This window comes from Mustela putorius, unplaced genomic scaffold (assembly GCF_011764305.1).
Source record: "Mustela putorius furo isolate JIRA1106 unplaced genomic scaffold, ASM1176430v1.1 tig00003853_pilon_pilon_pilon, whole genome shotgun sequence".
Classification (NCBI taxonomy): Eukaryota; Metazoa; Chordata; class Mammalia; order Carnivora; family Mustelidae; genus Mustela; species Mustela putorius.
Genome location: NW_025422005.1, coordinates 83,794,376 through 84,082,733, shown reverse-complemented (window position 1 = coordinate 84,082,733; position 288,358 = coordinate 83,794,376). Strand labels below are relative to the sequence as shown.

The 288,358-nt window shown below is 38.6% G+C and overlaps 1 protein-coding gene and 1 non-coding gene across 7 annotated transcripts; both read left to right on the top strand.

Moving 5' to 3' along the window:
• Positions 1-107,486: 107,486 nt before the first annotated feature.
• Positions 107,487-228,099, top strand: PLPPR5 (phospholipid phosphatase related 5). Of its 6 annotated transcripts, none has more exons than XM_045064896.1 (7): positions 107,487-107,818; positions 108,496-108,684; positions 147,832-147,964; positions 151,894-152,144; positions 187,480-187,656; positions 196,160-196,294; positions 225,226-228,099. In XM_045064896.1, exons 2-7 carry the CDS (start codon positions 108,496-108,498, stop codon positions 225,256-225,258), a joined length of 918 nt encoding a protein of 305 aa, XP_044920831.1. In that variant the 5' UTR covers positions 107,487-107,818; the 3' UTR covers positions 225,259-228,099. The 6 variants fall into 6 exon arrangements, with proteins under 6 accessions (XP_044920831.1, XP_004752593.1, XP_044920832.1 ...); XM_045064897.1 differs by lacking the exon at positions 107,487-107,818 and adding an exon at positions 108,265-108,369; XM_004752536.3 differs by lacking the exon at positions 107,487-107,818 and having other exon boundaries at positions 107,997-108,684.
• A 31,351-nt stretch (positions 228,100-259,450) lies between these two features.
• On the top strand, positions 259,451-259,552 carry LOC123387422. Its single transcript, XR_006601876.1, has one exon. It is a non-coding gene; the product is annotated as a U6 spliceosomal RNA (small nuclear RNA).
• Positions 259,553-288,358: the final 28,806 nt, after the last annotated feature.

The window sequence follows — 288,358 nt, the reverse complement described above, 5'->3', positions numbered from 1 at the left end:
CATATAGCATGTAAAAATTACTGAGTATGGTGTCTGACATTGATAGGTGCTTGACAAATATTAATGTCCTTTCTCCATCAAGTTGGATATCAAGGAATGCCAAGTAATGAAAGGAACAGCTGTGTGGGTTTCGCATGAATAGCATTTGGAAGGGGTTAAATTTTGAAGACCTAGAGGACAGATTGACAGGAAGGAATAATAAAAACCGCGTTTTTTTCTGCTTCATTTATTTCTTGCAACCCATGTTTATAGAAGGCATCTTATGGACTGCGCTTATGGTAGGGATTATTTTCAAGAGACTTCCAAAGCAGAGATTTTGGGCTCCTCTGATTTTTTTTTTTTTTAAATCCTAGGAATATATCCACTAAATGCTACAGAAACAAAGATGGTTATTTTTCCCTAAGTGTTTGTTTAAAAGGAAATGGGAGATGAAGTGGGGGTTGTGGAAACAGAACAGAATCTGCTAAAAGGAAAACAACTGAGGAGCAAAACAAGCACAATGGGTGACAAATTAGAAGAGGAGGAAGACACTCCACAATCAAGGACAACAGACAATCGCTGACAATGTTTACATCTCAAGGAAGGAAATGAGTTTATAAACACCTTCTTGTTATGAACGAGAAAAGAGCTGCTACAGAGCAGTGTCAGGATTCACATCGGTGGTCCACACCTGGATGGATGAATCGGCTTACTGAGAAGTGGGGGAAAGATAGGAAGGGGGAGGCTGCATTGTCAGTTACATCTAATCCTGCCTGCTTTCTCTGAGTGGTGTGCATTTGCTCAGACCAAAAAGAGTCTTTTTGTTCAAACGGCTCTTCTCTCACCGGGAGAGCCAGATGGGTGACCCCGATAGAAAGATGAACTAAACCTTTATGTATTAGGTTGTTGTTGAACAAAATAATTACATCTTGGGGTGTGTGGATTTCATATCACCCAGTCTCATGGTGAACACACGATTCACAAGAACGAAAGAAGGGCAGGGAAATAAAAAGCAAAGGAAAAAATAGGAAGAGAACCTCGCACATTTTATTTGGGTCAGTAACAAGCTAAGAGCTCAATGAATTGAAATCCCATGGGAGTGGGAGCCGGACAGGATTTATCCATTTGTGACCCTGACCTATCCCCTCTCACGTGAGGTTTCCCAGCTGCTGGCGAACTCAGTCGCTGCTCTCCAGAGGCAGCAGCTGGGCTCTCCTCGTCGTCCCCTCTACAATTTCCTGCTCAGTCTGGGAGCATTTGATTAAAGAGAAATTGAACAAACCTTAAAGTGTATATACAGGCCAGATACTTTATTTGTTCAAAAGGCACTTTTTTTTTTCCCCCATGCCTGAGAGTTACGCTGTGTCATCGTGCCTTGCAGCCACTTTATATCCTCTCCCTCCTCCTTCATTTCCTGTGTCTCCATGGAAGGAAACATTCCCTCAGAGGTCTGCATCTCTGTGTATCTCTTTAAAATTGGGAATTTAGAGTCTCGGTTGTATGATTTTCTTTGCTGCATATCACACCACAAAGACTCGTTTAATTACACATTTTTGTTCTAGCTAGAGTCTCTGAGGCAATCACTACTCTAGGAAACACAAATAACATCTTAAATGTTTATTTATATGCTACTGACCTGAGTAACTTCATAACTTACCTTCATCAGTTCATTTGGACCATACTCCCCAGAGCTTACCTGAATCCCAGCACTTACCACATTTTCTTTTCTTTTCTTTTTTTTTTTTTTTTGAAAGATTTATTTATTCATTTGAATGAGAGAGAGAGGGAGAGAGAGCACACAAGCAGGCATTGGAGGAGGGGCAGAGGGAGTAAATCCCCAAATAGACTCTCACAGAGCCTGATGCCGGGCCAGATCCCAAGACCCAAGAGATCGGGACATGAGCCAACACCCAGTCAGACACTCAACCAACTGAGCCACCCATGTTCTCCTCACATTGCATTTTAATAGGGAGATGTGATGCTTTAGTAAAAAGTACATGGGCCTTGTTATTAATAGTACCAATTCCAATATTACTTGTTTGACATTTGGCAAGTTACTCTAAGATTCACTCCCTTTACTTATAAAATGGGCATAATAATAAGGCTTCTGTTCCACATTTAGCCATTAGGGGAATGGAGTCAGTGCCAAGTGGAAGCAGATGGCACTAGACCAGTTGCCTTAGGACTTTTCTTCTTTATCTTGATTCAGTTTCCTTCCCATATTAATTTATCAATTTCTAAGCCTTCTTTGGGGACAAACAGGGAATCATAGTCATCCTGTCTCTCAAGACAATGCAGCTTATTCATCTTCTCTCTGAGGCATACCTTCCTTATGTTCTCAAATCAGCTCTGGTTTAAATATTTAAGCCCTAATGTATGGAATTTATAAGAGCAAAAGAGCCAATCTTGTGAACTATGAGGCTTGGATGAGGGACACCTGAGAAGATATTTTGCCTTATTTTCCAGTTTAGGGTCTTTGGTGAATATTAAATGATCTCTGTTGGTAGCTGTGCATATTAGAGATCCAGAAGGAAGAAGCGGAGTTTATGAATTTCCAAATGAGCAGATAAAGAATAAAACTTGCCATGTAAAGAATGTGGTTTCTTCTTAAACAAATTTGAAGGAAAACCAAAAGAAGTAATCACAAATTCAAAAATCCCAAATTCCATACCTATGGAATTTGATCTACCATTTTTTTATAAACATATAGTGTATTTTTAACCCCAGGGGTACAGATCTGTGAATCACCAGGTTTACACACTTCACAGCACTCACCATAGCACATACCCTCCCCAATATCCATAATCCCACCCCCTCTCTCCCAATCCCCCTCCCCCCAGCAACCCTCAGTTTGTTTTGTGAGATTAAGAGTCACTTATGACTTGTCTCCCTCTCAATCCCATCTTGTTTCATTTATTCTTCTCCTACCCCCTTAACCCCCCATGTTGCATCTCCACTTTCTCACATCAGGGAGATCATATGATAGTTGTCTTTCTCCAATTGACTTATTTTGCTAAGCATGATACCCTCTAGTTCCATCCACATCATTGCAAATGGCAAGATTTCATTTCTTTTGATGGATGCATAGTATTCCATTGTGTATATATACCACATCTTCTTTATCCACTCATCTGTTGATGGACATCTAGGTTCTTTCCATAGTTTGGCTATTGTAGACATTGCTGCTATAAACATTCGGGTGCATGTGCCCCTTTGGATCACTACATTTGTATCTTTAGGGTAAATACCCAGTAGTGCAATTGCTGGGTCATAGGGTAGTTCTATTTTCAATATTTTGAGGAACCTCCACACTGTTTTCCAGAGTGGTTACACCAGCTTGCATTCCCACAAACAGTGTAGGCCAGTTCCCCTTTCTCTGCATCCTCACCAGCATCTGTCATTTCCTGACTTGTTCATTTTAGCCATTCTGACTGGTGTGAGGTGATATCTCATTGTGGTTTTGATTTGTATTTCCCTGATGCCGAACGATGTGGAGCACTTTTTCATGTGTCTGTTGGCCATCTGGATGTCTTCTTTGCAGAAATGTCTGTTCATGTCCTATGCCCATTTCTTGATTGGATTATTTGTTCTTTGGGTGTTGAGTTTGCTAAGTTCTTTATAGATTTTGTACACTAGCCCTTTATCTGATATGTCATTTGCAAAAATCTTCTCCCATTCTGTCAATTGTCTTTTGATTTTGTTAACTGTTTCCTTTGCTGTGCAAAAGCTTTTGATCTTGATGAAATCCCAATAGTTCATTTTTGCCCTTGCTTCCCTTGCCTTTGGCAAAGTTCCTAGGAAGACGTTCCTGCGGCTGAGGTCGAAGAGGTTGCTGCCTGTGTTCTCCTCAAGGATTCTGATGGATTCCTTTCTCACACTGAGGTACTTCATCCATTTTGAGTCTATTTTTGTGTGTGGTGTAAGGAAATGGTCCAATTTCATTTTTCTGTATGTGGCTGTCCAATTTTCCCAACACCATTTATTGAAGAGGCTATCTTTTTTCCACTGGACATTCTTTACTGCTTTGTTGAAGATTAGTTGACCATAGAGTTGAGGGTCTATTTCTGGGTTCTCTATCCTGTTCCATTGATCTATGTGTCTGTTTTTGTGCCAGTACCATGCTGTCTTGATGATGACAGCTTTGTAATAGAGCTTGAAGTCAGGATTGTGATGCCACCCACTTTGGCTTTCTTTTTCAATATTCCTTTGGCTATTCGAGGTCTTTTCTGGTTCCATATAAATTTTAGCATTATTTGTTCCATTTCTTTGAAAAAGATGGATGGTACTTGGATAGGAATTGCATTAAATGTGTAGATTGCTTTAGGTAGCATAGACATTTTCACAAGATTTGTTCTTCTAATCCAGGAGCATAGAACATTTTTCCATTTCTTTGTGTCTTCCTCAATTTCTTTCATGAGTACTTTATAGTTTTCTGAGTATAGATTCTGTGCCTCTTTGGTTAGGTTTATTCCTAGGTATCTTATGGTTTTGGGTGCAATTGTAAATGGGATTGACTCCTTAATTTCTCTTTCTTCTGTCTTGTTGTTGGTGTAGGGAAATGCAACTGATTTCTGTGCATTGATTTTATATCCTGACACTTTACTGAATTCTTGTACAAGTTCTAGCAGTTTTGGAGTGGAGTCTTTTGGGTTTTCCACATATAGTATCATATCATCTGCGAAGAGTGATAGTTTGACTTCTTCTTTGCCGATTTGGATGCCTTTAATTTCCTTTTGTTGTCTGATTGCTGAGGCTAGGACCTCTAGTACGATGTTGAATAGCAGTGGTGATAATGGACATCCCTGCCATGTTCCTGACCTTAGCGGAAAAGCTTTCAGTTTTTCTCCATTGAGAATGATATTTGCGGTGGGTTTTTCATAGATGGCCTTGATGATATTGAGGTATGTGCCCTCTATCCCTACACTTTGAAGAGTTTTGATCAGGAAGGGATGCTGTACTTTGTCAAATGCTTTTTCAGCATCTATTGAGAGTATCATATGGTTCTTGTTCTTTCTTTTATTGATGTGTTGTATCACATTGACTGATTTGCGGATGTTGAACCAACCTTGCAGCCCTGGAATAAATCCCACTTGGTCGTGGTGAATAATCCTTTTAATGTACTGTTGAATCCTATTGGCTAGTATTTTGTTGAGAATTTTTGCATCTGTGCTCATCAAGGATATTGGTCTGTAGTTCTCTTTTTTGATGGGATCCTTGTCTGGTTTTGGGATCACGGTGATGATGGCCTCATAAAATGAGTTTGGAAATTTTCCTTCCATTTCTATTTTTTGGAACAGTTTCAGGAGAATAGGAATTAGTTCCTCTTTAAATGTTTGGTAGAATTCCCCCGGGAAGCCGTCTGGCCCTGGGCTTTTGTTTGTTTGGAGATTTTTGATGACTGTTTCAATCTCCTTACTGGTTATGGATCTGTTCAGGCTTTCTATTTATTCCTGGTTCAGTTGTGGTAGTTTATATGTCTCTAAGAATGCATCCATTTCTTCCAGATTGTCAAATTTGTTGGCATAGAGTTGCTCATAGTATATTCTTATAATTGTCTGTATTTCTTTGGTGGTAGTTGTGGTCTTTCCTCTTTCATTCATGATTTCATTTATTTGGGTCCTTCCTCTTTTCTTTTTGATTTAAGTCTGGCCACGGGTTTATCAATCTTATTAATTCTCTGAAAGAACCAGCTCCTAGTTTCTTTGATTTGTTCTATTGTTTTTTGGTTTCTATTTCATTGATTTCTGCTCTGATCTTTATGATTTCTCTTCTCCTGCTGGGTTTAGGGTTTCTTTCTTGTTCTTTCTCCAGCTCCTTTAGGTGTAGGTTTAGGTTGTATACTTGAGACCTCTCTTGTTTCTTAAGAAAGGCTTGTACCGCTATATATTTTCCTCTCAGGACTGCCTTTGTTGTGTCCCACAGATTTTGAATCATTGTGTTTTCATTATCGTTTTTTTCCATGAATTTTTTCAATTCTTCTTTAATTTCCTGGTTGACCCGTTCATTCTTTAGAAGGATGCTGTTTAGTCTCCGTATATTTGGGTTCTTTCCAAATTTCCTCTTGTGATTGAGTTCTAGCTTCAGAGCATTGTGGTCTGAAAATATGCAGGGAATGATCCCAATCTTTTGATACCAGTTGAGACCTGATTTAGGAACCAGGATGTGATCTATTCTGGAGAATGTTCCATGTGCACTAGAGAAGAATGTGTATTCTGTTGCTTTGGGATGAAATGTTCTGAATATATCTGTGATGTCCATGTGGTCCCATGTGTCATTTAAGGCCTTTATTTCCTTGTTGATCTTTTGCTTGCATGATCAGTCCATTTCAGTGAGGGGAGTGTTAAAGTCCCCTACTATTACTGTATTATTGTTGATGTGTTTCTTTGATTTTTTTAATAATTGGTTTATGTAGTTGGCTGCTCCCACATTAGGGGCATGGATATTTAAAATTGTTAGATGTTCTTGTTGGACAGACCCTTTGAGTATGATATAGTGTCCTTCCTCATCTCTTATTATAATCTTTAGCTTAAAATCTATTTGATCTGATATAAGGATTGCGAACCCTGCTTTCTTGTGATGTCCATTAGCATGGTAAATTGTTTTCCACCCCCTCACTTTAAATGTGGAGGTGTCTTCGGGTCTAAAATGAGTTTCTTGTATGCAACATATAGATGGGTTTTGTTTTTTTATCCATTCTGATACACTGTGTCATTTGATTGGGGGCATTTAGCCCATTAACATTCAGGGTAACTATTGAGAGATATGAATTTAGTGCCATTGTATTACCTGTACGGTGACTGTTACTGTATATTTTCTCTGTTCCTTTCTGACCTACTACTTTTAGGCTCTCTCTTTGCTTAGAGGACCCCTTTCAATATTTCCTGTAGAGCTAGTTTGGTGTTTGCAAATTATTTCAGTTTTTGTTTGTCCTGGAAGCTTTTTATCTCTCCTTCTATTTTCAATGATAGCCTAGCTGGATATAGTATTCTTGGCTGCATGTTTTTCTCATTTATTGCTCTGAATATATCATGCCAGTTCTTTCTGGCCTGCCAGGTCTCTGTGGATAAGTCTGCTGCCAATCTAATATTTTTACCATTGTATGTTACAGACTTCTTTTCTCGGGCTGCTTTCAGGATTTTCTCTTTGTCACTAAGACTTGTAAATTGTACTATTAGGTGATGGGGTGTGGACCTATTCTTGTTGATTTTGAGGGGGGTTCTCTGCACCTCCTGGATTTTGATGCTTGTTCCCTTTGCCATATTAGGAAAATTCTCTCCAATAATTCTCTCCAATATACCTTCTGCTCCCCTCTCTTTCTTCTTCTGGAATCCCAATTATTCTAATGTTGTTTCATCTTATGGTGTCACTTATCTCTCAAATTCTCCCCTCGTGGTTCAGTAGCTGTTTGTCCCTCTTCTGCTCAGCTTCTTTATTCTCTGTCATTTGGTCTTCTATATCGCTAATTCTTTCTTCTGCCTCATTTATCCTACCAGTGAGAGCCTCCATTTTTTATTGCACCTTGTTAATAGCTTTTTTTATTTCAACTTGGTTAGATTTTAGTTCTTTTATTTTTCCAGAAAGGGCTTTTATATCTCCTGAGAGGGTTTCTCTAATATCTTCCATGCCTTTTTCAAGCCCAGCTAGAACCCTGAGAATCGTCATTCTGAACTCTAGATCTGACATATTACCAATGTCTATATTGATTAGGTCCCTAGCCTTCGGTGCTGCCTCTTGTTCTTTTTTTTTGTGGTGAATTTTTCCGTCTTGTCATTTTGTCCAGATAAGAGTATATGAAGGAGCAAGTAAAATATTAAAAGGGTGGCAAAGACCCCAGGAAAATACGCTTTAACCAAATCAGAAGAGACCCCAAATCATCAGGGGGAGAAAGGGGATAAAGAGAGGATAAAAAACAAAAAATAAACAATTAAAAAAAGAAAACAAATAAATAAAAATATAAAAGAAATATATATATATTAGATAAACTAGTTAAAAAAGAAAAGGGTAAAAGTTAAAAAAATTTAGCAGCAGAAGAAAAAAATTTGAAAAAAAAATTAAATGAACTGCAAGACTCAAGAGTCATGGGGAGAAAGCCATGAGTTCGGTGCTTTGCTTTCTCCTCTTCTGGAATTCTGCTGCTCTCCTTGGTATTGAACCTGCACTCCTTGGTAGGTGAACTTGGTCCTGGCTGGATTTCTTGTTGATCTTCTGGGGGAAGGAACTGTTGCAGTGATTCTCAAGTGTCTTTGCCCCAGGAAGAATTGCACGGCCCTTACCAGAAGCTGGGCTGAGTAATCTGCTCGGGTTTGCTTTCGGGAGCTTTTGTTCCCTGAATGCTTTCTGTAGAGTTCTGGAGGATAGGAATGAAAATGGCAGCCTCCCAGTCTCCAGCCCAGAGGAGCCGAGAGCTAGGGGCCCCCACTCCTCAGTGTGCCCTCAGAGAATAGCGCCCAATCGCTCCCATCTCCCTGGCCTCTGGCCGTGCTCCGAGCTCACCCAGCCAGCGACCAGTTCAAGGTAACCCCGAGCTGAGAGCTCACTCCTTGGCTCTAGTAGTCTCTGTAGCCGGCTTCCCTGTTCTAATACCTGTAAGCTCTGCGACACTCAGACATCCCTGATCCTTCTGTGACCCTGCCGGACCTGGGACCACACTGACCCCATGTGGGCTTCACCCTGGTTTAGCCTCTGGAGCAATGTCCCTCAGCAGAACAGACTTTTAAAAGTCCTGATTTAGTGCTCTGTTGCTCCGCCACTTTCCGGGAGCTGCCTCCCCCCACCCCCACCCCGCCGCGGTCTATCTTCCTGTGGCTTTGGATTCACTTCTCCGCCATTCCTATCTTTAGGAAAGTGGTTGATTTTCTGTTTCTAGAATTGCTGTTCTTCTCTTCAATCTCCCATTGGATTTGTAGGTGTTTGCAATCTTTAGATAAGCTATCTAGCTGATCTCCTGCTACCTGATGTAGTCTCAGCCTGCTAATTCTCCGCCATCTTGACTCCTCCCCTGATGTACCATTTTAATGAAAAGTCTGCCCCATTTCTAGAGAATCTTGGTCTCTTGAATGCACACTCACTAATTAAATATCTAGCCCTGTTCATACATCAATATGGTCTGCTTTATTTACTGTATATTTAAGTAGCATGTAAAAAGGAAATGATAGATAATAATTAAGAGAGAAAAAGTCCTTAAAGGAACCAAAATCTTAAAACAAACATGAATACACCCTTATGAGTTTCACGAAGGAGAGATAGAGTATTCATGGGGAACAATATTGGCAAAGAAACACTTTAAAACACTCTACTACTGTCTCAAATTTAGGCCCCTAATTCTCATGTAGTTCTAGTTCTTCAAAGGTTAAATTTTTTTCCTATGATAGCATAGAGCCCTGACAAGTCAACGGTCTCCTCTGCCTTCCCCAAGTCTTGCATCTTACCATCCCAACAGCATGGAAAAAGAATTCAAGAACATGCACATCAGAAAGAAAAGACAAAAATGTTGACCTTCATGTCTAGGGAGAGCTGCCTGAGGCTCTACCCAGGATGGCCTTTACCGGGCAGCCACAGCAGCTCCAGAGCCCACCACATCTGACTAGTTGTGACTTCAGAAAAACATCATAGAAGTTGACAAGAAAGGAAGCTTAAAGAGAAAGTAATGGCTGGCTAGACCTTCTTCCAAGAAGTAGTGGCACTGACCAGCTGCTTGGAAAGAACTAGGTCTTAAAAGAGATCTGGTGCCTGGACTTGAATCTATTTCTCCTTTGAAAAAATCTACAGTGATATGTATTGCAGAGTCCCATTTTCTATGCCACGTATCTATTTTATCTCTAATCTTTTTTATTTCTGTGTTCTAGAAGAACATGTCAAATTGTTCTCTCAATCACTGAGTTGACTTTATATAGCTCCAACTTTGCTGTTTATGACCTCAGTTGTGAATTTAAATTGTCCATATTTCATCTTAAGTTTCCTCACATTTTAAATTAGCCTACTTACATGTGCTTAGCTATCATTCATGAAATTTTAAATTATTTCACTGCCCCGGTATTGGATCCTGGCCAGTTCTAATTGGCGGATTACATACTTGTGGTAAGCAATTACTTAAAATTTAGTGATGACAAAACGATGTTACTGTGAAAGTTACAACATCTAATTTTCAATGTCTACATGAACAAAAAGAGGTATAATAACTTATACACCTCCTCGAAGTAATGTGATGTTTTTACAATACAAAGATACTGAATGAGATAGAAGAAAATCTCCAAGAACATAGAGAACAAAATATAAAACATACAAAAGAGAGTGGTGAGACATGGAAAACCAAATAAGGAGGTCAAAAATACATTAAAAAGCATTTTCAGGGAAGAACAAGGGAGACATTAATCAAAGAAATAATATGTATTTACCGGAGATTAGAAAAAACACAAGTCTTAAGGTTAAAACTGTCAAGAAATAGAAGTAAAAAAAGACCCACAGTTAAGGATACAATCCTAATTTTTTTGACATCAGGAATAAAGAGAAGATTCTTAAAATTTACAGAAGGAGAAGAGAATAAAATCAACTACCTACAGAGCAGTAAGAAATGGAATTACACTTGTTTTTGAACACTGAATGATAGAAGACAGTGGGACTTCCTTCATTGAAAAAGTTTTAGAATATTAAGAAAATGAAACATACGTGAGAGTGGGCAATGCCTTACTTAGTTAAGCATCAGCTACAAGGAGATTTTTTTTTTTATATTCAGGAAAAAAATAAAGCAGCTTTTTTTAGTTGATAAAATAGAAATTAGGCTGTATTAGTAACGGCAAATATATAAACGCAGGCTGCCAAGATGACCGTACTCCTTAATATAGCCAGAAGCGCTAAGACTAGTCCAATTTTGACAAAAAGAAAGCTGAAATCATCAGTAACAAACTACACTGTTTTTAATCTTTGCAAAGTGATATAGCCTAAGTTTATCTCACAATTTTTTTTTTTTTATTGAGAAAAAAAGCTGATGTCATTTTTACTATGACAGCTATAAAATGTGCAATGAGGGGCACCTCGCTGGCTCAGTCAGTAGAGAATGTGGCTCTTGATCTCAGTGTTGTGAGTTTGAGCCCCATATTGTGGGTAGGGATTACTTTTAAAAAAAAATATTTTAAAAAGATGTGCAGTGAAATTTTCTGGTTCATTGTAAAGCACCCAATAAACACTACTGGATATCAGCCACACTATTCTGCTTTTTAGTCTGAGCTACTGAATTTTACGCAAAGCCTAAGGACATGGCTTGAGTTTCCAACATGGTTTTTTCTGAATTCCCAGGTTCATAGTTTCTGAATTAACATCCGCAAAGGAAAGATATCCATCTATCATTAGGTGGCAGAGATTAATGGTCCCTCAATTTTGTCCATACATAAATAGAAGATCACTGGGCAATTTTTCCAGCCTCCCAGGCAGAGCCTCCCATGGCCTTTTAATTATGTTCTGGTGATGTAATAGTGATATGCACCATTTCCTCTACTAGTCCTTTCTGCCTTCCTGTTTCCTAGAAAGCAGGCATGATGAAAATGGGTCATTCGGGACTATATGGATGAGGGACATGCCTGGATGGCAGAGCCACATGATAAGAGGAGCCTGGATTGTGCACACCCTGCAGCTGTCTTCTCAGACCCAGTCAGTGTATACCTGGATTATTATAGTTTCTGAAAATTATGTTGAATAATGCACTTCTCTTTTCAAAATTGACAGAATAACAAGGAAATTGCCTTCTCCTGGGATGGCCAGTTTAAATACATATTTAGCACACACTCAAATGCCAATTTCACATTCTACTCCCTCCCCTGCTGGGAAGCTAGAGCAGTCACTCATTATTTTAAAATCTCATAAACCTCATTATTTAAAAATCAAGACTGGAACTTGAAAACGAAGACTTTTTTTTTGCATTCATGTTTTTTTTCTCTAAGAAAATGCAGCTTAATGTAAACTACCAGTTAAGTTGCTAAGGGTTAGTGAAAAGATAATGTACCCAAATATTCCCTGAAATTAAATATAACCCATTATGACAGTACCCTAGGGCCCACAAGGTTATTGTATTATGGAAGAGTTTAATATCTTTTTGTGAAAATTTTCAATAGAAGCTGCAGTCAATAGTCAATGCAGTTATTATCTTATGGAGGGTGAGTTTATATTTATGTACTGCTTGAGGCACAAAGGGACAATAATGTAAATCAATTAATACAGAATAGGGTATTAAAGCAATATATAAATGGTAATAAAATGTAGAATAACATTGCAAGGATCTCTGGTGATAATAAAATACATTGGTACACACAATTATATTAATTTTGCCTTGAAAATATTATATGAATTTTTTCACAGATACTCACATACTTTAAGAATACAATGATAGTACAAAAGTAGTAATAATGTCTAGTTCCCTCTCAGTTTTTGCACTAATGATGAGTAGATGTGGTAAAGTAAAGCAAAATTTCTGATTGTCCTTAAATCATTTCTTTTTTTAAAAATTCTTTTCAATGTAACAGTATTCATTGTTTTTGCACCACACCCAGTGCTCCATGCAATCTGTGCCCTCCCTAGTACCCACCACCTGGTTCCCCCAACCTCCCACCCCCCGCCCCTTCAAAACCCTCAGATTGTTTTTCAGAGTGCATAGTCTGTCATGGTTCACCTCCCCTTCCAATTTCCCTCAACTCCCTTCTCCTCTCCATCTCCCCCTTGTCCTCCATGCTATTTGTTATGCTCCACAAATAAGAGAAACCATATGATAATTGACTCTCTCTGCTTGACTTATTTCACTCAGCATAATCTCTTCCAGTCCCCTCCATGTTGCTACATGGAGTATTCATCCCTTCTGATGGAGGCATAATACTCCATAGTGTATATGGACCACATCTTCCTTATCCATTCGTCTGTTGAAGGGCATCTTGGTTCTTTCCACATTTTGGTGACCGTGGCCATTGCTGCTATAAACATTGGGGTCCAGATGGCCCTTCTTTTCACTACATCTGTATCTTTGGGGTAAATACCCAGTAGTGCAATGGCAGGGTCATAGGGAAGCTCTATTTTTAATTTCTTGAGGAATCGCCACACTGTTCTCCAAAGAGGCTGCACCAACTTGCATTCCCACCAACAGTGGAAGAGGGTTCATTTCTAATGGGATGCATTAGTTGGTTTGAGAGAAAATATAACAGATTTACCTTCCTAATTATGTTTCTGTGAGACTAATATTAACATTAATTAGCATTCCATTTCCATCCACAAGGAAACTCATTCCAGAATTTAAATTTGCCACAGTTAAGCCATATTCAAATAAAAGAGATTTTTCCTGTGTATATTACTTTCCTTGTGGAAAATTTTTAAATTTCCCAAGTGGGGAAAAAAAAACTTTCAAAATAACTTACATATGAATAATTTTTTCAACTTTTCACACTATTTCAGAGCCATATAGAAATTTTTCCAAGGTTATACAATTGGTTATAGTTCTTAAGAACCCCTTCAAAAAAATCCAATAATCTTTTCTCACCACAAAACTGCTACTCAGATATACTAGCCAGTACTAAACCTATATAGCTAAATGATGATTGAATCAGAAATTGCATATGAGATCCCACTCTAAAACCTTGATGGCTATTCATCAAAAGAAATGAAATCTTGCCATTTGCAATGATGTGGATGGAACTAGAGGGTATTATGCTTAGTGAAATAAGTCAATCGGAGAAAGACAACTATCATATGATCTCCCTGATATGAGGAAGTAAAGATGCAACGTGGGGGGTTTGGGGGGCAGGAAAAGAATAAATGAAACAAGATGGGATCAGGAAGGAGACAAACCATAAGAGACTCTTAATCTCACAAAACAAACTGAGGGTTGTTGGGGGGAGGGGGGTCAGGAGAGGGTGATGGAGTTATGGACATTGGGGAGGGTATGTGCTATGGTGAGTGCTGTGAAGCGTGTAAACCTGGCGATTCACAGACCTGTACCCCTGGGGCTAAAAATACATTATATGTTTATTAAAAATTTAAAAAAAATTTAAACAAACAAAAAACGTTGGTGGCTATTATCTGGTGAACTAGCTTGCTAGAGCAGCGTGGCTTAAACAACAGAAGTTTACTTTTCTCACAATTCCAAAGGCTGAAAGTCTGAGATCAAGGTGTTGGTAGGGTTGGTTTTCTTCTAAGGCCTCTCTTCTTAGCTTGATGACCATCTTCTCCCTGTATCTTCACAGGTTCTATTTTCTGTGTGTATCTGTGTCCTAATCTTTTTTAATAAGGACATAAATCATACTGGATTAAGGGCTATCCTAATGACATAAAGTCACATTCTGAGTTATGGGGTTGTAATATTTCAACATATGAATTTTGGGAGACATCACGCAGCTCCTAACACCTAGAAGATATAATCTCTGCTTTTTCTTATCACAAAGATCTCAAACATTGTTTCAGTAGATGGAAGGGTACAACCTATCCATTTGATTGGGAACTGAGGACTAGAGTACCAGGTCCCATATCTACATTTGGACTGAATAACACTTCATAAGGTTCTCTTCATACAATATTTCATTTGATCCTCAAAACAAACTTCAAGGTAGATATTGTTATTACATCCATGAAATAGATGAGAAAATTAAGATCATGAGGGTTCAGTGACTTGTACAAGATTGCACAATGATTGACAAATCCAAAACACAAACAGAATCATTAGGACCATACCACTTGCTTGGAATTAATTCACCAAATTCCTGAAACAAAAGAATCACTTCAAATATGGACATCTCATTTTCTGTTCTATGAATAAGTTAATAATGAGCTGACATTTAAAGTTAAGTACTCCCTTCCCCATTACAGTTAATGTTTCTTTACAAAACAAGACAAGCAAGCAAAAAACAAACAAACGAAAAGCAAAGTAAACCAACCAACCAAACAAAAATCCCTTTCTCATGACTGTTATCTTAATATTCCAATAAGTCTGTTAATGCCTGTAGTACTTATTTTTTACTGTGTAAAAAATTACTCCAAAATTTGGTGGCTTAAGATAACACACATTATCAATTCACAGATCTGGGGGGACCAGAAATCTGGGAGTGGTTTAGCTGGGTGTTTCTGGCTTGAGATGTCTCATTTTGTAGCTGATGGGACTTAGTGGGAGCTACAGTTATATATGAAGGTTGATTGTGGATGGAAGATCCATGTCCAAGATGCCTCACCTACTTGGCTATTGGCAGAAGGCCTCGGTTCTTAATTGACTTTGGCAGGAAGACAAATTCCTTGCTATATGGGCCTCTCCTTATAGCAGGGTAGCCAACTTGCTCCAGACCCAGCATCTAAGAGTAGCAGGAGGTCACAGTGCTTTTTATGACCTACTCTCTTTTTTTTTCTTTTTTAAAGACTTTATTTATTTATTTATTTATTCATTCATCAATCTATATTTATTTATTTATTTATTTATTTCACAAGTAGGCAGAGAGGCAGGCAGAGAGAGAGAGAGAGAGGAGGAGGAGGAAGCAGGCTCCCTGCTGAGCAGAGAGCCTGATATGGGCCTTGATCCCAGGAACCTGGGATCATGACCTGAGCCAAAGGCAGAGGCTTTAACCCACTGAGCCGCCCAGGTGCCCCTGACCTACTCTCTTAAGTCACAGACCATCCCTTCTATTATATTCCACTCAATAGGAGTGAGTTACTAAGTCCAGGGTGGGAAATTAGTCTATACCTCTTGAAAGGAGGAACATCAAAGAATTTGTGTACATGTTTTAAAAATACCACACTATATATGTGTACTGTCAAGAAGCACTCAAATGAAAGGTCTATGGCTCTCTAATAGTCATTGAAGTTCAATTATAGGAATTTTTTTTTTTAGATTTTTTATTTATTTATTTGGCAGACAGAGATCACAAGTAGGCAGAGAGGCAGGCAGAGAGAGAGGGAGAGAAGGAAGCAGGCTCCCTGAGAGCAGAAAGCCCCATGTGGGGCTCGATCCCAGGACCCTGAGATCATGACCTGAGCCGAAGGCAGAGGCTTTAACCCAGTGAACCACCCAGGTGCCCCCAATTATAGGAATTTTTAGGCTTTAACCTTGTACATATATGATGGAATCTATTAAGTAGGTTAAATAAGCATTAAACACTTCTGCAAAATAACTTACAAAATGGAACATACCAGCAGAAAATTACCTTGGCTTATATAAAAGATCAAGACATTTTGGTTCCAACGTGTGTTATTTGTGATACAAGATAAGTCATTCCTTCATGGTTAGCTCACCTGGTAACTATAATATTATAGTTCTATTCGGCTTCTGACTTTATTTAAATCTCAAATAATTGATAACTTCAATAAAATTCAAATAAAATGAGAAGAAATGTATTAGTTTCATGATGAGTATGACAAATTAGCATGTGACATAAATTTGTCAAACGCCCCTCTTTACCTTCATTCCTCTTCTCCAAGGGAGAGCACCAAGAACTGAAGAATAATGTGTTCATTATGAAAGAAAGACTCCGGCAACTTATACCAAGATTGAAAAATGTTTTAAATGATGCTTGCAATATGCCATTGTCATATTAATGATTATTTTCCTTCTAGTTTAATAAAGATCACATTTTCTTTTACATCACTCATTCGCTACACATTTTAAACTTCATTAAGTGTCACCTTATGTTATATTTGGAGAGGGGAAGCAAATGAGCATGGGAATAGCTGCCCCAGGTCACCCCTGCCAGGTGAGTGTGGTGTGGTGGCGAGTAAGGGTTACATGACCCCCATGGAAGCCACAGTCCCAAACTTCAGCGATCTGCTTCTCTCTCTCTTCTTCTCATTCTCTTCTTAAATTTGGAAGATCTCATTTAATTTTTTTTCCACCACATTTTTTTTTATTATTATAAACATATATTTTTATCCCCAGGGGTACAGGTCTGTGAATCACCAGGTTTACACACTTCACAGCACTCACCAAAGCACAAACCCTCCTCAAAGTCCATAATCCCACCCCCTTCTCCCAAACCCCCTCCCCCCAGCAACCCTCAGTTTGTTTTGTGAGATTAAGAGTCACTTATGGTTTGTCTCCCTCCAGATCCCATCTTGTTTCATTTATTCTTCTTCTACCCACTTAAGCCCCCATGTTGCATCACCACTTCCTCATATCAGGGAGATCATATGATAGTTGTCTTTCTCTGCTTGACTTATTTCGCTAAGCATGATACGCTCTAGTTCCATCCATGTTGTCGCAAATGGCAAGATTTCATTTCTTTTGATGGCTGCATAGTATTCCATTGTGTATATATACCACATCTTCTTGATCCATTCATCTGTTGATGGACATCTAGGTTCTTTCCATAGTTTGGCTATTGTGGACATTGCTGCTCTAAACATTTGGGTGCACGTGCCCCTTTGGATCACTACGTTTGTATCTTTAGGGTAAATACCCAATAGTGCAATTGCTGGGTCATAGGGCAGTTCTATTTTCAACATTTGAGGAACCTCCATGCTGTTTTCCAGAGTGGCTGCACCAGCTTGCATTCCCACCAACAGGGTAGGAGGGTTCCCCTTTCTCCGCATCCTCGCCAGCATCTGTCATTTCCTGACTTGTTGATTTTAGCCATTCTGACTGGTGTGAGGTGATATCTCATTGTGGTTTTGATTTGTATTTCCCTGATGCCGAGTGATATGGAGCACTTTTTCATGTGTCTGTTGGCGTCTCATTTAATTTTTTTGTCATTGTCAATTAGGATTTTTCCTTTGTGGCAGAACTAATTCACATTCAGCTTTGATTTTCTCCCAGGGGTCCTTGGCAGGAAGTTTCGAGCCCCCTCCTTCACCCACATGCTTGCAGCCCCACCAGGTTCCTCCCTGCACCCACTTCCGGCTTGGATTCCCTAGCCTGACAAGGTGGCTCTCTCAAGTGTGGTGCTGACAAGAACACCCTAATCCCTGCCACCTTTTCTCCTGTCCCTTGTCCCTTCCTCATCAAATGGTGGGAGAGTAAACTATTTCACTGCTACCCCTGTCCTCAGCCTTACTATTTCTTTACAAGACTTTGAAAACATCAGAATAAAACTAAAAAGCATGTGCACACCCAAAATACTTTGAATATATCATTTTTATCAGATAAAATTGATAAAATTTTAAAATTGATAAAATTGATCTTATAAGAAGATCAATGAGATCATTGCATTTCATGAGTCTCTACCAACTGAACCCATACAATGGAAACCTTTTAAATTAAATGCTCTATGTAAGTACAATTTTTTTAACTGTGAAACAATGTCTTTATTCTTTCTAAGCTTCCCTATATATAATCACCTGCTCTGAGGTTATGAGAATTTTCATATACCTTGTATTTTTTTATTATTTCAACTAAACTGCAACAGACGTATTTAAAGTGGGTACAAGCCAATGGGACATTCAAAAGTGGAGCTGGATGCAGGAAGGATTCTTCATTACGTGTAGAGCTGTCCCATGCACTGCAGAACATGTAATAATATCTTTGGTCCTTGTCCCTAAATGCCTATAAGGGCCCAACTCTTTCTGACAACTCTCTTCTCTTGTATGATTTTCAAGTACATCTTGAAATGAGGCATGGCATTCTCCTGAAAAACATGGAATTCTGGGGAGAGTGGAGGTAGTGGGGCTGGTTTGGGGAGGCAGACCCCAACTGCTTACAACAATTCAACTCAGAATATGGAACATATCAGCTTTTTGGCTTGCTCCTGATAACGCAACCCAGGGGAAAAAAATCACATTTCCCTACCACTGTAGCTTTATCTAAAGAGGAATGTACTAATTTAGATATTTCTTCTGTCTTGGGTGAGTTGTTTATACATATTTATTTTCACATATCATTCTCTGACAGTAATTCCTAACAGTTAATTTTAATTCTATAAGAGCTAGACTCTGTAAATTTCTGCCTTTTTAATTATCTGAGGGAGGTTTAACTCTCTATTATTTTTTTCATAAGAATCACAATCAAAATATATTAATTAATAATTCTCCATAAACATTCCTACTGTGTTGACTCATGTATACCCAATTAGGGAGTTTTCACATTGCAAACATTTTATTTTGTAAATTTTCCAAGCTAGGTGGTGGGGATAATGTGGAATGTTCTTGGAATTTGAATTCCGGCTGCAGATCAGAGTTCAGGACATCTTCCCCCTTCACCATATTCCTAGGGTTAGGACTACCTTGTCAGATTATTGACAGAAGGTCACCTGCACAGGGTTGAGAAGGGACAGGCACAGAGCTGTAGGAAAGGTGTGGCTATGGTGCCCATGAACTTCAAGGCACTATATCTATGGTCCTAATATCTGCCTCTCTGACAGATAGAGTCAGATGTTGCATATCTGATTGTGCCCCCACTAGGATGGGAATGGAAATGTTCCCAAGCCAGAAGTAGCATTTAAAGAAGGATAGATCCTTGTGGATGCCAGGTGCAAAACAAGTAAAAGATATTGATGTTTCTAATATTTTAAACGGTAACTCAGGATGCAAAATGTCAGTTCCCAGTAAAAACAAAGTTAGTTTTATAATGAAAATTTATAGAGTTTCCACAGAGCATATACCATGTACGAACTGATTTCAAAATTATTGTATTATTTCCCCATATCCCAACAGGAAAACATGTTTCCAAATCATCAAAACCAAGAGTTTAGGAGCTACACAATTTTCCCCTGCTTCTTCTTTGTAGAGGTAAGAAAATTCTGGAAATTCACCTTTAGAATATATATTATTTTAAAAATATATATGTCATCTCTTCAAAAATTACTTCATGTATCCTCCTCTATACATTGAAATTAAATGTAGAAATCTGTAATGCCATTGGCTTCTTTTCATCTGAAATGTTTCATGGTCATGGAGATTACGAACATGGGTGCCATATTTGTGTCATACACAAATGCCTTTCTAGATCCAGAGTTAGAGTTTCATTATCTCATCCATGCATCTCCTTTTCTCTGTCCCCATTTTCTAATATCAACCCCACCCCACCACAAACTTTTCCTTATCACAGGATCTCTCAGCCTTGTTCTGGAACTCCATGGTGTTGACTCCACTTGATTGGTTAGTATAGTTTTAATCTGCCCCTAAATTAGCCAGAAAACTCTAAGGTTAATGTCAAGAGTTTCATGATCTTTTCCCTCTTTCTTGGAATCAGAATTGGCCCCTATTTTGGTTCTTTCACCTTCTTTTATCACCTTCCGCCCCGCCATCTACACTGACAAGACTTCTGAGCTCTCACACTCTTTTCTTTCAGACTCATTAAAGCTATGAGGATTATAAAGAAGTTGAGCTGATGGGAAGTCAGGGTACATTGCTAAGATTTCCATGTCACACATCATGTGCTCCCATGAAAGAGATTTGATGGCATCTGAATGAACCATTATTTATATTGGCCATTTTGAATTGTGTATACATAAATAACATGACTTAGTGCATCAACAATGGTAAAGGGATTCCTAGTAGTAACCTGCTTGGCCCGCCCAAATGGCTACTTTATATTTAATTATTTTTATTAAGTGTATATACAATATTAGAAATATCACAATTATATTTCACGGTGACTTTGTCTTTATCTCACATAAAATTTCCATGTTACAATGAATAAAATTAATATGTTAATTAAGCCAGAAATACTAATTTGATAATAGCTTCTTCAATGATGACTTTAACAAGATTATGGCTTAGTGCCTAGACATTGCAATTACTTTCTTGGAGTCAGCCTCCTTTCTTATGACTGAAGTGAAGTCTTTTAGTGTTCTTCTATAAATGGTTCAGTGCAATCAAATGTTGTGGGAGGCAAGGTTATCCAGATATTAGGGGAGGGAGGATAATGGAATAACCCAGCAAATGGGCTATCAGTCTTTCAGATGTTTCAATCATTTAAAAATATGCTTTAGAACTACAGCAGGTTAATCTCCTTTAAGAAACTAGTTTTTGAAAAAAAAAATCCAGTAAAAATACAAGAGTATGCTGAGATGAACTATGTTTAGTATTTATGGCAAAGGACTCTAGCCTAAACAAGAACAATATTTATATAAAGATATTTATATAAAGATAAAGAAGCTACCAAATGTTGAACTAGAGACAATGCTTCCTTTACAGTTGGGTGAGAGATATACAACATGCTATTTCTAGCAATTTCTCTTTCATGATATGGAAAACAAAGATGGCAGTAGGACCAACTGGAAGACTCTGTCAGACTACAAGTAAAACAAGCCGAAGTTCCAACCAAAGTAATGAAATAGGGCTGGTGATGGGAAGTACAGATTGAGTTTTTCACTAAAGTTCTCAAGATTATATAGCACGAGAACACAGGAGCACAGCAGGATAAATGACAGCCTCTGAAGCCAAATCAAGTTGGTCTTCACACTGAAGCAATTCTGCTGTTTGGGGAACAGTGGATGAGCTTTACAAGGATTCCAACAACTGAAAGAACATGCTTTAGGGTGAGTCAGGGACACTTGCTGTGTGTAAACCTGGGGAATAAATCTAGGAAAACAGACAATTAAGCAGAGATAGCAGAGTTGAAGCTGAAAGAGGGAAGGCATGAATAGCAGGTGACTAGATGCTTTCAGTGAACCGTAAATGGTCTTTCGACTGATGTCAGTATATGAACCAAGATTGTTGGTCTCTCAATATACTCAAGGCAATGTTAACTTGTGCTTCAGCAGAGTAAACTAGAGGTTAGAAAAAGATATTTTGCATAGCATCCATTGATCTACTTGAGTTTGCATAGCTATGGAAGAGAAAGCCAAGCATGTGTCTCCTTTTCCCATCATCTCGTCAGCTCTGTTCACCCTCTATTGAATTAGATGGGTCAGAATTGAAAATGATTCTCTGATCTTGGTTCCTTGACCCTTCGATAGCTCAACTCCTGTGCTTTCACAGGCTTGAATGCAGTTTTCGTAGCCCCTGTACTTTGCTTCAGCTCTTTTGATCTCTCAAAGCAGTAAGACAAAACCACCTCGCCCTGCTTGACTATTCCCTTTACTCGCCTATTTTCTTCTTAGACAGCATTTTTACTTTCTCTTTAAAATGGAAAAGATTTTCTTCTTTTTTCTGAGTATAAGTAATAAATGTTCATTACGTTTAAGAAATAGACATTTTTTGCAAAGTTCTGAAAATTTTACTTATTCATTTCTATATAGCAGGCATTGTTTTGGGTTCTGGAAATACAGACGTGATGAAAACAGGTAATATCTTCTTCCTCCTCAGTGTTACATCCTAATAAGCTGGTAACACAACTAAGATAGAAGTGAGCAGAATATTTAAATAATCAATTGTGGATAAGTGCTACAGGTACAATGAAAGTAGAGAATGAAGATGGGGTCCGCTGATAGCAGACAACCTCATAATTTTCCTTATAATGTTGCTTTTCATAGACAATATCAGTTAATACTTTAGCATATTGCTTACCATAAATTTTCTTTCTAATTCATTTCACTTTTAATCTATAAATACAAACACATAATTTAAAAGGTTAAAAAGTTATAACAAAAAATTGCTGTCTACTAGCTGTGCTCCCCTGCCATGAAGTAATTTTTTGTTTCTCCAAATAATATATGTATACTGCTGTGTCTTGATTCATAAATTTTAGATATCATTGATTGACTTCTCCTTAAGGGACTGAAAACTTCAGCTTTTACATTGTCTACTCTTTTCTTTCCCCTTAAATTTTCTTATACTAGATATGTCACAGCTGTTAGCGAAGTCTATTCATAACATTTTCATTATTATTATGGCTATGTAGATTCTATTCAAGTATTATTCAAGTATTATTATTGGTTCATTTCCTTACTTTCACAACTTTTTGCTTTTTTTAGAAGTTAATAATGACTTCATTATCTTATTTATGTAGTTTTATTTAAATCTTGGCACAGAATAGATTAGCTTTATTAAAAAATGTCTTATTCTGAGTAAACACCCAGTAGTAGAATTACTGGATCATATGATAGTTCTATTTTTAATTTTTTGAGGAATCTCCATACTGTTTTCCACAGTTGGCTGTATCAGTTTGCATTCCTGCCAACAGTGCACAAGGATTCCTTTTCTCCACATCCTGACCAACACTGGTTTTTTTCTTGTGTTATTGATTTTAGCAGACAGGGGTAAGGTGATATTTCATTGTGGTTTTGATTTGGATTTTTCTGAAGCAACCCAAATATCTGTTGATAGAAGAATGGATACAGAAGATGTATATACAAAGATTGCACTATTACTCAGTCATAAAAACGAATGATGTCTTGCTACTTGCAACAACATGGATGGATCTCAAGAGTAGAATGCTAAATGAAATAAATCAAAGAAACACAAATACCTTATGATTTCACTGCTATGTGGTATGTAAGAAACAAACCAAATGAGCAAAAGAAAAAAGAGACAAACCAAGAAACAGACACTTAAGTACAGGGAACAAACTGATGGTTACCAGAGAGGAGGCAGGTGGGGGGATGGGTGAAATAGGTGAAGGGTATTAAGAGTACAGTTATCATGATGAGCACTGAGTAATGTATAGAACTGTTGAATCACTATATTGTAAATCAAAAACTAATATAACACTGTATGTTAACTATGCTGGGACTAAAATTTAAAAAAATTTAAAAAGAACACATAACAAATGTCAAAATCAATGAATTTTTTTAAAGACTTATTTATTCATTTTAGAGAGGGAGACAGCACACATGAACAAGTAGAGGGAGAGGGTGAAGGAAAGGATCTTTCAAGCAGACTCCACGCTAAGTCGAGCCCAAAGTGGGGTTTGATCTCACGACCCTGAGACCATGACCCAATCAAAAACCAAGAATCTGACACGTAACAGACTGAGCCACCCAAGTACCTCTAAAATTAATGGCTATTTTGGTACAAGAAGTAAAACTAAAAAGTTCCTTTAAAAAGTCTTACTACAATTTTCTACATGACAAAGGGTATCAGATAATCTATCACTTGCCCCCCCCCAAACCCCAATGTCCTGAGTCTCTCCAGGTGTCTTCCATTCTCTTATTTTAAACTGCTCTATTCACTCTCTGGGCCTGGTCTATAGCAGTTGTCTTGAGGTTTCCTTCACCACAGTCTTGGGTATTATCTTCCCTTCTTCTCTCCTGTGTTGTAGCAATGCCCATTCGCTGTATCCCAGGTCTCCTCTTCTTGGTTTATTCTGTTTTAATGGAAAACATCTTATAATACATTCCCCCAAAGAGTATATGTGCCAATTTTCTATTTCCTCTATACTAAATAACTGTCAATTTCATGGCTGAGAGTAACATAACACTTTTTATCTTGCAGTTATGTAGATTAGAGGTCTGACTGACTCAGATCACATTGGGCTAAAATCAAGGTAGGGTCAGGGCTGCATTCCTTCCTAGGGATCTAAGGGTGAACCTTTATCTGTTCCAGTTTCTAGGGGCTGCCTGCATTTCTAGGCCTGTGGCCCTCTCCATCATCAAAGCTAGAAATGTTGGATTCAGTCTTTCTCCCACTGTATTGCTCTGACCTCCTCTTCTGCCGACCCTTTCCACTTTTAAGGACCATGGTGATTATATTAGACCCATCTGCACAATCTCCCTATGTTAACATTAGCTGATTAGTAAACATATTTCATCCACAAATTTAAGTTCCTTTTGTCAAATAAGGTAACATATTCACAGGTTCCAGGGATTAAGACACGGACACCTTTATGGGATTTATTACCCTGCCTAGCTCAAGATACATGGGAAACACAGCTTAAAGTCTTTGCTGTACATGGACATCTGATTAATAGGTTGGCTAGATGTAGAATTCTAGGTTAAAACGATTCCACTCATAATTTACAAAACATTACTTCATTCTCTTAAAGCTTGCAAATTTCTCTTTAATTCAGATGAGATTCTGAGTTTTTAAAAGCCTTAAGGAAATTATTATTATTGGTATTACAAAATCATACAGTCATATGTCTTAGTGTTATATATTTTATTTACTGTTCTGGGCACTGGGGCAGAGTCCCTTCACTTTAAAGACACATACCCATCAGTCTCCTTTTTTCCTAATTACTTGGGATGATTGTGTTCTTCCTCATCATTTTTCCTATTTTCTTTATCTGGACCTCTTATGATTTGAATGTTGAACTTCCTGCTTATCATACATACATGAGATGGAGGCAACATCATACACACCAGTACATAAAAGGAGAAAAAAGGGATTATGCTTATATTAAAGACTATAAAATTTAAATTAAATGTATTTACTAATATATATCAAGTAAACATCTATTATGTATGTATAATTTCTCTGTTGTCCTTCTGTTCACTCTTTTATTCTTATTTTCTGGAAGAGTCCTTCAATTTTGTCTCCCAACGTTCTCATTGAATTTGTAAAAAAAAAGAAGAAAAAAAGAAAGCTTAAAATTTTTAATTTATAAAAACTAAACTCTCAGGATGCCTGGGTCGCTCAGTGGGTTAAGCTGCTGCCTTCGGCTCAGGTCCTGGTCTCAGAGTCCTGGGAACAGAGTCCCACATCCAGCTCTTTCCTCAGCGGGAAGCCTGCTTCTCTCTCTCCCTCTGCCTGCCACTCTACCTGCTTGTGCTCTCTCTCTCTCTCTGACAAATAAGTAAATAAATAAATAAATAAAATCTTAAAAAAAAAAACACAACTAAACTCTCTTAGTCATACTTTTTTGTCTCTGTTTTTCCGTTTTCTTTTAAAGAATAGTGTATTTGAGGTTTTATTCTTCTTCCTGCATTGCCTCTGCTTTCTCTTAATTCTTTTTATTTCTGAGTGACTTTTTTCTTTCTTTCATGTTTTCCTTTTTTAGTTTTCATCTTTCATATTTTCCTAGGACTTAGTGATATTTGAATATCTACCGCATGTTAAAAAAAGCATAAAAAATTTGGAAATATTACATTTAGTGGTCAGACTTACTGATAATTATGTTAGGGTATACATGAAGAAATAACATTTAGGGATTATTGATTGTAAATGGCCCTGTGGCTGAACTAAATTCATAGTCACAAATACTCACTGGATTCATAACCAATATCTTAAGACTAGAGGTCACATCTCTTCCATTCTATTTCATTACAATACTGTAGAACTTTCTTACATTAATCAGTGTACAGGCACACCCTGGAGATATTGCTAGTTTGGTTCCAGACTACCACAGTAAAACAATGTCACAATAAAACAAGCCAGATGAGTATTTTGGTTTCCTAATGCATAAAATAATAGCATCATGTCTTTAAAAACAATGTACATATCTTAATTAAAAAATATTTTCTTGCTAAAAAATGTTAACCATCATATGAGCTTTCAGTGAATTGTGATCACTTTGCCCGCCATGGGTCTTGCCTCAATGTTGATGGCTGCTGACTGATCAGGTTGGTGACTGCTGAAGGCTGAGGTTGGTTATGGCAATTTCTTAGAATAAGACAACACTGAATTGCTGCATTGATTGACTCCTTCTTTCATGAACAATTTCTCTGTAGTGTGTGATGCTGTTTGAAGCACTTTACCCACAGCAGAACTTCTTTCAAAATTGGAGTCAGTCCTCTCAAATCCTGCTGCTGCTAAGTGTGTGTCATATTCTAAATCTATTCTAAGTCTGTTGTCATTTCAACTGTCTTCACAGCATCTTCACCAGGAGTAGATTCCAGCTCAGGAAACCAATCTCTTTGCTCATTCATAAGAAGTAGCCCCTCAGCCATGAACGTTGGATCAGGAGATCGCAGCCATCCAGTCACATGTTCAGGCTCCCCTGCTGCTTCTAATCCTCTCACTGTTTCCACCACATCTGCTCTTCCTGCCCCCACTGGAGTCCTGAACCCTCCAAGTCATCTATGAGGGCTGGGATCAACTTCTTTCAGACTCTTGTTCATGTTGACATTGTGACCTCTTCCTATGGATCAAGAATGTTTTTAATGGCATATAAAAAACCAGAAGGTTTTCAATGGACTTTGCCCAGGTCCATCAGAGGAATCAGTATCTATGGCAGCTATAGCTTTATGAATTGGTGCTAAATAAGATTTGAAAGGTGAAATTAGATCTTGATCCATGGGCTGCAGAATGCATGTTGCTGTTGTGTTAACAAACATGAAAATAACATAAATCTTATTGTCAATATCCATCAGAGCTCTTGGGTGACCAGGTGCATCATCAAAGAGCAGTAATTCTGAAAGGATTTTTTTCTCAGCAGAAGGTCTCAACTGTGGGCTTAAAATATGGAGTAAACTGTGTTATAAGCAGATGTTTATAACATCTGTCCAGACTTTGTTGTTCCATTTAGAGAACACAGGTGGAGTAGATTTAGCAAAATTCTTAAGGGCCCTAGGATTTTCAGAATGGTAAATGAGCACTGGCTTCAAGTTCAAGTCACCAGCTGCATTAGCCCCTAAGAAGAGAGTCAGCTGTCCTTTGACATTTTGAGCCATGCACTGACTTCTTCCTTTTTAACTGTGAAAGTCCCAGATGGCATCTTCTTCCAATATAAGGCACTGCAAATCTGTTGTTTAGTGTAAGTCACCTTCATGAATTATCCTGGCTAGTTTTCTAGATCACTTGATGAGGCTTCTTTATTAGTACTTGCTGCCTCACCTTGCATCTGGAACCAACCTCTGTTAGCTTCAGACTTTTCTTCTGTAGTTTCCTCAATTCTCTCAGCCTTCCTTAGAAAGAAGAGAGCCAAGGCCTTCATTGGGATTAGGCTTCTGCTTATCCAGGCCACTAAAACTTTCTCCATATCAGCAGTAGGATTATTTTGCTTTCTTATCATTAGTATGATCACTGGATTAACACTTTGAATTTCCTCCAAGAATTTTTCCTTTGCATTCATAACTTGGTGAGCCTCCTGCTTCAAAGACCTTGCTTTCAGGCTATGTTGGCTTTCAACATGCCTTCCTCACTAAACTAAATCATTTCTATCTTTTGATTAAAGTGAGAAAGGTGTGACTCTTCCTCTCTCTTGAACTCTTAGAGTTCATTGCAGGTTTATTAATTGGCCTAATTTCAATATTGTTTTTTCTCCAGGAGTGGAGAGGCCCCAGGAAAGGGTAAGAGACAGGTGAATGGTTTGTCAATGCAGCATTCAGAACACATTTATCTGTTAAGTATGCCATCTTATAGGGACATGGTTCATGGCACCCCAAAGCAATTACAATAGTAACATCAAAGATTGCTGATCACAGATCAGCAAAACAAATGTAATAGTAATAAAAATGTTTGAAATGTTGTGATAATTACCAAAATATAATTCAAAGAGACATGAATAAATATACATAAAGACACAAAGTAAGCAAATGCTGTTGGGAAAATGGTGAAGGTAGACATACTCAATGTTGGGTTGACACAACCTTCAATTAATAAAACAAAACAAAACAAAAACCCTACAGTATTTACAAAGAGCAATAAAGTGCAATACAATAAAATGAGTTATGCCTGTACCTGTTACAGATTTTCTTGAAATAATGTTTTGTGAGGACAGCTCAAGAACTGGCAACGGTATGGATTCCTTACATCTCCCTTCCTTCTGCCTTCACGACTTAGGGATATCTGTTTTGTGGCTTTGCAAAGAGAAATTGTCTAAAGGATAAAAATATCAAGAAGCAGAATGAACTTTTTACCTTCCATTTATAGTATTTACAATAAAATATTATGCATTTTATTTTCCTTATAAAACAGGAAAAATCCTTTTACTGCATCTCAAAACTTACAAAGGTTTTCTTTTTATTGTTTTAAAAAAATTTTTTTTTATTTTTTATAACCATATAATGTATTTTTAGCCCCAGGGGTACAGGTCTGTGAATCGCCCTTTTTATTGTTTTTAAAATAGTTGACCATTTTATTCAAATATTCTTACTCAAGTTTTACTGATTGTGGTCATTAATACTTAAGTAATTATAACTAAGGCTCTGAAAATTATGTATAGTTAACTGTATTTTATTGAGGATGAGCCAGAAAAAGAAATTCCTCCTCTGCTTTCTCTTGGTCTGTTCTCAAGTATTTAACTCAAACCCAACCCAACCTGACACATAAATCTTGAGAAGTCTGACACATACAGAAGTCATTGTCTTTCTTACACTGAGCGTTGTTTAATATGCAAGTTGCTTATATTATTATGCTTTAAATATGATCAATAAATGTGGAAACTAGGTAAGAAAAGATTGTTGTGTAAAAATGGGCTGTGAAGGCTCAATGAAAAGGTTTTCCTTAAAGGTTCATAGCATCCATTTTGGCAAGAGAGGAAGAAAGATTATTCTGGCTTAATAAACCACAGTCTGGGTGGCTTATTAAAAATTCCTGTTGAGAAGTGGATCTTAACATATGATAGGTGATGCAGCTTGAGGTCCTATGCTTCTTCATTTCCAGTCTGAAAGACAACAGGACCATCATAGAATTTTTTTCTTTAATGAAGAAATTTTATGGATAGGTCATTTTTTTTTTTTTATGGGTAAATCATTTTTTAACAAACCGGTGGTAGTATTCTAAATACTACACCATCTGTGTGTGTTTTGCTTTGTTTTTTTGTTTTGTTTTGTTTTGTTTTGTTTTTTGTTTTAAGTAATAGCTTGAGACAGGGTGAATCACACTGGAGGATATTTTTTAATTAGGCTTTTGTGGTGACAAAATTCTGAACTTCTTTTTTAAAGATTTTTATTGATTTATTTGACAGTCAGAGATCACAAGAGAGAGAGAGAACACAAGTAGGCAGAGAGGCAGGCAGAGAGAGAGGGGGAAGCAGGCTCCTTGTTGAGCAGAGAGCCTGATGCAGAGCTCCATCCCAGGACCCTGAGATCATGACCTGAGCCGAAGGCAGAGACTTTAACCCACTAAGCCACCTAGGTGCCCCCAAATTCTGAACTTTTGAGTGGCACTGAGTATGAAGAGGAAATGAAGAATCTAAGAATTTCTAGAAAAAGCACCAATATCCACTCCATGGTTAAATATAGTAAAGAAAGGATGGTGAAGTTAAAGATAATTTTTAATTAATTTATTTTCTTTCTATTTTTCTTTCTTTCTTTCTCTCTCTCTCTCTCTCTCTCTCTCTCTCTCTCTTTGTTTTTGTTTGTTTGTTTTTGGCATTGAGTGGCTTGTATGTTTATTTTGTAAAATGAAAACAACTTTACTCAAGGTTTTTCCTGGTTATAATATATTGGGACCAAAACATTAAAAATCATAAAAGAAGTTCTCAAAATTCCCTCCCTCCCCTGAGATGCCATCACTGTTACCCATATCCTTTAAGACAAATGTCTGAATTTTATTGCTTTTCTTTTTTATTTTATTGTTTTCCTCCAACTAGTTTTCCATTCGCTGACCCTCCATCCTGCTCCTTGGCCATCAATTCCCACTTGCCTATGCTATATGAGATGTAGAACTCAACCTCTCCCCTACTGTAAGACCCCATGACAGTGGTTCCTATGCCTATTGCAATACTCCCCTACCTTAAATAAAGTCCTCCTTGCCCTCTCCAGCAAGTACTGGGACTAATATTTTTTCCCTACCAAGTCTTATGGCCAAATGTCATTAGCCCCCACATAATTAATACTTATGGAATAAATACCTAAATGTCATGGAAAAATGTAGATTAGTGTAGGATCACCCCAACAATCACCCCACAGCAATGATGAACGTGATCAGAACACCCACTAACCCACGCCACGGCAACAGGTTCTAGGGGTACAGGCAGATGTAAGACCTTTCCATGGCAGGTAAAAGATTATAATTTATTGGAAGGAAAACTATATGCCCCCATTGGCAAATGCTGCCTTAGGTCAATAATTCATTTCATGACTTATATTAAATTCCAATCTTTTATTTAAAACCTAACTTCAACTAAAATTGTCTTTCTACATATACCAGCAAAACCGTACATATCTTAATTCTCCGAAATTGTCAGGACAGAGGAATGTGAAGCAAGTGAAATAAATGAGGAAATGGTGCAACATTGCAAACAGACTTCTTTCATGTATTTGAATTTGTCTTATTTTTACACAATTTACCAGGTAATGAGAATGCATACTGCCTCAAAAACCACTATGAAAAGTAGATAATGCTTTTTATTAGAATTTACTAAAAAACAATAGGAGATTTATCTAATTCACATTCCATCTGACACATTTAAACTCAGCTTTAACATTTTGTGTGGATCCTGCTGATTCTTCTCCTCTCCCTCTCAGGTTTGTTTGTTTGTTTGTTTATCTTTTGGGATGCAAGTTTTTTTCAAAAGTTACTTCTAGAGGAACAAAGCAGTGCTGTTGTTGTATACAATACTCTCTCCATTAGAGGATTTCAATTACTTTGGTGACCTGGCAACTTAGATTCACTCCCTTCAGGTAACAGTCAGACTCCACAAAGGCATCTTTTCCAGCAAGCTGAATGCATTTTTGTTCCCATAGAGCCTTGTGCTGAGACTGCCTCAGACCCAGGCCTTCCACCCAATCACAACTCCTGGACTCAGCAATGCCTGCTGTGATTCTCATATGCATTGCAGGACAGCCTGATCATGATCCTTGACATTGCCAACTTTCCACAGGAATAAGAACAGAAATGTTTAGAGGATTTGGCCTTTCAAATTTCCGTAACAAATGTCCAGTGAAAAGCAACTATAGAAAACAGCTTCTGAACAAAAGCTTTTCTTCATACTGATGAAAGGTGCTAACAGTCCACCTTAGGAGAGCTGCTTCACCAAAGAAAGGCAGACAATCTGTCAAGCCTTGTATAAGTAGCTGGTAAGTAGATATTTTCATGAATGCTTGTTTTTCTCACTAGATTCATTTTTTTTAAAAAAAGATTTTATTTATTTATTTGACAGAGAGAGATCACAAGTAGGCAGAGAGGCAGGTGGGGGAAGGAGGCGAAGCAAGCTTCCTGCTGAGCAGAGAGCCCAATGCGGGGCTCAATGCCAGGACCCTAAGATCTTGACCTGAGCCAAAGGCAGAGGCTTAACCCACTGAGCCACCCAGGTGCCCTCACTAGGTTCATTTCTTTTTTAATTTTTAATTTTATTTTATTTAAAAAAAATTTTATTTCTTTTCAGTGTAGCAGAATTCATTGTTTATGTACCACACCCTGTGTTCCATGCAACATGTGCCCTCCATAATACCCACCACCAGGCTTACCCAGCCTCCCACCCCTGGCCTCTTCAAAACCCTCAGATTGTTTTTCAGAGTCCATAGTGTCTCATGGTTCCTCTCCCCTTTCAATTTCCCCCAACTCCCTTCTCCTCTCCATCACCCTGTGTCCTCTGTGTTATTTCTTATGTTCCACAAATAAGTGAGACCATATGATAATTGACTCTCTCTGCTTGACTCTCTCTGCATAATCTCTTCTAGTCCCATCCATGTTGATACAAAAGTTGGGTATTCATCCTTTCTGATGGAGGCATAATACTCCATAGTGTACATGGACCACATCTTCCTTATCCATTCGTCTGTTGAAAGACATCTTGGCTTTTTCCACAGTTGGCGACCGTGACCACTGCTGTTATGAAGGGGTACAGATGGCCCTTCTTTTTACTACATCTGTATCTTTGGGGTAAGTACCCAGTAGTGCAATTGCAGGGTCATAGGAAAGTTCTGTTTTTAATTTTTTAAGGAATCTCCACACTGTTTTCCAAAGGGGCTGTACCAACTTGCATTATATGCCAATAGATTAAGCAACCTAGATGAAATGGATGCATTCCTGGAAAACTACAAACTTCCAAAATTGAACCAGGAAGAAACTGACAACCTGAATAGACTGATATCTAGTAATGAGATTGAAGCAGTGATCAAAAACCCCCCAATAAACAAGAGCCCAGGACCTGACGGATTCCCTGGGGAATTCTACCAAACTTTCAAAGAAGAAATAATACCTATTCTCCTGAAGCTGTTTCAAAAAACTGAAGCAGAAGGAAAACTTCCAGACTCTTTTTATGAAACCAGCATTACCCTGATCCCCAAACCAGGCAAAGACCCCACCAAAAAGGAGGATTTCAGACCAATATCCCTTATGAATATGGATGCTAAGATTCTCAACAAGATCCTAGAAAATAGGATCCAACAGCACATTAAAAACATTATCCACCATGACCAGGTGGGATTCATCCCTGGTTTGCAAGGATGGTTCAACATTTGCAAATGAATCAATGTGATAGAACAAATCAATAAGAGAAGAGAGAAAAACCATATGGTCCTCTCAATTGATGCAGAAAAAGCATTTGACAAAATCCAGTATCGATTCCTGATTAAAATGCTTCAAAGTATAGAGATAGAGGGAATATTCTTCAACTTCATAAAATCTATCTATGAAAGACCCACAGAAAATATCATCCTCAATGGGGAAAAAGCTCAAAGCCTTCCCATTGAGATCAGTAACATGACAAGGATGCCCACTGTCACCACTCTTGTTCAACATAGTATTAGAAGTCCTAGAAACAACAGACAAGAAATAGAAATAAAAGGTATTCAAATTGGCAATGAAGAAGTTAAACTCTTTCTCTTCGCAGATGACATAATACTTTATACGGAAAATCCAAAAGACTCCACCCCCAAACTACTAGAACTCATACAGCAATTCAGTAACGTGGCAGGATAAAATGTCAATGTATGGAAATCAGTTGCTTTCTTATACACTAACAATGAAAATACAGAAGGGGAGATTAGAGAATTGATACCATTTACTATAGCACCAAGAACCATAAGATACCTGGGAATAAACCTAACCAAAGAGGTAAAGGATCTGTACTCGAGGAACTACAGAACACTCATGAAAGAAACTGAAGAAGACACAAAAAGATGGAAGACCATTCCATGCTCTTGGATCGGAAGAATAAACATAGTTAAAATGTCTATACTGCCTCGAACAATCTATACTTTCAATGCCATTCCAATCAAAATTCCACTGGCATTTTTCAAAGAGCTGGAGCAAACAATCCTAAAATTTGAATGGAATCAGAAAAGACCCCGAATTGCTAAGGAAATGTTGAAAACGAAAAACAAAACTGAAGGCATCACGTTGCCTGATTTCAAGCTTTACTACAAAGCTGTGATCACCAAGACAGCATGTCACTGGCATAAAAATAGACACATAGACCAGTGGAACAGAGTAGAGAGCCCAGATATGGACCCTCAACTCTATGGTCAAATAATCTTCGACAAAGCAGGAAGAAATATACAGTGGAAAAAAGACCGTCTCTTCACCAGATTCATTTTTAAGCAGAAAAACAAAGAGTTTACATTGACTGAGTCTACTAAATACTAATACAAATGAACAGATACTGTGGTTGAAAGAAGAGTCACTCAACTGAGATGATCATGATCCCTGAGAAAATTGGGCCACTGGTGCAGAATAAGTTTTGTTTAGTGGATAACCATGGTTTAGAGTCAAATCGCTGGGATCAAGTTTATTTCTTAATAGAAGGGGAAAGCTTAGGAACTTACTTATGTCTCTCTCTGAGACTCAGTTTCCACATCAATACAATGGAAATAATTAGAAATAATAATGGATTTTACATAATCTATGTAGAACAATGTTTAGTACATATTTGGTTCTCAATGGTAGTTGTTAATGTTTTTCATTTATTTAACAAATGTCTATTATGCTGTTTCTACATTCTGATCCTTTTTTGAATTTTTCAGACTGAGCAATTCCTGCATTCAAGGACCAAGCAGCTTAATAAAAGAGATAACCTAATGGTCATGTCATTTAAACCAGCAGGACCCATCCTTGTGAGCCCAAGAAGTTATATTTTTCTCCATAATCTTGCTCTTTTCAACAGGAGATTGTATCCAGAGTTGATATTGATTCAAAGTGAATCAGTCAGTTTATGATGTTGGAGAATTTGGAATTTTGATATTAAGAAAGACAAATTAGTCTCTGAAAATTACCTGAGTGGAGGACAAGCATATCTAGAAATTACAAACATCATGGGTGAAACCTGTTAAGGAAAATGATTTTAATCTGAGAGAGGAAAAGACTGAGAGTACAGCTGCCCAGCTTCCTGGTGCTTTTCCAATTTCTGACCCCATTACTTGTAAAAGCAGGCTGGACTTTCTGCCTATGGATTACATAAAAAAATCTATCTCTTCATTTTTTCTTTTTGTTTAAATTTTACATTTCTGTTACTAATTTGATTTGATATGACGGAGTGAGCTGATATTTAAAGATCTTAAAACATAGTCAGACCTGATGAAAGTTTTGTTGTCAGTCACGGTAACAAAGAGGAGCAAAGGAAACAGAAGGCTGAATACTGAATTACAACTGAATAGCAAAGGTAAAGCGTGCCTAGGGCCCTAACCTACTTGTATTGAACAACAATATAGTTTGGTTAGCAGATACATATCCTTAGTCACTCCTTCAAACATCTGAGCCTGAGATACCTTGAAGAAAGGCATTGTAGGACTTCTAATAAAAGATAATAAACCTAAATGTATAAACTAAAACTAGATTTCTATAAGAAAACAGAAAATCTTAGCAACCTTGGGTTTGGCAGAGATTCTTAAAAGACACGAAAAGCACAAAGTTTCTAAGAAGTAAACTGAAATTCATCACAGTTAAAAATATTTGCTCTTCAAGAGTTGCTATTATGAATATGAAAAGACAAGCCACTGACAAGGAGAATATATTTACAAAGATAGATAAGCATATATATATTGAAGCATTCTCAACTTAATAATGAGAAAGCAACAAAAAACCAACAAAAAACCCAATAACAACAAAAAATAAACAACAAACATAAACAACAAACAAAAAAATAAACAACAACAACAAAAAAACAAAGCCAATTAAAAAAAGAAAAAAAAAAAGATTTGAAGAGACATTTCACCAGAGAATATATATGGATGGCTAAGCATCATTAGATATCAGGGAAATGCAAATTAAAACCACAGTAAGTTCCTATTACTTATCCAATAAAATGGCTGAAGGCTGACCAAATTAAGTGTTGGCAGAGATACGAAACAATGGATAAAACATTCCAGAAAACAAGTAAACCAAATGTCCCTCAACAAGTGAATGATAAACAAATTGTATATCCATACAATGTTAGGGTCATCAGCAATAAAAAGAAATAAATTATTTATAAATGTAACAGAACAGACACATTTCAGCTGTGATAAGTGGACGATATCACAGCAAAAAAAATTCTCTTTCCTATATGAATACGTTTACATATATTTCTAGAGTATGAAAAATAATACATATTAAAAAAAAAGCAGACCAGTTTTTGCTTCAGCATGGGGGGGAGGGGGTGGCAAAGGGAGGAAGTGATTTATAAAGGGCATGAGAAAACTATTGAACTGATGGATTTGTTCATTATCTGATTACAATGATAGTTTCATGGGTATTTTATTGCCCAAACTTATCAAATTGTGTATTTTATTTTTTTAAAGATTGTATTTATTTATTTGACATAGAGAGAGAGAGAGAGAGAGAGATCACAAGTAGGCAGAGAGGCAGGCAGAGAGAGAGGGGGAAGCCGGCTCCCCGCCCAGCAGAGAGTCTGGTGCAGGGCTCAATCCCAGGACCCTGAGATCATGACCTGAGCCAAAGGCAGAAGCTTTAACCCACTGAGCCACCCAGGCGCCCCCAAATTGTGTATTTTAAATATGTGAAGGTTGTTGTATATGTTGTATGTATATGTATATGTATATGTATATGTATATGTATATGCAACAAATTGTGCGTGTGTGGTAAAGTTGTAGTAATCTTACCTAATAAAACTGAAAAATTACTTTAAAAAAACTTCTGAAATATATTTTAATCATTTTACATGTTCAAGTAAAGAAAAACAATCTCATCCAATTTATATTAAAACACCTATAAAAATTTTATGTGTCTTTAGGTGAAATGGAAATAGTAGTTATGTTATTAATTACGTATCAGTATTGTTTCAGGGTAATAATTATCTCTAGCCCTAAATTACCTACAATATTTACTGCTTAAATCTATGGTTTTTTGCTTCTTTATTATTTCTATATAAAATAGCATAGTATCTTTCATTAAAACCAATCAAATACAAATCATCATGGAAAAGCAAGTCAAAAGTCAAATGAGCTATCACCTCACCCCTGTTGGAATAGCTAAAATCAAACACAATTAAAAACAAGCATTGGCAAGGATGTGGAGACAAAGGAACATTCTTGTACTGCTGATGGGAATGCAAACTGGTGTCAGCCACTGTGGAAAACAGTATGGAGTTAAAATATTAAAAATATAATTAATTTATGATCCAATAATTTCACTACTGGGTATTTACTTAAAGAAAATGAAAACTTTAATTCAAAAAGATATAGGCACCCATATGTTTATTGAAGATTATTTACTGTTACCAAATTATGGAAGCAATCCAAGTGTCCATAGATAGATGAATGGAATGTGTGTGTGTGTGTGTGTGTGTGTGTGTGTGTGTGTCTATCTATCTATATGGAATATTACTTAGGCATAAAACAGAATGAAATGCTGCCACTTGCAACAACATGGATGAGCCTAGAGGGTATAGAAAGATGATTGATTTCACTCATGATGAGTGGAATTTAAGAAGCAATACAAACCAACAAAGAAAGAAAGAAAATGACTTTTAAATACAGAGCACACACAGGTGGTTCCAAAAAGAAGGTGGTAGTTGGAGAGGTGAAATAAAGGCGATCAAGAGTACACCTATCTTGAACACTGAGTAATATGGTGTTGAACTATTGTATTGTCCACCTGAAATTAATATAACACAGTATGTTAATTATACTTCAATAAAAATAACTGATCCAAATAACCAACTTATTGGATAAAGGCAAAATATATTTTATTAATATGCCATTTAATGATTATACATTTCCATATTAGATGTTATAGGCAAAAGCTTCTTTTGTCTTTTTCAAACCAAATTAAAACAGTCTATTTAATTTTATGAATATTGATCAATGGAGAAATAAAGCATCTCTTTATCATTTTCCATTTAAAACTTTTCTAAGAAATACACAGTACTCACCTCCATAAAATAAACAGGGCTCTGGACTTGGAGATCATTTTTTTCAGATCTTAATTGAATAACTGTCATGTATCCATACAATAGGATACTGCTCAGCCGTAAGAACTATTGATATATACAATAACAAGGATAATTCTCAAAGGCATTATGCTAAGTGAGGACGCTAGTCTCAACAGATTACATATAGTATGATGCCATTTAGATGGCATTCCTAAAAATGCATAAATATTATTCCATTTATAGGGCATTCTGAAAAAAGATGAACTAGTAGGTCAGAAAACAGATCAGTGTTTACCAGAATTTCGGGAGGGGGGAAGGTCTGACTACAAGGGAAATCTTTGGGGTGTTGGAATTGTTCTACATTTTGTTCATGTTGGCAGAAAGCTTTCTTTTAAAGTTCTTGTATTTTCAATCAATGACTTTGAAAAAATTCTGACAGTTTTATCACTCAATTTATGAATTAAGAGAACCATTTTTCAAGTCAATACACTGCCTCAGAAAACCGTACCTTCATTAACAAAGAACTTGCTTTCATGTTGATAGCACAAACATTTTAGTGATCTATTACAAAAGTCTCCCTTTTGAATTCCACTGCAACTTTTCATAGTGATCACTAAATCTACTGTGTCATTTTATCAACATGTTGCGACTCTGCCTTTTGTGGATAATGCAAATGTTGTGCTCTATCAACCTGTCAATGCATTTGGCTTTTAGAGCTATTACTCAAAGAGATTCATTCCATGTTATCTTGAGGTGCAGTGCTTATAAAAGGTTATCAGTGGGGAAAAAAAAAATTCCCCTAAAGCCTTAACACCTATCTCTTACAATAAAGTAGCTATCAAAAGAGTAGAGTAAAAGAAAGGGTGATAGTTGATAAATAACAAAATGTGAAATGTAGAACTTTTTAAGACTATTAAAACACATACACATAATCTGAGTGGGTATGTATAGTGTATTATCTCTCAATACAGATGAAGATAAATGCAGGACACTGCATAGAACACGGACTTATTCTCTACAGATATTAAGAAATTTAAGACTTCCTGATCTTGTATTTGAGTATGTATTACGATTTTTAATAATTAATAAAATACAATGAAGCATTTCTTAGTGTTAAAGGTAGTGCAACCGCTTTAATAAGGAGAGAAATAAATCTTGTTAAACAAAATTACCTAAAACATATTATATAAATACCCAGTACACTACTGAAAACAGGGATTCTTGGCTGTAGTCATTAGTTGGGGTCACTCCAATATATATATCTATGACATCAAACCCACTTTCCTGGAGAAAGATAGACATTTTATCAAACAGGTACTTTCACATGAAAAAGAAAATAAATTTCAGCCAACTTGCTATTAGTCTACTGGCTGTCTGGAGCATTGTGGTGACAAGAAATCTAAAGTCAAGTTTGGGTTTAATATGAAAGAGCAAGATTTTTTAGATAAGGTTTATTTATTTATTCTGGAGAGAGAGAGAGCACACGCACAGGCTTGCAAACAGGGAGAGAGGCAGAGGGAGAGGGATGAAAAGAATCCTCAAGCAGACTCCCTGCTGAGTGTGGAGCCCCATGTGGGGCTCTATCTCACTACTCTGAGGTCATAACCTGAGCCAAAATCAAGAGCTGGATGCTTAACCCACCGAGCCAACCAGACACCCCAAGCAAGACTTTTTAAAAGTTTTTATTTTAATTCCAGTTAGTTAACGTACAATGTTACATTAGTTTCAGGTATACAACAGAGTGATTCAACATTTCCATACATCAGCCAGTACTCATCACAACAAGAGGCCTCCTCAATCCCCCATCACCTATTTCACCCCCCCCCATCTCCCCTCTGGTAACCATGTTTGTTCTCTATAGGTAAGAACCTGTTTCTTGGTTTATCTCCTTCTCTCTCTGTTTAATTCCCTTTGCCCATTTGTTTTGTTTCTTAAATTCCACATATGAGTGAAATCATGGGGTATTTGTCTTTCTCTGACTGACTTGTTCCACTTAGCATGACACTCGAAAGAGCAAGATTCTTGATTAGCAATGTCTGCACGTCCTCAGCAGGTGAAGTGAAGGTTCATAGACTGTGTATTTGCCAGTCCTGGACTAACTTTTAAATGATAAAGAGATTCAGATACAATTTTCTAATTCTTCCTCTTGGGAACTGATGAAAATCCTCAAGGGAATTATCTTCAGTTTAAGTTTCTTTTCTTTTAGGTTCTCTTTATCTTTCTTTTTAAAAAGGTATTTTAACTCCTGTCATAATTTCCCTATGTAGGTTTGTGCTGGAATAAAATGTTCTTGCAAAAAATACCTTAGTACTTCTCGCAGACAATTTTTGGTCTTAGGCTCCATATTTGCTTTTTCATACAATAAATTGTTTTTCCTCATATTTTTGTTTTCCTGGTATCTGATCTCCTTTCCTATGTTCTGTGAATTCTCTGTGCTGCATGTGCCAGTCTTGGTCTTGGTGGTGGTAGGCAGAGCTTGCTTCCCATTTTAGAAGGCTAGTGGCTAGACGCTCATTATCCCAGATTCTTGTAGCATGGGCATGCATAACTGACTTAGTTCAACTAATCAAACTGTAGGCATTTAAACGGGACTCAGAGTGACCAGTAGAGGCAGAGAGCAAGGGGTTTGTGACAGTGAAAAGATGAGAAGCACCCATCCATTTCCAAGAGCTGCTATGACAGTAGTTGCAGTGACAGTGTCCAGTGTCTGGCACTGGGCTTTGGGGCAGTGGCGTCTGTGGTCCATGCTCCAGCATCCGGTACCCAGCGGGGATGGCATGGTGCTCTGTGATACAGTTCTGGCAGGAGTTCTTGCTTGCTACTGCCTAGCTTTCTTCGCTTCTGCACATTTTGCAAGCCTATATCCCCAATCTTACCAGAAATTCTGCAGAAAATCCAATATACTTTAATGTGTACTTTTTCCTCCTTAGATGAGAATTGGCTTCTCATGTTTACAGCTAAGATCACTTTATAACAGATTTGTGAAAAGAACTGGTGATAAAACTGGGTGAGTTTTGCCTCTTTTCACTTGGCTTTGTAGATGCTTTGTTACTTGGTGAACCTCAGGGAGTGTTTTTTTGTCTCTCTGTTGAAATTTACTCCTCTCTGTAACCTCTCTGTATGTATCATATACTTGGTTTCTGCCATCCTGAAGCAATAGGACTGATAAATTTTGGACCTGTTGGCAAGAAGGGTTACTACTTTAAAAGTTTGAGCTTAAAGAAGAAAATTGATCTTTGGAAATATGGATACCATAACCTTTTTGGCATAGTTTCTAATGATGACAGCAATATATTCCAAATTCAACCAATTCTCACATCTCCACTCTGACATTATCACCATCATTTCTCCAAGTGTGACTCAATAGCCATATAACTGGTCCACCATTCCTCTCCTGCCCATCTTACCCAACTCCCACATACACAGGCTATCTTCCAAGCAACTCTTCAGCATAATTTAGGGAAAAAATCCCTTACCCAACTCCCACATACACAGGCTATCTTCCAAGCAACTCTTCAGCATAATTTAGGGAAAAAATCCAGAATCTTCGCATGGTTTACAAAGCTCTACATTATTTTGCTCATAGCTACCTCTCTGACTTCATTCCTTACTACTTCCCATCATGCCACCTGGCCCTTTTTGCCTGTCCTTTCCCAAGCCAACAATGCTCTGTCTCAGGGTATTTGCATTTGCTATTCTTTCTGACTTGAGGATTCCTTTCTTAGATACACACATAACTCATCCACTCATTTAATTTAGATTTCTATTCCAACACCATTGCCACAGAAAGGACTTTTCTCAACAACCTTTCTGAATGACTACACTTATCATTCCTTTATCCCTATCCTACTCTAGTTGCTCCTCACAATCTTTATTACAGTCTGATAATATAAAATTTTACTGATTTATTGATTTATTTAACTTCCCTCCTGGGAATGTGAACTTCATGAGGGAGGCAGAAACTTTAATATATATAATATATATATTCAAGTCTTAGATAACCAGTGCCTGGCCAAGTGCCTGACATATATTGTATTTAATGAAGGAATAAACCACAACAGTTCAGAGTTGGATGTCAAGTGAGTAACAAAAAGTGTTGTGTAGACTTTCAGCCTTTCTTTCCTACTGTTGCGATAAGTTGTTTTACTGGAGCCGGACTCAAACATAATTTTTTTTTTTAAAGATTTTATTTATTTGTCAGAGAAAGAGAGAGAGAGAGAGCACAGGCAGACAGAATGACAGGCAGAGGCAGAGGGAGAAGCAGGCTCCCTGCTGAGCAAGGAGCCCGACGTAGAACTCGATCCCAGGATGCTGGGATCATGACCTGAGCCGAAGGCAGCTACTTAACCAACTGAGCCACCCAGGCGTCCCTCAAACATAGAATCTTGAGGAGAAACATAAGCCAACACATGAAAAACTCTAAAAGTTTTGTGCATTAGTGAATGAGTAGCTACATAATTAGTGACAAAAATACTTGTTAAAATGGGATCGGGACGGAGACCAACCGTAAGAGGCTCTTAATCTCACAAAATAAACTGAGAGTTGCCGGTGGGGGGGGGGGGAGTATAGAGAGGGGGTATGGAGAGGGTGGTGGGGTTATGGACATTGGAGAGGGTATGTGCTGTGATGAGTGCTGTAAATATGTAAGCCTGATGATTTGCAGACCTGTACCCCTGGGGCAAATAATACATTATATGTTCATAATTTTTTTTATTTTAAAAAATGACCAAATGATTAAATAGCTGAGCGATCAGCTATTAATTGGGCAATAAACTTTGAAACCTCACAAACATAAAGAAATGTCTTTGGTGGTCTCATTCTTAAATTCTAGTTTTTTCCAGAATTTTATGTTTTATATTTGTACTGCTGGCTTGATAAATTTTCTTGAGCTTTGAGTTAAATCAGAACAGCATGCACATTTTAAATTATCTTTAAAGCTATAGTTATTGTTTGGCTGGTATGGATGGCTTTTACAGAAATTCAGCTAAGCAATTCATTTGTCATCATATATCATGAGTGTTATTTATTTACTCCATTCCAAGAATGTGGCATTATCTAGTGCTTGGTTCATGTCAGTTAAATTCAGAGCACAGTGCTAGGAAATGTGGAGATTCTCCAAAGAAAATGACATATTTCCTGCTTTCAAAGAGTCTGTCAGTTCTAACATTAGTACAAATTGGGTCTCTTTCTGGGTATGACACTTGGTCCGTTTCCAGCTGAGTCAATCTTCCTCTTAGTTTCCCTCGCTGAAAAATAAAGCTAATAATATCACTGATGGAAAAAAAAATTGTGGAGAATATTGAGGTGATATTTGGAGTTTGAACTTGTTAGTAAGGTACAAGTTAGGTCAGTCCATTCTAGAATGTTTTGGTTGGTGAAGCAACAAATTAACAAAACAGAGTTTCTCCTACTGTCTATTAGAGTTGGAATCCCAACAATCCCAACAAAAACAACTAACCTAGTATTTTCAAACTTTAAAAAAATTGGAATCGTGTTTAAATGAAGTCTTAAGCCGAGGCATAAGCAAATAAAGTTGTTAAAAGTGGAACTATATACCTACCCATACACGGCTTAATTAGAACTTGACATCACTGAGACCCAGCTCCTAGGACTTTGTCACATGGATACGACAGAGTCTGACAGTTTTATGGTCACAGGCACTAATTCAGATGCAGTTTCCCCTTTGGCATCATTAGAGAGAGATTACCCATTTCCGGAACAGCAATATAAGTAGTCCCAGTACAGAAAGAGAAGAGCAGGATATTAACCGCTTTGGATATAAGAGCTTTAATCTTCATCTTGGCAATCTTCTCTAGATATTTTGAACTATAACCAGCCCTCCTTAACTCATGGTATCTCATCCTTGTATTTGTGATGTCTCTTGAAAAATTAGGAACCCGTCATACTTAAGACTTTCCTCAGGGATGATTAACTGTCAACCAGATGTGCTTGCACATGTGAGCACATGCACACACAAACACACAAACACACACACATACAATCTAATCCCATTCAAGTTGTTCGTCACAATCCAAAATGGACTTGCTCGTATCTTTCTACCAAGAGAGTGTGGACAGAGACCCTGTAGATCTCATTCACCATCATCTCCTAAACATCTATCACAGTCTGCATTCATCCACGCATGCGTGTGTTTGTTTATTCGTCGTTCATCTAAGTACATTCATACTTTCTCTGTATCTGACACTCTCCTTACACAGAGAACACAGGTTCCTGCCTTCATGTATCTTACAGTCCTACTTAGAGTTGGTGCTCTATAAATATTTGTTCAATTAATGAAAACAGCTTTTTTGCTATCAAATAAAGAAGCAGTCACGACTAGGTTTTTTAAAAAAATATAAACTTTATTTTTTTAAGATTTATTTATTTATTTTGAGAGAGAGAGAGAGAGAGAGAAAATGTAGAATATGGGGAGGGGCAGAGGGAAAAAAAAAAATCTCAAGCAGACTCCCTGTTGAGCACGGAGCCTGATAAGTGGCTCAGTCCCAAGACCATAAGATCATGTCCTGAATTATGACCAAAATCAGGAGTCACATGCTTCACCAACTGAGACACAAGGCAGGGGGAAAAATAACCTTTACTTTTGGAACAGATGTAGGTTCACAGCAAAACTGAGCAGAAAGCACAGAAAGTTCCAATGTACTTCCCGCTCTACCACCCCCACAGCTTCCCCCACTATGAACATCTGTGTATTACATTTGTTATAATTGATGAATATACAGTGACACATAATTGCCACCCCAAGTCCACAACTTACATTAGGGTTCACTCTAGCTGCTGTATATTCTATGCCTTTAGACAAATGTATAATCTCATGTATCTGCCATTTTAGTGTCATGTAGAATAGTTTTGCTGCTTGCAAAATCTGGCTAGACTTTTAAAACTTAATCTCAAAATTTTCTCCGCATCCTCGCCAACATCCGTCATTTCCTGACTTGTTAATTTCAGCGATTCTGACTGGTGTGAGGTGATATCTCATTGTGGTTTTGATTTGTATTTCCCTGATGTGAGGGTTGCTGGGGGTGGGGGGGTAGGGAGAGGTGGTTGGATTATGGACATTAGGGAGGGTACGTATGCTGGTGAGTGCTGTGAAATGTGTAAGCCTATGATCCACAGACCTGTACCCATGGGACAACTAATACATTGTATGTTAATAGAAATAATTAAAAAAAACTTTTACCTCAAAAGTTACAGAAATTAGATTGAGTAGTATCTGCTTTCAGATTTTCTGGACTAAAGTCCTGGTTTGGATGACATTTGGTTTTTCTGATCACAAACATGTAAAAAATATGCCTTCTCATCCTCTCATAGCAAATTGCTGGAGAAGTCTTAAGAAATGAAGTAGTACATGGGATGAAAAAAAAAATCTCTGTCTTTATCATTACTAGGCATGAGCACCACTATGATAGTCTTTAACATTTTTTTCTTCTGGAAAAGAGCCTCAGTTGGCTGATTTTGTTTCCAGAACCCACAAAATCTAGAGGGGCTTCTTTGTAAATTAGAAATTATATCTAGAAGCACCTGGGTGGCTCAGTGGGTTAAGCCTCTGCCTCCAGCTCAGGTCATGGTCTTAGGGTCCTCAAATGGAGCCCTGCATCATGCTCCCTGCTCAGGGAGCCTGCTTCCCCTTCTCTCTCTGCCTGTCTCTCCGCCTACTTGTGATCTCTTTCTGTCAAATAAATCAAATCTTAAAAAAGAAAAAAGAAAAGAAATTATGTCTAGCATGAACACAGTCACAACAGTCATTAGGCCAAACAGACTTGCTTTCTGTACTTGACCCTCACAAGAGGGCTCTAGACTCAGAGCATAGCATCTCAGACCTCAGAAAGCAAGATCAATTGAGCACATTACCCCCTGACTGAGTGATTCCTGGACCACCAACACAATTTGAAAGCCATATTTCCAACACCTTCGTTTTATAAAAAATATTTTATTTATTTATTTGTCAGAGAGAGAGAGAGAGAGAGAGAAAGCACAAGCAGGCAGAGGCAGAAAGGGAAGTAGCCTCCCTGTTGAGCAAGGAGCCCGATGTGGGACTGGATCCCAGGATCCTGGGATCATGGCCTGAGCCGGAAGCAGAGGCTTAACCCACTGAGCCACCCAGGCATCCCACAACCTCCTCATTTTTAAAGAAGCAAAAAGAGATCTACAGAGGCGAAGTTACCTACCTGCTTTAGGTCAGTTAGCTGCGTAGAGGCAAATATTATGCTAGAACAGCAGGATCTGGAAACATATGTTCCAAAATTATTTCCGATGCTGTGTACTAGTGATGTAATTTTGAAGAACTTTCATCAGTCAAAAACAACTAATCAGAAACCAAGATTTAATCAGTTTTCTATAGAGATAACATTCCTGATTCAGTAAAGTATTTTATAGCAAGATTAATCAAAATTTCCCATTGAGAAAATGGTTCTCTGAAAGCAGAAACACAATGCTTGTGAACCTGGAAATATTTTCTTGTCCTAAAAATTTTCGACACATCCATTGGTGACTCTGTCCCTTCCTTTCTGAATTCCATGTGTGGGGCGTGAGGAGACATTTGCAGGGCTATGGATTTCTTCAAACTCTACCATTTTGTTTAGTGTGAGTGGTGTGCATGTGAGAAACGTGATTCAATTCCATATACATATATGTAAATATACACACATATGGGAATCTGAGTCCATCATTTGAGCTTAAGTATAAATATGACCAACACAACTCTGCAACTGCTATAATCAAAAGGGAAGAATGTCTTAAGCAGCTGAAATCCCCAGGAACCTGAGGTAAGCCAAATAAAATTATCCTCTTGGAAGTTGGCCCTGGCATGAGAATGGCCTCCATCACCCCGGAGAGAATTGCACGACACTTTCATTAAGAGGATGTAGTAAAACCTTAGTTTCTCCTTCAGAAAATTATCACATTTAAATCCTTTGAGAATAGTGCAAGAGTTTGCCACTACTTGCCTATGAATATAGAATTCCAGAATTTTTCTTTTGAAATAGACAGAAGCTGACAAATGCACTGAGCCAAGGGCTACAGCATCCCTCAGGGTTTCACTGGAACACTCATAACAGATGGATGTCTAGACTGTTTTTGAACACCCCAGGGACAAATTCCACAGTTTTAATTATGAAAACCATTTATATAATGCATTAATGTGCCTGTACATGATTTTCCTACTTTATATAGCAATATGAGGATAAAATGAGATAACACATGCAAACGTTGAACACAGAGTCTGAAACATTACAGAATTTAATACATTTTTGCTTTCGCTTCTTTTTCTGCCACCAAAAGTAAACAAAGATAAATAAATTCCAGAGATCGTGAGTTAATTGCATGTGCACTTTTCCCCTAATAGATTAGAAGCCCTTAGAGCAAACATTATCCTATTTCTTCCTGCACTTTCTGTGTCTAGCTCAATGCACTGCTCAATAGTAAGAAAGAGTGTGAGGTGAATAGAGAAAGGAGGGGGGATAGAAAGGAAAGGAAAGAGGGAGAGAGGGAGGCAGGAAGGAAGAGAACAAAAGAGGGTACGGAAGAGCAATATATAAGCTTATATTTCTTCCATTTCTCCAATAATTTCCTGACACTTTCAGGATAGACAGACAACAAACTCCACAGCTTGGTTTCCAAGACAGCTCTTGCTTGCCCTGGGAACCTCTGTAACCTCGATAAACATACCTCATGTTTAGCTTCAGCCACACCCGATTAGCATTTCCTCAAATACACTGGACAGTCCCAGCCCTGAGCCTTCATGTACATTACACTTCTAAATGGAATATGTGCCCCCTTTTTTTCTGTCTCCTCATGAGCCTCGCAAGCTTCCCCTCATCCATTAAACCTCAGCTAAGGGATTTCATATAATCACAGCAAGTAATTCTTTCAATTCTTTCCCCTTCTGTTTCAATAACATGCTTTGTCTTTTTTTTTTTTTTCATGTGTTCTTGCATGATAGCATGTTGGCTTTCCCTGAATGTACTCCAAATATTTTTTTGTTTCCGATCCTATCCAATTCACTTATACTAAATCCACATATAAACATTTTAACTATAATATGTGCGACCTTCTTCCTCCTAAATGTTTCTGGTTCCCTTCTGATTATACCTGCTCTGCGTTTAGGAACCAATCTTGCACCCTTCCTCCCTTAAGAAGATAATATCCCTTTGACTTTGAATTCCAGAATACCCTCTAGGAGAATTTTTTTTTTTTCCAACTCCAGTACTACTTCAAAAATTATACTTTGTAGGGCACCTGGGTGGCTCAGTTGGTTTAGTGACTGCCTCTGGCTCAGGTCATGATCCCAGAGTACCAGGTTTGAGTCCCTCATTGGGCTCCCAGCTCCACAAAGTCTGCTTCTCTCTCTGACCTTCTTCCCTCTCATGCTCTCTCTCTCTTAAATAAACAAATAAAATCTTAAAAAAAAATTAAACTTGGTATTTTACCCAATTGTTGTTAGATATGCAACTGTAAGACACAGTATGAGGAGATACCCAATACCCTTTACCTAGTTTTCTCCAAAAGTAACATCTTTCAAGACTCTAGTACAACATAACAACCAGGATTTTAATATTGATATAGAGAAGGTACAGAACAGTTCCATCACCACAAGGATTCTTTGCGTCGACTTTTATGTTACAACCACTTACAGGTTCCCAACCCTATCCCTGACAGGTGGCAATTACCAATCTGTTCTCCATTTCTTAATTTTGTCATTTCAAGAATGTCATATAAATGAGATCGTATAGTATATGACTTACCAGGATGGGCTTTTTCACTCAGCATAATTCCTTGGGGATTCATCTAGGCTGTTACATATATCAATAATTCATTCCTTTATATTGCTGTCTACTCTTCCTTGATATGGACATACTGTGGTTTGTTTAACCAGTCACCCATTGGAGGACATCTAGGTTGTTTCCAGTTTGGGGCTATAACAAATAAAGCTTCACATTCACATATAGGTTTTTATTCTATATATGTTTTCATTTTTCTGGAAAAGATGCTCAGGAGTACAAAAACTGGGCCATATGGTTCTCCATGCTTAGTTTTATAATAAACTACCTGTTCCATTTATAGTCACAATGTTACTATCAGCAACCTTTATATTCCCTCCAGCAACAGCATGAGAAATCCAATTTTTCCTGATCTTCACCAGCATTTGGTGTTTTCCTTTAGCCACTTTAATATGTTCATAGTGATATCTCTTTTTGGGTTTAATTCACATTTTCCTAATGCCCATGATGTTAAATATCTTTCCATATGCGTTTGCCATTTCTTCATTTTGCCACGTGTATATCCTCTTTGGTAAACTGTCTCTTTATGCCTTTTGCCTATTTTCTGTTTGGATTTATTTTTTTACTGTTGAGTTTTATGAGTTCATTACTATATTATTGTTCATCGAAATTAATTTGTAATGGTACTAATATTTTGTTGGTTATGTGGTATGGAAACATTTTCTTCCAGTCTGTATTAACATTTTTATCCTCTTAATGTCTTTGGCAGAGCTAAGCTGTTTAATTTTGATGAGGTTTAACTTATCAGATTTTTTTCTTCTATGGGTTATGCTTTTTAAATTATTATTTGAGAGAGAGAGAACACAAAGAGGAAGGAGGGGCAGAGAGAGAGGGAGAAGCAGACCTCCTGCTGAGAAAGGAGCCTATGGGAAGCTGCAGAGCTTGATCCCAGGATCCTGGGATCATGACCTGAACTGAAGGCAGACACTTAACTGACTGAGCCACCCAGGTGCAGTTGGGTTATACTTTTGGTATAAAGTCTAAGAACTTTCTGTCCCACCCTAGATGTATTTCCTCTTATTTTTTCAGAAAAGCTTTATAGTTTTATGTTTCATGTAAATTCATGATCCATTTTGAGTTAATTTTTGTAAAAAGTGTGAAGGGTAGGCCAAGGTCTTTTTTTTTTTTCTTTTGGCCTATGGATGTCCATTAGCTGCAGTATCATTTGTTAAAGAGGCTACCTTTCTTTCACTGAATTATGTTTGAATCTTTGTCAAAAATCAGTTGAGCATATTGTGTGGGTCTGTTTCTGGGTTGTCTGTTGCATTCTATTGATCTATGCGTTTATCCCTTCACCAGCACCATACTTGATTACTACAACTATGAGGCAAACTTTAGTATCAGAGAGAGAAACTGCCTCGACTTTATTGTCCTTTTTCAAGATTGTTTTAGCCATTCTAAGACCTGTTCTTTTTTATATAAATTTTAAAATATATTTCTCTGTGTCTACAAAAAGCCTTGCCGGGATTTTAACAGAAACAGCAATAAAACTAAAGGTCAATTTGGAGATAATTGACATCTTTACTATGTTGAATATCCCAATCTATGACCATGATATGTCTAGTTTTCTCTAATTTCTTTTACCAGCATTTTGGAATCTTTAGTGTATAGTTCCTATACATGTTTGGCTACATTCATACTTAAATATCTCATTTTCTTTGAAGATACTATAAGTGGTATGGTGCTTTTAATTTCAGTTATCACATATTCACTGTTAGTATATAGTAAAGCAATTGATTTGTTTTTCTTACTATATAATTCACATATTATAAAACTCATCATTTTAGAGTGGCATACGTTTCTTTAGGTTTATCTTATTTGGGATGTACTCAGTTTCTTGAATCTGTATTTCTATTTCTTTTGTAAAATTGGAATAATTATTAATCTATTTTTTCTTTGGGTACTTTTCCAGTTCCATTCTCTCTTCCCTCCTTCTAGAATTCGGATGATATAAATATTAGTTCTTTTGTTACTGTGGCATAGGTCTTTAAGACTGTTCATTCTAACTTCATTTTATTTTCTCTCTGTTGTCTGGATTGGATAAATGCTATTAATCTGGCTTCAAGTTTACTGAAACTTCTTTCTCACCTCCATTGTACTATTAAGCCCATCCAACACTTAAAAATTTGATTTTTGCATTTTGTATTCCTACATTTTCATCTGGCTCTAGTTTATGACTTCTATTTCACTTTTGAGATTTGTAATCACTGATTTCAAGCAAAGTAAATAACTAACAAAAATAAGAGAAAGCCATATGCAAAATTTAAAATTTTAAAATCACCCAAAATCCCATCTTAAGGAGTTAGTTGATAAAACCAAATGAATGTTTTTGGCTCCAGTATCATTTTCATATTTGTATTGCCAGAGCTCCCTATGCCTGCTATGGTGATCCATTAAACGATGGAAGATAATGTCCAAAATTTGCTCCCTAAATTTCTCTTTCTGCATTGTACTTTCCATTCATTCATTTATTTATTCATTCATTCATTTGATCTATATTTGTTGACTGCCTGATATGTAATCCTCAAAACTGGGGACACAAAGTCCAAGATATGTGGTTTTTTTTAAAAGATTTTATTTATCCATTTGACAGACAGAGATCACAAGTAGGCAGAGAGGTGGGGGGGGGCGGGGGGGGTAGGGAAGCAGGCTCCCTGCTAAGCAGACAGCCTGACGCGGGGCTCCATCCCAGGACTCTGGGATCATGACCCGAGCCAAAGGCAGAGGCTTTAACCACAGAGCCACCCAGGCGCCCCCTAAGATATGTTTTTATCCCAATTTTCTGACATGGTTTAAGGGATGCAAATTTATGCAAAAACCCTAGGCAAAATTTTGGATATCATCTTTGACTTCTCCCTCTTGATTAACCCCACTTCCATCCAATCCATTAACAAATTCAAAATTTTCCCTCCAAAATAGATCTTTAATTCATCTAATACTCTCCATATTTACTGCCAGTCGAGTCCAAGCCGCCATCATCTTTCTTCCAGGCTATCGACCCACTCTTCAAACTGATCTCTCAGCTTCCTCGCTTACTCAGCAGCCAGCTGATCCTTTAACATGTAAATAGGATTACGCCAGTGTCTTCTTCCAAATCCTCTGATGGCTTCTTATATATGAAAAAAGAAAATGCAAATTCTTCACCAAGGGTTTACCTACTTTTCCACTCCATTTTGTGCCACTCTACTTTCTTTCTAATATCTATACTTCTCTCACTTGCTCAAACCCCCAACCTCCTTTCTACCCTGAGTTCTCTGTTCACATAGTTTTCTCAGGCTGAACAACATTAATTTCATCAGCCGTCTCCAGCAAATTCCCATTCAATGTTTTTCAGCTCTTCTAGAATACCCGAATATCAATAACTATTATTCAATTTCTTCATAAGCCCTCCCTTTACTCCCAGTCTAAATGTGGGACTCCCAGTTATTCCCTCTTCGTACACTGTGTTATTTTTCTCAGAATTCTTACCTAAATTTGGAGTTACGAATTTGGTTTATGTTGGTTTAATATCTATTTCTTCTGCAAGGACATATGGACCATGAGGGCAGGAGTTATTACTCCATTATTTGTAACTATACAATTAAAAATATCATAACGCTTGGCACACAGTAAGTGTTTAGTACATATTTTTGAATAAGCAGGGAGCACAATCTTGTCTTCAACTTATGATCCAGCTAAAGAGAGATATATACACAAAAACTTGGGTATTCCTCCTTTCTGCCGCATAGGTTTCCTCCTTTCTGCCACATTGATGTTTATCTTGCAAATATATGGAGGAAGGGAAGGTAACAATTGAATAATGCAGTTCCCCCATTCCTTGTGCCTGGTGAGTCCTGTTGCCCAATGTCTCCTTTCAGTCTCTCTGCTCTCACTGCTGCCAACAACCTATCACAGCCCACTCCTCTAGCCTTATTTCCCTGAAATCCCTCAAGATCTTCAACAGTTTATTTATTGGGCATCTTTATTCAACAGTTATTTATCAAGAACCTCCTCTATGCCAGGCACCATGTTTGGAGCTGGGGGTCAAGCAATAGATAAGATGAGACAGAGTCTTAGTTTTTATGGACTCCATAATCTATCAATGAAGACAGACAATAGACATGAAAAAAATTAGTAAGATTTCATAGTGATAAGTACTGTGAAAAATATAATACAAAGTTACGTGGTAGAAATGTGCTGGTGATACGGGTAAGGTGGGGCTGCTTTTGATTAATATCAATTTGATATATAATCAATTTGATATATATCAATTTGATATATTTGGTATATAATCAATTTGATTAATATTAAGATCAGATATGATCTTTCCAAGGAGACAAGATTTGAACTGAGGTATGAATACTATGAAGGGACCAACCCATATGAACATCCAGAAAGGAAGGGCATTCTGGGCAGAGCAAACAACTATTATAAAGATAGGAGAAAAGTAAGTATGTTTGGGGAGCCAAGGGAAGGCCATTCTGAGCTGTGATGATTAACAGTCAAGTTGAGGAGGCAGGCAGAAACCAGATCATGCAGGACTATTCAGTCCATAATGGGCATTCAGAATTTATTCTGAGTATGAAGTGAAGTCACAGTAGGGGTTTAAAATTAGAGTGAAACAATTAGATTTTTATTTAAAAAGGTTACTCTGGCTTTGATGTGGATACAAGTTTATAGGCAGGCAAGAACAGAAAGAAGCCGGTTAAAATGTTACCTTTCATAGTCTACACAAAAGGTGGTGACACCTTGGTGGGGAGGAGAGAAGAGGTTTATTACAGTTTGGAGGTCATGCCAGCACTCCTGAGTTCCCCTCATTCCTCCACCAGTCATCACCCTCTGCCCCATAAGGACATTACTATGCTGATTTTTAACAGCACTGACAGGTGTTAGCTTTGTTTTACAATCTATGTAATTGAAATCATGTAGCATGTACTCTTACATCTTTCACTCACATTTTTCCACATTGTTGCATGCAGTTGTAGTTTAATCATATTATTGTTTATTTTTCTGCTATGTGATTCTATCAAAATTAATTTATTCGTTTTCCTGCTTATGACATGTGGGTGATTTCCCACATGTGGGGCTGTTATTAATAGTGCTACTATGAACACCCTAGTGCATGACATTTGGTGACTTACTAGGTTATAAGATATACATTTCTAGGTTATAAGATATACATATGTTTGGCTTTAAAAGATAGTACCAGTTCTCCAAAGCAATTGCACAGATTTACACTCCCACTAGCACTTAATGGCAATTCCAGCTACTTGGTATTTTTTGCGTTTTTTTTTAGCCATTCTGGCAGATGTAAGAGGTATCAATTTTTATTTTCTTTGAAATATTTGTTCTGCATGTTTACTTTTTAAATCTTTTTAGGACTTTGGCTTTTACTCTATTTCTTTCATGTTTGGATAGTATCTTCCAAATTTGAATACACTTCTTTTCATTGATAGGCTTGTCAGCCTCTGTTAGTCTATATTGCCAGATGGAAGACACCACTTGCTTTCAGTTTTTGCCTTCATATGCCTACTTATCACTGAAATACACAAATATTTTTAATTTTTAATAATGCCACATTGTCATGGAGTGACCATGGACTCTTATCATTATTCTATGAATTCCGTGAGGTGAGTTTCATCAATAGGTGGTTTCAAAGTCTCTTACATCTTCACTATTATTTTATTTTAATAATTTTCATCCTTCATTTTTTCTTTTTTTTTTTTTTTTTTTTTTTTTTTTTTTTTTTTTTTTTTTTTGAGATCCCATCTTCTCTTTGGACCAATCTGTGCTTATTTCTGCCTCCATGGTGTTTGTCCCCTCTCCCTCCACCCACTTTTACCTAGTCTAAGATCCCAAAGCAGCTCTTAGGGTTTATTCTACTTTCATATGCAGTTATAGTTTATACATGAATTTAATTTCCCAGAAATTTTAGAAGAGTTATTTCACTGGGAGAAAAGTGTCATGGAATGACAACCACTTTTAAATGCTTTGAAATAAAGAGGTTTTCCATAACCAAAGAAATTCAAGATTATTTTCACAAATATGGTAGAGTCGTGACAGACTTGATCCTAAAGTAACTTAAGAGTTGAACAAGTCCGTAGGCACAGTAGCCAATCAAAGTGGTTAATGTTTCTGGAACTTTGCTAATTGTGGCACCATGTCAAAGGTTAATTAGTTCAACTGAGAGTTATGGTCACAGTAATTTAGGACTGTATCTGCAACTGTGCTTGTGGAAATAGCCTTTGACTATTGGAAATAAGGATCCCCTAGTAGTTCAATTGAATTTCCTCATACATGTGTCTCTAACATGTTTTGTGTGATATTGACAGAAGATATCTGAGGTGCTATCCCCTGAGTCCCTGTTTCTGTATGATTCTATGCTCTACTTCAATCTGATAATAAACTTCATAGTGGAATCTCAAATTAGGCTATTAAGTTTTTACTGTCCTCTCCTGGGGTTTAGGCATGGCCAGGTAAATCATACACTAGATCAGCTGAAGTTTCTCAGTGACTGAGAAGCTTTCTGGAAAAGAACATAAACTATATCCATTGCTGAACTTCAAGCATATCTGATCATGCCTGATGAATTGGTGAGTTGGCTCCAAAGAAGTCAAATTATGAGCAGATTAAGAATTGTATAGAAAAGAGTTCATTCCAAAGGTAGAAGAAACCAGGCCAATGGCTTAGGTCCAATAACAAAGGCTTTAGTCATCAGAGGAGGAAGAAGAACTCAGTTTAATATCACAGTCAATACATGATTTCATCCCGGACTCAACCTCAAGAACCTATAAATTAAAACAGAAAGTCTTCTTTTCCTAAATACCAATACCTTGTGGCCTAGACAACACTAATTTTCACCACTGTGACAAATATTTCTTTAAAAATACTCAGAGGGAAATAGGACTACTCCCAAACCCCTCCACAGACCACACACAGTTTTGTTGTGGCTGAGGGCTCAGAGTAGATTCTCACAGGACTGGGGCACCCAGGAAAGCTACAGGAAAGACTTTCACAACCATTGTACCTTGGGGGGGGGGGTGTCAGCCACCTCAGCATCCACAAGAGTGGCAAAGGCTAGTAGTAGGGAACCTGCTGTGTTGGTGGAGAATCATATAGTGTCTATGGAACAGTATGGCTGCTTTATGTTGAATCTTCTTCCTGACAATTTGTGAGCTACTTTCAGGGGTAAGGAATCTCAGACTTATTTGTGGCCAGGTGTGTGAAGTTGGGAATAGAAAAGGAGGTAGAAAGAATTTTGCAAGAGTTGGATTTTCTTATACTTGGCAGGTCAATGCCAGAGGCAGAATAATTTGTTATAAGATAAAAAATTTGAAATCTTTTCTAATTTGAGACTTTTCTCTTCATAAGACCAACCATCCGTCTATATAACCCTGCATTTATGCATTTTATCCATATTCGTTGACTATCTTTATTTTTTTTTCCCCTGTGAAGCCAGAAACATAAAAAAAATTTTTTTCTTTTGTCAGTGTGGTTTGGCTTGTTACAAAATTCCTGTCATTTTTTGGTTCTTTGTCTCTTGTTAATAAATTTAACTTTTAATTTTTTCTTAGGTTCCTCACTCTCTTTGTTTGAATTTTGAAAATTGTTCTTTGAAAACTGAATTAGCTATGTGAGAAATGTATGAACAGAAACGGACACATTTGTTTAATAAATTGTTAGTTACAAATGCTCACCATCTTTCCCTCCTGGTTGTAGTTAATGGAAAAATAAAATCAAGGGGTTTAATGAGGAACAAAATTATGTACTAACTTTGTTACTGGTAGAGCTGGATTGAGAACCCAGCCTGGATTGGAGGCCAGAATGGCACTTCCTATGACCCCTCCTGAACTGACATTCCAGATTCCTGGGGAAGTATTCACTCATACACAGGCAGAGATGCTGGATTAGAGAGAGCAGAGGACAAAGGGACCCACCAATGCACTTTTTGGTTTAGTGACCAAAAGTGTGGTGGGAGTGCAAGGTGGTCAAGCAGTCAGGGTTTGAGGACACATGGATGATTAGAATTGGTGTGTGTTGGGGGGGATTACTTAACAATGCAAAATTTCAACACAGTGAGCCTGCCTCTCAGTAAATGTGGCCAACAGATGGTAAGCTCTTTTGGAGCTCACCAATCAGATATTTTACCCCTGCTTCTATGTGTGGAGTATGTACAGACTGTCCTTTCTCCAAGGAAAAAGGGAGAAAGATGTCAAGTAATGAGCTTTCTTCCCCCAAACTCCTAAGCTTTGTGCTCACTTAATTGCTTGTGTTTAACAGCCAAGGCTGTGGTCCCCAAAGGTTGTGGCTTCTTTTCTGAAGGAGAGCTAGCAGAGTATCAGAGACATCCCACTCCCCATCACTGCGCCTCTGAGCCTCTTTCTGGGTCAGTAGCTAATAGTTCAGTTTTTGTACCAGAAAGTTCTGACAAGCTCGGAAATAACCATTAATTGCTGCAACTCACAGGATACAATGTACTCATGGCCCCAAACTCAATGCCCATTCAATTTGCAACCTCAAACTATGCCAGCTTCATTGTCACATATTTCTTATTAGGAACTACACAAAAAAAATCCATAGAAAAGCAAAAGTACCTCCAATAATGCAGTATAACTCTATAGTATATCACACACTTGGACGACATGAAATTCCTCCTATTATTATTACAGTCTCATTAAGAAATTAAAGACTGAAAGAAAAACCTGATTCAAGTTAATTGAACTTCCAGGAAATCAAAAGTCCAAAATCTTGCCCATTCAATATATTTCTCTTTTTATTTTCATCAAGAAGGATCTCAGGCACATGCAGTCTGGTTTCTTTCAGGAGCGGATTGTCCTTTTTCTATGGGTATAGGTGTAGTCCCTTTGGCATCTTCAAAATTTAATTACTGCAATTTCAAGTCACATTCATGTGTGACATGTTATCAGACAAAGAATCCAGAGAGTCTATAGGACATGTAAAATGATCTCAGCTGCAGCCCTCACTCATGCAATTTAGAAGAGACAAGATAATTTCAATCCTCCCACGACAGTCATCCCCATACATAATATAATGTCACAGTACAATTGCTAGCATTGAACCACAGCAGAAAAAAATAGAGTAGATTTGACTTTAGTCTTGCCAGAATGCCCGGGAGTCTAGGCCGGTTTATTTTGATTCCTCAAACCATCAGCTTAAATTCAGTTATGAGAATGCTTCCATTAAGAGGTTAATTGTCACATTGTTCCTCACATTTGATATATTTCTGCATTTTGCAAAAATTGTAAATTTTTTGTGATGGCCGCTCCAGCCTCCAGGCCTTATTTGAAGCTCTCTTCTTCCCCTTTATGTACATTTCACCTCTTTTCATTTCTAAATTTCCCCTGAGCTGTACAGTTCTGGCATGATTCTGGCATCTGGATGCTGAGGAGTGAACATGCTGCCTGGGGATACAATCTCCACTTCCTCTTGAGACCTGGGTGACCTACATTTAAAACAAACAAACAAACAAACAAACAAACGCTCCAGAGTTCATTGAACTGCCTTTTCCACAATGTCAATCTTCCTCTCTTTTTTCTGGATTTCTTCAACTTTAGAAATATCTAGAGGCATGTTTAGCCATGTGCCATTTGTTGCTGCTGCCTTTTCTGGAATTCCTTGAGCCTAGGAACCCTATGTATTAAAAGGATCTTTCCTTGGTCTTCACATGGGCCTCAGCTCAAGATTTCCCTTCAATATATTCCTGAGCTGAAGTTGCTATTGATTTTTCCAATGCTTGTGCCCTTAGTGAATTAAGAAAGTATAAACATATCCTTTCCATGTGACTTATCCAGTTCTGTATTCCCAGGGTTTTGGGGTTGTTAGCACTTGAATCTCTTATGTTTCCTTCCACAGCATTCCGAACACTCTTCCATGACATCTCTGTCGTGCCATTTTCCATTTGCCTCCAGTACTTTACTCTCATCGTTTCCCTACCCTTTCAGCCAGTCCTGGCTGAGCTTTTAAATTTCTACTCACCTCCTAAACTATTCTCTTTCTTTCTCTAAAGCAACAACCACAATATTAACTATAACAACCAGCATTTATTGAATATTTATTAGGTGCCAGATCCTGTGCCAAGATATTTAAAGAGAGAAAGGAGGAGGAAAACGATGAATTATCCACTGTCAACATTTCAACAGAACATCTCTATGTCTAATAATTGTGCCCCAAGTTCCTCACCTTACTAGTCCATCAATTACTCCTTTTTCAATAGAGAAAAACAAATGAGGGGGTAGAGATTGTCAGGAAATATTTATTCTGGTGCTGGAGAAAGGTAGTGTTTCTTTGCAGTCAAGGGCAGCCCAGGCACCCTAAGTGTATTTCTTCAATTCTCAATCTTGATCCCTTGTGTTTCTAACTTCAACATCTGTATTTCATTTTTTATCCATCCATTCATTCAGTCAGTCAGTCAATAAATACTTATTGAGCATTTATTATAGCTCAAGTTATATTATAGGTTCTAGAGATACAGCAATAATAGAAAGAAATTTCTGTCCTCACAACTAATCGATGAAGATTTTGTGATTTGGTAACCTGCCTCAGATATGCTGCAGATTTAATATATCATTCAGATTTTTCCAATTTTCTAACATAGTAGGGTTTCCTGACCCCCTCCAGAGTTGATAGTTCTTTTTTGACTCCTGACTGTCCTAACATGGACAAACCCTCCATGGCCATTGGTATCAAAGACATGACTACTTTAATAGTGCACTCAATCAGTGTAGATATTTGCAAATGAGTCCTAATTTACATCCACAGAAAATATGGTTTACTTCCAACAACTGATGATATCCTTCTTTGAAACCATCTTCCTGCTTGCTCTCACCAATAGCGGAAAGCAAAGAAAATATAATTTGGTTTAATCTGGTAATTTATATTAATCCAATAATTAAAACTTTTTCTATAAGTGAGAGTCTATTTTTTTAAAAAGATTTTATTTATTTATTTGACAGATAGAGACCACAAGTAGGCGGAGAGGTAGCCAGAGAGAGAGGGGGAAGCAGGCTCCCTGCTGAGCAGAGAGCCCAATGTGGGGCTCCATCCCAGGATGCTGAGATCATGACCTGAGCCGAAGGCAGTGGCTTAACCCACTGAGCTACCCAGGCACCAAGCACCCCTTAAGTGAGAGTCTTATTCAAGTAAATTCTCCATCATTCAGATTTCCTGTCTTTGTCCCAGATATATCCAAGATGGTCTGAAGTTGCAAGATAGGGAGGATTACATAATTAACAGTGATTGACAGGAGGGGACAGCTCTACATACAGATCCTCATAGCTGCTGTCACAATAGCTAACATTTGTGGTTGTGTAATTTCTTGCATTCTCTTTGTTTTGGTCAGGACTAGAGATTCTCCTCTCCTGACTCAACTTACCTTTACTTCCTGGTGCTAAGAGGTCTTGGGCATGGCTGCCAGCTACTGTAGTTGGCTAAACTGGCCACAGTACACTCAATCCCAGCCAGATCTCTGTGGAATTTCTGACAGGTACCACAGCTGGATTCCCTCCCAACTACTATACATCTCCACATCAGCTCCACTGTGAGGGCATGGGGTATCTTCCAGATCCTTTCCATGGCACATAGGAGTTAAGAGTGCCTTAGGAATTCTGTCTAAGGCTCTCATTCTGCCTAAAGACTGACAGGAGGGTAGGAGGGCACCCAGCAACTATGTCCTCTTCAGGGTAGACTTGTTCAGACACTCTTGACCCAGGACATAGGTGCCAGCTGATACATTTCTCCATCTTACTATAATGTTTCCTGTGTGCTTTAGCAGACACGTGTATGTGTGTCAGGTATGGTACAAACACTATATTTCCAGTTCGTGACAAAAGTGTCTGATTTTCCCTGGGACTTTTCCATTTAAAAATTGACCTAGCTTAGTCAGGTACATAGGATAGATGATCTTAAGTCACAGTCTATGAAGCAGAACTACCACCAATAAGTGGCTATAAAAACATTTGGCTGAAACTGATGGGAGCTTGATACAAAAAAGTGTAATGGAGAGATATCCTTTGGCAGGTGAAAAGGTATCTGGTTCAGCATTACAATATAAACGTTGCCAGTACTCTTTATTTTCTCAAGTCAATTGCAATTTTAGAGATGCCCAGTTTGCACTAAAGCATAATGAAGCCCATGAGATTTTAACATTGTCGGCCCAGTTTTAAAATGTGGTTAACTGACTTGTTAATGTAGTGTGAGTTCTGAGGGCTGCATTAGGTCAATCAGTCTAATTAGGTTGCAAGCCCACTGGGCATGGATTGTGAGGGCTTTACCAAGTTTTTCTTTAAGGCTTGTGCATTTTTTATCTCAATAAATTTCTTCAGCCTAAATTTCCAAAAGCAGTATGCAAACCACCCCTTAACTATTATAAAAATAAAAACATGATTTCTGGAACTAATACTTGACTCAATTTGAAAACGGGTCTCTAATGTTATGAAAGTGTGTTGGGACCACTGCATAATTTTTTTCAAAACAGTGAAGAGTGAAATCTAGTGACACATATATACATTATATAGATGTCAGGCTACTGGATCCCTATAGGATTCTATAACTCTATGTGTATACAGAAAATTTAAAAAAATTATTTTTTATTATTTCCATCTAAAGTTTGGTAGAATGATTTATTAGTTGTTCAGTTGTTTAATCAGTAGCTCAGGGTACTTTTAGGAGTTTCTACTCCTTGAATAGACTGAACTAATACAACACAGGTCTATGTAAACTTAACTTTTGTGCTTCGTTGATAGTTAACTTTTAAAACTTTATCAGAATGGACGCTTTTTTACTGTCTACAGCTATTTCTATTATATATATACTCAGAGCTAGAATATTTTTCAAGAGAAACTTTCTAACTATATGTCCATATTGTGGTATTGAGACTAGAAGATTCATGAGGACCCATCCAGGTCTTTTCCCTCTTTGTTTTACAACACAGTCTGGCACATGGCAAGGATACAACCAAATATGAATACATAAATACCTGATTGAAATCCTCTACAATAAGGAACACCCAATCATTTGTTCATGAGCTATCACCTGGGGAAAGAGAAAGAACAGTGATGCTAGGAGACTCTGACCGTGAAGATTCAAGGGACTCCTAAGAACTTCAGTAAGGAAAAAAAACTTATTCAAGATGGAAAGATCTACATAGCCAAATATTTCCCTGAAAATAATATGCCTGTATTTTGCTTTAGTCATTGCAACTTTAACTCTCTTGAGAATACCCTGTAGGTTTCACAGAGTGTCTAAGACCATAGGAAGAGCACAAGTGAGGAAATAAATTCAACATCTTATGAATATTTTAGAATATCAAAAAATCCTAGAGTTGAGAAGAATTTTTGAGGTCATCAGGCTAAGTTTCTACCAAAATTTAGGGACTCCTTCCTAGCCATAGAAATCATCCAACCTGAACACTTTCACTAATATAGAAATTAAGCATTTTGTAATTATATACTTACATGTTTGTAATCCAGACTAGACAGATCCAGGTCTTAGAGAAATGAGTGAGCCTGAAGAAAAGAACTATACATGTGGAACAGAATAAATGGTTCCATATAGAACAGAAGAAAATTTACCTAATTAGGAATTAGACGTATACCTGGATCAAAGGGAAACATGTTCTGATAACCAAAATTAATTAAAAAGACCAAAGCTATACATAGGTTGGGGAAATTGTAATTTCAAAGATAAAGTATCTTTTAGACTATACCAGAGACTGCTAATTGACACCCTCAACTCATTATTATTTCTCACCCTTATCTGTACCAAGAGTACTTTACCAATAAATATAATAATTTTAAAAGTAAAATAAACCATTCCCTTTTCCAGCCTCTCTTGAATCACAATGTGGCCATGTACCAAGTTCTGGCCCAAAGGACATGAATAGAATTTACATCTATAACTTGCAAGTCATATCCTTAGGGGGAAGAGGCATATCCTCTTTGCTCTCCTTCCCCTTCCATCTGGCTGAGAGGTGAATGTGGTGATGAGCCACCTTCCACGTGGATGAGAACAACCTCCCAGAAATGGCAGACCGGCGAGATGGAAAGACCTCCATATAGTCCTGGAATGATTATGTTTAGACTATAACAAAAGAGAGAAAGAAACTTTCCACTTATTTTAGTTTCTTTTATGTTAGGGTCTTACTTAATACACTGCTCTCCAGAGTGACCAATTGCAAAGTATCAGTATCCATTAATATCGATATAAATTGGTTTACGTGATATATAAGAAATTTAAGTATCCTACAGCAGATACAATACTTTCTCTTCAAAGCTGATGAAATATTTTCAAATATTATATTGTCACAGAAAACTCTAAGCTTAACAAAAAGCAAAGTTTGTACAGATAGATTTCTGTGATCAAGAAACAGTAACAACAAAAAAAAGGAAAAAGATAATCAAAAACAAAACAAACCATTTGAATACTCAGAAAATTTATAAATATACCTGTTAGGTCAAAGAAGAAATTGAAGTTGTAATTATAGACTATTTAGAAAATAATGACAAGAAGTTTCTTTTAAAAGTCATGGGAGTGCCTGGGTGGCTCAGTAGGTTAAGCCTCTGCCTTCAGCTCAGGTCATGATCTCAGGGTCCTGGGATGGAGCCTAACATTGGGCTCTCTGCTCAACGGGGAGCCTGCTTCCCCCGCTTTCTCTCTGCCTGCTCCTCTGCCTACTTGTAATCTCTGTCAAATAAATAAATAAAATCTTAAAAAAAATTATGAACTATGATCCTAGCACTGTGATTATGGTTTCTAGATGTCACTTTTTACTGAAAGGAACCTGGACTCATGGAAGAAAGCTTATTTTAAGCCTGGGTCAGGAAATGAACAATATGAGTGTAGAATATCTGTCATAACAGAAAGTAAGAAAACTCTCAAAATATACTGGATTCATGTCATAATGAATAAAAAAAATTAGATTTCCACTGGACAAAAATGAACATTTTTGAGCAATAATAAGAATTTTAAAAAATCAAGTATGTTTAAATCCATGAGTTCATAAGGATAAATGCTTTCCTCACTACCCCATGCCAAGTGAAAAAAAAAAAATCTTGGAGACCTATGAAGGTACTAGGGAACCCACTTAATATTTTTAAAAATGTAAAAAAAGAAAATAATCAATCATTCTACCCTTCCCATAGGAACTATGCCTCAGAAGGACAAAATAATTGATGAATGGAAGTTAGCCTTTATGGAAACTTTGCAGCTACTAATGAAGAAGAAATGAAAAATTTGCAAACCACCATTTTGCAACCCCTAACATAAACCTAACATGAACAATCTAGGTGATGATCAAGAACAAGTGCTAATATGACAAAGAGACAATAGATAATATGTGTCCCTTGATGGAAATACATAACTCTACCTTTGATTGAGATGAAACCTGCTCTGAGAAGGACTGATTTATGGGGAAAATTGGAGACAGAGAACACATGGTAAATGATACCTCACAAAATCTAGACTTCAGAAATTATAGAATAATAGACTTAAAAAGTCAGGTTTCTTCAATAAAAGGAGAGAGAGTCTGTACTTACAAGACATATCAAGTTACATATGAATACCTACATTTTAGCAGTTCTTATGAATGAAATTATATGATGTCTAAGATTTACTTCAAAACTTCAGGAAGTGAAAGATCTTCTTGGAAGTGGAATATCTTCCAAAATAGTGGAAGATCTTGCTGGAAACCTATAAATGAAAGAAGACCGGCCATCTCTAATACAGTGCAGTTGGGTAATAAGCATACATGGGACTTAATTACACTGTTCTACTCCTACATATACTTAAATAGTCCTACAATTAAAAAGTTAAAAAATTATGGAACAGGAACAAAGTATTTCTCAGAGAAAACATCTTAGTCATGGATATATTCATTATTAAACAAAGCATAAACGAATCATTCAGCTTAAGAGCTTCAGAAAGAATAACAAAGCAAACTCAAAGAATATAAGGCAAATTAAAAAATTAAAGCAGATGTTAAGAATTTCAAAAGTATAATGACTCCTAGGTCAAAAATATTCTTCAGTACTATTAAATCTTCATTTCCTTTCTAACTGTGTGAGGGCAATTAAATCAAGCTGTCTTAAAATCTAGCTTAATAAAAAAGTCTAATGGAATTCAATCACAACAGCTTCTCCTCTCTCCATCTACACCCCTCATTCCTAAGAATATGTGCACTTCTTGGGAGACCTGGTGTCACAGAATCAATAGAAGTGATGATTATGGCTTCTTGTAAGTCCACATTAGAATCCCAGAGTTTCTGGGACCTCGTAGCTATAATCCTAGAACAGTTGCCTCTCCCCTGACTGGAATTCTTCCCAGTCATCCAAGTGATAACCCACTGTAAGGTCTCAAATCACCAAATTCTTTAAGGATTTCTAAACACGCTATATATAGATAACTATTGCCTTCCTTCCCACAGACTGCTTTCCCCCACTAACCCTACCCCTACCCTGCACCAACCTCCTTCCCTTGTGTCTCCATTTGCTACTCCGATAGAGTGTGCAAACATCTGAAAACAAGCTTTTCATTTGATAACATTCTTCTACTCAGTTACGATCGATTCCCAAATCAAAATAATCATACAAACATCAGTGGGTGATAGGCTTTTCCATTTATAAAGGACTCAAGTTCAGGTAGCTAAGTGGCCAATGCTGCAAGTCACTTTATAGCATACTCTATAAGTAAAGAACAGGTATATAGTCACTTTTATGACAAATTTTTTCAGTATGTGGAATCATTTATTTTTCTTTAAAATTTTCTCCCTAAATTTTGGATTGGCTATAGCTCATGTCAGCATTATTTTTTGTATCTATGTATCTAATTATTTGCTCAAGAATCTATGCAATATTGAAAAATACTTTTTTCTCTGAGCCTGAATTTTTCCATTGATGACACTGAGATAGCAACACCTCATATTAGTGTTCTGTGAAGTACATAAGACAACAATTTAAATGTTCAACATAATGCCTGATCCATTATATACATACTATATATCTTATATTTCTCTTAACACATCAAAAAATATAACATTTAAATACTAAACATATAGTCCTTGTGAGTTGTTTATTACTATGACATTACAGTGCCAATACTAAGACATTCGGGCAATAATTCTTTAGTCATGCCATTCTTGTTCTGCTTTAATCAGAATGTTCATTCATTCTGAAACTCATTGTTTAGAAGAAAATTTTAGAGAAAATTATTTCTAAAAAGATACAGTTAAAATTTTTTTTCTCACAACTTTGTGACAAAGGAATTATGCACTGCTCCCAATAGAAAAAAAAGTCAAACAACAGAAATCAAAATGAAGCTGTTAATGGTGGCTTATTCATGGGTTATTGATTATGTTCCTTTAATTAACAAAGGTATAAGATTTTAGAACAAAGAAAGATTGAAAGGACATCAAGTGCAATTCAGGGCATCTGATGAGATGAGATGATGAGAGGATGCTCTGTAGTTGGGAGTGGTATCCATTTTTAAGGGAAATATACATTCCAACAAAAAAAAATCATAAATGTATTTGTCCTTTGTTGAGTCATTTAGGAATAGAAATTTGACTAAGTTCCCGCCTTCTTTATTCCTTTAATTTCTTTAATGGGATAGGTTGAGGGTGGAGTGGTGGGATAGGAAGAGATGAGTAAGAATATAGTTTTAGGGGGTGCCTGGGTGGCTCAGTGGGTTAAGCCTCTGCCTTCAGCTCAGGTCATGATGGTCTCAGGGTCCTGGGATCGAGCCCCGCGTCGGGCTCTCTGCTCGGCAGGGAACCTGCTTCCCCCCTTCTCTTTGCCTGCTGCTCTGTCTACTTGTGATCTCTCTCTCTCTTTCTTTGCCAAATAAATAAATAAAATATTTTTTTTTAAAAAGAATATAGTTTCAGGTTCCTGTAAGGTGTAAGCCAGTAGTATTTCTGTCCTCCACAGTATCAAATAGAGAAAGTACAAAAAACACTTATTTAAAAAAAAAGAAAGAAAGAAAGAAAGAAAAAAGAAGGGGAAGGAAAATAAACCTGCTAGAATGCATCATTGGTCATGTAGTTGCCTAATTAATATCATTTTCTACTGATTTATTTTACTTCCTTCCAGGAACTCCCAAAATTACAATCTTGCCCAAACTGAAAAATATTTTTTTCAATCTTAATTTAGTTCTTAAATTTAGTGCAAGTTTTTCAAACCCAGAAAAATGTTTGACTAATATGTACATAAGGGGTGCACCCAATAGGATTTTCTGTCAGAACAACAGTTTACAATTTTTTCATGTGTTACACAAGCCAACAGTTAAATGTCACCAAAATTCATTCCTTCTCAATCAGTACACCTTTTTCTCCCCTCCCTCCTCTGATTACCACCCATCTCAATACACTCTATTAAAACATTTCCTTATGGTCAATTAGATCCCTCTATTCGACAATCTGTGATTCTTTATCTCCTTAAGATGTGTTGTTCATAATTTCCTTCCATTTGGAGAGATGGTTCAAACATTCTGGTTACTCAAGTTCTATACAAACTCAGTATCCTTGTCAAATCCACCTCCTGCCAAGAAATCAGCTCTGAATTCTCCATTTGGAATTAATATCTCTTCATCGTAATTATTTGTGAAAATCCCAGCCCTGGTTAAACTCCATTTTCTGATTTGTCCTCTCCTGCCCCCAAGCAGCTGAACCTGGAAGAAGAAAGCAGACAGCCATGCTGATCAGTGTAATTTTAAACTGTCCTCAACACTTGCTTCAAGTCAAAACCAGTTCCACCACATTTCCGAGGTTAATCACTCTCTTAGACAAAGATTTTACATTCTCTTTTCTCTCATAAAACTCCAACAACCACTTTCCTTCTCTCATTTAATTTCCTTGATTCTTAAGTCATTGAAAAAATATGACCGACAAGAAGAAAATTTCTACATGCTCTTACTACTGAATTTACCAATGTACTCGAATCTGTACTCATAAACAATCTTCCTGCCTCTGGCAATGGTGAACTAATGGTACCTCTATCTGTGAATAAGCCCTTCCTTTGTGCACGGAATTCCATTCTTCTAACTTACTCTAGGCTATTACTCTTGCAACTGGTCCTCTCTCTCAGGCATTTGTCATTTTTCCTCTTTTATTGGAGAATTTTTATCAGCATAAACAGCTACAATCTCTCTCATATCAAGAAAGAGCCATTATTTACCACACATCCCCTTCTAGTTATTACCAGAGTTTTCTGTCCCTCTTTATAGCAAAATCACTTAGGTAAGTTTGTACTTCCTCCCACCCTCCATTTGTCCTTGTAGTCAAGTCCTCTCTTGAAGTCAAAAGTATCATCAGATGGGCACCTGGGTGACTCAGTTGTTAAGCGTCTGCCTTTGGCTTTAGTCATGATCCCAGGGTTTGGGGCTCTAGCCCCTCATCACATCAGGCTCCCTGCTCAGTAGGAAGCCTGCTTCTCCCTCTCTGATTCTCTCTGATTATGTTCCCTTTCCCACTGACTCCCTTTGTCAAATAAATAAATAAATAAATTTTTAAAAGTTATCAGTATTTGGGGGCAAATACTCAGTAGTGCAATTGTAGTGTCATAGGATAGCTCTATTTTTAATTTTTTAAGGAATCTCCACACTGTTTTCCAAAGTGGCTGCACCAACTTGCATTCCTACCAACAGTGGAAGAGGATTCCCCTTCCTCCACATTCTCTCCAACACTTGTTGTTTTTTGTCTTATTAATTTTGGCCATTCTATCTGGTGTAAGGTGTTATCTCAGTGTGGTTTTGATTTGAATCTCCCTGATAGCTAACGATGGCTAACATTTTTTCATGTGTCTGTTAGCCATTTGTATGTCTTCTTTGGAGAAGTGTCTGTTCAAGTCTTCAATCCATTTTTTTACGTGATTATATATTTTTTGAGTGTTGAGTTTGAGGAGCTCTTTATAAATCCTGGATATCAGCCCTTGGTCTGTACTGTCATTTGCAAATATCTTCTCCCATTCTGTGGGTTGCTTCTTTGTTTTGTTGGCTGTTTGCTTTGTTGTGCAGAAGTTTTTGATCTTAATGAAGTCCCAAAAATTCATTTTCGCTTTTCTTTCCTTTGCCTTTGGAGACATGTCCTGAAAGAACTTGCTGTAGCCGATGTCGAAGAGGTTACTGCCTGTATTCTCCTCTAGGATTTTGATAGATTCCTGCCTCATGTTGAGGTCTTTTATCCATTTCCAGTTTATCTTTGTGTATGGTGTAAGAGAATGGTCAAGTTTCATTCTTCTATACATAGCTGTCTAAAAATGTACTGAAAAGAAGGGCCGTATGTACCCCAATGTTCATAGCAGCAATGGCCACAATCGCCAAACTGTGGAAAGAGCCAAGATGTCCTTCAACAGACGAATGAATAAGGAAGATATGGTCCATATATACAATGGAATATTATGCCTCCATCAGATAGGACGGATACCCAACTTTTGTAATAATGTGATGGGACTGGAGGAAATTATGCTAGGTGAAATAGTCAAGCAGAGAAAGTCAATTATCATATGGTTTCATTTACCTGTGGAACATAAGGAATAACATGGAGGACATTAGGAGAAGGAAAGGAAAATTTAATTGGAGGAAATTGGAGGGGGAGAGGAACCATGAGAGACTCTGAACTCTAAGAAACAAACTGAGGGTTTTGGAAGGGAGGGGTGAGCCTGGTGGTGGGTATTAAGGAGGGCATGTATTGCATGGAACACTGGATGTGGTGCATAAACAATGAATCTTAGAACACTGAAAAAATAAAATTAAATTTTTAAACAAAGTCATTAGAAAACTTGTTGGCTTTCCTTTCAAAAGATATCCAAATTTCAACATCTTTCCACTGCCTTCACCCTTTTTGAAAGAACCATCATTGCTTGCCTGAACTAGTAGTGATTCTCCCTCCCCGCTATCTTCCTACTTCCTTCTTTGCCCAACCCCCGGCATCCAAGGGATAAATTTAAAACATAGGTTATTTAGATCATGGCACTCTTCTGCCTCAACCCACCAGGGGTTTTGCATTTAGCTTAGAATAAAGTCCAAATCTGCAACATGGTCTGAAAATCTCCCATGGTCTGGCTCTCCACCAAATCCCTGATGTCATCTCCTACACATTTCTCATTCTAACCTCATCTCCTCCCAATCATTCTGCTCCAGCCACGTTGCCCTGCTTGGAAATTCTTGAACACATGGAGCATTCTCCTGCTTCAGAACTTGGCACTTGCTCTTCCCTTGTCTGAGAAGGTTTACCCCCACGTATTTTCCTCTCATTTCCTTTAGTGTCTTTTCAAATACCATTCTTAGCCAGAGAGGGCTTAGCTAACCACTCTAGGTTTCCTCTCTATCCTTCTTTTTGCTTTATTCTTATTTCACTGCTCAAATATTGCAAAGGTATCTGTTTGTCCTTAGTTTTCCCCTACTAGAATATAATCCATGACATTTTTTTGTTCACTTCTCTATTTTCAACATCCAGAACTATAGCTTTCATGTAATTGTGCTTAATAAATATTTTTGGCTAAATAATAATAGCACATGCTTGATCTTCCATTATATAACTTATTATAACTTGTTTGTGCTAGTATATAATACACATATATCCTTTTATTTCCATATATGTAATATATTTTCAGAGTAACCAATGATGCCTAATACTGCATTTGCATTGTTTTTAAAGATTTATTTATTTACTTGAGACAGAGAGGGCCTGCATGAGGGTGTGCATGGCAGGAGGGGCAAAGGGAGAAAATCTTCGAACAGACTCCCAACTTAGTGTGGAGCCCATCTCCAGGACTCCTCTATTCCAGGTCCCATGAGATCATGACCTGAGTTAAAAATAAGCGTCTGAGGCTCAACCAGGTGAACCACCCAGGTGGCCCAACCACACTTGCATTTTATGTACATTATGTGTTTAGTTCTTATGACAACTCTTAAATGAGGATTACATTATGCTTATTTTATAGATATGAAAAAAATTCCAGAGATGAAAACTGCTGAACATGGTTACCATTCACAAACCCCATCCCCAGTTCTCCAAACTGAAGGCTTTTCCTATTACTTTACATTTGGATTTGCCTTTGCAACATTTAGTCCAAATTGTGCTGTTTCCTGAAATTTTAATTCAATTAAGTAATAGGTCGATTAAATGTAAGTATCACTTATATACCTTTGAAAACTGAATCTACAGAAGGACGGTTGAATTAACTATTTGACAAGAACGATTTTTCCATTTGCCTTTATTTTCTTCATTCATTAGTGAAGAAACATTAAAGTTCCATGAAATAATGGAATTGCTTAAACCATTGGACATGAAAGGTTGGAAAAACGTGCTATTTCAGCTCAGTAGGACATTGATATTTCTATTTTTAGAAATATTTTTGGAGAGAATAAGGCTTGATGAAGTATATGAGAACTGGAACCTAAATGCTTTATTCATCAATATAAATTTTTAAAAATAAACCAACCTTTAACATTTTTTTTCTTATTTATTTTTATGCTACTAATTTTCTATTACTTTCAACTCATATTCCCATATCCCCTTCCTTAGGTCTTTGTATTTCTAATTCTTTTTTTTTTTTAAAGATTTTATTTATTTATTTGACAAAGAAAGAGATCACAAGTAGGTAGAGAGGCAGGCAGAGAGAGAGGGGAAGCAGGCTCCCCACTGAGCAGAGAGCCCAATGCGGGGCTCGATCCCAGGACCCTGAGATCATGACCTGAGTCAAAGGCAGAGGCTTAACCCACTGAGCCACCCAGGCACCCCTATATTTCTAATTCTTATAGATATAGTATAGGATGGAATGAATGGAGGGGGAAAAAATAAACATCTGCCTCACTATAATTTTCTAGGTGTGTTTCCCAGCTCCTAAATTAGATACAGTTCAGGACGGGATGCTGCTTAAGCTCCAACATGAATGAATGAAGATGCAGACATTTGAAAGAAGCTGGGCTCTACATAGAGTATCTTTTCTACGCTGCTATGACTCTCTCTGTCTTGTTCATCTCTGCACATGGTTATGCTACCCACCCAGGGGCATGATGTCTATTTTTACAATGCCAGGAAATCACCTTGGCTGTCTCTTTTCCCTTCCTAGTTTTCTATCTTCCAGATCAAATCCATCACTAAATCCTCTTGACTTTACTAATGTATGAATTTTCTGATGTATGAATTCTATTCCTATTTATTGTCATAATCTTGGTCCAAGCCTCTGGCTTATGGTAACAGCTTTCAAACATGTCTTCCAGCTTTCAAACTCTTTAAATAAACAGCCAGTGTAATCTGTTTTAAACAAAATCAACTCCTATCTATGTCAATGTCTTCCCCTTGCATTTAGAAAAAAAAATCAGCTCCTTCCCATAAACTACAATGTTCTTTGTGATTCTGCCTAGCTAACGCCACTGTTCCTCTTATATCCACCAACTTGCATATGGAGCTCCATGGGAACTTTACAGATAGTGTTCCCTCTGCCTAGAATGTTCTTTCCCAGACTCTTCATGGCTGGCTTTCTCTCACTTCCAGAACTCAGTTTAAATGACTCTTCCTCAGTCAGGCTTTCCCTGACTACCCAAAGTAAAGTAATTGTTCTATTGCATTATCTGTCAAAAAATCATATTCATTTTCTTTTTTACTTTTTGCATTCACAATAATGCATTTACTTGCTGATCACATGTCAGTCTCATTAAATTTGTAAGTTTCATGGGGACAAAGATAAAGTCTATATTGCTCTCCAGTGTACACCCAGGGCCTTGCATGGTGACCAGCATGTTGTAGTTTCTCAATAAATAGTCATTAAATGAATGAATGAATGAATGAATGAGTGCTCTACTACTACTTGAATTTTTTGGTAAACTTAGCTAACCAACATTATTTGGTTCAGATTATTTTTCAAGATGTTTAAGCCAAAGAAGTTTAAATAGATAAAATAAATACATATAGTCATATTTTTATAATAGTGCTTTATATTTTTGTGGTACATGAATAAATTCATCAACAAAGCATTTGTCATCAGACAGACTAAAAACGTTGAACTCCTTAATTAAAAGTGAAGGCTTATCTGACTCAGCATTGTGAGAGCCTTCTCACAATGTCCCTCACGAAAGCATTTCCTTCAGTGTATGCCTCTTGTCCCTCTTCATAGGACTAGGATTTATTTACATTGTAGTACAGTTCTAGGGTAAAGGACACCACATTCCCTACCCCCATTGCCCTCAAACTCTGCCTCATTCCAATCATTTCATGCAAATAGTTGTCTGAGAGCAGTCATGCCTATCTATCAAAACAGCGGATATATGTGTATCTTTGTTCAGGGTCAACCAGATTCCATACAATGTATAAATCTAGATGACACAAAAAAAATTTTTTTAATTTTTAATTTAGTTTTAGTTTTAATTTTTTAAAAGATTTTATTTTTTTATGAGTGAAAGAGCACATGCAGAGCAGGGAGAGGCAGAGGAGAAGGGGGAAGCAGACTCTTCACTGAACAGGGAGGCTGACAGGGGATTTGATCCAAGGACACCAAGATCATGACCTGAGCTGAAGACAGACACTTAACCAACTGAGCCACTCAGGCATGCCTATTTTTTTTTAAGGGAAATTATTATTATCTTTAAAAGATTTTATTTATTTCTTTGACAGAGAGAGACAGCGAGAGAGGGAACTCAAGCAGGGGGAGTGGGAGAGGGAGAAGCAGGTCTCCCACCAAACAGGGAGCCCCATGCAGGGCTTGATCCCAAGACGCTGGGATTACCACTCTGGCCGAAGGCAGATGCTTAATGACTGAGCCACCGAGGAGCCCCTGAAGGGAAATTCTTAAAACTTAAGTTTAAAGCATAGGATACAAAATATTGTAGAAAAGAAATTATAGGAAACTTGACTATAGACATGTAAGGTTATATAATAATCTAAGAAAATATATTACAGCAGAAATAAGATAACATTTAGGCTTACCATCTATTCACTTTCCCTAAAACACTGCTGAATTCTAGGAAGAACATATAGAAAATATTAAGTAAACATTCTTTGAACTCCTTGCTAATGCCAGTTTTCCAGGTATATTATATACAGTAAATCACTTACACATCACACACACACACAAAATTCATTGAGGTGGGTAGTATTATTCACCCTATTTTACAGATGAGTAAACATGACACAGAGGCATTTTAGTAACTTGTACAAAGTCACACAGCTACTAAGTGGCATGAATAAGATTTGAATCTAAAAACCACATTCTTAAATATTATGCAATACTGTCCCTGTTAAATTATATTTCAATCCATTCTTTTAAAATATACATATATATATATATATATATGTATATATTTTTGACAGAGAAACACAGAGAGAGGTAGCACAAGCAGGGAGAGTGGGAGAGGGAGAAGCAGGCTGCCTGCTGAGCAGGGAGCCCAATGCAGAGCTTGATCCCAGTACTCTGGGATCATGAGCTGAGCCGAAGGCAGACTCCCAATGACTGAGTCACCCAGGCGCCCCATCTTTCAATCCATTCTTAAAGAACTTACATATTAGTAAAACGAGAAGAAGTATGCAGAAACAAATTAGTAATCCTTTTATACAATTAATATTTATAATTTCTAAAGTAATTTCAATATATTATTATATTGGTTCATATAGGTAAAAAATTAGCATAATACTTGGCATATTGTATACATTCAAAATGTGTTCTTCTTCACAGGATCTTAACCTCAGCTCCGTGAGATAGGGAAATACAGGTGTCAGGATGAGAGAAGCTATTCATGATTACAGATTAACTTTAAAATTCCAGTGACATGGGGCGCCTGGGTGGCTCAGTGGATTAAAGCCTCCACCTTCGTCTCAGGTCATCTCAGGGTCCTGGGATCAAGCCCTGCATTGGGCTCTCTGCTCAGCAGGGAGCTGTTTCCTCCTCTCTCTCTGCCTGCTTCTCTGCCTACTTGTGATCTCTGTCTGTCAAATAAATAAATAAAATCTTTAAAATAAAATAAACTTCCAGTGACATATTCAAAGTTTATTTTTCATTCATGAAAAGTGCCATGTGGGTCAGCAAAGTCTCTTTCTCAAGCATAAATCAGAGAGATTGAAATTTTTGATCATGGTTATCAGTTATAAACTTCAGTCTTAGCTCCTTCATCCCAACACATGGCTACTGAGGAAGGGATGGGGTTCAGCCAAAGAAAAAGGCACAGCAGCTAATAACTCCCTCCCTCTAATTCAACACAAGTCTTCACATTTACTTGCCCAGAACCAGTCATGTAACTTGAATGCAACTCCAAGAGAAAGTGGGAAATATTGTTTTCCTGTGGACCCATAAGAAGAAAATAATATAATAAATATTGCTATAAGTGCTAATATTCCTCTTTATCAGATCAGTATAATGAGGTACATAAAGGTATAGTGACCATGGGGGCACCTGCTTGGCTCAGTCATTTGAATATCGGGCTTTTGGGTTTGACTCAGGTCATGATCTTGGGGTCCTGGGATGGAACACTACCACCAGCTCTGGACTCAGCCTGGACTCTGCTTGAGGCTTCCCTCTGCCCCTCCACTTCTGCCCTTTCCTCATGCTGAAAGCATAAGCCCTGTGCACCCCAAGGGCACTTGTGCTCTTTCGTGGTGCTTGCTCTCTCTCAAATGAATAAATAAATCTTTTAAACAAAAAAAGGTACAGTGACCTGCTCTTGCCCACATAGTCAGAAAATGTTGAGCTAGAGCTTTCAACAGGCTTTACACATTTTAAATTAGTAGTCATTATGTCAACTGTCATAACCAAATAGCTAAAATTTGCGGAAAAAAATAATTCTTTCAGGAGAGATTCATGGAAAGCCTCCATGGAAGAGATGTCATTGAAATTATTAGTAAAGGATAGCTAGAATTTATGTCTGGAAAAATGGGGTAAGAGTATCCTAGGCAAAGCCACATGAGCAGAGTAGTAAAAGTATATAGAGGAAATAGGAATTAATTCGATTTGACCGAGTCAGGATTATTATATTAATGTGCATAAGATTATACTAAGTAAGAGATTTCACCTTGGTGTGACTGATACAAAAATTTAATTGCTCAGTTGATAGGCGCATTAAGACAACTTTCAATCTCATGGTTTGATCACTTCTCCTACCTTTGTTTTTAACCTAGACATAGCCTTGTGTTCTGAAATGTAGCTATGATAACTGAAAACTCATAATTTATTTAAAGTTTGCTAGTGGTAAAATACTTCAAAATATTTCCCCGATTTCAAGTACAGTCATCAATGATTAAATATTGGTATATATCTGAAAAAAAACAATCTGAAAGATCATATGTAGAAATATTAAATTCAAACAAACTAATTCACATTTATTCACTAACTCATTTGACATTCACTTTTCAAGGAGTTGTGATGTTCCAGACAAAATACTAGATGCAGGTGAGACATAATTGAGATAGGGTCACTCACTTTTTTTTTTTCCAGAGCATTCAGCATAGAATTAGAAAGAACAAGATTGGCAATAATAAAGACATTTTCCCCCCTTTTAAAATAATTCAAATGTTAAACTAGTAATAAATCTAAACTGGTTATAATTATGCTGACATACAAAAGAACAGACTTTTATTTAATCATACCTGGAAGGATTTAAAGTAAGTAGAACAGAGGTTCATCTTTTTCTCTCTTTCTGTGTATACTACCCTGAATGAACTTGTGGCAATGAACTTGGCAATGAGCAATGTGGCAATGAACTTGGAAAAGAAGCCTACACCATCTCCCCAGGCACAGTCTTCAACGGACTGAAACCTTGTGTTTGAATGACCCATCCTATGTGATATTACTAGAATAAAGTAGCCAAGAGCATAGAAAACAATAAAAGGAATCCAGCTTTCTATTTGTGTGCATCTTGAAAATTAGGCAAAGAGGGATCACTCATGGGCAGATTAGCTGCATAAAACATGGCATGTGTACCCAGTTAGAGAGTACTTTAATGTTCATATTCTTTGGTCTCTGTGGTTACAAGAAGTTAGATTACATGAAGATTGGCTTGCTTTCATCTTTCTCACAAAGTAAAGAGAGGTAGGCAGATATTTGCCCACAGTTTTACCACATGGGGTGTCAGGAACGAGTAGACTGAGTATCAAGGATGACAAAATACCACCACAAGTTTAAAAGTTTTCAAAAAAAACAAAATTTATTTTAGGATCTTTGGCATTGGAAGATGGAGGTTTGGGTATGACTTATACAATGTGTTATAATTTAAAACTATCTATGAATTCTAGAAGGCACTGCAGGATTAAAGGAAGGTCCAACCATGCGTAAAGGAAAATAATCTAAATAATGTAAATATTGCCTGGGGTTACATTTTTGTAATTTCATTATTTAGCAGAATCTTCTGACGTAGGAAACCAAATTATTCACTGGAGATAGATGGTGATGTACGGAATCTGTAAGAAGTAGAACATGTCAAGTGAGGTTTCAAGGTTTAATCAGAACAAGGAGGTCAGCAATCTATAAACCCAAGTCTCCAGGTTTTCTGCTTTAAAAACATAAACAAACAAAAAATGTATTCATAGTCAATAAAGGGCTTTTATGTAGCCCTTTTATGAATCCTTCACTAATTCAATGAGGGATATTTAAAAGAGCATGAGAAAAACTTTATGCCTGTTCTCAGGGGACAAAGATCCCATGTGGGGAGCACTGTTGTTTGTCAGTGCCCAACTGGGGTCCTAAGAAGCAGAAGCAGGACTGGAGACGGACACACAATTAAAAAGTAATGTAAGTTGAGGGGTGCCTGGGTGGCTCAGTGGGTTAAAGCCTCTGCCTTGGGCTCAGGTCATGATCCAAGGGTCCTGGGATTGAGCTCTGCATCGGGCTCTCTGCTCAGTGGGGAGCCTGCTTCCTCCTCTCTCTCTCTGCCTGCCTCTCTGCCTACTTGTGATCTCTGTCTGTCAAATAAATAAATTTTTAAAAAAATCTTTTTAAAAAAAGTGATGTAATTTGAGCTAGAATAAAAAACTAAACTTTTGGTTTTCAATCCTCATATTATAGAATTTTGGAGAAAAAGACTCCCACCAAATACAAGGTTACACAGGAAAACTTGAGGAGTGCAGTATGGCTTGAGTTGAAGTTGAAGGGAAGGGAGGAGAAGGAAAGATACTGAACAGATGAAGGCAGAGAATTCCAGGACAGGGGATCAGCATAAACACAGACACGGGAGGAAAACACCCGAACTTGGGAGTCAGCGGCAGGGAGGAGTGGGAAGTTGTTGAGGCAACTTAGGGAGGATCAGACAATCAGATAAAACGTTAGAATGGATATGTTTGGCATAGAATCCATTGGAAGTCATTTTATCAAAAGTGTGATGTGATAATTACGCCCAGTGTCTTCTGACGAGTAGTCTGGAAGGATTAAAAAAAGGCATAGGAGAGGATGAGAGAGGAAGTCAGGGAGACCACCGATTGCACTAATTCGAGCATAAGGTGATAAGGTGCCAGGAATACTCGACATTATATGAAGGGCAAGGAGTTTCTTCTTTGACTGCTAAAATTAACCCACCTACCAATATCTTCCCTAATTCTCTTCCTGCATTTCTTTTTTCATAGCTTTCCTAACCACTTTATTTTTATTTATTGGCTCTCCCTCATCCCTAAAATAGGTAAGATTTTTGTTGTTGTTGTTTTGGTTTTCATTCTTGTATTTCCACAGCCTAGAACAGTGTTTGACACATGATAGGCATTCAATAATTTTTTTTCTCATTAATTAATGAATAAGTATTATAAAAATGCTAAAGAAATTAATATTTAAGAACAGATTGAATATAAAGAATTAAAAAAAGAAAAAACTGAAATAATAATTCCAGATAATACTGCCTAAAATGTATATATTTTTTTAAAACACAGGAATAATCAGAGTTTTTATCCAAGGGGGAAATTTAGAGTTGATTTTTGATTGAAACCTAAATAATATTAGGAAAGTATTACTTGATTAGCACTATCTTTTCCATACCTAGCTCAATGCCTCCAAGGTTGGTTTTCCATGAATAGGTTTTGAACTAGTACATGTGTTCTGTTTGGAATTAGAAAGGTAGGGCTGAAGAACAGGAAAATAGAGGAAAGGCAGATTTGAGAAATTCTGAGCTGGAAGCTAGATCATCTGGTATGGCTGAGTTTCCAGAAACTGGAAATGCATAAATAGTTTAACATGTTTATGTTATGTGGTATAAGAATGGGTATTCTCAATTGACTGAAAACATGTCTTAGCAAATTGAGAAATTAATTTGAGAAATTTGCAACCTGGAGGCAGAGCATACAAACGTTAAACTTCTGAATTAGTTTTATGCATACATGTCTTCTATTCATTACATAAATTTCTGAAAAGTTATGTGCAGATCAAATAAGGACAAATCTAATTACATTGACTTGCAGGAGAAGAGCTATTTTATCTGCATTTCTGATTGATTTGTAATTGGCTATCCTTCATTGCACCGTCACCATTTCTCTGCCCTTCAAGATTCTCTGTGAGTTGGTTGATGGACTGTCAGCACTTACATTCACTAGGGGCTTACTATTTAAAGGGCATTTATAATAAATATTGTAGTTATATAAGAAAAGCGTATTTGGGTACATTGAGTTTTATAAAGAGCAAAGGTATATGTATCATAGAATCTTAGAAGAGATTTAGTATAAGAATAAATAAAGCATAGAATATGAGATAGTTGATGTGACTTAGTTTGTTAAAGTGTAATAGCAAGGTATATAATTTATGTTTTCATGGTTTTAAACATGAGTCTGTCAGACCTTAGGCACAAACTCTTTTCAGATATAATCCTCTTCCAAAGCATACATGCACATTTCTCATGTTTTCCTTCACCCTCTCTGTTATTCCTTTTTTTTTCTCAACAAAATTCATGATTTTGATGCTGATGGTCTAAATTTCCTTCGCTAGACTTTCCTGCTAAAGATATAGACAGACCCAGCATGATTATCCCACCACATTACTGTTCACCCCTTTGATCTTCCCAAGGATTAAATGATAACTAGAGATGAGCATAAATTATGCAGGGGAAATACCATCATTTAACTCTCACAAAAGAATAGATCCTGATTACTAGTCAAGATAGACTTGAATGGGTTGCAGTAACAAAAATCCTTAAAAATATCAGTGGCTTTCAGCAACAGAAGGTTTGGATTTGGCTTGTTTTCTTGTTTTGTCTTCCTTGCTCCTGGAACATCTCCATCCCAGGTCAATAGTGAGCTCTGTCCTTTGTTGTCTCTGCTTAGGGGTACAAAGTGACATTGTTTCATGGCGGAGGGGAATCAGCACTAGCTCCTAAAAACTTCCACTTGAAGGTGGCATGCTCAGTCTCCCTTCCTGCTGCGCTGGCCAAATCATGTCACGTGACTTTGCCCGGCTTCAAGGGGCTAGGAGTGCAGGCCCATCAGGTACCCGAAAGGGAGAAAATCCCAAGTGATCTTCTAACTCCTTCTCCCTGAAATAAATACAAGTTATGTGTATACAACTTATTTTTAAGTATACATGTTCAGTTTAAATTCATTCAAATGCATTTTAGAAAACATAAAATGCAACAGAAATATAGGTGTTATAATTAACACCTATTTAGGTAATATCATCATTAGAATGGAGAATTTGGTAATTATAATAAATAGCTAGTTTTGAGGTGTCCCTTGATTTTTTTCCCTTTGCATTCATAAAGAATTTATTGAGTACTTCCTATTTCCCTGATCCTAGGTACACAGAGACAAACTAGACACACAAGGAAATTATAATCCTATAGAAAAGAGTCACTGGTAAATCAGAGTTTTTGATATATTACATTAAATGTGATAGCAGAAACACATACAGGATGCAAAGAGCATACTAAGGGAGAAACTTCACAAAATGAGGTCAGAATGACTTTGTGTACCCACCGAGATTGCAGAGTGGTGACTCTGAGTTAAGTTTTAACTCCTGAATGGAAATTTTTATGAATAAGAATGGTCCGGACAAAGGAATTACCATCTCCCAAAGCACAGGACCATGAGAGTTGGTACGACGGTGAGAAATTGCAAGGAGTTCTAAGTGGCTGGAGAGTACATTTATGGAGGCAAGGGGTCCACGCAACAAGATGTAAGGTGAGAGAGGGAAGCAGACATGTGTGTGCCATGCTAAACATAAAAACATCAACTTTATCTAAGAGATAATGGTGAAACACAGGAGTTTTTCTGCTTGAGAAGGAACATTCTGTGGGAAAGTGAAGAATGAATCTTCACTGCGTAGTATAATACCTGGTACGCAACTGGCACTCAGGAAAAAAGTGTTGAGTGTTGAGTGGAGAGTGAGTAACTGGTGGCATGCATGGTCAAGTGAGATCATCTCACTATGATACATTAAACAATTTCTCTAAAACTTGGAAATATCATGCATTCAAACTATTGGTAATGTGTATAGCCAGTGTTTCTAAACGAAGTAGTGATTCAGAAATGCAACTATTCATTCATTTATACATCCACTGGATTTTTTCTTTGATCCATTTATGTAACAGATAGATCTTCTATGCAAGGCGCTATATTAAGTGACATGAGAAGCAAAGATACCTAATATATAGATTTTTTTTCCTGTACACCCCTGGAATCCAACAAAAGAACTAAGACTCACACTCAAATAATTACTGCAAGGTTGTCTCTGGAAACAGGAAGAAAAGAAAAACAGACTGATGCTTATTTGCGGTTGGAGGTTGTAAATGGTTTCTGGAATTGGTATTATTTCGGCTGGCTTCTTGACACGTAGATTTAGTTTAGACTTTCAGAGACAGTCAAAGTAGAAGTAAAGAAGGTAGGCAGTACACCTATTTCAAACAATTTGTTCAATTTTGTTTTTATTGTTATTGGTTAATCTGTCAAAATTAGGAGGCATTTTTAACTAAGCAGCTGATTCAAGTAAAAGTCAATCAGATAACCCTGGATTTATTTTGCATACAAATGAGCTCTCCATGCATCTGCTATTCATACTGAGTTACCTCTTCTGACTTGTGGAACAAATATTGACAGGCTGTTTTCTAATCACCAGAATTTCCAGAGAATTAAGATTTAGCCACATTCCAGTTTTCAAATGTTACCCTTTAGAAAAGAAGGAGTAACACAGTGATTAAGTGCATGTACATATTTTGCAGAAAATGTTACACTTTATAACCCAGAAGTTGATAAAATGCCTTCATTTTATCATCATTTCATTAATTTACTAACCACATGAGTATTTATTATGTTCCAGAATGTGTGCCATATGATTAATAATCATATTAGATTCATTAAGCCATCTGATTTGCCAGGCAGCAAACTGTTTTCTTTGCACACCTTATCTTATTTAATCCTCAAATTGACAATATGAGATAAGTATTATTATCCCCATTTCACAAATGAGAAAATTTAAATGTAGAGAACCTAGGTAACCTGCCCCATGTTATATAAAAAAATAACATTACGCTAAGTGAAATAAATTAGATTGGACAGAAAAAGTTAAAGGCTATAAGATCCCATGTATATATGGAATCTAAAAAACAAAACAAATCAGAAACAGACTCATAAACACAGAGACCACACAGGTTCAGAGGGGATAGGTTTGTGGGGATGTGTGAAATAGGTAAAGATGATTGAGAGGTACAAACTTCCAGTTTTAAAATAAATAGGACACGGGGATTAAAAGTACACCATAGAGAATGCGGCCAATAATAATGTAATAACTTTGCATGGTGACAGAGGGGAACTACACTTCCTGTGGGGAGCTCTGAGTAATGTATAGAGCTGTGAATCAGTATGTTGTACACTTGAAACTAATGTAACATTGTATATCAACTGCACTTTAGTTTTCAAAAAGTGGAAGTACAAAATTCAACCTCAGATCTGTCTTTTCCGAAACCAGTGTTGTTAATTACCATACCTGCTAAACAGAATACAGTTAAGAAAAAAATCTGATTCGGGGCGCCTGGGTGGCTCAGTGGGTTAAGCCGCTGCCTTCGGCTCGGGTCATGATCTCAGGGTCCTGGGATCAAGCCTCACATCCGGGATCTCTGCTCAGCAGGGAGCCTGCTTCCCCCTCTTTCTCTGCCTGCCTCTCTGCCTACTTGTGATCTTTCTCTCTGGCAAACAAATAAATTAAATAAATAAATAAATAAATAAATAAATAAAATAAAACCTTAAAAAAAAAAATCTGATTCAACCTTAATGCCAACCCAGGATAACCAAGATACAACAGAAACAGCAATCGTGGGATACAAGTGTGGAAATTGGGACTGGGAGTTCTGAGAGGCAAAAGCTGTCTTTTCCTTCTTGAAATCCCAATGCCACACCTCATTTGTTGGTGTATGGTAATTGCTTGGAGACATTTGTCGCATGAACAAATAAATGGATGACTATAAAGAGATACAAGGAGAAATTGGAGCAAGAGGAGACATTTTGGTATAAGAAGAGATTGAGAGGTTAAATGTCCACCCCAAGGTCAAACACCTATCTACTCAAAATATCTGGACTTCAACCCACCATTCAGTTCTAACTCTGTTCTTTTCCATAGTATCACAGATGCCTATCTTTGGTCCTGTTTTAGGAAGACGGCACATAGACACAGTGACAATACCTATAATTTACCAAAATGAACTCCTTGAACTCAGGTTTTGCCCTGTTGCTCCTCTGAAGCCTTATTGCGCTACTGTTCGCACTGGGAGCCAGCATGTCGTGGTTGAGACTGCATTCTTGATCAGGCAGAGTGGGTTCAAATTTAGGTTCTGGCCTTTATTACTTACTGTGTGTTGCCCGGCAAGTTAAACTTCACTAAACCTCAATATTATCATTTTTATAATGAACATAATAGTACCGAATCCACAGAACTGTGAGGATGGAATGTGGAAACCCATGAAAAGTGCTTAGCACAACATCTAATGCATTAATCATGTAGCCTGAAAGAACTGGCTACTATTTTGTATCACCAGGGTATTCGTTTCCTAGAGCTGCTATCACAAAGCACACACACACACAAAAACAAAACAAAACACAAAAAACGAAACAAAATGAAACCTGTGTTGCTTTAAACTATTGAAATTTATTCTTCCGTAGCTTTGGAGGCTACAAGTCACCTATAAGGGTGTCAGCAAGGTCATGCTCTGTCTGATAGTTCTAGGGGAGGATCCTCCCTGGCCTTTCTTAGCTTCTGGGGTTTATTGGCTATTTTTGGCATTCTTTGGCTTGTAGTTTTATCACTCTAGTCACATGACCATCTTCTCCCTGTGTGTCTCCACACCATCTCCCCTCTGTCCATGTCTGTTTCTGCCAAATTTTTCCCCTTTTTATAAGGGTACCTGTTGTACTAAACCAGAGCCCACTGCCTTGACTTTATCTTAAGTAGCTTACCTCTGAACACACCCTATTTCTACATAAGGTTACATTCTGGAGTCTTGGAGGTTAGGTCTTCACAACTTTTTGAAGAGGACATAATTCTAACTATCTATAAGAACTGAAAGGAGCCACGTGAGTTGAAATCCCCTGACCCAGAAGAGCATGAAAAAGCACTTCTCTGAGAACTGTCCCGTGTGCGTCCTACTTTTCCTCGCCCAGCTTCTCAGCCACCTCCTGACAGCCTCAATTGAGAGTTGCCTCTTGGGTCTGGTTTAACTTTCACTCCTGGTCTAATTAGGGGAGCCACTTGCTGACCTGAAGCTTCCATCCCCAGTAGGCCCCGAGTTCTGCTTTTCCTGCATCAGTACCTGTCTCTGGTGATGGGATGGCCTCCCCTGGAGGCTGACCTTGTCCTCCTTTTACCATCAGTAATCCTCTATTGACATAGACGATAGAGGTAACAGTTTCTTGAAAGCTCTTAGGTGCCAGAGGTGATGCCAAACACTTCATAGGCGTTGCATTATTTAATCCCCACATCAGCCCAATAGGGTGTAGGTTGGCCAGTGTGCAGATGAGGGAACTGAGGTTCAGAGAGGTTAAAGTGCATGAAATAAATGAGAAACCATGAGGCTTGGACTAAGTTGGTGGTTGAGGGAACAGAAGAGAGAGAGGCTTTCAGAGAGAGCAGGTATAATCCATTGGACACGACATAATGTGCATATGAAAGAGGGTAAACAATGAAACAACTTCTGGTGTTTGGATGGATGCAAAGTGATACTTTTCACTGGCATGGCAGGAGGAGAAGGAAAACCAGGTGTGGGAAAGATGGGAGGTGATTGTGACTTTCATTGCATATGTGTTGTGTGTGACATAGAAGATCATATAGGTAAAGATGAGGCAGTTAGATTTGAGCCCAAGGTCATGTAGAGAGAATCCCTACAGTCTCTTCCAAACAGGTTTCTCTCCTTCTGCCTCTGCTCTCCCTCATCCTTCCCCAATCTATTTGCTACATAGTTACCTTAAATCACTTCTTCCTTTCCTAACAATGGCTTCCCCTCTCACGAGAGGCAAAACCCAAGGCTTGACAATGACCTACAAAGCGACATAATCTGGTGCCCTGTGGACCTCTCTCTCCCTCTTGCCCTCCTCTTCAGCCAGACCACCCCCTTTGCTTTTTTTCAAGCCAGGCAAGTTCTACATCAGGGTCTTTACACTTCCTATTTCTCCTACCTGCAATGTTCCTTCCCCCAGATGTATGTATGGCTGGTGCCCTCACATCCTACAGATCTTCACTCAAAAGTCTCAGTGGAGCTCTCCTTGACCACTGCATCAACTCACACATACTAACATTTCAAATTCTCTTTCCCAGGCTTTCCCCCCCTCGTTTATACATAGCACTGTTTAACCTACACTAAAGTTTATTTATGTACCTTGTTTGTCTTTTCAAATGCAAACTCCATAGGGGCAAGGGATCTGGCTGCTTTGTTCTATGTTCTATCCCCAGTGTCTAGATGATCACTGGCACACAGTAGGCTGGCAATAAATGTTTGTAAATAAATGATTGTATGGGAAAATCTGATCAAAATACAGATTTCAGGAGTGTCTGGGTGACTGTTAAGTGTCTGCCTTCGGCTCAGGTCATGCTCTCAGGGTCCTGAGACAGAACCCCATATTGAGTTCCCTGTCCAGCAAAGAGCCTGCTTCTTCCTCTCCTCCTTGCTTCTGCTCTCTTGCTATCTCTATCTCTCTATCTCCAATAAATAAATAAAATCTTTAAATAGATAGATTGATTGATTGGTTGATTTTCTTGATTCACTCAGAAATTATTTCTTGAATATCTGTATTATGTGCCAAACATTGTTCTAGGTTCTGAAAAATAACAAAGTAGATCATATGTCTACCATCATGAAGCTTACTTCCTAATTAGAAAGAGCAAAAATAAACAGTTACAGTTAATTAAATATACTAGATGCCAGATGGTGACAAGCTCTATCGGGAAAAATAAAATGAGCTAAGGATGGTGGATTTGGGAATCATGAACATAAGATGTTGGATCATACATAGTTTGTGATATGAGGAAACATAAACATTAAAGGGATAAGTAAAAGAAGAAGGGAAGACCATGAAGAAATCTAAGAGGGAAATGACAGAGAAATAGAAGGAAAGTCAGGACAGTGTGGTATTTGGAAAGTCAAGGAAGCAGAGAATTTCAAGGAGGAAGAAATAATCAATTATGTCAAACATCAAATTTGCAGAGGTCAAGTACTATAAGGACAAAATATATTTGTTAGAATTTGGTATTTAGGTGAATTTATAAAGATTAGTTTCAGTGGAGCAATGAAATAAGTAGTCAGATTATCATGAATTTAAAAGAGAAAAGGATATGAGACTATCAATAGAAGTTGATATGACCCACTCATTTCAAGACACTGCTTTAAATTTAAAAAGGAAAAAAGAGAAAAAAGAATTAAGTTTGCTAGAGAAACCCATGAAAACTGCAATATAACTATTTTAGATACAATCAAGAACTCGAAGACAGCTCACTTTCTCTGCCTCTCTGTCTCTCTCTCTTGTCTCTTTCACTCACACAGTCTTCACATATATACCCCCCAATATTCCGATTCATTAATAATCTTAATTTTCAAAGAAAATAAAGTTCCCAGAAACTTGCATATTTATGAAGGTTTGGTCCAGGATTGGTGCTTAGCAAACTTCAATTTGGGTTTTTACCCATAGATTTAATGGAAACATAGGTCAATTACAATAAGACCAATAGCAGCTAAGATGGGTTAATTACCTACCTGGGGTCAAATATTATGACAAGGGTTTCATATTTATTTGTCCTCACTTTTGAGATGTGGAAATGAGGCTCAGAGATGTTAAGTAATTGCTCAAGGTTATGGAGCTTATAAAAGCAGAGCTGAGATTCAAACACAATCTAACTTTCAACTTTATGATTCCACTACACCAGGCCACCTAAGCTACACAGTGTCTTATGCTAGTCCAACTTGTAGATAACTTACAGGTGGCCAGAGGCCTAAATGTAAAATATACGAAGCCATATTAGTACTAGAATGAATCCATGAGTAAGTTCTTCTATAGCCTGGTAGTAAAAAGCTTCCCTGTTATCCAAATCATAACTTAATTTCAAACTGGGAAAGTACTTAAGTTATAGACAAAGAGAGAGTAACTCTAAAACAGAACATTCTTCTAAAATAGAAAGAAAACTGGGCTAGACATCAACACAAGAACTGCGGTGTATTAGTAATCTTTTGCCAAGTAACAAAGTGCCCCCAAATTTAGCAGCCTAAAATAATGGACATCTAATATCTCTCAGTTTCTGTAGGTCAGGGACTCAGACAGATTAGCTGGGCTCTCCACTCCGGTTCTCACACAAGGTTCATCAAGGTATCAGCTGGGGCTGTTGTCACCTCAAGGTGGGATTGAAAAAGGAGTCTCTTACAGTTTATTTCACAGTTTCTATAATATAAACCAAACCAGAAAGGAAAAAGCAACCTCTAAAACTTCAAAATGAAATGAAAGAACCTAACTAGGTATCAAGGTAGTGGTATAATCATATGGTGAGGAACTATTTTAAATGATTTTTTTTTAAGATTTTATCTATTTGAGAGAGAAAGAGAAAGGAGAGAGCACAAGCTGGGGGATGGGCAGAGAGAGAAGGAGGAGCAGACGCCCCACTGAGCAGGGAGCCCAATGTGGGACTCAATCCTAGGACCCTGGGATCATGACCTGAGCTGAAGGCAGGCGCTTAACCGACTGAGCCACCCAGGCGCCCCTAAAATGACTTCAAAACATAGGAATTTTTCTACTGTTGGTGGGAAATGCCCTAAAAATAAACAAATACACACAAAAAAACCTGCCCCTACCCTGAAGAAACAAAACAAAACAGAAACGTAACTGTTTTCAGGACTTGTCTTGTTATTGGTCGTGTTGAAAAGTTTGTCCAGTTATGTAGGTGTGCTCGTGAAACAGGATGTTCGGTACTGAAGAGATAGCATACAGATGAAAGACCAAAGAGTTTAAATTTAAACACTGTATTCCTGACCCAGAATTGGGATCTCAGTATGAATTTAGGGTGTTATTTTCTCTAAAAGAAAAAAAAAATTAACTTTATCTATTGAAAAAGCATATAAACAATGACCATCTGGTGGCAATGAAGAAAGCTTCATTGATCTGATTTTGGTCTCTAAATATCATTTCCACCTAAAAGGAACCAAAGTACCTTAGGAAAATAGCTGCTTCTAGGTCTGGGGCAAAACATGTATGAAATGATCCTGGAACAATTTCTCATACCAGAAGTGAGGAAATGAACCATGATAAATAGAGTTACATCAAAAGGATCTGTGAAACTAATGTGAAGACAATCCTGCTGGCCAAACATAAGGTAACTGGAGTGTAAATCAGGATAACAACCTAATGGATTACAGCATCAAGTACCTTTAAATCCCTAAGTTTATAATTATATAATTATCTCATATAATATCTATTATATTATTACTGCATTATGTGTAATTGTAATATAATAATATATTATAGTACATGTATAATCTTAACATGTTGTTCTAATATATTAAAATAGTATTGTAGGGGCACCTGAGTGGTTCAGTTCGTTAAGTGTCTGACTCTTGATTTTGGCTCGGGTCATGATCTCAGGGCCACGTTGGACTCTGCTCTGAACTTGGATTCCGCTTAAGATTCTCTTTTTCGTTCCTCTGCCTGTCCTCTCCACTCCTACTCACAGTCTTTCCCTCTCTAGAACAAAAACAATAAATAAAATAGTATTTATTAATAATATAGCCAATATATATTAATATTATGTAGGCAATATATATATAAATTAAACTCTCATTTTTCACCTTTGGAATATGTTAAGAGACCAATTCATGTTTTTAAACTGGTAAATAAGGGGAACTAATCAAAAATTTATCCTGCTTTTCCCACACAAATTGTACTATTGAATAATCAAGTAGTTGATTAGGTGATGCATCTCTTTATAGAAGTATTAGAGCTAATGACTAAAGATGAAATGATAAAATTAATATTTTTCAATCTCTCAAAGAATTAAAACAAATCTAGGTAATAATCATCAATGGTTAGTAATAGCACTAACAGAGAAAAACAAAACAAGGCAGATGTCATGTACTTCCTAATGGAAGTACACACTAAAACCTATCAAATATTCTTGTCAGAAAAACCCAAAACTAGATCTACCTTCTACACAAAAATATAGGGTATAAGAACATATTAATTGACCCTACAGAGATGTCATTATCAAAATCTAGACTATAGGGACCCTGCAGCGTTAAATGACTGATTTTTAAAATAAATTCAAGAGAAAAAAAACTAATGGAAAGGAAACTTACAAATTAATATAGAAATAAGAGACATAACAACCAATTGCAAACTTTAAATCTTATTTGCATTTTTATTTGAATAAACTATAAAAATAACGACAGGGTAAATCTGAATACTGAATGGACAGATATTGGATGATATTAAGCAGTTATTAAGTGTGATTATTCTAATTTTGGTTTGTTTTTTTTAAAAGCACACCATTATATGGAGACATATACTGAATTATGTATGGGTAAAATGACATGTTGGGAATTTGCTTCCACATAAACTAGAGGAATAGAGAATTAGAGTAAAAATAAAACAAGATCATGGAGATAATTATTGAATGTGAGCAATAAGGACAGAGGTTTTATTATACTGTTCTCTTTAATGGTATATACTTGTAAAAGTTTCCATAAAAATTCTTTAACCTGAGTGGTAGTGGGCCCACAGATTTTTTTAGAATATCAATTTTGTGCTTTTCTGCATGTTTGAAATGATTCATAATGTAGAAAAAACAGAAAATTTGGGCCCTCACAATACCCTGAAAGTAGCTAGCACCACTCTAGGACACATTTTATTTATGGTATTATGTTAAGAAGTTTATTTTCAAATGATACTAACTTGTTGATTCAAGGGAAATCATTGAATTATCTTATTTATTCCTTTTGGTTCCCCCACTTTCCTATGTTTTCAATGGGAACAAATGAAAATTGTTGATTAATAAACTTTATTTTTCTGTGTTTCAATTTCCTTGAATAAAAAAATCATTATTAAAATGGAATAGTTTTATACATGACTAATCCTGACATCTACTACATTGCTTTGGTCTTTTGTTTTTAACACAAAATTCTTTTACTGTACATTTTGAAATGTTTTCATCTTTCTCACACAAAAAAGAGGGTAGTATAACATATTACTGATTTTCACTGACAGGTGCTAGACCATGTGAAAAACCTTGTGGGATTAATTTTCTGTTTTTCATTTTTTCCCATGCTATGCTGATTAGACGTGTCCCATGACTTAGCTCAGCCCCAAAACATGGCACCAGATCAATCAGTGGGTTTGGCACAACTTTAGTTACTCTGGTATAGGAGTCATTAAAAAGGAGTCATATTCATAAGATAGTTTAACTGCTAAAAGAGAAAAACTGAAAGTGTTTTGTGTCCTTGATGTTTTTTTCTTCCCGAAGGGAAAGGGAAGAAGGGGTGTTGGGGGGAATAGAAAGCATCTAGGGAGTGGAAGCCATGTTTCCTGGAACCTTAAGGTCTGCCTCTCAACTCCAAGATTAAGCTTTGTTCTCACAGGATTTTGGCTTTCCAAATTGGGATGCCAAGGTCCTTCACACACATATATATATCCTTCAAAATCCCTACTTTTCAATTGTGTTCTTATGTTCTATTTTAGAAAACTTCTCACTTACTCAATAATCCAAAAGGGAGACTTTGATACCAGAGCTGAACTGAAGAGGAAATGGGGCTTGTTTTCAGATAAAGTGAGAGTTACTTTACGAGCCTTCTTGAGAACATTGTATTGTGACTGCTCTACTTTCTCACTAGCTCTTTTTGCTCAGCTTCCTCTTGATAGGGTCTCATCAGGACCTGACCAGGTCCTCACGCCTGTGTTTTAGTGGTTGCTGTAGCTACCCTCACCCTCCCATCTCAGTGAAGGAAGATGTCTCCACAAAGGTTGACTCTATTGTCCACCTTGCCTTCTCGCTCCCTGTCTCTTTCAAAATCTACCCCCATGAGTAGGTTCTCCCTGCTCTGGCCTCTTCGTTCATTCATTCCTGTGCAGGTTCTTACTCATCAAGTGTACGCACTGATCTTCCCTTGACGTGAAAGTGAAAGAGAACAAAATAGTCTTTACCTTGCGACCTCCTCCAGCTGCTATTCTATTAACATTCATAGTACCGATTTTCAAGCTACTACCACAAATAATCCCACCTGCTGCCTCTGTTTCCCTGCTGCCTTCCCAAATTTGGCTTCGTCTTTGACCGTTCGGTGGAGAACAAACTTGTACAGGTGACCAGGTACCTGATCACCCCATGCAGTGGCTCAGACATTGCCCGATTTCCCTTTGTCTGCTTGGCAGAGTTAACCTGTGCTCATCTTGCATATCCTTTGTGAACATTCCCTCCTTGGTCTCCTTGACACTGGGAGATCCTTGATATCTTCATTTTCAATGATGACTTCTCTTGTTTGACTGGTTGCTCTATTATCCTTCCCCTTTCTACTTTCTTTCTAAGCATTTCTTGAATATTAGGGCTCTTGAGGGCTAGTATATAACATCACTTGATCCTACTGCATAATATTGAACCAGTTGGTTCAATAAAAACTGGACTAGGAGATCTGCAAATGGATATTAACTACTTCTATAGATCCATGGCCAGAAAAGGATGCTAATATTCTCTGCCTCTTCACTTATACCAAACTCAGAGATTGAAAGAACCTATTTAAGGAGACAAATTAGACACAAAGAGCCGACTTACCCAGAACTGCTGTTTCCCAAAAAAAGAGAGAGCTGAGCCTCCAGATCTTTTAGCCTTTAAATAGATAAGATTTACCCAATGGAAAAACGTGAACCAGTGAATGTCGCTGTCAGTCGAAGTCAGATAAATCACTGCTCTCGCTTGGGGAGAAATGAGTAAGCTACATCACGAGTGTTACTCTAAGCACAGGGAGCTATATATACATAAACAGTGTGGGATATTCTTCATTCTTAATCATCATCTTTATGCAGATAGTTCCCAAATCTGTGTCTCTGAGTCTGATGTATTTCTAACCTTTATAATGTTAACTCTATCTGCTCCCCTCCACCTCCTGTGTCCTTCTGTTACAGTCAATGGCACTACCATTCCCAGTCATCCAAACAAAATGACTAACCTTTTGATTGGCATCACCTTTGAGTTATCACTCACCTTCGTTCCTAGGGGGTTCTTCTGTTAAAATGCCTATCCTACTCATCCTTTCTCTTCAATTTGTACCTCTACCACTCTATTCTACTCTGTATTTATCATGTGAGCCTTCAACTGTTACTTATTAAGTGCATACCAGGAGCCATAAAAGAGAGAGATATAAAAGAGAGATGAAACATGGATCCAGCCCTCGTGTTGAGAAGAGTGGACAAAGGGCGATCAAATTATAATTTAAGCAAATGTATAACCTCAACACTGCAGACAGTTGCAATATCTGAGGGAAACTTGGTGCTGGTGAGCCTGTGACAGGAGGATATGGGAGATGAGGAACATCATCTCTGGGAGATGACACTCATATTGAAATATGAAGTATAAGCAGGAGTTAGTTAGGCAAAGAAGGCAGAGAGGAACATTCCAGGCAGCATTCTGTATGTGCAAATGCCTTATGATTGGAGGTAGCAGGGTGAGTAGAGGTCGCATGGAATAGTGTGCAGATTTAGGGGTCATGTGGTACAGACTAGGGGAGTTGGAAAGGTAGTTAAGGGGTTGTGCCATGTTTGGTCTTATACCTCATGTTAAGTAGTATTTGTCTTGAGATCAAAGAAAGTCATCAAAGTGTTCAAACAACAGGGATTAGGGATGCTTAGGTAGCTCAGTCAGTTATGTGTCTGCCTTCAGCTCAGGTCATGATCTCAAGGTCCTCATCGGGCTTCTACCTCAGCAGAAAGCCTGTTTCTCCCTCTGCTGCTGCTCCCCCTGCTTGTGCTCTCTCTCTCTCTCTCTCTGACAAATAAAATCTTAAACAAAAAATAAATAAACAACGGGGATTAGCATTGGATTTTTAAAAGACCACTCTTGCATTTTGGATCATTACCTTTACTTCTTAATTGATCATTTGTGTGTCTCCCATTCTTCTACCTTGTGAATTATACAAACCAATGTCCAAATAGTTCTCACTATGTGCTATTTGAACCTTACCTGCTTCCCAATCAAATGGTGTAGATGATGCCCCATTATTTTTAAGACAAAGCTCGGACGATTAGATCTGTTTGTTTGCTAGAGCTTGCTACCATCTGGGATCAGTTTCCCTGTCCAAAATAATTTCCCACTTCTCCCCCAATACTGACCCTCTCTTCTAGCTGAGCCAATCTTCCAAACCACACCAGCCTCATTCCTGCCCTCCATTTCTTTGTGAAAGGAATTTTCTTAGAGACTTTGAAACTCCTGCCAAAATTTTTCCTCTTACTAAAATACAAACATATTCAAGATACCAGTAAAATTCCACCTCCTCTGTAAAATGATTGCTAACTACTCTGGACCACAGTGTGAGTTCATTCGTGCTAAACCTGACAGTATTTGTTAGTATTTCCTTTGTGGGACACGATTCCTTTTTCATGTTAGGCATCATCATCTTGGCTTGATGTGTCAATCTAGACATTGATTATAGCCTTTCCAATGATTTTTTGTTGTTGTTGTTTCATTTTTCCATTATAAAGTGATTTTTTTTTCTAGAGAAAGATTTAGAGTCAGAGAAAAAGTGGGGCATAATAAAAGAATCTGAATCTAATTCTAACAAAATATTTCCAATGTTCTTAAAAGTTATTTGGTAATGGGGTGCCTGGGTGGCTCAGTGGGTTAAAGCCTCTGCCTTCGGCTCAGGTCATGATCTCAGGGTCCTGGCATCAAGCCCTGCATCTGGCTCTCTGCTCAGCAGGGAGCCTGCTTCCTCCTCTCTCTCTCTCTCTGCCTGCCTCTCTGCCTACTTGTGATCTCTGTCTGTCAAATAAATAAATAAAATCTTTTTTAAAAAATTGGTAATATTTTTTTGTTCCATGATACACTTACTATGGACTTCCTATTTCTTAATTTACTCAAAAGTGCCCTGTTGCTGGACATTAAAATAGTTCCATTTCATCATGCTTTAAATAATGTGGTTAAACAATTATTTCTTTTCTTATGTGCCACTTATTTTCCTAGGATAGATCTTAAAATATGTAATTACTGGGTCAAGGAGCCATTTTTTTTACACAGAAGCTAAAAAGCTTCCAATGAGCTGTATTATAAGTACTGTATGAGAATGTTCACAACACATTCTTACTAGAATGGGTTTTTATCACTGCCTATATCATTTGTAATTCAATGTTTCAAAAAAACAAAACCAAAACAAAATAAACAACAACAACAACAAAACCCAATATGGTGGTGTTTTGATTCGAATAGCTGTCACTAGTGAAATTTACCATTTGCCTCTTTGTTACCTGAGGGAGTACCGGGGAAATGACTGCAAAAAGGGTGCAACTGAACCCCAATAGCTGGAAGCCTTTTTAAAAAGATTTTATTCATTTATTTGACACAGAGAGAGAGAGAGAGAGAGCATGCAAGGTGCACAAGCAGGGGGAGCAACAGACAGAGGGATAGGGAGAAGCAGGCTCCCTGCTGCACAGAGAGCCCCACTCAGGGCTCAAACCCAGGACCCTGGAGTCAGGGCTGGAGCTGAAGGCAGACGCTTAACCAACTGAGCTACCCAGGTGACCCTGGAAGCCTTTTTGATCTGAGGCTAGATTCTTTCATTTATTCTACAAATACGCATAGAGTGCTTGCCAGTAACAAGCACTAACCTTATGTCAGATCGGCCATGAAGGAGTGGTTCCCAAATATTGCTCTTCATTGGAATTACCTAAGGATTATTTAAAAAAATAACTACTGCTTTGCTCCCATCTCCAGACTTTCTGATTTAATCAGTATGAGACGTGACCTGGGCAGTGAGAGTTGTAAAAGCCTTCTAGGGATTCCACTGTGTGGCAAAGTTTGGGAACTATGTCAGAGTGAAGAAGGATGGAGTCACAGAATACAATACAGTCAGGGATGCAAGTGCTCTGCAGTGTATAAAAAAGACACACACACACACACACACACACACACACACCCTGGTGTTTTGAGTCTGGCAGACTTCTTCTGCACTAGGCGACCTCAGACAGTGGTTTTGAACAGTCCTGCTTGAATGACCTCAAAGGGTAAGATTAAACATTGGGCAGAACAACGCACCGATAATAAAACAAACAGCTATTTACTATCTCAGTCTGAGTTTTAGTTTTCATGAGAGAAACCTGGGAGCCACAGATGAATCAAACGTGACATCCTCACTATCACTGGTGAATCAGTTGGGTCGAAAGGAGCTCTGCCCAGGAAAGTCGCTGTTAAAACAGAGTTCAAGGGGTGCCTGGGTGGCTCAGTGGGTAAAGCTTCTGTCATTGGCTCAGGTCATGATCCCAGGGTCCTGGGATTGAGCCCTCCATCAGGCTCTCTGCCAAGCAGAGAGCCTGCTTCCTCCTCTCTCTCTGCCTGCCTCTCTGCCTACTGTGATTTCTGTCTATCAAATAAATAAATAAAATCTTAAACAAAAAACAAAAAAAAACAACAAAAAACAGAGTTCAAACCTGCACCCAGTATGCTTAGAAAAGACATTAGTGTGCTGTTGTAAATACATTTAATATTTTGATATATATGAATTATGTCATTTAAAAATAGCGTATACTTCCTCATTTCCTCTCTGAATTGCTCATTAGAGAATATCTGTCTCCTGGAAAATATATGTAAAGTGTGTGCCATGGTTTTTATCCATCTCGTTTTGATTTACTTATCAGAACATACAACATCTGCTAAAGATGAAACCCATAGTCTTAGAAATTCTTCTTTCCTTGTGGTTTCAGTCTGCACATCATTAGTACAATTCAGATGGAAATTCCTAGAGATGCAATATTGCTAACAGATTGTACTTCCCAGGAAAATATGACCCCCCAAATTTGATTTATTTAGCATATTTGCATTTTAATGGATTTTTCTGAAAAGGTAATCTCATCAGGATGGGCTGCTGTAGTTTTACCGAGTAATTCACAATTTTCAGCTCATTTCTATGTGTTTATTAATGTGCCGTATGAATCTTTTCACAATGTGCAAGCACATATGGATTATGTCTACCTGAAATGCATGTTTAAAAATTTGGAAGACTGAGCATTTGGTATTTTGGTTACCTTACAGATTAATCCTCGAGTTTAATATATTCCACTGAATGATTCTCCCAGCCTCAAGGTTAATAATAACTAGAGCTTCTGTGGTACCCTATAATTTATAGTACTCTTTTCACATACATTAACTCATTTAATAACATGCCCGAAACCTTGGGAAAGCACGGTAACCTTTTGAAGCTACAGAAGAACTGCTTAAAGGGCCAGTTCCCCGCTCCGCAGCCTCCCTAACCTTCAGGCATGCACATTCCTAAGCCAATCCTGACCAAGATGTTAGTTTTTGGTATAGCAAGCAGGTGTGGTCAGTGGATATGTCCTGAGGATGACCTGCTACCTGATGTGACCACATTAAATTCTGGCACTCTCTCCTTCCACGAGCCCCAGCCTCCTCCCAGATTCCATTTTCTAGGCTTAATTGGCACAGCTGTGTTTTTTCCAATATCTCTTTCAGCGTTCTCTAGATCTCCACAGGAATCAGTATGCTTTCCTCTCATCACTGGGACAGGGTGCCTATTTCTGCCACCAGCTATTGCTGGAAGGGGTTGTCCATATCATGGGCTGCCTGGGTGACTCAGTAGGTTAAGCATCTGCCTTTGGCTCAGGTCATGATCCTGCGTTTCCAGGATCTAGCCCCACATCAGGGTCCCTGCTCAGCTGGGACTCTGCTGCTCCCTCTCCTCCCTGCTCATGCTCTCTCTCACTATCTCTGTCTCCCTCTTTCTCTCTCTCACTATCTCTGTCTCCCTCTTTCTCTCAAATAAGTAAAACCTTAAAAGAATAAAAATAAATAAATAGTAAAAATTGTTCATATGCTACAATAGTAATTTCTTGGGAACCAAGCAGATGTAGAGTCAAACATCAGTTCTGCTACTTATTAATCGTGGGCAAGTGAGAAAGTCTCTCTGAGATTCAGATCTGGCAAAGTGGGGGAGGGGTGAATGATACTTATTTCATAAGGTTTGACAGGTAATTAAATAAGACTAAATTAAGTAAGATGAAAGCACGAAAAGTGTTTAGCACTTAATAAATACTCAATCATGTCTGTTTTTCCCCCCACCTTCCACCCAGTAAGGTAACACAGTATATATTTTTAGAAACTTCTATTCTTCTGATTTTCAGGTATGGAAACTTGTAATATTGACTTTCATACAATCTATTTTGTAAGTGTATGGGAGACAATCCATTGTACTATGACTGAGTCAGATTTTTGTAGAATGTAAATTCTTCATATGTTTCTAAATAAGTAACAGAACACTAGTTTGCACGTTTTTCTAGAATAAGGTTATTTTATGGGGTGAGTGTCTAGAGGCCAGGAATTTGGGAAACTTGTTTTGAGCAACACTAGCAGAACTGGGGGGGTCCATGTAATCTGATGATGGTATGTGATACATGCAGATTTTCTCTGGTCCTCATCATGTAGTCATAGTCAGCTGGAAAGGAGGCAATCCTTAAGCACAAAGAATGCTTAGGAGATTCAGACAGCCCTGGTAAGTCTTCTGATGAAAATGATTCCTAAGCATTCTTATCTCACTTGATACTGGACTCCATTACTTGTCAGTAATTGATTTGTTGCAATTCCTGGAGCGTAGCATTGGGCTTCCTTATCTGTATGAGCAAGAAGAACCAATTAAATTTCTGACCCAAAGATAAAAAATATGTGTGAGCTTAGCCCAAACTCCCCATATTTTATTCATTTAAAACTTCTGGCTGCACTGAAGAAGATTGTCCTTCAGTTTTAGTACAGTTGTACTGGCCAAGTAAATCGTTAAAGTTATGTGCCATTGATTCCATTTTAACTCATGTTTTCTGACTTTTATAATGAGGTAATAAAAATACACTTGGTCTCTAACTTAAGAGAGTTCAACTGGAAATGTGTAAGATTGGCAGGCAAAGATATCATTGAAAAATGAGTAAATATAACTTATTATTTCCTCATGTTATAATTTATGGGATAATCATCTGGATAGTTCAGCAATCAAGTATATTTGTATTTACCTTGTGTAAGCTAATCCAGTTGAAGTTGCCAATAATCCAACCATTTTGCATCTGTAAAATGGCAAGTTCATATGGTTCATCCCAATAAAACATTCTAATATATTGAATTGGGACAGCAACAGGATACTGTTCTGGACTGAATTATGTCCCCCCCAAATTTATTATGTTGAAACTCTACCTTTGGATGTGACTATATTTGGACCTTAAGGGAAGGACATTAAAGGAAGAACTAAGGTTAAATGAGCTCATAAGGGTGAGGCCCAAATCTAATAGGATTGTTATTCTCCTAAGGAGATGACCAGACTGACCAGAGTTCTCTCTCACCATGCAAATACAGAGGAAAGGCAATGTAAGACCACAGTGAGAAAGCAGTCTACAAACCAGAAAGGGAGGTCTCACCAAAAACCAACTCTGATGGCACATTGATTTCAGACTTTTAGGCTCCAGAACTGCAAAAATACAAACTTCTATTGCTTAAGCCATCCAGTCTATGGTATTTTGCTATGGCAGCCCAAGCAGACCAGTGTAGGTACCAATCCCCAATCTCCGCTGAATCTTCCATTCCTGGGTCAGTAGCTGAACTGGATTATCAAATGTTAAAGGAAAGTATGGGCATATATTCCTCAAGCCTATGTTCTCATTTCCAGGTCCACTAGACGCCAAAACTGGGTGTCACTCCAGAGCGGCGTCTACTTTATACTGCTATAGAATTACAAATAGGTATCTTGAGGAACAAAACCCCAGTTTATTCAAATTGGACTCCATACACACGGAAAGCCTCAATTAATTGGAATAGTTTTGGTGGTAGTACCCACACACGACTTTTTGGAAGATTGGCAAGCTAAGATTGATGTTGTCATACTCTCATTAGCAAACTGAGGGTAGTTGTGACGATCAAAGGTATGTGAGTAAAACACCTCCCGTTGTTTCTAGCAATAGAGAAGTCACTTAGTAAACAGTTGTGCTGTTTCAATGAAAACAGAAACATGTTTCAAAAAAAACCAGTACAGGGCATGGAGTGTGTCCAAGCAGGCACGGGATTAATTCATAGCCAAGGCTGAGGATAGCTTCCTGAGCTTCCCAACCAGACAGCCTGTTGGGGGAATTGAGACCAGATGGGAGTGGCTCCTCCCTCTCCCAGGCAAGGGAAAGACAACAGAACTCCACTTGTGGAGACACTGTGGGGAGTGTCTTTTGTCCCTGCCTGACCAGTAGGGCTGGAGACAACTACTGGCAGCTGTGTGGCCCAGTGGTGCTCAAGCCAAGAGCCGGGCAGGCAGAGTTGAGAATCTACAAAGCAAAGCCAGTAGTCTGTTCAGTCAGGGAAGATGGGGTGCCAGTCAGCATGAGTTAAGACAACAAAGAGGTTTACTGGCTTTAGAGCTGCCTCTCTTGCTACACCTGGGCAGGAAATTTAATTTGTAGCCCTGCTCATTGCTGAATACAGCAGTCAGTCCATCCGACCAGAGACCCTAACCTAGAGCACACAGGAAGCTATAGGCTTATATACGGCGCCACTTGAACAGAGAGCGCAACCCCTGGCATCCCGCTTACACAGAGTGAAACCTCATCTCAACCATGTAATTAAATTGTGAACAATCAAAGAAAGGTATATATACTATAAAGGTAGAGTCATCAAAACAGTATGGTACTGGCATAAAAACAGACAAATAGACCAATGAAGAAAAGACAGCATCTTCAACAAACGGTACTGGGAAATTAAATATTCACATATAAAACAATGAAACTGAAGCCATATCTTACCCATCACAAAAATGAACTCAAAATGGATTAAAGATTTAAATATAAGGCATGAAACTCCTAGAAGAAAACACAGGGATAAACCTCCTTCATATGCACCTCAGTGATGATTTTTTGAACATGATAATTTAAGCATAAACAAGAAAATAAAAAATAAACAAAAAAGCTCTGCACAGCAAAAGAAACCATCAACAAAGTGAAAAGACAACCAGTGGAATGGGAAAAATATTTATAAACCGTATATCTGATAAGGGGTTAATTTTGAAATAATATAAAGAATTCATACAACTCAATAGCAAAATCCCAAACAACCCAATTAAAAATGGGCAAAGGACCTAAATGGACATTTCTCCAAAGAAGATATACAAAAAGCCAAAGGTGTAAGAAAAAATCTTTGACATCACAAGCCATTAGGGAAATGTAGATTAAAATCACAATGAGATATCATCTCAGGTGTATTAGAATGGCCACCATCAAAAAGACAAAAAACAACAGAGGCAACAGAGGCATGGATATAGAGAAAAGGGAATCCTTGTGCACTATCGGTGGGATTATAAATTGGTGGAGTCACTGTGGAAAATGGTAAGGGGGATCTTCAAAAATTTAAAACTAGAACCACCATATGATCCAGCAATTCCACTTCTGAGAATATATTCAAAGAAAATATATCCAAAGGTATCTGCTCCCCCATGTTCATAGCAGCATTATTCACAATAGCCAAGACATGGAAACAAATGTCCATTGATGAATGAATGGATAATATTTTATGGTAATATATACAGATACAACAGAATATTAATCCAGACATTTAAAAAAAAAAGGAATCCTACTATTTGCAACAACATGGCTGGATCTTGAAGACATTATACTAAACAAAGGAAAGCACAGAAAGACAAATACTGCATGACCTCACTTACATGTGGAATCTAAAAGCAAGCAAACAAACAAAGACAACAACAAAAAAATCAATTCACAGAGGAAGAGACCAGACTTAGGGTTACTAGGGGTGGACGGTGTGAGGAGGAAGAATTGGAAGAAGGTGGTCAAAAGGCACAAACTCCCAGGTAGAAGATAAATAATTCCTGGGGATGTAATGTACAGCTGCTAACACTGTTGGGTAAGAGAGTAAATCCTAAGAGTTCTCACCACAAGGAGAAGTTTTTTTCTTTGTTTTCTTTTTATTATATGTGAGGAGACAGATGTTAGCTCAATCTATTGTGGTGTCATTTCACAATACATGTAAATCAAACCATAATGCTGTATGCCTTAAACTAATACAGTGATGTACCTCAATTACTTCTCAATAAAACTGGGGAAAAACAAGAGTTCTTCCAAAAAGCGTGAAGGCTTTCTATTAATAAAAGCAGTGGTTCCCCAAGATACCCTATTTTATGAGACTTTTATCAAGTTAATTAAGATTTTTACTATTCATGTTCCTCTATTTTTATTAGCGATCCATATGAACCAGAAGAGTATTTAAGCAAGTCATCAGTGAGTGGAAAACAAACTAAAATATCTTATTCTTACCCATTACATTAAATTGAAGACATCATCAGATTTGAAGCATTGTTTTTATAATAATAAAATTGATGTTAACAAACTGTGATTAATCAACACCTGATTTAATACCAAAAAGGGATAATCAGAAGAGTTAACAAGCATAGTGATATGTTTCTCTTCCAAAAACTTGCCCCCAACTTTCTCTCTGTTACAACATAGAAATACTTGCATTTTAGAGGTGACACTTTCTGCTACTTACTATCTTTCAGTGCAGTAATTGAGACTTTATTTTCTTTCCTTGACCAAAAATTATTTTCCTTGCTTATTGTTATAAACCCATAGGGTGAAAAAAGTCCAGTAATTTTATAATCCATTCAAGTATGATGAAATCTACAGCAGAAATTCATTAAGCCAGAAGCCTTTGTGCCCTCACTAAAATAGCATTCTAAAATTATCCAATTCTAAACTAATAGTTGATTACGGTGCATATAGGAACATAAGGAACCATTTTGAGTGTCTAGTTTTGCTATGTCTTTGTTTCAATCATTATCCAGCACGCTGAAGGACAACCAAACAAATGCTAATTACCATTCACAATCTGTATCATTGACAAAGGACCTGCAGCTGTCATCGGCAGAGTTTGCCCCACATTTTCCAAAACACCTCTAAAGAAGCTCCGTTTCTCATTGTTAGCAGGATTTGTGATTTGTTTAGGACAGTCCTCATTTATCATAGCACGAGTAATGACTTTCAGGTGTCTTCAAGTAACATGAAGTTACATAGACAATTCAGCAAGATTTTATGCAGGCACCTTTCCAAATGGATCAATGAAAGTTTTGCTGATCCAGCAGTAGCAGGATTAATTATACCAGAAGAGTTATAATAACTGTGATGATCATTTATTGTCATGAATGGCCTAGGCTCTGTGTTGCATGTTGAGGACATAGGCAGCCTCATCCTCATTTTGGGGTACTATAGACACTAAGAAATTAAAATGACTTCGCCATGTTCCCATAATTATGAATCTACAGTACAAAAATATCTGTTGAGTCCTCATCCTTGGGCTTAAGCACCACTTCACTGACACAATCCTATGTCCTCATCTTTAACGTTTTAAGATATTCTCAGGGAACTTGAATATTTTGAAACTCCCCCCCCACCATGTAATGGATCCACTGACTTACATTTTACCAAGCTTTGTGTTTTTTTTTTTTTTAATGATTCAAACATATAGTAAATAATCTAATATTCACAGAAGTGGAAACAGACCAGACAGCAAATAATCTGAGTTTTTTGAGTTGGAACTCAATGCTGAGAAGAAAATTTAGCACTCACTTAGACTAGGTATTTTCTCCTCCTAATTATGATATATTTCCTAGTGCAGAGTTGCCCAATGCTTTGATATTTCCAAAGCATTTTATAGATATAAACCTTTCAATGTCTTTGTAAAGATTCACTAATCCAATTTTACAGATGAGCAAACTGAGATTTAAAGAGGCTGATTGCCATGGCCACACAGTATGATCAGCATGTTTCAATTAACATTAACTATTAATTGCTAACTATAATTTAAAATTTTTATTTTAATACAGGAATGTTAAATTGATAGTGTATTAAATTTTTCTAATCTTTTCCAGCCTTAATGTCTTATAAATTTTAACTCTTTTTACTTGGTCTGTCAACTTCATGCCTACATCTTCAGTGAAATATAACTAGATTTAGGATGTGCTCCAATAAAATGTGTGCTTGGTTTGTGATAACTGTTTTAAAGTTATTATTATTGTAAAGCTTTAAAAAAAATACTGGAAATGTAGATGAATACCATCAGCTGTAATGCAGTCACAGAGTAAGGCATTTTAATGATATCTCAGAGGTTCTAACTGAAGATAGATACTACTTGTCCAGATCAGAAGTTTCTAGCCTCTGAGATAAACATCCCATTACAGCTGGAATCTCAAAGACAGACATACACATTACTACTGGCTGTTTTTCCTCCTGGTTTTTTGAGAATAAAGCTACATCATATATCAAGTACTGAAGATCTTTATGTGAAGACCCTGGGCACTATTATGTCCATAATAAGAGGTCAAGGTGTAATCCCAAATGTTCCTAGCTCTCGTTAGTTTGCCTTTGAGGATAAACACACCTATATGAACACATTTAAGCACATTTCTCATGTTAACCAGTCTTACAACTTATTCCTTAAGTATCCAGAATGTTCTCCACATCAAATTGTTTGGGAGTCAGTAAACTAGTGTACTTGCTCCTTCTCACAATCCAGTTCAACAAAGACCCGTCAAGATATTGCCTTTTGTAGTTCAATAATTATTAGAATGAAGTACCAGATGCCTTTACTTATTCTGAAAGCAACTACCTGGCCTATTAAAAAAAATCTCTTTCCAAATCTATTCCCACTAGATCGTACACCAATCTATATGTTAATATTTAAAGTTCCTCATTAGTACAAAGTCATCTAACTTTTCACATTCATGAATCTCCTCAAAGATCTGCAGCTCAAGTTTAACATTATGAGCATTTTTGTTGCCTTTGTCATCGATTTTGTCATTGCTGTTGTCAAAAGGGGGCCTCTATTCTTTTGGACACATTTCCCTAGTTTGTCTTATGTAAAGCCTTCTGAATCCTTGATACCTCACCATCTCAGCTATGCATTGCAAGTAATATTATTTTTCTGGTTTTGCACCATAGAAAGAGAAATAGAAAAGAAAAATGCCCTGCTTTACCTCTGAGTTATTTGAAACACATGGAAACCCAACACTTAACATTCCATTTCTTCATTATTCCTTAGAAATTCTCACCCATCTTTGCCAAAACCATTCAGCCTATAAACTAATGAGGGCCAAATCCTTGGACGTTAGTGGAAAAATCTCAGTCTCTCTCTCGCTAGTCATAGATTTATTGTACAGGACCCAATTGGTAGTAATGTTGAGGAGCTAAGTACATCTCCAGTTCCCTTCCAGTAAGCACCTTTTATTTTCAAAGTTAAAGAAGGACACATTAATTTACCTAGTTATCCACGGTCAATGCTTGGCTTCCCAGATACTATTCATTCAATTGGTCTTTGCACTCCTATCAGCATAAAGATCCACCCCAAATCTTCAGACATTTGTTTTCTATTTGTGGGTGAAAAAGTTATAAACCATATAGAAAAGGACATCTTCTTATGCTGGTCAAGCACTTTACTAGTTCTTATCAGAACATTAGTATTGAAGTGGAAGATGAGAGATGTTGGAATGGATGAATGACTCCCCCAAGATTTGTCTCAGTATTTATCATGGTTCATGTTTTATGGGTGTAGAAGCAGACTGAGATCAGAGTGGTTGTTAAGACATGTGCAAATAAATATGACATGAATTACTGGAAGTTGGAAAATAGAAGTTACAAAGGCCAAATTTTTTGACCTAGATTATCTACCTTGGTTGGAGCTGAGATGGGGAGAATTTGCAGGACAGGACAATGTTTTCAGAAAGATTGACTGCTATAATATATCTGAAAGCACAATGAGGTGCCCAAGAGTTAAATTAAATTAAGAATTTAGGCAAGGATTCCAAAAGATTAAATATGAGCAGTGCTGTTGTTAATCTAGAAACAATGGAAAGGAAAGTTAAAAATTGAGGTAGGACTCCCAAGGGTTCTTTGAAGTTGAAAAGATACATTTCGGCCAAGAATTAGCTTAAATTATTTATTTATTTATTTGACAGAGATCACAAGTAGGCAAAGAGGCAGGCAGAGAGAGAGAGGAGGAAGCAGGCTCCCCTCTGAGCAGAAAGCTTGATATAGGGCCTGGATCCCAGGACCCTGAGATCATGACCTGAGCCGAAGGCAGAGGCTTTAACCCACTGAGCCACCCAGGTGTCCCTAAGTAATTTACAAGAAAATATAGAGAAAATAACATACTAAACAAGTACCTTCTTTGGGCTAGGTACTTTACATGGTCTCATTTAATTGTCAAAATAAACCCAGAGGTAAGAAAAATTAGTTCATTTTGTCCTCAGAAAAGCTCAGACTCAGGAAAGTAAAGTAACCAGCCTAAGGGCACATAGCTCATGCTCTTTCATCCATTTCACATCATTTCTATGAATAACCAATCTGCTTAAATATTCATGGAAGTTGAACTTAATGTTGGTATCTTTATAATGTGAGTTAAGATTCAGTATTAACTTTGAATTTCAGCATTGGATCATTAATCAACCATGAATCAGTCAACAATGCTATTTGACTGTTTATGTCTAATGTGGACAAATGATGGAGATGTTGAGGAAAATAATATCTTATTTCTGAGATAGATAGTATCTGAAAGAGAAGACAGAACTTGTAGGAAAACTTGTAGGAAAATGTATAAGCCTACAGAACTTTGGATACACCCAGAATCATTTTGTAGGTCAAAAATTAGAAGGACATGAAGGAGTTAAGTTAAGGTAGTCTAGATTTATTTCTGTCTACAAGTCAAATTTTATAAAATTTAAACATGATATAGGTGTTCACTATGTGCCAAACATAACTGAGCATCATTAACCCATCAACCTTGTAAAGTAAATACTAATATTATCCTGCTTTTACTGGCAATGAAATTGAAGCAGAAAAAAGTCAAGCATCTTGGCTTGGTTTCCAGAGCTGGTAAGTAGCAGAGCTGGGTTCTGGTAAGTAGCAGAGCTGGGATTTGAACCCAAGTAGTACAAGAGTTGCTGCTCTTACATTAACCTTATGCCTTCAATGTCACTAGGCAATATTTGTTTACCTTAGGACGAAAAGATTATGATTTCCTATCCTTTGACATACATCTTATATGTGAACATACTTCACCATGATTCTTGGAGGAATAGATTCGTTAGTTTATTCATTGATATTTATTAAATACCTACAATGTGGCATACACTGCTCATGCTGGGGACAGAAAACTGTGAACAGGACAGTCAAGGACCCTGCTTTGTCACACCCATAGTATTACATGTTAATAATGCAGTACATGTATCTTAATTTCAAAAGTAATATATGTTTTCATTGGCTTGGATCAATTACCTACATCACTCTCCTTAATCCAAAGTTACCCTTAAAATCTACCCTTAAAAATTAAGATCATTTTTCCAAAAATCGTATTAAGTAGAAAGGTTTGGGAGATTCCTATGTACAACCAGAGGAGCAGTTTATACTCTCTTACGGTCTTAAAATGATTCTCTGAATGGGGCATTAAATCATGGACCTTTGTAATAGTTACATTTTCATAATATGGCAAGCCACTCTAGTCCATTAAGGAACCCGTTTCTTCCCACTGCCCCAAATTGCTTATTCTACATATTGTTCAGTGTCTTTTATCTAGTAAGTAGTTATTAAATGATGTTTAATAACACGTGGTGGATAAGGTATCCCTCATTAAAGGCAATTTACACTGCCATTACTTTCCCAAAATACCAGTCAGTTGCCAAATTTAAACGACCTTATTAGCCTACCAATGTTGCTTTTTCCTGATGCTAAGGCCCCACCTCTAAAAATCAAGTACATCCTATTAAAATGAATGAATATTCTAGAAACCTGCTAAAGCAATCTACATTTTAATGAGACAGGAAGTGTTCTAGGAATATTTTCATCCCCTTGTCTCTAACATATGCTTCCTTACCTGCTCTCTAGAGTGGAGGGTGTGAGCAGTGTCAGGCTCTCCTAAGGTCCTCCCCCACCCCACCTCCAAGTTTCCTGCCCAAGCTTGCACACATGGCATCACGAAATGGGTTCTTTACATATAGGCAGCTACTTACAGAGCTATGCACACGCGTGTATGTCCATGTATGGTTGTGCTTCGTACGCATGTGGTATGTGCCCACGCTGGTTTCCCTCTCCTTTCACCTGACCTGGGGGAATCCCGGCAATTCCCCAGAACTCGGGGAATAGCGAGAGGAGGCAAACAGCCCTTTTCCCTTCCCTGGTGGCAGGCAACGCTGGGTCCCAGGAATCTGCAGTGCTTCCTCTCACAAGCAGCTAATAAAGGGAGACTGACTGAAGCTGAGCAAGCGGAGAATACAGGACAGAGGAAGGGGCCGTTGTACAAAAGATGATGCTTCTGGAGCTACTGAACTATGGTTGTGTTTCTACATACAAAGCCCTAGGAAGCTAGCGGGGAGGCAAGAGAAACTCTGAATCTGAAATGCTCTGAGATGATTTTTCTAACAGTGCCTAGAAACCACCGCTTGGCGCGGGTCCTGCGCGGGGTTAAGGAATCCAAGGGAGCGCCGGCTGAAACTCGCAGCGCGGCATCCCGCACTTTGAGCTTCGGTGGGGTTTGCGCTCCGAAGACGCGTCCACGCACCATTTTCCCAGGCGTTGTGCGGGTTTCTTAAACAGCCCAGCTGCTGCCTCAAAAAGGAGTTTCTAGAAGCTCCTTCTCTGCTGCTTCCCCTCCCCCCACCTCCCCGCCTTTTCTCGGTTTTTACCCCCGCGAGGAGCTTCTCCAGCTCCACTGCGTCTGCCCTCCGAGGGGCACAGGTGCCGCGGTCCCGGCTACTGCCGCCCGGTCCGCCGACGCTGCCTCCTTCGGGCGGGCCCCAGGGGCTTCACCAGGCGCTGGTGCAACGCGAACGGTCTCCCGCTGGGTGCTGCGGCCGCTGCCGGTCCCCCGGGACTCCCCGCCCTCCCGCGCGACCCCGCGCCCGGCGCTTGCGGCGGGCGGGGGGCGGGGAGGGGAGCGGGGGCTCGTCTGGGGGTAGCCGCCTCCTCTGCAGCCTGCTGGCGCCTCGAAACCCGGACCTGCCTCCGCCTCTTCCTCCAGCGACTCCATCCCTCCTCCCGCGCCTCGTCGTCCCGCCGCCCCCGCCGACGCGCCCCCGGTGGCTGCCTCGGCGGACCCGGGAGGGGGCCCGCCGCGTCCGCCGCCCGCTCGGCTCGGCCCGGCCCGGGAGGCGTGCATGCCCCTGCTGCCCGCCGCGCTCACCAGCAGCATGCTCTATTTCCAGATGGTGATCATGGCAGGGACGGTGATGCTGGCGTACTACTTCGAGTACACCGACACGTTCACCGTGAACGTGCAGGGCTTCTTCTGCCACGACAGCGCCTACCGCAAGCCCTACCCGGGCCCGGAGGACAGCAGCGCCGTGCCCCCCGTGCTCCTCTACTCGCTGGCAGCCGGGGTCCCCGTGCTCGTGGTAAGTCCGGGGTGCCCGCCCTCGCGTCGGACTCGCTCCGGTCGGCCCTCACCTTCAGGGTGGAGGCCCCGCGGAGGGTCGGGCGCGGCAGCTTTGCCTTCTAAGTTCCTCCAAGTTGTGGGCAGCCCCTTCCCCAGAGGACATTCTTCTAGGGCGCGTCAGGGGTGGATGCGAAGGAAGCCCGCATCTCTCCCCACACGCCACCCCCGCACCCCCTGCGGTGCCTGCGGCGTTAGGGCGACGGGGAGGAGGATGGGAGGGATGCGGGCTGTGGGAGGTGACGGGCGGGGGTCGGGGCCGCGGAGGGGGTGAGCCCTCGGATGAATTTTTACTTCATCCGCTCGGTGGCCTGGCACCGCTGGCCGCCGGCTCTCGGATTGCGCCTGGAAGCTGAGCAGCCGCGGGCCGGCGAGGAGGAGAGGGCAGCAGTCGCTGGGGTGTGGAAGTCTGGGCGCGTACGCCCGTTTTACCACCGCTGGCCCTTTCGGATGAAAGTGCCAGTGGGACTAAGCTGACCAGGGAACACATATCTGAAAAAGAATTTTGAAAACTGCTAAAGGAAGAGGCTGCAACAGCAGTGCTTGCTGAAAAGCAGGGGCTTGCCCAAATGATTCATTTAAAGGCTGCTCCACTCTCTGGGCAGCTTAAGTCCTTCCCTCTGATAGCTTCGCTTAGAATGCCTTGTGGGTTTATGGACTGTGTGTGTGTGTGTGTGTGTACAGACACACGCACACATGTACATACGGATATACATATGTAATTATTATGATAGCAATCATGTAATAATTGACATGTGTGAATTCGGTGCAAAGTTACTGGTAGGAAAATTGGTGGTGTTTCTTCAGAAAACATTATGATTCTTCTGTTATTGCCATAGTATTGGAGAAGTGGTAAGGCTTCTCTCTCTTTCAACACTCAACAGATAACAAATAGGAAATTGGGAAATGAAGAGGAAAGGGAAAAGGAAGTTTTATTTTAGTGGTTGAATGTGTAAATTTTAACAAACGAATGTTGAGAATACCAGTGGTATCTGCTGGATTTGGATATTCATGTTTACTTTGATTTTAGGGGAAGTGATTTCATATTTTTCCAAATAATGAGGAGTTCCTAACACACGTAATGGAATTCCAACAAGGAACTTCTGATAACTTCAAAGTAACTTTGTTGATCACAGGTACCATGACAGTTGACTTTGAATTCAGCTCCAGTACACTGGTTTGAAAAGTGTTAGAACTTGCACTAGAAAATGTTTTGTTTTGTTTTGTTTTTAATATTGCAGGTTAAAAAATACCTAAAAAATATAACCTTCAAAAATTCACCTTTGTGTTTGTGTTTTCTCTCTCCCATTTGAAAAGCTGAAAGAGGAAAGAAAATTTAGTCATTTTAGGGAATGCTTTTCCCTTTCTGCAGGTGTTGGGTTTTCCGGCACATGTTTTCTGGGAGACTGAATAGCTGGGGGATTTTTTTTTCTTTTTTTTTAAAGAAAAAGGCCTGTCACTTTCAGATCACTGGTTTGGTTACACCCATAACCAATAATGTCTATAACCTGTCCCTTGGTAATTACCATTCTGTGTCTTATTTAAATGAGGTAGCACCCGTTAGATCCTAACCATCCATAGGTGGTGGCAGGTACCAGTTAGAGATGAGAATATATTGGCCCTAATATTGACTATTATTGATTATTATAGTTGATTATTTCCCACTTAGGAGAAAGCTAGGAGGAGAAAGGGAAACAGTCGTTATTGAGTGCCTACTGTGTGCTGGGCACACGAGCCATAACTGCATTTATTCTCCAGAGCATTCCCCTCCAGATAACATTTAAGGACAGTGAGGATCAGATAATAAAATGGAAACACCTGAAAATAAAAATGGTGGGTGTGGTGTTTGTATGCCCATGGGACTGATGCCACATGCGGTGCTACTTCTACTACTAACGAAGAACGTGCTTTGAGAGAGGATGAGGGCATCTAGAATAAAAACTGAGGGGTTTTTAAGGGGTGGATCTGACTTGCTTTCCATGTTTTGACTTTCAGTTCTTTAGTTGCAAGAAAAGAATTGGGGTGGGGAGTCCATCTGAAGAGAAGGAAGTGTTGGATTTTAGAGGCTCACTGTGTTGCTCACTTGTCCTTGTTTCTCCTTCTGTTTTTACAATGGGAGAGACTGGGAACAGTAATGGTAGCCCTGCCTTTCCATTCCTCTCAAGAACACTGGCTCAGCACAGCCACTTTGCATGAAAATGATATTATTAGTAATAATAACACTAGTAATGCCCATCATTTGTTGAGTTCTATACCTTACACTCATCTAACATTTGCATTATCTATGAAGGCAGTTGTTATTACTGTCACCTAATATTTGCAAAAACTGAGGTTTACAAAAATAAAGTAACTTGCCCAAGGTCTAGGGCTAAAAATGTTATACTCAGGATTTTAACCCTACTTTGTCAAATTCCCAGGCTAGAGCCTTTTCTATTATAATGTACAAATGCAGTTCACTGATAAGTCATTCTTCTAAATAAATGCCTCAGTCTCTTCCCCCCATCTCTTACATTTCTTGGACTGTAGTGATAAAGGTTCTTCATGTGGTATATTTTTTAACCTTCAAAGTCATTTTTAAGTCTTTAGATTAATCTGAAAACTAGCTCTCTGCACTATCACAAGCTGTGGTTTTGTTTCATACTTGCTAAATTCATTTATCTAAAAATCAAAAGCAATCTATCTTTTCAGTGTTATCACTTTTATGTAGTGTTGATTTGGATCCCAGGTCTGGAATCTAACAAATTTGGATTCAGATCCAAAGTACATCCTGCTGCTATGTTAACAGTTGGGAACTCTACTTGCTGTGTAACCTTGAACAACTTATTTAAGCTTGTTAAGCCTCAATTTCCCAAGTCACAGGATTTTGACTATTCAATTAGATATAATACATAAATGTCATCCTTGGCCCGTAGTGGATACTCCATAAGAGATAAGAGAGCAGTAAATCATTAGCATTACTAATGAAATGATAATTCAGTAAATGTTTATTGAATTCCTGTTTTGCAAGCATGACATCAGAGTATATAAAGGAAAAAATATTAAGGAAAAAATGTAAAGTTATAAAGGAAACGTCAGGAATAAACCAAATTCCTGAGGCATTACAGCCTAATTTGGAAAATGAAGTAAATATGCCAAGGTCATAATAGAAGTGTGTGTACCGACAGACACAGACACACACATACACACACACACACACATACACACACACATGCCACAAAGACCTCTGGTGGTTCAGAAGGGGACAAGCTCATTTTTATTTGGGAGAGGTAAAGAAAGGCTTCATGAAGAAAACGGTGCCATTTGAAAAATGTGACTTGAAGAAGAGGCTGGAATGGAGTTTGAATCAGGACATAATAGAAGCAGCTACATGGACAGCCACTTGGTAGCAGAAAATGCAGGCTGTATTCTTGAAACAGCAAGTGGTTTGTCTTGTTTCTAAGAGTGGAGTGTGGGGACCAAAGAGGGTATCCTGCTGAAGAGGAAGACGTGGGTCTCACTGATGAATCCTGGAATGCCAGGCTGAAAGTTTTTCTCAGTTTGTTGGGAACTGACTAGGGACATTGTCTGGTGGGTGGTGTTTGAGGACATTTTGGGGACAGTAGCATAGGGCTCTTCTATTATTAAAATACCTATATAAGAATTTTAAACTCTTTATCCTCAAGTCTATTTTGTAGTGGGAAATTGTCTGTTTCCCGCTATTTCAAGTTTATTTTGTACTTTAATTGTGTTTTCAGAAAATGACCGTAACTTGGGCTCATTTATAAAGACAATATTATTTGTTGTCTTGAAAAACGTGCTGGTCGGTGGGATCTGTGTAACATTTGCCAAAGACCACATACATAATTTATAGGTATACATTTAATTAGTGATCTTTGATTTTTCACTGATTAAAAGAACTGGTGATGACAATGTTTCCTACGCCCCAAATTTGGATACAGTGGCCATGAGTAGTTATTGTTCATTAGATCATTAAGCAATACAGGTGATTTGAAGGAGACCAGACCTAGAACATTCATCTTCATAGAGCCAGAACCAAGGCAGAGAAAAAAACAGCAGTGAGCCAGGCAGATTTGAATGTTAGGGAACATGTCTGATTCTTTATGTCTGTCTCCTCCAGAAACTCCCTCTGGACTCTGAGACTCAGGGATGCAAGTGCTACTGCTGCTGTCCCAAAGGGGTGGGGTCACTAAATGTGGCAGAGGTAGATGATGACAGAAAGTCATCTCCTGTCTAGAGCTCCATCTTGTTAGATCAATGTGCCTGAATCTTCCCCATAGACCTCTTCTTCTGTGAACTCATCTTTAGCGCTCACTTCTGTTTCTACTCCTGGGACACGTACCTGTGGCATGGTGAGAAGCACAGACATAGGTGTCAGACCAGCCCGGATGCTTGTCCGCATTTCTCTCACTCATTCTACGTGGGACCTTGGGCAACATTTTCTTATTCCTAAACTGGAGATAAAAATGCCTACCTCTTAACCTCTAGGTTAAGACTTAACCTCTAGTTTAAGACTCTGGAGTCAGACTGCTTGGGTTTGAAAGCCTAGATCTGCCACTTCCCCACTGTGGGAACCTGAGCCAGTCTTTCAATGCTTTAGTTTCTTCCACTGTAATAGGGAGATAATAGGAGTGTTGGTCTCACAGGATTATTATGAGTAGGAGATGGGTTCCCATATGTGTCAGAGGAGTGCCCAGCTAAATAGGTGTTAGCCATTCTTAGTCCTCCCCAGGTTGGGATGATTAATCAAGTTAATCTCTTTAGGCACCTAGCAAAGTGCATTTGTCAGTGACTTCCAGGGCTGATAAAATATTGGAGGTGGACAGAGACCACCTAGGTCAATCCATGCAACCACAAAAATTGGGTACTCTGAATGGCAAGAAGAGCGAAAATCGGAACTCTGTTATTGGCATCACATCAATGATTCTTAACCTCTGATGATGCCTCTTATTTTTTCAAGGAGACTGACACTAGCTAGTATTTCCTATGCAGCAAACACTGTGTTAGATATATTTAGAGCATTACTTCATTGAATACGCACTATGGTGTTTCTTTCTTTAAGCGTACGTGCTATCATTAAATGCACTTATAGATGAGAAATATGATATTTAGTGAGGCTGCGTGTCAGAGTTGTATTAAATTATTTAAATCCATTAATTAACTTTTACCTTCAGCTTCTGAAGGAAATTTGGATGTGAAGAGGTTGAGGTGCCAAGCAGGAGTCCCACATCGACGGTGCTAGAATCATCAAAGCCTGTGCCTCTAGTTCTCTATACCTTGATCCTAACCTGTTCAGGGGATCTTTAGAGATTTTTTCGGTCATAGCTATTCAGTACCAGAGGAGCCCAAAGTTTCTCAAATCTTTTATCCTCCAGTTCAGTTTTTCTGGTTTTTATCAGAAGCTTCGTGCTCCAGTGTAGATAATGGTTTCAATGTGTGGTGTAGAGACTGTTTTGTTTCCTGTTAAGCTTGAAATGTGGTGGAGAGGTGGGTGGCAGCAGAAGGGATTCAGAGATATTTCTGTTATTCTGATGGGAAGTCATGGTTCTTATCTCTGTAGCATACACTGACACAGCACTGCCGGGAGCTGCATCAGTGTGGACCCACCCTCTGGTTCTAGACCTGCACACTACAGTGAGGGGCCTCTTTTTCTAAGGCATGTTCCTTAAAATGGGACCTAGCACTAAATTTGGGGTGTGTATTGATACTATATATATGTATACATACATATGCACACACACACATACTTACGCACACACATGCACACGTTTTTCTAGTAAGAGCTTCCATAGCTTTATTGGGTTGTCACAGATATCCAAGATTCTCTAAAAGTTAGAACCACACTCTGCACTCTGTCCTTATGTCTCTTAAGACCTTGCTTCACTTAGTCTCATTCATATCCACTCATTCATATTTTCCCTCCCTCCCTGCATTTCTTTTTGTCTGTCTTTTTCCAAAGATCCCCTCTACTTTGCATACTGGTAAGGAGATGCTGATGCTGAGGGGAAAGCAGGGGCTGGTCTGAAAACCAGCTAGTGTTCCTCTGCTTCTCCTTCTCTCTCTTCCCTTCTTCCTCTGCCTGTCGTCCTCCCCATCCCTTTCTCTTTTTATCTTTCTGTCTTCTTTGTCCCCTCCAACCCCCATCACTGGGTTATCCCTACGGCTTTTCTGAGCCAGTTACCTTATCTGAAAAAATGTGGACGGACTTCTTCTACTTTTCAGAGTTGTTGTGATAATCAAATAGGTAGAATATGCTTTGGAGACAATATGAAGAAAAATAATGCAAGCAGATTATGTGGGTTATATATCCAACTGGTCATTGGAGATGGTTATGACCGCTCATGGCGTGACTACATCCCACTCATTTGTATAGTTTGAAACAAAGTTATGTTTCCAAGGAGCAATTATACCATGTTACTTATGCATTGCATCATATTAATTTAATTTTAAAATTTGCATTGTCCCAAAGAGACATTATTTGTATAAGTTTTAAATGATGATAATGCATCTACTATGTACTAGGTACAGTGCTATTGCTTGAATTTGTCTAATGAGTAAGGCGTATTCACCGCCCTTCAAGAGTACAGACATTATGCATGAAGTTATAGCTGCAGACCTTCGTTTTCTTGTATGTAAGTTTGAGGTAATGATACTTAATATGATACCTTATAAGAATTAATATTAGCATGCATCAAGAATTCGATAACTGATAGCCGCTCTTTTGGCATAAATGCCAATAATATTTATTGATAGTGCACAGCAAAATGACACCAGGTGTATGTAGTTAGTTCTGTGGAATGAATGAGACAAACCATTAACTTTTCACTCTAACCCTTTTATATAGTATATGCAGTAACTCATCTAGGGAGCTTTTGCAGTTCGCTCAAGCTGGTAAGTGACACATCTAGGATCTGAATCTATTACTTCAAGTCCAGTGTTCTGTTGGCTGCATGCAGATTCCCACTAATTCAATTCCCAACATAAATGGTGACATTCTTAGAAGACAGAAGTGACTTAAAGCATATTGATTACGTATCAATGTGATGTTTACAGTACCCACATATTTGTTAATGTGTAGGTTCAGTTACACCAGACATAACAAGGGGATGTTCAAAGACAAAACTTCATTGGCTTTTAAGAACCAGTGGAATGTGCAATAGAACAGCTCAACATTCCCATTCATCAAGTTGAGAGGCAAGTTCTGTTCTCAGAGAACTTCATGGATAATTAGGAGGATCCTCTTAACAGACTTTGGAAAATCATAAAAATATCATTTAGATGGAAGATATTTTAAAATATGTGAAATGGAGTTCTATATTCAGTACTATTTAAACTATTTCTGAGAATGCCAGTTTTCACTCAGCAGACTGGTTATTTTTTTAGTCATATTATGACAGATGTAGTTTGAAAATCACTGTCAGTAAAACCACCATTTTGTTGTTGTTGTTGTAAAAAACAGAATATGAAAGATTTTTTTCCAGACTATGTGCATTGAGAACCATAAAGGTAGTCTTTTGGTGGGCATTTCTCAGTGAGTGAAAGTTTGAGTGGATGTGTGCATGTGTGTGTGTGTGTGTGTGTGTGTGCAGTGTACATACATGTATGTATATATATATGGTCTGGAGTAAACTTGGAATTTCTTATACGAATTAATTTTTATCTCCCTTGCTTCTAACCTCTATAATGCGCCCCATCAATCTCTCCCTCCCCAAAACACCCCAACTTTCTAGAACATTCTGCCATATTTGTTTAGATTTAGCACCAATTCCTCTGAAGAAATCTCTTGGACTCCCACATTCTCCTCTATGACTCTTTAGCCTCTTTGACAAATTGTGGTATTGTTTTAATACCACAATATTGTGCTTTATGTTGTATTTATTTTTATTCCTCTTTCCATCACTAGACTTGAGCATCTCAAAGTCAGGGTGATGTAATCTGACTAAAGCTGATTTCATCATACCCAACTCTTCAGTTATTTTAGGTAGATAAGTTATCTAGGCACCAACTAAGTTTGTGATGACAAGATTATAATGACCAAATTCTGATAAGCATGCAGTTACTTAATAACCATTTATTAAAACAGGTTAAAAAAAAAAGGCCATATGCCCTGTTCTATAAGCTTAGTGAACTGGCAGCTCTTTATCCTTTGAAGTGTTTTAAGTTTATGAAAGGTTCATCACAGACAAGGTGGGATTCTGTACCTTTGCACTATGTTCCTTACAGAACTCCTTCTAAACCAATGTCTGGACCTGAGATCCTTTGAGAATAAGCCATTGGGGTATAGGTTACAGACCTCACTGGAGTCTTAACGGTTTGTTTATTCATTCAAGGATGGAAAGTATCTCCAAACTACTTTTTAATTAATTCACATAGATTGAAAATATTTAATTTCACAGATAAAGATTCTATTTTTAGCATTCATCATGCTAATTAAGTCATTACTTTCATCAATAATTATTTTTATATCCATAATGCTAATTAAGTCAGTTATTAATTAACATACAGGTAGCAAAAAGACTTGTAGCACCCTCTTTGGATCAGGCTTTTCCTGATAAAATGCTAGTGACTTCCCAGGACTTTCTGCCTCCCTGCCTTCCTCGTTCCTTTTCCCAAACAAATAAATATGCAGTGAGCACCTCCCATGTGTAGCATACCTTGAAAATAAGGCCCAAAGGGCTTACTTGACTTGCTGCAAATTCCAAAACTAGGATTAAACTCATCTTTCCCTTCTTCAAAACTTTCAGAGCAGCATCATGAAACAAAAGACTTATGAAATCATAGGTCAGCTAAATACAAATGTAGTCCTGTCATATCTAGGTACTACCAAAATAACTTATGGCACTTCCTGTCTAAGGGAAACAGTATCTGTGTTGATAGAACCAGAACCTCTATTCTGAGTAAATTGTGTATTGTGTTTCTTGTGTGATGATCCCCTTTTTTTTAGAGTGCTTTCAATAGCTCCAGCAAAGACTGTACTTTTCTATCAAGATTTTTTATTGAGATTTCAGATTTAGCTTTTTCTCACACTGGGGTGCACAGAAGCACTTTTCACACTGAGAAGCATCTTATATTTCCGGAGATCTCATCAAAGCAGAATGCCAAGTTTTCACAGACACCAAAATTGAGCAGTCTTGGATAGATATAGTGCACCTGGAGCCTCATCTTGTAGTTCAAAATGAATCCTTGAAATTTCCAGTTAAAAAACAAAATAATATCATTGGCTTGGTGACAGTGACCTCTTCCTTCACATGTGCCTTTGAAGTGTTGGGTTCGCTCAGTTACTAAACCGAATGAAGAGACTTAGTCAAAACTATGTGACAACACTTTTGGTCTTTCACAGAGAGATCTTTGTTTCCTCTTCCCTCTAGTTCCTAATCACATGATTATTTGGGGTCCCCTTTTTATTTCTCCTGGGGCTAAGTCTAGAATACAGATATAGCAATCCAGTAGACACTTTCTCCAAGCCACACTATCAGGCCTTTGCTGCCATCCAATTTTTGGAAAAGATTTGTGAATCCAGTGTCAAGAAGATGCTTCTTTGTAGCTGGGATTTGTTGGTCATGAAAGCAGCCTTAAAAATCATTTAGTTTCATTTCTTGATTTTCAAATGAATGGCCAGAGAGATTAAGTAACTTGGCCAAGGCCAGGCAACTAATGAGGAATGACACAAACAGCTGTCGTATGTGGGCACTGAGTACATATCAGGCATTGCAGTACGTATTTTCACATATTAATCAACCGAATCCTCCCAACAACTGTTCTCTCAATTTACAGATGAGGACACTGAGGCACAAAAGGATGAAACAAGTAACCGATAACCCCACAGCAAGAAAGTTGACATACCTTGGCAGAATGGCAGATACGTGCTTTTAACACAGGGATGGTGTTTGTTCCCATCTCTTGCTGGGGCTAAGGCCATCTGTAAGGAACTGTTCCACATAGCAGTATTAGTTGGGAGAGAGAGGCAAAGAGTATATGATTATTATGGTAGCTTTTTCACTGTTGACCAAAAGATTTCACTGAATATTGTATTTACAATGGGCACTGTCCGTGATAGTGAAGAGGTAGTGGCAAATAAGGAAAAAGAACATTTAATTCTCAGTTTGGTTCTAGATGTCTTTTATGCTTATAATGTCAAATCTTTCTTTTCAGAAAGAAAGTAAAACTACATTTGAAACTTGCCACAAGTAGAGGTAACTAAAACCTACCCATTTTTGAGGCACAGATTCCAAATTCTTATAGCAGGATATTAACATAACACATTATAATATAATTGAAACACTATATATAATTAACATTAGCATATATACTGCACCCACAGCAGAGTCATTATGTTAAGTGTGGCAACTAGTTAGAGGCATGGAAGAAGAAATACTCAGTGATGTATGTGTGCATGTGTCAAGGAAAAGCATAGACATTTATATATTTGTATATTTTGAAGTCTTTATTTTTTAAGGTTTTATTTATTTATTTGACAGACAGAGATCACAAGTAGTCAGAGAGGCAGGCAGAGAGAGACGGAGAAGCAGGCTCCCCCAGAGAGCAGAGAGCCCGATGCGGGGCTTGATCCCAGGACCCTGAGATCATGACCTGAGCTAAAGGCAGAGTCTTAACCCATTGAGCTACCCAGGTGCCCCTGAAGTCTTTTTTTTTTTTTTTTTTGAAGGGACTTAGGAATACTCTTAAGATGATTGTAGAAATTTTTGGTCCAATCCTATAGCGCCATTTTCTGCAAAAGAGCAGTGACTTGAGAAATCAGTTCTCTGCTATGCTGTGCTTTATATTATTTTCCCGACTCCTCATTTCCATCTGTTTAAATACTTTCCAGCCTTTACTTGGGGCAACTGCAATCCCACCTCTTTTGTAACTCCTCCTCTGATGCTTACAGTCAATGGTGGTCTACCTTGCCTTTAAAAATCCTTTTTGAATAATAGTCTGTCCTCTTATATACTTTCTATAAAATCGGAGTTGCTGGTGTGGGATGGGGAGCTGGAGAGACAGCGAAACCAAATAAAAGGAACGGTCGCAATCATGTATTACTGTATGGAAACAGCGAGTGTTATTTATAGGATTGGTAATAAATTTTGAATATACAGGTTTTAAGAAGATCTGAAATTAAGAGGAGAGAGAGGTTGGAGAGGAAGGAAGGGAGAAAGGAAGCAGGGAGGGAGGGAAGGGGGCGAGCGAAGGGAATGGAAGGGAGATGGAAAGAAAGGAAAGACAGGGTGACTTACTGGCCTGACAGGCAGTGAGCTTTCCTTATTACTCTGCTGCTTACGGCCTTGGAGACCTTGAGAAAATCCAGTAGCTTTCAGGCCTCTGTGTCATTCGAGATCTGGTTTGGAAGGGTTTGAACTCCACCGAGGATAGAAACTGACTAACTCATGGCTCCTCAAAGAGCCTTTTCTGTGTCTGTGAAACAAGTGTCACTATCAGGACGCTTTACCTTGCAATGAAATAAAATCTCTCTCTCTGATTTGTCTGCTTCCGGGCCTCTCACCATTTGAAACCAGATAGAGCACCCTAGATGATTTACCGATACACGAGGTTAATTGAGTTCTTTGACTCTTCTTCTTTTTATATTTTTTTAAATTTTTATTTTAATTTATTTTTTTGAGACTTAGAGTTTTCAGGCTCACAGGGCATGAATTTGGGTCCCTTTTGTCATTCTGGCTCTCACGTCTGACCTCACTTGGGATGTGCTGTTTTTAAGGCATGGCACAGACCCTGAATGATGTCTTGCCAGTGTACTTTCACACCTAGCAAAAACGTCAGAAGTTCTGCACACTGTTTTTTTTAATGCATTAGCCTTGGGGGTCACCAGAAATTCTTCTTGTGGTTGATTATCTCCTCTGTAAAGGGAGGGGGTTCAACTTTTCTTTGACCCCAACCCGCTGCATGATCATGTACGCTGTCTCCCTCCCATGACCACAGTAGAGATCACAGAGAGGCTGTGGCATTTTCTTTCGGGTTGAAACTGATGTGGGTTTTCAGTCCTTGAGGCAGAACTCCGGGCAGCATCTTCTAATTGGATTTTCTGTCTTGCAATCAGATGGTTGTTAAAATGCTTCCACTGTATGTCACATATGCAGTGTAGTATACTACGTATTTATGTATTATGGTTAATTACATTATGAGTATTTTGGCCATCAAAAGATTATACATTCAGCAAATTTGTCTGGTATATCTTTGCCTCTTGCTCAACACATAATGGCTAATTCAGTGCCTCCAATGGTAGAGGTACGTAATCATTAATGTATTTTAAGAGAATACAATTGGAGAAGCAGGAAATAAAATTATTTGGGGGAACCATTCCTAGATACTTATGTTATAATGTCCAAAGTATTTTTCCAAATCTCAATTCTTAATGCTACTACTCATCCCTGATTTCAGATATTTTCCCCATGTACATTCATTTTTTAATTTAATCAAAGTTGTCTAAAATATAGTTCAAAATATTTACTTCAAATGGAGACTATTTCAAACACCTATCATTTTGTTTTAAAGATCTTAAACATCATCATATTTTTCAGTGTCAATGAAGAGTTAAAATATACTAATTTCTGTAACCACTATTTCCCCCATGCCTTTAATTGTCCATAGCACAAAATTTTAAAACTTTAAATTGTCACTCAGTAAGCACTTCTGTAGCATATGCTCTTTCTTCATCAGGTGTAGCATATTCTGTATTTCAATACTTCCCCCCCTATTTTTTTAGAATGAATTGGTGGATTTAAAGAGCACATCTTCCATTCTGTCTTGTAAATCAAATAGCCAGTACATTCTACATCAGAAGTTTGTCTGTTTAGTAAGTTAGAAAACTTTTTTTTGATCTTCTGATGTAGGATTCAACTAGCTGACAGTTTCTTTTCTCTTCTCCCCACCCCCCACCAAAGATTTTATTTATTTATTTATTTATTTGAGAGAGAGAGCGCGCGCATTAGCAGGAAGAGGGGCAGAGGGAGAGAGACAAGAGGGACAAGAGGGACTCTGACCTGAACACAGAACCCAACATGGAGCTCTATGCAGGGACTCGATATTACGACCCTGAGATCATGACCTGAGCCGAAATCAAGTGTTGGACCCCCAACCCGCTGAGCCACCCAGGCACCTTGCTAGCAGAGTTTCTAAATGAAGTAAGTCATGACTTTATAGTCACTCAGATCTCTGAATCATACTCTGTACATTTTCATTAGTAATCCTAAATTAAGAGTTGAAACATTTGACTCGGTACATAGAACTATTTTCCAGAAGAGTTTGTTTCCATAGAGAGTGATAAAAATTAGTGGTACTTTAGAAAATGACATTAATGAGTAGAGGAAGATTTAATGCTGCTTGGGCAGGCAAATCACTTACAACTTCAATTAACTTCGGAAGGAACCAGGAAAACGAAATTAGGGTTTTATTGTTTATGGATTGCTTTTCCTTGAAATTCAGAATTTCCAAGTTAGAGCAAAAAATCAGCCCAGTGCAAATTAGCTCCTCACCTTATCCAATGGGAGCAAATGAAATAATCTGCTAGCAATCACTTTGAAGTACAATGATGTGGTATTCAGTAATTCATTCCTTCATTTATCCATTACAAAACAGTTACTGAATTCTCCCTGGACAAAGCTTTGTATATGTAATAAATATTCAAAGATGGAAGAAAGGATCCCTGTCCTTAGGGAAGTCAAAGTTCAGTGTCAATGAAGAGTTAAAATGTACTAATCCTGAAAACCAGCCTGGGGAAGGAAGGTAGAAGGAATGATGAGAGAGATTTCTGAAAGGAGGGGACCTTACCCAGTCAGAGCAGTGAGGGAAAGGCAAGAGCATACATATAGAGTCATTTAGGCTGGAGAAGCCTTCCCAGGTTGAAGGAACTTTAAGAATGTCTATCATAGGAAGGTGTGTAGCACAGAAGTAATTAGCTTCAGAACATAAGGATGCAAAGTAGAAAATACATTATGGGGTGGCTCAGGTGTTTAAGTGTCTGGCTTCAGCTTAGGTCAGGATCAAGCCCCATTTCAGGCTGTCTGTTCAACTGGAAACCTGCCACTATCTCTTCCTCTGCCTGCTCCTCTGCCTGCTTGTGTGCATTCCCCCTCTGTCAAATAAATAAATAAACTCTTTAAAAAGAAAATACATTATAATAATATGCGAGGATTCCCTTACTAGCATGAAGAGGTAAACCTCTGATATGCTTTCTAATCTCTTAGCCTCACTATCTCTGTCTGCAAAATCAGACATCTAAATCTCCTTGTCTTATAAGTAATTCTGTTCCTGTGACTGATTTTAATTTAGTAAACTAAAAGGAAAACACTAGAATATTGTTTTAGACTTTTAAAGAATCTAGGGAAATTGTCATCATATCAGCCTTGGCTGCCAAGTATGTTCCAGAGTGCTTACATTTTCCTACTTTAAAATAAAAATACTACTATGAAATATACTTTTAATTAGATAGTTATTAAGAAGATAACCCTCTGAAACACTCTGACACACAAATTACATGATTTTCAACCATTATTTGCAACATGGACAATGCTAAAATATCAATTATTAATAAATATGGAAGCTTATGTTGATATATACAATTAAAATTTAAATTGGCAAGATATTTTTGTTACTGTTGCTGTTTTGCATTTTCTAATTACATAACAGGTGTGCTCACCTGTGTAGTAAATATCTTTAATCTCATTTTAAATTGGAAGGTAAAGTGAAATATATACATCTATATGTTGCTCTAGAAATTTGAGGGCATGATATCCCAGTTCTCTTAGAAAGCACGGACTGAAATATATGTGAAACCCAACAGTATTGTTCTTGGTACATGAAATTCATATTTTCCTATTTATGGTATTAAGGATTAAATGTTCTTGGTTTTTTTGCAAGATGCTCTATCCTTCTAAATTTAGTCGTCTAATTAAGATTTCCATTCATGGGAAGTGACTTTAAAGAGCACATAAGACAGGCTTTTATACAAACACGCTTTGATTGGATTAATTGGATTTGCATAAATTTTATGGTGTGACTATGCTAGTGTCTTGGCTTGGTTCACTTACAAGGGAGAACTTAAAGGAATTGGAAAGAGAAAACACATGAAAGCCTGCAAAGGAGGCATGTAAAAGCAGTCAGGTTAAGAACAAACCATAAAGCGCTGAAGCAGTCCAAGCTTTAGCAGTATATAAACTGGTCAAGCCTGGAAAAGCTGAGCATCGGAAAAAAGATATGGGAGATTCAGGCATACCACAAGATTAGAGTGATTTTTCCCCCCAGAAAATGAGGAGCCTTTGCACCTGACATGGGTCTAATTACAGGTACTCGGGGGCTGGTGGTACATTTAGGACCAAGAAGGCCAAGGCGAGGAGGGCAGCTTGGACAGGCAGGCAGGCTTCTGGGAAGTAGCTCTCATAGAGAGTCACTTGGTCACCAGAGGAGCGTGCTGCCCCAGGGACCGAAGAGATGGTGGCCTGGAGCTGGGACAGGGAAGTAGGGCAGAAGAGGGCCATATTTAGGAAGCAAAGATGTGATGTGGTATCACGAAGGTGCACTCAAGTAAGGCAGGGTGAGCTAGTGAGAACAGGCAAGACCCAGGAGGAAGCAGGGGCTGAGGGACACAACAGGGTGGTGAGATGAGGCCCCAAGGCCCACGATCCTGGGAGTCAGCAGCACGCATTAGGATCCGCAGCAGCCAAGACCAGGAACCCTTCCCAGCAGACAGCCATCAGAGCTCAGAAATAGATTCTGAGCGGAGTCTAAACAGATAAGGGGCAATGGAATTAAGAAAGCATTGGTACAGAACCAAACTTTGGACCTTGCAGCTACTAATGCAGAAGTGACCTGCAGAGCATTCATTCTGATACTCACGCATTCATTAATAATAATGTGACATTGGTAATAACAACATGACTCCTTACATTTGTGTAAAGCTCTGTTGTTCACAGAATGACTCCCAATAATCATGCAACATGGATATTATAATCACATTGAGATGATAAAACCTAGGCTCAAGGAAAATTAGATCTGCTCGCAGTCTTGCAGCCAAAACAGGGGCAGAGCTTAGGTTAGAACATGTCCCTGGTATTTCGAACCGTCGTTTGTAAACTACTTTGCAGTGAATGAAGACAAGGGCAACCGGTGTGAAAATAATAAACACACTCCTGACCTCAGTGGGTTTACAGTTTAGTTAAGGATCAAGGCTCAGGCAGAAATAACCTTCACATTTCAAAAACTTGTCCAAGGACTAGGAGAGTGCCTGAGATTTAGGAGGCTCTCAGTTCCTGTCTGATGTATTAATGAATATCTACTGAAATGCCGTAGGAGCCTAGCAAAGAGAATAAATCAGTTTGGGGTGCCTGCGTGGCTCATTTGGCTAAGTGTCTGCCTTTGGCTTAGGTCATGATCTCAGGGTTCTGGGATCAAGTCTGATGTGGGGCTCCCTGCTCAGTAGAGATCCTGCTTCTCCCTCTCCCTCCGCCTTCTGCTCCCGTTGCTTATGCTCAAATAAATAAATAAAAGTAAAAAAAAATTCAGTTTGGACTCAGGCTATAGAGAAGGCTTCTCTGGGAACATGGCATTTTAGCTACTCAATGATAGGATGCTTCCACGAGGGACGGGTGTGTTTGGGTTTGGTTGGAAGGGAAAGAGAGATAACAGATTTAGCATCAGGCTTTACTTGGGTTTGGATCATGGATCTGCTATGGACTTGGGAAGTAGGGGGCCAGTCGCTTGACCTCGTGGATTCTCAGCTCTCTTGTGGTAGTTGCTTGTTGTATAGAAGTCCGTGCTTTTGCACATGTTAATGTTGGGAGAAGCTAATTTAATTCTCACAGATGTTCTTTCATTTTGTATTATCATCATCCTTTTGCAAAAGAAAAAACTGAGGCTCAAAAAACTCAAAGGTAATTTGCACAAAGTTAAGTAATTTGAAACCAGAAGGGTCTTCTTGGTTCTAAAACCCATTTTTTTTTTCTATCACCCTCCAGTGACATGTAAGTGATGTATTGAGGAGATCCAGGAGGAGTTTTTCTTCTATTTAGTCCTTTTGATTGCATAAGGAGTTTGTATGAGGACAGAGTTAGGCACAAGTGAAGAGAGCAATAATTTATGTGTAATTGGAACAAGTCTGAATGCGACAATGAACCATCACTGTTGGAGCAAAGGAACTTAGGGGATGAGATAAAAATCCCATAAGAACATCAAATAGCCGAGAATCCAATTGAAAATGTAGCATTATAAAGTAAGATGAGGTAGTTCTAAAAATATAAACATATTCAGCCAGTGAATCAAGATAATATTGGGTTGAAATAAACAACCGGAAAAATCTATGCCTTATGAGTATTTTGAATTAGACAAAAACAGCTAGACCAGTAAGGTCATTGAATAAGGTGGAGGTTAAAAAAAATATTGGGTGTTGTAATATTACCTGGGGTCTATTTGTATTTAACTATCTTTTCATATCTGCTTTGTTCAATTCTGCTTTTCCCAAATTATTCTTAATTGATGTGGGATCCCAGATAAACAGAAATGATAAAAATGTAAATGAGAGGGCTGTGGATTCTCATAGTACCATAAAAAAGGATGCTGTCCTGCGACTAGATATGGGATATGAATCAAGATTTTTTAATATATTAAAGTATTAGAGAAGTCATAAATTCTGAGCCATCCTGATTGTCTGTATATGAATATGTGGAGGGACAGGGATGCACTGACACCAAGGCATGCCATGGTGTCAGGTACACAAGTGTCCAGGTCATATCCTACATTTGTCACAGCTAACCTAAGACTGTTCATTCAGATGGCAGCTGTGTTCTTTGTCAATCAACCCAGCCATGCCTCTCTTCCTTTCTCCTACTCTTTCTCCTTTCCTCCCTTCCTTCTTCTCTTTTTTCAGCAAACTTTCATGGACGTTCTTCTCTATGCCAAGAAAGTAGGCAAATTCTGGTGATTTAAAAATGAATAAAATAGTAAGGAATTCATAGTTGAGACGTGGCCATCGTCGACCTTAGAGGAATTTAAACTCATTTCTGCTTTTCTCCTTTTGTTCTTGATAAACAAAAGTTTGGGGCCGTCAAAGGATCTTACGATTTTTGTTTTAAGTTATATTCATGACCTAGTTTGTAGCCTGTAACGCCAGAGGTAGTTTTGACCGAGTTCTGCATGGGCATTTTGAAAGAACATTCCTGCCCTTCCACCATGTCCTCATCATCTGCTATCTTTGGTTACCGGTTGACAGGACTGATTGACAGATGCTTTCCAAAAGCCCCACCCACTACAGTTTATGTTTCTACTATATATGATGTGAATGTTCTATAAGCACCTTCTCTACATAAGGGGACACTTCCCTGCCAGAGGATAAGCCGCCCCTCCTTAGCAAATTACTTGCGAGCATTAGCCACTTGCAGGGAAACTAACCTGATTAAAAATATATCAGGAAGAAGGTATGCTTAAATAACGTCAAGATGAGTAACTAGATAAAGGAAGGGATTGGCTCACTTAGAAGAGTTTATAGAACTTGCTGCATTTAAATAGCTGGCTCTGTAAAAAGGTTACTGAAGAATCCTAGTTGATCAGCAGAAAATCATGGCCAAGCAAAACCACGTGAGAAACTGTACCTGTATTAGTATGTGTCCATAGAAACCATAGTAACATTGCTCTCAGAAAGGAAGGTAGCAAAAAAACCAATCAAGGTACAAATTTTGTGAGTTGATGCCTCTGATCTGTTTGCTTTAATCAGAATTTGTAGGAATAATGGGTAGGGAACGGGTTGTTGCAGTTAGACTTCAGATGGGATTGACATGTCAGAACTCTAATCCAGGAGCATGACAGATGATAGGACAGTTGATCCAAAAACCCATGCAACACATTGGAGTTTCACGTATACTTATTTAATCCATCCACAAATGAATGCTTTGTTGTTTAGTGGAGTCCCTGCCGTAGACCATTTTAACTTTCAAAGATTAAGACACTATAATAAAGAAACAGGATGGAAGTTTTCTAAAAGCTCTGCTCGTGTTTGATTTTATATTTTTACCCTAGAACACCCTTGGGGAAGTGTTGTGGTGATCGCTGTGTATTGTGTAAGGCTGATGAATCGCAGAACTGTACCCCTGAAACAAATAATACATTATATGTTAATGATGAAAAAATAAGAAGATCAGTCAGTTATGCATACTAAGTAAATACTTAAAAATCTGTATCAATGATACCTCTAGAGCTCTTCCCTCTGCTCTGGTTCCTTTGAAAACCCAGCACCTATGGAGCTATCTGCAATAATGATAGGCCAGGGGATGTAAAAATGGAATTTAGCCCCATAAGATCCACTAGAAATATAATGCAAACCATATTTCAAGTTTTATAGTAGCCACAATTTTTAATAGTAAAAAATTAAACTCAAGTGAAACTAGACCGCCTGGGTGGCTCAGTTGGTTAAGCATCTGCCTTCAGCTCAGATCATGATCACAGGGCCTTAGGACTGAGCCCCGCATAAGGTTCCCTGCTTAGTGGGGAGCCTGCTTCTCCCTCTCCCTCTGCTTATGTGCTTTCTGGCTCTGTCGCAAATAAATAAATAAATTCTTATTAAAATTAAAAAATAAAAGTGAAACTAATTTTAATAATATACATTATTTAACTCTGTATATCCTAAAGAGTATTTCAGCAAGCCATCAACATAAAAATTTACCAGTAAATTATGTCGTATGGCCTTTTGTGCAAAGTCTTTGAAATGCAGTGCCTTTTTTACACTTACGGGCGCATCCCAATCTGTACCGGCCAGCTTCTGAGTGATTGACAGCCAAGCACCCGAGGCTCGTGGCAACTGTACTCGCAGGGCAGATCTAGACGTTTATTTTCCCCTGTTACTTTAAAGAAATTTTGTCATTTCCTAGTCTGCTGTTTCTCTAATTGTGGGGAATACTGTCGAGGTGATATGCACCATTTTGATCCGTACTTCAGAAGACACACCTGAATAGATTTTTAAAGATGTTTCCTCAAATTAACAAACACTTGGTTTACTGTAACTGTATCATATATGATTTTTAAAACCCCTTTTTAAATAAAATACTCTTTTTCATCAAGGTTAGGAAAGAGAGGGGGATAGGAAAATATTGGAGCAGTTTTGAAACTTAAACTTGGATCGGGGCATTCTACAGATTTCCCTTCCATGCTGTCTTGCTGTGGGAAAGAAAGGTTCATGATTGTGTGGGGATTCTCCCCTTTTGCTAGTTCTCCATATATGTTAGTGACGTTGTGGAGAAGGGTTAATCTTGGCACCATTTAGCCAATTCTCCATATATGTTAGTGACGTTGTGGAGAAGGGTTAATCATGGCACCATTTAGGCATTCTTGCTGTTGCTTTTCTTCAATAATTGAATTATGTCTGATCTCCAGCACACATGGTGGCAGCAAGTACCCTAAAGGCTGCAGTTCAAGCACAGTCATACCTACCTACATTTCCCCTCCCTCCCTCCCTCCCTTCCTTCCTTTTGTTCATTCATTCATTCACACAATTTTTAGTGAATATCTGCTACTTGCTAGGCAACTTGCTAGACATGGAAGTTAAACAATAGAAGAGATCCTGCAATGCCGTGGGAGAATTGTATAAGAAAGCGACAAACATTATGATGTCCATTACCATCCTCCAGAAAACATTTTATTCTTTGTTGGTGTCTTGGAAATGGGGAAGCATTCCTCTCTTGCTTCATTTTATGAAAGGTTCTGATAATGTTACTGTTCCTGGGTTCCAGCCAATCCTTTCCTAAGCAAATACCCCTATTAAGAGAAGCTTCTGTCGGGGCACCTGGGTGACTCAGTTTGTCAAGTATCCACCTTGGGCTCAGATCATGATCTTGGAGTCCTGAGACTGAGCCCCGTGTTGGGCTCCCTGTTTAGCAGGGGGTCTGCTTCTCTCTCTCTCTCTTCTCCCTCTCCCTCCCCACTGCTCATGCTCACTTTCTCTCTCTCTCCAATAAATAAACAAAATCTTGAAAAAAATAGAGAAAGAGAAAGCTTCTGTCTGCATTTGTGTTCAGTTCCTAGAGGCATCAGATCTGTTTTAGATAGACATCCGGAGAACTTAACACTTTATTGTTTGACATTATGCATGGGCTATTTTTGTACTTTTATTTCAAGTATTGTCACCAAAATATCATCATTGACAACTTTATTCATACTGAAAATATTGGCAACAAATACTCTGCTGCAACCTTCGGGGTATCTGTGTCCCATGGATCAGTGCTTCTCTCAGCTTCCTACATATCTCCAAGTCCATGAATTACAGCCATGATTTTTGTTAATGGATGAGGATAGTGCAGAATCTTTTTTCTTCTTGTTCCAGTTTACAAGTGCTCCCCTTGCCTGGATGCCTTTTGCAAAGGTGAGATTGGATACTGGAACGTATTACTATGTAACAGGTCAGGCAGAGACCCACTCTGTAACCCAATGGAATGGGTTAAGCCAGGAAGAGCTAGGGGGTGGAAACAATTGAGGAATGGACCCAGAAGGGTAGACTCCCCTAAAGGTGCTCTGGGCATCTGGTCCTGCAGCAGAACATGGGCTGTGAAAGGAAAAGTTACAGAAGACATGGATTCTGGGAAAGTGTGTCAGGGAGACCAGTGGGGAGTAACCACATGTTCTGGCATTGGACATGACATAGCTCCTGGGAATCTGGGAGCTGGTGGGTGTGAGGAAAATCTGTTGCCAAGTAAGAGAATAGGGCATTCGCCGCTGTCTAGAGTTAAGCAGAAGAACTCAAGTACCCGGAAGACAGATGGGAACAGATAGTCTCCTTCGGGGGACTGGGGTGCTGACTGGGTGACCAGAGCAGAGCCTCAGGAACTGAGATGAGCTAGCAGAGCTCAGGCACAAAGTTGAAATTGCATATCAGGAGCAATTCATAATTCTCATTATCAAATATGGGCCAGAATGTTCAACTTGAATTAGCACAGAGACTTGACCTTGAATCACAGTCTTTGAGCTGTAGCTGTGTAAACCTCTCTCGCTTAAGGTCAGAGTTTTCAAAGATCAGGTAGGCTCGAGCTGAAGGTTTAGGGACCAAAGGGATAGTGTATTTCAGTGACTCTGGATTTGTGAAGGGGGTCATGACTGAGCTGAAATTGAAGTAGGATGACACATCTGTAATCCATGTCAGAGCCCCACCTTCTACTCACCAAATAAATTTATTTCATTATTTCAGTTGAACTCAGGTCTTTGAAGGTTAGATGGTTTGGGGATTCAAACTGCACTGATTCAACTGACAAGGTTTTCTGAAAGGCAAAGGAAATGTGAAAAATTTTTGTTTTGTCACTGTCAGCCCCTTTCTTGGAGGTCACTGACAACAACCTTCTCACTTGGACGTTCACTTCCTCTACTTCTTTAGGACACTGAAGCACAGATCAAAGACCGCCTCCCCACCCCCCTAGAAATTCTCTCCTCTCCGGGATTCCTTGATGTGATCATTTTCTTTAGACTCCGGACACTCCTGCTTTGTGTCCTTTGTTTACTTCTCTTTTTATTTCCCACTCCCCAGTTGTAGGCAATCTCAAAATTTATTCTTTTTTTTCTTTTTAAGATTTTATTTATTTATTTGACAGAGATCACAAGTAGGCACAGAGGCAGGCGGAGCAGCGGGGAGCAGGGGAAGCAGGCTCTCTGCTCAGCCGATGTGGGGCTCGATTGGGATCATGACCTGAGCCAGAGGCAGAGGCTTTAACCCACTGAGCCACCCAGGTGCCCTCAAAATGTATTCTTAAGCCTTTCTTTCCTTCTGCTCTCCTGTCCTCATTCTTGGCATGTGCCCCTTCGCTTTCCCAGTGCTGTAAGCCTGCCTCATTACCTGGAAGGATGACCACAGTAGCGACTTACAGGACTTTTACCTCTCTTGCTAGTCTCCTCTGCTTCTAGATTGATTTTTCCAAAGCATAGGTCTGATCACAACACTCCCCTGCCCCGAAATTTCATAGCCTCCCACTGTGAACAAAATGAAGTACCAACTTTTTGCATGAATCTCCAGGCATTTACATCACCGTCCTAAGGTAATCTCCTATCAGCCCTCATATCCAGTCTGCATTCCAACCAGACTGGGCCACTTACCGTCTCTCAAGGACATCCTGTAATTTCCCTCCTCCAAGGCTTTATTTAACTTCTCCTTTGCTCTGTAGTTGTGGCAACCATGTGTGCTGGTTTGCCTGGGTCAGTCCCGGTTTATTCCTGTTGTCTTGATAGCAATATTACTAAGCTTTCATTTCACACTCCGAAGTGTAATAGTTTGGGTGATAAATTATGTTGTCACCCTACCTGTAAAGCTCTTTTTCCTGTTCCTTCTTTCAGTCTTATTCCCCAGTCTGTAGTCTATATAACTTTGCTTGTGGTAAACATAGCTCTAGCCTTTTAAGCCATGTGCCATATAAAAAAACATCATCGCTCATGAGATTTTCTTTCTACTCTCTACCTTACCATCACCAAGTTCAGGGCCATATTTTTGTATCAATTAGATTGCTTCCATATGTACATAAGAGAGAACTCCAACTTAACCATTTAAACAATAAGGAAAATTTATTATGCCTTGTAACAGGGAGTGCCATTGGGTTGGCTCAAAATGACTAATTCAGTATCTGAATGACAGATCAAAGATCCATGTTTCTCTTCTCTTGGAACTCTGACATAATATGTGTCTGCTCTGCTCTTGGCTGGCTTCTCTCATGGTGGACCATGACCACCCTTCTTCTGGTATCACATGCGAAGTTGATGTCTAGCAGAAGAATACTTCTTCTTTGAGTTTCTTTTGAAAAGCAAGAACCTCTCTTTGGAAGCACCATCCCTAGCAAAGGTCTCCTCATCCTCCTTGGGTGCAACTCTGTCTCATGGCCAGGCCTAAATTAGTCACAGATGGAGCCATCAGGACTTGGTAAATCATTCATCCTTTGAGGCTAAGGATGACCATGACTCCCTGAAGACTGTGACCATAGTAGGGAAGGTTGATAACGGAACAAAATCAAGGCTCTGTGAGGAAGATGGCTAGTTAATATTGATTAAACAGACAACAGTGTCTGCTACATGTAAGTTTGGGTTCAAACAATATTTAGTAAATAGAGGTTCAGTTTTCTTTCAGATATGAAGAATTTTAATTCACTTGAATATTCTAATACTGTCATGAATTATAAATACTGATATTAAATAAACATTTAAAGTGATCAGCACTGCACATAACAGGTTCATTTCAATACTATTTTGCTTGCGTTCATATGGAGAGATTATAATTAAGATTTTGAAAGAAAACTTGATTGAGATTTTAATAGCCATCTAAAACTGCCGGCCAGCACACTGTGCTCAGAATTGCTCATTAAGTACGATTGTTTGCCGTTTCTTTTTGAGGGTATGTTTTTCCAAGTATTTGAGTCCTATATTCATTGGACTCCAATCTATATTCATTGAGTCGTTTATTCATAGAACTCAAATATTCACAGGATTTCAGTTACCTGTTACAAGTTTACCTTTTGGTACTGAATTGCAAAATTCTCAAAATGTCTGCCAACTGTGAAATGTGATAAACAGTAGGTCAGTATGATTTTGAAACGTGCTACAGTACCCAGGGGGGCTTGGAAAGAAAGACTGTGAACCGAGGATCCTCTTCTCTCATGCCTGTGACAGGGCTCTCATTCTTCCCACGCAGGGTTTATTCAGGCCCAATACCTCCTAAGATCTCTGTGGGAAAGTGTGAGTCGGAAGCTAGAGCATCTGGAGGGTGCTACGTGTACTTTGCGTGGTGGTTAGTAGTGTACTGTGCAGGTGGGGGTTTGCTCCACCGTTCAAGTGTTGTCACCAGTCTACAACACATATGGTCCCGATGGCGGGACCACGGGGCGGGGGGAGGGGGGCCCGTGGGTCCACATGAGAAGGAACAAACACTATTAACATGAAGCTATTCCATGCAATGAAAGAATCAGAAAGACTCATTTTGATTCTGAATGAAACAGAACAGACCAGAAATACTGTTTCTGAGCCCTTCTCTGGATATCGCTGCTCAGAGTTAGGGACCTCGGTGCCAGAGAGCATGGAGTTGGCTTTTATATGTTTTCAGCAACTCTTGTTAACTGCTGAGAGGTGATGACTCTAAATATTTTGACAGCCCACAATAGGACTCCATAGAGAAGCAGAATCTAAGATTACGCATGGTTTGGACATTTGAACAAGTGTTCTGAAGGATGAAGGGACTAGGTAAGATTGAACTCCTTCCAAGTGTCAAAGTCAAGGAGTCGTCTTACCTGAGGGCAGTTGTTTACCTGCATGTTCAAATACCTGTGAAAGCTAATCTGAATCTTGCAAGGAGTGGTGATGAGAAGACTGCATAGAAACTACGTTATATACAATGAATATTTTATCATTATGTTTTTGAGAAATAACATAAATCTTTAACTTTTCTTCAAAATTTTATCTTGCCTAAAATGAAGTTCCTGTTAATATTATCTGAATGTCCCACCAAACTATTCCATCACAGGCTTTCCAAATAACATTTTGAGGTAACAGGCTGCTTCCAAAAATAAGTTGCAGCAGGTTGGGGACACATTTAGAAAATTAATATTCCCAGCCCGCCTGCACTCTGCCAACCCATATAAACTCTATCTACTTCTCTTTGTTTGAATAAATGTTACTGTTTGTTGGAATGTCTTATCTATAAGCTTTATTTATCTAGCTGTTTTGTTTTGTTTTGTTTTGTCCTGTTTTTAAAGAACAGATTCCCATATTGATGCTTATGGAGAAAAGCTTGTTGGGGGAAATTATATTCCTTTATGTAGAAAAGCTTGTTGGGGGAAATTGTATTCCTAAGTACGGAAGTTCAGATAGAAAGGCTTTAACTGCCTGACTTTTCTTCCTAAAATAAAGCAAACTAATAAAATATTAAAATGCCAAGGTTGACATCGGGTGATAAAGTGAGTTAATATGTGTTTCATAAAGCATTTTGACTCCATTCCTGAACAAATCTTTGATGATGAGTATAATATTCAAGTTGGAGTCACATGGCCTAGGTTTGAATCTCAGGTCTGCCATTTACAAGTTGTGGGAACTTGGGGAAATTACTCAACTTCTTTGTGCCTCAGTTTCCTTATCTGTAAGAAGGAATAGTAATATCTCCCTCATAGAGCATACACAACAATATTTGTAAAGCATTTAGAACCGAACCACGTACGGTTCTAAATGCTTTAAAATATTGTTGTGTATGCTCTATGAGCATACACAAAAAAAGTCATTTCTCAAAATGACTTTTAAAAATGACAACAAAGGGAAAACGTTTATGAATTTATATAATACATTATGTATCATAAGCTGAAATTAAAGGTGTTTAAGTTCATAAGTAATCAGTTTTGTAAAAGATACTTCCTGTTATATATTGGATACCTTAAATTGGCTTGCTTAATAAATTCAGCTGAACCAGAGCTATTAGGGTTTCACATTCAAATTATAATTATACCTTTTCCTAATACACCAGAAGCAGTAAGCTGGAAAGTTGCACTCATACCAAAAACAAATGAGACCAGACTGCAAAGCGAGTTTATGTTCCAAGATTCATCTCATTCATTTATTTTTGGGTCTCAATCATGCTTTTCTTTGTGCGTTCTCATCAAACATTTTTAATGGTTTAGTAAAGTATAAGGATTTCCTATGTAATCAACATTTACTCTTTCTGTGAAAGTGTTTTAAAAATAAAGTCCTTCAAATGTCTAGTCATTTTTTTTCCCCAGTAAAAATGAATGGCCTTAAAAGACATTTGTTCTGTCAGTCTGTTTAAAGATGAGATAAATGAAAGCCAAGAAAACCGGAAGAAGATGGCCTCCAGGGATAGATCTGTATGATGAATTGGAAATTGCAGGGAACACTATTTCTGCTTTCCCAGGCGGAGCTGTCACCTGAAAAGCCTATTTCCATGAAAAGGAGTGTTACCCGGCCTATCACAGTGTGGTCTGTCGAGTGCACATTCCCTTAATGCAGTGAGGCCCTTGACGGTGACCACTAATAATTCAGTCCTGTTGTACAACGGAGACTTACACTTTGATACAGAAGGAATCTCAACTATACAGCGGTCTAGATTTTCTGAACTCGCAAAAAAAATAAACATTAAAAAAAAGATAGGGAGAAGAAAAGAAACAGAATTACTCTCTGCTACGAGGCAGTTACGAAGATCCACTACACAGGCTCAGGTCCTTTGATAATTCTCCCCAGACTCAACAGCCAGCAGACACCCCAAGGAGGTCCAGTGAGGGAAAGTATGACTCTTCTGCACTGTAGAAAAGAAATGTGATTCTCAGATCCGAAAGGTCAGGTAAATCCACCATCGTTCCCTGGCCATTTTCTGCTGCACAAACAACATCTCAAAAGTGCTGCTTAAGTGCCTTTTTATTTCCCACCCGTGTCACAGTTTAGAATAATACCTTTCTCTCTCATTGTGTGAATTAATACTTGTTCTCTTTTGTTTGAAGTACTGCTTTCTCCTCTTCCTAATAATCGGGGAAGTGGTGAATGTGTTTGTCATCACTTTATAAAGTTAGCCTTTTTCACCTTCCCTTTTTTCCCTGAAGAGCCCAAATTCTTTTATTCAGTTATTTTAAATAACTATACTAAAGAATCCTTCCTAAATGTAAATTCCTTTCTTCTAAATAGGAAGACTTGCTTTGATTGACTTTCCCTAGTGTTTCTGGAATATCGGCTTTACCAAATATTTAGGGTTGTCCCTAGAACATAGGTTTCTAAAATCAAACAAGTTTGGGAAACTGTGGGCAGTAAAGTTAACAGTTTTCTTTAACAGACTGTGTGCTTTTGGCCATATAAGAAAGCTAATTGGGAGGAAATTACCATCTTAAATGCAGAAGTTCAAACCAGAAAGCTTTGATTGCCAGATGTTTCTGAAAATAAACCAAAATTTAAAAACACAGTATAATGTCAAGTTGAACTCCAGAACTGGATGGCATGGAGTTGAATCCAGACTGTAGGACTTAGTAGCTAAATGACCTTAAGTAAGTCATAATAATCTTTCTGTGCCTACTGTTCTCATCTATAAAATGAAGACAGTGAAGTAATGCCATCAAGGGGCAGCTAGGAAACAGGAGTTTTAACATGCTAATATGCACTCTACATCTCTGGGAAGATTACAGTTTGTAGCTTTTAGCTGATTTTTTTTTTTTTTTCTTTTTTGACCAGGAACATCTCCCTTCCCCCAAACCCACTTAGCATCCTGCTGAACATAGTTTTGGAAGTAATGACTTAGGGACATTTAAATATTGCCTGTACTTCAAAGACTTGTGTCTAAAAACCTCATTATCTCAAATTTCCAAAGAATTTTTCAAGTTTTATCATGCTTTTTAAAATTGTTGATAAAAAACAAGGGGGATTAATTTCAACATGTATTTTAGAAGGGCAGAAAGCAAGACAAAAAACCGTGTACCAGTTTTTGTTTCTTTTTTTTGTTTTTTGTTTTTTGTTTTTTTTAAATTAGGAATTAGTTCTTTTGAGGAATGACAGGTACATTATAATGGTACTGCCCTATGGTAGATTAGTGAACATGAAGAATTTGACCTTATGTCTTATGTATTAAATTTTTTCTTGAAACTACAAGCATGCAAAATGACTGAATTATAGTGCTCTCATAATTCATTTTTCTTATAGCTTATGTTCACTACATTTTTGTGAATGGTTGGGCAAATATAAAGATCATGTAAAATTTCATTAACTGGGAAAGTTTTAATGGTTTTCACAAACTTCTCATCATTAAAAAAAAAAAAAAGAATGTGCATAGTATAAATCTGTGCCTTGTTGTCAGGCATTCCATGCTTGCTTTTTCTCTATGATCATGCTACTTGCCACCCTCCACTTACCCCTAGCCACACACACACAGGCACACACTCATGCACTGTGAGATTAGTGTCAGGACTTTCACATGATCCCAACATAGCAAACTGCTCTATTATCTTATTCCAACTATCCCAGATTTCCTTACCATGAGCACTAACCCATCACAGATCTGAGTTGGACAGAACCTTCAAGCTCTTCTAATCATAGCTAAAATTTGCACAGTGCTTACCCTGTGCTAACTCTTACTCTAAGAATTTTGTAACAGTTAACTCATTTAAGTCTTACAACAGCCTATGGTGGCATTATTTCGATTATCCTCATTTTAATAGATGCAGACACTGAAGCAAAAGTTCATACTATACTACTTCACAGAGACACGTATGCCTTTTTGGTGCTTAGAGTAAAAACGTTCCAGGTAGTACTTCTCCATGCTGGGCTGCAGCCAAATCCTCAGGCTCTGGAGTGTTTAAATACTGACCACACTGCTTAGATGGGGTTGAAGAAGACTGGATCCCTTTCTGTAAGAATGTTCCAGAGAGGAACACCACGTTGGGTCATTTGCGTGTTTAGTCCTCAGGGAGCACGTACTCCTCATCTCGTCTCTTCTTTATTCATTCACTAGTAGAGCTAGTGCATGTGTTCGTGTTGGCAGCTATGTTGTAAGTTTCTTGGACGCCTCTGGCATTTCAGCCAGAGTGAGAAGTGTGGTAGACTCCAAGCCAGAGGATGAACATGTGTGGGGTGCTGAGCAGTGAGTGGCTTGTCAGGATGCTCCGTCTCTCCAAGTCTCACTTAAAACATGTGAAAAGCGAAAGCTTCGGGTTTCTTTTTATTTTAAGTTTCATTGAACCTTGCCTTGTAGAATCCCACCTAGAATCCCATTCTAGGCACTACAGTGACTAGAATAGCTCTTTGCACAGTACAAATACGTAATCATTATTTGTTCAAATAAATATCTAGAAATTCCTTTAAAGATATCTCTGAAAATTTTAAAACATATGGCAATCAGGACTTTTAGATCCCTCAGAAGATCCTACAGGGAGCTTGGGCGGGCTTATTAAAACACAGGCAGCTGGATCTCCCAGCTAGAGCTTCCGAGACAGTAGGTCTGTGGCGAGGCTTGCCAGTTTGTACTTCCGTCAAGTTCCCAGGTGCTGCTGCTGCTGCTGGGACCACATCTGAAAACCACTGTCCGGAGAGCACTCTGAAAATTGACCTCTAACTGTCTTCTACTGGCTCCACAATTAAAAAATGATTTCATGAGCTTGTCCCGCCCATCGGTGGGGATAACATGTTCCCATGTTTCTTGTGTCCTGCTATATGCGTGAGCAAGTCTCCTAAAGACTGTGGACCTTCACACAAAGGACCAAATCCAGTCCCTGACCTCATTTCCTCCTGTGTAAGCTGCCTTTGGACCCACTGCTTCACCAAAACTATCCTACGCCCTAGGATATGGGGGCTTTCTAGGTGCCACCCACCCACAGTCCTAACCACTGCTACTGCCATGTGCAGATTAAGGGCACGGGTTCAGAGAATGAACTGCCTTGGGTTCAGATGCTGCCTCTTCACTCCTCACCCAGCCCCAGGAAGCTCACTTCATCTGTGCCTTATTTTCTTCATCTGGAGCTGGTTTTTAATAACAATATGGCTGAGTATTTGCAAAGCACTTAAACCAATCCCTAATACCTAGTAAATGCCATGTAAGTTGGTTTTCTTGTCAGTCTTTTTCTCTCCAGCTTCGCAGAGATATAATGACATATGCACAAGTTTAAGGTGCACAATGTGTGGATTTGATAGATTTATGTATTTCAAAATGGATTAACACCATAACACTAGCTAGCACCTCTGTCCTCTCACATGAGTGAGAACATTTAAGATCTACTCTTGTAGCAACATTTAAGTATTCAGCACAGTATTATTAGCTGTGATCGCCATGCTGTACATTAGATCCTCAGAACTTGTTAATCTTACAACTGGAAGTTTGTGGCCTTGGACCAGTATGTATGTATGTATGTATGTTTGTTTGTTTGTTTCTTTCTTTCTTTTTTAAGATTTTATCTATCTATTTGAGAAAGCACAGGAGCCGGGTGTGGACAGAATGTAGGAGCAGAAGGAGAGGGATAAGCATACTCCCCACTGAGCAGGAATCCTGACTCAGGGCTCCATCCTGGGACCCTTGAGATAATGACCGAGCTGAAATCAAGAGTCATATGCTTAACCAACTGAGCCACCCAGGCGTCCTGACCAATATCTTCCTATTTCCCTCTAACCTCCAACCTGGTAACCACCATTCTGCTCTGTTTCTATGCATTCAGCTTTTCCTTTTCTTTTTCTTTTTCTTTTTTTTTTTTTTTTAGATTCCACATATAAGTGATACCATGCAATATATGTTTTTCTTGGTCTGATATATTTATTTAGCAAAATGCTTTAAGGTTCATCCAGGTTGTAGCAAATAGCAGGATTTTCTGCTTTCTCATGACTGAATGGTATTCCATTGTATATACCATTTTATGGTATATACCACATATGGTATATATCACTTCTTTAGGCATTTATCCATTGACAGACACTTACGTGGTTTCCACTTCATAGCCATTGTGACTAATGCTGCAATGAACATTGGAGTGCAGTTATCTCTTTGAGATCCTAATTTCTGTTCCTTTGGATATATACCCAGAAGCAGGATTGCTGGCTCACAAGGTAGTTTTAGTTTTAATTTTTTGAGGAATCTCCATACAGTTTTCCATAGTGGCTGCACCAGTTTGCATTCCCACCAACAGTGCTCAAGGGTTCCCTTTTCTCCACATCTTCACCAACACATATTATCTCTTGTCTTTTTTTTTTTAAAGATTTTATTTATTTATTTGACAGACAGAGATCACAAGTAGGCAGAGAGGCAGGCAGAGAGAGAGGAAGGGAAGCAGGCCCCCTGCTGAGCAGAGAGACCGATGTGGGACTCGATCCCGGGACCCTGAGATCATGACCTGAGCCGAAGGCAGCGGCTTAACCCACTGAGCCACCCAGGCACCCTATCTCTTGTCTTTTTGATCACAGCCATTTTGACAAGGGTAAAGGTGATATCTCATTGTGGTTTTGATTTGCATTGCCCTCATAATGAGTGATGGTGGGCACCATTTCATGTGACTGTTGGCCATTTGTATGTCTTCTTTAGAAAACTGTCCAGTTGTTTCTTTTGTCCATTTTCAATATTTTTGTTTTGTTTATTGTTGAGTTATATGAGTTCTTTATATATTTTGGATACTAAACCCTTATCAGACATATGATTTGCATAGATTTTCTCCCATTTGATAGGTTGCCTTTTCATTTTGTGAGCATACTGGGTTTTTTGCTGTGTAGAAGCTTTAAGTTAGTTGGTTATATGTTAAATATTTCCCAAATTTGCCTCTTAGAGTATCAGCTTCATGATTTCTCTCATAGCCACATACCACCTCAACTATCACTTATTTTTTTCTTTAAATCAATCCACTTAACCAACAAATTGTAAAAGAAAACATATCATTACCATAAATGAAATACCAATATCAACTGATATCAATTGGCAAAGAGAAGCTAACCATAAAATGAATGTACTGAAAACCAGTGGTTTTGAATTCCAACCAAATATTCTCTGCTGAAAATGGAGTGTGAGACTCATTCCCTCTTTAGTCAAAAAAAAAAAAAAAAAAAAAAAGAACGGGCGCCTGGGTGGCTCAGTGGGTTAAGCCGCTGCCTTCAGCTCAGGTCATGATCTCAGGGTCCTGGGATCGAGTTCCGCATCGGGCTCTCTGCTCAACAGGGAGCCTGCTTCCTTCTCTCTCTCTGCCTGCCTCTCTGCCTACTTGTGATCTCTCTCTGTCAAATAAATAAATAAAATCTTTAAAAAAAAAAAAAGCAGGAGATTAGCAAGTTCTCATCGCTGTGAATGAATAAACACCCACATCTCACTGGCTTCACATGTTAGAGTTTATCTTCCACTCACATGACAGTCTAGTGCAGCACTACTGACTGGAGAACTTTGACTCCTTCTGTCTTACGGCACCAACAACTCCTGGGCCTGGAGAGTTCCCTGCTTCTGGGCAGCAGGTGGGAAGAAAACATGGAGAATGTACACACGACTTTCCTCCTGGTCTGAAACTGACACACATCATTGATCCTGACGTTCCTTTGGTGTAAGTCACCGCCTAGCGCCAGGCATGCAGGGAATGCTGGTCTGGACTAGGAAGCCACTTCCCAAGGCAACTTTATAATATGAAAGTGAGGACACAAGTTTTTGTGGTCAAATTAGGAAATATATATACTTAGAGCAAAACATAACCATAGTTTCTTACCTGCTGGGAGGAAATCTGGACCACTAAATCTATTACTATTTATCACTAACTATATTACTTCTTCCGTCATTCTCCTGAATTCATTAAATTCTCTCTCCAACCTCAATTCCACTTAGCAACTATGTTTTAAGAAGTTAGTAACACCAGTTACTAACCAGAAGTTAGTAATTCCAGCAAAAGTGCTGGAATACATATAGACACTGAAGAAACCTTAATTTCTCATATCATGACACAAAGTTAATGAGACAGTACCCAGTGTAGCTTTTCACTTCTTGGTACAGCTAAGAATTTTCTTTGGCTAGCTTAAAGTTTGTGGAGGGAAATGAGTTCCTTCTTTATCTGTGCCTAAATAACCAAGAATGGACAGTGTGTTTGATAGAAACCTAAATATAAACCCAATGCCTTCCTGCACTTTAAAATTTTAAGTCTCTCTCATGACTATACCTTTATGGATAAAGTTGCTTTTCAGATTTATTTCACATATATCTGAAGTGTATGAGACATGCCAACTACCATCACACTGATGGTGTGACCTCTACTGCTGCCGTTACATCTTTACATCTGCACTGGTTTTCTTGTACCAATTTCAAAACAATTATGCATGGATATCTTTGAATCATCAAAAGTGGAAAGAGAGAGCAATTTCTAATCAGGTTTTCATAAATGAAAACATAAAGTTATTTGGAGTTTGTCATTTGATGAAAGTCTACAGTGATTTCATCTTCCTGAGAAAACTTATTTCAGTATTTTGTCATTAAGGAGCATACATACTAGAGGGCCAGCCTCTGGGAACTGAGGCATGAGAACAATGTTATGTGCTTATAACAAACATTTGAGCATTTATATTTGGGGATTAATGATTTGTTCCCGCATGTTTGTAGGTTGCTATTCATTGAAAAGATGGAGCTTTTTACTCACTGCCAAGCAGGGTAATGGATCAGCTATAGGACCACTACCAGTTCTATCCTCAAAGATGGGATAGAGATGGGATAGGTTGTTTAGAAAGGGTGTGTGTGTAGGTCCCACTTCATAAGCAAGGTAGGGCTCAAGAGACTTCATAATGTCAACACTGAGTTCAATAAAGCATAATGGAGTTACTCCATCAGAGGATGGAGTATAACAGGAAACATGGTACTCCAGCTGTGGAATGTAAGGCTTCCATTTACCTGGCGGGTTGAGGCTCAGAAACACATCTCTTGCCTCCAACCACATAGACTGTCAGGTTGCAGTTAGGAGAGGACTATGACTCAAGGAATAGCATGGTTGCTCAGACACAACTCTGACTGGGTAGGTAAAATGGTGAGCCATTGAGTACCATCTTTGGTACCGGCTCCTGAGCATTTCACGGGCATCGTCACATTCCATATCAGATTTACATGGACCATGAATAAGACACCACCAACCTTGCACAGGGACTACTTAAGGGCTTCCTATAGAACTGAGGATCAGACAAAGGCTTTCTGCTTTACAGGTTTGGAGAGGGCTCGGCCAGAGAAGGCTGTGAAAGCCCTCAGACTATGATGACCTCTGTGAAAGAGAAGGGGAACGTCGGGGAACAAGGTCGCCAGCCCCTCAGAACACAGCACAGTTTCAAGAAAGAGTTGGCCAGGCTGATTGACAGTTTTCAAATCAAAATTGCCAGTCAGAGGTATCCCACATCTCAGGGCAACAGGCTTTCCTGAGTGCCCCCATCATACTTAGTCATTTACTAGAAGGAGCCTACAGGAAGTGTGGTCCCAGTGGAATAGCAGCTGGGTGCGTGAACTGGAAAGCCTCCCTGCAGCAGGCCAATCTGAGTGGTCCGTCCCACTGTGGCCACAGATGCTTCCAGTGACTCAGCAACATTTCTTCCTAAATGTGCTACTGGTAGTCATTGTCCAAACCAACTAAAACTTAGACTCATACTATTATTCATTATTTTAATTGTGTCCACCCAACTGGGTTGTAAAGCTTTCTTTAAACAGCCATGCCTAACATGGAGTACTTAACTCAGAAGGTATCTGAGTATACATCGTAATAAAAATTGCTTTTGTTTTGTTAGATGAACCTGCTGATAGTAGTAAACAATGGGAGTTTGGACTTAGGAAGTCGGGACAGGTAGAGAGGTTAAGAGAGAGTACGATTTGGCTAAGGAATTTCACAGCTATCACAGTGGGGGAGGCAGAAGTGGAGCATGTGAAGTAGGTGCAGCTACGAGAGGAGAGCAGACACTGGGATCGAGGGCACTACATTTGATGAGATGAAGTCCCAGGAGGCACATAGAATGCAGTACCCAGAGAACATGGTGGAAAGGGCTAGTCTAGAGAAAGAATTAGCATGGGAGTGGGGAGGTCCAGCAAGATGGGATGGATAAGAGTTGAGGTAGACATCAGTGCAACTCCCTTTTGCTGAGAAATAGGCTTTCTGCCCAGAGAGGCAGTTTCCGTGCACCATGACACACTTTCTTAACTTGGGTGAATTGGACCAGAAGAGAACCTGTTCCCAGTGGAACCCCCTAGGGATTTGGAGTTGGGACACATTAAATCTAATTGGGTATTTACCCTAAAGATACAAACGTAGTGATCCAAAGGGGCACGTGTACCCGAATGTTTAGAGCAGCAATGTCCACAATAGCCAAACTATGGAAAGAACCTAGATGTCCATCAACAGATGAATGGATCAAGAAGATGTGGTATATATACACAATGGAATACTATGCAGCCATCAAAAGAAATGAAATCTTGCCATTTGCGACAACATGGATGGAACTAGAGCGTATCATGCTTAGCGAAATAAGTCAAGCAGAGAAAGACAACTATCATATGATCTCCCTGATATGAGGAAGTGGTGATACAACATGGGGGCTTAAGTGGGTACGAGAAGAATAAATGAAAGAAAATGGGATTGGGAGGGAGACAAACCATAAGTGACTCTTAATCTCACAAAACAAACTGAGGGTTGCTGGGGGGAGGGGGTTTGGGAGAAGGGGGTGGGATTATGGACATTGGGGAGGGTATGTGCTTTGGTGAGTGCTGTGAAGTGTGTAAACCTGGTGATTCACAGACCTGTACGCCTGGGGATAAAAATATATGTTTATAAAAAATAAAAAATTATATATATATTCAAAAAAAAAAATCTAATTGGTTGAACTTTCCCTGAACTGAGCTGATAGGTTCTAAACAGGGCTCTTGACAACTGTTGGGCAATCGAACCAGCAGCAGAACTGGTTTGCAGAAAGACAAGAATGAGTCAGGCATTCAGAGAAGAGCTGAGAGGCAGTGTGACTCCAGAGACAGGGAGTGAGATGGAGAGAGAGTAGTTGCCTAGATTCCTGAGGAATTTTCATTCCTGGATCTGATCCTGAGTCCCATACCCCGAGTTCTGAGATAACCCTCCAAACCCTAGAATAAATTCCCAATTTTACTTAACCCAGTTTGAGAGAGTTTCTTTTAGTAGCAGCCAAACAGTATTGATGGAGATGGTGTTTTGGCAGATAGGCTGAAGACAAAAATAGGGAATTCAGAAATGTGCAATGTGCTGACATGCACCCAGGCAAGGGGTTAGCATTAGGAAAACCAAGAAGCAGAGCCCTAGGAAGAGGGACCCAGACAAGGCCTGGGTAAGACAAGGTGTTAGCCTGGTAGGAACCTGGTAACCAAATGCGTTATCACGTCAGCGACAAGCATCCAGGATCTGGTTATAGGAAGGGATTAAGGTGTAAGGTAGAGCCTTCATCACAGAAACACGGCAGGAGTTGGTTATTAGGAGTCAGGCAAAAGGTCCGAGGCTTCGGATCTAATGAGGATGGAATTCACATATGCATTTAATAAGAATTATTGGGTATCTGTTACATTCGGAGGAGTTTTGTGTATCATAGAATACCAGACCGAGTTGAGGGGGTCAGTGTACTCGGGGGTAGAGCCAGGAGGAGGTGGAGACCCCCTAGTACCTGCTCTGGCAAGGGAGAGAAGGCTTAAGGGGGCGGAATCAGGCTGGGAGCCAAGACGCTCCTGATGTGGAGTAGGTGGTAGACTCTTAGAATTTGGAACACTGTAGGGCAACACAGACCTGGAAGCAGTTGAAACTGAAAATGCAGGAAGTAATTTCTTTCAAAGAGCAGCAGCAGAATGATTCAGAAAGGAAGATGAGAAGATGTGAGGCACACAGCTTGTCTGTTTGTCAGCTTCTCCTAGGGCCCTGCCGGCCGCTGACGAACCTGTGGAAAATACGTCCTGCGCCTCTTAAGGCCAGATTAACTGTTTCATCACACACCTCTTTTACTTTACCAGAGTTAAAAATTTCAGGAGGATTTGGGAGGCTATGAACTCTAGCTTTTCTTAATTCAGCCCAGTCTTACCACCAGATAGGCAAGATTGGACTCCTTTAACGGAATTCAGCTCCACATGTACTGATACAACCTTGAACCCTGACCTCCCTGCAAGAAGAGATATAGTAAGAAAAGAGGAAAAGTTAGAAAGAATAAAAATTGGGGCACCTGGGTGGCTCCATTGGTTAAGTGACTGCCTTTGGCTCAGGTCATGATCCCAGAGTCCTGGGATTGAGTCCTGCATTGGGCTCCCAGCTCCACGGGGAGTCTGCTTCTCCCTCTGACCTTCTCCCCTTTCATGCTCTCTCACTCTCTCAAACAAATAAATAAAATGTTTTTTTAAAAAGAATAAAAATTAAGAAATGCCCTATAATCTGTTACTTATATTAGAGTAGAACTAGGTCAGATGTTTTATCTCTTATGAAATCCTTCTGTATCTCCCACTTACAATTTTGAATATCCTATAATTACAAGTATTACCTTTCATCAAGACCCCAAAAGCATTTTTCCAGGCCATTTCAGGGACTCTCTGTTTAGGATGTTACTTCACCTAGACAAGATGTACTGAGAACTAGCCTTAATAATGACAAATTAGGCAACATACCATTTGCTCCATTTCTTTTCTCTTAATCTTATTTCTAGTGTTGTTGATCATTATATTAAATAAAGTCCAAAGATCTGAGGCCAAGTCAGCAATTTCTGCTTGCCTTCTGACTGGCTTGATGAGGAACAAATTATCTAACCTCCCTAATCCTTCCTTTCCTCATTCATGGAATGGAATATTAACACATTCTCTAGTACCTAATACCTTGCTGGGTGATTTTAAAAGCCACATATGAAAACCACTGCAAATGGTATTTAACACAAAGGGAAGATAGGCAGGTCCTTTAGTAAATTAGCATAGTAGAGCAAAGAATCTGTATCCGGATTTTTATTTTTCTCCTTACTGGCTCTGTGGCTTTGGGCAATTCGTTTGAGTTTCAAGTCTTGGTTTTTTTAGTTATAAAAGAAGTATGACAATATTTTTTCTTTCCTTTTTTTATGAAGATGAAAATGACATATATGTACTAAAATATAAAGAATATATTAATGTCTATAATTTTTAATACTGTCTCAATAGAATAATAAGATTTTGGCAAAGGATGACCTCAAGGCCAAGCACATGTTTGAATTGATTTTGTTTCTTGTTATAAAAGTATTAATGTAATTTGACTTTAGAGTGTCTTTATCTGATCCTTTCAAGAATGTTTTCATAGAAAATTGTTCCGATTTCTGTGGCAGTGTCAAATTTAAGAAAGACGTAATCACTTAAAGAAAAAACATGAAATTCAGTTACATACCAAAAATAAATAAGTGCGTCCTTAAGCAAAGATCCTTTGTAAATTTTTTTTAATGAAGTCTTCCAGAAAACAAAAATGATATGGTGCATTTGTATTCATAATTTATCAGTTTAATACTTCCTTGAGTTGAGAGAAACATGGGTTGTATGCATAGGGATAAGGTTCTAAAAAAGGGCTTAGTTAAGCAAATATGATTCGGTTTTATATTGAGATCATTACCACTCAAAGGAGTTACTTTCTTGCATTTTTAAAAAATAAAATTATTCTATATTTATACTGCTTAAATTCTAATGTTCTTTAACCTTTTATTTCCTTGCAAGATAATAGTGGGAGAAACTGCAGTGTTTTGCCTACAACTGGCCACACGGGATTTTGAAAACCAGGAGAAAACTATTTTAACTGGAGATTGTTGCTATATAAACCCACTGGTGCGGCGAACTGTACGATTTCTGGGTATGTGTTCACTAAATTATTTTTATTGTTGTGGAAACCATGTTTATGTATAAGCTAACCCTTAAAATGATCAGCATTTTAAGACTGTACAAATATTGGATTATATTTTATTTGAAAGGTCTCAGTTTGGTTTTAAAAATAACATTGCGTACTATTTTTTCTCATATGGCTCCAGCTCACATGTCATTTCCATATTATTTTAAAGAAAAAAAAAAAAGAACACCACACTTGGATGTTTAATATTTTTTAAGAAACTAAAAATTATATAATTAAAATAAATGATTTACTGTGTTCATGAAATTTCAGAAACAGTGGGGAGAAATGATAATCTAGTTAGATTGGTGAACATCATGAAAGACAAGAAAAATAGATTGCCCGAGAAAAGATTATGTTGTGTTTGTTAATTATCAGATGTAGCTCTCCATGTGCTGCCTCTAGGGGTTTTTTTAATGTGAACAAAAACAAATTAGTGATTTTATTAGAGGGAAAGACTTACTATCACTATATGAAACTACTATAACATTGTATGTTAACTATACTGGAATTAAATTAATTTTTTTTCAATTTTAGAAAAGAATTTACTGATACTTTAACCTTCAGTCTGAAATTCTAGCACTAATACATATAAACATTGATGAATTATTACAAATCATTTCAAGTCAGTAGAAACTTGGCCAAGACAAATTTTTTAACTGACACAATAAAGTTGAATATAAATGATCATTTCCTGTATTTATCAGATAAAAAAAAGTATGTCTGTATATGCTAAATAAAATTTAAAATAAATTTTTATCTGTATTTAGATTGAGATTAAGGTCCAGTACCTTTCAATATATTTCTCATAGCAGTGGGATTAAGTTGAAGACCTTGGAGATATCATGCATAGATCAGCTAATCTCTATATAAACCCACTTAAAGACTAATCAAATGTCATCTTGCCTTTGAGTCTCTCTAAAGACAAAATCTCTCCATATCTAAGACTGTTTTTTAAATTGCCATCAAGTTATACATCTCTAAGCCCTTATTTATACTGTTGAAGTGATGACAACTCTTATATGAAACTTTAAAAAGCTATTTTTTACATGCATCAATACTTTGTTCTTGACTCATTGATCTTTGCATGAGTCATTTAATAACAAAATAAGCAATAATATACTCAAAACTAAAAATGATGAAATTGACACTTTCCAAAATACTGTTCAAGCAAATTTTATTACACCTACTTAAGTGGATGTATTTTGCATTTGCACACATATTTCTAAAGAATATATGGCACAAAGTAAAGCATGTTTTAAATCTCTTTGTGTTTCTTATTATATGATTTTATAAAATATTTAGGAATTCTTGATTTGTTTCTTCTCTCTTGTTCATTATGATTTGGATATTTCAACTTTGTTAAAATGGGAAGTTTATAAGCAAAACATTACTACATAATAGGGCATCATTCTTTGTAGGGATTTTATGCTGGCGGTCAGCACCGTGGATACACTCATGGGATCTCATTTTAATAAGTATCTTTGTAGCTACAATATTGGCCTTGGGCCTGATGCACTGAATATTTTAATTCAAAAGCACATTTGGGAACTTAACAAACATCAGGAGACATTTCCATATCTTTATCAAATACTTCTCTCTATTTTACACAGCAAAACTTATTACAGCAGATAAAGAGAATGGTTTCGTTAAATAGAATGAGTTACATCTTAGCCTAGATTTCAAGAGAGTAGAGATGAAGACTTGCCATTTAGGTTCTTGTGCTGGGCCATGATGTTTGGAAGGAGAGGTTACCTGCATGAACATTTTCTTAAGCTCCTCCATTCTCTTTCATTTCTCTGCCTCTCCTAAGTTTCTGCTTTTTTTTTTTTTTTTTTTTAATTTTTTATTTTTATAAACATATATTTTTATCCCCAGGGGTACAGGTCTGTGAATCACCAGGTTTACACACTTCACAGCACTCACCAAATCACATACCCTCCCCAATGTCCATAATCCCACCCCCTTCTCCCAAACCCCCTCCCCCCGGCAACCCTCAGTTTGTTTTGTGAGATTAAGAGTCACTTATGGTTTGTCTCCCTCCCAATCCCATCTTGTTTCATTTATTCTTCTACCCACTTAAGCCTCCATGTTGCATCACCACTTCCTCATATCAGGGAGATCATATGATAGTTGTCTTTCTCTGCTTGACTTATTTCGCTAAGCATGATACGCTCTAGTTCCATCCATGTTGTTGCAACAGCAGTTTCTGCTTTTGATAACATTTACTTGTATGACTCATGAAATTCTGGGAAGACATAAAGAAAAGAGCTTTTTATTATTTCCTTTTAACATTTTTAGATAAAGAATGAACTAAGGTCTTTGTTTCATTGCCATTGTATGCACACAGAGTTTTGCTATGTGCGGGTTTGTGTGCCTCAGCCTTTTATAATCTTATATAATATTTCAAAAATTAAAAGGATAGCCATGTTCCTGATGCTGGAAAATTACTTGATCCTGCACAACTTCCCCGGTGACTTTCCTATATAACAGCCGACAATTATGTATAAAGGTTTAGCAAACAAACAATCTAGAAATTCATGACTAAGAAATGAAGTGTCTGGTTATTATAATAGCACTATATGACTTTTTAACAAACGAATTGTTTGGGATGTATTCTCCTGGCACAATGTAAAAATACCTAGTGGAATTTTATTTCCCAAAATTAAGAAGAATAGATTTCTTCACATTGGTACCACATTCTCAAAGTTTGTATCTGTCAGTTTAATTGAAAACGGTGATAAGGAATTTATTTTGCCCATTCTACCTAAGAAAAATAAATTTTGGCTTTAATGACCAAAAGCATCAAATTTAGAAATATATATGTGCATATATATACACACATATATATATTTTTTAAAGATTTTATTTATTTATTTGACAGACAGAGATATCACAAGTAGGCAGAGAGGCAGGCAGAGAGAGAAAGGGGGAAGCAGGCTCCCTGCTGAGCAGAGAGCCCGATGTGGGGCTGATCCCAGGACTCTCGGATTATGAACTGAGCCGATGGCAGAGGCTTAACCCACTGAGCAACCCAGGCGCCCCAAGAAATATATATATATTTTTAATTTGAGTAGACTGTCACATTCCTCACAAAAAAGGACAAAAAAAAAATTTGTGTATACTTAATTTTATAAGTATAGAATTCTGGTAATGAAAGCAAACAAATTTTAAGGCTGTGGAGATAATTGAAAAATCATCATTTTGATTGCATTATTTTTTACAAAATTGCCCCAAATTTGATAAATTGAAGTCCAGTCATAAAATATAAAGTGGAACTAAGTTACTAGCTGTTAGTGTGACTTTTTAAAATGTATTCATGAAAGCAGCACAGAAATCAATTTGAACCATTCTGCTTTACTTAAGATTTTCCACGATATTTAAATGAAAACTAATGGCATTGGGTTTTACTGCTAATTGGCACCTCCAGCAGAGTTAATATCAGTCTGAATGGGTTTAAGAGGCATAATCAAAGGGAGACAACTGCTTTACTTTATGTTTGTAAGATGCAAAATATTTTCAAAATAGGGAAAAAAATCAAGATTGCTCACATTGGTAGAAGGTGAGACTGAGTCCTCTCCAGAGAACAGGTCTCCTTTTTAAAAATCGCATTACCCAAACACAGTCTTAGAATATATCTTCCTCTTTTTTCTGATGTCTTATAAACCCACGTTGCGTAAAACTGTAGCCAGTGGTAGACGACTCGATGTGTTAAATAATTTAACACTCCCACCTCTCCAGAAAGCGAAGAATCAGAAGTGAAATGGGGGGAAACCATATGTATGTATGTATGACTTATTTCATAGTTTCTAAAATATTTCCATGTTGGCTTATGGTCAACCGAAATACAAACAAAACCAAACAGAGTTACGGTGGTGGTTTGCTTTCGTCCTCAGGTATTTATGCGTTTGGGCTCTTTGCTACCGATATTTTTGTAAACGCTGGGCAGGTGGTCACAGGGAATCTGGCTCCACATTTTCTTGCCCTGTGTAAGCCCAACTATACGGCGCTTGGATGTCAGCAGTATACACAGTTCATCAGTGGGGAAGAGGCCTGCACGGGCAACCCAGATCTCATCATGAGAGCCAGGAAGACGTTCCCATCCAAAGAAGCGGCTCTCAGCGTCTATGCAGCCATGTATCTGACAGTAAGTAAGGATTATTGACCAGTCTTCGTCTCTCTGTTCATTCTCCCAGTGTAGACATTCTTTTTCTCTGCCATGATGGAAGTCGCATTAACCGCTTTCTGTAGGCCATTTAATTTATTTTTAATAATGGCTGTTTGGACTGTGGATAAAATTAAGTCAGTTGACTCTCATGAGATTATGTGTGGGTAGTTGGTTGTATTAAAAAATAAAGCCATTAGCATTTCTATTTGAGAATATGTTTGTCTTTATGTTAAATTAAATAGGGCTTACTGGGAACAAATTTGTCCAGTAGCAGTCCCCCTAATCTTGTAATAGCCCTATTAAGAAAGCTATCCAGGCCTCTTAGCTGCCTACTCAAGCTCTGATATTCTCTGGTGGACGTCAGGAAAGGGGCACCGTTTTTTTTTTTTTAGAATTTTTGTTTGTTTGGTTGGTTATTGGTAACTATGTCATCATAATATTTCAGCTACTGTTTCAGTATTTTCGCATAGAGCTAGGCAAAATGTCCTATTAAATTATGTAGGGTTTTTTTTTCCCCTTTATTCTTGAGTCTTTGCCCTCATTTTGGTGGTGAGAGCCAGGCCTCCCGCGGCTGTCCAGGACCTCTAGGTGGAAGTAAATGGTCATGGTTGAGCACATTACTGATTCACAGGAGTAGAGAGAAGGGCAGCCTTAACAGGCAGCTCTTGGCCCCAGCATTCCTGCTATCAAAGCCCTTCCCTCGCTTACCAGGGTCTGCCTTGTAGCTATGGAGCTGGACTCCCAAAGTGTGCTCTTTAGGCTTTCTAATGGTTACAGTAAAAAGTTCAAAGATTTTAAATGTCTTTTGGGGTTCTCCTTCCCAGTGGTGCCAATAGCTCCTTTCTTCTGATTTTAACTCATTGACAAGAGATCTCAGGACCTATTTGAAACCAAATCAGTTCATTGCCAATGACTTAAAAAAAACCCTCAGAATTATTTTTACTCTCAAGGAGCTATTTGATTATGGAAATATTTCTGGTATTCTCAATGCAGTCCTGTCTGCTTATCTCTAAAAGCAGAGAGAATACACAGTAATACCCTATGACACTTCTACCTGAGATTGGAAACAAAATTACTAAATAAGCGACAATTTAGGAGGGAAAATACAGCACTGTACTTACTGCTCATGATGGCAGAATAATTTTTGGAGGCTGTAAGTACATGCATTTTAACATTTCTAAAGTTTTCAAGCCGAGCTAATTCTAACCCTCACAGCCTGGACTTTTAAAAATCCCATCAAAAAAAAGTATTTTAGAGTCAAAGATCAAACCCCATCTTACCCATTTTCTCTTCCACTGTCTTCTGGCTTCTGTACGGTTTGTCAGTTACAACTCCCTTCTTTCCCTTTCAGTGTGCTCCTGACTCCACTCCTCCAGTTTCCCCGGATTTCTTTATCCCTTCAGCTTTGCCTTCTGCTTCCCATTCAAAGGCACTGCAGACTTGCTATAAAATCTGTTTATCCATGCATATTCTTTCCTTTTCCTTGAATTGCTTGACTGCATGTCCCACCTCTCTTAGAATATGAAGCACTCAACCTTAAAATGAATGTTTAAAACTTAAGTGAATCAGAAGTGAAAAATACTTCTCCTTCATTGTCATCACATCTAAATCTGACGTTGTTATTTGTATCCGAGTATGAATTGCAAATATCTGCATATACGTACATGATCAAGCCAATGACTTGAGACGAATTCCAGAATACTCTCTGAACCCAAATCCTGTTACATGATTATTTTAGCCCTAATAGGTGATTGGTTTTGCTGTATAACCAGGGTTTGCCAATGGTGGTGAATGTGCTAGTATTATAAATACTTGATCTTTTTGTTGTGCCAAAATCGTGTTTTCAAAGGCACTGCTTTGGGAGAAGGTAGTATGCTTTTAAGTCCTGGAGGAATCTTAATATCTTGTCTTGCCTGTGGTCAGCTGGCCAAGTGTTTTAGCAACCTCTTATAAGTATAATTATAGAATAATTGTAATTACTATGGCAAACATTCATTGAGCATTTACTATGTGTCAAGCACCAAGAGCCTCACTTTTACAAATTATTTATTACTAATTCTTATTGATGTATTAAAATTTATTCCTTTTTGATTGTTATTACTATTTATGTAGTAATTGGTCATTTGTACTAATTCACTGAATCCTCACAAAAAATCCTTAAAGTATGTAGTAGTATTATGCCCATTTTACAGATGAGGACGCTCAGAAAGTGAAGTAACCGGTCCAGATCCATAGAACCACCCACTTTCCTGGCTCCAATAAATCCAAATATTCCAGAGAAGGCATAATAAATCATATTAGTTCTCATGTGTGCATGGCCAGCTAAATTTCCTCCTGCTGCCCCCTAATCTCAGCATCCGTAAAGGTTACGGCAGAGGATTCGGATGGTAGATATGTTTAGAGATAAAACATTTAATAACACTCCAGCACTCGGAAATCGTCTATCATTACACAGTGGTTCAGACTAAAAGTCAGGATTCCTGCTTGTAATTACATGGCCGGGTACCTCTGTCTTTTCAACAATAGATTCTGTTCTGTGCTAACTGCTTTTCTGTCTTCCCTGCCCCCCCTTTAGCACTGTGTGAGAGTGGGTGGCTGCTATGGTAACCCTGAATATAGCTCCTGCTGCAAATGTAGGCATTACAGGCAGGTTTTGCTGTTATATTTGAACCCATAGACATATATATTTCTTCCCAGCTTCATCTTGGGAAAACTTTATAATAGAAATGTTGGGGTGTTTCCAACTAATACAGTCCCGTGAAATGCTTGTCAGAATTTTGATGAGTAAGCAAATAAGAAAATAGCCATTTATTTAGTATTTTCTGTGGAAACAGTCTTATCGCTGTATTTAGGTAGAGATACATTTGTTTACTGTTGTGTCATGTAAATATTTACATATGCAAATACATAAATAAAAATAAATAGGCTGCACTATGAAGTATATGAATAAGAACTGAGGTATAGTTTTCTGATGTTTCCCTTTGTGGATTAGTCCCCCAAATTAAGGAACTTGAAATCTCCCTTAGCACTTGACTATAATTAAGGCTTTGGGGATAATTTGATAACAGAGTTGTTCTCTTTTGCTTTACTGAGAACCTTCAGGGGGGAAAAAAAAAATCCCTACGCCTGTTTTTGCAAATATTGTTGATTTCCCAGGGAAAAATTCCGAAGATTATTTAACCCTCAACCATTAAATTTATAATTCGGTGTTAAGTCACATTAGAATAATATTTAAATTTAGCTTTGTGTTATTTGTTTCATATAAAACGAGCAGTTTTTCTAATTAAAGTCAAATAAACTTCAAAGTTGAGAATGAGAAATAATGTTTCGTGACTTTCCAGTTAACCTCATAAGTCAGGGAAACAGACATAAAATGATCTCTTTAGGTTACTTCCCATACTGGCCTTAGATGATTTTTCTGAAAATCTTTAGACACACAAAGAAAGAGGGTCAGCTATGCTTGCTGGCCTTTTTTCATGATCTTTTGCTGTAAACAATGCACCCTAAATGTCAAAACAAGACTTTGCTACCCTCAGAATTCTGTGGGGTGATCAGTGGTTTTTACCTGTAGTCAAACTTTGCTTCTCTTGTGGGTCGTTTTTCACCCTGGCGTAGACAGGCCTGGAACAGGTCGATAGCTGGGCCTCGCTCATTCTCTAGAGATTTCCCCTGAGAGCAGCCTTCCAAGAGAGCAAAGGCTCGAGCTAGAGGGCCTCTTGGAGCGTAGGCTCCAAAACTCATTCACCGTCCCCATCTCTGTGCTCTCTAGGTCCAGTCCAAGCAAATCCCCAAGGCCAGCCCTGATCGAGGGGGGCAGAGGCCCAGACTCCACCTATAAATGGGAGGCCCAGTACAATCAGATTGTGAAGAAGTGAAAACACCAGGCAAGAAGGGATTTGTGGATATTAAAGGGTTCACTGCAGTCTTTTCCCAGAATATTAGCGGAAGGCTCTGCTGTATCATTCCCTGTCTTGCTGGTGTCCAATCTTTGGCATTATCCTGCTCTTGTTTCCCACCCAGCCGTCTTTTATAATCACCTTAGAGGTGCCGTGTGCTCATGAGCTGCAAGACAAGGGTTAAATAAACACAACCCATTGATATCTGTCTGCCCTTCCTTTAGTGACATTTTACCTCATCTCTGTAGGGGCACGTACAGGTCTTCATTCTGGACTACAGGAATTTGGGGGATGCATGGCAGTTCGGCCGCAGCATGTGATGTCATGTGGCTGGTCAGGGATTGTGTTTGGTGGAGAAATGTCGGCGTGGGTAAGAAGAAAAGCTCTTGGCTACCTTCATGGATTTGTCTGGAGTGACTGATAAAATCTGGCTGCCATCAGAAAGCCATGCCTCTAAATCTTCCCTGCCCAGAAGTAATTTAATGCTGAAACATGTAAGATTCCGGTGCTCTAGGTTTCAAATGAGCAAATTTGTGTCTACTAGATAATCTATCAAACAGTATTTATTGAGCTCCCACTTATAATGTGACTGCTGTCCTATTTCTCTGACTACTGCTTCCATCACAACTATTATTAGTTGATTGACATTGGTCCTGTCAGCCTTCAACTAAGTGTCACAGGGGGCGGGGAGATTGCTAAAGACATCTGCAAAGTACCCCTGAATTCCAGTGTTTTCATTACCATGGACCCCTTTTATAACTTACCGTCTTCTTGTCCCATACTCTTCCATGAACTTCACATTTCTAAATCTTCTATCTAATAGATAATGATTTTCCACCCCAGCTTAGACCCAGATATTGAACACTGACCCATAACAATAAAAATACCATAACACTGTTTTTGAAATGATATACATACAGTTACTAAATTTGCCCACATATAGCTATTAAAGAATAAGCAGCAAATGAGTCCAGACATATGTATGCTCTGCATCTTTACCTTAGTTTTCCCTGGATTCTGTTAAGTGACACTTCTAACTGGGTATTCTGGGATCGATCCGTGGCTTTATAATGGTGCTGATTCTCTAAGCACATCCCAGAAATCACTGTGTCTTCCACAGTGTATTAGAACCACTCAGCAGTGTGAGATCACCAGTGTGGCCAAATGACTTCATAGAGTTCCGGCCAAAAGTAAAGAATAATGACATTTTAGTTAGGGCATGTGGGCTTTTGCAGGTCAATATACTGTTCTATTAAGCTCTTTGAAATACTAAAAGAGATGTCCCAGAATTCGTGAATATGTCTGGAGTTTCTTAGGTGTTAGCGGACTCCAGGTTGGGGACTCCTGGCAGTGCTCACACATTAGAAAAACAGGACTTACTCTTTTTTTTTTTTTTTTAAGATTTTATTTATTTATTTGACAGAGATCACAAGTAGGCAGAGAGGCAGGCAGAGAGAGAGAGAGGGAGGAGGAAGCAGGCTCCCTGCTGAGCAGAGAGCCTGATGCAGGGCTTGATCCCAAGACCCTGAGATCATGACCTGAGCCGAAGGCAGCGGCTTAACCCACTGAGCCACCCAGGCGCCCAACAGGACTTACTCTTATAGGACAATATAAGGTATAATAAAAGCAAATTTATAAATACCATATATTAAGCATGTTCTTCAACCTAAATCTTCATCTTTCCTTCTGATTTTAAAAGAAATGATGACAGTTTTATTGGCCCCTAGAAGTATCATGGGCCCTCAGTACCATGCCTACTGGATAAGTTTGCCCTGAAAATAGGGCATCATTAAGTTCTCGATGGAATGTGATTGTTAGTCTATTTGGTAATGATAGTGAGGGCCACTCAGTGTCCAGGAGGGAAAGATCACTGTTGCCAAGCACCATGGGAGAGTGCTTCAGAAGTAAGTGGTACTTGGACTGGGTTTTGAAGATAAACATGATTTGAATAAGTAAAGAAGAGGCATTCCAGGTAAGGGGACAGTGAGAGCAGAGACAACAAAAAAGGAAAGAAACTCAAAGTAAAGGGGATATTTTAAGGAGATTGTTAAAGAATCTCAGACATGAAGTAAGGGTTCGGATTTAGCCATTCCCCTTAAGATTGGGAGCCCTAGTGTTGATGAGACCAGAGTCAGATGAAGTGAAATGAACTGAAATTCCTAGGTTCTGAGAAATGGAATGAACTTGGACTCTATGAGCTGCCAAGAGCCTGAGCCGTGGCAGGGAGAGTACAGATTTGAGCAGCTGGGAATCCCTAAACATTCTATTGGAGCACAAGAAAGTCTGGCCCAGACCCAGAGCCAGTGCTCCGTTGTGCACTCTGGGGTTCACACACCATCACCACTTCCTTTGATGCAATGGCCAAACTGAGCCACATCCCTGGACGGCCTGCTCCTGTATTGCACCCCTTGGTCCCCCAGCTTTCATGTATTCAAAAGTAACAATCTGGCCACAAAAAGGCCTAAGTCTTCACAGGGGGCTGGAAGGAATGTATGGCTTTCTTCACTTTACAGGTAACAAAACTGAAGATACAAGAGGCTAATTAACTTTCCCAAGGTTGTATCACTGGTATTTATTAGAAGTGGAAATGTGACGCAGGCCAGTGTCACTCAGTCTCGTATGTTGCACTACTTCCTGGCTTGCCCTCCAGCGGAAAGCAGGCCCTCGAAGGCCAAGCAATCAGAGTTCAGGCCCTCACACGCAGTAGTGAAGAAAACTAGTCAATGGATTTTAATTGCACATTGCAAGATATAAATTAAGAAGGTTATTAAAAAAGTGTGCACTCCATAAATTCCGGTCTCATATCTTATTTTCCAGGCAGCCAAGTAGCTCAAACACTAATAGTAATATAGATAGTCACGATGATTGAATTTTATTGTACTTTTTTTAAGTGTATGAGTATTTTATTCTTATGACACTTAATTTTTAATCTTATGTTCTGCACATTATTTGAGATGTTAATGAACTTTAATTGCTTTTAAAATGACAATTTCTAAGTCACCTGTTACTCCTTTCCCATGTACAGTAATTAGATGCCTAATAGCCTAAGTGGTATTGGCAGAGCTGACTGCTCGTGAGACCTCCATGGGACGCACTAGCACTTTGACCAGGTCCAAAAGAACCCAGATCACAGTGGGCAGCTCTAAATGTGTGGCCATTTGATATCCCAGAAGCAAACATTCCTTTTCTTCCATGTCCAGTTGATGAAGTTTTAGAATATAGGTGAAGTTCAGTAGAGTGGAGTCCGGAACTGATAACCACTAAAGAATTCGTGAGGCATCTTTGATGCAAAATCATGGTTTATTAAAGCACAGGGACACAAACCGTGGGCAGAAAGAGCTGCTGCACCGGGGTATGAGGGGTGGCTGTCTGTGTACTATGGTCTTGGGGGAGGTAAGGAAAAAGGGAGGTTTCAAAAGAACTTTCATATGCTAAAGAGGACCTACAAGATACCAGAGGCCTTGAGGCCTTGCCATTGCCAAGGTTTTTCCCTCTAGCAAGGTATTAACATCAAGATATTTGGGAGTTTCCTAAAGAATGTCACATATATCCCACCCAGGAGTGGAGGTGGGGGAAGGTTGCAGGATGTCAGTCTTTTGCTTTGTGCTCAGCCAGCCCTCTGTTCCCTCATCACAATAACATGCTCAAGTCCATTTTCCCAAAAGATGCATCAAGTTCTGCTACTAGGTCATAGACTTGCTTTTGAATACCAGGAGCCGACATTGATTGTCCCACGAGGGCTGGCCGTGAGCTCCAGACTGTACATTTTCCACCACTGACATCTCAAGCAACACAGTGCCTGGTGCTCCTGTGGCCCAAGTAGCAGGGCTGTTTGCCTGTACTTGCTGTCAGGGGCTTTTCTGCTCCAGGACCCACTTAAAGCTGGCAGCCTTTCATGTCCCCTGATCTATAGGCCAGAGCAGTATCCATAGGTGTGTCCCCAAGAACACAAAATGATCTAAAGGTGCTGTGTTTCTTTCTTTGTGGTAGGGGTACAAGATGCAATCATTTGTCTTTTTCTTTAAGGTAATGTGTAGTATGTCCCTGTGATGCGGGAGAGCTAGGTTCTTGTCTCATGGAGTCCAAGAATGAATCTGGCGGATAATGGAGAATGAGTAGAGCGACAGAAGTTGATAAAGTGAAAATATAGAAAAAGCTCTCAAGAGCGAGAAAGGTCCCCAAAGGGTTACCAGCCAGGGCCTTTAGGGTTTGTCTTTTATAGAAAGCTAATGGGGGAACTTAAATTCTTTTAACATCTCTATTGATAACCATTGAGAAAGAACTGGTGATAACACCTCCAGTATTTGCTTCCTTTTTAGGGTCTGGTTATTCTTTGTTGATCACAGGTGATCATCATAAAAAGACACCCCTGCGTCCCCCGCCCCTCCGCCCCCAGCCCCGCCCCAGGCCTGCAGCAGTTTGTTCCCTTATCTCTGGTTTTCCCACACCTACACATTTTGGGGATTTTTGTGAGCCTGATCACCCCTACCTCTCTCTTCCTATCGAGCCCCACCTATCCCTTACTCACCTGGTCAATGGATCCTTAAAAACTTGATGTCCCAAGCCCTTGAATCTTATGGGGTTTATCTCCCAAGATCTGCAATGCCTGTGTCTTACCAAGGCCTCCAGTGTGCTGACCATCTCTTACTTACCTGCTTCATCAGCATGATGTCTTTGACGCAAAGAATCAATATGAGGGCAAAGTGCATGAGGGTTAATATAGCACTGACGTAAACTATGATGTAAAATTTGCCTATTCCATGTGAATGTGAACTTTTCTCATCTTCTTTCCTGAACAAAATAGAAAAGAATGCATTTGACAAATCAGTGGTCACTACTACTTGATTCAAGATTTGGTAGTCTGTAGTCATTCTCCAGGATCTGTCCCTACTGGTGAATTAAATGGAGATAAGATAAGAGCCACCAGCCTTTTTGAGATCCTAAGTGGTAGACAAATCTTCACCATCCCCACTCCCTTAATGTGATATTGTTTTTGATTTACTATCTTGGCAGGAGTGGGAGGGTATAGTTTCATAAGCTTCCTTTTGAATTCCCTCAGTACTCCACCTGCCAAGGGGTAAATGACCACTGGATGTGTTCCCAGATCTAGTAGACTTCAGCCCATATTCACAACGTAGTCGCCATGTACCCTATACCCTACTCTAGCAGAGGTCATGATGATGCTTTCAGGTCTCTAGGTACGAATGTCCTGTTAGACTCTGTGTCCAATAGTCCTTAAAATATCTGGATATTCTTTTCCCTCTGGGGACCAGCTGCATCTTGAGTTAGTGGGTTTCATTTTGGTTTGGCAACTACACAAAGGATTAAAATGTTTTATTGGGGTACCCACTTGCAACTCTGTATTCCTGTCATCTTGTGGTTATAGTTACAGTATTCTGCCTGGCTCCTCATCTATTTGCCTCTAGGAAACTCTGTGTTTTATAAATCCATTCCAAAACTTTCTGCTGGTCTCATCACCTTGGCTGTCACTCAGGTCTTCTGCATTGTTATGATAATACACACACACACACACACACACACACACACACCTGTTTCTGATGGTTAAGCACTGGCGAATGGCTTCTGTTTCTTCAGGCTCCCCATGATCTGCATGGATATAAAGGCCCCAGCTGTGGAGTAACCTACCCTACCATCAATAATGGCCTGCAGAGGAGAGGCATCCCTTAGCTCATATGCCCTGCCAGTGCCCCTCTCACTAGCACATTCCTCTGTCTCCATGAACAGTACATGCCTGAGGTCTCCGGTGCTACATCAACTTCTGTGGGTCCTGAAGTCCATATTATATGTCCATTCCAGCAATGCCACTTCTCTGAGCCTTTTAATTCCTTCCTCCCCCATCTGCCAAAGCAGTTCAGTCAAGTCAGCCTCATTGAGAGAAAGTGATCACTTTTCTCCAGGCTCTGAGGAGCCTGCCCAGCAGGGAGTTTTTACTGTTCCCTGGGGGCCTTGCAAGAGTATTAAATCCCACATCCCCAGGGAGAGTGTCTTCATGTCAACAAACACTTCTTTGTCCTGTTTACATTTCAGCCTTCTTGACAACGCACCCTCAAAATCCAGTCCCACAGGTCTCCCCAGGCTCCAGCTGCCATGGGTCGGCTAATTCTTACAGCAGTTTTGGGGCAGAATCTCTGTCCTCCCTTCTCGGGTTCATCGGGTTCATCGTTGGCCAGCAGCCAGAAGAAGATGTCGAGTCAGACCTTGAGAGGGCCTCTGATGCCCTGGGGGAAAGAGTCTTCTCACTGCTTGGCTGGAAGGGTATGGGCAGGGCTGGGAGGAGAGCTAACCCTGAAGAGGTAGGGGTGGGCTCTGTCTGAAGGCTGCGAGGGTTTAGAGGAGTCTAATGAACCATAATCTTCATGTACATCCACTCAGATGTCCCTTTCCCTTGTGTCAAGATCTTATATTTTTCTAACCAGGGTCCTGTCCTTGGCATAATAGACATAACTTACCTGAGCATTCAGTCATCTTTAAAAGATCCCTGGGCTCTTAGCTAGTAAGTTGTAAGTCTGCCTTTCAGCTTTTTTTTTACTCTGACATTGCAGAAACAAGGGCTTTTCTATGAGTTCCCAAAGAGGCACTTTGGCCATCACACTCGATTTTCATTTGTTTGATAATTGTCCTCAGTTTTTCATTTTCCTTCTAGAGGGCACCAACACAGCATAATAAGAGCCAATCAATTGCATTATCCCTCTTGGCATTGTTTCCATGGACTTAACTTCCCATGTCCCTGGCCTGGTTAGGGTATTCCTCTGACTAGGCTGACTAAAACCATCAGACTTCAGACTTCAGATTTCCAATGCTAAAAATCAAGAAAGTCTAGTGTAAACCAGGTTAGGTTGGTTACCCTATCCCCACCAGAACATTCTCCAAGTCACTACTGGTGGGTTTTAGCAATTGGGTTGCTATCTGGTGGACTATATGTGCCTCCTTTCCAGCAAGAACATGTCCCCAGACTCCATCTCGCCACCTCTTTCCTTAAATTATCCCAATTCTTTTTGGATGCTCTAAGAAGCGGAAGCTGAGATAGAATGAGGTGGAGGAGTAGAAATAAAATTGGGAAGCTAAGATTTATTGGAGGGCTGGAGGAGTATAATACTTAGGAAAGAAGGTAGAAGCAAGATTGGACAGGTAGAGTCTCAGACTGCAGTATAGATCCAACAGTGTCTCTGCTGATCTTGACCAGAGTTCACCCATTGGAAGAGCCCCACACTGCATAAATAGCCAAGCCCTAGTACCCCTGCTGTGCTCAATCACTGGTTGGGGGCTGAACAGTGGATTGTGGCCTCTGCTCAAACACTAAACCCTACAGGTGGACACTGACTTCATTGCTCTCCCTACAGAATGGCTGACTCTTTCCCGAAGGGACATGACAACAACTTGACCTTGGTAGCCTGCCAGGCTGCTTTCATCTAGTTCTCGCTCAGAGAGATCTAGTAAGCTAACGCCCAGCAAGGGGTTAACACGGTGATGGTGATGTATTACCTTCTGTGGTAACTCCCTGTGTCAAATATACTTGCACTTGGAGTGCCTTCACATATACGAAAAAATCATGGCACTGTAATTTCAGTCATCAGACCCCTCCTAAATTGGGGATATAGTTTAAATCAAGGCGATTTCTTGGCACCTTTCCCACTTTATTACAAAAGAGGTTACCTTCTCCTATGAACACAGTCTGCTTTGAGCCATTTGTTTGTTTATGCCATTTAAAGAAAATCTTGGAACAGGAACAAAAGATTTCAAATAACAGGAAGAAATCCTTCCATAATAATACAGAAATTTAGAGTATAAAAATAATAACTGTTATTACTGAGCACTTACGGTGCCAAGCACTTTACATATGGTATATTTGTTGCTTTCTTTCCTTTGTCAAACATATTAATCAGGCATCTTTCTATATATAAGGATTTGTGCTATTGGTTTTTGTATGATGTAGAGAAATATGATTTCTTTAGATTTGCTAAAATTTCCACTCAAAGAACAAAACCAACAAGCACACAAAAGCCTTCCATTAATTTGAACTACCATTCCATCTCTGAAAGAAGCTTCTAAGAAAGATTAGTTTATATTTCTTTACCTTATAAACCAGTTACAATGTGGGTTTTGTTCCCCCTCCACCTCGGATCCCAACCACACACACTCTATCAATACTGTTCCTCAGAACTCATCTGCAGTGATCTGATCAAAAGCCTCTTCAGATCCTTGTCTTGCCAGCTGCCTCAACAACACTGAGACTCTTGCTCACCGCCCCCCCCCCACGTTTCTCTTTTTAAGAGTTTGAGAACATTGAGTCCAAATGTGCTTCTTTCCTCACTAGGTACTTAATTGCAATGTCAGAAAACTATCTACCAGTGTTTACTAAGTTTCTGTTCTTGATCTTTTCTTCCCTCTATTATCCCTCCCAAGGGTGACCTCATTCATGAACACCTCCATGTCTTCACATGAACTCCAAACTCTTTCACCAGCCTTACCCTCTCTTCTGAACTCGACTGTTCTTAACTTGAACATATCTAATGTGGTGTTCCATCAGCTCTTTGAATTCCACACTTCAAAAATCAAAAGATGATCTTGCCATTGCTCTAAAGGAGCTCCTACTTCTGTCTCTTCTGATGTGATTATTGGCATTCCTATCCTCCCAGTTCCCCAAGCCTGAAATCTCTGAGTCACCCTCAACCCCTCCCACTTCTACACCCCCACATCCAGATGTCTGATTAATTCTGTGGGTTCTACATTTGAAAGATCTCTCAAATCCAGACTCTTTTCCACCCTGTCCCCCATTCTTCTACTGTGAGAATTTGGCTTCTTTGTATCACTTGCCTTGACTACTGTAGGAGCCTCCCAAATAGGCTTCCTGAGAAAATCCTTCCTTCATCCCGTCAGCTCTACACTCTGCCACTGGAGTTAACACTCCTAAAGCATGAGTGTGAAGCAAGTCTCTCTTTGCACAAAAGTTTTCCATAGTTTGCCCTCATCAATCCTTCAAGGATCACACCCCTACATGTAGCATATGATGCCCTCTTGGTCCTGGCTAAAACTTGTCTTTTCTTAATGCTGTGGACTGAATTGTGTCCAATTCCTTTCCCTCCCCCTTCAAACCACCACCACCAACTTCATATGTTGAAGCCCTAACCTCCAATTGATGGTATTTGGGGATGAGGTCTTTGGAAAGTAATTAGGTATCAGTGAGGTATGAGGCTGGTGTCCTTTTGATAGGATTAACGTCCTTAAAAGAAAAGACAGCAGAGAGCACGATCAATCTCTCTCTCTCTATCTCTCTATCTCTCTCTCTATCTCTATTTCATCTCTCTCAATCTCTCTCTCTCGGCCCTATAAAGACACAGCAAGAAGGCAGCCATCTGCAAACCAGGAAGAAGGCTCTCACCAGAACCTGACCATGTTGGCTCCTGAGCTCAGACTTCTGAACTCCAGAACTGTGAGAAAATAAATGCCTGTTGTTTACACCCCCTAGTCTGGGTATTAGCTGGAGCTCAGACACCTCTCTTCTTTTGTAATGCCCTCTTTCATGAGTTCAGTTCTCAGTTCATGGGAACTCTGTTCACAGTGGACCATTACCAACCACAAATCATGTATTTTCTTCTATTTCAATACTTTTAATTTTTCTATTCTCTCCATCTGCAGTATCTCTGGTACCTGTAGGTACTAGCCTGGTCCAAATTCTGCTCCCCTTTTATGGATTTGTCAAAGTTCTCTACTATAAATAATAGAAAGTGAGTCTGAGTCTGGACAAAATGAAGTGAAAGGACAGGCTTAGAGCCCAGTTTCAGGGAAAGAGCAGTAGCTGCTGAAGCCCGAGCAGCCACAACTGCCATCGGAATCAGCCTACCAGAGGCTGTGGTGAGGACGCACCGCACCGACTGCAGGATCTTGAATGCTGGGGCTGCTGTGGCTCTACATGCTTCAGCAGCATGGCTGCCCCTGGGGCTGCCAGGAGAATAGATTTTTCACTTGATCTACTTTGCATGATTTGCAGAGACATCCAGTTGACTGTGGATCATGTTCTAACAGCAGCTTCTTGCCAGGGCTTTGGGGAAGGAGATACCTACCTTTGTGTGGTTTTGGCACTGGGATGGAGTATATGCTTCTCATGTGGGAGGCACACCGTGGAGTGTTTCCCAGTTACAATAAGGGATTCAGATACTCTGTAGTAGGAAAAAAAATGTTCTTTACCTTTGTGACCCAGATCAAGGTTGATCTTTCTGAAGTTTTGTGCCATCTTTTTTAATGGAAGTTTATTTACCTAGTATATTTGACACCAAAGCAAATAATTTCTTGTATCTTTTCCTCTATTCGGAAAAAGTATTTTCAATGATAGTTGTGTGATAACAAGTTATAATCATTATTTTATGGATTCATTTTTCAGTTTTAAAAGAAATAATAGATTTTAATTTTAAAGACAAATACTTAGAACAATATTTCACATATTTCTAAAGTTTGCACTTAGCAACAAAAATACTAATACATTTATATTATTTCATTAGTTCATGGAATATTTCATTGTTTCATTGTATTATTTCCTTAAGAGTAACATTATATTATTTCCTTAAGAGTAACACGAAAACTCGAAGTAGTCACACAGATTGGCAGAATTGAAATAACTCAAGTTCTCTTTCTTCATCTTTATAATTACAATCCTATTGTGGCTTTTTCCCTCTTAAGTCTGTTTAAATATAGCATCAAAGGAGTTGGAGGTACTCTGGGGCCAAAGCATGCTTGACTGGCTCCCAACCTTCTTCACAAATTTACTCTCTTAACAAATATATATACCTGAGTCCACATGCCAGAAGTCAGCTATATAGCTGGAGTTCTTCAAATTAACTTCCTTGCACAATAAAATAATACTTATTAGAGATTATGTAATACAATGTGCTGATTTGAAGTTTATATATATGTTATTAGCTCTCAACAGTAACTACAGCAATTATTTCAACTTAGACCAATGTTCCACTTACTGTTGTTCCGTAACAAATCACTTCAAACGTGGTAACATTAAACGATTTACTATGCTCACAGATGGCAGGTCAGATATTTGAAAAAGACACAGCATGGCTGTCTTGTCTCTGCTCCATGATGTTGTGGCCACAGTTGGGAAGACTCAAAGGCTGACTCAAAGTGTGTCTTGATATCTGAGGCACGGCGTCATCTGGAAGATTGCTCATGCACATGTCCGCATCTGGGCTGGGACTTGAAGACAAGGGCTGCCCACCCATGGCCTTTCCATGTGTCTTGGCTTCCTCCCAGCATGGCAGCCCCAGGTGGTCTGGTTCCTTACAAAACTCGAAGCACAAGTATTCCAGAGAACGAGGCAGAAGTTCATGGGCTTATATGAGTTCTAGTGTCACATCTGCTACCTTTTATTGGTAACAAGCAAGTCACAAGTCTGCCCAGAATCAAAGGGAGAAGTTGACTTCAACTCTTCATGGGGATGTGGCAAGGAAGCCAGGTTGAGAGACTGGTGTAGCCAACTTTGAAGGATACTATTAGCTACACCAAAAAAAGATTCTGAGGGGTAGAACCATGTTACCACTAACACTGTTCAGGATTGCCTGGCAGAGAGACCTTCGATAGGCCTTATGATTGCCTCCTTTTATTGCCTGCTCCTGGGGCCCACTGCTGCCACCATCTCACCCACAGTGAGCCACTGCTCCTCCCCTAGTGAGCTGCTGCACCTGTTGTAATCTGGAAAGGCCTTAGTAATGTTGCATTTAAAATAGGTGAAGATCAGCCTCATTGTTTTATTATTTAAGTATTTCTGCCTCAGTGTAGAGTCTACATTCATTGAGGTTAGAGACCATTTCTTTACAGTACCACAGTGCCAGCAATAGCATGAATATAATACAGACTTAGAAATGTGGGTTGATTGATTCAAGCAACTACAACCATATCATAAATGCTCATTATTTGTAACTGGAGATTTAAATAGATTCCTTGCCCTTGTCCCCTAGTAAATCTATAATCTCAGAGTATAGTGATGCAGAAAATGATACTCAGACTGAGAGGCTGTGCCTACTCAAAGCACTGGATCGATTCCTCTGATAAATGGGGCTAATTCCTTAAATAACTTAAGCTTCTGCATTTTCTATGGCAATTTTATTAGAGCCAAGAAAGAAATGAGGACACTGCTTGGCATTTATATAAGGCCCATGGGCCATCCCACTGAGGCTCTTTGCCACTCTGTCCTCAGCTGGGCAAACCTTTAATCACAACTGATCAAAGGTTTTAGTCATATAACCTTTATATGTGGTTGTATATAAAGTCTCGTAACTGCAGATGATGCCTGGATGAGATCCATTCTCAGGGTGGACAGGTCCTGCTGCATACCGATAACTGATCCCAGTTCCCGGTAGCCATCGTTGGACATGGAGACAGCTGAACTGGATTCATAGAGATCTGGCTGGTGAGGTCCCTGTCCCTAGCTGCATCCATGGCTGTTCCTGGCCGTATTCTCACCACCCTGCAGAGCTCTCCTTTGGACCCTCCAGCAGACAATTCTAGAATATGCCTTATTCACTCTAAATAGCCCTAAAATCAAAGACCCTTTTGACTTTGATTTTCCCTAAAAAAGGGAACCTGTATTTGTATGAACTGCTGAATAATAAGTAACATCTTTTTACTATGTGTGCCAGTACTGTGCTAAGTACTTTATTTAATCTTGCTCAGTCCTCATGCTTGTACACCATATGTACTATGATAGTTCATAAATTAAAGATGAGAAAACTGGGGCTCAGAGAAATTTAATAACTTGCTCAGAGTCACACAGTATACGCTAGAGCCAGGATCTGAATCCAGAATGCCTCTTGAGTGTGCTTTGAACTACTGCCTTCCACAGTCTCCCCAGTCACTGAAATATACCCCCAGGAGCTCACAGTGCAGAATTTGAGGTCTCTTAACCTTGGGTCTGCGCGGCTAACATCTCTAGTTTCCCAGGGGTACAGTTTTGACTCACATCATGGTCCCTTGCCGCTCACATGGCAGTGGGGTAAGCTGTGTTCCAGAGCTATTGGCTTCTTGGAGTGAGCCAGAAATCTCAGTGCATTCATCAGATAAGAAACACTATAGGAAGCCACTACACATAAATCAGGCATATTTCTTGTATTTAAGTGCCTTATACATTCATTGCTATTACGTTTAACTTACAGTGCTGCCCACTAATTCATCTGGGCCATTTTTTTAACAGAGAATCATAGGGCCTTTTAACTCACTCTGCAATTGATTTTTCTTATTCCATAAAATGTTCTTATTGGGTACTTTTATTTCTTGGAGCTCTGTGGTGTTGATTATAACTGGAGTCATTTATGAATATAAATAACATAGAGGAAATTAAATAGCAACATTAGACAGTCCTAGGAGGTATTACTTTAGCCTGATCACTTTACTCCCACTTCTGTGAACTTGGTTCAGACTCTCATCATCATCACTTGCTTGGATTATCAATAAAATTTTCCTAATAGCTGTCTTTTTGCCCATTGTAATTCAAGTAACTTTATTTTTTTAATTAATTAATTTATTTATTTTTAATTTCTTTTCAGCATAACAGTATTCATTGTTTTTTGCACCACACCCAGTGCTCCATGCAATCTGTGCCCTCTCTAATACCCACCACCTGGTACCCCCAGCCTCCCACCACCCCCCCTCCGCCCCTTCAGAACCCTCAGATTGTTTTTCAGAGTCCATAGTCTCTCATGATTCACCTCCCCTTCCAATTTACCCCAACTCCCTTCTCCTCTCTAACTCCCCTTGTCTTCCATGATATTTGTTATGCTCCACAAATAAGTGAAACCATATGATAATTGACTCTGTCTGCTTGACTTATTTCACTCAGCATAATCTCTTCCAGTCCCATCCATGTTGCTACAAAAGTTAGGTATTCATCCTTTCCGATGGAGGCATAGTACTCCATAACTTTCTAAACTGGGAATCATAACACACAGAGCCAGTTTCATGAGTGTATAATCTGTGTTTTCACACAGGCCCCATGCTCAGGCGGGTCCCACACTTGATTTAATGCTCAGCTGTCACCATCTCGACATGCTTAATGATTTCCCAACAAGGGGCTTCACATTTGCATTTTACATGGGACTCTGAAAATTAGATAATCAGCCCTGGTAACATCTACTCATGTAATCCACCCTTCTTCCCCACCTCTGTCCTCATAAATGCTCTAGAAACTCCTCTGTGAATTTCCTAAGAATTCATGAAATACAGTTTCGAGGCATCTGTATTTTCTATAAACTTCCTTCTTTTGTAATTCTATAATTGTACGACCTTAAAGTACTTTACAAATATAATTATTAAGGGATGTCAGAGATCTGATATTTACACAAACACCTCAAAATTTGACCCAATGCTAATAAAAATAAGATGGCCTTAAGTGTTTTTTTTTTTTTTTTTTTTTTTTTTAATTTGGTTCAGTCTGTCTACTTTGTTATTTTATCAGACACCTCACAACATTGACTTGTATTGACCTCGTGGTCACACAATTCTCAGGACTTTTTTTTTTTTTTTTTTTAAAGCAGTGACCTTTTATCTTTTCCTTTAAATTCACAGACCTGGATTGAGTGTTTCAGTAATTGTCAATGTCATCAATTATCTTAATGTCTGATAAGAAATGTCCAAAAGGGCTCAGAATAAAAGAACCTTGATTTACTCCATTTTTATCTCAATTTACAATGTGTGTACCACATTTCAAAGAAAAATTTAGATTAAAAACATCAAACTATTAAAAATTGGTTTAATTCCAAAATACTGAAAATAGCCATTCATTCAATTATGTATCTGTCCACTTGGGCACCTCTGGTGTTTTGAAGATTCAGAGACAATGACGCTCAACCCCTGATCTTGGGCCACATGCTAAACTCTTGGATGGGGCTGGAAGGTGAGGGGTTATATTAATCTTCTAGGGCTGCCATAACAAAATACCATAGACTGGATGGCTTAAACGGCAAAAACTTATTTTCTCTGAATTCTAGACACCAAAAGTGCAAGATCAAGGTGCCATCAGGGTTGGGGGCTGGTAAGGCCTCTCTGTGTGGTTTGCAGACAACTACCTCCTTCCTGTGTCCTCATATAGTCTTTTCTCTGTGCTGTGTGAAGGGAGAACTCTCTGGTTCTCTTTCTCTTCTTATAAGGACACCAATCCTGTCAGCTAGGGCCCCATCTTTAAACCTCATTAAATCTTAGTTATCTCCCTAAAGGCCCTATTTCTAAACATCATCCCATTGGAGGTTAGGGCTTTAACATAAAAATTTTGAGGGGACACAGTTCAGTTCATAACCAACAGAGTACCCCATACTACCAATAAAATGTGTACTAAGTGCTTTCATAGAAATGGACCTAGGGTAGTCGGGTGGCCAGAAGGTTTCCAGGTAACAGAAGTGATTTCTCAGGGAAAGAGAGCCAGGCAAGGACAGTAGGTGGTTGAGGAGTATATTAGTTTCCTATGACTGCCATACTAAATCTCCACAAACTTGGGGGGTTTAAAACAGCAGAAATCCATTCTCTCACAGTTCTGGCAGCCAGAAGTCTGAAACAAGGTGGTCAGCAGGACCGTGCTCTCTTTGGAGTCTCCGGGGGAGGGTCCTTCCTTACATCTTTTAGCTTCTGACTCTAGGCTTTTCTTGGCTTGTGACCGCTTACTTCCATCTCTACATCCATGACCACGCGGCCTTTTCCTGTGTTTATCCCTTTCTCATCTACCTGTGTCCGCTCTCCTTATGAAGACGCTGGTCTATCTCAAGACTCCTGACTTACTAACATCTACAAACACCCTCTTTTTTCCAAATAAGGTACCATTCCCAGGTTTCAGGGATGAGGACTTGGACGTATCTTTGTAGGGGTCACGATTCAACCTACTGCAAGGACTCAGAGAGATGGAGTGGCAGAGCGTATGGTGAGGATTACAAGTGGTTTGTCATGGCGAAAGCACAGCCTCTGGGAAGGGAGGGAGAAGTTGAGGCTGGAGAAACGAGAAAAGGTCATGTTGGAGAGGCCCTTCCGCATCAGTAAAAGTTGGAGCTTTATTCTGAGTGCAATGGAGTTAACGACTCGTCTCCACTCTGAGCTTAACTCCCTCTCGCTTGCCCATGTAGGGATATGAACTAGGGGCATGTGACTAGTCCAACTAGCAGATGGATCTGTATCTGTGTAGTGTATTTTTAAAAATGTAATTATTTCCCCCAACTTTTTAGTTGTAGAATTTCCTATCAGAGCAATATATCTACTTATTTTTGAAGCACTAGTGCTGTGGTAGCCCTGGACTTATATTCACCAATAACAATGACTAGTTGGCACCGAGCGTGGCTCCCCACTCTAGAAGACAGGTGTTCTCTTCTGTTGGCCTCGGTCCCTTTGCTTCATTTTCTTCTTAACATACAGCTGAGCCCATTCACCTCAATCTCCCTTGCTGTTGGCTTTTTCTTTACTCATTCATCTTGGCTCATTCATATTACTGAACTTGCTCTTTGGGTAAAGGAACTTGGAACCTTCTCTTTGCAGGATGTATCCTCTCTCTTTCCCTGCCTTAAATTCTCTTCCTCCCCCCTTTCTTCTTCTATCTTTCAGTATTACAAAAAAGCCCCCACAGGAACCTGCCTGGCTCTTCCCCCAGATCTGGGTTGTTGGTTCAGTTTTCCTCGAGGCAAGCAAAAGGTCTTACGTGTCATTTCATAGTCAGGGCATAGTAAACACGTGATCAATTCAACTTCTATTTTCTGTTCATTCTTTCTGTGATTTATGCCCCTGTATCCATATCTCAATTATTCTTACAATTGACTTGTCTTATAAGGATCTTTTCACACGTCTCTCTTTTTTCTTGGACTAAGAGTTCCTGAAGAACAACAAGGAAAGCCTTCCCCATCTCTATAGCACTAGCCCAAGCACATTGTCAATGATGCAGTAAAGGCACAATAAATGTTAATTGAAAATGAGTAAGGGAAGGGGCTTCTGGGTGGTTCAATCCGTGGATCATCTGACTCGGTTTTAGTTCAGGTTGTGATCTCAGGGTTGTGGGATCAAGCCCCAGGTCCAGCTCTGTGCTCACCCAGGAGTCTGCTCGTCTCTCCCCTTCTGCTCCTCCCCTCGTCTTCTCTCTCTCTCTCTAAAATAAATAAATACAATCTTTAAAAAAGAAAATGAATAAGGGAATAAATGAATGAATTCCATCCACATCTCTTTCCTTCTCTTGAGCCTGACATTATTTTTGAACTTTTACTTAACTTTTTCTGGCATATAGTGTGTTTTTAATAGTATTCTAGGAAATCTTTTCTTGCCTACCCAGGAACATACAACCCGTCTTCCCTTCACTGCCATATTTTTGCCGTGGGGGATAACATGTTTGCCAGGCACCAGCTCCCGTCCATCCATAAGCACACTCCTGCCTACCTGCCCACTCCTTCCTCTGCCCCTCAGCCATGTCCCGTTGCCACATAAGTTCCAAGCCCCAGCAAACCAAAAGAGTTTAGGAAACATGCCTGTGAAATAATCTCCTGTCTCTCATGCTGCCATTGAGGTTTATCTCCTGAGTATGGTCAGATTTCCATGTCTCCGGTTTCCAGATTTCATGCCCCTTATTCTGATGAAGTAGCGAGAGCCAAGCATCCCTGCCATCCATCTTCCTTCTTCCCCTGTAGCCTCTGCTGTCCCACCAGCCAAGCATATCTTCCTCTAGGGCCTTAAGCCCCTATGGTACCGATCTTCTCTCCTCAGGTTCAGTAACACATTCCTTCACATAGCTTTCAAGGCCAGACTAGATTTCTCCTCATCATTCTTGAACTTAGTCCAGTTACATCTAATCACTCTTCTGAGAGCAAGCCTTACTCTGTACTCCTTGGTGCCTTTGCTCTCTTCACTGCATGCCTCAAGATGTGTGTTTTTTGGGTGGCTGTGATTTTTTGATTTATATAGCATGTATATATTTGGTCTTCATGCACAGTTCTAGCCCACAGCTCTGAAAACCCTTGGAATTTCTTGTGAGGAAAGTGAGAAACATGTCTTTGTTATGTTAATAAGATGACCTTTGGAAAGCTCCAGGTAACCCAAGGACAAGGGCTGGTTGCCAAGGGAGCAAACCCCATGATCAAAGGATTGAAACTTTCAGTCCCACCCCTGACTTCAGTCTAGTCATTACCCCGGGGGCGATGATTTAATCATCCATGCCTCTGTAAAGAAACCTACATTAAAGATCCATCAAGAGCTCCGTGGGCTTCTGGGTTGATGAACGAGTGGAGATTGGGGGAGAGAGGTGCACCTGGAGAGGGAATGGAAGTTCCATGCCTTTTCCCATGCTTTGCCCTGTGCAACTGTTCCATCTGGCTGCTATATCCTTTTATAATAAATCAGTGATCTAGCAAGTGAAATGTTTGTCAGTTCTGGGAGCCACTCTAGCAAATGGATCAAACCCAAGAAGGGGGGTGGGGTCATCGGAACCTCCACCCTGCAGCCAGTAGGTCAGAAGCACAGGTTGTAAACGAGGCTGTAATTTGTGTCCCGAAGTGGTGGGGAGAAGCAGTCTTGAGCCCTTAACCTGTGGAATCTGGTGCTATCTTCGGGTAGGTAGTGTCAGAATTGAATTGAGTTCTAGGACACTCGGTGTCTGGGGAATTCTTATGGCTGGTGTGGGAGAATCTCCCTGCTCGCTCCCCGTTACTCCTTCATTGGAATTGGTGATCAGACTTGAACCTTTTTAATGGCAAACCTGATCTTCTGTGAATTAATTCGGTGAATTAATGTGAAGCTAACTTATAGGCTTATTTATTCTCCTTGTGTAAGTATCCATATATTTAAATGTAGGAATGTGAGTTTGTTTCATTGTGGTGTGTGGCATTTGAACCGATTGAGGGTGTCCTGTAATGAGGAGTACATGCATCACTTTAACTTTCCAAAATCTGAAAATATTGTGAATTCTGGAATACTTCACAACAATAAAGGATTGCATCACTACTTTTTACATTTGACCAATGATGAAACTAAGGCTCAGAGGGGATATGTCACTCACCAATGTCAGATCTACAGTCTACTGGACAGTCTTCTAGGACTAGAAGTCAGATGCTCTGAGTCCACCCACGGCATGACCCCCTCACTATGGCCACCAAATGCAGATGCTTCCTGCAAGGTGAAGATAGGAAAGAAAGTAGATTCTTTTACAAGAGCCATTAATTTTTCAGAAAACCAATAGTATTCTGAGAAAGAGCTTCTTAGACATTATTTCTGAAATATAAAAACTACTACATACTTCAAAAAATAGCTAAAATACATACGAGGTATAAAAGACACAGAGTTAAATTATTTATGGAATCATATTTGTGGAATTTGTATATTTTTTTCTAGTTAGATGTTATCAGTGTAATATAGACACAAATCTAGGTTCAAAAGAAGTATGTTCATTCATTCATTCAGTGCTTCCTATATTCCCAAGTCATCTTGTGTACCCAGCCGCTGTGCTGATGTGCACGTTAGCAGCTGTGTCACACATGGAGTTTCAGTACCTATGTCAGCCTTCAGAAGTCTGTTTAACTCATTAATGTACTTAGCATATAGTGCTAATAGTCCTGTAGGACTGCCATGGAGCCCACTTTTCATGACAAAACAGGTAAAGTATTTTGATTCTTGGTGTATATGTGAACATCATTGCCCCTCCAGGTGGGTAGCTAGATTTCCTCACTGGAAACTTTTCTGCCAGCTGTTGAGTCTTGGGATCAGTTATACTCTGTTCCTTACTCACCTTACTTTCCACCACAACCAGTTTCTGCTCAGTTCAGACTCATCCATTCAAATGCATGTGCATGTGCACACACATACACACATCTTATTAACTAATGAGTCTTACCAAATCAACTTCCTAATTATTTATCTAATCTGTTCATAACTGCAGTTCAGGACATGACCACCCAACACCTGGAACCACTTCAGCCAAAGGGACACTTTAAAACTCAAATCTGCTCCTGTCGTTTCTGTTCCTGTCCCCGTAAGGGCTCTCCATTTTCCTTTTCCTAAAAATCCAAACTCCCTCACTTGACCCACAGATCCTTTGGTAACCTGGCTCCTGTTAACCTCTTTATCTTAATTTTCTGCTGCTCCCCTCTCGGCAGTCCCTCCCAGGACTCCCCCACACCCCCAGCCACACAGCCTTCTGTCTGACACTTGGAGTTATTTTCAGTTCCTCCCGTGTCTCCTTTGTACACGCCCTCACCTCTGTTCAAAGAACTCCTCAAGCCCCAGCTGCCCCCCACAGACTGAGGCAGAGACCTCTCTATTCATACAGTCTGTGGCAGTCAGAGCACGGACTTCATAGGCTGCTTGAGTTCAGAACCCTGCTTCATTACTAGTAGCCCTAAGTCCATGGACAAGTTACTTAACCTTCTATGTCTTTCTTACCTGTCCTGTTAAGTTCCCATGCCATAGGATTATTTAGGTTACATAATTACACATACAGCACTTGGCGTAGTCTTGGATGCACGGAAAGCACTCAGTTAATTTTAACTTGTATTTTGATTAAGTAGCCATTGAGAGTGAATCATGCCAGCCACTGAGGTGACAAAGAAGAAAAGGCATTTCTATCTTTCATAAACTAGCAAAAGAGAAAAATATACATTGTTTCAAAACAAAAATGAAGTCATTTCCCAATACTTATTATGAGACCAAATGCTGAGTAGCAAAACGAACAAGAGATCATTCTCCCAACAACTGCGGTGGAGGTTGAGAATGTGATTTGAGATACAGGGCAGGCACCTGGGAGAGAGGATCTTTTGACATCTGGCAACTTGTTTGCCCCAAACCTAGAATGTCTTGGAATGAAGAGTAGAAGCTTGAGGGTGTGAGAGAAAAGTGGCCAAACACCAGGGCTCATGCTTTCCACTTTCCTTCTGCAACTTGAGGGGTAGTGAGGTGAAAGCTGAAAATCAGGTTAAAGTACAATGGGGGGGGGGGTGAATCTAGGCAGTTTTTTTAGTTAAATGAAAATTGAGGGAGTGGGGGAGGGAAATCTCCAACCCTGAAACAGGGGAGAGGAGGGACCTCCTGAGACCCCCAGATGACCAACTAGGAAGTCTCCCCACCCCTGTGATTTAGCCCCAGATGAGCATTAGGAATGAAGTCAGTGATATCCTATGAGCATGCTGTTCAATACCTCAAAATGTCAAGCTGTGGTTAATATTTCTGGTATTTATGATGTTTACTGAAATTAGTGTAAAATTGATAAAGTACTTTGCTGCCAGTTGCAAACCTATATGTATGTGGAGATCTAGAAAATTAAGGCCATCCCACCTCAAGTTTAGCTGATGTGGGAAACAGAGGGAGAAGAAAATCATTAAAATTCCTCACCTATTGACAAGCCCTTGAAACAGACAGAGTGGGTCTCCCCTGGGGACTTAACTGCCCTCACCTTGAGATTTTGCTAAGGACAATCCTAGCCTGACCGACCCCCTGACAAGTCCGACCAGAATCCTGTAAGTCTACTTTAACAATTCCTTTAGGAAAGTTTATCTCTAAACCTCCAAGATAGTGTCGAGAATCATTCCCAAGTATATGACCCACTGATAAACATCTAAAGGGTCTCACAAGAAGACTTTTATTATTGGTAATGAATAACTTTTTCCTCAGACAACAGCTAACCCCTCAAGATCCTGGAAACCTTGCTTCCAAAATTCCTTAGAGACTTACATCATCCATAACCCCCTTTGTTCTCACCCACCTCCGAGTCCACCCCTACTCTGCCTTTAAAAACTCTGACTGTAATCTGGCTTGGGGTCCAAGTCCCTACTCTGCTGTGTCAGGTATACTTGGGCCCAAGCTTAAGCTTGTCAAATAAACCCTCGTGTGATTGCATCGGTGCTTGGCTCCTTGGTGGTCTCTCGGATGCGAAAACTCGGGCATAACAATGTATATATATATTCTCAGTTCACTTATGGCCACAGTGACTACTACGAGACTCTGTGTGTGTTATGTGTGTTTGCCCTGGGGCACACGTTTCTCTTCCTCATTGTGATAGGACATTGATCGTTTTAAGCTATGAGTTCTTCCTGTTATTGAATAATTTAAGGTGATATCTCAAGATGTGAACCCAGTTCTTAATATTTAAAATCTTTCTGATTCTATATGTTATATGGAGATGTATAGTGCATATCTTACAGAGATCATGTCTGTGATTAATTACATGCTCATTAATTATAGTTTCTTCCCTGAACTGAGGTAAGTCTGAGAGAAAATATGAACCCCCCTTATCCACAAATTCAAACAGTATTGAGGATTTTAGGCAGAGATAGTTGAGATGTGCTTTTGCCATTTTACCACTGATTTCTTGTCCCTGACATTTAACTTGGGTATTTTAATAGCTTTGCGTGTTGTATTTTCTTCGTTTGCTTTTAAGTTAAACTAAAACTGATTCCTAACTTCATCTAGCAGTCAAATGCACATTTGTGTAGTATTTAAAGATCTCCAGATCCATCTTTTACATATTAATTTTAGTTCTTACTTGTTAATCAGCAAACATTAAATCTTAGATATGACAGAGTTCTTAAAATCATAGGAATCAAGTATCTTTTGCTTGCATGTAACTCTTCAACCAGCGCATAGTTTTTCTTTTCCTTGTATCACAATCAGAAAAAAAGATAACCGCTTATCTTTTTTTTTTTTTATGACAGCCTGTCTTTATCTAAGTATTATTTTACTTTTTATCTGGTATATGGAAAACAAATGTTAAATGGTGACTGTGTGTGGTTCTTGATTTTAGACCGAGAAAATGTCAAGTCAAAGTGTTTTGATTTTGCTAGCTGAAAGATGAAGGGCCACGCATACAATACATTTCTGGGGATGTAGGGGGAGGGTCACACTGGAGAGAAATGGGCTCCATGTTCAATCAGCCACGGCTGCACTTCAGGGATAAGGTAAATGTGTCAGTGATGAAGGAGCTGTTATTTACAACCAAACCATCAATTGGCCATTGTGCTGAGGGCAGCTGAGTCACTGAGCATATTCAGATCTTAACTGCATGTACCAGCTGGTCCTGAACACTGAGGGTGTTGTTACTCACATCACATTTGTGACTCCCTACTGTTGCCCATTCAAGGACATCAACTACATGATAAATTCTGTGTTCATGATTATGTAATCTTTTGTTAGGGATCCACTAAGTATATTGTAAGGAAATGGATAACTTCCCTTCATTTTTTAGCTACAGTATGCTTAAGGACCTTTATCCCCATACCCACATGCTAGGCAACTGATTGTATTGGTTCTCCCAGAAAATATATAGTTTTAATCTAAATAATCTCTTTTTAATCCCTTAAATGGATTCAAGTAACAAAATAAACAAAAATCTTCCTGGTGCCAAAATTTGCATTCCTTGTGTAATTTCTTGAGCCAAATCCCACAAACTATTACTGCCATTTTAATTTTTTAAATGTTATAAAAATAAGACGCAGATAAGTTATTTGGCTAAAGTCACAGAACTAATGAAAGCTGGGTTGACATTTTAACCCAAAATATTAAACTCTTATTTTGAGCTTTTCCTCTTGGTTTACAGTAACTACGTGCGGAATCTCCTGAGCACCTAATGACTGTCAGTAAAATACAAAAAAAATGTTTAACTTTGATGAAGTCAAATGTTGAAAAGTAGATGTTATGATCAATAGAACCTGAAAAAAGTAGACTGACTCTGAAAATTCAAAATAAGTCCAAAATATCACTTTATCACATTATGTGTTATTTAAACTGTAATGTGAATAGATGTAAAAGATAAATATAGATATAAAGATATAGATAACTGTTGTCTGATAAAGCCCAGGTACCCCAAAAATGCTTTTAGGTTCAATACCCAACTCCAACCAATATAATAATTAAATTAAGAAATAGCAATAAATGGTGAAATGCCTGCAATTTTTTTTCCCGATTAAGTGATATATTTTTCATTCCCTTTCTATCATGATGCTCTTATTTAGGTCAGCATTACCAAAGAGATTATTTAGATTATCCAATAGAAACATAAAATGAGCCACATATATGATTTTTAATTTTTCAGTAGTCACATTAAAGAAGCTTAAAAAATGGTGAGATTAATTTTAAAATCTATTTCATATGACTGAACATATCTAGAATATTACCAATTCAACATGTATCAACATAAAATTATTAATTTTGCATTCCTTTCTTGGCAAAGTTTTTGAAATCCAGTGTGTTTATTTGACACTTGCATTACATCTCAGATGGAAACTAAATTTTCATCTGAAATACTTTATCTGTATTTAGGCTTCATAGAATTCACAGTGTAAAAACTAGACACACATACCTAATTTGTTCCAAACATATTTAAAATGTTTCTAATAATCAAGTCAAACACTAGTTTCGAAATTTGAATTAACTAAAGTTAAATAAAATTAAAAAATTGAATCCCTTGTTTCCACTAACTACATTTCAAATGGTCACTTGCTGTACTAGCTAGTGGCTACCATTGGACAACATAGCTCTAGGATTTCTCATCTGTTATTCATTTGCCTTAGAGAAGGGTGGTCCATAAAAGAAGGGCTGTCATCTCCCCATCTCCCTTTTCCCCAGTTCCTGGCAACTATCACTCTCTATTCTCTGCTTCTATGATTTTGACTATTTTAGATTCTACATAGAGAGATCATGCAGTATTTTCTTTCTGTGCCTGGCTATTTCACTTACCATAATGTCCTTCAGGTTCATCCATGTTGTCAAAAATAGTAGTATTTCCTATTTTTTTTTTAAGGCAGAATAGTGTTCCATTGTATATGTAGTATATTTACCTCGCAGAGATTTAACGTTCCGCAATGTGACTATAGTTAACAATACTGTATTGCATACTTAAAATTTGTTAAGAGAGCAGGTGTGTCCTAAATGGTCTCACACACATACACACAAAATGATAACTCTGTGAAGAAATGGATATATTAATTAGTTTGATTGTGGTGATTACTTAACAATATGTATACATAACAAAATTATTATTTGCAAATTATACCTCAGTCAAGGGTGGGTAGGAAAGCGATGAGCCAGTATCTGTCCAAAAAGAAGACACTATTTAGTTTTAATAATCAAATCTCTTTTTGTCAAAAGAGAATGGGAATTTCTAAACCCCAAAACTACCTTTACGTACCAAAAGCAAAAGTTAAAGATTTGACTATCATGAGCCAGTATTACAGAGAACACAAGATCTAATGTAAGAGGTGGAACCGTCAACCTAAGGGAGGAGAAGGTGCATTTCTGGGCCTAGGGAGTGGGAAGATTGGAGGAGAGCAAAGACCAGAATGGCAGATGTGATCATCTGACTGAGCACCCGAGTGAGGATCTCTGAGAAGGAAATCAGTCACCAGATAATAGAAACTGCATAGAATTTGAAAAGAAAGTAGAAGATAAGTGGCCTTTACGTCATTTCCATCTTGCAATTGGAAGAATTCAACCTCAGGGCACCCCAAGAGCAGGTAGGGCAGGCAGCAGAGATGAGTGTAATGGGAACCAGGGGACCCTACAGCAGAGCTGGAGAGAACAGGCAGCGCACCTGGGGCTGGCAGGAAGATGTGCGGGAGATTCAGAGGAATTTTACAGCATGTGAGCCTCGATGGAACAAGTCAGCATTGGGTTCACAAGGACATTCAACAGTGATTGTCAGCAGAGCACCCAGGGGAGACCACGTGGGAGAAGCACAGGGCTGTGGAAGCCAGCAAAAATGAAGAGGCCACACTGTAAGACAGACCTGTGGCTGCTCTGAGGTTGCCTCTCCACTTGGGCAGACCGCCAACTGGACTCCAGTGCCATTTTGCCAGAAGGGGAAGAGTGAGAAATTGAGAAAAGAACCGATGGTTTATTAAACATTCCTCCCTCCCCTATTCTGTTCCTGTTCAGTCTTGGATGGATGCTCATGATGGAGTTTAGATCAGTTATGGAAAATAAAGTAGCTGCGTGCTTTATACAATCTAGATTGCAGTATATAAAAATTATGACTTCAATATACTACTGTTTATTGCACTCCCCTCTCATAGCCCTGAAAGGTCTGAATTATGTGAACACAAATCTGTCTGGTACAAAGTCTATGGTCTTTCCTCTGTTGTATTACCTCCCATCACCATTCTGTGACACACCTTATCAGACACCTTTACATTGCTATTTGACAACTCTATGAGTGTAAATAAGTATGGATACAACAGTAAGACATTCAGGACACTGTGCAGCTGGCTTAATAAATGAACCTAAAAGATAGTGCTCAGTGTGTCCATACCAACTTGCAAATAAATCTCTACTAGAGTGCCATGAAGTTCTATCTTTGATGCTGTGTAGAGTTAACAAGAAGCTCAGAGAAAGAACAAAGATAATAGATGTCATCATAAAAGTTCAAAATGGCATTGGCAGGGTGAAATATTAATTTGAAAATAATTAAGAAGTTTGACTTTTTGAGTAATCCTGGGAGTCCAAAGTAGGGGAACTTGCTAGGGCATCACTCCATGAGAGGAAGTCACAAACACTCTGACCAGTACTGCTATGTAGTTATTGAAAAACAAAAACCAAAAAACCTATTCCTTTTTTAGGCTGTATTAATCAAAATAGTCAAAACCTGGAAATCAGCTTAAAGATGATCCATTCCTAACCAAATTATAATATACAGATCCATGAGTAAGACCATAAGGTGCAATCCAGAAAAGTAAGTTATACCCTCACCTGGTCAGGAGATATGCACCCCTGACCATATCTCTGTTTTGGACTCTACATTTTGGGAGGAGGACTACAGTACGTCAAAAGCACCGGAATGTCGTGTTGCTGAGGAATCTGGCCACTGAGTTATTTCCATACTGATGGGTGGAATTGAGGTCATTTTGTCTGTAGGAAAGAAGAGCCAAAGCATAAGAGTAGAGGGCAACAAACAGACTGCAAATAAACAATTAGTGGCTGTCTTTAGACAGAGAACTTAGAAGAAAGAAAACAAAAGCTACAAAATGGCATAAGGAAAAGGTGAAAGGAGCCTAGAAACAAGCGAAGGAACCAAGTTCTCCGCATGCTCGGCCATGACGCCACCACGTACCTAATAATCCCCACTCACCAGGCGCCCTCTTCATGATCATGCAGCGCTGTAGGTCCCGGACTTCCGTGTTCTTCGGCCTGGCGCCGACTTAACCCTTGCAGTTACCAGGCACTTACTGTGAGCCAAGCTCTGTACTGAGAACTTCCCCTATCTTGTGTCTTTAGTCCTTCCAGTACTGTGCAATGATGCTTTGGTGATCATTTACATTTTATACAGAAGGAGACCGAGGCTTAAATATTGGATAACTTGTCTACGTGAGCGGCAGAGCTAAGAACTAAACCGGATCTTACTGATTGCAAAGTGGATGCGCTAATCACTAGGCCACAGTTACCTCCTCCATTGGACCAGTTTTACAAATCCCAGAATGTTTCTTTATTCACACGCTGAGCCCATATTGATTGAAGGTAGTGGTTTTCTTTTAACACCATGACAGATTACCACACACCTGGTGGCTTAAAATTTACGATCTTGCAGTTCTGCTGTTCTGAAATCCAGCATGGGTCTCACTAGGATAAAATCAAGGGTCAGCCCAGTTACCTCTCTTCTGGAGGCTCTAGGGGAGAATTCATTCTTGGATTTTCACAGCTTCTAGAGTCTGTGTGAATTCTTTGGCTTGGGGCACTCTTCTTCTGTTTCATAGGATTGGCGCATGGACATCGTTAGGGAGCTGTGTTCTTCCCATCATAGGTGCCTGCCCTGTACCAGGTATTGCTCCAGGCACTGTGAGATAGACACGGAGGAGAAAGACAATAGCAGGTAAACAAATACATATGCCAGACAATTTGTGTGGCAAAAGCTTAAAGCAGTATAATCATCTCAGTAGCCGCAGGAAAAGCATTTGACAGAATTCAGTAGTCATTCCCCCACCACTTCCCTTTGCTGGGAACTCTCAGACTCCTTCTCCTGGATCTCACTTTAGATGTCTCCTCTTAGAGAAACAGTTTCAGGTGTATAGTCAGTGCTTAACAAACACAAATGTTTGTTTTTATTTTTATTTACTTATATAATTAGTATTTTAAAATCATACGGTGCTTTCTCAACTTAGACAGCAGATGGATGTTTATTATCACAGGTGAATCAATTCACGCTTCTGAAGAACATGGGCATGGTGATTACACTTTAGTAAAAGCAAACAAATAAGCAAAACCCCTTTAGGTGTATGTTAGTTGCTGTATATATTTGTATAAACAAGGAGAAAAGTGTAAAAGAACATATACCAGACAGTTAGTGGACAGCGGCCGATCAGCTTTGGTTTCTGCATCTTTGTGCTGATAAATGCTCACGGAATGGGTGGACGGGGACCGCTAACAAAGGTTAAATAATGAGAGGGTTCTGGAAGGTAGTGAGCATCCACTGACCCTTGAGGACTGAGTGGATATGATCTTGCTCAAAACATACACTCTTCTGTTTGTTTTATTTTAGCTACATTTTGACATCTGGTTAACCTAGATGGTTTCATAAGTGAATTAAAAACCAAGAGAGCATAAATAATCAATTTCTGTACTGTACCCAACTTGCTTAATAGATTCTTACGCTGTAATTTCCTCTCCTGCAAATTAGGAATAATAGACTTTCTGTAAGAATAACACAATTAGACTGGTTAAAAGGCACTTATATTCATAAAGTACCCAAGAGTTGTCGAGTATAAGTGAAAACTCTCTAATTTTTCTTTTGTGACATCCATGCAACTGATTATGCTCTAGAAAAATATATTACAAAACATGCTATGATCCACCTTAAAATTGAATGTATTTGAACAAATGTCACTCTTTTTACATAACCCTTAAAATTCAATCATCTTCCTTTCTGGGTCTGGACATTAAGTGGGGATCTGGTGAAGGAAGAGCCAAATCCCAGTCTATTCCTCATACGGAAGCTTCTTCATGAGTCTGCACTGTAGCCAGACTACATCTTTGGAGTCCTTATAACCAATGTTTGGGTCATTAGTGCAACTGGAGCAAACATTCAAAAGAAACCTCAGAGTCATCACCCAAGCTTATAGATTACTCTAAGTCTACACAACTGGGACAAGTATCTGAGATGCCCTTTGAGGATGAGGGGGGAATGCTTTCCAAAACCAGATAGATTCTGTGAGAGATTGTCCACACAGAGAGAGACCATACTTCCGTTACTTCTTATTCCTCCCTAATAGCAGAGAATTAATGTGGCTTCACCCTATGATATTACGGCAGCCTTGTTCCTCCTCTGATTTCCACTCTCTTGTATTCGCTGATATGCAGCTTATGTCCATGGGCTGTTTCCTCCATGCAAGAAATCAGTGAAGACAGAGAGAGAGATTAAGAGGTGCTTTACTTCTCATTTACATCTTTCCATTTTCAACAGTACCACTCCCAACAGCCAAATTGTGTTTCTTCATAATGAGCTTTACCTTGATTCAGTTTTTTTCATCTACAAAATGAAGGTAATGATGAGATCTGACTTATATGGCTATTTGGAGACTTTAATAAGGTAATTAACATAAGATACTTAGAATATTGCCTTGAACAGCGATCACTCACTAAATCATAGCTGTAATGAATATTAGTAATATTAATACTCTTCAATTATCATCCCACATTTATTTTCTCTTAATAAGGACAGGGTATGTTTAGAGTTCTGACAGATGTGAAGAAATGCAAAAGCCAGAATTAATCAACGTTATAGCTGTGTTAAAGAAAACCTCACAAGCAGCCCCAATTTCACTTCCTATTCATAGGCACTAGTCAGATAAGGGATTACTCCATTACATGCATCCGTGGCAACCTGAAATGGTGTGATATCCCTGCCTTGTTATTCGTGTGGGCAGAGCTCTTTAACACCTTCTCTCAGAATGGCAGAAACAGCATTTTCTCTCTCTCATCTCTTCTTGTTTCACCCTTATGTCTACTTATCCTTCGTCACTGAAATTATTCAGCTCTGCCACACCCAGACTTAGAGTACCCAGCCCCAGCTCCGAAGGTCACAGGCCAAAGGTGAAACAATTCAGCTCCCCCCACCCCGCCCCCGCCCCGCCGCCCTAGATTTTTGGGACATGAGAGAGATGGCAAAGGGCTAGAACTTGGATAGATAGAAGCTTTGTATCACATGGGCTGTTTAAATATTCATGCATCCTCTTCTGGCAGCTAACAGGACTGCAAACTTGGCCCAGGAGGAAAAAAGGTGTGTGTGTGGCTGAGGGGAGTGGGGGGGTGGGGGGGTGGAGATAATCACTAAATTTCATAGTATTCTGAAATGGCTGCTGTGAAGGAAAAACTTGAGCGGTGATTTTTGGTTTAATCTCTCAGGCAATTTTTTTTTTTTTTTAATTCAACACAGTGCAATAGGCAAGTGATTAAATGCATTTTTAAGTATTTTTTTCAAAGCGTGTCATCAACGTTAGATACCCACTGACATTAATACCATAAAAACGTATTGGACTGTCAAAGCCACCTCCTTTATAATTACTTTACTAATGACTTGATATATTAACTGACACATTCCCCTTGCAGTCAACAGCTTTGCTTATGTTGTAACATAAGTTTAAATTATCAACAACTGAGCAGTAGAATAAATCAGAGTGGAAGAAAGACCAAATTATTTTTGAGCGTGGTGGCTCCCAGTGTGGGGACATTTCATTTAGGCAGTCAGTTGGCACTATATCCTCTTCATTAGCATATGTGAAGACACCAAAAATGTAGGTATCTGTTCATTGTTTGTTTTAAGAAGACATTTTCCCTGATTGTTAAGTTTTTTTGTTGTCCTAATTCTGGCTGATAAAATTTAATTAAAACAAAGTAATTTCACAATTTCTGAAACAACATAAAAGCAAACCTTGTCACTGCACTCAACCTCAAATTCTTTCTTCAAAGCACTGTCTGTTCAGTGAAAATCAACTTTATTTTATTTTTTACAGCTATCGTCACAAGTTCTGACTTATCAATTCTCCATCCTCCCAATATGGCATACAAAAATACAAGCATTCCAAATGTGCCTTCATTGGTTTGCCCCTTCTAACAGTAGTGATCTAAGATGTCAATTCAGATAAAGCAATAGGTACATTAATAGTTAAATATTAATATTTCAGTAGGTACATTAAAAGTTAAAAATCAGTTGGAATGTCAGTGCTCAGTGTTTCTAGATGATTCATATTAATAAGAATTGGCCATCAGAAAATATCAGGTATGTAAAATTAAATAATCACCTTTTTAAAATTCTACTTCTAAGAAAGTTCCTTCAAAATATTCTTAACTACAGTTAATTATTTGAACCCTGTAGGCATAGATATGTCTATAAATATATGTGTGTACAATATACAAGTATATCAGATATATATTAAGAAAGTACCTTCATGAAAAGTTGTATTTTTCATTTAATGTTTCAGATGTACATTACCAACACAATCAAAGCTAAAGGAACAAGACTTGCTAAGCCCGTTTTATGTTTGGGCTTAATGTGTTTGGCCTTTCTTACTGGACTCAACAGAGTAGCAGAATATCGAAATCATTGGTCGGATGTGATAGCAGGCTTTCTGGTTGGAATATCTATAGCAGTATTTCTGGTAAGTACAAATTTATCTGGATTTTGCTGCATTTTTAATTAACTTCTATAATCACCGATGAGAATACAAGTGTGAATTGCCAGGTTTCCCTAAATGTAGTGTGTCAAATGATACTATGTACATTTTAAGTCATTCATTTCTTTCACCTTCTTCATTTATTCTGCCTAAAGTCAAATTTGGGGGTGAAAAATATGTAAATTCTACACATAAAGGTGAACAGAATATTTTCATATTAAATGGAAATGGGCAAAAACACTCAGTTTTCCTTGGATGGTTTTTAAGACTGGGTTAGTTGGATATTTTAAAAATTTCCTGGGGTCACTTTTCATCCCAGAGTATCTAGAGCATCCCAGATTATCCCAGTGCCTCAGCGTAATACCCTCCATGAACCGCCATGTCACTGTGCTTTGAGAGATGAACTCGTTCCCTTCAGTAACTAAGACTTCATGGGTGGTTTCCAAGACAATACCACCTCAAGTCAGATTTTGCTAGGAGATGAAGAGCATTCGTAGTGATTTCTAATGAAGTGAGCATGCTATCTCTATCCCTTTTATAAAATATCCTTGGATTATTACTACAGGTTTTGGTTGTTGGAAAATATATTTTAGCCTGGCTTTAGAAATAATCAATCCATTATAAGTATGAGTACATAACATTTAACCCAGATGGAAAATGTGTAAACCATACATCAAAACACATTTTTGCTTTGACACATTATAATAGGAAAAAACACTTTATTTCCATTTTGATTACATTTAAATTGCTTCTCATGCTCAACTTCCCTTCTTCGGCTCCTTTCCCTAGTTCCTAACCAGTAAGCAAAAACTTGCATGGACCTGTCCAGCGAACCATTTGTGTGCCGGGCATTTTAAACAGGCCCTGTTTTGTAGGACCTCTTGTGGTAGGGTGCTGACCGACTATGACCTCATCCCTGCCCCAGGCTCTGTGCTGCTTTTCTTCCTGATGTCACTCCCTCTGGTTTGCTAGATGCCTGGGAGACTTAGGCTCACCCCCACCTCTCTCCCACAGATATCTTATGGCCCCGGGAAAACTGGGGCTCAGACTCGAGCCAGAGCCTCTTCCTTTCTTTCACTCACTGCAGATGAAGCGGATCGAAACATTTAAAACAAAACAAGACAAGACAAGACAAAACAAGACAAACACCTTACCCTAAGAGAAGAACTCCCAAAAGTTAAAATTTCAAAGCACTAAAAATAAATAAATAAATAAATTTCAAAGCACTAGTGTCAGATGTAACTCGGTTTCAGCTGCATGGGTCCAAAACCTCTTCACTGGCATCTGCCTCATCAGTCTTCCTACTCATCTTCCTGTGGCTGTGGCCGACTTGTCTTCACTTCCCCTGAACATCATGACCCCCTGCAAGCCCAAATCTAGCAGGCTAGTTTCCTCCCAGTCACTTCCTCATCTGAGAACCAGGTGGTGAAGGAGCGAGACCCTGGGTTCCCCTTGGGCTGGAGCCCCTCTGATTGCATATATTCAGAACACTCCACAGTGGCCCCTCAGACATTCTCATCCACCTGGAAAATGACCTTATGAAAGGTCCCATGAAGATAATGCCTTAAATGTAATAACTCAACAAACATCCGTGCACTCATGCATGACCACTTCTGAGTGTGAGTGCCTGCAGGTTCCGGCACTGTGCCAAGGACTGGGGCTGTGAGGAGGCTCAGATAAACATGATCTGTCTCCTGTGGGAGTTACAGTCCGGTTCAGGGGTCAGACAATAAGAGGTTATTCCCTCCATGAGTCCATTCCTCTCTTCTTTCGTAACAGAAACATTTACTGAGCCCCTGTTAGAATCCAGGCACGGTGCTTGGTGCTGGGGATTAAATCACATGAAAAAGACACACAGTCCATCTACTTAAATAGGTCACAAGATAGAAAGAGTTTTATAGAAGGTTAAATGTAATGATATCAGTTCATAGACTCAGGAGATCCCGTTGGGATTAGGGACAGTCAGAAAGGAGATACGTAAACTTGAAAGGTTTGTAAAGCAGGAAGGTCGAAGGTGGGGGCATAAGGAATGAGGGGCAAAGAGCACAGTGTGCAGAAGCAATATAGAATGCTTCATTAAATTGGCGTTTATGGAGCCTTAGTGTATTGTAGGCTTGGGCACAGCATGTTCACGTGGGGGAGTGGCATTGTGGAACGGCACGAGTCATCCAGCGTGAGTGACAAGAGTGGGAAGTAGAACACAGGGGTAATTATCCTGAATGGCCTTGTAGCTTACAATGATCTGAGCTTTTTTCTTTGCAATGCCGGGGATTTGAGAGCCCTTGTCAGAGTTCGAGTGAGTTAAAACTGGTTGAATCTCAGCTTCTTTATTTACTCCGTGCATGGCATTATGCAGTTTACCTCATTTGGGCCGTTACCAATGTACCTTCCTGAGCCTCAGATTCTTCCTCATTAAATGAGGCTAATAACAGCCTCCTTTAAAGCTTCTAAGGACTTAAAAGTTTAAATGAAATGGTGTATGTTCAACAAATGGACACGTGGAGGACTGAAAGTTTGATTCCTTTCAGCCCCTTTTCCTCTATGATACAATCTGTTTTGAAAACAGGTTTGCTGGAATGTGAAACTCCAGGTGAGGGTAGAGGGGGCAAGTTGTGCAGAACCAGGGAAATAAGATGTCCCGAATCAGGCCTCCATGGGCAGAAACAGAGGGAGGATATCCGGGAGGTTTGTGGAGATGGAAGGTTTGGAGTTTGTATGGCACACTGGGGATGACAGGCGAAGGAGAGGGAGCAATCCATGATGGTTCCCGGGCTTCTCATTTGGGTGAGGAGGACATTTATTCTGAGCAGCAACTCCGGCTCTGGCTGGCAATATCCTGGGGTGTCTCCAATTATCTTGCACCATGTGCAGAACTCTGAAATGGTTCCAGAATAGAATGAGCACTAACTGACTCCAAGACTCCATGTCTTGGTTGAAGGCATCCACATCCCCCAGTCACCCAGACCCAATGTCTAGAATCTGCCTTTGACTCATTCTTCTTGCTCATCTCCCACACCGGGCGATTCATCTGGTCCCAGTTTATTTCCACTACAAAATGTCTCCTCTACGTTTCATTTCTTGGCCATTCTGACCAACATGTGTACTGTTGGGACTGTACTCAATTTTCGAGATCAGTGCTTTTTCTCTTTCTTCTATCTCTCGGTTCCTAACTGCCTTCTTTCTCACTTCCTCCAAACACCTCCCATTCTGCCTCTCTCTTCTTTGGAACATAATCCGCTGCTAATAACAAGACAAAACAAAACGAAGTTCATTCCTGCTGCGTTAAGCCCAAATACATCCACTGGGCTTCTGGGATCGTCAGTAATCTGGCTGCACCTTCCCATCCAAGTGTATTTTCTCTCCTTGCAGAGGAATCCTATACTGCACATCAACCCAATTTCCTTTCCCTCACAGACAGGTTCTGTCCGGACTTCATGCTTGCCCCAGCAGAATGCCCAATCCTCTGTATATTTTTTAGAGCAAAACAGGGGTCTGGGAGCCACATGAACCTAGGTTTGAATCCTGCTTTTACCACATGCTGTGTAGATGACCTTGAAGAGGTCACTTGTCTTCTCATTTTTTCTAACCTAGGGAGGCCTCCCTTACCTGTATGTAATATGCGCCCCCCCCCCCGCCAAGGAATCCCTTCCTCATTCCCTATTCACTTTTCTCCATAGAATGTTTCAACTTTTAATATACCACACATTATATTTATTTATTTATTTATTTATTTATTTATTTATTTATTTATTTTTTGCTGTCAAACCCACCAGAATATAAGCTGTGCATGGAGAAGGCATTTATATGTTTTCTTCATGGAATATTCCCAGTACAAAGTACTGGGTCTGGTAGATAGGTGATTCTCGAGAAATACTTGATGGATGGATGAATGAATGAATGAATGAATGAGTGGGGAACTGTTTTACTACTTCCCAGAGCTCTTTCCAGTTTTAAGTGAAGTCCCATAGGTCGTAAATACAGTTGAGTGTGTGGTGCAGAGAAGGTGCTGGATATCGTGGTCCTCACCTTTGACGACTATTCAGATCCTTTTTGCACCTGAGATTTTTCTCAGACAAGTCCCAACTTGCCCAAGAAGTGTCCCTGATTACCTGGTTCTCCCATTTTTCCCGAATTTCCACTGCCCTCAAAGTTTGGCCTGTTATTTTCTAATGAGGAATTAAATCCTATCCTCTTTATCACACTCATCCCATGTACATTTTCTTTAAAGTCAGAGAACAGAATCCCCATGCTTAAGAAAATACAAACCAAATACTAGTTGAATGATAGTTGTAGATTGGTTAATATTATTCAACAAATATATGCTTAACAAATATATGCTTCAAAGTGTTTCCAAAAAAGATGCCCAGGGTCTAGTCGAGTAGTTCAAGGTTACTGAGCCGTAGCAAGAATTGGTCATGTTATCATATTACATATGAATAATAACAGTAAGAGTAAGAGTTAATAACAGTAAGAGTTATTGGGGTAGTCTTTACTACGTTAACTCAGTCCTCACAACAGCATGATGAGTTGTAGTTATTATTGTTCTCATTCTGCAGGTAAAAGAAGCAGGTCTAGTTATACTGACTTGCTTGCTCAAGCTCCTGGTGAATAAATCAGGGAGCCTGGCATTAAGGCTCAGCCCTGTTTGACCCCCAGAGCCTATGCACTTAACCCCAAACAATACACATGTTTTGCTTGCTACAAGTGAAGAGAGAAAATGACCACAAATAGATTAGATTAATTTATCATCACCACTGGCAAAAGAGCACAAAAATTATACATGTAATGGTGACTTATTAGTGTCATTTTTGTGGGACAGGGTAGAATTATGCACATGAAAGTCATTCATGTAAAAATAGAATGTTTCAGAGGCATGTCACTTTAAATTATATAGGAACATCAGAAAATTTGAGAATACTTGGCCTGGACACATGCTCATTCATTAGTCTATCCATTCACTGTGGCACTGGGAATATAATGGTGAGCAAAAAAAAAAAAAAAAGAGAGAGAGAGAGAGAAAGAAAGAGAGAGACAGCATCTCTGCTTTCATAGCGCTTAAAAGGAAGCTCTTTAAGGAAGAGATTCATATCAACCAAAGTATTATGCTAACAGATGTGTAATTTCATTAGAAATAGATGTTTTGGTGAATAGCATCGGGGATTGATGTGATCAAAAAAAAACAGCCTGGGGTCAGAGAAAGCCAGTGAAGAAGTGATACTGAGATGAGATATCACGGGTGAGGAGGATATATATGGTGTACAAAGAGAGTGGAGTTCACTATTCCAAACAAAAGGCAGAAAAAGGAAAGCACAGAGAAGGAAGGCTGCAAAGGTGGGCAGGGTTTATACTATTAGAGAAAAGGGGAGCCCAGCCACAGTCGTTTGAGGAAGGGTGACATGATCCAATTTGCATTCTTTTTTTTTTTTTAAGATTTTATTTATTTATCTGACAGAGAGAAATCACAAGTAGATGGAGAGGCAGGCAGAGAGAAAGAGAGAGGGAAGCAGGCTCCCCGCTGAGCAGAGAGCCCGATGCAGGAATCGATCCCAGGACCCTGAGATCACGACCTGAGCCGAAGGCAGCGGCTTAACCCACTGAGCCACCCAGGCGCCCCCCAATTTGCATTCTGGAAAGATCATTCTTTCGTCACTATAGAATGGATTGGAGGGAGACTTTAGAGAATGCAGACAAATGGTGGTGATTGCTTAGTCTTTGGAGTTGGTACTAGACATAGAAGAAAGCAGATATGAGAAATCAAAATTTTTAGGAAGAAAAATAGAGCAAATTGAGTGACTGATTGTGTATAGGAAGTATAAAGAATAAATCCAAGTTTTCAGCCTTATGCAATTAGGGGGAGGATATGTGGGAGCTGTTTTCTTGAAAGGATCCAGAAAAAAAAAAACAAAAAACAAAAAAAAAACAAGGTTTTTAGCGGGATCAGAAGATAGGCAGATCTGGGGTTTCACTTGAAACATTTGTTAAATTTTTCCTACCTTTGACAACCAAAAGAGTGGCCTAACTTGGTAAAATATTGCAACCTCTTCCCTTAAATATTGAGAAAACTCAGACCTGGAGGACAGTCCAAGAACATACAAGGCTGGGGATCAAAAACCAAGCCTTTTGCTTTTCTATGAACATTTTTCTTTTTTAAAGTTTTATTTATTTATCTGAGAGAAAGAGCGATTGAGGGAGAGAGAGAGCCAGGAGAGAGACAAGCAAACTGCATGCTAAGCATGGAGCCCAAAGCAGGGCTTGATCCCATGACCCTGAGATCATGACCTGAGCTGAACTCAGGAGTCAGACACTTAACTGGCTGAGCCAGCCAGGCACACCCCCTGCCCCCTGCCATGAGCATTTTTCTAATAGGAAATCAGTTCCATACTTAAGAATGTTAGCAGGCAAGGCTTGTTTAATATTTGAATATTGTTCTAAGGAAGATTTGGCAATTTCCTCCCTGGTAATTTAAATAATAACAGTAATGAAGAATAATCATTATGCTAATAGATACTATTTAATGAATATCTACTATCTGTTAGGTGTTTAAATAGTTTGCCTATGAATTCTCAACTGCTTCAGTGGTGTTGTCCTAACCCTCAATTAAGGCAAAGAGATAACTGATACAGTCTTTCAGAATCCCATATTAACTCTAGATGAACTCTTTTTCATCTCATGACTTCCATATGTCTATGTACATACATAGGTATTTCATTTCAACAAATTTTACTTCATGAGAATTTGTCATAATTTTTTCATCTGCCTAAACTTTCCTTAATTTATAGTATTAGTGAAAAGGGAAATATGTGTGTATACTTCATGAAGTGATCATGGAAACTGTTTACTTGTTATGTTGTTATTGGCTAAAATTCTTGATTATATCCTTTGTACTCTAGGCAGTGGTCAGTTGGCAAACTATAGCCCTTAGGTGAAATTTGGCTTGCTATCTATTTTTTTTTTTAATTTGCATTGGAACACTGACATGCCCGTTCATTTACAAATTGTCTGTGGCTATTTTCACACCAAAATACCAGAATTGAACAGCTGCTGCAAAGATTGTATGCCAGCAAAACCAAAAATATGTACTATCTGCCTCTTATGGCCAAAATTTACTGACCCTTTCTATAGGACAATCACTGTTAGTCTTATATAGGGTCATCATTTGATGCTAGGTTTATCAAGTACCCATCTCTAAGCCTGTACCATCCCTTACTTTAAAGCTTTTGATGGCAATGATAAAGTTGATGGGTCAAATTATCAGGCTTTGATCTGTGCTTCTGATCTGTAATTACTCATGGAAATGGAAAGATAATAAGTATTCCACGACTAGGGCAATGTTTTCTCTAAGATAAAGTCTCATAGTATGTGTTATTATTTTGCAGATGTATAAATTTTATTTAAAAACTGGAGAATAACCAAGATCTAATTGGCCTTTGAAAATATTCAGTAATGAGCCTTACTAAAGAAAAGGCTTTCCAATGGAGCATTTGTGAAAATCTACAATGTAAATGTGTAATTATATATTAAGCATTTATTCTTTTAAAAAAATGAATGTTAGGTTATAACTGCAAGTAAGTTCTTTATTTTGGCTTGATAATAGACTGTAAATCCAGAAAAAGAAGGCTTAGGAATATCTTCTCCACTGCTTAATATAAGCAAATAATAGCAAGTAATTTTCCTGTGTTGTTTAATTCACTATTTCTTAAAGTAATTATTCACCTGCTTCAGAAGCTTCTGGAATGTATTTCAAAAAAATGTCAGCTTGTAGGCCCCATCCTTCATCCACAAAATCAAAATCGTTAGGGGAGAGCTTAGGAACACGCACTTTCAACAGTGCTGGGCCTTTATTTTTCTGTAACCTGCAGTAGAGAACCTCTGGTTTAGCTCAAATGCTGTCACCTGTGGGATATAATCAATTGAAACAAGGGTCAGTTTCCTTTTGTAAAAGGTCTTCTATTTCGCTGGTAGCCCCAGTAAGCTATTGTTGAAATGCCAAGTATACATGGGATACAATAATAAACAACAAACTAGGTTAATTAAAGGGATGCTACTAAATTGGAAAGTGCCAATTGTAGAGGGTTTATTATGAATGTAATGATCTTGAAGCAATGGGAAATAATTAGCATTTAAATTAAGTTGTAGGTTCGCCACATTAGAGAAATGTTAGCTTGCTACGAATTGTTATAAAGCTATGATGTTACTTAAGGATTGGTTTGAGCATTGACTACAATCTAATTTAATGAAAATTTTGGAATAATGAAATTGTCATTATTAACTGAGCTACACATTATTTGATACACTTTCTCTGACACATTTGTACCAGAATAACTATTAAAATTTATGTAAGATAAAACTGGATGTCAAGTTACATATGTAATACTTAAGTAATTTGAATACTTTATTTCTGTGATTAGATTTATTAAGCTACTTAAAAGGGTCATAGTCACAGGGAGTGTGGCTTTGCTTCAACTGCATTTTTCTCCTGAAATTTTAGGTTGTGTGTGTGGTAAATAATTTCAAAGGAAGACAACCAGAAAATGAACATATACACATGGATAATCTGGCACAGATGCCAATGATCAGCATTCCTCGAGTAGAAAGTCCCTTGGAAAAGGTAACATCTGTACAGGTGATTCATAATTTAAATTCTCAACTGTGATTGTTATCTAGAGCAAATGAATAATCATTCCTCAGAGTTCGTGCACAGTCATGTTTGATTTACTGAAACAAATTTAGAATCTAATGTGGTATTTAGCAAGAATTTAGTCACTAAAGACATCATCTTAGAAAAATGCATATCACATTGAAAATAATTCTTTGAATACCTCATGCTAAAAGCTGAGTATCTATATATGGAATATGTTCTGCACTTTGCCATAACTTTAAGATAAGGAACATAGTGTAATCATGGTCTCACACATGGGTGAAATCATAAGGTAGTCTTATTTGAGAATACATGCATTTTTTTCATATATATTCCACTTTTCCCATCCTCTATTTATGTGAGAAACTGTTTAGAATAATGCCTAGTACATAATAGGGCTCAATAAATTTTGTTGAATCTCATTATATAAAAATCTGGCAGCATGCTCTCCTAATATAAAGATCATGGCAATCGTGCTCTCCTAATCAGGGAGGTCCTGAGGATCAGGTTGGGCAGAATGGAGCCAGACCAGGTAGCACTCTGAATGGCAGGTCAAGGCTTCATTGGGCATGACAATGAGCACACAAGCCAGGTATTTAACAAAAACTTTTCCTGAGATTTTTTTCTCAAACTTATCTTGTGAACTAGAGAGGGTAATGTTTCTTAAATGATGATGCAACAATGCCCATTTGTAATTAGTTCAGTGATTGCTCAGAGGGTTATTAAAGGCTTCTCATCAGGCCTGTCCATACCCACATTTTAATCAATACATTAGATGAAGAGATCAATTACATGCTTATCAGGAGCTTAGATGATGTGAATTAGTGGGGGATAATTAATACATTGGTTGAAAGAACAAAAGTTCTTGAGAGATTAGATACAATTAACAACTAGAAATAAAGCAAATGTTCTGGGTTTGGATTTTAAAAGAAGTTCAGGGAAGAGAGAGTACATTTAGGGTAACTACACAAATGAAAATGGATCAGAGGGTAGAACAGGTTACCATCTGGCATGTGTCAACAGCCTGTTACAACTGCCAAGAGTTATATGATCTTAAGTTCCACTTAGGGAGAATAATATCCTGAATGAGGAGATTGATGGTTTCCTCTGCTCACACTACCTTGGAACACCGTATTCTGCCCTTGGTGACATGGTTTTGAGGTGGGCATCGGTAAAATAGTCAGTACTCAAATATTTGTTAAACGTACAAATGCATGTGCCCAGGACAGGGAGTGGACTGAAAGTCAATAGATTATGAAAAACTGTTGAAGGAATAAAAAATGATTAGAGAGAAAGAAAACTCATGGAAGAAGCAATAACGTTCCATACGTATCTGAAGGACTGTTTATGGCAGAGCGATGCGATGTGTTCTAACAGCACCTCGGAGGTTACAATTAGGATGAAAGAAAAGAAGGTGTAAGAGGACAAGTAATGTCTAGAAAGAAGGAAAAACTTTCTCAAAATGAGATGCCTTCCTTAGAAACAATGAAATTTCCGTTTTTTTTTTTTAAATCCTTTTATAATAAGGATTCAAGAATAAACTATCACTTAACCATGATACTGTGGAGGGAATTCAAGATTATAGTGAGGATAGAGGTACTAAATCTTCATCATAATAATAACAATATTAATAACTGCCTTTTAATGTTCATTCAATATATGTCGAGTGCGATCCAGATTGCTCACATAAATTCCACAAATACACTTCTGTGCTCTGAAAGTGTAACTTTATTCCTTACACCAGTTTTTAAAGCTGGGTGTCATTATAGTGGCAAATGCTGCTCGTAGTCCCCCCATATCCCTTCTCCCCTTCTTCCTTTTAGTAACTGAATCCCCAGTCCAATTTTAGCTACATCCGCCACTGCCCAGCCATAGTCTGTATCTCCCCGTGACCACTGCAGGTAGGCGTGACCATGCAGCGAAGTTTAGACCAATGGGATATAAGCAGAAGTGGTCAGTACAGCCTCTGGTTCATCCCTTGTCTCTCTGTCCGTCCTCACCCTTCTCATCAAGTGGAAAAGGTTTGACTGAAAGCAATCTTTAACTTTTTAAGATGACGGATCCACTTTGACAGCCTTAGTTCCTAGATGAGCTCAGGGAGCAGTCCACAGACATGCTCTCCATGGTTCTGAAAAAGAAAGAAACTTCTTTCCTCTCTGAACCATTGGATTGTTTTCATCTCCTTTCCACAGTGGCTTCGCTGGTGCCGGATTACACGAAGGGTCTCCATCGTACAGTTAAGAAAACTAAACTCCCAAGTATTTAAGCGATTTGCGGAAGTCCTCATCATCGATAAGCGTCAAAGTTATGCAATGTGGTATTTCCAGTTACATGTATTTTGTTTAAAACTGAATAATATGTACAAAATTAGATCTTTTTAAACTCAAGAAATAATAGAAAGCAACAGAATTTAGGAAGAGGTATTAGGCATATTTTGAAGACAGTGGTCAGGGTAGTAATTAGTCTTCATTTTATACACCTCTGAGGTTAACTCAAACAATAATCACTGTCTTCTCTTTCTTGACATGTTTATTTGTATAAGCATTCTTTAGTAGCCTCCTAGCATTGCCAAATATCCTGATATACCATTATATCCTTTTATATATAAAGTGATCCTTTTATATATAAAGTGATAAAGTGATTATAAATCCCTGTTGTTGAATTTAGGCAAATTTATTCTTATTTACAATGAGTTTTAAAATATGAAAACAAAAATATTCTATTAGAAGCTCTAGAATATTTCAGTACAACAATTAATTTCATTCATTGTCTTGTTCATGGCAAAATCATGCGCTGTTTTTACTTTGGTAGTTAAGAAGTAAAATCTGATTTGGTTCTCCCCTTTGCCCATCGAAGGGTGTTGGCACACACCTTACTGAGTTCCGACTTGGCTCCCTGCTCTTCTCATCCTGTTTTCAGGCAGAACGCTGTCTGCATGGTGCAGGGTGTGCTCCTGCGTCACCCAGACCACACGAAGATCATGAATCGAGCTACTGGGGACGTATCTCAGGCTTCCCTGTGGAGCTCTGTTGCTGAGACGACATGTACTTGTGCTCATCAGCCGGAAAGGGAGGAAGGCCACCACTTACAGGAAGCCCACAGTGGCTTTCACTTTCTTTTGTAATGTGGCGTATTTGGAGTAAATACATTGCTTTTCATCAGAGTTCACAATGGGAAACAAGTGAATGCAAAGTTCTTCCCAGTATTTGATCTTAGTAATTGATCATCGGAGAGTGGTGTGAGGTTCTTGAAACTGGCCCTCAGAGGAGGAAACGGGAGTCCAGTATAAAAGTCTGGTGTGCAGACCTGGATGGCAGTTTGAGCACCGTGATGTATCATGCCAAGCTATCATTTCCTGCTTGCCAGTTTTGTATGGAGAAGGCAGAGGGTTTCTTTTAGAAGTTACATTCTTACATAACCTCCTGTGTTCAAAGTACATGTTTCATAAACTGTAAGCTACAGAGTAAATTACAGCATGCCAGCGTTCTTTATTTTTATGCCAGCAATTTATCCCTTAATTATAGGGAGTTTGTCATATAGTTAATTACCATAGTTTATGAGGAAAAGTCATGATTTTTCTGAAAGCTAAGTAAATCTGAACATTCATTACATTTGGTGTTATGAAAAGAATTAATCATCTATGGAAACTGGCCCATCATATCTCATAGTCCACTAAATATTTAAGTTGCCAGTAACTTCATTACAGCTGTTTGTAATATCAAATCATAAAAGTCTAACTGTGTATCAGTAGGGAATGATTAAATAAGTCAATGTTCCATTCCCGTAATGGAAGCCAATAATGCGGTGTGTCAGGCCACAGGTTCTGGAGGTAGATTGGCTGAGAATTTGGGACAATTTTGACCTTGTGCAGCTTATTCAAATACTCTGTGAGTTTTCTCAGTCATAGAATGGGCGTTGTGAGAGTTCAATAAGCTGACAGTAAAGCACTCAGAACAGGGTCCGGAACCTATAAAGCCCTTAAGCGTTGCCAGTCATTATTACCATCAAACCGTTGAAATGGATAGGGTAAATCAAGACATGGAAAGTCTTCTAACACATATTGTAAAGGTTTTTTGTTTGTTTGTCTTAATTTTATTTATTTATTTGGGATCTAGAGAGAGCTCACCCATGTGCCCATGAACCAGGGGGTGGGGTAGCAGAGGGGGAAGGAGAGGGACAAGTCACAAGCTGACTCTGCACCTGCTGAGCCCTTGAGCTCTTGGATCAAGTCTCGGGGCTGGATCCCAGGACCCTGAGATCCTGACCAGAGCCAAAACCAAGAGTCAGGCACTTAACTGCCTGAGCCACCCGGGTGCCCCACAAAGTTGTTGTTGTTTTTGTTTTTGTTTTTGTTTTTTTAAGTTGATATATATAACGTGTGTGTATGAGGAAGCCAGTTATGCAAATTACCATACAAGATAATTTCTTTCTAGTAAGATAGAAAAGAGCATGTAGATGAGAGAGAAATAGATACCAGTTGAAAGCAACGTTTAAACTTAAGAAAACAACTGAGATAATAGACCAGATTCCTTTTCTTTCTTTCCCTTTCTTTGTTCCTTTGTTCTTTTGTTCTTTCCTCTCTTCCTTCTTTTCTTTTTTTCTTCTTTTTAAGATTTTATTTTATTTATTTGACAGACAGAGATCACAAGTAGGCAGAGAGGCAGGCAGAGAGAGAGAAGGAAGCAGGCTCCCTGCTGAGCAGAGAGCCCGATGCGGGGCATAGATCCCAGGACCCTGAGATCATGACCTGAGCCGAAGGCAGAGGCTTTAACCCACTGAGCCACCCAGGCGCCCCCTTTCTTCCTTTCTTTTGGCCTTTCTCCCTTCCTTCCTTTCCTCCTTTTTTTTTTTTCCTTTCTTTTTCTTTCTATAATGAGTAATTCCTGAATAACTGTGTAATTACAATTATGCTCTTAGGAGGTTCTAGTTATGCTTCCTCGTATTGGCTACCGGTATGTTTGGATTTACTAAAGTCCCTTGGGAAGATTCCCTCAGAGTAATGTAAATCCCTGTGCTCCCTCCTTATGAATCACAAGGATTTAAAAGGATCCTTTTAAGCCTGTTTGGTCTATTTTCGGCTGCTGAGCTGAGCATGGGAACCTTTGCTGTGGCTCCCATGCCTTCATGCCCTCACGCCCAGGGTCCAGCTTCCCTGGACCTTCCCTGGCACACCTGCAGCCATCCCCATTCTGGGCCCCATCTGTCCTAAGAACCTGCACACAAGCCTTATGCAGGTGCCTCTTACTTATAGGATCCACAAAGGCCCCAGGGAACCAGCTTTCTTCATAGATTATACCACTTCCTTTCAGACTCATCCTTTTCTGGCTCCTGCCTTCAAGGACCCATGTATCCCAGACAAAATCTTTAGTGCCACTGGCTTCGGGATGGCTCCAAATACACAAAGATACTATTTACTACTCTTGGGAGTCCAAGAAACAAAAGTCTGACTCTCCTCCTGGGACGTGGAGATGGAGACATTTTCATATTCATTATCTTCAGTTCCTTATATTAGCAAGAGTAAAGTAAGAATTAATATCTTCATGGCTGTGTCATAAAGAGTAAAAACTAGATAGAGTAAAATTTTAGTCATTTCTACTAAATATCATACAAATTGATCCTGTTTGAAAGATGTCACCAAAGGACAATTAAAATGTTTCTTTGCCAATAAAGAAGTTCAAGGTTGCAGAATTGGCTAAAATTCTATAGAATCCCATTATAAACCAAAATTTCAAAGAGTAAAAATAGAGTCCTATGAATTTTGTGGGAGATGTTACTATTGTTCCCAAATATTAACCACCTCCTTCCTGCTCCAGTTATTTTGGATTTGGTCAATAACATATGAATGAACCTGATTTATGCCCCATCAATCAGAAACTTGTAGAGACATCAAGAGTTTTTGCCAGCTTTATTGCTCCTGAGCCATTTTCCAGGAAAAGTCCATGTTCCAAATAGGGGCTGTTCCCTTAGCCTATACCCCAGAATGAGAATACACAGGAAGTGGAAGAGCACTCAGCTAGCAACCTGGAGCAGATCTATAGAACCTGACCACCAACATGTGGTGTGAGGGAAGAATACTTATTTGTTGTGGGAAGCCACTATGCTTTTGAGGTTATAATATGGTATATCTAGTGAAAACTAACACATACACCAAGGCAGAAAGATTGACAGCATACTGGCTTCAGACGTCTCTCTCCATAATAGTAGATGCCAGAATAGAAAGGAATAATGCCTTCAGAGTTTTCAAAGAAAAAGTTTGTTACATAAGAATTTTATTCCCACTGAAAAGGTCATTTATGTATTAAGATAACCATAAAATATCGGGTATCCAAGAATTTAGGAATCATGTTACTCATGAAATATTATCAGAAGATGCTTACCAGCTAACTGAGCAACATACCATTATCCAGAGCTTTCAAAAGTTTTATTTCTTTGTAAGAGAGAGGCAGCCAGAAGGAGAATCAGGCTCCTCAAGAGCAAGGAGCCCAGTGTGGGACTCAATCCCAGGGCCCTGTGATCATGACCTGAGCCGAAGGCAGACACTTAACCAACGGAATCATCCAAGTACCCCGGTCTGTAGCTTCCAAATTGCCAAAGTCATGATATGAATGAATTAGCAGAAAGAATGGAAACCACTTACATGAGAATTAATTAGAATTGGCTATGGTAAATATAGTAAGAAAAACAGAAATTATGCAATTTATTTAAAGAGAAGATATATAAGAAAAAAAAATAATGTAACAATGACAAAATGAGACAGACATCTAAGATAATACCAACAAAAGTAAAATTATGATAATTTTCAGATTTTATAAAGGAGGGACTTAATGTCACTGCTTTGTTCTTGACATTGCTAACTAGAAAAATATACATTGAAGCATTTTTTTAAAAATGCTTTTTTTTAAAGCATTTTTAAAGTAATTAAAAACAACATATAAAAGTCCAATAACAAAATATAAAATATCAGCAACATGTGTCAAAAGTTTGATATAGGAAACACCCTAATTGAAATATGGGCAAAGCTCATAAATATGCAGATTATTAGAGATCAAATGCAAATGGGAATAAATATATGGAAAGTATTCCCTGTCACCTTTTTTCCCTTTTTTGTTTGTTTTTCCTTTCATTTATGGAGCTAAAATTGATATATATCATTATAGTACATTCAGGTGTAAACACAATGATTCGATAATTGTGTATATCCCAAAATGATCACCACAATGCGTTAACACCTGCCACCGTGTAGTTACAATTTTTTTCTTATGATGAACACATTATTTATAGTCATCATACTATATTTTATGTCCTCATGACTTATTTTATAACTAGAAGTTTGTACCTTTTAACTCCCTTCACCCATTTTGCCCAACCACCACCCCTTGCCTCTGGCACTTACTGATCTGTTCTCTGTGTATATGAGTTTTGTTTTGGTTTTTCAGATCCCACATATAAATGAGATCATATGGTATTTGTTTTTCCTTGTATAACTTATGCTAGTTAACATAGTGCCCTCAAGGTCCATCCATACTGTTGCGAATGGCAAGATTTCTTTCTTATTGATGGTTAAACAATAGTTTGTTGTATATATATTTACCACATCTTCTTTATCCATTCATCTGTCAATGGACACTTCGATTGTTTCCATATCTTTATAAATAATGCAGCAGTGACCATGGGAGTGCATATATCTTTTTGAGTTACACTATTTTAATTTCTTTCAGGTAAATACCTGGAAGGGAAAATGCTGAATCATATGGTAGTTCAATTTTTAAGTTTCTGAGGAACATTCCTACTGTTTTCCGCAGTGGCTGCACCAATTTACATTCCCACCAACGGTGCACAACTCTTCTCTTTTCTCCACATTTTTGTCAACACTTATTATTTCTTGTCTTTTGATAATAGCCATTCTAACAGGTGTGAAGTAATAGTTCAATGTGGTTTTGATTAGAATTTCCCAGATACTTAGTGATGGTGAGCATCTTTTCATGTACTGTTGGCCATCTGTACGTCTTCTTTGAAGAAATAAAATTCAGATTTTCTGCCAATTCTTTCCATCAGATTGTTATTTTTAGTGTTGAGTTGTATGATTTCTTTACAAATTTTGGATATTAACCTCTTATCTGATATATGATTTGCAAATATTTTTTCCTATTCAATAGGTTGCCTTTTTGTTTTGTTGACGGTTTCTTTTGCAGTGCATAACATTTTTAGTTTAATGTCATTCTAGTGATTTATTTTTGCTTTTGTTGGTTTTGCTCTTAGAGTCAGATCCAAAAAATCATCACCAAGATTTGTGTCAAGGAGCTTACTGCCTATATTTTCTTCTAGAAGTTTTATGGTTTCGGGTCTTGCGTTCAACTCTTACATCCATTTTGAGTTAATTTTTGTGTATGGTGTAAGATACTGATCCAGTTTCATTCTTTTACTTTTACGTGTGGCTGCCCTGTTTTTACAACACTATTTCCTGAAGAGACTGTCTTTTCCTTATTGCATGTTCTTGCCTCCTTTATCATATAAATGAATTGATCATATGTTCATCAGTTTCTTTTTGGGCTCTCCATACTGTTCTATTGATATATGTATCCATTTCTGTGCTAACACCATACTATTTTGATTACTATAGTTCTGTTTTTTGTTTTTTGGGTGCTTTTATTTTATTTATTTATTTATTTGTCAGAGAGGAAGAGAGAGAGAGGCAGGCAGAGAGGCAGGCAGAGAGGCAGGCAGAGGCAGAGAGAGAAGCAGGCTCCCTGCTCAGCAAGGAGCCCGTTGCAGGACTCGATCCCAGGACCCTAGGATCATGACCTGAGCCAAAGGCAGCTTAACCCACTGAGCCACCCAGGCGTCCCAATAGTTTTTTTTAATATAGTTTAAAACCAGAGAGTGTGATACCTCTAGCTTTGTTCTTTCTCAAGATTGCTTTGGCTATTCAGAATCTTGTGTTTCCATACAAATTTTGGGATTGTTTGTTCTGTTTCTGTGAAAAATGCCATTGGAATTTTGAGAAGGGGATGCCTGAGCGGTTCAGTCAGTTAAGCAGCTGCCTTATGCGCAGATCATGATCTCAGGGTCTGGGAATTGAGCCTTGTGTCAGGCTCCCTGCTCAGCAGGGAGTCTACCTCTCCCTCTCTTGCTGCCCCCCTCTCTCTCTACTCGTGCTTTCTCTCTCTCTCAAATAAATATTTTTTTAAATGGAATTTTGATAAGGACTGCACTAAATCTGGAAATTGTTTTGGGTAGTATGGGTATTTTAACAGTATTGATCTTCTAATCCATGAACATGGAATATCCTTTCATTTATTTCTGTTTCTTCAGTTTCTTTCATCAGCATCTTGCAGTTTTCAGTGTACAGTTCTTTCCCTCCTTGATCAATTTTAATCCCAAGTATTGTATTCTTTTTGATACAATTGTAAGTGTGATTGTTTCTTAATTTTTTTCTAATAGTTTGTTATTAGTATATAGAAATGCAATGGATTTTTGTATATCGATTTTGTATCTTACAATCTTACTGAATTTGTTTATTAGTCCTAAGAGCTTTTTGGTGGATTCTTTGGGTTTTTCTATGTATGACATTATGTCATCTGCAAATAGTGAAAGTTTTACTTCTTCTTTTTCAATTTGGATGCCTTTTGGTTTCTTTTCTTTTCTTTTTTTTTTTTTTTTAATTTTCTTCTTCTTGTTCTTTTTTTTTTTCCTCCCTAATTGCCCTAGCTAAGACTTCCAATACTATGTTGAATGAAAATGGTCACAGTGGCATCCTTATCTTGTTCCTGATCTTAGAGGAAAAGCTTTTAGCTTTTCTCCATTGAGTATCATGTTAGCTATGGGCTTGTCATATATGGCCTTTATTATATTGAGATGGGTTCACTCTGTACCCACTTTGTTGAGAATTTTTATCATAAATTAATGTTTTATTTTGCCAAATGCTTTTTACATATCTATTGAGATTATGATATGATTTTTATCTTTCATTTTGTTAATGTGGTATATTACACTGACTTGTGGATATCGAACAATCCTTGCATCCCTGAAATAAAGCCAACTTGATTGTGCTGAATTATCCTTGTAATGTGTTAAAATTGGTTTGCTAAGATTGTGTTGAGGATTTCTGCATCTGCATCCATGTTCATCATCACTAATTTTCTTTGCCTTTGGTATCCTTTTTGGTTTTGGTATCAGAATGTAATGCTGGCCTTGCAAAGTATGTTTGGAAGTGTTCTTCCCTCTTCTTTTTTTTTTTTTTTTTTTTGAGTTTGAGAAGAATTGGTATTCTTTTTAAAGTGTTGCTAGAATTCACCTGTGAAGCATTCTGGCCCTAAACTTTTTTGTAGGGGAGGTAAAAAGATTACTAATTTAACCTCCTTACTAGTAAGATTTTCTGTTTCTTCTTCATTCAGTCTTGGAAGGTTGTATGCTTCTAGGAGTTTATCCATTTATTTTAGGTTATTCAACTTATTGGTGTTCAATTGTTCATAGGAGTCCCTTATGATCCATTGTATTTTTGTGGTATCAGTTAAAACATCTCTTTCACTTCTGATTTTATTTATTTGAAACCTCTCCTTTTTTTTCTTGGCAAGTCTAGCTAAAGGTTTGTCAATATTGTTTATCTTTTCAAAGTGTCTGTCGCTTTTGATGAAAATTCATGAAGAGTCTTTTATGGGATGCTTACAAAGTTGGTTCTTACCCTGTAAGCAGTGGGGAGCCATTAAGTAGTTAAAGAAAGTGGCATGTTTAGAATAAAGAATGAATTAAAGGAGAATAGCAATGGAGCAAAACAGAAGCCAATCTGCAAGGTTATTGTAAAAATCCAGATAAGTGATAAAGATGGCATAGACTAGATCTCAACAGAGGCATGTCATGTCATTTTGACTGGCCAGGGATCCTTTAGCGAGGTCTGATTCAGTCAGATGCTGATTCTGATTAAAGGAGTTGCCTTAGTCTGTTCAGGCTGCTATAACAAAGTGCCATAGACTGAGGGGCTAATCAACAATAGAAATTTATTTCTCAAAGATCTAGCATCTGGGAAGTTCAAGATCAAGATGTCAGCAAACTTAGTGCTTGGCGAGGACCCGTTTCCAGTGTTCTCACATGGCAGAAAGAGTGAGGGAGCTCTCCCAGGTCTTTTTTATGAGGCACTAGTCCCATTCATGAGGGCCCCACCCCACCCCCAAAGACCTCACTTCCAAACACCATCACACTGCGGATTAGTTTTCAACATTAAACATTCAGTCTATGGCAGGGGTTATCTAACTATCCCAATGATTCACAGTAGAAGAGGGATAACTGCTAGCCAGGCTGTCACTAAGAAGACTGTCCCCCTTCCCCCACCCCCAGAAACATGCTGACCTTTCATCTGTGTCATTTCCCTGTTATCTCCTCAGAGATTTCTTTAGTCTATAACTAATGAATAAGGAGTACACTGACATTCCTTCCAGGGATCCTCCTGAGTCAAGTTGCATTCATCACAGCAGCAAAGCGCTGAGCACTTTGCCCCTTTTCCTCTCCCTTTCCCCTCTGCTTATTCTGACTCTAAGGAAAACACTAGCATTCACATTTGCATAGGTAAACATATGCAAATAATCTGTGTGCATATGCATTATTGATTGTAACTGATGCTATACAGAAAATCTAAGGAAAACTTTAGCAAAAGAACAAAAAAATTCTTAAATGAATACAAAGATAGATGGGATATGATAGAAAAAGTTGTATTTCTGATCTAAGAATTCATATCTACATAGTTTTATTAAGGCAGTTAAGTCATTATAATCACTTACAGCTAATTTGGGATCATTTTGAGAGTTAACTTAGTGAATATAAGCAGGTATAAAAGATGCTTCTTGAGAAAATAATTTTGTTTCTGTCTAAATCTAGGCATTATTTTTTCTTAGGTTAACATCTAATCAAGTGAATCAAAGGGAATTCCCTTCTGCCAACAAGACAAAAGGGAAGATAATGGTAGGGATAATTTACAAGATTACAATTTTGTATTTTAGGTAAGGGACTTTTCACCAACCTGTACTAACCAAGAAGCTGATAGTGTAAAAGCACACCCTGATTAACAGAAGTATCACATAAATGAACGTGGTAAGCAGTGATGACAAGTTCCAAAAATCTAGAGATGTCATAATGAATGTGTATTATTACAGATGGAAATTACCTTGTTTAATTCCCATGGCTACTGCAAAGGAAAATAATAGGCATAGGAAAATTCTAAGGGAATTCACAATGACCCAGAGAAATGTATGCATTGACCTTTACATTTACTGTTTTGCTGATTATGAAATCACAAAGATCAAGAAGAAGCCCGAGCTGAAATGAAGGCAGAGTTGGGGTGGGGACGATTGGAGAGCCAGGTTTTTGCAGCTGGAAATCCTGAGTTTGAAGCCTATTTTGACAACATTATAGCTAGGTGGGATTAAACAAATTACTCCTCCTTACCTGAAAAACTGGTACAATAATGATTCCTTTGTTGGGTAACTGTTGGGATTAACAGATCACAAATAAACTTCTTGGCACATTGTAGGTGGTTAACACAAGTTAGTTCCCTCCTGCAACAATAGGATTCCCTTAACAGGATTTTCATCTTATCTCAGACTAGGAAACTCCAATAGATATATTTCATGGACATAAAAGTTTATACAGATTGTCGATGTCAAACATAGCACATGTGGCAGAAAATATTATAGTATAAAACATTGCATACATTAGTGTCATAGCAATAATGAAACAATCCAGTGGTTTCTTGCCAAGACAAATATGATTATACATTACTGTGCTCCCTGTGATAAATTCCTTTGAGGTTTCAGAATGCTGTACATGAATAACTATGGCAATCTATTTAAGATTTAGTTGCTTTTCTATAATGCAAATCTTTGTTTTACAGAACTGCTGAACTGTAATATAAATGTTATATAGGATCTTGTCAAAACAACTTTATTAGTGACCAGATATTGGAATAGTTAGTGAAACTAAATATATTCATATTTTAGGCATTTTTTCCCTCAATCTAAGCTTTGAGCACTTATAAAAAATATTTGAAGTAAATGAGTGTTTACATGCTGTACTCTGTTCTCATTTGCTTAATTTAATTTTGCTTAAAAAAAGTCAATTGAGAATGGAAGCTTAAGAACTCCAACAGGCATCAACATTTTAGGTTAGAAAAACTAGCGAATTCTGTTATTACTTTGCCGTATGTCATTTTTCCTATTTATGCTCCCATATATTTAGTGTTTATTTTTCCACACTATTTATAAATCATAATATACTACACAAAGAATAAAAGCCAGATTTTTTCTTCAATTATCTAAATGACCTTTTATAAAGGCACCTTTTATATTCAAAAGTAAGTTACTTTTGAATATAAACATGCTTCCTCATCTCATTTGTGTGAATAAATATAGGGTTGATGACTGCATCTTTAAATTATGTGATTCCTGCAGTCGTCAGTTAAGAAGAGAATAAAACAATGGTGGATTGAATAATCATTCCTGTTGCACACACAATTAGTTCTACACGGGAAACTGTTCTCACCCATTCATTCCCCTCTTGTCTCAGATTTGTTCCCGAGTGGTGGGCTGTCCTAGAGATACTTATGGAGGCCTTCAAAATCAATCAGGAGCACCATGACACTATAAACATTTTTTGTAGAGAAAATGCAAAATTTTATTTTACTAAAACCAGGAAAATAAACAATGAACTCATTCACAGTCTTATGAAACACCCATGATTTTTCATTGTTTCTATTAAAGGAGTAATTTGTGTATATTGTTTAAAATGTGAAAGTCTGGCAAGCAGAACAGAAGTATATAGAAAGTATCCATGTCTCACCACAGTAATCACTGGATGCTTTTTCTTTTTCTTCTTTTTTAAAAAAGTCTTGTTTATTTATTTGAGAGAGAGAGGGTACATGCATGAGCAGAGGCAGTGGGGTGGGGGTAGAATCTCCAGCAGACTCTTTGCTGAGCACAGACCTGCCCACCTGCCCCATTCTCCATCTCAGGAGAGATCATGACCTGAAATCAAGAGTTGGACACACAACTGAATGAGCCACCCAGGTGCCCCTGGAAACAAACTAACTAATTTTCTTTCTTTCTTTCTTTCTCTCTTTCTTTCTCTCCTTTTTAGGATTTTATTTATTTATTTGACAAAGAGAGACCACAAGTAGGCAGAGAGGCAGGCAGAGAGAGAAGAAAGCAGGCTCTCTGCTGAGCAGAGAGCCCGATGTGGGACTCGATCCCAGGACCCTGAGATCATAACCTGAGCCACACAGGCACCACGGAAACACTTTCTTAAGTAGCTTTGAGGACCCCATTAGTGTATGTGTGGATTTATATATAGTACAGGATCTTCCTGGATGTTCTCTTCTGTAGCTTTGAGCAATATAATATGTGCTCGAGCAACAGATTATCAAAGATATGGTTATAGACCAATAAATATAATATGCCTATCAAGCATAAGAGGAAAAGTTAATCTTTAGGAGAGCTTAATATGTGCCTGCAAAGAACTTCACACATAAAATATCATTTTATTTATGTATTTTTTTAAAAGATTTTATTGATTCTTTTTTAGATAGAGAGCAAGAGATAGTAAGAGCCAGGAGGAGGGGAAGAGGGAGAGAGAGAAGCAAACTCCCTGCGGAGCAGGGAGCTTGATTCCAGTTTAGATCTGAGGACCCTGATATCCTGACCTGAGCCAGAGACAGACACTGAACTGGCTGAGCCATCCAGGGACCATCATTTTATTTTTTTACAGAAACCATTTGAGTATATCTTACTATTTCTCTTTTACAGAGAAAAAGACATAGAAAGGTTAAGTAACTTGCCCAAGGTCACACACCTGGTCTGTGTTCTGAAGCAAGAATACAGAATTGTCTTTTTCATTTTCCATTTCCATTTCCAAATGTTTCGTATTTATCACTTCAGAGCTAAAACTCAAAATCATTAGGCTATAAGATATTACATAATTACATTGAAAAAATTCTAATTCATATAAATTAGCCATTACCTTTTCAAGGTATAGAGGATTCTTTCCACGTCCAATTTCCCATAATTATAAACAATACAAATGTAAACATCTCTAAAGCAGGTATCTTTTCAAGTTTCATTATAATTAATTAAGATGTATTCATAAAGTGGAAATGCTGAAAAAAGAGTGAGTGCTCTTCAGGCTGTTGGTGTGTTTCTTATCTTTATGTCCTCTCCAACAATGGAGGATATTATTTTTAATAATCTTCATCAATTTTATATGTTAAAAATAAATGTAGTACTCCATTTAATTCATATATCTTAAATATCCTCCTATACATTTATATTTTTCCTTTGAAACAATGAAATATCGAAGCAATAATTCAATAATTGACAAACCAAATTCAAGTTCATATTGTAGCTAATGGTCTCAATATTTGGGGGGGTTATTAAAGATATTCTTTACATCCTATAAAATTCTCTTTTTTTTAACATCTAGTTTTACGAGTTTTGTCAAGTACATGTCATCATACAATCATCACCATAATCAAGTTATAGAACATTTCCATCACCCTAAAATGTTCCTTCCTTTTCCTTGGTGGTCGAACCATTCCTTGAACCCCAAACCCCTACAAACACTAATCTGTTTTCTGTTCCTATGGTTTTGCTTTTCCCAGAGTGTTGTATAAATGGACTCCCACAGTATGTAGCCTTTAGGGTCTGACTTCTTCCACTTGGTGTAATGCATTTGAGATTCATTCATATTATAACCTACATCAGTGGGTTTTTTTTCCCCCTTTCTGTTGCTGAGTAGCATTCTGTCATATATGTACCACCATTTTTTAATCTATTCACCAGTTGAAGGACATTTGAGGTTTTCACAATTATGATTAAAGCTTATATAAAAATTTAGGTAAAGGCTTTTGTGTACATAATATTTTCCTAAATCTTGGATAAATACCTAGGAATAAGGACAGTGGTTTTATGACAAAGGTACGCTGAGCAGAGAGCCCGATATGGGGCTCCATCCCAGGACCTGGGAATCATGACCTGAGACGAAGGCAGCCGCTTAACGACTGAGCGACCCAGGCACCCTGGGATGGGTAGCATTTTTTAAAAAGAATTTATTTTATATACCTCACAGTGTTTACATTGCTAACCAATTACTCTACTACACTTTCAGGCTGTGGTTCTAAGAGTGGTGTAAAATGGAATCCTTCACTTACAGCATTTGCACAAAGAGCACAATTCTGGGATACATGCCCAGAGATTCCAATCCAGTAAACTTAAGCAAGCTCGGGCCTGGGAATCTGTAGTGTATCAGCCACCTCAGGTGATGTGGATCCAGAGCCAGCAGTTGGCCTGGACCCAGCTGGGCCTGCAGACCTTCTGAAACAGTAGTTTTCAATATTGACTACACATTAGAATCATCTGGAGAGCCTTTAAAACTACCATTGACCAGGCCATGCCTCAGACCAATTAAATCCAAGTCTCTGGTGTTGTGTCAGTATTTTTTTAAAGCCCCCAGGTGACTCGCGCATGCAGCCAAAATAGAGAACTTGTGCTCCTCAACATTCATTGTGAAGAGCCTTATATCTTTGGCTCCTCGGGGCTCGGAAATACTTCATAAGATCTATAGCTAATGCTCCCATAAAAGCATGGTCTGCCTCTAGTTTAATTAGCTTATCAGTGAAAGCCACCTAGAGAGTTCTCCTTTGTCTGGAGACCAACTATTCTCTCAGAATGTAGCTTTTAGCCCCTGTCTCCAGAGAGTACAAAAAAGAAATTCCTGAATAGAAACAAAACTGAGCGAATGTAAAACTCTGAACTGATCAGAGAACCACGGTAAAGGAAGAAATGGTTCAAAACAATCTTCTTTCCCAAGAGAACTTTGGTTTTACCACAGATCAGCTTTTATGACTTCATCTCCCCAACTTCTTAAAACATGAAATTGTTGAACATGAATTGTTCAATCTGTTTCACAGCCTAAATTTGAAGTTCTCTAGACTTTCTTCTCAGGCGGACCTAACATTGTTTCTCTTTCACTGAAAACACCAGCTTCACAATCTACCAGGAGGAAAACCGAATGTGACAACATAGTCCTAGAGCACACACTCCAAGCATGACTCTTTTTATTCCTCCTCTCTCTTGAGCACTTTGTCTTCCTCAAAGGACACAGTGAACAAAGGAAGCAACTAGCAATAGAGGGCCAATATTTAGGAGTATGGCCTTCATCTAGCCTCCCTTGATAAAATGTAGGCTGCATCTCTACAGCACCAGAATCGTTGGTTACAATAGGACCCTGATTCCTTATCCCACACCTCGATGCTAGGTTTCTTCAGGCTTCAAAATATTTTATATTTTGGGGGGAAAATACTGCGTATTCTGTTACACAAGCAGGGTCTTGGGCAGCACTTTGTAATCAAAGATGAATGTTTCTCCGGACGACATAGTGTAAATTACCTCACAGCAATTCAGGGTTGGTTTCTCCACCGAATGAGTTTGCACCAATCTTACAAGAAACATTCGGTTTTAAAGTCTGTGCAGATGTTAGAATTGTAGACAATAGCATTGTGAAATTCCAACCAGTTACAAGATACATATATTGCTTTCTTTCTCTTTGTACTTTTTCCTTCTCTTTTTTCTTTTATTTTTTATCTTGTCGACCTACCTTTCGAGACAATTAGAGATGTTTGACTAGAGACAAGGACCTCGGTGCATATAATCTCACTTAATCTCAACAGGAATCCATTCTAATAGATAGTATTATTTCCATTTCACTGATGAGAAAGCTGGGTCTCTGAAAGTTTAAATTGCTTGTGAACATTTCGATCGTTATGGAGCCCACCTTTCCACACTGGACATTCATACTACTTGGCAGCAAGTCCACTGTACCACACGGCTTCCTCACCAATAGAGCCCAAGACAGAAATCATTGAACTAAAGGCATTGTATGCACAGATCTCCTTTTATGTTTAGCATTAAAACCTAAGCCCGGTGCTGGCAACCGCCTATTAAAACACAAAAGCTGTTTATAGTCATCTTGAAAGAAAGAAACTGGAGCAGTATTTAACCTCAGCATTTGGTCTAATAATGTAACAACATAGAACTTGAAATAAACTAGTACTTTGTCCAAGTCAATAAGTCCGTGTTCAATAAGCATTTAAAATAACGAATAAAACACATTTTGTAGGTGTCCCAAATTCAACTTATTGAGAATGGTCAAGAAGAAAATTCACAGGGAAGGTCCTTTAAAGACTGTCTGGCAAGGCTCTTCAGCTGGATACTGGGACTAAGCCGCTGTGAACATCTTCAATTAAGGCAATAAACGTATGTGCGCTAGAGCGCACTGGTATTGGAGTTGGGCTGCAAAGCCAAGGCAAATACAGAAAATGTCCTTCTGTGCAGGTTTCTATCCCATCCAAAACTCTACCTACCTGACTATTGTTGTTATTGTCATTATTTTACCTTTCAAATTTTTTTAAATTGATTTTTCACTTAATGGGAATTTGGCATTGCCCAACCACATAGCCCATAATAATAATGGCTTTTTGTTTTTCTAGCTGAAGTGCTCTTTGTGCATTTCCCCCATATTTTTTTTTAAAAGGGACCTGGTGAGTGTCATGGCTAGTCAGGTGACAAGTCACCGCCGCCTTGTTGTAAGTTGATGATAGTTTTGTTTTAAATAACATTTTAAAAAATAACAATCTAACTTCTAGAGAGGGAAGGGTAGAATAAATAATAAAATAGAGACTTTCATGGAGAACTTGAAGCTTCAAAAATTGACATATAGACTTAGAATTTACCAAATTGAAGAATCCAAAACTACTTTTCAGAAACAAATGCTTATTTTTCCATGGGACCTCTGCACTCAAGGACTGGATTTGGTATTTTGCACACCGATTTGCTGTGGACTTGAATGGACACTTTCTAATGGATGCAACACATTTTCATTTTCAACTCTTTGGACTCGAGCTCTGCCATCTCTACGCTCAACCTCTGTGTGTGTAGTTGCAAAAAGCAGTAATAGCACTGATCAGTTATCTGACCACTTTCTTTGTGTGACTCTAAGTTCGACTTTCATGCATGAGTTTTTAGTTTGCCTGCTACATGTTTGCAGTATTATCTACTAAGAGGATTTAGTATTGGCAGATTAAGAATTCATCCAGGTTAAAAGGAGAAACCTCTGTTACCTGGTTTGCTTCACAAGAAGTCCATTTCTCAAGACAGGTGACCAGAAAATAATAAATGCATTTCTAGCTTTTTATAAATTCAGATTGGAAGTGAGTACTACCATAACTTTCTATGTAGGAATTATGCCATTTCAAATTATGCATTTACATGCATTGCTAATGTAATTTTTATAACATAGAATCAAAGTGTCTTAGGGATGGTAAGGACCTTAAATAATTACCCTGGTTCTTTCTCTAGATTCCTTCAGGGAAAATCACTCCTAGGCTAGAAGAGAATTAATCTCAGTTTTTAAATCTTCCTGAGATAAGTAATCCATCTCCCTCATTCTGTGGTGTGGATGTCCCTCATTTGCTCTTAGACAGTAAAATGAATGAATAGATGCCCCCATGCTTTCTGTATACTCTTTTCATGTACTTAAAACCTATTACTAAATTTCCCCTTAACATTCTCTTCCCTTTGTACAGTCATTTTAATGTTTTATTTTCATCTGTTCTCTCTCTCTGCTAATGCCAACCTTAAGTGAGAAGCCCCAAATAGCCTCTCTCTCATTTCAGTCAAATAGGAAAAAAAAAAAAATCATCTCAGAAGTTAAAATTTAAGTGTGATGCAAAACTAAAAGGGTGCTAATTGGAAAAAAGTGGGAGACTTGGGATCTAAAAATGGAGTCAGTCTGGAAACTGTAGTTTAACTTGGGAATGACTTCACGTGATAAAAGGGTAATATTGTTTGGACTCAATGGGTAATGAAAGGGAAATCTAGAGGCCATTGAAACATGACTTTCCATGCCCATACTGGCCCCAGTATTTCCTAGTTCTCCATAACACAATTAGAGTTTTACACCCGAAGCTTTATTTCCAAAGTGTCCTTACGCCCTTATTCAGGACAGTCCCAATATCAGTCTGTTGTCCCCTGTGTATTATTAGCAACCCCCTTTCCCGGGTTGAGATGCTAACTTACAGGTTGTCCTCCAGTCACTATACCTTCTTGGTCACTCTCCTTAGCTTGCCCTTGTCTCTTGGTTTTCCTCTGCTTCTGTCCTGCTTTACATCGATTATTAGTCATTTGTTTCTGATACTTTCCCTGTTCTATCAAGGTCTTTTAGTATTTCAGTTCTACCTTCCAAGGTGGTGGTTGTCTCCTGCACTTAGGCTCATCTTCAGCAACTTGAATGAGCCATGCGGACACTTGTTTATCTAGGTCAAGGGGACACTGACACTTAGGCCAGTGGCCTTCAGAACACCATCCATTTTCTCTCTTTTGTTTCCATTCCTGTAGGTCCGTTATCACTTTTTCACTCCTTCCCTACCCACCACTGCCACTGTCTGATTAATCTTCAATTTCTGTCTTAACATCTTTCCAGAAATCATTATGTGCTAGGTCCTGTCCAGAGGTTTGTACTGAGACACTGTGTGTCAGATTGTTTTTCCTCAGTCAAGGTGTCAAGTCCCCATGGGGCCCCTGGAAGTAAAACTGTGTTGTACTGTTTCAGCAGTTCTGATGGTTTTTATTCCATCAAAGTGCATTATAAAACATTGACAATCTTTCTTTTCCTAAAATCATGCTTGTGCTTTTGTAAGAGAAAATCAAGAAAACACAGAGATGAGTTGCCAAGTTCCCCAACATTTTCATGAGGCTTTTTTTTTTTTTAAGATTTATTTGTTTATTTGCACAGACAGGGATCACAAGTAGGCAGAGAGGCAGGCAGAGAGAGGGGAAGGAAAGCAGGCTCCCCACTGAGCAGAGAGCCCGTTCATCAGGCATTTTTAAAGTGAGAAATTACAGTTTCTAGGGTGTTCTTGGTAGTTAGCAGAAAATGTTAGCAGCATGTTCTGCTCACCAGTGATTCCTTCTGATACTGTTTTTCTCTAGGTTTAAGTGGGTCAGTCCTGGAAAATAATGCCAATAAGCATTAGTCAATGGCATTCTCCTACTTCTGGTTTGATATGCCTAAATTCATTGAAAATGAGTTTTAATTTCTTCACACACATTTTTAAAGTGTTTTAACTAGTTAAGACACTTTAACTTGAAATGACCCACATACACATGGAAGAAATCTCATGGTATGCATTCATTACATGAAATTCTATTTATGATGTCTTTGACTTATGAAGAGTCAATACAGAAACTACTATGAAAAGCACTTGGAGCAGGTAATATAGTGGTAAAACCCTTTTGCTGCTGTTATTGGTTAGGGCTGTCAAGTATGTTACATCTTGACATAACCCTATATGTAGCATGATTGATTATGTCTTACCAATTTTCCACTGCAGTATTTCAGCAGCCATGGTTTGGCCTGCTGCACTACTAGATCCATTTAAATATTGGCCCTTCCAGAGGGTCATTTTGTACATAACTCTGTTGCTTTAAAGGAGGTGGAGGAGGAGGAGGAGAAATCCCTATAAGGATTTCTTTGTTCGTCAGATTCCTTATACAACCTACAGAAATTGCAGTCTGTAGTCTAGATTCCTGAATTCAAAACAGACATGTTTGGAGTGATGTCACCACGATGAGAACACAGGTTGTTCCTGACTTTGCTCCCCACCACAAGAACAACTAAGACCTGTTTAAGACACCACTGAAAGAATCACAGAACACTGGGGTGGAGCTGGAGCATACCACCCCACCCACTCCCGCCCCCACCCCCGTGTCCTGGAGATGGAGACAGAATGCATTACAAGAGAAGCCCAGCACCACCGGGAGAGGTCCCCTGAACCTTCGGTTCCTCTAGTGAACCAAGAGAACCCAAAAGAAACACCCAGCTACCCCCACCCCCAGCATTGTGGGTTGTTTGTAGGAGTCCCTGTTCTGATCTCACACCATAGAAATTGCAGGGAAGTCTGCAGACTCAACCCCTGGGAAGCAGGGAGGGGCTTGCAGCAACCAGCACATGGATCTCGGCAGACCAGATTCATACCTGCAGTGCCCAAGTAGTCATCCCAACCAGCAGATTTACAAATCTACAGGACCAAACTGAGGGTGCCCTCTGACTCCAGAACTTGGCAGGGTTTGGATCGGCCTAATTCAGATCCTCAAATGAGTTTTGCCTGGAGCCTGGTTTCCCCAGTCTCCCCTTGGTTCCAAAGGGCTGGCGACGACTCCTGGAAGCAGTGTGGCCCAGCAGTGCTTGAGAGGTAGGCAGACCGACCAGATAGAAAGCCAGTACTGGGCATGGTGCGCTCCTGCACTCTGTACAGGCAGAGGGATTGATTTATAGGTAAGACTGAGGGTAGCCCTGTGCCTCCCAAGTGGAGAACATGTTTGGGAAATTGAGAGTAGCCTTCAGGGCCCCTTCCCCTCCTGCCCAGGCAGAGAAAGAGAGATATAACCTCCCCTGCTGTGGAGAGTGCCATTTGGCGCTCCAAAGAGTGTCCTTTGGTACAACAGAAGGACTAGAGACATCTGGAAGCTCTGCAGCTCAGTAGTGTCAGAGACAAGAGGCAGGCGGGCAGAGCTGGAAGTCTGCAGAACAAAGCCATTGGTCTGTTAGGTCAGGGAACTTGGGGTCCAGGTAAGCTGAAGTTAAGACAACAAATAGAGCTTTACCAACTTTAGAGCTCCTTCTGCTGTGTCCAGGCAGGAAACCTAATTCATACCCCACTCATCACTGAATACAGCCTTCAGCCTGTCCAGCCGGGAGTGACAGCAGGCTCCACCTGCCCAAAGACTCTAAGACGGGATACCACCAGAAACCCAAACTGAGGTGACTGGTGAAGAACTGTCTCTGCCAGAGTAAACCTGTGGAGTCTGGAAGAGGAGCCAATTATTCAGATGCATGGACCGATGTAAGAATCAAGGATCACAAAAAATTGGGTAAATATGGCACCACCAAAGGAAACAAAGTTCCAATAAGTATCTCCAAAGAAATAGAGATCTAGGAGCTGTCAATTCAGAATAGCCCTTCTAAGGATGCTTAGTGGATTACACATTACAATTAAATATAGTCATAGTTAGATTCTGCAATGTGGTAATAGTGGCATATAATTCACTTAAACCTCTAGTTTAAACGTTTTTTTTTAAAAGGACATGATAAAAATAACCATAACTACAATAATCTGCTATTATGCAACATAAAACATATAACTTGTAATAGTGGTAACCTAAAATGTGAAGGAGAGGAAAAAGTAAAAATGTAAAGCTTATCAATTCTATTCAAGTTAAGTTGTTATCAGTTTAAAATAAGTTATAAGTGTAAGCTGTTTTATGTGTCTCAAGGTAACCACAAGGGAAAATTGTGTAGAAATTACATAAAGGAACACAAAAAAGAAGTGAAAGCATACTGGTACCAAAAAATATCAAAACACAAAAATGACAGCAAGAAAAAAACAAGGGGCAAGAGATCTATTTTAAAAAAAACAACAACACCAAAATGGCAACAGTAAGTTTTTGCATATCAATAAATTACTTTAAAAATAAATGGATTAAGTTGTACAATTATAAGACATAAAATGACTGAGTAGATTTAAAAAAAAAAAAATAGATCCAAATAGATGCTGCCTGTAAGACATTCACTTTAGCCTTAAAGACACTGGTAGACTGAGAATGAAGGAATGGAAAAGGACATTTCAAGCAAATGGTAATTTAGAAAGAGTATAGGTAGCTCTACTTATAGCAGACAAAATAGACTTTAAGCTAAAAATGGTAAAAAAGAGACAAAAAAGGTCATTATATAATGATAAAGAGCCCAACACAGCAATAAGATCTGATGATTATATGTATTTATACATCCAAAATTGGAGCACCTAAATACGTAAAGCAAAAACTAAAAGTAAAAATGAACAGCAATACAATAATAGTTGGGGACTTTATTTTTTTTTTTTAAGATTTTATTTATTTGTTAGAGAGAGAGAGAGAGCACAAGCAGGGGGAGCTGCAGGCAGAGGGAGAAGCAGACTCCCTGCTAAGCAGGGAGCCCAATGTGGGACTTGACCCCAGGACCCTGGAATAACTACTCACTGAGCCACCCAGGTGCCCCTAATTGGGGAATTCAATATTCCACTCTCAACAATGGCTAGGTCTTCCAGATGAGAATCATTCAAAAAACGGCAGATTGTAATAAAAGAGACCAAATGGACCTAACAGATACATGCAGAACATTTTATCTGACAACAGCAGAATATACATTCTTGTGAAATACACATGGCATTTTCTAGGACTGACTGTATGTTTGGCCACAAAACAAGTCTTAGCAAATTCAATAAGACTGAAATCATACCACGTATCTTCTCTGACCACAGTGGCATGTAACCAGAAATTTATAACAAGAATAAAATTGGATGAACACATGGAAATTAAACAACACACTTCCCCGAACAACAAATGGATCAAAGAAATTAAAGAAATAAAAAAAGTTTCTTGAGATAAAAGAAAATGGAAATGCAACATACCAGAACTTGTGGGATACAGTAAAAGCATTTCTAAGAGGGAAGTTCACAGCAATAAATGCCTACATAAAGAGACAAGAAAAATCCCAAATAAGCAACATAACTCTCACTTTAAAGAACGAGAAAAAGAAGAATGAACTGAGCCCAAAGTTACAGAAGATTGGAAATAATAAATATTACTGCTGAAATAAATGAAATAAAGAAGAGAAAAAGAATAGAAAATATTACCAAATTAAGAGTTGGTTCTTTGAAAAACAAACAAACAAACAAACAAAATTGACAGCACTTAGCTAAACTAAGAGAGGAAAAAACAGAAAAGAACCAAATCAACAAAATTACAAATGAACAAGAAGATATTACAATGGCTACTACAGAAACTGAAAGAATCATAAGAGCCACTGTGACTAACTATATGCCAACTTACTAAGACTGAATCAGGGAGAAATAGAAAATCTGAACATACCAATTATTAGTAAAGAGATTGAATCAATAATCAAAAATCCCCAAATGGTGAAAAACCCAGGACCAGATGGTTTCACTGGTAAATTTTACCAAATATGTAAAGAATTAACACGAATCCTCAAATTCTTCTAGAACATTGAAGAGAAAGGAAACATTCTCAAATTCATTTCATAAGGTGAACATTATCCTGATACTAATCAAAAAAAGATTTTCTAGAAAAGAAAACCAAAGGCCAATATCCCTGATGTCTAAACATGCTAAAATTCTCAATAAAACACAGGATTACCTCATTTTATTGTGATTCTCTTTTTGTAGTTCTCTTTTTGTAGTTAGTCATGGTTACGACTCACTGAAAGCTCAGATGATGGCTAGCATATTTTAGCAATAATGTATTTCTTAATTAAGGTATGTACATTGTTTTTTGTAGACATAATGTTATTACATACTTAACCGTGTACAGTATAGTATAAATATAACTTTTATATGAACTGGGAAACCAAAAACATCATTTGACTTGCTTTATTGAGATATTTGTTTTGTTGTGTTGACTGGAACCAAACCTTCAATATCTCCAAGATAACGGTTATGCCAGCAAGCCGAATTCAACAGTGTATTAAAAGGATCATTCACCATGAACAAGTGGAATGCAAGGATGGCTCAACCTATGTAAATCCATCAGTATGATACATCACATTAATAGAATGAGAGAAAAGAATCATAGGATCATTTTAATAGACAGAAAAACATTTGATAAAATTCAACATCCATTCATAATAAAACTCAACATATTAGGCATAGAAGGAACATATCTCAACATAATAAAGACCATATATGTCAAGCCCACAGCTAACATCATACTCAATAGTGAAAGGTTGAACACTTTTTTCCTAAGATCAGGAGCAAGACAAGGATGCCTGCTCTCACCACTCCCATTCAACTAGTCCTGTGGAAGTCCCAGCTAGAGCAATTAGGCAAGAAAAAGAAATAAAAGATATCACAATTAGAAAAGAAGTAGTAAAATTAACTCTATTTGCAGATGACATGATTTCATATAGAGAAAACCCTGAAGACACAACCAAAAATTGTTATTAGATCTAAACAATGAGTTTAGTAATGCAGAATTTAGTAATGCAGAACACAAAATTAACATACAAAAATCAGCAGCATTTCTACACACTAACAATGAATTTTCTAAATAAATAAATAAATCCTACTTACAATAGCATCAAAAACAATAAAATACTTAGGAATCAATTTAACTAAAGAGGTGAAAGATCTCTACTCTGAAAACCATGAGACCTTGAAGAAAAAAAATCAAAGAAGACACAAATAAATGGGAAAGTATGCCATGTTCATAGATTGGAAGAATTAACATTATTAAAATGTGAATATTACCTACCAAAAGCCATCCATAGATTCAATGCAACCCCTATCAAGATTCCAAAGGTATTTTTTACAGAGCTAAAAAAAATAAATAAATAAAAACACTCCTAGGGGCACCTGGGTGGCTGAGTCGGTTGAGTGGCTGCCTTCGGCTCAGGTCTTGATCCCAGGGTCCTGGGATGGAGCCCTACATCGGGCTCCCTGCTCAGCAGAGAGCCTGCTTCTCCCTCTCCTTCTGCCTGCCACTCTGCATACTTGTCCTCTCTGCCTGTCAAATAAATAAATAAAATCTTAAAAAAAAAAACCAAACTCCTAAAGTTTACACAGATCCACAAAGACCCTGAATAACCAAAGAAATCTTGAGAAAGAAGAAAACATGAAGCATCACACTTCCTGATGCTGTACTATAAAACAATAGTTATCAAAAACTAAACAAGTAGTTATCAAAAGCAAATTTTTATCAGTAGTTATCAAAATAGTTATCAAAATTCTTATGAAATAGTTATCAAATAGTTATTTATAGTGCTGGCATAAAAACAAATAGACCAAAAGAACAGAATCAAGAGCTGAGAAATAAACCCATGCACATACAGTCAGCTAATACTTGACAAAGGAGCCAGGAATACTCAATGGAGAAAAGATAGTTTTTTAAATAAATGATGATGTTATAATTGGGTATTTGCATGTAAAAGAATGAAACTGGACCTATACTTAACCAATATAAACATTAACTCAAAATGGGTTAAATACTTAAATACCTGAAGCCATGAAAATCTTAGAAGAAAACATAGGAATAAAGTTCCTTGAGGGGTTTTGGTAATGATTTTTTTAAATATGACACCTAAAGAATAAGCAGAAAAAATCAAAAGTAAGTGGGACTACATCAAACTAAAAAGTTTTTGCACAGCAAAAGAAACCATCAACAAAGTGAAAAGGACAGCCTATGGAATTGGGAAAAATATTTTCAAACCATATATCTGTTAAGAGGTTGATATCCAGTATATATACATACTACTTAATACAAAACACAAATAACCTAATTTAAAAATGGGCAAAGGACATGAATAGACACTTCTCCAAAAAAGATAAACGGAAGGCCAACAGGTATATGAAAAGATGCTTAACCTCACTAGTCATTCGGAGATGCAAATTAAAACAACAATGAGATAGCGCCTCGTGCCTTTTGAAACCGCCATCATCAAAAAGACAAGACATAACAGATGCTGGCATGCATGTGGAGAAGCGAGATCCCTTGCACACCATTGGTAGGATTGTAAATTGTTGCAGCCTTTATGGAAAACAGTATGGAGAATCCTCAAAAAATTAAAAATAAAACTATCACATGATCCACCAATTCACTTTTAAGAATATATCCAAAGGAAACAAAAACACTAACTCAAAAAGTTATCTGTACCTCATGTTGATAGCAGCATTATTTACAATAGGCAAAACATGGAAACAACCTAAGTGTCCATTGATGGATGGATGGATGTATAAAGAAGCTATGGGGTGTGTGTGTGTGTGTGTGTGTGTGTATAATGGAATATTATTCAGCCACAAAAATGAAGAAATCCTACCATTTGTGACAACATGGATAGACCTTGAAGGCATTGTGTTAAATAATTCAGATATGGAAAGACAAATACCATATGATCTCACTTACATGTAGATTCTAAAAAAATAATTAAAAACCTTAAACTCACAGACAGGAAAAAAAAAAAAAAAAAAAAAAAGCTCAGACTTGGATTGTCCCAGGTGAAGAGTGTGGGGAGTGGGGATTGGAGGAAGGTGGTAAAGAGATTCAAATTTCCGCTGTAGAGTAACTAAATACCAGGACTGTAATGGACAACATGATGACAATAGCTAACGCTGCTGTATGACATACAGGAAAGTTCTTGAGACAGTAAACCCAAAGAGTTCTCCGCACAAGGGAATTTTTTTCCCATTTTCTCCTTCTTTTAGTTGTATCTCCACAAGTGGATAGATGTCAACTAAACCTATTGTAGTCATCATCTCACAACATGTAAATCAAACCATCACGTTGTAAGCCTCAAAGTTATACAGTGATATATGTCTGTTATTTCTCAATAAAGCTGGAAATAAGTGAAGTGTTTAAGGAGATCTTTGTTAACCAGCAAATGACTTTCAGTCTGAGCATTACACCAACTGGTTGTATGCCATCTATCTTACAGGGAGCAATTAATCTGAACCTTCAACAGTCAACATTAAAATTCCATTAACAGTGAGCAGAATATTAACATGCGTGGGATTGCCATTTTCATCTCTCCAAATTTCAGTGTTAATTGTGACTATTACACCTTAATCTACTTGGTGAATTAAAAATATTGCATAAAGTATATAATTAGCCATTCGGTGTATATAATAATACATAGAACTTAAATGCATGTTTCGGCACCTTAAACATAGATGGGCTACAGATTGCTCCTAAGCTAACAATCCTTTATAAAAGCACTAAATACCTTCCAAAGCCAATTTCCCCAGGACTCTGATGTTGTAATTCCGTTCTCTTTTTCAGAACCATATCACCGCCTTTGCAGAAGTCACATGATAGTGAAGCAGATGGTTTGTCACTGCATTGGACATCGTCCCTGTTCACTGTCCACTCATAACACCCAAAGTTTGTTTGATTACAACAGAAGTTTATGAAGTTGTCTAATAATTTTTATATTTTAAAATCAGTGTCAACTCATCTGTTTCCCCCACTAGACTGTGAGCTCCTCAAGGGCAGGACTGTGTCTTTCTTCTCTGTATCCCCAGCACCTACAACAAAGCCTCGCACAAAGTAGGTGTTAAATAAAATGTGATGACCCAATGAAAAGATTAATTCTTAAATAAAATACTCATATTAGTCTCTCGCAGAATCACCGATAACTATGTGAAAAGAAATTTACACAAGTCATCTTGTATAAGAAATCCCTCCATTTGGAGCTAGTTAAGTTTTTTAGTTGTTCGTAGATCTATTCAGCAGTATACTACATTTCATTTGAAGTGGACTTTGAAAGTCATGGGGGTTTTATGTTATTATTCAGCATGACATTATTTCCATTCTAACAGATTTCAGTGTGTGAAATTACTTTACTTTTAGAAGGTATGTTCTATACTAAAATAATGTTTGCACATAATATTATGCTATATTTCACTTAAATTACCATTCATACTATACATTCTAAGACTGGTGCTTCTGCTTTTGAAGGGGAAAATGCCAATTTTTACTGTAATAAGTAATGTATCATAATTAAAAATTATTTATTTGGACTTTTGTTCCTGACAATTGTGGTTTAATTGTTGACTTGTGGATTTGAATGCAGACAGGGCTTAGGGTATTATAAGTGACAAAATCTAGCAGTGGTCCCTATGTATTGAGCAATTTTCCACTGATAAAAGTGTCTCCAGAGGAGGTAAAGGCTCCATTCTTGGGCTTTTTACTACTCAAGATTCCTCATAATTTAAACAGGAAAGAACCACACTCTGACTCATAAGTTAAAATCTATAAATGTCAGAAATGTGGTTAATGCATTTTACTTTGTAAAGTACTTTGGTTTTTTTTGTATAGTACTTTATAGTTTATAAGGTACATTTTCATTTATAATTTTACTTAATCCTTACAGTAACCTTGTGTAATCATTGAAAATGGCTTTAGCTTCTAAATGAGAAAAATAAAGCCAAGGCAAGGTAAATAATGAGCCCAGTGTCATACAACTAACTAGTAGGAGGCAGTTAAAATTTAAATTCAGGTTTTCTGAATTTAAATTTCTGAACTAGTTATTTTCTAATACACCACAGCTATTGTATCATTTTGGACACATTGAAATCTTCCAGAGGTCAGTAGAGTCCTGGACAACTACTTATGATGTTAAAAAAATGAAGAAATACCAAAATAGAGTTATAAGAGCTATGTTGTATTTGAAATATTTGTGGTTTAAGAATGAACACTTCTCAAATATGCAACTATATGGTAACCTATTTTTAATTTTCTTTAAAAATAATGTCAAGAGTCTAGATGTGAGGTCTTTTGTAAAGTTGAAAACTAAATCAGGTATCTCTCCTGCACTCCTCACCCCAGTGCTCAGGAGAGGCCCCAAAGGACGTACCTCACACTGAGCATGTGAAATTAAGGATGAAACCATGTCAATATAAGGAAGATGGACCTGGGTGTGATTACACCATTAAATGTACTCTTCTACTGTAACTCCACAATTTTTAAAGACACCCTGAGTAGCTTTGTCTAATATGAGCAGTAGTTAGTTGACAGAAATGAATCTTCTCCACCTTGATAGTAATAAAAAATAAACTTCAAATTTTCTCTATAATTTCAACAGAAATCTGCAAATAAATACAACCAAAGACTTGTCCAGTATTCCCCAAATAGATATTACTTGCTCTTTTCCATCACTATGGGAGTTAAAACACTTTTTGTAGGGCCAAAAGCAGAAAATCCAAATTTCTACCAAATTCAGACTTCTACAGCAATTCAACACTGTTGGAAATGTAAAACACAAAGGAGGTTCTAATGCCTTGATCCTCTTTAATGACCTTTTTAGGCAATAACAGTAATAGGAATGGAAGTGAAAAGGATGATTATAATGTCTTCGGACGCAGGATTACCAGTAAGACTTCTGGAGTTAAATCACTTTTATAGGTTCTAGAATCAGTTTTCCAAGGAGCCAGTTTGGAATGTTTTTCTTGTTGGACGCCTTAGCTATACATTCATGTGTAAATGTTGTGTCTTTGCACCTTCTTTAACCAGGTTCAAATGCAGGAGTTACAGACATTCCTCAGAAACCCAGATTTTATCCAGGATCGGCATCCGGTCATCTCTAACGAGAAATGTCATGGGCCCAAGATTATGCACTAAATAATCCTGCCATGACAGAAATTCAGAAAAAATAAAAAGATACACATGCGTAAGGCAAAAAGCCAGCAAAGAACCCTGAACCGTGATGCTCTAACTGCGAATAATGAAAAACACATTTAAGAAAATATGAACCTGTAAATATGTACATATATAGGTCTAGTAAAAGCAGGCAAACACCTACTTTTCTGATAAACACATCTTTTTATTCTACTTCCTTGGGGCCCAGGTCAGTATAAATTGGTCAGCCTGAAAATTTTAGTTGTCTCTGTTTGCATGGCAGAAATTCTGCACATGTTTTATCTGACTCCTAAGATTATTTAAAAGGCTCTTTTATGTTAAAAGAGAGGTGAACCTTCTTTGACAGACTTTTTCTTTTCCACTTCTAACTGGGCCTCTCTTTTCTCAGGATCTATCCTAGCCAAATATCACAGTTACATTTACCATACAGTTTCCTTTGTGAAAGAGCAGTAGGGGAGGACATAATTCTCTGCTGTGTATTGTATTTTTCAAATAAAATTTTTAAAATGTAAAAAATTAAGTTTGATTTTTTTTTTTCCTGTAAATCCTTTCTTGGGGTAGACAAAGAACACTTGGTGATGCAAGTCAAATTGTCAGAATGACTGGAGAATGTTTGCAGAAGGAGCACAGTGGTTGACATTAGACCAGTTCTCTGGGCAGCTATATCCCCCAGGCCGGCCTGGGATCTTAGCAACCTCCTTATTTGCAAATCAGAAGCCTCTGAAACTATCTGGGACGCCAAGCAAGTGTATGATCTACTACATGATCTGCCTCCTCTGGTCCAGCAAGGTGCTAAAGAATGGATGTAAATGATCTCGTTCTTGCCACTAGGGCACCATTTAATAAATTTTGATTGCATGTTTATTTAGTTTTTTAAAGATTTTATTTACTTGACAGAGAGAGACCCAGCGAGAAATGGAACACAAGCTGGGGGAAAGGGAATGGGAGAAGCAGGCTTCCCGTGGAACAGGGAGCCTGGTGTGGGGCTCGATCCCAGGACCCCAGGATCAGGACCTGAGCCAAAGGCAGACACTTAAGCCACCCATGCACCCCGATTGCATGCCTTAGAAACACAAATCTTTTTACTATTTGCCAGACATGGGCTTTGAAATAAAGTTTGCAACTTTGGATTCTTTTTAAAATTTCAATTAAGGGCATTTCTTCCAGATTGTTAAGTGAATGAATTCCTTATACAAAGAAAAAAATAAGAGTTTTTATATTCTGCTTCACTATCCACTTTACTTTAGATTATAGCTGGTTCTTAGGCTGGTAAACCTTGGGACACGGTCTAGGTTTAATGAGAAAAATATGTCACCCCCTCCCCCCACCAAGTTTGTGAGCCATGGATATGCTACAGGATCTAAATTCTAAACTCAGACTGATATTTTCAAATCTGTGACCTTGCTCACAAGGACCTTCAGATAAGAAAACACACAGGAGTGGAAATAGAGCCTCCTTTAGCATTCAGCTAAAAACTCGAAGTCCACGTCTCAAAGGTGGCGTCCTTAACAAGGGTGATCTTAACAAACACCATCCTGGGTCCTTGTTTATCTTCATATTATTTCATGTATAAATGTGGGTCCATTTTTCACTTTGCATGGAAACATTATCACTGGTACAAAAGAGGAAATTTTTGTTTTTCTTTCCGGGGGGAAAAAGGTATATTTTTAAATCAATATTAGAAAAAGAAAGAAAAATCTTTCTAAACTTGTGAGATATACTGAGTATTAAGCAGTCTTCTCTGGAGTTATTGTTCTTCCTCAAGAAAACCCTTCAGCCTTCTTTCTTTCAGCAAATATTTACTGACTGGTTCTGCATACCAGATACTTCACAATGTGCCAACTTAACAGTGCTTAGAAAGACAATCAGTCTCTGTCCTTTCAGATTGGACAGCTCAGCAGCCCCAACACTGATGGTACCCCAAGAGTTCTGTTTAAAGTTAGGGTGGGAGACTTGGCTTGGGGTTAGCCAGCTACATACTCTTCAGACTAAGCAAAGCACACATCGATTACAGCAACAGTTAAGGTGAACCAAAAACATTGCCTCCATAAACAACATAATATAATTTGGCTATTGCTGAATTTAAAAAAGCCCCAAAGTGCTATAATAATCCTCACCAATCTGAGGGTCAGTGGAGCCCTTTTTCTAGTCTCAGCTGGGCTCTTTCAAGCTCTTGTAATCAGGCTGGTAGCTCTGCTGACCTTGGTTAGACATTCTCACATATATGGGGGTCATCTGGGTGTAGGCTGATCTAAGGTGGCTTCATTTGGGACAACTGAAATTCATATTCAACTTCCCTCTGCTAGCCGAGGTCCTTCCTATGGGGGCCCAAGACAGAGCAGAAGCAGCCAGGCACTGGCACATTATCACTTCCATCTTGTTTAATTGGCAAAGGCCAAGGCTCAAGGCCAGCGCAGATACAAGGATTGTAGGAGTAGCTGGAAATTTGCATGGCAAAGATGTGGACACAGAGAAGGGTGAAGAATAAGGGCCATTTTGCATTCAATGTATCATGAACTTTTAGTGAACCTAAATCTTAAAAACATTTTCCTCAACTTACTGAGAACAGATTTTTTTCTGATCAACACAGGATACATACAGATAACAACAAAAAACAAGCTCGTTGTATTTGCAAAAATGGCCACCCCACCAATCATCAGCCACACCCTAAAAATGTCTTTTAATTAATTAATTAATTGGACAGAGATCACAAGCAGGCAGAGAGGCAGGCAGAGAGAGAAGAAGCAACAGACTCCCTGCCGAGCAGAGAGCCCAATGTTGGACTCGATCCCAGGACCCTGGGACCAGGACCTGAGCCAAAGGCAGAGGCTTTAACCCACTGAGCCACCCAGGCACCCCCAAATGTCTTTGTGATAACTGGCTAGAAAACTGCCCATCTAGCTCTTAACTGAAAGCAGTGAGGAGCTTGCGGAAGCTTTTCTAGGTTTTCCCAGAAAACCTTCCTAGGTCTTCCCCTATAGTAATAAAGGAAGTCGTGTTAATTCTATAAGAAAATGAAGAATTTTCTTCAATGTTAATGAAAATGACAGAGAATGAGAAAGGCATCTAAGCAGAAAGAATAGGATGAAATTTGAAGCAAAAGAATAAAACCAGGAAAAAAAATAACTGAAATAGAAAACCAGGTTGTCATGCATTGATTGTGTGTGTGTGTGTGTGTTGTGTATGTGTCTACTTTGCGAACTTTTTATTTTCACAAATTTCAGTTACCATGGTGCTAGGGAATGAATACTGATGTCCCCCCAAATTCCTATGTTGAAGCTTAATCCCCAATGTGATGGTATTTTGAGAGGGGGGAATTTGGATCTGGGGGTTATAGGTCATGAGGGTGGGTCCTCTTGATATCTGTGCCCTTATAAGAAAAGACATGGAAAGACCGGCTTCCTCTCTCTCTGCCCTCTGCCATGTGATATATGAGAAGACAGCCACCTGCACACCAGAAAGATGGCTTTCCTCAATCACCAGACCTCCAGCACCTTGATCTTGGCCTTCACAGCTTCTAGAACAATAAATTGTTGTTTAAGCCACCCAATCTATGGTCTTCTGTTACAGCAGCTCAAACCGACTAAGACATGGTGCTCCCCCAACCACAGGGTTCACATTTGAGTTACCACAAGTTATCGCATTAAGTACAAACATTGCCATGAATTCATCAGTTCTCAAGTCACTATGTAAATAATGCGGGTTATGATCAGTGACCTCTTACATCACAGCGTGTCAGTGGACACCACATTTGTTATTCAGTTCTCAGTTCATGCACACACAGCAAAGCAGGCAATTGTGTTAACTCTGTGTCTCCCTGTGATCATTCCAAGTGACAATTTTTTAAACACATGATGAAAAGAGAGAACTAGCCAATGAAAATGGAAGTACAGCAAAAAAGAAAAGGTGATAATGCTGAAAATGAAATTCCAATCAAACATACATGTGTTTGTAGAAGACTTAGCTGACCATGAGAACACCAACACCTCCACCATCAGCAGAGACCATGTCATACCATTTCAGAAGCCTCGACATTTAATCTGAATACGTGGTTTTGATCCCCAAATGCTAAAGACACCCAGACATACTTTGTATATATACAAAACCGCTAATATATATAATATATTATATATTATATATATAAATATATTATAAATATATATTATATTATATATTATATATAAATATATTATAAATATATATATTATAAATATTATATATTTCTTTTTTTTTTGAGATTTTATATATCTATCTGACAGAGACCACAGCAGGCAAAGAGGCAGGCAGAGAGAAAGGGGGAAGCAGGCTCCCCACTTAGCAGAGAGCCTGACACGGGGCTTGATCCCAGGACCCCGAGATCACAACCCTAGCCGAAGGCAGAGGCTCTAACCCACTGAGCCACCCAGGTGCCCCTAAAAGCTTTCTTTTTAAAGGAAATCTTCCATATTTTATGTTAATGCACAACATAATTATGTGTGCATTTATATTATATCCATAATATATATTATAGATATTATAGATCTCTTTTTATTGCAATTATTTGGTCACATATTTTCTATGGCCCAATTAAGAAATATTGGTCTTATAAATGGATAGAAATGTCTTTGTATTAGAGGGCCATCTCAGCTATGCAAAGTATTCATTAGAAGGAGTAGAAGGGACATCAGGAAAAGCAATTTTTTTCCTAAATAACACAAGATTAATACTGTAGGTGATCTTTCCAAATTATCTTGCACATATTCTGCCTTAGTACATAAATATGCGTAATTTAACCTATTCTACCTTTTGACCTTGAATCATTTTTTGGTGCTCTAATAAATGAAAGCTCTCGGAAGTTACAATGAGTTATGAAGTTATATAGGGGGTTTGTTTCCTTGATCCAAGGGTTATTTATTTGATTTTTTTTTCCCTGCTTACCTTCTTAGAGCTTTTTCTGCCCTCTGCTGTTAATTCTCATTATTTCTTGCCTTGAAATCTCCCTTAGCAACCTTCTGACCTGCTTCCAGTATGTTACTGTATTAGTCAGCCCAGGCCGCCACAACACAGTGCCACAGGCTGCATGGCTTCAACCACATTTATTTTCCCACAGTTCCGAGGCCTGAGAGCCCAAGATCAAGGGGGCGTTTGATGAGGATTCTCTCCTCAGGTTGGAGACGACTGCCTTCTCTCTGTGTCCTCACACGGCCTTTCCTTTGTGTTCCTGCAGGCTCCTGCAGGTTCCTCTTGTCAAAAAGACACTAGTTCTCTCAGAATAGGGCCCCCTCTTATGACCTTTTTAACCTTGGTTACCTCCCAAAAGGCTCTGTCACAAAATACAGTCACACAGAGGGTCAAGGCTTCAACATATGAATCTGGAGGGGGATGCAACTATATACTCATTGCCGGAACAGCTATATACTCATTGCCTTAAAATGTCATCTTCTGTAGTGGCAATGTCCTGCCAAGCAACTGAAGGACTCCAGGGGAACACAGGAAACAAGGGTGTTACTATATGTAAAACTCAGTCAGTTAGGATAAGGGGGGCTCTCTCATGAAATAAAATGGATGGGCTTTGTGATAGGTGTTTTCACTGCCTCTACACTGACCTATTCTCTGTGCTACTGATTTCAGATGGCCAGAGTTCAAATTACAGCCATCTGATCCTCAAAGGTGGGGCCATGGTTATCTTTGTTGTGGGTAAATACAGCCAAGGTGGGGTATTTCTTTCCTGCTACTGAAAATAAGAAAGTGTAACATGAGATTTCAGGTGTTATCTTGAGACATGATCTGCAAGAACTCAAATAGATGTCAAATAATTATGTTTGCTCTCTTAGAAAATGCCTTTAGCCTATGGTGCAATATTAATACAGTTTTATTATAAATGAAGTTTAAACTTTTGAGGTCCTAAATTGCAATGATTGAATGTAAAACTTCAGTAGTATGAAAATTTCAGCTCTTTTAGATATATTGTTTTCATTGTGATTTGGTGCTTTGTGTTAAGGAAGATAAACTTGTGTATTAGACTAGATAAGCCAAATAATATAGACCTGGTATTTTTGAAGTGAGAAATTCGTAAGACATACGGTGATAGCATCTGGGATCATATCCATACCACTTTAGAAGCTTTTATATTTATTCTGAATACTTGGTCTTAATCTCAAAATCCTAAAGACATATGGACATACCAGCTGGGCCACCATCAATTGAGACTCTAACATTGTTCACTTTAACAATATATATTTTAAAAAGAGAGCATCGCTATTTTTCAACTCCATATTCCCCTCCATTATTGCTGCCTCTTTCTAATACAACAGATTTCCAGGAACACTATAAGGATAGCAGAAGCAATAGTGAACTAAATTCTCTTCTATCCAGGTTAATCTAGATGTAGTTACAGAAATGTTATACACTGTTTATACCCTGATACATAAATGGGTGATGGCTATTAAGGAGGACACTTGTGATGAGCGCTGGGTGTTGCATGTAAGTGATGAGTTGCTAAATTCTGCACCTAAAACTAATATTACACTGTATATGAACTGACTGAAATTTAAATAAAAATTTGGAGAAAGATAAAAAATAATGAAATGTAGGCATTCTTAAATAAATAAATAAACTTATGGTTTATTTATATGACATATATTATATATTACATATTATATTACATATAGTTTATATACATATAAATTATAGCATACATAAAATATTAAGTTTAATAATATTAAATATTATATATCATATATTATAGCTCTATATAACATAAATTATATAATTATATATAATTATATAAATATATAAAGCATGTAAGTTTATTATATATTATATATAAATAAATTATATAAATATATAAAGCATCAATAATATTAAATATTATAATAAATACTGATGTTTACGTGTAAATACATAAAATATTATATATACATATATATATATAAAATTTCGTTTTGGGTAATAGACCAAGCAAGTACCTCTATCCCTACTGTTGTTGATTGAATTGTGTCCGTCTAAACTTATTATGATGAAGTCCTAACCCCAAGTATCTCAGAAGGTATTCTTATTTGGAAATAGAGTAGTTGCAGATACAAATAATGAAGACAAGGTCATCCTGGCATAGAATGCGCCTCTAATCCGACATGATGGGTGTCCTGTGAGAAAGGGGAAATTTGGACACAAATGCACACAAGGAGAATACCATGTGAAGATGAAGACAGAAACTGGGTGGTGCTTCTCTATGCCAGGGAACTCCAAAGTTGCCACCAAGCTGGCAGAGGCTGGCCAGGAGGCATGAAACAGGCTCTCCCTCACCGCTTTTAGAAAGAATCAAGTCTGTTGACATCTTGATTCAGATTTCTAGCTGCTGGAATTGTGAGATAATAAATCTCTCTGAATTATACCCCCCAGTTTGTAGCATACAGCCCTAACAAGCTCATGTAACTATTAACAGCTCAGGGTGCTCTGCAATATTGCGCAAGACCAAGAAAGAAAGACTTGAATTTTTGGTTTTCCATTGCCATTCTGTAATTTAGACCATGTTATTTAAACATACTAATCTCTATATCTTCAGGTTACACTTTATTTTACTATAGAAACAGTCAAGTCCCAAATCACATCACAAAGTAATTATTGTTTCTTTCTGCTTCACGCATGCCCATGATGGGTCACTTGGAGGCTCTGATCTATTTAATAACACCCTAAAATGAGACCCAGGCTGGTAGAGGAGATGCTATTTGGAACATAGGCATTAACTGTGGCCGAGGGGAAAAAGACCAATGGTAAGTGTGTCTGGCTTTTAAATAGTTTACCCCCAAAAAGATGCACATCACTTCCACTCACTTTTCATTGACCAAAGCAAATCGACCATTGCTTGAATGCAAGAAAGTGCAGAAGTACTTAGAAAAGAGAAACATCATCAAAAATCTGTAAATAGTCCCAATTGCCATCTGTCAGCATTGATATGATCATAAATTGAGGTTAACCAGTTAAATCCTTCATATTTTCATTCAACAATATTTATCCAGGCCTACTGTGTGTTAGCTACTATCCCAGAGAGCATAAGACAAAATCCCCACCCTCAACAAGTTTTCCTTTTTACTGGAGGAGTTTATAGTGAAAATAAAGAAGAATGTAAATGTGTAATACAATTTCAGATACGTATAAGTGTTATGAAGAAAAGTGAAACAGGTCAAGGTTCCTGAGAGACACTGGAGTGGGAAGCTGAGCTAGATATTTTTTTTAATTGTATTTTTTCAGTGTTCCAAGATTCATTATTTATGCACCACACTCAGTGCTCCATGCCTTCCTTAATACCCACCACAGGCTCTCCCAACCCCCGACCACCCTCCCCTCCAAAAAAGGTAGATATTTTAGCAATGAGTACAAATTCCCTAGCATGGTCCTTAGTGAGTGTAGGCACCCAAGAAATGCTTTTATTTTCCTCTCCCTCAACACCCTACATCATTGGCATCAACCACAGAAGACTCAAAGTAAATTTTGTGACTATTAAATTATAAAACACAGTAAAAAGATTAAAATGCCCAATTCTGGCAAGGATGTAATGTAACTGAGACAAGCATATATTTCTGCTGGCAGTGTAAATCCCTTTGGAAAGCAATTTGGCAATACATTTCATGATCCACTAAAATGCTCATAACCCTGACTCAGTAATTTCATTCCTATGAATCTGTCTCCAAAAGTAATATAATTTAATAATCACAAAGATGATTATTTCAGTGTTATTTGTGATATCAAAAACAACATGAATATGCAGCAATAAGGAAATGGTTAAATTGATTATGGCTTACTAACTATATAGAATATTATGTAGTAATTAAAATGATAATTACGTACATTATGTAGCAATGGGAAAAATGTTTATGATATAATTTTAATTTTAAAAGATGCAAATTATACCCTATAATTATATGATGTAAAAATCATATATGTAAATGCATGAAATTAAAAGAGAACATGGAAAAGTGAAATCTAGAATGTACAAATTTGTAGTAATTAAAATACATTTTATTCAGTTTGTTACCTTTATCAAATGTTTAACAAGTACTCCCATACTATTGTTTATATAATGGATTCAAAATTATAGTTAAAAGAGCCATGGAGAACAATGATTCCTTACTCAATGGGTTTGATCTTGACCAAAATCTTACTATCTATGTGCTCTAATCCGCTCCAAACTTATCCTATCTTAAACTTATAATCCTCAAATTATAACTTTTGTGATTTCTATGTTAAATTGATATTATAAATAATGTACTATATCTTAAACAAATAAATCCTGAAATTTATTAAATGATGCAATCAGCCAGAATTTATTTCTGAGACATTGCAATAGAATGTGGATTTTAAATTTCAAGACATTTGATATCTTCATTGCAGGAATTGGGGGAGGTCAGTATCTATACCTTCATTGCTGGAAAGCAGATTATGGACTAAGTCCAGTAGTTCTCTAACAGGGCTCAATTTTGTCCCTCAGGGGACATTTAACAGTAATAGAAACCTTGTCACAATCTGGGGGAAGGAACTGTGCTGTGACAACGGGTGGGTAGAGGCCAAAGGATGTGGCTAAACATCTTACAACATACAAGACAGCTACAGGACAGCTCCCACAATGAAGAAGGATCTGGCCCAAAATGCTATTAGTACCTAGCTTGAGAAATCCTAGAATAGGCAGTAGGAAGAATACAAGCTTGACAATAAAGAAAACCAACTTTTAATTTTATTTTCACTACTAAAATTTTGACCTTGAGCTAGCCACTACATTCTATCCCTCAATTTATTTATTAGCAAAATGAAGGTAAATAATATTTATCCTACCTCAGGGGATGGTTCTGAGAGTAAAATGGAGAAAATGCAATAGTGCTTTAAGAAGTTAAAGTGCACATATAAATACTACCATTATCACTATATCTATTTCAAAAATCTCTTTAATTACCAAAAAAAAAAAAAAAAAAGAAAAGAAAAGAAAGAAAGAAAAAAAAAGAGAAAACAGAGAACCAGAGAAATAGCTGATTATAGGATTGGGACAGGAAATATGCAAGATGGGCCTGGGGTGTCATGTAGTCCCAAAAAGAAAGGAAGAGATAAAACACACACAAACACACACACACTCGATGATGAGGTATGTTGAAGGAACATAGGGGCCAACTAAAAGAGCTCCCAATGGCCAAATCCAGAGCAATTCAAGTAATAAAATGAATGAAGTCATATTGGATTATAATCCAAAGTATAAAATGAATATGCCAATGGTCCCGTATTGATAAAAATACTGAAGAAATAAATTGGGGAGAATAGGCAATTCTGTGCAGCATAAGTGTAAATAATTTAGGAAAGTACTTCACATCAGGGAAATAGAGCATGACTCCCCACTCCTTAAGTGAAGACTGAGTTGGGTGACTTTTATCCAAATAGAACAGTATGGAAAGAGAGGAAAAAGAGTGACTTTCCACTGAAGAAAATCGACAAATACTACCTCAGCCAGATGATCAAAATTAACATCCATAGCCACAAATTATGATTATGGTATATACCTTTGATTTGTTATGATGAAAATGTGACTTTAGTTCTGTGGGCTTCCCAAAACCCATTAAGCCAGTCTAACCACAAGAACAATGTCAACAGATCTCCACTGAGGGACATTCTACAAAATACCGTATCAGTACTCCTCAAAGCTGTCAAGATCATCAAAACAAAGTAAGTCTGGAAAATAGTCATAGCCCAGAGGGGTCTGGGGAGGCATGACAGTTCAATGCAATATGGTGTTCTGGAAGAGAACGAGGATGTTGGGTAAGATCTAAGAAAATCAGAATCAAGTATGGACCTTTGTTAACAATGCATTACTATTAGTTCATTAACTGCCAAAATGTCCCCCACTAATGAAAGATGTTAATAATAGGGGAAATCGGGTGTGGGGCGTATGGGTAAATGGGAATAGGTCTTGTACCGTCTTCACAGCTCTTCTGTAAGCCTAAATAGTCTGAGATACAGTTTAAGCTTAAAAATAATGTTTTATTTAAACTGCTCTCTGAGGTTCGTCGGTGTAATCTTCTTCTTTGCTGAACCACCTACCCAAAAGTTACAGACAGAAGATGAAGTCCATATTCGTTACTATTTCGACTTTGACTTCATCTATTGCCTCTTACTAGTTATTCATGATATAATTAATGTTGACTTGCAGCCTCTCTGTGTATCATAGTCTACATATCAATAAAGAGCTAGAGATATTTGATTTTTTTTTAAAAGAGGAATATTGAAGGGAAATAAGCCCCGTGCTTCTTTTAAGGAACAAAACTCATTGGGTGGGCTGTGATGGGGTGGATCTGACTGCGGTAGGGAGGCTGGGAGAGCAGGCAAGATGGCGGCTGCTTGTCTAAGATAGAAGGCCATTCTGGTAGGCAATAAAACAATCAACTCCCCCAAAGTGGGGAAATAGAAAACAATAAGTAATCTAATATGTTGGGCTGTCTCAGAAGAGCCCAATGTGGAGCAACATGGTTTGAAGGGGCACAGAATAGGATCCGAGAGGAGTTGCTATTGCAGACACCAACCAGCAGTTGCCATCGCAGGATTCAGAGCAATGGTTCAGAAACCACGGAACAAGGGGGCGGGTATTGGAGCTGTGCCTCTGACATCCTTCTCCTTCCCCCTGCTGTGCCTCCAAAGAAAAACGTAAGGCAAACCTTAGTCCTGAAATGTGTTTAGTAGGCTTGTTATCACAACAGACATGATAACATGAATATCAAGATAAGACTTTATTGCCAGTAGAAATACAAGATTAGGATCAGACACTGGGAATGAATGAATGAATGAATGAATGAAGCAGAAACCCAGGTTTATTTAACAAACACTTCTAGAAGACTTACCTGTCAGACTATTCCAAGGCACTTTGAAAGTATCAGCTCATTATATCTTCATAGGAGAAGATAACTTTTCATTACCACTCTATTCTCAAAGCCTATGACAGAGCATGCTTCATAATAGGCCCTCATTAAATGCTTTACATAAAGACGAAAAGACAGAGAGAGGGAAAGGAGCAATAGGAAGGGAGGAGGGGGGAGAAAAGGGGGCAAGAGTGGGAAGAGGGAGAAGAAAGAGGGATAGGCGGGAAGGGGTGGGGGGGAGAGAAGGGAAAGAGAGAGGGAGGAAGGAAGAGATTAGTACCCCTAAAAGTCTGGATTAAATACACTGAAATGTCTGTTTGTCCAGATCAGGATTGGTTCTAGGGAATGAAATGGAGCAGAGAATGGAGCTGGTGGGGGAGTTAAGAAGGTTACGGCATCGGGCGCCTGGGTGGCTCAGTGGGTTAAGCCGCTGCCTTCAGCTCAGGTCATGATCCCAGGGTCCTGGGATCGAGTCCCACATCCGGCTCTCTGCTCAGCGGGGGGCCTGCTTCCTTCCCTCTCTCTCTGTGATCTCTTCCCTTCCTCTCTCCTACTGTGATCTCTCTCTGTCAAATAAATAAATAAAATCTAAAAAAAAAAAAAAGGTTACGGCATCTTTGAGGAGGCACGGAGAAGACAAAATGGCCAACACTTATTGACCACTCACTTTGTGCCAACATTATGCGTGTATGGTCCCTTCAAATCACTTTAATTATTAATATTCTTATCGCCCATTTTACGTATAAGGAAAGGAACAGATATTTAATCACTTTCTCTAGGTAACGCAGATACGAATGTACAACAATGAAACCCAAACCCTAGTTAGATTCTCTGCTCTCAGCTACTGTGTAAATCCAGGCTAGGATCAGGCAGATCCTCACAGAGTAGACCAAAAAGTGGGCCTGGTTTTGAAACAATGTGGTTCCTGTTTTAAGCGATCAAGTAGCCATCTATTCTGGGCTAGGAATCACCACTAGAGGAGCAGGAATCTCTAAGTGGGATTTACTCTGACCACATTACATCTGCTATGGGAGGGAAAAACGTAATTCTACAGACGCATGTATCAAAGCCAGTCTATCGGGAGCCATAGCCTGGACTGAAATCCGACAAAATGACCAAGGACACTAAAATCCAAATTTCTTGTCACATGTCTCCCTAGGGAGGCTGCCTAGGGTCCCTCTCTAGTTCCATCCCAGTTATTGTTTTTCTTTTCTTTTCTTCCTCCACCTGAACATTTAGTAATGCATTATCTCATTCCGTCAAAACCAAGCTCTTAGCCCGAGTACATTTTAGATATTTAAGAAATGCTGGCTGACTGGCTGACTGACTGGAAGGAAGCGGGAAGGGTCAAGGAAAAAAAAATGCCCATTAGATACAACCAGTTCTTCCCAGTCGGTAATGAATCACACTGAATCCTGAGCGATACAGGACAGATTGTGACGGCTTAGATCTATCTTCCGTGCAAAATGGGTATGAAATAGTTAAATAGCAAATCCCAGCTAGGTGGCACTGTGTTTTAAGTAAATAATTTTTAACCCAACTGCAACAAGCCTACTGGGAAGTTTGCTATGCCGATAATGGTTTCCAAATAGCGAGGGGCAATTATTCAAGCTATAGAACCTCATGAAAACAAACAGAGCTGTATGGGCATAAGGTTGCCAGATTTAGCAAACTACAATACAGATGTCCGGCTAGCTTGGAATGTGAGACGGATGATGAACACGACTTAGTATAAGTATGCTCTCTGTCACAATTTGGGACATAGTTGCAGAAAAAAAAATCTGTTGCGTTTTTGAAATTCAAAGTTAACTGCATTTTATTATTTTGTATTATATATTGTATTGTATTTATAATACAGTTAATTATACTGTATTTATAAACTGTATTTACAGCTATAAAGATGTACCTAATACATCTTGTATTTTATCTGGCAACTCTATAGGAACATCTCTTGTGTATGTAGCATAGCATTAGGCATTACATACACATTTTCCTGTCCCTTAGGCCTTTATTCAGATCCCAGCCCTATACTCTCAACTGCCAAGTTTCTCTAGAAATCTCCAGCGTGTGTTTCCTATGTGGTAGCTGTTAGTTATTCTCTCATACTGTCTTCTCTCTCTCTCTCTCTCCATTCCTCTCTCACTTCTTTTCTCTTTTGCCAGGATAGTCTGGCCACATCAAGGCAGTAACACCAATACTCCACTCCTGTCCGGTGCCACCACATCTCCCGGGTTCCTCCCCGGTCCTTAAGTGGCTCTGGCATCAACAGGTGTCAGCTGAGCCACATCCACCAGGAACCATCTCATCCACTGGGCTTTGCTCCTTTCTCTGGGGAGTGCCCTCTCAGGATGGGTGTGTTGCCACTTAAGTCAAAGCATCAAAGCTGGCCGGGTTCTCTGTAGAAAAAACACAGAGGGACTCTCCAGACCTGTTAGATCTCTACTTTCTCACAGGGAACCCCCAACACTGTTGCTTCTGTTCTAATGTCTTAAAGACCTGTGAGTGGAAATAGTGGAAGTATATAACACTTTAAACTTGTTGCTTCCAGTTTCCCCTGTTCTACGGCCCTCCACCATCATTCCAAATGCTTCACCATAGTCAGGAATGAGCTCGATATGGGACTGAACTTGGCTGTCTCCCACTCTGTGCTCGGACATCTCTCTCCTCTCCTATGCAGGAGGCATTTGCTCCTGGGTGAAGTACATGTGCTTCTTCCTTCCCCCAGAATGAGCTTTTTCCCAGGAAGGTCCACAACCAGGCGCAGAAATGTGGACTATTTCTAGAGGTGAATATTTTGTCCTTGATTATATTTAATCCTCATACAACCCAGCGAGAGAGCTGGTATGTCCCTCCTTTTACAATAGGGAATGTGAGATCAGAAGGAACTTACAGATGTGAGTAGGGCACTGCAGTCGTAATCACCTGGATCTCTCCTCTCCTTTCATTCTGCTTTTAGAACATATTAAGGTCCCTCTTGCCTTTATATTTGCTGTTTGCATTGTCCAGAAAATGACAAACCCCAGGCTGCCTCCTCAACATCCAGTTTGGTCCGATGTCACCCTCTTAGGAGGTCTTCTGTGACCTGCCTTTCTACAGTAAGTTTTCAGCCATTACTCACTCCTCCTCCGCGCCGCCCTTGGATGCTTCATAGCTCTTACAAATGCAATATCATCTATTTTGTTTATTTTTATTATTTATTTGTTATTTGTCTTTTCCACCAGAATTTAAGCTCCAAGAAAGAAAGAACCTCCAAACTGTATTATCTCCAGGAGCTAAATAAATAGTTGGTGAAAGAATAAATTAATCTAAACCCCATGCCTTAGCTAGTACCCCATAATTAAAGCTGGTAATATTTATAAAATCCCATTCTTCTTAGCCACTGAGAAGATATTTTATAAATATAAATATATAAATATACACGTGCAAATTTTACAGGAGACATTGTAAAGACTAATCTGGTGATACAGTCCAATGCTGAAGAAAAAGAAAAGGACATTGGGAAAGGTGGTTCTTTGGGCCCCAAATAAAATTTGGTCACTTGGTAATTTTGCCTTAATATAGGTCCTCAATCAGAAAATCTACTTAATCTAATGCAACCGAGGGCCTCTTTTTTACATGAAAGCCTCCATGCTGAAGACATTTCTAGAAACATTTCATTGTAGTTTTCAAAATAAATAATCCTAACTCCTTTAGCCTTCCCTTAGGGGTCCTATTGCTTTTCCTTTATTAGATCTAGATATGAAATACTCTGGCATTTGTGACTTTAGTTGCAACTTAAATTAAGTACTGCAAACTCAAATGCCTACAAGGCCAGGAAGATAATAAAAATGAACGATCCTTTGGTCTTTATGTCAACATGTTCACATTTTATAAATCAGGGATGTGTGCCTAGATAAAGTTGGTTGTCTGCAATGTGCAGTTCCCGTCAGTCGTTGCCAATGACCCTGAGTCACTGGATCTTCCAATATTTCAAGAGAAGCCAGAGATCTGGATTTTTATGAGAAAACTTCTAATTTGGGGTTTATAAACCACTTTAGCTATCTACGTATATCTGGGTATCCAATGCTAAGAGTTGGTCTGTGACTCTAAGATGATGATTCCCTAGTAGTTTTTCTCAAGATGCAAGCAGGCTTTGGCTCTCTAAGACCTTTGACTCTCTATGTTAGGACACATTATTCTACCAGACTGTGGGGGAAGTTACATGTCATATGGCACCCTAGATTAATAACGATTATAGTCCTTTCTCTGAGCTCATGTAAATGCCCAGGGCAGTCCTGGCTATCAACAGTACTAAATAATATTAGAATAACCTTGCCCTTTCCTGAGTTATATATTCACTTTTTTATATATTGGGGGGTTTTGTGTTTATTCTTTATTACAGATCTCCTTGCTTTCTTTTTAGCTTATTGAGCCACTAGTAGGGCTTGGTCATATCATCAAATAATGATTTTCAATAACCTATTGTATGGGGTGTTTTGTTTTGTTTTGTTTTGTTTTCCTTCAGGGTTCTCCCTTAGTAATCTAGTGTCTTATGTTTACTTTGGCCCATTCAGTGTACTTGAACAGCATGTTATATACTCAATACCTGAACTATGGATTATATGTTAAAATCATCTCATAAGCCCAGCTGATCCTTTATCCAGATCAGTTCTTGTTAGTTTAATTCCTCTTCTTCCATTATAGAAGGCTGTCCATTATGTCCTGACATTAAGTTTCATGCCCATTTTGCCAATCATTCACACTGCTGTGCAAATAAATATTCTAAGACTGCAGTTTTACCATAATCAGATAAATATTCGTACCTCATGATCTCTCTCCTTGGATCCTCCCAAATAATCTAATAGTCTCAATTCTGCAAAGACCACTTGCTTTCAATCCTCTCTAGCTTTGCTGGACTCCTTTTACCTTTCGGACTTGGATCAAATGTCTACTGATTTCATGCAAAGCAAACTGAATATAATATGTTATGAGGGTCAGAATGATATATGTGGCAACCAAAGGAAAGAAACTAGCCCATAGAGGAACAAAGGAGAGCTCTATGTTATAAGCAATTCAGCTGCTCAGCCCTCTGGCCATACGGTCTCCCGGAGACCCAACCACATAGTAAAGCCTGTGAAAAATGCTCTTCGCCTTGCACTCAGGTGAGAAGAGAGAGAAAGGAAAAGGAAGAGAGAAAATAAAATTCACTACCCTTTAGGGGAAAAAAAGATGGAGAAAACACAAGTCTATCATTTCATTCAAAGAGTATTTCTTCAAGGAGAGCATAAAATAGCAGGAAAAAAAATCTGTTATTTCTTCAGTCAGCGTCCATCTCCCCTCGCATGATCCAGCGCTTAAAGATGTAAGCTTTCTTAACAACAGCAAACTTCCTCACCAGGTACTCAAAGAAGCTGACTGTCTGTTGGGCTTTCTGAAAGGTGGTATGTACATCTCCATTCTAATGAGTCTTCAATGATAATTTGGAAGATAGGCGGTTAAAGTCTTAAGTGCCAACTTTTTAAAAAACATCTTATTTATGTATTTATTTGATAGAGAGAAAGAGTGAGCAAGAGAGCACAAGGAGGGGGAGAGGCAGAAGGAGAGGGAGAAGCAGGCTGCACAGGGCACCCGATGTGGGGTTCTATTCCAGGACCCTGGGATCGTGACTTGAGCCAAAGGCTTAAATGACTGAGCCACCCAGGCACCCCATTACATGCCAATTTTAGAACTTACCTTCTACACACACACCCACACCGACACTACCACCACCATCAACACTTAAAATGTGATTCGCTCTATTAATTACTCATAATTTCTGTAGCACATTTTTCTTTTTCTTTTTTTTTTTTTTCAAGATTTTACATATTTGAGAGAGAGAGAGAGAGAGAGATAGCATGAGCAGGAAGGAGAGGGAGAAGCAGACTCCCCGCAGAGTAAGGATCCTGATGCAGGACTCCATCCTAGGACCCTGGGATCATGACTGGAGCAGAAGGCAGCCACTTAACTGACAAAGTCACCCAGGTGCCCTCTGCAGCACATTTTTCGAAGACTGAAAAAAAGCATGCCATTTAAAAATGTTTTCCTGGAGGGCGCCTGGGTGGCTCAGAGGGTTAAACCTCTGCCTTCGGCTCAGGTCATGATTCCAGGGTCTTGGGATGGAGCCCCACATCGGGCTCTCTGCTCAGCAGGGAGCCTGCTTCCTCCTCTCTCTCTCTGCCTGCCTCTCTGCCTACTTGTGGTCTCTGTCTATCAAGTAAATAAATTAAATCTTTAAGATATATATATTTAAAAAAAAATGTTTTCCTGGGTGGCTCAGTGGGTTAAGCCTCTGCCTTCTGCTCAGGTCATGATCCCAGGGTCCTAAGATCGAGTCCCACATCCTGCTCTCTGCTCAGAGGGGAGCCTGCTTCCTCCTCTTTCTCTCTGCCCGCCTCTCTGCCTACTTGAGATCTCTGTCTGTCAAATAAATAAATAAAATCTTTTAAAAAATCGAAAATTAGGAAATTAGAGAAAACAATTCTTTAAAAAAACTGATTTCAGACACTAAAACATAGACAGTACAAGTCTGTGATCCTTGAAAGAAGGAAGGCTCAAGAGGCCAATTTCCCATTTATGCTGGTGTTCTGTCTGGCAGAGGTTTCCAAGTCATTTCTTAGAAAATTGAAGAAGCAAAGTAGAGCTATATGACTGGATGGAGGAAAAAGTTAAGTGGGTGAAAGAAATGGATATTAGGCTTTGGGGATTCTAAGACATCTGTAATTGTTAGGGCAGGTCCCTGGAGGGAGCAAGGCACTGAGAGGAAGCCTGAGAAATTAGCATAGATCTTCCCCTCAAGTGGTTGGCCGGCTTTTAAATGGTGCCTGCACAGGGCAGGAGTCTATGAGGATAAGCAAAGAACAGCTGCTGGGGAACTGAGAGGTGAACAGAGATTTCAGAGTCTCAGAGTGCGGGGGAAACATTGGCATGCCCATCCAGCCAGATGGAGAGACGCTGATGAACAACTTGAGCGTTTGGTTGAGAACTCAGAAAGCCCATGCCTTAGGATTTAAGACCGTAGCCGAAGATCCTTCCACTTATAATAGCAAATGAGAACAAAGTAACCTGGTGTGAATTTAACTATTTGTTTGTCAGGACAAAATTCCCTCTAGAGAGGAAAATAGCATCATCCAGAAGCTCTAAGAGATATCATTTGTAATGTTCAGTGTACAACTAAAATATCAGATAGTCAAAAAACAAGAGGACACATGACACCCATGTCCACAGAAAATCGGCCAATAAAAGATTTACTAGATGATTCAAATGTTGAAATAATCAGTGAAGGTCTTAGAAGAACTATATAAATATGTTGAAGAATTTAGTAGAAAATATGGGCAAAAGGTATGAAGAGATAAAGAATTTCAGCAAAAAGTTGAAACTCCAGAAGAGGACTGGGTAGAAATTTTTGAAATGAAAAGAAAGTCTCTTCAAAGCAAAAAAAAAAAAAAAAAAATTATTGAAATATTTAACAGAGTTGAGAAGAAGACAAGTTTTAGTAGTCCCAAAGTCAGTGGTCTCAATCGGTAGAAACTATCTAATCTGACCTCCAGAGATGAAATATAAAAGACTGAAAACTGAAGGCCACGGTTTCCAAACATGTAGGCTAATGTCAGACAGTTTAACGTAAATGCAGCTAGAATCCAAATGGAGTAGAATCAGAAAAGAGAGCAGAATAGAAAACGTATGAAAAGATAGGAGCAAAAATTTTCTAAATTTGATTAAAAATATTGATCCACAGATGCAAGAAGTACAGCAGATTCCAAGAGAATGAATAAATATAAAGACCACACTGGGGGACATCAAAGTGAAACCAAAGAAGCAGTGCCTGGGTGGCTCAATAGGTTAAGTGGCTGACTCTTGACTTTGGCTCAGGTCATGATCTCAGGGTGGTGGGGTCAGCCCCACATCGGGCTCCACACTGGGCATGGAGCCTGCTTAAGATTCTTTCTCTACCTCTCCCTCTGCTCCTCCCACCCTGCTCTGTCCCTCTCTCTCTCTAAAACAAATAAAAAACAAAAACCAAACAACAACAACAAAAACAAAGTGAAACTGAAGCACACCAAAGACAAAGAAAAAAAATATTACATCTAGCAAGGGACAAAGACCACATTATATTCACTACTACAACAATAAAAATGATACTGTCTTCTCATCAGAAAGAAATGGAAACCAAAAGAGAAAGTAAAGACATCTTTACTGACATATCCAAGGACCTAGAATCATATATCCAGCAAAAATAGGCATCCAAAAATGGAAGCAAAATAAAAGCGTTTCAGATAAGCAAGTGTCTAATGCGTTCAACCCCAGCAAACCCACGCCACACAAACACAAAGAAGTTCTCAGGTTAAAGAGAAATATTCCTCGATGAAAGTCTGGACTTACAGGACGTAATGAAGATGACTGAAAATGGCAAATATGAGGGTAAATATAAAGGGTTATTTTTAATTTTTTTTCCAAAGAACAGGTAACACATGGAATGTATATACAAAGTGAGGAGCCAAATAGTAAATTTTAACCCAACCATATCAGTAATTACAATAAATCTAAGTAGATTCAATCACTCTATTTAAAAGACTTGCCAGGGGGCACCTAGGGTGGCTCAGTGGGTTAAAGCCTCTGCCTTCGGCTCAGGTCATGATCCCAGGGTCCTGGGATCGAGCTCTGCATCGGGCTCTCTGCTTGGCAGGGAGCCTGCTTCCTTCCCTCTCTCTCTCTCTCTGCCTTCCTCTCTGCCTACTTGTGATCTCTGTCTGTCAAATAAATAAATAAAATCTTTCAAAAAAAAATAAATAAAAGACTTGCCAGGTTGGAAATTAAAAAGACTCAACTAAATACTGTTTACAAGGAATCTATTTGTTTATAAGGACACAGATATGTTTAAACAACAACAACAACAAAAACATGCTGTATGATTCAAAGTCAATGAGTATTAACTTAGGGAGAATTCCTAATGATAAAAGTGTCCATTTGTTAAGTAGATACAATGATCTTAAATATATTTAACTGAAAAACAATTTCAAAGTATCTGAAAAAAATGAGGAAAAAAGGAAAAGAAAAAAAAATAGGTAAGCCAACAATCCTACTTGGAGATTTTCACATTTTTCTCCCAGTGATTAATACATGAGGCAGACAAGAAATTCAGGAATGATATAGAAGACTGGAAGAACATGACTAACTAACTTGACCTGACTGGAAGAACATGACTAACTAACTTGTATAATTACAGTGCACTATGCCCAACAGCTGCAGAAAATGTATTACTTTCAGGTGTACATGGTCCCATTCATCCAAATAGATCATATGCTGGGCTATAAAAATGAGTCTTAATAAATTTAAAAGATTGAGATCACACAGAGTATGTTCCTTAAAAAAAAAAAAATGGAATTTAAGCTAGAAATAAATTTGGAAAAGTAGAAAATCTCCTGAGGTATGAAAACTGAATAACCCATGGATCAAAGAATTAGTTGTATTAGAAATTGTATTGGAAAATCATAAAATATTTTGAATTCATCTGACAACTGAATAAGAAAATAAGAATGGACAAGAGGGAGAGGGCAAGATCAAAAATAAGGAGAGCAATTAGGTGGTTATTACATGTATCCACGTGAGACATGATGGCATGGTGTGGGTGGTAACAGTGTGAGAATTGGTCAGGTTCTGAATATGTATGAATAGAATAGAATTTTCAGATTGATAAATAAATATAAATTATTATATATGTAAATATGTATGTATTCATATTTATTTACGATTCACGGATTAGTATTTTTAGTATTATTAGTATTTATTTAGTATTAAGTAAACAGAGGTAGCTATGAAGGGAAAAAGAGAAGTCAAGGATTAATGTGAGATTTTAGCCTGAGTGTGCAGAAAGATGAAGCTGCCACTAACTGAAATGAGGAAGATTGAAAGAGAAATGAGTTTGAGAGGAAATGGCATGAGCTCAGTTTTGATCACAGATACTAGTTTTAGATGTCTATTATCAATTATGAGGTGTCCAGTAGACAGTTGGGTACTTGAGTCTGTTATTCAAGAGAAAGGATGGATCCAGAATATACATTTTAGAAACATATAAAATAATTTATATCTGAAATAAATTAGATACTCTATGCTTGGATACTAAGATCACTAGTAGAGTTAAAACTTACCCCTGAGGCACCCCAACATTAAGTGTTCAGAGAGATGAAAAAGAAAGAATCATCTAAGGAAACAAAGAGGTGGCCAATAAGGTGGCAGGGAAACCAAGAGTGTGGTGTTCTGGCGTAAGGGCCTACTTAGCCAAAGCGACTCCATCTTTCTTAAGCAGCTACTATAGAGTAAATTATAATTCAATTGGCCACCTGCATGTGGCCTAACATGACTAAGCCATCCCAGAAAGTACTGTTTGTAACAGTGAAAAGGTCTTGCCACACCAAAAGGACTCCATCTTGGGAAGGACGACCATCTTATTATTCACACTAAATATGTTAGCTGACTAAGCCTTCCCGGAAAGTACTATTTGTAACAGTTCCTGGTATGGGGTAATCTTGAGTAACAAATCACTAGACCAGATGGAACTAGCCAATCAGCAAGAGACACACGAATCCCGTGGGTTGAGATAACAAGATGTGGGTTGCCCTTTCACCCAATAAAAGGTAGCCTGTAAGATTGGGAAGGGTCACTCTCTTTTGAGGCGGCCCTGACCAGTCAGTCAATTCTTGATGCTTGGCATGAATAAAGCTTTGCTTGACTTTCCCTTCATATCGGTATCGTTCTTTTGATAACGGACCCCAACACTAGAAGCCAAGTGAAAGTGTTTCAAGGGGAGAATGATCAGATTTGTTAACTTGTACGTCAAGGAAGATGAGACCTGAGAAGTGATCTTTGATTTAGAACATGCAAGTCAGCTGGTGACCTGAAAAAGACGAGCTGAGGGGGAATGGTGTGGGTGAAAGCCTGCCTAATGAATTCAAGAGGAAATGGACACAGAATAAAATATGGACATAGAGTAATACAGAGTACACAGAATTGGTAAAAACTGGGAGATTCTCTTTTGATTGCTTCATCCAGAAGACGAGGAAGGTGTTGGCGATCCAAAGTGTGAGGAAAGAAGAGGAGATATGAATTAGTTATTGGGGAGAATGGGAAAATGAATGGAGCAGGAAACGTGGTATTATTGGTGAGCACATTAACAGCCAATTAAAGTAACTGACTATGAACTTCAGTCCAGTCAATCATCATGGCGTGTGTTTTTCTCCAGACATTTTCATCTGAACGGGTACAGAGATGAGGTAGACAGAGATTTGGTTTTAAGGAGGTTTGGGACTTTGCCAAGTAAATACAAGATATGTAAAGGTGTATTCAAGGAAATGATCACAGTGATTGACAACGGAATCTAAAAAGGGGAGGGAGGACATGAGCATAAGTAAAAAGCTGGTAGAATCAGTGAATTTTAACTATGAAGGGATTGAAAGAGTATCAGGACAGTAGTATGAGTGAGCAGAAAGGCTAAAGGGATATTGTTCAAAGACTGCAGTGCTTGGATTTAAGATTATGGAGGGATTTCACGATGGGTGCTATCAATGAGAATGAGTGGTGGTTTAGAGGGGAAAAAAAAAAACATTGAATGACAGCAGTTAATGAAACTGAAATTTTAGGGGTTTGGGAAAATAAACCAAGTGAATCCTGAAATCGCCCACTGTTATGACAAGTGTAGTGTTGGAGACCATGACAGGAAGCCAGGGGCTAACATCTTCAAGGAATAAGGGGAGGTTGGTTTTGGCAGATGGGCTGGTAGTTGGACTGCATATGGGCACAGTCTGTTGGCTTAGAAAGGGAAGACAACAGTCTAGAAGGTACAATAGCAAGAAGGATTCTTACCTTACCCCTAGTGCCTGAGGTACTACAAGAGCAGAAGGGAAGGCAGATACCCTACCAGATATCCACCCCCCAAAAAAACCTTCCTTAGTGGAGAATCTGGTTTCAAATTTGTTCTTAATGACAGAACAATCCTGGTTTCTAGAAATAGCCCAGGAGAAAGTGACTGTCACTAAAACTGCTTTTCTGGCATCTGGAGTGTCTGCTCTATCTTGACACTTCCTTCAGTGCCATAAGGAAGTGTTACTGCTGCATCTCTGGCTGTCTCAACCAAGCCCCAAACCACTCACAACTTTGAAGATCTCACACCTTTTGACAAAATTAGTTTCCTTGTGATGAGACAGAGGTTCTCTCTCTCTGTCTCTCTCTCATTTTTTGCAGGGCAAGCATAAGCGAAGAGATGATGGGACAGTTTAAAGCACATTTGGCAACTGTTACCAGCAGAAGGTAGGAAAACTATACTGTCAGAAAACACTAAATATAAAACCAAAGTATGCAATTTGTCGATACTCTGTAACACCCTAAGTGGGATGTGGTGGATCCTGAGAGCATCAGAAGGTGAACCCTCCAAGCTAGGAAAATATCAGACAGAAAACTCTGTTAAAGAAGAAAAACAATCAATGTCCAAATGCTCATCTCTCATAATGCTGCATTCATTTCTTCTTTTTAAGTTGTTTTCTCAGCAGAGGGAAACTGTTCTTACAGGTTAACTTCCTAGATAATTAGACTATCGTCAGGAATCAATTCCTAACATCTGATGAATCACAAGAGTGCTTATGATGGGGAGGAGAGTCTAAGCTGTTGGAGAAGTAACCACAGAAGCAGAGATTGAAGGGTTGACAAGGAGAGACGCAAGGAATGATGGCAAACTCTAGAAGCTGGAAAAACAACAACAACAGCAACAACAAAAACCCAAGGAAATCGATTCTCCAGTGACTCCTCTAGAAGCAAACCCCTTCTGGTGACACCTTGCTTTCCTTCTGCCTCTAGCTTTGTAGGAAGATACATTTGTGTTGTAACAACTTTGTGGTGATTTGTTACAGCAGCAATAGGAATCTGAAACAGTAAACTGATAATAGGCCACAAGGAAAGAAAAACAAAAAGGAGTCAAAACACTGGTGTATTTCACTACTTTATCTTAAAAACCTTTCCTGAGCCCAGTGGAAAATAAAGAGATTCAAACGACTTTCATCATTTAATTAGGAAACCCATTTGACAATGCCACACCTTCTGCACTTTCACCCACAATGCAAATGAAAGAACTGGTTGTTTCCAGCATGAATTCTATAAATAGTTGTTGGCCATATAGAGCAAAATTCACAAAGAGCACTTTTGGCAATAAAGTACCTTTGGGGATCTTTGGGTATTTGTTCTTTCCATAAGTGAATTTTATGCAATCTCACTAATGGCACTGATTTTTTTTTGTTTGTTTTTTGGAGTATGTATATGGCCTTTAACAAAATGTTTTACATACCGTCTCAGATAATCATCACCACATTCCTAGGAAGTGACTGAGACTTTGTTTTGTATTGTATTATAATTTTATTCATGAAGAGCCGAACAAGGTTGACTTCTCAAATGTCATCCAACTATAAATGACAGAGGAACAACAGAAAATCCCTCATTTAATTATAAACACTGAATATCCACATGCCTCTTTATTTTATCCTGCACTTTTCTGGCATAAATTAAAACAACAACAACGACGACAACCACGAAGTGTTCTTAGCAAAATAACTGGATAAAATATTTATCATTCTAACTTTCTCTTTTGGCACCAGGTCTGCCACTGTGAAAAAGATGAAATCCCTGTGTTCTAGAAGCTCATTGTGTAGTGGAAGAGACACATTGGTAGATCGGTGTTTGCCCTTAAGCCTCGGTGGGGGCCGTGGTAAGGGTGAGTACTGTGTCAAAGGAGCAGAGAGCAAGGGACATTAATATGGGATTGAGGACACCAGGGAGGATTTCTCAAAAGTGATAATTCAAGTTTGTCAAGCTGAGAAAATGAGCCCAGCAAATGGGAGATGAGCCTGTGGGAAGGTGTTCCAGGAAGAATGAAGTGAGGCTGAGAGGTTTCCAAGAATGTTTCCATACAGCAGAACTGCCTTCTCCCCCAACACTGTGTCACCCAATGTTCCCCATTGGGCAACACAACACTTCAACAATTCAACAACTTCAACACTTCAACAAATGCCACTACCCAGATGCCAGAGACATCCTGGTGCACCCAGGAGGCCACCAGAGTAGAAAGGTTGTTTTTTTTTTTCTTTTGTTTTTCTTTTCTCACGAAATTAATAGAACTGTCTGATATCAAAATGTTGATTTGTGCAGTGCACATCTAAAATGGCTGTTTCCTGATCCCTTGTAGGAGACCTCAAACACATCATTTCAGACCTTGTATCGATTCTTGTTAGCTCCTTCTTGTCCATGACGATACCCTTCCCTGAATCTTGCCAGTTTTCCCTACCTTGGAAAGAACAGATGGGGTGAGCCCACCTTAAAATGTCATTATTACACCACTTTGCAAATTGCCTAACTCCAGAAGTATCAGGCCTAGAGTGTATAAGGCATTTTAACAGCTTAGAAATGCAAAATTAACCCAAAGCAGTGTTATGTTACGTAACAGTTAATTGGCTGACCAGGTTGTATGCTGTATCATTTAACAAACAGCCCAGATTAATTCACTAAGGGTCATGCTGAGGACTTAAGAAAAACTCAATAGGTTTTCCGACATCCCAAATATATCCCTAGGTGGTATAAATTAATTTGTTAAATACGGTCAAAGAATTTATTTATGATACAGGGTTTAGAAAATGGGAGATATGTATACTCTGTTAGCTGTTTAAAACATGGGATTAAAATGTTAAAATAATCTATCATGAAAATTCATAAGGAGTCCAGTGGGGTAGACTGCACTTTAACGGAGACAGGGACAGGTGAGACAGCATGCCGTCTGGGTAGGACCTTATATTCTCCATTCACTGCTTACTCCCACACCACGTACAGCAGTGCCTGGCACCCAGTGGATGCATAGTCGTTACACAGTCACTAAGTGAACATGTGTGAATACCTGTTGCAGTTTAAATTGTGTCTTTTCCCACAATCCATGTATTGAGGTCCTACTCCCAAGTACCTCAGAGTGGGACCTTACATGGTGACAGGCTCTTTAGAAAGCTAATCAAGTTATAATGAGGTCATTAGGGTAGGCTTTAATCCAATATGACAATTTTGATTTTTTTTTAAAGGCAAATTAGGAAGAAAGATCAACACACAAGGAGAACACCATATGTTGATGAAGGCGGAGATCAAGGTGATGTTGCTACGAGCCCAGGAAGAGCAAAAATTGCCAGCCAGCCACCAGAAGCTGGGCAAGAGACACGGAACAGATTTTCTGTCCGAGCCCTCAGAGAACAAGAGCCCGGCTGACATCGTCATCTCAGATTTGTAGCCTGCGGAAGTATGAGACAATAGATTTCTGTTGTTTAAGTCACACGCTTGTCTAAGCCCTAGCAAACTAATATAATATCTTTCTGGTTAAGTCTTGAATATCCAAGTTATAGTCGGTCTTGATTTTAATCTTCTACCCTGACTATGTGAGCCCTTCAGTTGTGTTTCTGTCAGCATTTGACCACCTAACTACTCTGTAAAATAGTCAATAAACCTACGAGCTTTGTATTTCATATATCATAAAACTGCTCACAGTGCAAGTGCTCAAAAAAAATGCTTCAACGTACACAAACTATAAAAGTCTTGTCTCTTCTGGTAAGTGGCTTCTGCATAGGCTTGAAGATTAAATGACATGATTTTTGCAAGATACGTAGATGCCCAGAGAAAGTCCTCAGTAGATGAAACTTGCAAAGATAATAGCTTAATTTAGTGTAAAGGAAATATGTGTTAAATTTAGTTGTTATGCATTTGAACTTCTACTAATGGCGTGACCTTGAGTTAGCTATCCAATCTGTCTGTGTTCTTGGAGAGGTTACATTTCTTTATGCTCTCTTGTAACGATTTTGTGATAGGATGTAAAGATGATTGTGTTAATATATGAACATCTCTTAGCATAGCGATGATCACATAGCAAGAACTCTGTAAGAGATAGTCTTATTGTGACCCACTGAATATAAAAACACTGTGCTAGACACTGAGTAGGAGTTGGGAATATAAGAAGTTTCAAAAGTGAACAAGTCAGTTTTACTTCTTAGTAAACTCAAAAAAGCATATGACAATATAATAGAAAATGCCAGCCGCTGTAGCAAATCAACCACCCAATTTCCATGGCTTACCCCCATAGTAGTTTCTTCCCTACTCATGCAAATGTCCCAGGTGTCTGTTCTTGTTTGGCAGGTGTGTCTTTCCTTTAGGCAGCAATTCAGGGAAATAGACTCCGTCTGCCTGGGGCTCTGGGTTCCCTTAGGACCTAAAGTGTCTTCTGCCTCCAGCCAGCAGAAAGGAAAAGGGAGAGAGATAGGAGAAGCAAAACTACTTTTCAAAAACCCAGGTCCAAAAGGGACCTTCCCACCTCAGCTCATGTTTCATCGATGAAAATCATTTGACCTGGATGCAAAAAGTCTGGCCCAGAAGAACTCCCAACAGTAACTCATACTATGAAAGTGGGAGATGATTAGCTTTGCTTTATCTGTCACAGTTATATACCCAGATATATATCTGTATACACACACACACACACACACACACACACACACAGAGCGACAAAATGGAGAGAGCCCAGGAAGAGGAGGAAGTATAGAGTATACTCTGGGTGTCAAACCAGGCATTCTCAAGGCTCTAGATTAGAACTCTGGAGTTCTGAGCACTTTTAAACCCACTGTCTTCCATATAGTAAACAGTAGAAACTCCTCCTTGGTGGCAGAGGCAGAAATGAAATAGGAGTGAGGGGAAATGCTATTAAACCCTCCTTCAGGAATCTGATTAATAATCCAGGATTCCAGAATTGCATTTTAATGCAAGAATTTAAGTTTATGGTTGAAGACTTTGGACACAGTTTTATTTCCACTCATCCCTGATAGTCTGAGGCTATAGATGAGATAAATATAATAACTCGGTTCAACCATTTTTCAGTAATACATATGAATCCCTGGACTGCATTGGGTCTGACCTTATAAGGTATGAATGAATTTTCTGGTTTTTGTTACTTTGCTTAATAATAGATGAGTAAAACAAAGGTAGCATTGATTAGCAGCACCTAGCTTTTCAGATCTTTTCCCCAAACTAGCTAGGTCAGTAGCACTACTGTACAATTTTCTACTACACAATGAGAGTTTCCAAATTCCAATGCTGGGAATGCCATACATTGAGAGGCAATGCACAGTCTACAGATATGGGAGAAACTTTCCAGGTTGTGAAAACATTTTCAAAGAACTGATAAACCTAACCAAATGGCCAATGGCTGGTCTCAGGCTGGGTGGGGGGGGAAAGATATCCAAAGGGAAATGTGCACTGACTAGCATTAATTTATTTGGGAGCCAACTGTTCCATATTAAAGGCAGTCAACAGAAAATGCTTTCCTAGAGGACTTAAACAGGCTTGGATTCAATTTGAAAGTAATTCATTGTTTTAATTTCTTATTAAAATTATGTCCTTGTGTGGCATCTGGGTGGCTCAGTGGGTTAAAGCCTCTGCCTTTGGCTCAGGTCATGATCCCAGGGTCCTGGGATTGAGCCCCACATTGGGCTCTCTGCCTGCCTCTCTGCCTGCTTGTGATCTCTGTCAAATAAATAAATAAAATCTTTAAAAAAGAAAAATAAAAAAATAAAATAAAATTATGTCCTCGTAACAGAAGAACAGAGTTTACTCTTATTTCACTAGTAAATTTTTAAAGTTACATAATTTAACAAGGTAGAGTTGTTTCTCTTTAAATATCCATAATTAGTGATGAAATCCCAGTGTGGCATATACGTGCTATTTCCTCACTTGTATTCTTTAAGATGTTATTTTCTATGAATAGTAATTTTTTTTAAAAGTCTGTAATTTTATCTGCAAATACTAGGGCTGTGGGTCAAATGATACTGAAGGAACACATGAAATTTCTCTGTGCTGCTTTTGCTTTACAGAATATTTTCATATCTAATGGCAAGGTCTCCCTAAAATATTCAGTATTGATTAAAGTTCTAAAGCTATTTAAATATTCCATTAAAGTTCATCAAATAAAAATATGAACACTATAATTTAGTACAAAAATGTAGCTACTAATACATAAAAATTGGCAAGTCAAAAATAATGACAGTGATGTGGTTGCTTACAGGAGATAATGTTTTAGAAGTTGCACCAAATAGCTAGCTGTCTTATTTGTTAGGCCAAATGAGACAAATCCAATATATCTAGTGCTGTTTGTCTCTTACAGCTAAAGACTTATTTATTAAGTAAGGTCTAGGTTTGGGCTATAAAGCAGGGGCCTACCTACATGGGCTCAGACAGTTAGTGAAAGGCTACCATTTCCAAGGCAGGCAAAAGAAGACTTCTTACCAACAGGGAAAATCTACAAGATAATTTATAAATCACAAGGAAGAAAATTTAAGGTCTTAGAATGAATCCTCTGTCCAGTAGTAAAAGGCAAAACAAAACAAATGAAAGAGATTATCACAGTCAGGAGAGCTTTAACCAGTAATTTATCCCAAGAGCTCCACATATTCGAAATATTTAGTTCCCAGAGACTAGAAACTACAAGGAATAGAAAGAGGACTATTAGAGTTTCATGGTCATCACCCTTTGTAGTGCTGACTTTTCAAATTGCTTTAATTTTTTATTACAGAAAGACTCAGTGGGAAGGGGATTGGTTGCTGAGTCTGGAGACATATAAGGCATGACTTTGGAAAAATCATTTAGGCACCCTTGGCCTCTATTGCCTGAGAGGTAAAATAGAGGGTTTTAATGTTCAGTGACTCAAATCTTTCTTTTGCTCCAGGATTCTGAGCCTCTTTATCATTCTAGTATCGGGGGTCCCAGTTCAAGAACATAAAGAGGGAAGAGGCAGCTCTTTCAAGCTAGGGTTGGTCCGGCAGGCTGAGCTTCCCCAGAGACTCCACATTCATGGTCCAGAAATGGAGAGAAGATGGCAAAATAATGACTGAAGCAGGAACTTTTAAAAGAATATAATACCCCAAACTTGACTTTGAAGACAGAGGAGCAAGGTGACATTATTGTAAGTAATCCCTAGTTCCATACATCATTCTGTAGTTTAGATTCAAGAAAGACTCTTTAGATCCCAGCAAGAAAAATTAACCAAATTCTGAGAGAAACTATTCATTACTGAGAACAGAATTGAAGCTTTACAGAGCTGATTGATTGGCTTACCTGACATCTCATTTACTTTTGTGCACAATCATAACGTAACGGTTTTTCAACACATTGCTGGTGTGTAAGCCATTAGTTTTCAACTAAACCAGGAAACCTGTTTGAAAAATGAGTGTAAGAAGAAACATTTCAGATTATGTCATTTTTTTCTTGAGCAGTAGAGTAATATGGCTTCATATTTACCAAACGCAGTATCATGTCAGCGCCAAGAAAACTAACAAATTGTCATTTGACCATAAATTCATCTTGAATGAAGGAATCCAGGAGGTCATAAATAAGCATTTTACCAGGCTTTATTCCAAAATCAATAATGAAGTTTGAGATAAAGACTAAAACCACTAGATACCCTACCTCCTACCTCAATTCAACATGTTTCAAGAGGCTCACATAAATAAATTTTATGAAATCGACAGATCTGTAGAACTCATTGCCTCCACTGGAAGTCAGGCCATGTCCTATTATGAGATGAGAGAGGTTTCACAGAGTTGACACAAAATTCGCTAATGTGTCAGGGAGCTCAGCTTTTCCTCTCAAGCATGCCTGGTTGGCACTAAATTATCGGGTCCTTTGTCCCAACACAAGCATCCTTCATGACCACCATTCAGGCCTCAGAGCTGGTTTTCTTCCTGCAAAATGGTCTCAATATCCCTTTCCAGGAACCTCTCACATCAGGGAGTTGAAATCAGAATTAGAGTCTGGCCATCCCAGGTTAGGCAACTTCTTCTTACTCCCTAGAGAAAGGAATGAAAGGTTACTGATAAATGCATGAAATTCATCATGGAAGTATATATGAATGGGTAGAAAAAAATCTTCCTGTGTTCGCTTCAGCAGCACATATATTAAAAGTTCAACAATACAAAGATTTGCATGGCCCATACAAGAATGATCTGCAAATTCATGAAGCATTCCATATTTTGGGGTGGTGCAGTCTTCCATTATGGAATGAATAAGTCACAGAAATAAAAAGCACAACACAGGAAATATAGTCAATGATACTGTAGTATCATTGTATGGTGAAAGATGGGAGCTACATTTGTGGTGAGGATAACATAACATACAGAGAAGTTGAACCATTATATCGTACACCTGAAACTAATGTAATGTTGTGTGCCAACTATCCTCAAAAAGTTAAAAGAAAAGGAATCTTCTTAAATCCTCTCAATTTAGAACCCTCAATGGTTCTATGTTCTTACCCAGTCCTGCTCCTATGTAAATGAACTAATAAGTAATTTAGAGCTCCATCCCTGAGAAGCTGCTGAATCAAAAAGGTCATATTTCAACTTCATTGCTCCAAATCCTTACCACCCCACCCCACCCCACCCCAACTGCTCCACTGACGGGGATACTGATTAGGTGAAACTATTGAGAGAGATTATATGGATATAATAACATTGATCTCAATGTCTAGATGAAATTTTAATCTTTTAAAAATATTTTCCATCTGAGGGGTTTGAAGTGGCGGAGGGGGGGGTGGGGTACCAGGTGGTGGGTATTATAGAGGGCACGGATTGCATGGAGCACTGGGGGTGGTGAAAAAATAATGAATACTGTTATGCTGAAAATAAATTAATTAATTAAAAAAATATTTTCCACTCAGGCTAGATCTCAACAGATCTCAACTCTTCAAGTCAAAACAAAAACAAAATAACAATGTTTCATTCATGTATTGTCTTTTCCTATGTAGCAGTTAAAAAAAATGATGGGAAATTCTTTGACACTGCTCCCATGGAGAAGTCTGCTCCGTGTCCTCTCTCCTTGAATGTGGGTAAACCAGTGACTCACTTGTGACTGTACATGACACAGGTGACATCCAAGGCTGGATCAGAAAATATAGCACAGCTTCTGTCTTGTTCACAGGTACTCTCATACTTCGGGCTTAGAAATGCCATCTAAGGAGTCCTATTACCCTCAGAGCATTATGCTGGGGAGACCATGTGGAGTCACGTTAGCCAAGAGCTCAGCAGGGGCTCAGCAAACAAGCCAGCAATTCACATGCACTTGAGTGAGCCGTATTGGACATTATGCCCAGTTTGTCCTTCAGATGATAGCAGTCCCAGCAACAGCCAACTGCAACCATGTGAGAGTTCTCAGGCAAGAATTGTCTGACTTGCAAAAAAAAATTTTGAACCAAAAGAAAATGGTTATTTTAATATGGAAAGTTATGAGGTATTTTGCCACGTGACATCGTAACCAGAAGACATTTTTTCCCAAAGAGATTTAAGGCAATTTACAAATGAAGAAAAACAATAGGATGGCATATATTAAAACTTATTTTCATCATACCATGCTTTTCATTTTCGGATTTAATGTTCATATAACTTTTAGAAATGCAGACAAATATTTTACTTGTCACTAGGTATCAATAAAGTAATATATAGTATATAATGTAATTTATCAAGATGCACTTATTGTCTAATTTGTTTGCATATTTATTGGATGACAAATATAAGGATATATTCTTTTAAATTAAACCTTGATCTTCCTATGAATCTTTTATTTTAATTGGGTTAAAATTTACTTACAGTGATTTTATATACAAAATTTGATGAGGTATGACAAATGAGACATCTCCATAATAATAGGCCCACAAAGATATGGAATATTTCAACTACTCCAGAAAGTTGTCTGTGCAGTTTGTCCCCTCTTTTTGGACAAACCCTACCCACCACAGGTAACCAATGTTTTGTCTATTATCATACCGATTGATTTTGTCTATTCTAGAACTTCTATAAGTAGACTCATCCTGTCCATATTACTATAATTCACTAGTATGTGTTCTTAATAGAGGTGTCACCCACAAGGGAGTGAAAACTGGTTCTTGGTAATGGGTGAAAAAAATACTGGATATTACAATGGTGGATGACATCCTAAATTTCAACCTTACTTGACAAAAATCTTTATTTAAGATGTAATTTTTCTCATTATGGAGAATTTTAATTTAACTGTCTTCTGAAAGAGGAGAACAATAATGAAACAATTATCGAAAAACACTGATCTATAGTAACCCATGAAGTCATATAGCAGGAGTCTTCCAAATTTGTTCTTTTGCAAGATTCTTTTGGCTATGCTAAGTCCTATTCATCTTCATATAGAATTTGAAATCTCCTCAAATTCTATGGAAAATAATTTTGAGATTTTGTGTGGCATTACAGTGACTCTGTGAATCATCTGGGAGAATAGATATTGAAACGATATTGAGTCTTCTATTCCATGAATACAATCTTTCCAAGTCTTCTCCAATTTCTCACAGCAATGTTTTGTAGTTTTCAACATAGAAGACTCGCATTTCTTTTGTCAAAGTTATCCTTATATATTCTACATTGTTAGGTAGTATTGGAAACGGTGTTCTTACATTTCATTTACTCATTGATTACTGCTAACATACAGGAAGAAAATGCATTTTTGTAAATGATGAGTGTGGACTCATTGGTGTGTGTGTGTGTGTGTGTGTGTGTGAAATGCAGTTTACGATTGTTTATATAACCAACCATATTGCCTATAAATAAAGATAGCATTACTTATTTGTATCCAATCTTTAAAGCTGTATTTCTTTTTGGTGCCATGTTTCATTGGCTAGGAACCTCTAGTACAATGTTGAGTGAAAGTATTTTGTTCCCAACTTTAGGGGGACAGCATTTTATAGTTCTTTGTTAAATATAACATTAATTATAGAGTGTTTATGGATGACCTTTTTCAGATTGAGAAATTCCCTTCTATTCCTGGTTTGCTGAAATTTTTTTTAAAATCATGGCTAGGTATAAAGTCTTTCAAAATTCCTTTCCTGAATCTATTGAAATGATCATAAGATTTTTCTTATTTATTCTGTTAATATGAATTACACTGATTGGCTTTTTGAATGTAATCTAACCTTCTATTCCTGGAATAAACTTCACTTTTCATGATCTATCACCACTTATAAACTTTGATGAATTTAATTTGCTAATTAAGAAGTTTTGTATATATTTCTATGGGGAATATTAAAATAGCTAACTCATAAATTATTTAGAAATTAGTGTTTCAATTTCCAGATATTTAGGGGCTTTTTAGATATCATTGATTTTAATTTAATTCTGTTTAAGTCAGAAAACACATCTAGTAGGAATTAAATAATCTGAACTTTACTTAGACTTATTTTATTCTCCAACACATTATCTATCCTGGTACACATTCCATGTGCATTAAACAAATTGGTTTTCTGCAGTTTGCTGCAATGTTCTAGAAATATTAATTGGTCAATTTGCTAAAGTCTTCTATGTCCTTACTGATTTTTTTGATCTACTTACTCTATTAGTTATTGTTAGAAGAGTATTAGGTCTCCATTTGTAATTGTGATTTGTCTACTTTCAATTTGATCAGCTTTGTTTCATGTACTTTGAGGTTTTATTACTGGGTGTTCTGAAATCCCAGTCCCTCAGACCCAAAATTGGGGGTTGTCCTGCACTAATATCACTACCTCATGCCATACATCTGCCAACGCATATGAAGATGAAACAGAGGCTAGGTCAAAAAGATGAGCTTTTTTGGGAATAGCCAGCTTTAAGAATTTCCTGACCATTTTCTTACACCATACACAAAAATAAAACTCAACATGAGGCAGGAATCCATCAGAATCCTAGAGGAGAACATAGGCAGTAACTTCTTCAACATTGGCCACAGCAAATTCTTTCAACACAGGACTCCAAAGGCAAAGGAAACAAAAGTGAAAATGAACTTTTGGGGCTTCATCAAGGTCAAAAGCTTCTGCACAGCAAAGGAAACAGTCAACAAAACAAAGAGGCAACACTTGGAATGGGAGAAGATATTTGCAAATGACACTATAGACAAAGGGCTGATATCCAAGATCTGTAAAGAACTCCTTCAACTCAACACACACGAAACAGATAATCACATCAAAAAATGGGCAGAAGACATGAACAGACACCTCTCCAAAGAAGACATACAAATGGCTAACAGACACATGAAAAAACATTCATCATCACTAGCCGTCAGGGAGATTCAAATCAAAACTGCATTGAGATACCACTTTACACCGGTTAGAAAGGCCAAAATTAACAAGACAGTGAACAGCATGTGTTGGAGAGGCTGTGGAGAAAGGGGAACACTCTTCCACTGTTGGTGGGAATGCAAGCTGGTACAGCCACTTTGGAAAACCAGTGTGGAGATTCCTTAAGAAATTAAAAATAGAGCTGTCTTATGACCCTAGATCTAAAATAGGGTCTAAATTTTTAGGGTCTAAAATAGGGTCTAAAATTTTTAGCTCTAAAAATAGAGCTATCAAAAATACAGATGTAGTGAAAAGAAGGGCCATCTGTACCCCAATGTTCATAGCAACAATGGCCACAGTTGCCAAGCTGTGGATAAAGAAGATATGGTCCATATATACTATGGAGTATTATGTCTCCATCAGAAAGGATGAATATCCAACTTTTGTATCAACATGGACAGGACTGGAAGAAATTATGCCGAGAGAAATAAGTCAAGCAGAAAGAGTTAGTTATCATATGGTTTTGCTTATTTGTGGAGCATAAGGAATAACACAGAGAACATGGGGAAGTGGAGAGAAGTAAGTTGGGGGAAATTGGAGGGGGAGATGAACCATGAAAGACTGTGAACTCTGAGAAACAATCTGAGGGTTTTGGAGGGAGGGTGGTGGGGGGTGAGCCTGGTGGTGGGTATTATGGAGGGCACATGTTGTATTGAGCACTGGGTGTGATGCATAAACAGTGAATTCTGGAACACTGAAAAGAAAAAATAAAACAAAACAAAAAAAAACCCCAACAACTTCCCAAACAGACAAAACCAGTCCAGTCATACAAACAAATTTCAGCTGGTTTTATGAGACCCACCTGACCTGGGTCATTTCTTTTTCTTGCCTCTGGAAACCGTAACTCAAACTTTTCAAGGCTGATATGAGGCAACCCCTGACCTGTTCTCTGTCATTTCAGAAAAGTCCAAATATCATCAGTTTCTGTAAGTCAAGCATTTATGGGATGTCAGTTTCTCACTCCTTAAGTCTTGCTTTTCTGAGAGCATCTCAGAATGAGATTTTCCATTTTCCATCCTCTGGTTCCATTTTAGATTGAAATTTTTTATACATCCAAAAATTGTCAATTCCGCTCTTCTAACCTTAAAATATATTCAGAATCCAATTTTTTCTCACCCTCTTCAGTGTAATCGTTGCGGTTTAAATCATTGTATCCCTCACTCTGATCATTGTGGAGCCTCCTACTGAGCCCTCAGTTTCTGTCTTGGCCACCTTGCCATTTTTTGTATACACAGTGATCTTTTTAAATTGAAACTCAGCCCTTGTTACGCCCCTGCTCAAAATACTCCCAACTCCAAAATACTCCCATCGTTTTTTATATAAAATCCAAATTTCTTACAATGACCCACAAAGTCCTACATGATCTGTTCCCTATTCCTACTTCATCTCCTATTACTTTTCCTTTCACTAAATCAGCTCCCACCGATGACTCCTTGTTGTTCCTAGAGTACACTGGGCATGATCCAGCTTCAAAGCTTTTATATTTGATTTTTCTCTGTCCAGCAGGCTCTACTCAGAAATATCAGCATGATGCACTCCTTCTCTGTCTTTCTCTGTCTCTCTCTCTTCTCCTTCAGGTCTTTTTTCAAATGTTACCCTATTTAAAATGGCAACATCTCCTTTCCTATTCCCCTCCCTTGATTTTGTTCTGTTTTTCCAGTTTCACTTATCACCGAATTCAGTATGCTATTTGTTAATTATTTGTCTCTCCCACACCAGCATGTAAATACAATGAGGACAGAGATTTTTGTGGTATTTACTGTGACACATTTAGCCCTTAGAACTTCTCAACACATAATAACCATACAATAAATACTTGTTGAATGAACAAATATACTTTTTTATTATAGTACAGTAGTTCTCAATGTGGTTCCACATCAAATCGTCTAGGGACCTTTCTAAAAATATTGATTTTCAAACTAAATCTGACTCTATGGTTAAGGTATTTATGGATAAGCTTTAAAACCTACTCAGTTGATTCTGGTATGTAGCAAAAGTGAAACTACTTACCTAATGCAATGTCTAGCCCATATTAATTGCTCAGTAGACAAATTAAATATGGACCTGAGTCTATACACTGGATCTCCCAGCCAATTTGTTTATAAAGAATCTGAACCTCACTTTCTCTGCAAAATAAAAACAATGCCTCCTTCCTACCTCAAAGGATTACACAAGATAAAATGAAAAATGTTTTGGGGGTGCCTGGTTGGCTCAGTTGGTTAAACCACGGCCTTCATCTCAGGTCATGACTTCAGAGTCCTGGGTCAAGTCCCACACCAGGCTTCCAGCTCCATGGGGAGTCCGCTTCTCCCTCTGACCTTCTCAGGTCTCATGCTCTCTCTCTCAAACAATTAAGTAAAATCTTTTTTAAAGAAATGAAAACTGTTTTGTAAACTATAAGGCATCCCAGAGGGAAAGTTATTTGTTAACTATCATCTTATTTTTTTAACAAATTTGAAGGGGGTGTCAAGTGAGACCAAGATTTTATTCCTGGTTTTCTGGGTATAAGACTTTGGCCAAATCATTCACATGGGCCTCTGTTTCTTCACTGGAAAAGATAAGAAGACTGAAGATCTATAAGATACTTCTGGTTTGGATACTCTGTGATTCTATAATATATCAGTTGAGTATTACAGTATTTTATTCTTAAATGTCTCAGTTTGGTTGACAAGACTTCACTTAGAATCTTCTAATACTCATCTATAACGTCCATGCTGACTCAGACAGTATGAGTGATCTGAGGATAGATAAAGCCAAGAAAAGCAAGGCATCCATGACTCTTTCTCCCCCAAATAATCTGCATGTATTTAAGCATGGTAGTGAAAATCCATCATTTGTTTTCTTATAAAAATCATACACTACATTATTTCAGTAACAATTTTGTCATTCTACTCTCCTTGTAAGCATATCACATTGGACAAAACAAAACCATAAACAACAACAACACACACACACACACACACACATATATCAGAAAAGAAAAAAAAAAACAGATGAAAAAGAGAGAATAAAGTCCTCAGTTACAAACCTTCAAGTTCTTGTGCATAGTATTATTAAAATACTACTCAAAAATGTTTATAGTTTTTTCAGTGTAATGTTGCAGTGACGTGCCTCTCTTCTTACATCATGTAAAAATATACTGCTCTTGTACATAAATTACACCAAATATTTGTTTTGGCACATCATATTCTCTTTCAGGCACTGTGAAGAGGAGATCCAATTCGAAGCTGAGAAACATTTGCTCTCATTGATTTCCAAGTCTACAAATTCTAGGTGGAACTCAATTTTGATTAGTAAAGGTCAAAATTTTTGAATACTGGTTGTTCTCAACAGAGCACATCCCTTGCCATGACCTCATTCTCTGAGAAAAAGGGCCAGATAGCATCTGGCTAATATACTTCTCACCTACAGTAAGGACACATATTCTTTTATAAACTACCATGATTATTCATTCTCTGTTAAAAAAAAAATGTTACATTTTTAACCGTATTTTTACTTTGCCACACACTCTCTCATTTGACCTTGAAGGATATTTTAATGACAGTTTTTCATAGCTATGGATTTTAGTCTCCACCTTGTAAACTCAAAAGTTCTAATTTATTATATATGTACCCTTTAAATGTATTAATGCACCCTTGTATTTTAAATCCTATTTATTTCTCCTCTTTTCTGGTCTTAACTGTTTTCTACTCATAAACATTAGTATTTATGATATTCCAATCAACCTTTTGCACAAGAGAAACAATTTTAAACATGTTTATGAGGGAAAAAGAGCACAAGCAGGGGGAGTGGCAGAGGGAGAGGAAGAAGCAGATTCCTCACTGAGCAGGGAGCCTAATGAGGGACTCATAGTATCCCAAGACCCTGGGACCATGACCTGAGCCAAAAGCAGACACTTAACTGACTGAGCCAACCAGGCACTCCAAGAGAAACAATTTTTAAGACTAATGTCTTTTTAATACTGAATTTTTTGGTTGATAAAATAAACTCAGTATTATTAGAAAAATAATATTTGAAGACATAAAGGCATAGAAAAAAGTAAATAAAATATAATGACCTTATGGAGGCCCACTTTACACACTGTTAGGGAGGAACTATTTCAGTTTTGTTCTTAATCTTATGAGAATCCCTTAGTTCTGGTTGTGTTCTTTTCTTCTAATCTGTGATCTCTCTGTAGTTTCAGTGAAACCCAAATGTGTTTAACAAGCCTGTCAGGAACCCTGGCCCAGTTTAGGAGGTTCCATCTGGCTCATGGTCTCTAATGAGGGGGCCATTGGCCAGAGCCGTGGTCTCATCTGAAGTTTCAACTGGGTCGATGCAGGAATGTCATTCATTTCCAAACTCATTTCTATGAATTTTGTTGATGTTGGTGCCCCATTGCATGGTCCTTCTACCACAGCTGTCTCATCACATGGCAGCTTGCTTCCCCCAGGTCATGAATCCAAGGAAGAGTGGGAGTGAGAACTGACCCCCAATACAGAAGACCTAGTTGTTTTATCACTTAATTTTGAAAATGGTATCTCAGAACTCCTGCCATATTCTACCTTAATGATGAGGTCATGAAATCCAGGCCATATTTAAGGAAAAGAGGATTACAGAGGGGAGTGAATACCAGGAGGTGCGAATCTCTAGGGGCCATCTTAAAGATCATCCACCACACATGTAAGTTTTCTAATTAATAAAATGTATAACAACATTTTGTTATTGTGTACCCATTTTTAATTTGTTAGCTTGACACATTCTTCTCCTCACAATAACCTAATCAGGTTGGCAAAACGAGGCTCAGAGAAAAGACAATCAAGACACAGACAACCGAAGTGACTTGCCAGCTAAAATCGCAACTGTGATCTTCTAAACTCTTTTTCTCATATAATCAGAGGGTAGCACATTCAGAGGGCAAACTCTATCACCTTTTTCAGGTCTCAGCTGAATAATTTTCTCCAGAAAGATTCCCCATTTCACCAAGACTAAATTTGGTATATACTTCAGGTGCTATGTTAAGTCTCTGTTGTTGGCTTATTGCAGTAGTTAATATACTGTACCACAACTGTAACATAACTATCTGAATAATAGCTATAATACAAGCTCTTTGAGGGAAGATCTAGTTCCTTACTCACTGTCGTATGTTTTTTCCCCCCTTAGCAATCTATGAGGAAGAACTCACCTCAAGGTGGGTCAGAAATGTTGATTTCTATATGCCTCAGAGGATATCCTGTCTACTCCTTTAATGTGAAAATAAAGATAGTACTGATGTTTGATGAGAAAAGAAGAGAACAGCCAATGAGTGGTATAAAAAGATGAGAGAAAAGAGTAGAAAAAAATTTTTTTGAATGACAGCTTTCTTCTTTGTAACACTCTTGTTACCTGATTTGCTCGCTCGTTAGTCTAAGGATTATTTTGTCTTAAAATATATTTCCAAAATGAAATGGAAATAAGAATGTTAAGAACAGGTTGCACATTAGTGGGGCAGTGAATCAGTGCATGGTGGTCTCTCCTCAGTTACTGGGCCTTCCTGCTGGGGTAACTTGAGAAGTCATGACAGGCATTGGTAGACACTCCAGGAAGGTCATTTTTGACAGTCAGTAGTTAATTTTCTGATTTATAGCACTTGCTTTTTTTTTTTTCCCCTAAATCTGGAGATGATGATTCTTTTGTATACTTTGGCTTTTCACTCATTAGATTCTCCAGAATTGCCAGAGAGGATTGTAGAGAGTCTTTTGAATGACAACATTTCAGCACTTTTTCTGAACGTTGAGGAATATTGTTGCCGGAGCTTTTGGAGGATAGATTATTTTCTTGGCAGGTAGTATGGCCTCCACAGGGCTCATTAGACTTTCTGTTGGGAAGATCTAAAGTGCACAGTTGAATACTGTCATAAAAAAAGAAGTGGTTTGGGTCTAATTCCTAAAAGAGCTGCAAAGACTACAGCTCGTTTTTGATCTCTGAATTCCAAAGTAAGCCTTTTATAGTTGTCATATTATTGACTGCTCATTCCAGAGCCATGGTTCTTTTTCTTTCTAAATCTTTTATGCTCAGAATGTTATTTTGATGCTTAGTATACATGAGCAGATTTGGCGCCCTTGTGTATTTAATAATATCAACATTTCCTTCTACTGGTTGTGTGTGTATTTCTCACAAAAGGGCTCTTCTTTGCAGGACCTACTTTCTCCAGGTTAAGCAGTCATACATCAAACTCAGTTTCTTTTCTCTCTATTCCTTCTGTAAGCTCTCAGTTACAATATCCCTCATTTGATCACTGACATTGAAGTTTTCATCAATTATGTTCTTTTGGTGCTGTGGATGGAAGGAATGGTTTCTCATTTTTGGTATAAAAGTTATTTGCAAATTTTCCCGAAAATGAAAGGTCAGGGCACTTGCGTGTTCTAGGTGATGACAGAGCTGTAGACAAAATGACAAGGTCACTATACATGTAGAACTTTCATTTCTTTCCCATTTACAGCTCTTTCATATTGTTTTAGAAAAGACAGAATTTAAAGAAAAAAATGGTTTTATTTCACTCATGAAATAAATCATGTATCCATAAAGAAAAAATGGTTTTATTTCACTCAAATAAATCATGTATCCATTATTAGTTTTTCTTCTCTGTTGCAAATAACCAATAGGTATGCATTGAACCACACAGCTTGAGTTCAAGGTTTATAATCACAAAACAGTATTATTTATGTCCAGGTCACAAATTAATAAGTATATGATGAGGGATAACATTTTTAAATGTTAGATTTTAAAATGAAAAATATGGTGTAGGGAAGATTTTTTAAAATATCAAAATATCATTCAGTATTTACTTGGATTAATAGATCCAATTGTGACTATTTCCTTCTCCTTTTTGTTAATAATTATTTCTCTTTTAGTCCATTCCAGCCTTGTAGTATATCTGAACATCTATAACCTATAGCTCATTTTTGTTTCTTACTGTTAAAAATTAGACTTGCTTGGATTTAACAATTTGTCGTAACATGAATGAATGAAGAATTTTTTTTTAAGAAGAAAATAAAAGTAGTCTGAACTGAATGCCCATACAGGGAACACAGAATAGTGTAGCAATTCCAAAGACATCATGTCCACTCCTATAAAGTAATTTCAAGCTTCGTGTTCACACTTCCAGGATAATCCTTTTGTCTTATAATGGCTCCAGACTATATTATCTATCTTCTCTATTTAAAATAGAGAAACAGGGGTGCCTGGGTGGCTCAGTGGTCTGCCATCAGCTCAGGTCATAATCTCAGGGTCCTGGGATAGAGGCTTGCATGAGGCTCTCTGCTCAGAGGGGAGCCTGCTTCCCCCATCTCCACCCCCACCCACCTGCCTCTTTGCCTACTTGTGATCTCTCTCTGTGTCAAATAAATAAATAAAATCTTTTTTTAAAAAAAGGAAAATAAAATACGGAAACAAAGCTACACCAGTTTTGTCATTCTGTAAAAAGAAAAATAGTCATTTATAACCTTAAACCCTAACTAGCTATTGTAATTTTTGCATGTTAGTTTCTAATCTTTATTTCCGTCCTTATTTTCTACATAATATATATTCCACTTAACATCAGATCCTATACACCTCGTGTTTTTGAATAATCTCCATACCTATTTTCACATGAGCATAATTTTCCAAATGAGACTAGTTTTGTTGATAGCTAAGGAGTTTGTGTTTCTTTTTCTTAAAGAAAATAAAGAAAGGTACAAAGTTAATGTCAATTAGATACAAAATCACTGATGCAGGGCTGCTGGCATGATGAAGATTAAGGTGGACAGAATTCCAAATTCTGAGTTGGCTGTGCTGAATTGGGACTTTTCTTCAATCAGTACCTGTTACTACAGATGCGACATTCCTATCTTTGTGGGTTCCTAAAAGTAAATATTGCAATGCAAGCTCAGACTCTGTGGAGATGAAAGGAGATTCTACTACCTGAAGTCTCTTTATAATCTTTAAAAATCTCTGGACATGTTTCGAATTATGGATGATGATTATTAGAATTATTATTTTGTCACTAGCCAAAGTATGAATCAGTAACAGCAACAACAACAAAAACACAACATTTGCCTTCAACATATTTCTTTGAGACATGAAGTGAGGAGTCACTTTGAATGACTCAACATGATTAAAAATGTATCTATGCACTTGTTGCAATGAGCACCTGGTGTTGTATGGAAGTGTCCAAACACTATATCCTGCACCTGAAACTAGTATAACACTGTATGTTAATTAATTGGGATTTATTTATTTCTTTAAAGATTTTATTTATTTAATTATTTGGGAGATAGAGACAGAGATAGTGAGCAGTAGCAAGCAGAGAGAGGTAGACTCCCCCCGAGAAGTCTGACGCCGGGCTCAATCCCGGGACCCTGAGATCATGACCTAAGCAGAAGGCAGACGCTTAGCTGACTGAGCCACCCAGGTGCTCCAACTAATTGGAACTTAAAAAAATAAAATGAATAAAATAAAAACGAGGAGCACTGCATAAAGCATAGAGACGAAGAATCGCTATATTGTACACCTGAAATTAATGTAATACTGTGTCAACTATACTCAAAGAATTATTTAAAAAAATGTATCTATGTGAAAATGTATAATGTTTGTAAGTGACTTTATTATTATTTCATAAGTAAAAAATTTTATTGTACTCTATTGTTAATGAAACTTGATGTTTACTTTGTAAACCTAGTCCTAATTAGAAAAAAAACCTCATAAAATTAGCTATAGCACTGTCTAGGAGACAAAAAAAGAAAATGGAATCAATGTAACCATTCATTCCTATATTCACTCCATGAATATTTACTGAACACCTTTTTTTGTGTGTGGTAAGAATATAACAAAGACCAAAACTATGTCGATCTTTGCCCTTATAAGCTCAAATATTCAAAGTGAAACACTTTGGCAATGGAAGCCTATTAGGAATCACATTGTTCTGCTATTTATGATATGATTGATGAGAAAAAGAGAAAGAAATGGAATAAACATTTAATTTCTTTGTTTTCTTGTGCAGAGGATAGTCCTTCTTCTTAAGGCCTGTCTAGAAAATTAAGAGCTCGGGGTGTAAATATGTAAATGGATTATCTTCCTCAGTGGGGTTGGATAATCTTAATTTAACAAGAATTTCAGCTCCGTGGTGGTGCCCAGCTCCCACTGAGACGTTCTTTTCGTTGCCAGAGTGATCATCTCTAACTACGCCAGCACAACGTGGTTCTGTTTCGGGCAGATGGTGCACATTCCTCGTCTGCAGGTAAAGAGGCCACGCTAACATACCACATGCATTTGTAATTTTAACAAATATCCTTCTACATATATATCAGCACTGATACTCCAAAAAACTCCATATCTGCAGTAAAGGTGGCGACAATAATATCTTCTTTACATGTTGGCCCCCTACACCTTAAGGTCTAAGGATCAGAACAAAGCTTTGTTCTCTTTCTGTATTCGTGTCAAAAAGACACTGTGCTAGCTGCACTGGTTCCTATGACAAACGGTGCCTTGCTAGCTTTCAAATATGGATATCTTTAATCCATCTTTAAAGGATGAGCTTAATTATTTTGAATATTTTTTCCAGCCAGATTAATAGCTTAAAGAGAAAATCACATAGAAATCCTTCTCCAATCAAGATCACTGTGGGGGGTGGGCAGCCCTTCATCCACTTAATCCATATTTTTGTTATTTTTCTTTCCTCTGGTAAGTAAAGACCTTCAACTGTAAATATATTCCAAAGCAGCTTTGTAAGATCAGGGAATTACTAAAAAGAAAATCTGAGAGATAGTAGATGTGCTTGTTATAATAATGATTTCAAAATTTGTTGTATTTTATGTTATGTTGTACCTAGTTTTTAAATTAAAGTATCTATTGTGTACCTAGAACTCCAGATAGAAATAAAAGGAAGTACAAAATGTGATTCCCCAAAACAATTTGAAATTTTAGGGGGGATGGTAAATACACATCTCTCCAGGTGTCTTCTTTTAAACCCAAACTGGAAGTTTGGTAATTTGCAACCATGGCGGGTTGGAAACCTAGTCGGATGTGTTCCATTGCTGAGTCAGAAACTCCAGGGGAGACAAATTCTAGATGGAGCAGGTAGAAAAAGTCTTGAAAATCCATCTTCTAAGCTTTCTAAGAATACTGATATTACCCTCCGACAGAGGACTATACATTGCTGTTGAGTTTATCATGACAGTTTATCAGCTGATTTCTGTCTCTGGATTCATCCCTTTTCCATCTGAACTGAATCTTTCACAGTGAAGCCAAAACAGTCTTTCTAAAATGTGTCTGATTCTTAAACTGCCCTGCTTAAAAACTTTGATGAATCCCACTGCTCTTATAATAAAGTCAAAACCGTGAGTATCTGAGTGAGGTGTGCACTGCCTGTATCTCAGCTCCTCCCTGCCCATTCCCGCCTCTGGTAGAAATGGCTTCCTGAGCGTTCTTTGAATGCACCATGCTCACGGGTGTCCTTCGGCTTTTGGCTTCCCCCGCGCCCTGACACATCGCCCTCAATTCTCCTTCAGCCTCGTGGACCCCCATTAATTCCTGAGACCTTAGATTTAGAACTGTCTGATGCACGAAGGATTTGGGTTGGCTGTTCTTTCTCTGTGTGGCTGTAAGGTCCCTAACCGGCATGAACAGCCCATGTGTAATATCCTATTTTAATTTCCAGTTTCCCCGCCTGCTAGTCTTTCAGCTTTGTAAGAATAGTTGCCTTCATGCAATGGCGAACCAGGGACAGTTACTGCACAGGCAGTGTCCTGTGGCTGATGAACTATACGGCTGGCATGAAGGTTTTGGGCAATGAAGACACTTGGAATTCTGTCCTAGAAGAGCTAATTGAAAGAATAGAAAAGGGGCGCCTGGGTGGCTCGGTGGCTTAAAGCCTCTCCCTTTGGCTCAGGTCATGATCCCAGGGTCCTGGGATTGAGCCCCGCATCGGGCTCTCTGCTCAGCGGGGAGCCTGCTTCCTCCTCTCTCTCTGCCTGCCTCTCTGCCTACTTGTGATCTCTGTCTGTCAAATCAATAAATAAAATCTTAAAAAAAAATAGAAAAGCAAAGCAATGAATCAAAGGTTCTGGGAAATTCAAGCAGTTGAAAAAAATAACCCCACCTGCTCTCCTCTGTCCCCTCAATTTTGCAGAGTCCCCTGCGGGCAGGTTGTGGTCACATGACTAGTTCTGGCCATGGATCCAGCTGCGTGTGTCGCTTCAAGGACTGGGCAGGTAAGAGTAGATTTGCTGTTTCCATCTCTCTTTTTCCTCCGTCAAAGTGATCCTGAGGGCCACATATTTCAGAGAGCTTAGTTTACAAGACTCAGGAAGGCATCCTGACCTGCATGAGAAAAAAAGAAGCCTCCTGAGATTCCAGGGTTCCTCTTATGCGGTCACTAGAGTTAATCACCTTAACACAAGGAATAAGAGTGCCTTCAAGGAGCTGGAGAAGCTAGTCATGTGAAAAAGTAGCAAATCCCTGAGGAATAGAATTAAAACCCAAGACAAAACCTATGCAAACAGGGTGCCTGGGTGGCTCAGTGGATTAAGGCCTCTGCCTTCAGCTCCGCTCATGATCCCGGAGTCCTGGGATGGAACCCCATATCAGGCTCTCTGCTCAGCAGGGAGCCTGCTTCTCCCTCCTCTCTTTCTCTCTGCCTGCCTCTCTGCCTACTTGTGATCTCTGTCAAATAAGTAAATAAAAATCTTAAAAAGAAAAAACAAACTATGCAAACAAATATTTTTAAAAGACAAACCATGTTGTTATCATCCGAACTCAACAAAGGTGAATGTGACTCTATTAAAGAAATGAGCACTGCCATTGTTTGGACCCAGTGGAGACACTTCAGAAGGAATAAAAAGCCTTTTGCAGGAGACTGGACCAGCACTCCAACAGAGAAGTGCATCACTATGAAAGAAGCAGTAGGGTTGGTTTAGTTTTTTAAATATTTTATTTATTTATTTGTCTGAGAGAGAGAGAGAGAGAACACAAGCAAGGGGAGTGGCAGAGAGAGAGGGAGAAGCCTCCTCTCTATGGTATTATGAGTCCAATACGGGACTTGATCCCAGGACCCTGAGATCATGACCCCAGGAGATGGCAGACACCCCACCGACTGAGCCACCCAGGCCTCACAAAGCAACAGTTTGTTGTTGTTGTTTTAAAAGATTTTATTTATTTATTTGACAGACAGAGATTACAAATAGGCAGAGAGGCAGTCAGAGAGAGGAGGAAGCAGGCTCCCTGCTGAGTAGAGAGCCTGATGTGGGGCTCAATCTCAAGACCCTGAGATCATGACCTGAGCTGAAGGCAGAGGCTTTAACCCACTGAGCCACCCAGGCGCCCCACTGAAGCAACAGGTTTTAAGAAGAGGAGTGATCCCTAGCAAGTCTGCCTGGGAAAGCCACTGTTATTACTTTCTCCTGGCGGCAAGAATATATATACTAGCTTACCTCTCTGGAAGCTTCTGCCACCCAGCAATTTATCTCCCACCTCACCATGTCCTTTGATGAGCTCAGAAGCTACCTCAGTGCTCAGATTGTCCCTCCAGTCATCCAGTCATCCTTTCTGACTCTGGTCTCTCTAAGCAGCATCTTTTCTGCATTTCTGCTCATATCTGGATCTTACTTTCTGAAGCCCCTTATCCATTATCTTGGTATACCCCGTCATGAACACGGAACCTTAAGGCAATATGATCTTGTGCCTCCCAGCCTAAAACTCTGATTACCTTGGGTGCTACCTGCCAGAAACAGGAAATGAGATGGTTTAGTGCTCGGATTTGTTCATTTTTAACTCACTGTATGCTACAGTGACAAGGAAGACCTGCTCACAGGCAAATTTGCAACTGCCCTTTCCAGGTAACACCCTGTTAGGAACGTAAGTTCAGTTGTCACCCATTGCATTGATTTTTAACTCAATACACTCTCACATGGATGGACTCAGTAGGCTGCAAGATGACAATCGCTCAATTATTCAAAATGTATTTATTGAGCACCTACTATGTACCGGGTATGCCAGAAGTATACTTGCACAGATGTATTACAGAGTTCCTACCTTCTTAGAACTTGCATTCTAATTGGACTATAGAAAATAAATAAGGGTGGGGTGGGAATAAAAGATAAGTATTGATGAACTCTATGAAGGAGATATGCACAATGCTACTGTAAAATCTGACCGAAGTACCTAATTTATTCTGGGTGAGTTGCTAATATCCCAGTTAGGCTGTTGGATTTAGCTAGGGACCTTAAAAATTAAACTCTTCAGATTGTCCTCAGTCTATCTCACAAGCTGCCATATTTTATCAGACAATTACCCCAAAACCCCAAACAAGGGGATGCATATTTTTGGATAACAATCAACGAGGATAGCAGTCTGGGAAGGAAGAGAAGATGTAGTATCTCTCTTGAAAGAGGAAAGCAGAACTTTTGCCAATGCAATAGCCAAGATTTGAAATTCAAGACATTTTCAGAAAAAGGGCAAAACAGAGCTGTTCAACCATAACAGCTTATCCCAGGCAGAGAAAGGACACAGATGGACAAGGGATTACTGCCATGTGCAGCCCAATGCCACCACCGGGTCAGGGCTCAGCGGTGCTCTGAGCTACCACGCAGGACAACACCCAAACGCCATACGCCATAGGCAGCCATATGCAAGCTCCACTGAAAGGCTGGCTGGTTTTCTCTCTACTTTTTTAAAACTGGCATTTAAAATCACTCTGGCAGATGGAAGAAAAGTATGTAATAAAAGTTGACATTTCATTTTACTCTGTATGTTTGTTAAGTTAATTCTGTTATCATTCACTGGGAGATCAGTACGAATGGTAATCAGATAGTGACAGCTTGGAGCTAATGTAAAGACTATACAGTTTGGAAGGGCCAAATTGTTATTAAATGATAGGCAACAATTAATTACAAGCATGTCATTACCTTAAGAAGTTCCAGGATGACATAAAAGGCAAAAACAAAGGTATAATGGGCTAAATCGATGTCTGGTCATGTATATTTTACAACAGCTTTATCTTTGAGTTGTACATTTGAAGAAAGGAAGGAAGGGGAGAGAAAGGGAGTGAAAGAACAGTGAATTTCCATTTTTTCATTTGGCCAGAACTCTTGTATCTCTCTTTCTGTAGTAAACCAGCATTCTCTTTCCCAGTACCTTGTCTCTTATTTCAAAAGGCAGTTTTTAAGCAGAGAACCCTTAGCCAAAGTCTGTTGCTTCTAACTCAGAAATGTACCACTTCACACATTCAACTCAGATAATTAAATATGAAATGATTTAAAGTTCTAAATTATATTACTTGACCCCAAAACTTATGGTAAATGTGGGGTTTTACATCATTCTTAGGAGTTGTAGGAGAATTAATTTTTCCTCCATAAATGGATTTCCTTTTTCTTTTTCTCACTCCATTTATGTTATTCCCTCTTTCTAGTTTTTCTTTTCTTTTTTTCCCTTTATGCAATATGTCACTCTCGTAGATGGTGCCAGAGCCCTGCCTCCATTCCTGCACCCACCACGGAGGTATGCAGTTTCTACACATGCCAATGGCTTCTTCTCTCAAGCTCCTGCATTCAAGGGAGGCTGGACGTTCCAGAGTGTTCATACTCTCAGGAAAAACACCCATCGCTGAGGGGCTTGAGCTGATGGCCCGAGACCCCAGCCTCCTTGTCTCTTGGTGGGATTATTCTGAGCTATGTTCTTTATAGCCTTTTAAAGAACCTTGGATAAATTGTGTTCCACTTGTCCACATCGGTAACCTAACTGTAGCACCCTCTTCCCTTGGTCTTGTCCCACTTTCAAACTACCTCACGCTGCTTTTTGGAATCCCTTCCCAAATAAACAACTTAGGTCCACATCCTCTCAGGGACTCCTTTTGGGAGAACCCACACTTAGACTGTCACTGATGAAAATGAGTTCATCACACATTTAAAGCACTGACTACGTGCCAGGTGCTGTCCAATGTTTGCAAATAAGAAATACTGAGATACCTAAATTATAACCATTACCGCTATTTCTGCTTCTGTACCTTCGCTTGCTAACCCATGAGGAGATGGAAAAATACCAGCAGACCTTCTATAGACACTCTGTAACCACACATCCCCCACCCAGAATTGAACCTGACAGAATAGCTGCTCCCGGACCCCTCCTCCGGCTCTGGGCCAAGAGATAACAGCCATCTGACGCCAAGAGAAACCCCCACCCGGAATTGGACATGACAGAATGACGGCTCCCAGACCCCCCACCCGGCTCTGGGCTGAGAGATAACCACCATCTGGCACCCCGCGGCTCGACAGGAAGACCCCGGTCAATCCTGAGGTGACACATACCCTAGCGGCGCCAACTAAGCAGTTTGAAGAATGACAGCCCTTTGACCTAACCAATAATCTGTTCCCAGCCTTTTCCCGCTCTGTAGCACAACAGACATATTATAGAGTTCCTTTTTGATTTTCCCGCGGTATGTGGCGATTTGTTACAAGATACTATGATGTATGCTAAGTCCCTGCCTCCCTAAAAATAGTGTATAAAAGGTGTTGTGATCCCGAGCTCGGGACCTCTTAGCATCACCGGCAATGAGTGCGGGAGGTCCAGGTTCGAACTCGTAATAAACGACCCTTGCTGTTTGGCTTTGACTCTGGACTCTGGTGGTCGTCTTTGGGGGGGGTCTCGAAATTTGGGCACAACAGTACATTTTATTTACCTGCTCTTAGAAGCAGTACATTTTATTATAAGTACTTAATAAATAAGTATTTATTTATAAGTACATTTTATTTACCTGCTCTTTAAATGCCTCCCCAGAATAAGACTGCTCCCCACACCCTGGGTAGGGGCAAATATAATGTCCTTATTTTTGCTTGACAAATTCTTTCCTCTCTTTTATTGTCAATTTTCCTATGTGTAACAAATGAGAGCCCGGGGGACATGAGTCTGCCCATGCACACTGAGCCACAGCACACTTCTCACACCTGTGCTGGGATGGCTACCCTAGTCTGGCCCACTGAAAATCCATCCAAAAAGAAATGTTATAGGGGAAAAGAAAACAAAAACAAACAAACAAAAAATTGGCAATGGATATGGTAGATAATAAGTTAGTATTCTCAATATACAAAGCACATATACAAATGACAAAGTCAAATATGAAGATTTTTAAAAGGTAATAAATGACTTGCCGGTGACCCATAAACAGGAAGACTTTTCACCAGTACAAGTTGTAACAGGCTATTTTGGTCCCCCCGCCCCAAGAATAGCTGTAATAATATCTCCCATTCGACACATTCTTCCAACAATATAACCTTGGTGTTCCTCAAACAATAGATTTCCAGGGAAGTGATGTTATGTGACTTCTGAAGGTAGGTCATAAAAAATGTCATGCACTTCCACCATGCTTTCTCGGAATGCTCAGCCCTGGAAGCCGCCTCCATGCTGGAAGGAAGTCCCAGAAACCCACAGAGACACCCCCAGGAAGGGAAATTAAGGCTCTTGGCTGACAATTCTGGGTCAATAACCTTGATCGAGTGAACTATCATGGAAATGGATCCTTCAGGCCACAATCAAGCTGTCCCATTCCATGCTGCCTGGAACAAAGATAAACTGTTCCCATAGAGCCCCACCCAAATAGCAGAGCTGTGAATAAAATAAACAGTTGTTCTTTTAAGCTTCTATTATTTGGAGTAATTTGTTATGTAACAATCAGTAGTCATACCTAATTTGATATCTGGAAATAGGTGTTCCCATTACAAAAACTTAAAATCCAGGGTATTGGCTTGGGGCTGCCGCAGGGGATAAAAGCTAGAAGGAGCTTGAGAAAATTTAGTGAGATCTTAAGGGACTGGGCAAGAGTGTTAACAGGTACATAAAGGACCTCAAAGCCCAAACACTGTCGGTAAGGGTTTAAAGGAAAATAAGAATGTTATGAATGAATAGAAATGAAATGTTACTGGAAGCTACAGAGATGGGCTCCTTATTATGTAGAGGCAGAAAGCTTGGCAACACTATTGCCCACTGTAATGTGAAAAATAGAAAATGTACCCCACTGAACACTGTGCTCTAGCTAAGTGGATTTCCAAGCAAAATATTAAAATCACCACCTGGCTTCTTCTCCTAGCCTTTGATAAAATATAAAAAGAACAAGTTGAGCTAAGGAAAAAAAGAAAAAACCTGTTAAATATCTAAGATTCAGGACTCGCTGGCCTGGAAAATAAAACTATTTCTCATTCCCAGTCTCCCCAGATGGAAATTATTCTCAAATTAAGTATCACAGGAAAGATCAAATCTTGGATAGGACGAAAAGCTCTTTTGTCGACTTTAGCAAGTTCTAATAAAGTGTCTTATTTTAAAAAAAAATTCAAACAAACAAAAGGCATTTTAATGACCTTAAGAGAGTATCTTGAGATTCCACAAAAAAATAGAGCTTGTAAGAATATAAGTCATTTTTGTCATTTAGCTTCTTTTCAGGGAGCCCAGGGTAGAAAAGAACCAGTCATAAAGTTACTTGTACTTGTGGGTTTTGTGTACAAGAGGTAGCTGTAATAGGATTTATAGAAAGACCAAGATTTTTAAAAAGGATTGTTTTGGCACAAGCACTGCCATCATAGATTGAAAGGAGCAGAGACAGTACATGATGAAAAAAAAACCCCTTTGTATCAGCACCATTTTATAGGCAAGAACAAGCTAAGAAGATAGCTCAGCTGAAACCACAGTTTTTTTCTTGTGACAAAGGAAGAACTCAAGGAACCAGGACCAAGAGATTGAGAACTTCTATAGAGTAAGATTGAGCCCTAATCAAGGAATTGATAGAATGTTTCCTGTGGGATTTCAGAAGTGCTGTGAGCCAGTGAATACTGTTACTTTTCATATTCCCACTTTTGAACAATTGTCTTATTCAAGTATCAGAACTGTAGGTTTTGGGGAGGGGGGGCTGGAGGACATCATTCGTCCCTTTTAATTCATAAGTCTTTAGATTGAAATGTACCAAGTTGCTGTACATGAGTCTAAATGATAAAATACTAGTCTGTGAGCTGATGTTGTAATGTAATGGGATAACAGTTTGGAAATTTTGAGGCAGGGGTGGATGTAATTCCCATGTGAAAACTATGTGAATTGTTATGACCAAATGGTAGACTGTGGTAGATTGCATTCGGCAAAGATGGCTATCACTGGTATCTCTTATCCCACTTGGTCTTCTAGAAGTATCATCCTGATGCTCCTCCCCTTGAGCAGTGAGATCTATGTCCCTTCCCAGGGAACAAGGGCAGACCTTTGTGATCGTCTCAACCCATCAAGTACTGTGGTGATATTACATGACTTCCAAATCTGGGTGATATAAATCTTACTGAAGAAAGAATGTATTAAGAGAGATGGAATTATCATCATGGGTCATAGGAAAATGGAAGGCAGAAAATGATTTTGGCAATATTTCTCCAGCACTTTCTAAAGAATACAGACCAGAAATCTGACAAATACATTTCTTACTCACTGGAGAAATAGAAGGTGCTGTGAAGTAGGGGATGTTTGAAGGGCCTCACCATGGTTCAGTAAAACCATCCATAAAACATTTCACTTTTATTTCTCTGTTTCTGTGTCTACTGAGAAACATACCAATTGAGTTAATATTTATTATGGTCAACGAACTGTGATTATGTCATTGATTTCCTGGATCTCAAAGGTGAGAAAAACACTAGAATATAAAAAAAGCACTTGGGAAACCCATTCGACAAGACTTTCTGTCTTCCCTTTCCATCTTTTCATCTGAACATTATTCAGTTTTTAGACTTCATGAAATGGATTTAGAAAATGTAGTGTTTATACAACAGGCTGAGTTGAAATGACAGGCAAGGGTAGATACAGGCCAATTAGTAGGCATTTATGATGTTAGAGACCTTAAATAGTGGTTTAAATATTTTCTCCAAAGGCTTTTGCAATAAAAATAAGCATCTAAGTATGTAAATTGTATTTGTTATTTTAATACATTCATTACCAAAAACCTGTCAGATTTATCACTCCAGTCTCCTTTTGGTTGGACATTTCCTACAGTCTTTGGCAAGTGAAAATTGTCTCTGAACATCTGCTAGAAAAAGAAAATAATTAAATCCATATGGTCTGAAACCCCATGAGAAATTTTAGGATTTAGAAAATAGCACCTAGATCTAGTAAATATATACTCGTTTTTTTTTTCTTTCACATTTTGCGATCTTACTCTTTCCTCTTTGACTTATCTGCCTCCCTCCACTTTTATATAGACAGACATACCTTAGAAAATGACCACTACATGTCTTCAGAAACTTTCCAAATTCAAATCCAGAATCAGATATGCAGATATTTGACAGAAGAAAACCATGAATTTGCACATCAGCAAATGAGAGCTATATCTCTAGCATCAGCTATGTCCTGCCCTGGGCTGGGTAGTAGGTAGCGACTATATTTACCTAGCACACCACACTGACTCCCTTCTCTGTGCCGGGGAATAGTCTGGCACCGCATAGTCTGCTTGATAAACTTCTGGAGCAGAATTGTTCGGTATGACAGGCACTATTCTTTCAAAAGGAGATAACCTTAAAAATATTGGGTGGAAAGTTCCCAATTACAGGTTAATACCGGATGTTCTTTTCCTTATCTTCCAAGATGAAACAATATGAACGTCAAGAAATATACGAAGAACTGCCATTCGTAGTTCAACTCTATGAAAACATCATGATTCCAGTCCCCAAGTCTCCAGATGACAATGGTTCCTTTTTCACAACCATAGTACCCACCATGCACCCTGAGCACATCCAGAATGTTTCATTACTGTTTGTTAATTCCCTTTGTCTCTTTCAGACTGAGAGTTTCTTGAAGGTAGAAACCATATCTTATTCACTTCTGTTTCCCACAGCCTACAACATACTTGACATTACTGAATATTTTATGAAGGAATGAAAAGAAGAGAAAGCAGAAAAAGAACTCAGAGACAGTGGAAACTATTTTATTCTATACTCCATATCCTATATTCCGGCCAATATAAGTAAGTATTGGCTTAGAATTATTTCAGCCTTGAAGGACTATAGAAGACTTAGTCAGTTTCCAGAATATCCCAGAGAAATGGCCATGATGAATACTGGATGACTTCTGGGTCACTCAGACTCATGTTCACCCTGGGTTAGTTTACAGGTTAGCTCACAGCTTACTTTCAACCTGGACTATGTACTGTGCCTACTCTGAAAACCTCCCAGTGATGAGGATTTCCAATTAAATGTCTGATTTCAGGTGACATCTTAAGGTGAAAAAATGAATTCATTAATTTAATAAACAATAATTAAGCTTCTACTCTTGGGGAGACATTGAGTCATAACAGAGGCTGAGACAATAAAGAGAAGTCCCAGTCCCTACCCACTCTTGGGCATGGCCTAGGATGGTCTGCTTAGTGAGCAGACTGGAAAAGTAAGGAAGAGCTGGCATCGTCGACTCCCTGTACACTTAGCCCCAAGAGCCCCACTGTAGAAAACTGATAAGCCAGCTGGAAAGGGGCCTGTCAGAAGGTCTGGGGTCATCATACAAGGAAAGAATCACCTATGTGCCATTCAAGTTGTCAAACTGAAGGTTATTTACAGAAACCTGTTTTCTGTTATCTAAGCAACAAAAATTACCCTTCAACTTTCAAATAATGCAAAAAAATAAATCTGTGTTTGAATGCCTTCAGCATGGATGACAAAGTGCACTGTATTTTCTGATCAAATATGCTTTTCTGGGCATTACACATAAGAAAGCAGAAAGCCCCAGTTTATCATACATCACCAGAAAAGAATGTCTCCTAATTCACAAAAGCCCTTCTAAGACCAAGTTTATGTTCAGGAAACTGGAAAGGACAGTCCCTGCGTTTTCCAACTTTCAGTCTGGCATGGAATTTTCTTCTAAGTGGTAAAGAACTTGCTCGTGTCCTAGTTTATGTGTTTAGAGATGAAGAAAACAGATGTACAGGAAATGAGAAAAATGCCCTTTGAAAAAATTTAATATTTCATAAAATATCATCATAGTCCTTAGCACACTGATGAAATTTGCCACGTGTATTTTAATGATTCCTATTGCTTTTATGTCAACTGACCACACTGAGGGCTTTCAGATTTCAGTCAGATGCTGGGCAGTGAAGAAAACAGAACCCTGTATCCTCATCTGTAAAGGGAATATATTTTGACATATTTGGGGTCGGGGCTCCAGCCCCCTAAGCCACGCCCTCCCCCATGAGTTACCCTTAGAGAGCTCCTTAACTCGTGGCCCCATCCCTTGTTCCATTTCATCCATACCGGTCATTTCACTTTCTCTGCTCCTCACTCCCACCCATTCCATTTGCTCTCAGGGATTTTAAATTGGGGTACGAGAGCATCTAGAACTGCCAGAAGTAGAATTCAGGAGAGAAAGAAAGCTGGCAGGGGGGCGGAGTGGTGGGGGGGGGCGATTAGCAGGGAGATAGAAAACCCATGCAAAGCCGTAGAAAGAAGCTTGTTCTACCAAGAACTTTCCTCTTTCATTTCAGCATGTTGGGAGTCCTACCCATACCTCCTGGCTTTCAGTTTTGTTAGACTTCCTTTCTCCTTGTAATAAATCTCCCTTTACTTAATCTACTTGAGTAAGTCAGGTCTCTTGTTACCAAATAATCCCTAAATAGGGCAGGATAAAAGGTATCTCTTAAACACAGCTGTAAGACTCAAATAAGGCTTGTTAAAAGATAAGGCACTATGAAAATTGTTATTAAATATTTGTGTTATTAATATTATTAAAGTTTTGTGCTCCTCCATCACCTCTTTTTTTTAAACCTGGGGTGTGGATTTCTACTGGATTTCTACTAATTCTAATTTCCATTAGAATTAGCTGGTCCTACCGAGAAGGGTGCATATGTTGTTTTTTTTTGTTTTTTGTTTTTTTTAAAGATTTTTTTATTTATGTATTTGACAGAGAGAGTGAGCACAGGCAGATAGAGAGGCAGGCAGAGGCAGAGGGAGAAGCAGGCTCCCCGCTGAGCAGGGAGCCCGATTCGGGACTCGATCCCAGGAGGCTGGGATCATGACCTGAGCCGAAGGCAGCTGGTTAACCAACTGAGCCACCCAGGCGTCCCAGGGTGCATATGTTTTTAATGATACCCGCTCGCGCTCTCTCTCTCTCTCTATATATATATATACATATATATGTATAAATATCTGTAAATACAAACACACACACACATACATACATACCGCACACGGTTTATTTTAATTCAGATCATGCCTGGAACATCCAGGAGAGGAAGTCTTAAAAGTGAGATAATGTCATAAAACTAGAAGTCTGAAACCACATTTAATAGGTCATTCATATGCTACTCTCTTTTTTTAAGTAAAGCTTCACTTAGCCTATACAGGAAGTTTTATAGTTTTAAGAACATAGGAATCCCATAATTTCTTTCTTAAGGATCTCCAAAATTGATATTCTTTATATTCTTCAATAAAGAGTAAGTTTCTTATATCTGATTAACATTTTACATCCGCATTTAAAACACTTTTATTTTAATCAGTGCTACCAGATCATGCCTACATTTTTAGTCATTTCTAGGATAGATTGAGTAGAATCAGTCATGGTAATCATGAAAGAGTTGAAATTCAAATGTTAATGTAGGAATGTTCTTTCTTTTGCTCCCTTTTTCTTCTTCTTCCTTCCTTCCTTTTTCTTTTTCCTTGGTGTATTTGGGTGTGTGTGTATGCATGTGTGTCTGTGTGTGTTAGAGTACTTCGCCTTTCCTTAAACTCTCCAAATAATTCACTTTACAATTCTCATTCATGAATTCTGTATTTATTTTATGCATTGTGTCATCAAACTGATCATTATTTCTCAAATCTGTCCACCTGTTTCAGGCCCAAAGCCAGCGCATCCTTTCGTTTTAGGTCACAAGCAGAATAGAAAACAGGTGTGCCCTTGAAATGGAGCCTGCCACAGGCTCCACAACGCGGGACCAAAGGATACAGCACATAGATTTCGAAAAATAAACTTGCCTTAAACGCAGCCCAGCAGATGTATCCAGGAGAAGGAGGGATATGGTTACACGGGTGTCCTGAATTGCAGCCACACACTTGGGACAATGAATGAATGTGAACAGAGACCTTCTAAGATGTTAGGAAATTGAAGATGTGCACTTGGGACACTACCTGACACATAAAAGGTGTCCAATACATGTCGGTTGGTAAAGAGAAACATTAAATACTCTCTTTCATTTTTCTAAACATATTAAAGGTGCTCATTTTAAATTCTAATTCTGCTCAGCCTTAAATTCTAATTCCGACAGCACTTGCTGTCTTCAGGCCTTTGATTCTGCAGACTCTAGTTTCTGCTGTCTCCCGTGGCTGGTGGCTTGTTTCCTCTTGCATTTAGGGGAACTTTACAGTGACAGCACTTTAAGCCTTTTTTGTGCAGAGAAAACTTATGTTCATTTCTGCTAAATGCCTGGGGTCCTGCCAATCATGACCACTTTAAAATGATTCTTTGGTGTAGTATTTGGGGAGCCACATAGGGCATTCCATAGTCTGAATTCAGGCTTGTGGGTAAGGATTCCTAATGAAAACTTCTTTTTCTTTTTCAATACACTCAGATAGCAAGTTCACTCCCGCCTTCAAGACTTTGCAACAGCTATTCCTTTTGCTCTAGATCTTCATAGGTCTGGTGTTTCTTATCTTTCACATCATAGCTCAAATGTCACTGTCACCTCCTTACCAGAGGAGGGGGGTTCTTTTCACCTGATGGAATTTCATTCTTCACATCAGTCACCCCGTGAATCCATAGAAGTGCACAGTGTAGGGACTCACAACACATTTGTGTAATTGGTTAATTAAACCAAATAAAATTAAATTCCTTTCCGTGATTACAACCCTCAAAAAAAGACATGAGGACTTTCACCCCACGTAGAGACAGTGTTAGAGATGACGAATCCGCATTTATGGAAAGTGATATATGCAAAACGAACTTTGTGGAATACAATGTCGCTAACATTTTCACTTCATTTCCCCTTTCCTTTTATCCAGGTTGGATTAGCGGTGTTTCTGTTACTAGATAACTAGAATAGTTTATTTCTTCTCCAGTTTAAGAATAAAAGCAGAGACAGTTTATCTAACCCCATAACAGAATATCATGTACTCCTTGGCAGGGCCACACCTAGACATATGGTAAAATGGACTAGCTAATAATTTCATGCACATTTAAACAAATATTTCAAAAATATATACCCAATAAGTACTCTGAAAGAGAAAAGTGCATTGTTATGCCTCTGTCGTTATATTTAAGATAATTCAGTCACATACACCAAGCGCAATGTGATTTTTCTAACTTAATTTGGGATCTTCTTCTGCAGATTTTCCTCATTCCTTGCTTACACGTATAAACATAGAAGTAACTTATTCCTGTTCAGAATATCATTGAAAGTTTTCTCTCTTTTTCTATCCTTCAAGTCAGCAAAAAATATTTTCACCTTCTCATTAGTTCTTTCGTGTTTTAGTTTCTTTTGGAATTTTCTTAGTCAGAAAACACCTCAGCAGGTATACTAAACAGTTTCAAGTTTAGAGGAAAAAATGACTAGGTCTTCATCAGCACAGTATCTCGTGCATTTTTCGAGTTCATCTCTAACTGCTGACCTTAGGCAGCTGTCAATTAGCTGCTCAGAGTGGTTGTCACCTGTTGAAAACATCCTCAACAGAAATCCATCAGTGGTGGCAAGGGAGGTGAT

Coding starts and splice junctions, on each gene's coding strand:
- PLPPR5 (XM_004752536.3), top strand. CDS start 108,448: ATGCCCCTGCTGCCCGCCGCGCTCACCAGCAGCATGCTCTATTTCCAG. Junction 108,685..147,831: donor CCGGGGTCCCCGTGCTCGTG/GTAAGTCCGGGG, acceptor TTTCCTTGCAAG/ATAATAGTGGGAGAAACTGC. Junction 147,965..151,893: donor GCGAACTGTACGATTTCTGG/GTATGTGTTCAC, acceptor TTTCGTCCTCAG/GTATTTATGCGTTTGGGCTC.